The 288,358-nt window shown below is 45.5% G+C and overlaps 3 protein-coding genes across 10 annotated transcripts; 1 reads left to right on the forward strand and 2 right to left on the reverse strand.

The window, feature by feature from the left end:
• The first annotated feature begins 9,678 nt into the window (after nucleotides 1–9,678).
• On the forward strand, nucleotides 9,679–97,654 carry Elf2 (E74 like ETS transcription factor 2). 8 transcript variants are annotated; one of them, XM_052180548.1, is made up of 10 exons: nucleotides 9,679–9,903; nucleotides 25,947–26,033; nucleotides 27,816–28,044; nucleotides 39,432–39,597; nucleotides 85,354–85,467; nucleotides 87,097–87,270; nucleotides 91,504–91,590; nucleotides 93,385–93,577; nucleotides 95,090–95,440; nucleotides 95,899–97,654. In XM_052180548.1, the coding sequence occupies exons 3-10, from the start codon at nucleotides 27,973–27,975 to the stop codon at nucleotides 96,515–96,517; spliced, it is 1,776 nt and encodes a 591-aa protein (XP_052036508.1). In that variant the 5' UTR covers nucleotides 9,679–9,903; nucleotides 25,947–26,033; nucleotides 27,816–27,972; the 3' UTR covers nucleotides 96,518–97,654. The 8 variants fall into 8 exon arrangements, with proteins under 8 accessions (XP_052036508.1, XP_052036510.1, XP_052036509.1 ...); XM_052180550.1 differs by having other exon boundaries at nucleotides 87,133–87,270; XM_052180549.1 differs by lacking the exon at nucleotides 9,679–9,903 and adding an exon at nucleotides 10,191–10,278.
• Nucleotides 97,655–101,111: 3,457 nt separating this feature from the next.
• Nucleotides 101,112–120,787, reverse strand: Noct (nocturnin). Its single transcript, XM_052180556.1, has 3 exons — nucleotides 120,191–120,787; nucleotides 104,969–105,238; nucleotides 101,112–103,043 (listed from the first exon to the last, which is right to left on the reverse strand). The coding sequence occupies exons 1-3, from the start codon at nucleotides 120,369–120,371 to the stop codon at nucleotides 102,208–102,210; spliced, it is 1,287 nt and encodes a 428-aa protein (XP_052036516.1). The 5' UTR covers nucleotides 120,372–120,787; the 3' UTR covers nucleotides 101,112–102,207.
• Nucleotides 120,788–163,225: 42,438 nt separating this feature from the next.
• Nucleotides 163,226–163,650, reverse strand: LOC127682362 (60S ribosomal protein L34-like). Its single transcript, XM_052178731.1, has one exon. The coding sequence runs from the start codon at nucleotides 163,612–163,614 to the stop codon at nucleotides 163,261–163,263; it is 354 nt and encodes a 117-aa protein (XP_052034691.1). The 5' UTR covers nucleotides 163,615–163,650; the 3' UTR covers nucleotides 163,226–163,260.
• Between the last annotated feature and the right edge of the window lie 124,708 nt (nucleotides 163,651–288,358).

Here is a 288,358-nt window from a genome sequence, read left to right on the forward strand (position 1 = left end):
GTTCTATGACAGTGCAGGAAGTAGGACAACTCAAGATTTATTTATTTATTATATATGAGTACAGTGTAGCTCTACAGATAAAGTTGTGAGCCATCATGTGGTTGCTGAGAATTAAAGTCAGGACCTCTACCTTACTCTAGCTGCACTCACTCCTGCCCAAAGATTTATTTATGATTATATCTAAGTAAACTGTAGCTGTCTTCAGACACACCAGAACAGGGCATCAGATATCATTACAGATGGTCATGAGCCATCATGTAGTTGCTATGATTTGAACTCAGGACCTTCAGAAGAGCAGTCAGTGCTCTTAACTGCTGAGCCATCTCTCCAGCCCCTAGGTAGTGGGGGCTCAAAAGAGTTTCAGGAAGTCCCTGAAACTCAGTAGATTCTGTATTCGAGTAAGTAATAAAAGCTGCAAAGACTCTGAGGCCAGCCCAGCTGCCTGGAAGAGGCAGAAGGCAACTGAGCTGCTTGAAAGAGAACCAGACAGACTGAGGTACCAGGAGCTGTCTGCAGGCTGTGCAGTGTGCTCCAGGTTCCCAGCATCTGTGAGCTGTCACCCATGCTGGGGTGGACTGTGGTGATGCAGGAGTCATTTCTGCTCCTGTAAGGAAACCCTCAACCAGATTTCTGTAAGTAATACCAATAAAGTTCATGGGTTTGCAAAGTTGGACTTTGGACAGCATCACATCCTTTTAATTCCAGCACTTGGAAGGCAGAGGCAGGTGAATCTTTTGAGTTCAAGGCCAGCCTGGTCTACAAAGCAAGTTTCAGAACAGCCAGGGCTACATAGAGCTGCCCTGTCTGGAAAAACAAAACAAAAGAAACAAAAAAGATTAAAAAAAAATGTATGTGTGTGTGTGTGTGTGTGTGTGTTCGAGTGTGCAAGTGCACGTGTATCTGTCTGTCCAACTGTCTGTCTTTCTGTCTGTCTGTGTGGGGGTATGTTGCATACATGCAGGAATCCTTGGGGCCAGATTGGGGCATCAGATTCCTAAAGACTGGAGTTATAGACAGTTGTGAGCCGCCACGTAGGTTCTGGGAATTGAACCCTGGTTCTTACAAGAGTAGCCTGTGATTTTGGTGAGCCATCTCACCAGCCCCCAAATACTTCTATATGAAAGAAGTATGACAAAGCTTTCCTTAAAATTTTCCTAAATTTGTGTTGATTACAAATTATAATACTGACACAAACTTTTCTAGATTAACAGCAACAGAAAACAAATTTTAATCTATGCCAAAAGCAAAGTAAGTTATGCTTCTAGTCTGTCTAGGAAATACAATTGCAGAATCATCACACAACGGTGCTGGAGATTGCTCTGCAGTTAAGAGTATTTGGTTGCTTTGGTATGAGACCTGGGTTCACTTCCCAGCACCCACATGGTGGCTCACCACCTCCTATAACTCTGGTTCCAGTGAACCTGACACAGCCTCCTTACTTCTGTGGGCACCAGGCATACTTGTGCACTCATTCATTCATTCACTCGTTCTATGTGTGGGGAAGGGAGTATATGACAATATGCATATATGAGAGGGTCAGAGTACAATTTGGTTCTTCCTTCCAACATATGGGACTAAGGTTGTTAGGTTTGGTGGAAAATGCCTTCATCTGCTGAACCATCTCACTGGCCCCCATAATATTTTACAATTCCTCTTTACAAGTCTTCTTTTCATGTGTTCCAACTGTTTCTTTCTGGTATTGATGCTTGATTCTGGGCCTCCCGGAAGCACGGCTAACTTCCATATTGTCTGGCTTATCTTGTCTCTCCCTGACACTCCCTCTTCTCCCCCATCTCCTCAGTATGAAGTCATTGTTACCAGCAGATACAGAAAGGGATGGTGCGCTCAGTCAGGAAGGGGAGAAGGAAGGGCAAGATAGAGAAACCACAGGCGAAAGCTCTGGGGTGGAGATGTGAGGAGGCCGGGAGCCTGGCTCTGCGGTGGACCTGGGTTTGTCAGGCAGAGCACAAAAGGCAGAAGTGAGTCTGGAAGCTTGATCCGTGAGTTTGGGAGAGTGGAACACGATATTGCTGGTGTCAAGGTTGAGGCAGAGAACAGTCCTTGGGGGTTGACATGAATAGATAAAACAAGCCTTTAATCCCAGGACTCAGGAAGGAGGCTGAAGTAGAACTGCCAATGGCTGGTGGCCAGCCAGCCTGGGCTGAACTGTAAATTCAGGGCAGCCTGGGATGCAGAGTGAGATTATGTCTCAAAACACCAAAGGAGAAGGAGATACACACACACACACACACACACACACACACACACACACGCACAAATGCACGCACGCATGCGTGCACACACATGCACGCATACACACACACATGCATGCATGCACACAAGCACACACAACTTGAATTAAGAAATAATAGCTTCTTTTAGTAGAAAACATTATGAGAACACACAATCACGAGGACCTAACTTCTTTTGTTTGTTGAAAACTTTGTACTTTCTGCTTATTTTATCTGATTGCACTAGACAGTACAAATTTCATCTGAAAACATTACTTCACTGGGAAATAGGTGGAGTGGCACATACTTGTAATTCTAGCACTTGGGGAGGTAGAGACAGGAGAGTCTCCATGAATTAGAAGAGGTCAGTGTGGTTTGCATAGGGAAATTTCAGGCTGGCCAAAGCTATGAAAAACATAACAAAAATGGTCTTATTAAGGCCGGCGAAATGACCTCACAAATAAAGGCATTTTCTGTTAAAGCTAATGACGTCAGTGCAATCCTAAGATCTCACATGGTGGAAGGAGGGAACTGACTCTCAAGCTGCCCTCTGACCTCCTCGGGTGTGCCCTGGCATCTATACCCACACAACAGGTGCAAACAGGACAGGTAAATGTAAAACTTATCTGCTTTTTTGTACTCGAGAAACTTAACACGTCCTCTCCAAATCAATTTGGGTTTGTGAGTGTCTAGGACAGCTCTTTTGTGACTTGATCACTAGTTTTAAAAGGTTCTGCCTTATAAAAGACAGGAGGCTGGAGAGATGATGGCTCAGCTGTTTAGAGGAGTGGGAGCTCTTCCAGAGGACCTGGGTTCCATTCCTGCAGCTGTTTGGAACCACCACCGCTCCAGCCGCAAAACACTTTTATACATGAGAGGGAGGGAGAGAGAGAGAGAGAGAGAGAGAGAGAGAGAGAGAGAGAGAGAGAGAGAGAGAGAGAGAGAGAGAGGATGAGAGGGACAAGCCAATACTTACACCAGCGGTTCTCGGCCCTCCTACTGTAGTTCCAACTCTTCCTCATGTTGTGGTGACCCCCAACCATAAAATTATTTTCGTTGCTACTTCATAACTGTTACAAATTCTAATGTAAGTATCTGTGTTTTCTGATGGTCCTAGACAACCTCTGTAAAAGGGTCTTTTGCTCTCCAAAGGGGTCTCGACCCACGGCTCGAGAACCACTGCCCTAAACCAAAACCGTGAGCTTAGGGACCGAGTTCCTTTGCAGGGCCCAGAGCAGAAGCTTGAATTATTTTCTCTGTAGAAGCCTAAGAGGGAGGGTGGGACGGTAGCTATACTCGTCTATAGATAGACAAGGGAGGTCAACACCAGAATTCATTGGGTGCTTGTTCAGAACCACTTACTTAAGGACGGGACTAAAGAAAAGTTTTCTTGCAGGCAGTGGGGCGCACGCCTGTAATCCCACCACTTTGGGAGGCAGAGGCAGGCAGATTTCTGAGTTCGAGGCCAGCCTGGTCTACAGAGTGAATTCCAGGACAGCCAGGACTACACAGAGAAACCCTGTCTCGAAAAAAACTAAATCCAAAAAAAGAAAAAAAAAAAGAGAAAAGTTTTTTCTTTCTTTCTTTCTTTCTTTCTTTCTTTCTTTCTTTCTTTCTTTCTTTCTTTCTTTTTTTTGTTGTTGATCTCATATAGTCATTAACACCCATGAGTATGCCACTCTGAGATGAATTTTACATGAATGTGAACACTGGTTTGGTCACTCACGGTCCTGGCCACTCTCAGCTCTTGGTATCAATATCTTCCAGTAGAGTAGCCTCCCACGCTGAACCAAGTCACTAACTGGCTGTGTTGGAAGTGACGGTGTGTGAGTTCCCAGGCTAGGTCAGAGAAGCTTATACCTTGTTCTTGGACAACTGATAGGTTATAAGGAGCACAGCTTTATTTAGTTAAGAATAACTTTGGTCCTCCAAAAGCAAATATTCTGGTCAGCGGGAGGAACTGCTGCTCCACTCCACCAACTCCGAGGATTTAGCTTCCTCTTCTGTTTTTTGCTGCCACGCCCGCCCTGGGCCCTGAGGAGTTCTCCTATTTAACACTCGGATGTCAAAGCAGGCAAACCTCTTCCCTTGCTTAGTCTGTCCAACAGAAGACAGGCTAAAATTTAAAAACACTTTCCATGTAATTAAAGACAACAGAGGGGAAATAAACAGAGAAAAGATGTATAAAAATATTCTACCGACACACATTATATAATCTCATGTATATTTAATTTGCCTTCATATATACATATGGATATGTGAAGTAGTGAGGTAGGAGAGGTGGCTCTTTGGTTAAGAGCACCTTTTCCTCTTGCAGAGGACCCGGGTATAGCTAAACTATTATTGTGGGTATTTGTGAATGAGGGGAAGTATGCAATGTCTGGGAAAATAAGGAAGATTAAGGGCAGAGGGACTTGGATTCAACTTTTTGTTTTTGTTTTTTCGAGATAGGGTTTTTCTGTGTAGCCCTGGCTGTCCTGGAACTCACTCTGTAGGCCTCAAACTCAGAAATCTGCCTGCCTCTGCCTCCCAGAGTGCTGGGATTACAGGCGTGTGCCACCACCGCCCAGCCTGATCACTAGTTTTTAAAAGGTTCTGCCTTATAAAAGACAAAGGGCTAGAGAGATGGCTCAGCAGTTAAGAGAACTGGCTGCTCTTCCAGAGGACCTGGACTCGATTCCTGCAGCTGTTTGGAACTCCAGTCCTAGGGACCTGATGCATTCTTCTGGCTTTCCTGAGCTGATACACACACACACACACACACACACACACACACACACACACACACACACACACGCGCACACACACGCGCACACACACGCGCGCGCGCGCGCGCTCGCATGCAAAACACTGAGCCGGCCAGAGGTCAGCCTCAGGTGGGTGCCCTCAGGAGCCCTAGACGAAGTCTCTACCCGTGTTATCATTACATGCCACCATGCCTGATTACATGCCACCATGCCTGATTTTTTTTTGTGTTAGACACAATCTCACCATGTAACCTTGGCTGGTCTACAGTTCTCTAAGTAGACAGGCTGGCCTTGAACTCATAAAGCTCTGCCTGTCTCTGCCTCCCCAGTGCTAGGATTAAAGGCTTGCATAGACTTGGAGTCTTCTTTCTTTCTCTTTCTTTCTTTCTTTCTTTCTTTCTTTCTTTCTTTCTTTCTTTCTTTCTTTCTTTCTTTCTTCCTTTCTCTTCTTTTTTCTTTTTTCTTTTGGTTTTTTGGATTTGATTTTTTTCAAGACAGGGTTTCTCTGTATAGTCCTGGCTGTCCTGGAGCTCACTCTGTAGACCAGGCTGGCCTTGAACTCAAGAGAGCCACCTGCCTCTTCCTCTTGAGTGCTGGGATGAAAGGTGTGTTCTGTCACTACTTGGCTGGAGTTGGATTCTTAAGATATTTATTTTATAATATTTGAAATAATGATAGCAATATATCAATAGGTCATATGTATAATTATGAAAAGAATTATATGGTACAAAAAATAAAAGTAATGCAATTATAACACAGGAACCTATTACATGATCTTTAGCTTGCTGCTAGGATTTCTAGCTTCATCAGATGACCTCCTGATCCTGAGGCTTTTTTTTTTCTAGACAGGGTTTCTCTGTATAGTCCTGACTGTCCTGACCCTGAGTTCTTTAAGATATTTTGTGGTAAAGCTTTCTGGTTTCTTACTAGGCTTCCCTCTACAAGGGATGGATATGTCTTCTGAAGGCCTTCTTCCAAAGAACTCTCTCAGAAACTCTCATTCTGCAAAATGTTGGCTAATACCAAGAGAACAGAGAGATCATTTCATCTGGGAAGCAAATAAACCCAAAATGCGGAGCAGAACGCAATAATGTTGCTGGGCATACATATAATCTTCAATGCTGAGGCAGGAGAATCTTGTGCTGGAGGTGAGTCTAAAATGCATAACCAGGAAAACCCCCTCAAATAAACAAACAAGCAAATTCTTGTATTCTACAATGTTGTGAACAAAACTTTCTGGGGGGAGCCAACACACACATCTATCTATCTGTTCACCCCAGTTAGATGACCTACACAGACCAAGTACAGACACCCCCAAAGTCCATCTTGGTGAACCAATGAGTTTTATTGAGGTTACTGACAGAAGTATGGGTAATAGGTTCCTTATGGAACAGAAATGACTCAAAGACAGCTGTATCACCAAGACTCCTCTCAGCATGGGTGACAGCTTGGGAAGGCTGGGAACATGGACAACACTGCACAGCCTACAGGCAGCTCAAAAGGTTGGAGAGTGTCCTAACCTGGTGTTTCAGTTGCTCTAGCCCTCTTCCAGGTAGTTCAGTTGCTTTTCGCTTCTTCTAGGCTATTGGGCTGATGGTATTGGAGTCTTCTTTGTTGTTTGGCTTTGCATTTCCAGGAGAGAGTTTTCAGCCTTTATTGTTTACTCTGGCAGGGAGGAGTCTAGTGAATATGGTCAGTTTCAGGGACTTCCTGAAGTTCTTTTGAGTTATCTTCCTACTTAAGGAGCTTCCCTGAAGAATGCAATGTTTCAATCTTAGAGGAAACTGTTGCACAACATACAGGTCCCTGGCTATAAGCTAGGAGCAGGAACAGCTCTGGGCTGCTTTCCAGTGTGCCTGTGCCATCTCTCTTGGACCAGCTGACTCTCCAGACATGTTCTTCACATTGTTTAAGGAGGGAGTGCTAGAGAGGCAAGCAGAAACATGCAATACCTCTTGAGGCCAGGACCTTCAGAATCTTTACACTGTAACTTCTGTCCATGTTGTTTTGCCCAGAAGCAAATATAATTATCTGAATCCAACATCAAAATGCAGGAGAAATGTTCTTACTTGAGTTATGACAGATCAATATTAATTTTTTAAAAGATTTACTTATTTTATGTATGTGAGTACACTGTCACTGTCTATACACTAGAAGAGGGCTTTGAATCACATTAGAAATGGCTGCGAGCCACCATGTGGTTGCTGGGAATTGAACTCAGAACCTCTGGAAGAGTAGCCAGTGCTCTCCTGAGCAATCTCTACAGCCCTTCAGATCTACATTTTCTTTTAAAAAAAAATCAGTTTTATTATTTTATGTGTATGAGCATTTTGCCTACATGTGTTTCTAGGCACTATCTGCATGCCTTGTACCCACAGAGGCTAGAAAAAATAGCACTGGATGCCCCGGAACTAGAGTTACAGATGGTTGTGAGCCCTAATTTGGGTGCTAGGAATCAAACCCAAGTCCTTTGCAACATCAGTAGGTACTCTTCAGCTGCAGAGCTATCTCTCTGTAGCTCAGACCTATATTTCAAAGTGCATGCATGCATAGAACAGTGAAAAAGCCCGGGGCACTAAGTTCTTCTCCTGGGACTTTCCATCTTACTCCGGACGGGAAATGTGGCAAAACATTTCTTCTCAAAGTAACTAATAGGAATAGGAAGTTCCTCATTGTAACATTTGTTTTTTACTAAAGAAAGCAAGCTCCTGCCCTGTGAGAGACACGGTGGTATTCTTACTCAGAAAGTGTCAAAGCGGGCAGTGGCTCTCATAAGTAATAATTTATAAGAAACAGGAGATAACCATCGTCCTCTATAACGGATGCTGTGCGTGCAGTACCCTGCTATGTATGTATTAAGGTCTTAAAGTTATCAAGACTTCATTTTTGTAGTTCAGAAGGATGCCAACCCTGAAAACTTTCCTGGAGTTAGGGGCATCGTTGATTAGACATTCTGCTAATGCAAATTTCTAATACATTTCAGAATGAAAACATCTTTTTTTTTTAAAGTTGCTTTTTAAAATATGAAAGAAGCACCCCCAATTAGGCAGTAACAGCTTTTAAAAATGAGGCTAAATTCTAATGTTTGTTAGGGACAAAACAACACAGCAACCTCTGGCATGCCTTTAACATTTGAGCCCCATTCTAGGGTCATTTCCACGGTTCCCACGTTCATCTCCACAGCCATCACACCGCTCAGAATTTCTTTCATGTAAAAGCTGGTTGTAGAACATCAAAAACAGTCAGACTGGAGCCCAGAAATTAACCCGGTGTATGCTGTTCCAAGTGCCGGGTCTCCCACAGGGAGCCTGCAGGAGTCAGAGCCCAGCAGGATCGGCCCCCGCGCGCACCGGGACAGCCAATGCTCTTTGTTAAAGAAACAAATACAAGCCGCGGCGGCGGGGAATGGTGGTGGTGGTTGGGGGAAGAGACCTAGGCATGCATAACTGCGCCTAAGAAAGACCATTAGCGAGCCGCTGCAAACGCAGGACATCCCGGGCACCGTGTCATTGGCTTTTGTGCCCTGGAAGGCGCGTGAGAGTGCCCTGCTCAGAGGCTCCCCTTTGTGTGAAAGTGTGCAAACCAGAAGCTTGCAGCTCCCGCTGGCTTCGCCCCCCTCTTTTTTTCCAATTCGTGGACACTTGGAACAAGATACTCTTCCTCCACACACACGCGCTCCTTCACCCTGGCCCTGAAGATCTCAGGACTTGAGTTACTTCTCGGCGTCGGACGGGACTAGAAGCGACAAAGACTGGGGCGGGCGATCGCGGCTCCCCGGGACCCCCCCGAACGGGGGCCGCCCGCCGCGCTCCGCAGCTGCGCGCTGGGCCGCCCGCCCGCCGGCCACCGCGGGCACCAACCGCCGCGCAGCCGGGCCGTTGGGCGGTGGTAATTTCTGGGAACGGGGCGGGGTCCGGGGTGGACGAGCAGGGAGGCGGAGCGGGCGGCGCCCCGGGCCGCGAAACGGGCGGGGCGGAGCGCCACGTGCGTCAGTGGCCGGGCGGGCGGGGCGGGCCGCGCGCTCTTGCCCGCCAGCGCCGCCACCATCCACCGAGCCCGGGAGACGCGCGGGGACTCTGAACAGCCGGGCTGACAAGAGTTTTATTTTGCAATCCCTCACTTCCCTAACGCTTAGTCTCCGAGTGCAGAGCGGTCCCTCGAGGTCCTGGGAGGGGAGTCCCGAGTTGGAAGGGGAGATGAGGGGTGACAGCAAAGACCTGAGAGTGGCCCAAGAGGTGCGCGTGTAGTCCCGGCCGGGCTGCAGGTGCACGCGCGGCCCCGCCGTCCCCACGCGCTCGTCCCGCGGCCGCAGCGCAGTGCAGCGCGCGACGTGGGGGAGTAGGGAAGCCCCGGGGACGCGGAGCGGGACGAGTGGCGAGCGTCTCCACCTGAGCAGGCGGGTTCGGGCGAAGTTGGGCGCGGAGGAGAGGGCGGGATTCGAGAGCGCAGGAGGCGGGCTGCGGGGGGCCCGAGGGCGGTGGGGAGTATAAATAGCCGGCCCGGTTTGACAGGCGCTGCGGTGACTGGCGGTGTCGCCTCCCCCGGCGGCGCGCGGGGAGGGAGGAGCGCGCGGAGCGGCCGGGTGGGGGAGGCGGACTCCAGTGTCCTGGTGGCGGCGGCAGGAGGCCGAGGGGGAGGAGCCGAGGCGGGTGCGGAGGGCGGGGGCCGGCCGCAGCTTCCCCGCGCCCGGCTGTGTCGCCGCCGTCGCCTCGGCGGTTGGGGGGGGATCTGTAGGGTGGCGCGCGCGGGGGGCGCAGCGCGGTTTTGTCTCGTCCTGCGGTGCGGAGCGGCTCGCGCGGTGGCCCGGGGAGGCCCCCTCGGCTTCCCGCAGGACGCCGGGCCAACGGCGGGCGGCTGCGGCGGCTCGGCCGGTCTGCGGCCCTGAGTGGAAGGGCAAGGGACACGGCGACGTGGAGGGAGAGCAGGTAAGAGCGCGGGGACGGCGGAGGCCGGCGGGAGCGAGCAGGAGGGAGAGGGAGGGCGCGGCGAGCCAGCCCGGCCGTCCCGAGTGTCGCCTCCTCCCGGGCGCCCCCGCCCCGCGCCTGTGTTGTTTGCTCCGGCGGCGGCGGAGGGGCTTTCCGGAGGTTGGGGCGGTGACACCGGCGGAGCTGGGGGCAGGGCGGGAGCCCGCACCGGAGCGGCCCGGGGCAACGGTCGTGGCGCCGAGGGACCGCGGCGCGCGCTGTTTACCTCGCGGCGCCAGTCATCGCGCGGCGGCCGGGCTGCCGGGGAAGCGCGTCCCGGGCGGCAGTTTCCGTCGCCGTCGGGCCTGCTCGCCCCCGCTCGGGAGGGCACGACAGGTTGTACTCCGCCGTTCTTTTATTCTCACTCTCCGCCGGCCCTCCGCCGCCGCCTTCTCCGGGTCCCCCGGGGAGCAGGGCTGCGATCCCAATCGGTGTTTGCAACAAAACAACAACAACAACAACAAAACCCTGGGGCTCTTGGAAGCGCCCTGGTCCAGTGTCTCCTCCTGGGTCCCCTGCCGGCGTTGCTGGCCCTAAGGGCACCTCGCGGAGAGTGTCGTGGGCGCCCCGCGCGCCTCGGTACCGACTCTGCCTCAGCGGCGCTGCGCGCGGCGGCCGAACCCACTCAAGGCTCTAGTGGGACATTTTCACTCTGTCAGCAAAGGACGGAAAAATAACCCACGGTGCCGAGAGTGAGCCCCAGTGCAGTTTCCGATGCCCCCCATGGGCCAAATTGGTGGGCTGTCCTTCTGGGAGCCACGTTCTCAGTTAGATACCCTTTCTTTAAGTTCTTAGTACTCTATCAATAAATGGGGGATGCGTCATTGTAACCCTGGGACATCTTTCTCGTGTTCATGACATTACTCTGTGGTTTCTGCTTTAATCGGGCAGCGAGAAAGAATAATAAAAACTGCGCCTTTGCGCTAGAGACTTTTGCTTTTCTTTTTCTCCAAGTCTCTGTTGAGAGGCAAATTGCTCACTTAATCTAGTGCCAGCATCAGAACAATGTCCATCCGGGCCTTACTGAGATACGATTGTATATTCGTGGTTTACAGTTTCTTCAGCGTGTTAAATGACTTCATATGAGACTGGAAACTGTTGAATTATGTTTAAAGGGATTTAGGAATAAGGGTTATAGACGGCAGTACAGTTTTCGGAGTTTGTTCATGTGGCTGGAGTTGATATATCCAGTAAATAACTACAAGTAGCAGAAGTTTGAAGTGTCTTCAACATTTAAAATTTCAATATTTGACGTTATCCTTTTGTTGTTGTTTGTTTGCTTTTTGTTTCTCGAGACGGTATAATCTCTGGGTAGCCTTTGTTGTTCTGGGACTTGCGCCGGAGACCAGGCTGGCCTCGAACTCACAGAGATCAGCCTGCCCCTGCCTTCCAAGGGCCTGGGATTCGAGGTGTATGCCACCACCGCCCTGGCAGTGTTGTCCCATTTAAACTTGATTACTTGGACTAATCATTGTACATCTCAGACATAAATAGTTGCAAAATGTTTCAAAAGAGTTGAAAACTTTGGGGATTTTTTTTTAATCCCAAATTTCTTCAGTGGTGAGTTTACCAAATCAGGGTTGATGGTGTTACTTATTCACAGGTTGTGTGTATCATCATCATCTTCTTCTTCTTCTTCTTCTTCTTCTTCTTCTTCTTCTTCTTCTTCTTCTTCTTCTTCTTCTTCTTTTTGGTGAGTGGGTCAGCATGTGGAGAGGTTGCAGCATTATTGAAATACTAACCACATGCCATTCAGATAAGTGTACAAGTTCAATTTTTAAGGCAACGTCACAGAGGTGCACAATTACTGAACTCAATTTTAAAGCTTTTTTACCCCTAAAAAAGATCACATGGGTCTGCAGTGAAAGCCCAGAGGCACAGTGCTCGCTCTGCATGGGGGAGGCTCTGGGTTCAGTCCCCAGTTCTGCCTATAACCACTCAACTCCCATAGCACTTAGCAGTCACTCATGTCTCTCCCAGCCTCTGCCCTTCGTATCTCTTATGTATTTCCCTGTTCAAGTACAAGCGCAGGATGTGTGGGCTTTTGCCATTGCCTCTTTCGCATAGCATCAAGTTTTTAAAGTTTGTGCCTGTTGCAGCAGGTGTCGGTCCCTTCTTATTACTATTATTTGCCGAGTACTGCTCCCTTGCATGGATGTGCTTCCTTATAGTTATCCATTATTAGTTGATAGGTATTTGAGCGTCCGCCCTGGCTGTTGTAATATTTGTGTGCAAGCTTTTGTGTGGCTACGCTTTCATTTCTTCTTGGAGTGATATTTTTTAAAGAAATCAGCCTTTTGGCATGATACCAAAAAATTTGTTCCTCCATTTTGAGTATATAATCCAATTTTGTTGTTGTTGTTGTTTGAGACAGTGTTTCTCTGTGAAGCCCTTGCTGTGCTGGAACTCACTCTGTAGACCAGGTTAGCCTTGAACTTACAGAGACCCGCCTGCCTCTGCCTCCTGCCACTCACTCAGGAGAGTCCTGGGATTGAAGTGTGCTCTGCCACTACCTGGCTGATCCAATATTTATAAACAAATGGATAGGATTATAAAACAATACCCCAGGCTTGTTCTATAAAGCTTTTTTCTGTCCACCCCTAAACTCTGCCATAACCTGTTTGTGGTTAATTGTCACTCCCCAAAGGCCCAGCCCTAGGCAACAGACATTTTGTTTCATCTCTCTCTGTTTGCTTCCTCTGGCTATTTTGTATAATGGAATCATAATACACACTTTAGGTTTGGCATCTTTCTTTCTTTTTTTTTTGTGTGTGTGTGTGTTGTTTTTTAAGATTTAGTTATTTATTGTATGTAAATACACTGTAACTGTCTTCAGACACTCCAGAAGAGGGTGTCAGACCTGGTTACTGGATGGTTGTGAGCCACCATGTGGTTGCTGGGACTTGAACTCAGGACTTCAGTGCTCCTAACCACTGAGCCATCTCTCCAGCCCTTGACATCTTTCATTTTGCACACTTTAAAGATTTTTTTTTTACATTGTAGCATGTGTCAGGACTTTATTTCTGATTAGTATGTATTTTATGGCTCTGCCAGCCAACCAGTTATGATAGGTATTTGAATTGTTTCTAGTTTCAGACAGTTTAAAATGATATGCCTTGAAGGTTTGATTACAAGTCCTTAGGATGGTTTCCTTTTTGTGGGTAAGCACATAGAAATATAATTTACTGTATCATATGTTTAACTTTCAGAGAAACTAAACTGTTTCTCGACAGGAGTATAACATCTTGTATCTTATCAGTCATACTGGAGGAGGCTAGTTTTCTTCAGGTCCTTGTCAAAGCCTATTTCTGTCTGTTATTTTCACTCAGGATGGGTATGACGAGGTCGCATTAGTGAACAGGAACTGGCTTGCTCATTGAAGTCTTGCATTTCCTCGTGATTCACAGTGTTATCTTTTCATATAGGCAGTCGCTGTCATGGTCCCCTCCTGTCTTACTTATGGCCTTAGGGAAGCTAAGCAAGGACTCCATCACACAGTTATAGCCTGTTCATTTATCTTTTTTTAGTCAACTTTTTGGTCCATTTTTATTATTTACAGATAATTTTAGAGTTGGACTCTGCATCTGAAAAAAGGTCTCTTGAATTTTGGTAAAGAGTATTTTGAATCAGTACATCAATTTGTGGTGAATTCCTATATTATCACATTGAACATGAGAATTACTGATCTTCAGTATTCATTTAAGTTTTATGTTCTTCAGTGAATAAACCTTATATTTTAAAAAAGAAGTTGTATAATATAGTAGTATTGTTTCTATAGTCAAATGCGACATAGCAAATTTGTAGGTTTTATTCGATTTGTACATTTATTATACATTTTATACAATTGAAACTTTATGTCTGTTGATGGAACAGCAGGGCTCTCGCAAGCTCCCGGAGACTGCTGTTCTCTTCTCTGAGTTTGGCTATTTTCAGTAACTCATATAAGTGTCCCTGCTCTCTGTGTCTGCCTTTTCCACGGTCCCTGATGCTCTCCGCATCCATCCGTGTTGCAAAGAGCAGAATTTCCTTTATTTTATTTATTTATTTATTTATTTATTTATTTATTTATTTATTTATTTATTTTTGAGACAGGGTCTTTCTGTGTAGCCCTGGCTGTCCTGGAACTTACTCTATAGAGCAGACTGGACTCAACTCAGAAATCCGCCTTCCTCTGCCTCCGAAGTACTGGGATTAAAGGTGTGCGCATTAATTGGTTAATGCCCAGATGAATTTATTTTTAAAGGTTCATTGGCTAGCTCATTTATATGATTATACCAGATTTATAGTTTTTTCCTATTATTTTCTGAGTATTTTATTCTTTATGATGATACTGTGAATGGAACTGTCAATTTTTTTCTTTATATTTGTTTTTTTAATGTGTGTGTACAAGCCGTAATGTACTGTAGGTGTGAAGGCCAGAGGACAGCTTTTGGGCGTGAGTTCTGTCCTTTCCCCATGTGGGTCCTAGGGGTGGGCCTTGAGGAGTCAGGGTTGGCAGGAAGTACCCTTACTCCTGAGCCATCTCACGGGCCATAGATATGGTTGTCTTTTAAAGTGTGCCAGTTTTCTGGTATATAGAAGCTACATTGATTTCTTTTCTTTTCTTTTTCCAGATTGGTATTATATACTTTTATCTCATTGAAATAATTATTTGTACAGTATTCTGGGTGAACTCTAATAATTTTTATATACAGCTCCATATATTCTGTAATGGAGATGGCTTTGCATTGTCTTTATCAGAATACATTTCTTTCCTTCCTTGAGTAGAGCCACCAGGAAGTAATGGCTGCCTGGAAGCAGGCTAGAGCCTGCCTGCCGGCCTCCAGGTTGGTAGGAAGGAGGAAAGAGTCCATTGGGCTTTTTATCATCAGGTACAGTGTTTTTGCAGATGGTGCTAACAGTTGTGTTGTTTTTAATCATGAGTGGCTAGTGGATGTCACATGCTCTTTCTGTGTCCCTTGTCATCTCCAGAGGTGACTCTTGTTTAGCATCGAAAGTCTTGCATCTTGGGAATTCCTTCGGTCCTACACAAATCAGTATGATTGGTCATTATGAGATGACCATGTGGTTTGTCCTTTATTCCAGTAATATGCCGTTATGTCATTTGACGTCACGTATGAAGCAGGCTCCTGCGATAAACTCCCCTGCTCAATATAAGCACGTGCATGTTGATTCATTTTGCTTTAGTGGTATTTGACTTATTTCATGTCTGTATTTATAAGGGATATTGGCTTATATTTCTTTTCTTGTTATACATATTCTGATTTAATCTATTCTTAGCCAAAAGAAGAATGATGCACCCTCTGTTTAAGGACTGACTAACCCTGAGATAAGTTAGGGTAGTGCTTACTAACCTGAGGCGTGTGTTGAGCGTTTCTGCCTCCTGTTTTCTGTGAGGTTCGTGAAGGATTGGTAGGATTCTTTTAAGTTATTTTGATAGAATTTACCAGTGAAAGTGTCTGGCCTGGATTTTCTCTTTGGTAATTGATTTCGTGCTTGGTCTTATGCAGTAACAAGTCATCAAGGGGCCAAGGCTGGGCTTACAGCAGAAGCCACAGCGCCTGCACTCAATGGCTGGGCTGGCTCCTACTAGCTTGATTTAAGATTTTACTTCTAAGTCTGTCTGTCCTCCCCTTCCTCCTCCCCCTTGTGTCCCTCCCTTGTGAGTACCCTGGAGTTGATGTTGCAGGCAGTTGTAAGCCATTTGACATAGATTCTGGGAACTAAACTCAGGTCCTCAAAATATACATATATGTGTGTGTGTGTGTATGTATATATATGTATGTATATATATATAGATAGATAGATACATACATATATATAATTTATCTTTTATCTTTTTCTACTGGGGTTTTTCTGTGTAGTCTTTGCTGTCTTGGAACTCCCTCTGAAGGCCAGGCTGGCCTCAAACTCAGAGATCTGTCTGCCTCTGCTTCCTGAGACTAAAGACGTGTGCCCCCAAGGCCTAGCAAGAACAGTTTTTTTGTTTTTTATTTTTAAAGATTTATATGTAAGTACACTGTAGCTGTCTTCAGTAGCCCACAAGAGGGCTTCAGATCTCTTTACTGATGGTTGTGAGCCACCATGTGGTTGCTGGGATTTAAACTCAGGACCTTTAGAAGAGTAGTCAATGCTTTTGACCTCTGAGCTGTCTCTCCAGCCGCCCGCCCCTGCAAGAACAGCTTTTACTGCTATCTCTAGCCCCCTGGAAAGCTTTTTTTTATGGTGTCTAGGACCACCTGCCTGAGAAATGCTCCATCCACGGTGGGCAGGTCCGCTTACTTTGATCAGTAATTGAGGGGATCAGACCGGGGGACAGGCTGGTCTGACTCGGCGCGGGTCCTGGTTGAAGTCCGGTTGCCGGGCTCTGTGGCAGGCAGGGTCTCTGAGCTGCAGTGGTCTGCTGACTCAGTCTCTTCGGCATTGACAGGATCCTTGTCTCTCCCCTCGTGGTCGCTATTTTAACAGCATCTTTTTTTGGGTTTTTACTTTCAGCCCGTTTGTTTTATTGATGTAAAGCGTGCCTTGTAAACAGCCGTCTAGTTAAATGCTCTCTGTAAGAAAATGCCACAAACTGGCTTTTGATTATAGGGTTTCACGTGTTCCCGTGTAGTCACCGAGAGATTTATGCCTGCAGTTTTACTGCTTTTCGTATGTTCCATTAAAAATAACTCGCTTACTCTCTGCTGCATCTTTTATACCTGACAGACTTCCCAGTGTGCTACTGGAACTCTTTTCCTGTTATTTATTTATTTTGTTTTAAAGATAGGGTCTCCTTACTGGCTGGTTGCCCACCGTGTAGCCCAGGCTGGCTTTGAATTCAACACAATCCTCCTGCCTCAGTGTGCTGAGTGCTGGGACTTCACACATGTGTCAGCATACCCAGCAAACTACAGTTTTGAACTTATTAAATCTATTTCAGATCAAGAATAACTTCATTCTAACATAGACACTTGGCTTCAGCCCAGCCACACACCTCCCATCCTGCCTGCTAGTTAGGGTACCGCAACCTCTCTTCTGCGTTTATTTCTTGTTTGTGGTCTAGACATGAGACCGTACTGTGTGCCTGTGGTAGTCTGGGACGGTTGCATGTGACCCTCCAGTCAGCCTCCGGAGCAGCTGAGCTGAGTCAGGCGCTGCCAGCTCTGTAACTCACTTCAGGACTTCCGTTTTCTTGTTTCAGTTTTGTGTCTTCTAAAAGAGCATTCTAGACTTGCCATATAGATATATATGTATCTCTTTGTGTAGGTTTATCTATTTCTTTGCGTGCATTGCAGGCCATGGGCTTGAGCTGTTCGGTCTGCAGGATGCTGTACAGTTGCTTGGTTGCTTGGGAGGCAGTTCTCTCCCCCTGAGCGTTTGCTTCTCAGAGATCTTTGTGTCCTCCATTTTTGAGGAGTCGCTTTGCTGGGCCCAGAGCTCCTGGAGCTCATGTGCCCCCTCCCTTCAGGACCTTTAATATCCAATCTGCCACACTCCGCTCTCCCCTTGTTTCTCAGAAGTTATTTTTCTGCCTTGAGGATGTTTTTGATTTTTAACAGGTTTATTATGATGTGTCTAGTATGAATCTCTCTCTCTCTCTTTTTTTTTGGATTTGGTTTTTTCAAGACAGGGTTTCTCTGTGTAGCCCTGGCTGTCCTGGAGCTCACTCTGTAGACCAGGCTGGCCCTGAACTCAGAAATCCGCCTGCCTCTGTCTCCCAGAGTGCTGGGATTACAGTCGTGCACCACCACCGCCCGGCTTCTCTCTCTCTCTCTCTCTCTCTCTCTCTCTCTCTCTCTCTCTCTCTCTCTCTCTCTTTTTTGTATATTGTATTTGTTTAAAATGCTTAAGAGTATCGGGGCTGTGGTGGCGCACGCCTGTAATACCAGCACTCTGGGAGGCAGAGGAAGGCAGATTTCTGAGTTCAAGGCCAGCCCGGTCTACAGAGTGAGTTCCAGGGCAGCCAGGGAGAAACCCTGTCTCAAAAAGACCAAATCCACCCCCACCCTCCCCCAAAATGCTTAAGAGTATCTCTATATGATAATTATATATATTTATTGTGTACCATAATTTTGCCCTGTATTTATGCAGTGATCAGTAATTCCTTTGAGATCATCCCATACAGTCCCAGCCTTTTGTTTGTTTGTTTGTTTGTTTGTTTATTGTTTGTTTGTTTTCCGAGACAGGGTTTCTCTATATAGTTCGAGGTTGGCCTCGAACTCAGAAATCCACCTGCCTCTGCCTTCCAAGTGCTGGGATTAAAGGTGTGTGCCAATCACCGCCCGGCATCCCAGCCTTTTATTATCGTGTCTGCTCTTTTTCCTTTCTTTTTTTTTAAGACATAATTTTTATGTTCATTGGTGTTTCGCCTGAATATATTTCTGTGTGAGGCTGTCAGATGCCCTGAAACTGGAGTTAGAGACAGTTGTGAGGGGCCGTGTGGTTGCTGGGGATTGAACCCTAGTCCTCTGGGAGAGCAGCCAGTGTTCTTAACCACCGAGCCATCTCTCCAGCCCCGGTTGTGATTGTTGTGGGGGCAAGCATGCTACTGCGTGCACGTTGGGGACAGGGGGCCTTGTGGAGCTGGTTCTCCCCTCCTTCCATCTTTACATGTGTTCCTGGGATTGAACTCAGGTACCTATACTTTGACAGCAAGCCACACCACACCACTTTACTCACTCTCCCCTCTCGATGGCTAACATCCTTTCATGAATGTATGCTTTGTTCTTGTGTGTGTGTGTTGAGACAGTGTTTCTCTGTGTAGCTCTGGCTGTCTTGGGATTCACTCTGAAGATCAGGCTGGCCTTGAAGAGATCTGTATGCCTCTACCTCCCAAGTTATGGAATTAAAGGCATACCTGGTGGGGATTGGTTCTCTCCTTGTACTATTTGGAGACCTTAACCCCCTAATCTAGCTGGAGGGCTGGGATCACAGGCACAAACCACACCGTCCCTGGCTAACTTCATAAATCTTGATTTTCTTTCTTTCGATTAATTTTAGATTTAATTTATGTGTATAAGTGTTTTACCTGATATATTTGTGTGCCTGGTGCCCTCAGATGGCAGAAGACAGTGCTATGTCCCCTGGAACCGGATAGTTGTGAGGCACCATGTGGGTGCTGGGAACTGAACCCAGGTTCTCTGCAGGAGCAACAAGTGCCCTACACTGCCTAGCCATCTCTCCAGCTCCCGTGATGATTATTTCTTGAAGCATCTTACCCCCACCCCCACCCCCACCCCCAAGAAATCATAACTGATTTCTATTCATGAATTTTCAAGTTCGTTAAGTCTGGCATTCAAATGAGTTGAGTTTTTTTTTTTTTTAATTTGTTTTATTTTATGTGTGTGTCTTTTGTCTTCATGCATGGCGATGGACGTGCGGTGCCTGCAGAGGTCAGAAGAGGGTGTTGGGTCCGAGGGCTGTGAGCCAGCACGTGGGTGCCGGGAACCTAGCCTGGGTCCTTGCAGGAGCGACACTTGCTCTCTCTTCCTGAGCCGTCTCTCCAGCCCCTTTGCTCATGACTTTGTGTCCTGTTTGCTTGTTTGTTTTCGAGACGGGGCTTCTCTGTGTGGTCCTGGATGTCCTGGAACTGACAGGAGCAGGACAGGTCTCAAAGTCACAGAGATCTGTCTGCTTCTGTTTCCTGAGTGCTGAGATGAAAGGCATGTGTCACCATGACGGCATAGATTTTTAATTTTAGTGTACTGCTTTTCCGCATTATAATTTTTATCTCATTCCTTTTTGCAACTTTGAACCTTCATTGAGATTGTCCAAGTTTGATTCTGAGCTGTCTTACTCAGCCTTGATTACTTAAACATAGGTTTTATTTATTTGGAAATAGAACTGAATTCTACTTCTTTTCTTTTTCTTTTTTTTAAGATTTATTTATTATTATATGTAAGTACACTGTAGCTGTCTTCAGACACACCAGAAGAGGGTGTCATATATCATTACAGATGGTTGTGAGCCACCATGTGGTTGTTAGGATTTGAACTCAGGACCTTTGGAAGAGCGGTCAGTGCTCTTAATCAGTGAGCCATCTCTCCAGCCCCTACTTATTTTCTTCCTTCCTTCCCTGGCTCCTTTGAATTAGGGTCTTACCATGTAGTCCTGGCTGGCTTGGAACTTGCTGTATTGATCAGGTTAGGCTGGCTTTGAACTCACAGAGATCCACCTGCCTCTGCCTCTCCAGTTTACCATCCCTGGAATGAGCCAGTTCTCCTGCTACCTGTGTCCTGAGGATTGAACTAAAGTTTCAGCCTTGGCAACAAGTGTCTTAACTCTTTGAGCCTTCTAACTGGCCTCTAAATTTTAGCTATAAGGTAACAGTTAAATCCTTTATTGAATGGCAAAATGTTTTACTTCAGACCCTAGTCAGTATTTGTATTTCAAGATATGCACAGTAGTGTATTACTTTTGAACGTTGAATTTTATGTAATAATTTTGTTGTTGTTGTTGTTTTGGATTTTTTTTTTTTGAGACAGGGTTTGTCTGTATAGCCCTGGCTGTCCTGGAACTCACTCTGTAGACCAGGCTGGCCTTGAACTCAGAAATCCACCTGCCTCTGCCTCCCAGAATGCTGTGATTACAGGCGTGCGCCACCACCGCCCGGCTTATGTAATAATTTTTATTTAGCAACTTCATCTAATTAACTAACTAATGGTTACTGATAGATAGAAGCAGTATATATAGTTAAAATAGCAACTGAAGTTTTAGTTACATTTATCTATATTGAATGAATGGCACTGAAGTGGAGACCAGAGAACAACCTGTGAGCATCGCTTCTCCTGTACTGGTGTAAAGGCCCTGGGGATGGGACCCAACTGGTCAGGTGAGACTGCCGTCTGACTGGGTGAAGATGTCCTTCACCCAGGAGTCAGTATATATTTAAAAGCTCTATCAGGGGAAGCCGGGCGTGGTGGCGCACCCTGTAATCCCAGCACTTGGGAGGCAGAGGCAGGCAGATTTCTGTGTTTGAGGCCAGCCTGGTCTACAGAGTGAGTTCCAGGACAGCCAGGGCTACGGAGAGAAACCCTGTCTCAAACAAAACAAAACAAAACAAAACAAAACAAAACAAAACAAATCAAAACAAAAAGGTCTATCAGGGACCCGGAGGGAAGGCTCGACTGCTAAGAGCTTTGTGGCTCTTGCAGTGGACTTTGGTTCAGTTCTCAGCATCCACATGGTGGCCCTCAGTCATTAACGCTAGTTCCCAGGGGTCTGGTGCCTTTGTGGGTGTGCGTGAGTGCGCAGTGTATTCAGGCAAAACACTCCTTCACATAAGATACATCCATCTCCTCAGTCTCTGAAATGGACATAAAGAATAGATAGCTGCTGCTGATTGGTTCCCTGTGTTAGGTGCTGAGTTAGGTGCTGTGTTAGGTGCTGTGTTAGGTGCTGAGTTAGGTGCTGAGTTAGGTGCCCTGTTAGGTGCCGTGTTAGGTGCCGCAGGTGGGAACAATAAGCCGAGTGCCCGTGAGGCCGAGGCGGCTGACGACCGCATACCGCGGTGGAATTCTGAAGCCTTCCCAACCGCGCACTTGGTAGCTGCTGTTAGGGGGTCCAGCACCCCTTTCTCGCCTCCTCTCACGGACGCTTACTTCCACACAGAAAGTGCACATACGAGTAATTAATTAAAAATAAAACCGGTAATAGTATTTTAGTTTTTTGGAAGACACAGCAGACACAGTAGGTGGTTTTTACTGCTCTCTGGACTCTTATATTTTGGGAGAGGAGACAGGCATTAAGAATCCAAACAAGGTAGTTTCAGAGAATGATAAATACAGCAAGTGAATAAAACTATGATTTTGGGCTGGAGAGATGGCTCAGCGGTTAAGAGCACTGTAGGCTCTTCCAGAGGTCCTGAGTTCAAATTCCAGCAACCACATGGTGGCTCACAGGCATCTGTAATGAGATCTGACGTCCTCTCACATATAATAAATAAATCTCTAAAAAAAAAAAGTATGATTTTTAAATAGGGAATGGTAGGAGGCCTGTGTGTTGATGAAGTGTGACTTGCGTGAGGGGACACTGGCTCAAGTGGGAAGTGAAGGGACTGTGTCTGAAGGATGCCTTCCACTGTTGACCGTGTGGTGGAGACTGTTGGCTGCGGAGCAGCGGCTGTGGAGACAGTGTGTGGTCCGAGGTGTGAGTCCTGGTGTGAGTACCTGTGCGCTGGTATTTAGCAAGCCCAGGTAGGAGAGAAGTGTGAGGTCAGAGGTCAGCTGGCCAGAAGGAACATCTGTTTGTTTTTTTCCAGGTGTGCAGCAAGCCACAGGAAAGGTAGTGTAGTGCTTTCATACCTGGCCAGAGAATTAACTTACAGCAGGGTTTGTTTTTCTTGTAAATAAGAGTTTGGGTAAATGTTATATATAAAATTTCATGTAAATGATGTTTGGTCTTATAAACGATATCAGGAAAAATAAGTTTCCTACTGGAAATTTCTTCCGTAAAGTTTATCTAAAGTTCGAACATCAATATATATAAAGCTTTAACTTTATTTTTTTTAAAAGATTTACTTATTATTATATGTAAGTACATTGTTGAGACACACTGGAGGAAGGCATCAGATCTCATTACAGATGGTTGTGAGCCACCATGTGGTTGCTGGGATTTGAACTCAGGACCTTGGGAAGAGCAGTCAGTGCTCTTAACTGCTGAGCCATCTCTCCAGCCCTATTTTTTTTTTTTTTAAGATTTATCTATTTATTATATGTGAGAACACTGAAGCTGTCTTCTGATACCAGGAGCGGGTGTCAGATCTCATTACGGATGGTCGTGAGCCACCATGTGAGTGCTGAACTCAGGACCTTGGGAAGAGCAGTCAGTGCTCCTAACCGCTGAGCCGTCTCCCCAGCCCCAAGCCGTGACTTTTAGTACAGTAACCGGTGTGTTGTCGATGTGCACTTCCTGACTCTGGCCTGCTGGTCCAGGTTGGAGCATATGTGAAAGGTCGGGAGGCAGCGTCTGTAGCCCTGCTGGTAAACGCTGTCAGCCGCCGCAGCTTACGCTTCCCGTGTGTCTGCTCATTGAGTCTTCAACCAACAGGACAGTAGTGATTAACAAGAAAAAGATGGTTCTGTAACTTTCTTACATATTTCCTATACAGCACCAGGGATTTTAGTCGTCGTCGTCGTCGTCGTCTTCTTCTTCTTCTTCTTCTTCTTCTTCTTCTTCTTCTTCTTCTTCTTCTTCTTCTTCTTCTTCTTCTTCTTCTTCGTACCATTTCCTTTTGCATGTAATTGCTTTTTTCTTTTTAGTAGAATCTTTAGACTTCTCATTTCCTATTATACATCCTATGGCTATTTTCTTTGTTTGCTTTTGGAATTACATTTACCAACCTGCAGTGACACTGTTTGAGCACTACTTGAATACTATAAAACTCTTACTTCTGGCCTGGCGACGTCGCTCAGCGACGTGCTGCGCATGCGCAGAACCCTGCGTTCATTTCCCCCAGCGCTGGAAAAACAAAAACTCCTTTATGGTCCTTCATCTCTTTGAGATGTCACAAGATTTTTGCCTTCATGCATGTGTTCCCCCAAATAAGCTAATTTTTAAAATGATTTCCTCATTAAATAAAATGTGGAGTTAAACCAAATTTATATTAATATATTGGCTTTTAGATGAAAAGTGTTTTGAGCAAGTTTGTTAGTGTTTTAAAGCACACAGGAAAGGGGAAGTGATTCAAAACCATCCACAGCAATGCTTCGCCGCTGCCAGGGCGCTGCTGTCTGAGTCCTCGCCCTGATTTCCTCACAAAGCCGGGAGCCGAGGCCTCTCCTCCGTCCTGAGTAATGAACCCTTAAGCCTTTCCCTAGGATGCTTTCGTACCTCTGCTTTTGAAGGCCAGTTCTGCAGAACATAGGGTTCTTTGTGGATGGTTTCGGGTTTTTTTTTTTTTTATTTGTTTGTTTTGTTTTTTGTTTTTTTTTTGTTCCTTGAATATATTTGCCGGTCTTCTGACCACCAAATACTGATGATGTGTTTCCTGGTCATCCTGTTGAGGACTGCTCATGTGAAGTCATTTTTCTCTTGCTTCCAAGTTTCTTTGTCTTTGATTTTTAAAAAAACATTGTTTTTAAATGTAAAGGTGTCAGTGTTTGCCTGTATGTATATGCAGCAGTATGTATCTATGTAATGCCTGATTAGGCCAGAAGATGGCGTCGGAGCCCTGAAACTGTAATGACAGATTCTTGGGAGCCGCCTTGTAGGTGTTGGAAACTAAACCTTGGTCCTATACAGGAGCAGTGAATGCTCCCAGCAGTGCTAAGCCGTCTTTCCAGCCATGCCTGTAGTTTTTTGTTTTTGTTTTGTTTTTTGGTTTTTTGGATTTGGTTTTTTCAAGACAGGGTTTCTCTGTGTAGCCCTGGCTGTCCTAGAACTCACTCTGTAGACCAGGCTGGCCTTGAACTCAGAAATCTGCCTGCCTCTGCCTCCCAGAGTGCTGGGTTTACAGGCGTGCGCCACCACCGCCCGGCCGTAGTTTTTTTTTTTTTTTTTTTTTTGGATTTGGTTTTTTCCGAAGACAGGGTTTCTCTGTATAGCCCTGGCTGTCCTGGAACTCATTCTGTAGACCGCCCGGCTCGGCTGTAGTTTTTTAAAGTATCACTATATTGTGTGTTACTGTGTGATTCTCTTTGAGTTCAATTTACAAGGTGTTCATTGACTTTATCAATTTTTTTTTTAAATGCTTTTGAGACAGGGTCTGAGCTGTGTAGAGCAGGCTGCTCCTGGCTGCTTGGATTAAAGGCATGTGCCACCATATCGACCCTTAGCTCTTTAAAAAACAATGTCTGTCTCTCTGGCTGTCTGGCTGTCAGGCTGTCTGGGATGGTTTGAGGTGCATAGTCCTGGCTGATCCTGAAACTACCTGCCTCTGGCTCTTGGAGGTTAGATTAAAGGTGTGTGTCAGCACACTCAACCTTAGTTTTATTTTTTCAAACTTTATACTCCTGAAGGGGAGTGTCTTAGTTAGGGTTTCTATAGCTGTGATAAAACACTATGACCAGAGAGCAAGCTGGTGGGGGGATGGGTTTATTTGGCTTCCCTTTCCATATTGCTGTTTGTCATGAAGGAAGTCAGGACTTCATCCTGAGTAGGAACCTGGAGGCAGGGGCTGATGCAGAAGGGTGGAGGAGTCCTGCTCACTGGCTTGCTTCCCGTGGCTTGCTCAGCCTGCTTTCTAATAGAACCCCCACCGCCTGCCCAGGGATGGCTTCACCCACAAGGGGCTGGGCCCTCCCCTATCAATCACCAAATAAGAAAATACCCTGCCGAGATCTTATTAAGGCAGTTCATGAGAGTGACTGTAGCTTTTGTGAAGTTGACATAAAACTAGCCAGCACAGGCTGGAGAGATGGCTCAGCGGTTAAGAGCACTGGCTGCTCCTTCAGAGGTCTTGAGTTCAAATCCCAGCAAACACATGGTGGCTCACAGCCATCTAAAAAAAAGGATCTCATGTCCTCTTCTGGCTGGTAGGTATACATGCAGACAGAGCACTTGTACATTAAAAGTAAAAAAGTTAAAAAAACCCAAAACAACCAACAACCAGCCAGCACAAGGAGTTAGAGTACCGCCCTTGCGGTACTACCCCTGCAGTAGAGTGAGCCTTGCGGCTGGGACTGCAGAGACAGGCCAGCGTTACCTGCTCTTTGACTCTAGCGACACGTGGTTCCTCGCCACCTTCTGTGACTCCAGTTTAAGGGGATGAATCCTCTGCCTTTTAAACATAAAAGGAGCCTATTGGTTGGTTGTAATCTACTCCATACTATAGGCATAGTCCGAGTGTGCAGGATCTGACCTGACTTAATCATTATCACTCAATGGCGGCTTAAAATTGCATCATTGATTGTAAAGGTTTTGACTCCTTGGTCATCTAGAAATAATGATTCTACATTTGTGTAAATGTGTGCCGTCAGTCTTTGGAGATGATTTATTAAGTATTTACTGTCTGAGTCATATCTAATTAGGGCATTTTTAAAAAATAGAGCTGTGTTAATACTGTCTTTTTTCCTTCCCATTAGTAGTTCCAGAGAACTGCTGGATTAGAGTTTAGCTCTTGGGAGTTGTGAAAACAGTGAAGGATGCGTAGACTACTTAACATTCAAACTGTAAGTAAAGTTTATTTCTGTTTTTTATATGTTTTCGATTTTAGAATATTTATAGTAACAGGGAGGTTTGATGTGATGGGACTAGATTTTTTCTTCTATTTTCTGAAGATATAAGCACTTCAGTTTAGCTTTTTAAGATGTAAGAGAAGGGGCTGGGAAGACAGTCCGGTGGCGGAGAGCACTTGCTGCCTTTCAGAGCACCTGGGATTGGTTTCCAGCACCCGCTGCCTGCAGCTGATGCTCAAGTCCAGGGACTCTAACGCCCTCTTCTGGCCTCTGTATGTATTTGCACATGTATGTTCCTATCCATACACTCAGGCACACACACACACACACATATATACACACACACATACATACATACACACACACACACACACACACACACATTAAATAACAAACAAATCCTTTTTTAAAATATGCAAAAGGAGACTTAAAAGTATTAGATTATGGGGCTGGAGAGATGGCTCAGTGGTTAAAAGCACTGATTGCTTTTCCAGAGGTTCCAGGTTCAATTCCCAGCAACCACATGGTACTCAAAACTGTCTGTAACTTCAAGTTCTCAGACCCTCACACAGACATAATGTACAGGCAAAACACTGTTGCACATAAAACAGATAGGTAAATAAATGAAGAGAGTATTAGATCATTCTTAGGTAGTAAGATGAAGTTTCTACCTTTTCTAGATACTTCATTTCATAGTAAATGCTTACAGAAGTTACTTAACCCCCAAGCCATCTCTTCAGCCCTCGCTCCTCTTCTTATAGAGATGAGTACCAAAATAAGTCTCATCTGAATTTAATCCTTAAGTTATTTTTTATTTGATTCTGTGTTATGTTTTTCATACACAGAAAATACAAAGTTTCCTGAGATTGAGTCCAAGTTTTATTTGCCTAAAAGTTTTAAAATTGTTTTAAAAAGATTTATTTTTAATTATGTGTATGTCTAGGTGCCAGTACGTAGTGTGAACACAGGTGTCAGCGAAAGGGAGAAGAGGGCGTTGGATTCCCTGAACAGCCTGACCGTGGGTGCTGGGAACTCAGTACTCCTGTTATTCAAGATAACAGGCTCTCTGTGTAGCCTTGTCTGTCCTGCAACTTGCTCTCTGTGTAGCCTTGGCTTCCTTTACTCTGTAGATCAGGCTGGCCTTGAACATATAGCGATCTATCTGCCTCTGCCTCCCAAGGGTTGAGATCAGAGGCATTGTGCCACCACTGCCCTGCTGAGTTCAGTACTCAGTGAACGTCCCTCTCCAGCCCAGATTTAAAAAAAAAAATTTGTTAAAATAGTCCATGTATAATATTGCATCTCCATAAAAGAAGGAAGTTATAATAGTTTAAAAATATTAAAAAAATACATGTATGGGTATTTTGCCTGCATATATGTCTGTGCACCATGTGTATGCCTGGTGTGTAGACCAGAAGAGGGCGCTGGGTCTCCTGGGAATGGAGTTACAGACAGTTTTGAGTTGCCATGTGGGTGCTGGGAACTGATACTGGGTCCTATGGGAGACCAGCCAGTGCTCTTAACTGCTGATCAATCTCTTCAGCTCAAGGAAGTTTTAACATAATGTCTTCCATAACAATACCAGTACACAATAGCGTGGTCAAATATTATTCAATAAGATAATGAATTTGAATATTCAGTTCTTAAGTAGAGTGTTATTTACTGCCTTTTGACACATGTAGAAGCCTGTATCCCGTTTAATTAAACAGTTGAACACTAATTGCTATATATCTTTCCTATACATCTCTAACAATTCTTCATTTTCCTTGTTTTTAGACCCTCTGGTTAATCATCTTTAGAAGACTGGACTTCTGATGTCTACTTCATCTCTATTGAATTAGAACAAGATAATGAAGCCTATAGCCCCCGAAGTCATCTGTGAGCCTTAATTACATTGATTCGTAGCACCTGAAACTTCCTCGGGGACCACGCGATGGCATCGGCAGTGGTCGACAGTGGAGGCTCTGGTCTGGAGCTTTCCAGCAATGGAGTAGAAAATCAAGAGGTTAGGCATTTAATATAGCTCACCCCTGCTTTGTTAATAGAAATCAGTGCCAGTCTGTCTAGAAATGAGTGAGGGAGACAGGTACTCGAGAGTAGCCTTGTACTGTGCATAAACTTGCAATGGTCATGTATGTATTAGCATGTAACTAACTTTGTGACGGGCGAGGAAGGTGCCCCGCCGAGTGATGCAGAGGTGTGTGTTGAGTGAGTGAGGAGGAGGGAAGGGGCTGGGAGGAGCGAGGGCACATCAGCTCAGATGCAACTTACCTTTCTGAGAGTATCCATTTTCTTAGATTGTACAAAAGGAGAGTATACTTACACTCATCGTATGTGAATGCCTAAATTGCAGTTGTCTGAAGTTTGAAGCTTATGTTTCCTTTCTTTGTCATTTCTGTTTCTTATTCTGTCATGTCTAATTCAGGATTGATCTGTCACAATTTAATATGTGCAGTTATCTGTATAATTAGAAAATGAAGTTTTGAAATTTTCTGCAGGTAGGATTTTGACTCTTTAGCGTATTTGGTCATTTTCTTGTTACAGAAAGCAAGCTCTGAAAAGTAAGAGGTAGGAGGAGAAAAGAGGATTCCTGGTCCCCACTCCTGAGGGACTGAGAATAGTCACGTGCTGCATTGCATAGTTGGCTTGGAGCCGCCTTGAAGGCTCTCTGTGAAAGATGCTGTGTCCCTGGGGTTGGGGTCAGGGTAACCGCACAGTGGCATGCCTGAGGACAGGGGGGACTTGGGTTGTGTTCTGGGGTCCTTCCTCATGGTTTTCCTTGCTTGCTTGCTGTCTTTTCAGTCTCTGGGACCCAGATCTGCTGTGGCCAGCTTATGGGATGGACTTTTTTTTTGTCAGTGGGTTTACTAACTACTTCAAGTTCCCTTTGCGTTTAAAGACTGCCTCTAAAACGGGTGCAGAGTGCATTGGAAGAAGGCACCACAGTAGAACATACTTCTCAGGTCAACTTCTTTCTTTAAGATTCCTTTTCTGTATATTACTCTGTAGATGAGTCACCGGGGATCATGGATGCAGGGCACACTCTCCCCTCTGAGAAGAAATGCTGCTTCTCCGTCAAGTTACTTTCCTCTGCGCTATAGCTTTGTAGCGTTGGTGTTTTATTGTGTGCGGAGAGCTGCCGTGCTTGAACAGTATGTTTACAGATATATTAATTATGGAGATAACAGTCTGGAGGAAAAGAGTGCCGGTCACTAAGATTTATTTCTGGAAGCCTCCTTTAATTTCTCCTCCTTTATTTACATGGAATCACAAGGATTCCTGGAGGGAAACACTTTTAGATAATGAATCTACCAGGTTGTTATTGACTAATGGTTTATGTGGTCATAGGATAGCTATAGTCTATGGAAGGAGGTCAGAAGATGGCAGCGTGCTTAGTAGGTATTTAAGGTGCTGTGACACCAGTGTGGGGACAACTTCCTGTTCCAATCCTAGTCCATTCATTTGTTGTTTTAACAGAGGTCAACTACTCAATATAGATAAGTACTTTATAGGCACTGAGGTTAAAGTACCTCACAGGACAGTTAAAAGTGTTTGGGGGCAGAGATGGCTGGAGAAAGTGGTTAATTGATATTTAGTATTCTCTGAAGAAGTGACATTTAGGGTTATTAAGAGAGAAATGGTCATAGACATACCTAAGTGGGAAGAATTCCAGGAAGAGAAAGGAGACACTATCTTTGGAAATACTTGATGTTCCAAGGGTAATCTGAAGAGAATGCAAAGGCGGAGTTTTGCCTGAGAGCTGCTTGCTCTCTAGTAATGTGCTTCCTGTATAGGGGAGTATCTACAGCTGCGAACAGCAGTGCCACAAACCTTGATAATCAACGTCGTGCCAGAGCTGGCTCCCCAGTTAAAAGCACTGCTCTCTGGAGGACCCAGGAACCATCTGTAACTCTAGTTCCAGGGACCCAGCACCCTCCTCTGACCTGTGGCACCAGGCAAGCAACTCATGCAGTCAAACAAACAAACAAACAAACAAACAAACAAAGAGCAGAGATTGCTTAGCAGGCGAAAACCTTAATCTGCAAGCCTGATGGTTGAGAACTCGGATAGAAGGAAGAGAGAGCCGTCTCCATCCAGTGGTCCTCTGGACACACACACACACACACACACACACACACACACACACACCATGACACAGACTGACTGTAAACATGTAAAAGGCAGAACACTAGAAAATTAAAAATAATTTTTTTCTTGATTATAAGTGATTGAACAAGAATAAGATGTTTCAAAAGATGTCAGAAACAAAGTAAACAGCAGATTCTGATGAGTGTAGACATAAAAGTCATTTTGAAGACAAATATAATGATGTAATAAGATCTGATGTACTTAAGATCAGTCACCAAATAGGAGGGAAAGTTCAGGGTTAAGACAATCATTAATATGGTAGAGAAGAGTTTTTAAAAAAGATTTATTTATTTATGAGTACACTGCTGCTGTCACAAGAGGGCATTGGATCTCATTCATTACAGATGGTTGTGAGCCACCATGTGGTTGCTGGGAATTGAACTCAGGACCTCTGGAAGAACTGTAGTGCTCTTAACCGCTGAGCCATCTCTCTAGCCCCACCAAGAAGATTCTTTATTAAAGATTTATGAATATATTTTATGTGCATGGGGTGTTTTGCCTGCATGTATGTGTGTGCATCACATGCATGCCTGGCGAGCATAGGTCAGAAGAGGCAGGGAACCCCTCAGAACTCGATTACAGGTAGCTGTGAACCACTTTTGGGTGCTGGGAAGTGTCCTCTGTAAAGGCAACATGTGATCTTAACTACTGAGCAGATTCTTCAGCCTTGAGAGCAAATTCTTAGTGAAATGGGATATGAAATTCTTAGTGAATAGTGATATGAAATTCTATATCCATTTTTGGTAAAATCTTACTTTAGATGTATAACATATGTATCCATAATCCTATTTAATCATTAAGTATTGGGACACTTATTTTTAAAATTCAAGGTCAACATGCTAACTGCTAACAAGAGTTTAGTGATCAGGTGTGGTGATGCCCATCTGTAATACCAGAGCTCGGAAGTTAGAGACAGGAGGCTCGTGAGTTCAAATCCAGCTTTGGCTACTTAAGGAGACATCATCTCAAAAATTAAAAACAAAACAAGTAGCTCTGCATGGTGGCACATGCCTTTGATCCCAGCACTTGGGAGGCAGAGGCGGTGGACTTCTGAGTTTGAGACCAGCCTGTTCTACAGAGCTAGTTCTAGGATAGCCTGGACTACATGGAGAAACTCTCAGAAAAAGCTCAACCCAACCCAACCCAACCCAACCAACTAACCAAAGCAATGGCTTGAACGAACAATCCTGAAACACTATCTTAAGAGAAAAAGAAAAGACTTTAACAAAGAAATCCACTTTCTTCTTGGGTAGGACAGGTGGGCGGATCCGTGCTGTGAGTGAGGTCAGCTTACTCAGCCATTATACACACACACAAAAGCTGCTAACAGAAATAGTTCTCAATTCTTTGAAGTAAAATGGTTGTCTGTTTCTGCTAACACAGAGTGTGAACAGAGCGGGCAAGATGGCCTCAAGACTGTGTGCCCAGGACACAAGCATGCGGTGCGAGAAGAGCTTGACACCGGCCTCCCCGTATAACTAAATCCATGTAATTTAAAAAACTATACAAATCTTATATAAGAACACACACACACACACACACACACACACACACACATAATTAAAAGTATAGCCTAGACAGCTATTTGTATGCATGTACTGGAATACAATATGCTAGCTTTTTAGTTTTTGAGACAGGTTCCCATGTAGCTCAATCTCACCTTGATCTCAGTGTGTAGCCAAGAATGATCTTTTTTGTTTGTTTGTTTTTTGTTTTTTGTTTTGGTTTTTTAAGACAGGGTTTCTCTGTGTAGCCCTGGCTGTCCTGGAACTCACTCTGTAGACCAGGCTGGCCTCGAACTCAGAAATTTGCCTGCCTCTGCCTCCCAAGTGCTGGGATTAAAGGCGTGCGCCACCACTGCCTGGTGCCAAGAATGATCTTAGCCTCCTGATTCTTCTGCCTGTGCTTCTGCATGCTGGGATACAGGCGTGTGTGTACCACTACTCATGTGGAGCTGGGGATTGAACTCAGGGCTTACTGTATACTTGGGAACTGAGCCACACCCTCAGCCCCAGCATCTGGTTTTTAGTTATGTGTATGAATGCTTTGTCTGTCTGCATGTATGTATGTGTACTGCGTACATGCAGATACTAGAAGAGGGCATCCAGTCCTAGGGACCGGAGCTGCAGGCAGCTATGAGCTGTCATGTGGATGCAGGGAATTGAACCAGGGTCCTTTGCAGGAACAAGTGATCTTAGTCACGGAGCCAATTATTGAGCTCAGAACATCTGAACTTTAGAAATTTAAATCAGAGGATTTATAAGGAGGATGTGTGCCGTTTACTCTGCATTCTGTAGTATTGTGAGGCAGGAATAGAAAGACAGGTATATTCTATGGGAAAAACAGAATTGGTTACCTGAAGTTGCCTCCTTTCTTCAGGATGCCGGGGTGCTGTGAATGAGAGCTGTCTGCACCCTCTCTCCCCAGGTCAGTACTCACTGATGCCATGCTGACAGCTTGCGGTTATTCATGGTGAGAGTGTTTACACTTGGGCTACAAGTTATGCTTAGTGTGTGGCTACGTCATTTTTTAAAAACTGCAAGTAGGATGTCATTTAGATGTCATCCACTTGCAGAGAAATGAATTGGGAGCTTTTCCACTTAAGACTGTGATGGAATAATGAAGACCAGGCTTACACTGCCAGCATAAACAAAACAGGAAAACAGACAAAGCATATGTTAACAGTGTGTGTGTGTGTGTGTCCTGAAGAGCCCCAGGGAAGTAACCATCACCTTGAATCAAGGGAACAAAACTAGCGGAGGTTCACATGAGGGATGCAGTATCCAAAACGCAGAGAAGCCCCCTTCCCAGAGAAGGAGCTGCGTGGATTGCTGGGGCGCCATTGTCTGTGGCAGGAACACCCAGCAGTTAGGCTGACGGGGCTCCAGGAAGCTGAGGAAAGACTGGCCGGAAAGGTACCAACTCAGTTCTTCTGCCAGGAGACACTGGCATTCTAGTCAGCCAGGCGGAAAAATCCTTGTCGAAAGCCCAGGACACTCATTTAAAAACACCCATAAGGGGGCTGGAGAGAGGGCTTAGCATTTAAGAGCACTGGCTGCTCTTCCAGAGGTCCTGAGTTCAATTCCCGGCAACTATATGGTGGCTCACAACCATCTGTAATGAGATCTAATGACCTCTGCTGGCATGCAGGGGTACATACATGCAGATAGAGCACTCGTATACATACATACATACATAAATCTTATTTAAAAAACCCAAAAAAGCCATAAGGGTCATGTCTTACATAATAGAGCTATATTAACTCTAGAATTAAGGATAGTTGGATGTTAACCTTAGAAATAGGTTCAGAGGCGAGGGGTGGAGGTGTCTGGCCTGTACAAGACTGGACTAGCTCCCAGGTATTGCTCCCAGATCTCTACCCTAAAAAGTTCATCCATATGTAACTGTTCACTATAATATCCTTAAGACAAGAAAGTATGTGAAATGTATCCTCTATGAGTGGGAAATTTGTGTAAACTTTATGAAGCACACAGCACTGAGGTGTACCACCTGAAGAGTTTGTTAAGTTTTAGTTTAGTTTTCTTTAGCAGTACGGCATCTGAGACTGAAGACAGCAGCGGGAAGGAAGCACCTTAACGAGCGCAGAGCAAAGGGGGGAACGGGAAGGCTGAAAGCGGTGTTCGTGCACCCCACCGCGGCGTCCTCGCTGGGCGTCCTCGCTGGGCGTCCTCGCTGGTTAACGGTGGTGCCAGCGCAGGCTCTGTCGATGCTGAAGCATCTCATTCCTGAGCCAACGTTTCTGCGTGGGTGCCAAGCGCGGGGAGTGGCGCTGAGCTTTCGCACCGTCCTCTGTGCAGAGATGGAATTGGCCCGTGTCTCTCAGTGGGCTTCCCACTTGTGTCCTCTCTGTAAGGACCGGTGGGTGTCCCAGTGATCAGATCTTAACTCTCACATTTCCACAACGAGCCATTTCCAAATAACATCACAGCCACAGGCGACATGGGTGAAAACACCTACACTTTAGAAGACGGAATTCAACCCACAGCAAGTGTGAAGTTCCTTGATTTGTGTTTTAACCTTTTAGACAACACGGGATCATTATTAAAGCTTCTTGTACAAAGGAAGAAGTGACACAGACAGTTTTGAATGTGGTGTGACAAGGTGTCTCCAAAAAGTAGATCTCAAGACCAGCTCTGCGGTTGTGAAAGCCGCCAGCGGCTCACTCCTCCTGGGACGTGTGCTTTGTGCACAGATAATTTTAAAGACCTGGGAGTATTATTGTGACTTATTATTTAAAGGGAACTTATTATCTAAAGGGAAGCAAAATGTGAGAACAAGAAGAGATACTGATCTTTTATTTCGGGATGTTAGTGTTTTCTTTGTGGTAAGTTGAAAATGGAAGTTGAGCTTAGGGTTTGATGAAGGGCAGGGACTTGGTGACTCCCATCAGCCTAGAGGCGCTGCTGGAGGGAGAGGTGGGGGGCGGCGGCTGCCTAAAGTGGGTGAAAGCCAGCGCTGCTAGAGAAATGCTGAGTATTTAGTGGTGACTAGGGAGGAGTCAGGGTAAACCAGAAGGTGGAAGTAAGGAGAAGTGGAAAGGAGACTGAGGGGCAGGTGCTGATGCTGTTTAAGAGCTGACAGTGGAGGCGCACCCCAATCCCGGCTCTCAGGAGGCAGAGCAGCTGATATCTGAGTTTGAGGTCACCATGGCCTGCATAGACAGACCCTGACCCTGACCCTGACCCGAAAAGAGGTGGGCAGCACAGACAGGACTACATATTAGTCTAGGTGCCCTATTTATTATATGTTGTACTTGGTTCTATTAAAGCTTATTTTGTTTATTTCAAGACAGGGTTTTTCTGTGTAGCCTTGGCTGTCCTGGAACTTATTCTGTAGACCAGGCTGGCCTCAAACTCAGATATCTGCAGATCTCTCCCTCTCTGCTGGGATCAAAGGCATGTGCCACCACCGCCTGGCCTGAAAGTTTTATTTAATTTTTTTTATCTATCTATCTATCTATCTATCTATCTATCTATCTATCTATCTATCTATTTACTTATTTATTTATTTATCTTCAAGACAGGGTTTCTCTGGGCGTGCACCACCATCGCCTGGCTTCTAAAAGTTTTATTTAAAAACTTTTTTTTTTACATGTATGTGTGTCTCTGTGTATGTCTGTGCATGTATGACTTTTTGTGTATGAGGGAAAATAACTTGATTCAGTGGAGTACACATCTTCAAGCTTGTTGAATACTATTTGTATGAGATCTGAGGTTTCAGAATTGTAATCCAGACATGCTGGGACTCACCTGCGATCGCAGCACTTGAGGTATTGAGGCAGTGGTGGATTGCCACAAAGTGGAGGTTATTTGTGAGGGGCTGGGTAAAGAAACTGCTGCCATGACTGTACCAATAGGGTAAGGTTTTTTTATTGTGAATAAGTGTTCAGAGGAAACTCAGAGAGTGGAGAGCAGAGAGAAAAGGAAGCAGACTGGATTTGGCCAGGGCTTGGGAGGCAGGAGAGAGAATAGGTGTGTGTGTGTGTGTGTGTGAATAGTGGAGACAGCAATGATAGCCAAGAGCAGAGGACAGCAGGAGGGAGTCAGAGAGAGCCCAGGCGCCTGGAGCCAGGCAAAGGGCTGGGGGAGAGCTGGAGGGAGGGGTGTGGCAGTAGGAGAGAACAGAATGCAGGGCAGGATGGGGTAAGGACTGCAGGAGTCTGTTCGCTGCATGGCTTTGATATGCAACCCCAAGCAGCACTGTTTCTCCAGGCCGCCCTCAGGGGAAGGACTCCTTTGGCAGCCTCACAGGTTCCTAAGGAATGCTGGCTGCTGGCTGATCACCAGGAATCCCCTGTACCTCAGCTCGCTCATTCCTGGGCGCATGGACTTCCTGAGACAGAACAGAAGCCACCTGGGCCATTAGTTCAAGGCCAGCGTGTGGCTCAGAGAGAAGCCCTGTCTGGGCAGCCCTGGCTGTCCTGGAGCTCACTTTGTAGGCCAGGAGGGTCTGGAGCTCCGAGGGACCTGCCTGCCTCTGCCTCCTGAGCGCCGAGTTCACCCATGCCCCGCTGGAGTATCTTTTAGAGAAGTATAAAAAGTAAGGATCTGTGAGAACTTAGCTTTTATCTAAAATTTTAATATAAAAATATTTAAGCTCCCTCCCCAATGGTCCAAGAAAGGGACTATTAAATAACCTAGGCAGGATTTGAGAGGATGGGGCTAGCTAGCGTCCTGACAGGAGAGGAGCCTGCGGGCAGAGGGGTTGTGCAGAATTCTGCCCTTGAGTAGTTTTGTGCCATGACAAGTATGGACTCTCTTTCTTTTCTCTAGGGTGAGCTGACGGGAAGTTCACAGTATAAAGCCATCTGGTGCTAAATTTGCTTCTAAAATACAGTGTAGTTGAGACTGTGGCATGCATATACCTGTAGTCCCAGTTATTTGGAGGAAGATTGCTTACGTTTAGGAGTTTGATACCAGCCTGGGCAACATAGTGAGCCTGTTCTCTGTCGCTGTCTTCAGACAGACGCACCAGAGGAGGGCATCGGATCCCTGTTACGGACGGACGGATGGGAGCCATCATGTGGTTGCTGGGAATTGAGCTCAGGACCTTTGGCAGAGCAGTCGGTGCTTTTAGCCAAGAGCCTGCTCTCTGAAAGGAAAAAAATACTGTAAAATTTCAGAGGAAGAAGTAATTGTAACGCCCTGTGTAAATGACCAGTGCTTGGGGCAGCTCAGCGGGGACTCAGGGCTGCTTAGTGTGTTGCTGTCTCTTGCTGGTGAATAGAGAACTCGGGAGTCTTTCCTGGTCCTCAGGTCGTTAGGGGGCGTTGCCATGGCTGTAAGGGTCAGCTGGGGCGCAGAGCAGAGGCACAGCTGTTAGTTCACACAGCAGGAGCAGCATTTTCTCTGTTTCCTCTCTCTCTGTCCAATCCCAAATAGGAAATTGCTAGTCAATGGATATTTCCTTAAAAAAGTTTTTTAGTATATCTTACAAATTAAATTTTTGGTGAGGTGTTTTAAAGACAATGAAGCACACATATAATATATATACATAGTTTAAGAATAACATTGGGAGTATGTGGCAGTATGATCATGAGTTCACTGCCAATTTGGTATATATATAATATATGTATATAAATATATACATACACATACACATACATATACATATATATCATGACTGTGTCTCAAAAAAATGACACAGAAACCTAATCATCCAGACGCTAGTAAAAGCCAAGAAAGCTGCCCCCCCCCAGTACATTACTATCACTCAGGTTAGAAGGAGCAGTTGCTGGCATTGTTTGTTTGTTTGTTTACTCAGGGTGGTCTAGAATGTGATATGTATGTGACCTTTGACCTTATTCTCCCTCCACCGCCAAGTGCAGGGGCTGTATACCACCATGTTGAGATAAAATTACAAGTGTTTTAGAAGTAGACTGCGCCCCTCTCCTGTACCCCATCTTTGTTTTCTGAAGTGTCAGCCTTACACACACTGTCATTCCTATACCTTTCTTTATAGTTCAGTATCTATGACAATGCATTGTTTGTTTTGTTAAGCATGACTCAGTTCCGGGCTGAGAGGTCATCAGGTCACTAGAAAGGCCTTCAGCACGGGGCCTGTTGGTTCTGTGGATATATGGCCAGATAAAGGTTCTGTTCTGTTGTTTGTGTGTGTAGGATCATGGTGGTCCCCCCATGGTGAGGTTGATGACTCACGTCGGGCATCCCGGTGAGGTGGAGGGAGTATGTGATGTATCAAGGCTCGGCCAGTGCCGCAGTGGTCTGGACCGGACTCTCCTTGGTGGTGTGTCCTGAGGAAGGACACCGCTGTTTACACAGGGCGTCACAGGAGACACTGCACATACAGACCCTTTACATTTTCTGTACTGTACCTTCTCAGTCACTGACAGCAGCATCAATGGGGAGGCGGAATGTCATGGTGGACAGGTTTGATAGAGCAGAGTTGTTTGTCTCTTGGTGACCAGGAAACAGAGGAGTTTCAGACCAGAGAGGGGCCAAGAGGTACTTGCTATTCAAGGGCATGCGCCCCCAGTGACCCTCTTCCTCTGGTTAGGCCCTGCTCCCCAAGTCTTGCCTTTCCTCTGTAGTCTAAACAAAGTTGGAATCTACCCGTGGGTTAAGCCATTTTCTGTGCAGAGCCCTTATAATGAAACTGTTTCTGGAAACACCGTCACAGATGCAGCTAGGGATGAGACCCAGTAACAGTCTTTTACATGTCCCCGAATCCAGTCAATTGACAATCAAGATTGATGTAGTCCTGACCTGCTGATTTAAATGCAGGCACGGCAGGCATCCTGGAGATCGTTTTAGCCTTCTGGAAGATTCCTCCTGTCTTCCTTTTGTGTTGGGTTGCCTCTAACTTGTACCTTAAACTCTTGTTAAGTCTATGTGTTTGCTTTTTTAATGGCTCAAGGCTGTGAGTTTGATCCTGGAACTATAATAAAACAAAAGCTCCTTGTCTGAATCATATTTTATACTTTGATTGACTCGGGGTGCTCTTTCCAACTTCTGTGATGCTCTGGTGTTTTTTTTTTTTGAAGATTTATTTATGTATTTTATGCTTACGAGTACACTGTAGCTGTCTTCAGACACACCAGAAGAGGGCTGCGGGTCCCATTATGGATGCTTGTGAGCCACCATGTGGTTGCTGGGATTTGAACTCAGGACCTCTGGAAGAGCAGTCAGTGCTCTTAACCACTGAGCCATCTCTGCAGCCTGCTCTGTTGTTTTAACTCTGTTTTCAGAGCGTCTGGTGCTGTCTGCAGCTGCGCCACTGCGCAGTAAGCTGCATTTCTTCTCCTGACTTGCTGTTAGGCTGTGATCTGACTTACTTGCATCTGCTAACCCGTGTGACACATGCCTTCCCTTCTGCCCAGGGTTTGCTGTTCTTGGCTTTTTGTTTGTTGCAGCGTCTGTGTTCCTTGGTGTAAGACTGAAAGCGAAGTCTCTTACCTTTGTTTAGTGAGCTTTCACAAAAAGTGAAGTGTGCTGCTTTGAGTTTAGCTCTTAACCCACAGGCCCTGATGACTTCATCTGTCTCTAAGACTTAAAAGGCTGTCACAGCCAGTCACTCCATTTCTTTGTTTTGTGTATCCATATATATATATATATATATATATATATATATATATATATATATATATATGAAGCACATGAAGGAAACTGTGTGGACTGAATGACATTGTGTGAATCCGATTCAGAACTAAATCCAGAACTGTCCAACACAAGGCTTGATTGCTCTTTCCCTTTGCTTTCATAGGGAGGTGACGCGGTCCCTGAATATCCTGCAGTGATTGTGGAGCCGGTCCCCAGTGCGAGGGTGGAGCAGGGCTATGCTGCCCAGGTGCTGGTGTATGACGACGAGACATACATGATGCAGGATGTGGCAGAAGAACAAGAAGTCGAGACAGAGAATTCAGAAACAGGTAGACATCGCAGAGTCCTTGTTACAACTCTTATCTTCTAACAAGTTATCTATTTTATATGTAAAGGTGTTTCGCCTGCATGTATGTCTGTGCTATGTGTGCAGTACCCACGGCAGCTAAAAGAGGGTGTCGGATCCCCTGAAACGAGTTAAACATTGTTGTGAGCCGCCATGTGGTTGCTGGGAACCCAACCCAGGTCCTCTGGAAGAGCAGCCAGTGCTCTTAACTGCTGAGCCATCTCTTCAGCCCCAAAACTTGTTTTATAAACTTCCGTATTACCAATGTTGGGGAATCTTTTACTGAAGAACTGATTTTAAAATGCCAGTTAGCATAGGATGGATATGGTGTTAAAAAATCTTTGTTTAAAAGAGAGTTTATATAAGTATAATAGAGTCCTGTGTTATAATTCTTCACTATACTACAGCTTTAAAAGTTGTTTTATTTATTTATTTTTTTGTTTAACTACAGATATTCACTAGTTATTTACTTATAAAAATCAGTAGGTTAGTACACAAGAGTGATATTTTCTAATAAAAGAAATGAGGAGAGTATTCTCTCTCTAAGCAGTTTAGCCCTTCTTTGAATCAGCATTGCTGGAGCAGTACCATCTTTTGAAGCATCTTTTCCTGTCAGATTCCGCTTCTTTTTCTGTCTTCTTAGACATCCTGTGTTCCCATTAGTGTGTATTTCGTCAGCTATGTGTGCATTTGGGGATTTGGTTCTTAGGGGAAATCTTTTTGGTTTTGCTATGACCATGAAGAAAATTTCCCTAAACCATTTTAGTGACTTACATAGTAGTAAGCAAAAAATCATAGTTTGGTAATGTTTTGGAAAATTTCTTATTGGTTTGCAATCCTAGTAAAATTTCTTTTTCTTTCTTTCTTTCTTTCTTTCTTTCTTTCTTTCTTTCTTTCTTTCTTTCTTTCTTTCTTTCTTTCTTTCTTTCTTTCTTTCTTTCTTTCTTGTGTGTATGTTTCAGAAGACAGCTTGTGGAAATTAATTCTTCTTTCCTTCTATTATGTGAGTCTCATAAAAGGAACTCAGTTCATTAGTGCTTTTACATATTGAGACTTGTAACAGACTTGAAAATTCTTAAATATTTAGATGTATTTCTACAAATGTAGCAAACTCTCCCAGTTACCATTAGCGTGTCTGCCGTCGTTTGGTTCTGGGGCCCAGTGGCGCCCTCTTAAGTACCGCTGGCTGCTACTCTCAAGTTATCCTCCAGTTTCCTTCCTTTGCTGAGCTTAGATATTAGGAGCTCTTGTTCTTCCAAGCAGGGATGATGTGCCAGCAAAACTCTGGGGAAGTGCAGACTGGTCCATCTGATGCCAGGGGCCAAGCACTTCCTGAAGACTTGATGATGCCACGCTCTGGGGATGGCGTGCTTCTTTTTGAGTGTTTTCCAGGCTGAAGGGAGAAGTGTAGGCCCAGGGATGTCTCTTCTTCCTTAACAAGTTAAGTCATTCTTACTATGTGTATTATTAATTTTATGTGTAGGCTGTTTTGCCTGCAGAAGCTAGACGTGGGCATTGGATGGATGCCCACACTACAGCTGGTTGGGAGCTGTTCTGTGAGCGTTGGGACTCGAACCTGAGTCTTCTGGAGGAACAGGCAGCACATTAAATCATCTCTCTAGACCTGAGGTTTCCTCTTTTTTGTTTTTTGTTTTTTGTTTTTTGTTTTTTGTTTTTTGTTTTTTGTTTTTTGTTTCCAAGACAGGGTTTCTCTGTGCAGCCCTGGCTGTCCTGGAATTCACTCTGTAGACCAGTCTGGCCTCGAACTCAGAAATCTGCCTGCCTCTGCCTCCCAAGTGCTGGGATTAAAGGCAGAGCCACCACTGCCCGGCCTGAAGTTTCGTCAAATGATTGATTTTTGCATCAATTTGCAAACTTTAAAAAATGAAGCAACTGTATAGGATTGTCCGAGTAGATGCATCAGGGCGCTCAGGGTGTGCAATGCTGAGCAGGTTGACATATGCTACTGTGAAATTGATAATAAGTTCTTCATTAGTTTAAATTCATTCACTTAAAGTAATTTTGAATAAGAAATGAGTATAAAGCAGTTAAGGAGTCCTGCGGGTGATGGTTCCATTCGTAGGACAGAGATGTTAATGGTTGTGATGATGAAGAGGAGGCTTGGAGCTGGGCTGGGCCTGGTGCACATCTGTAACCTGACTACTCCACAGGCTGACATGCTAGTGGCTGTGGATTTAAAGGCCAACCTGGGTTCAGTGTGCCAGGCATGGAGAAAAACCAGTTGCTCTTGCAATTGTCTTTGACAAGTTGTGTTTTACTATTTAATGCTATCTTATTTTGAGGGTCCCCCTGGCAGCTTTGGCAGGCCTTGGACTTGGTACAGGCGTGTTGCTCCTGTCTTCTGAGAGCTGGGGCGACCCACGTGCTCTGCTGGACCCCGCATGCTCTCAATTCTGTTCCTTAGATCAGTTTTTCTTTTCTTTTTCTTTTTTTTTTTTTTTTTTGGGGGGGGGGATTTGGTATTTTGAGACAGGGTTTCTCTGTGTAGCCCTGGCTGTCCTGGAACTCACTCTGTAGACCAGGCTGGCCTCGAACTCAGAAATCCGCCTGCCTCTGCCTCCCAGAGTGCTGGGATTACAGGCGTGCGCCACCACCACCCGGCAGATCAGTTTTTCTTAAACAGTAGAAGGACATGTTAGTCAAATCACTTATACTACTCTAAAAGGTTCCTCAGAATTCCAGTTTACATGTTCATTTCCTTTTTAAGGTTTTTATGTATGTGAGTACACTGTAGCTTCAGACAGACCAGAAGAGGGCAGCGGATGCCATTACAGATGGTTGGGAGCCACCATGTGGTTGCTGGGATTTGAACTCATGACCTCTGGAAGAGCAGTCGGTTCTCTTACCCGCTGAGCCATCTCTCCAGTCCTCTTTTGCTTTCTCGATCATGAGTTTTAATGACTTTACAAGGATTATTAGTGGACATAGGTTATTTCTTGTTTTGTGCTCCCACCATGCTCCCCCAAATAGTTTTTTTTATGTATATATTAGAAAATTTGAGATTGAGTTTGTTTCTTTGTAAAAGACTCCCACACTTCAGGTGGATTATACTTCTTACAGGGCATGACAGGTGGCTATCACCATGGCTAAGCTGGGTCTGTTCCCATTTGCTGGTGGATTGGGATGCGAGGGTCATTTCTTGTAGTATTAAAAATTTGTAACTGAAATTCTAAACATGTAGATGTTTTAAAAGAAACTGACTGAGAAGAACTGGAAGGGAACACAAGGCCTCCACTTTTATCTGGTGAAGTGAGGGAATTAAGACCTGACAGCCTGCCGCTCTGTCTGAGCCCCAGGACCCATGATGAGCTGCAAGGACAGAACGGGCTCCAGATGTGCACCCTGGTACAGGAGCTGTGCACACACATCATGAGCACACACAAGGAAAACAAATGTGTAGCATAGGGTTTTCTTGGGAAAGTTCTGGAAATATTTTCTAGACTTCTTTTAAACTATAATTCTGTCTCTGTGTCTCTGTCTCTGTCTCTGTCTCTGTCGCTGTCTCTGTCTCTCTCTCTCTCTCTCTGAGTGTGTGTATGTGTGTGTGTGTTTTGAGACAGACTCTCTTAATGTAGCCCTGGCTGTCTGAGAAGACCTCCTGGCCTCCAGGTCACAGAGAGATCCTCCTGCCTCTGCCTCCCGAGTCTCGGGATTAAAGTCATGCACCTCTACACCTGGCTTATGATTCATATTTTATCAGCCTAAAATCATAGTTAATTTACCTCGTTCTTTCAGCTCTGGCGGTCCCATTGCCGTCTTTCATCTTTTACTCCCTGATGCCCTCACATGTCTGTGCCAGGAACACTCCTCACTGTTGAGCAGGTCGGAGTGTGGAGGCTCATGGTCCTTCATTACCTTGTGTGTAACAGGACTCTCCTTTTGATTGTTTGTAATTTTGGTCTACTTCGCTTATCTTTCTTTTAGAAATCTCCATTTTTCTCTCTGAGCTCAGTGAGATATTAATATCCTCTTAAATGTTGTAGGAATAAACTTAGAACTGTAAAACTTATAAAAGAGGTGTATTCATCTAATTTTATTACCAGCAGTTGTGAGGTACTAAGGATCAGTAGTGATGAAGAGTCCTTAGGGGCAGCAGTAAGCTGTGGAGGGTGTGGGCTTGTCTCTGGGGCCTTGAAATAACTCCCAGAGCCATACTTCTGCAGTATGGTCTGCTGACAGGTGGGCATGATGAGAGGGAGATGCTTATTGGATTCTCTACAGAGATTTTTAATGTTTATTTTAAAATATATAGATCTGAAGTAAGTTTTATTGAATGTCAAGAGTTAGAAATGAAGAAGACAGAGCAGCTGCAGGACTCACAGGCTCTTAGGAGGAAGCACTGCCGTGGGCCTCGCATCTCTGCATCGAGGACGGATTCTGAATATAGGCTGGGTTGGAGCCTAGTGGTAAAGTGCTCATCTACTATGCGCAAGACCTTATGTTCAATCTCAGTAGCATACAAAGATAATACCATTTGATAGAAACTGTCGTGGAAGAGGCCGGAAGGCTGGCTGTTGTGACTTGGGTGACTTGAGAAACTGAAGTAGTGGCCATAAGAATAGTCGACAATAAGAGATGGTGACATCCTGGAGAGATGAAGGAAAGATGGTTTTAAGAAGCAGATGATCTTAATCTTAGGGTTTGATTTTGAGTTGAGGTAAAGAAATATGTAGGTATTTACAGATACGTACAGGAGTAACCAGGATGTCATCACAAAGACAATGGCTAATGGGAAATAGTAAAAGAAATTACAGTGTGGGAGAGGTGAGGAGGGCAGTGCCCAACACTACACAGCAGAGCTGTTTCTATTCTTGCTCCAGGGCTCAGGGGAGGGCCCAACTATACAACTAACTCAAATGTGAAGTCACTGCCCTGGCTAAGCAATCACCTTGGCCAAAGCTGGGACCTTGGCCAAGGATGTGCCTGGTTGGATGTCAGTGCCACAATGAGGGAGCAGGTTAATCTAGTTTTACTGCCCCCTTCTCCAGTCCCCACCCGGCCTCTCCCCTGACAGGCCCAGTCTGAAGCTGTGGTAGCCCCGTTGATGCAGCTGCTCTTCTAGGTTGCAGAAGAGCTAGGGTGGAAGGAAGCTGGTGTCCTGCAGCCGACTGACCAAAGGATAGAGACAGATTTGGGAATCATCCTTGCTGAAGCTCTGGAAACAAGTTAGTTAGGCTGAGGGGAAAGGCATTGCAGAATCGCCCTGTAGGGGTAGATAAGAAAATGACATACAATTAAACCGTTACTTTTAGAAATGTTTGTAATTGGAAAGGCATGGAGAATTCTAAACACTAATGTGAGAGCACATCCTGGGTGACAGAGTTTAATTCTATTTCTTTGGCAGGCAGGAGGGAGCACTGCCTTTGCTTCCCTACTTCTGCCTTCGTTTCCCTCCATATCACTGACTTGGCAATGTTTAAACTTTGCAGAGTGTTTCACTGTTACAAAATAAGAATTTAAGACTGTAAGGACCTCACGAAAGAAATCCTTACAGGACAATTCTTGAACAAGTCTTCCTTTGACTTCATTAGCAGCTTTTTTTATGTCTCCAAGTTTGACAGGTCTGTAGCGTATTCAGTCAGAACATTTAACTTTGCTAACGTCTGTTGTATTTCCTTTCATTTCCACATTAAAAAAGAAAAGAATAGAAAAGAAGGAAAAAACCCAAAGAAACACATACTTCAGCAAGCATTTTTCCTTGTTAATCTTCCTTGGTTCACTGCACTTGTCAGTCAGCCTACAGCTCACTGCACTTGTCAGTCAGCCTACAGCCCACTGCACTTGTCAGTCAGCCTACAACTCACTGCACTTGTCAGTCAGCCTACAGCTCACTGCACTTGTCAGTCAGCCTACAGCTCATTGCACTGGACAGCCTACAGCTCACTGCACTTGTCAGTCAGCCTACAACTCACTGCACTTGTCAGTCAGCCTACAGCTCATTGCACTGGACAGCCTACAGCTCACTGCACTTGTCAGTCAGCCTACAGCTCACTGCACTTGTCAGTCAGCCTACAGCTCACTGTACTTGTCAGTCAGCCTACAACTCACTGCACTTGTCAGTCAGCCTACAGCTCATTGCACTGGACAGCCTACAGCTCACTGCACTTGTCAGTCAGCCTACAGCTCACTGCACTTGTCAGCTAGCCTACAGCTCACTGTACTTGTCAGTCAGCCTACAGCTCACTGCACTTGTCAGCTAGCCTACAGCTCACTGTACTTGTCAGTCAGCCTACAACTCACTGCACTTGTCAGCTAGCCTACAGCTCACTGCACTTGTCAGTCAGCCTACAGCTCACTGCACTTGTCAGTCAGCCTACAGCTCACTGTACTGGACAGCCTACAGCTCACTGAACTTGTCAGTCAGCCTACAGCTCACTGCACTGGACATCACTTTGCTTGTCAGCCACTGTACTGCTCTTTGCTTGCTACATTTCAAAGGCCAGTCTTCTGCCAAGCTCAGTGGCCCTCGAGTCATCCTGAAGTGTGTCCTTTGTGGAAACTCTACTCTCCCAGCTCTCTTCCTTCCTGCCTTTCACAAGGCCTTTTCAAAACATACTGAGCTTCTCTTCCGTTTCCTTACCTATAATATGCTTAGCACACTCTGTTCTAGGCCCATGTACCTGCGACTTTGTACAGTCGTTATTTTCAGCATTAATCACTCTTCTGACCTGCCATTATGCTATCCGGATTCAGTTACTTTCTTATGTGGTTCTTGTATGTGTCCTTTTCCTTCAGAGTGAGGATAAAAATAACCTTGAAATTGTGTATAGTGGGTTTTTGCGTGTGTGTGTGCGTGCGTGTGTGTGTGTGTGTGTGTGTGTGTGTGTGTGTGTGCATGCGTGTGCGTCTGTTGGTTTGTGTGTGTGTGTTGAACATGTGAAAGGTAGTCAGGAAATACAGAGTACTAGCATTTGAAATTAGTATCTTGATTCATGGCCAAGTGTGATGAAACTTGCCTGCAGACTCAGGACTTGGGAAGCTGAAGCAGGAGGATGGTAACTGAGTCCAGCCTGGACTACATGGAACCAGAAGCAGTTCCAGACAAATAAATGAAGAAAAGCAAGAAACAGGGAGAATAATTTATATTTATATAAAAATGTATATGAAATCTTCAGTATTTCATTGTTGAATGACCTAATGTTACTCAGAATTTTGAAAGTCATACAAAAATATCTTAACATAAATGGTCATATACCATTGATTTTTAATAATTATTGATCATGCCTGTTTGATTTTTTTTTTTAGTAAGAGCAATAGAAAAATTAGGAAATATTACAAAGAATAAACAAATTGAAAGTCATCACCATCTGTGAGACAGATTGCTACTTTTAAAGATCTAAATAATACAATCTTAGTACTGACATGGATTAATCTTTTAAAAATTATTATTATTATTTGCTATGGCTGATGCTGCCCGGGCCGGCTCCAAGCCCCAGGCCCGCAGTCCTTCCTTCTGCTCCAGCCTCCCAGGAGCTGGGACACTCACGTCCTGCACTGCCATGCTCAGCTGCTCAGTGGAGAGCTTCTGTGTGAAGTGGACGTGCTGTTTTCTTCTAGTTGTTCTTGGAATGCATCACGAGTAGATTTGCTGATCTTCAGTCCTTTTAATGCTCCTGCATCTCTCCTTTGTGTAGTCGTGAGACTTTGTTTTGTTTTCACCCACCAAGGCATAAAAAGTTATCCTTGTACTTAATTACCAAGAAGCTTAAAAAGAAAAAAAAATCTGTTTTGAAGTGCTGGCATGGCTCAGTGGGGAAAGGCGCTTGCCGCCACAGGCCTGGCGACCTTAGTTCGAGCCCTGGCCCCACACGGTGGAGTGAAGGAATAGACCCTTGAAGATGAACAGTCTCTGACTTCCATAACTTGTCCTGACACACGCATGCCTATGTACAGATTCACAAATGTGCAACAGACATATGTTTTAGTGGGCATCAAAAAAATCGCATTTAAAGATTAGTTGAAATTTAGGAGAATAAGATTTTTTAATGTAATTTAGTAAGAAAGCAATGGTTACTTTTAAATAAATGAAACTAAAGGTTTTTCAGCACAGTTTGAAAAAAATAAAGTCAGATTTCTTTACTGGAATATCAGAAGCCGGATTTCTGTCTTGAAGACTCTTAGGACGAGTCTGACTTTGTGATGAGCAGTGATAACTTCCATATTTGTTATACCATCAGAAACCCTCCCTGTGGCACAAAGGGACTCTTTTAATTAGAAAATATTGTTGCCACAGGGAGGTAGAAGATCGGCTTGAGAAACTGGGACCTGGGAAGGAGCCCCAGTCCTAGGATCACCTGCAGGTGAGGCAGATTGAACCAGGAGGAAGACAATGCTGGTAGGTCGGCCTTTAACTTTTTAAGATGTTTACCGTGTTATGTTTCTTTACGGTGATTTCATCTACTTTGTCATATTTGTGTTTAAAGAATGACAAAAATTCCTCCTTAAGAAGAAATAATAAAGCAGTATCTTTCACCTGAGCAGTTTTCTTCCCACGTTGTCCCCTCACTGTCCCTGGTGAGTTCCGGGGAGGTCTGAGGCCCTGAAGCTGCACTCGAAAGAGACCTCTTCTCCGCTCCCTTCTGTTGTTTCTGTATTTCCAATACAGATGTTTTCTAAGTCCTTTAAAATGTTTTATTTCAATTGACTGTTTTGTTGGGGTTGGTAAAACATAAATCTCAAAGTTAATTGAGGTTTCTTTCTGGAATTATAATTTTACTGTGACTAAAGATATCTAGAAAGCATTGTTGGAGAAAAGCTTTAATATTTTAGTATCTGTCTCATTTAATCTGAGAGGCCATCAATAGTTAAAAAACATTACTTTTATACCAGTAGAGGTAGAAGATGCTTCCAATTTACATTCAGTGAGAGACCATCAATTTTAAGGCACATCCCAATTCAGAGATGTCAAAGTGTAAGAAAACTTCATCATAGAATTAGTGGAAAAGGATATTTTATAATTATGAATCTTCTTCAAATATCCAATTTCCATTTTATTTGGTAGACAATAAAAATGTTCAGTCTGTGATAAATGGGGGTCAGCTGCAGTGCAGGGGGGCTGCAGTGGGGGAGGGCTGCCATGGAGAGGGCTGCAGTGGGGAGGGCAGCAGTGTGGGGGTCTGCTGCAATGGGGAGGGCAGCAGTGGGGAGGGCTGCAGTGTGGGGGCTGCAGTGGGGAGGGCTGCAGTGTGGGGGGCTGCCGTGGAGAGGGCTGCAGTGGGGGGGGGCTGCAGTGTGGAGGGCTGCAGTGGGCGGGGGGCTGCAGTGTGGAGGGCAGCAGTGTGGGGGGCTGCCGTGGAGAGGGCAGCAGTGGGGGGAGCTGCTGTGGAGAGGGCTGCAGTGGGGGGGCTGCAGTGTGGAGGGCAGCAGTGTGGAGGGCTGCCGTGGAGAGGGCTGCAGTGGGGGGGCTGCAGTGTGGAGGGCTGCAGTGTGGGGGGCTGCAGTGTGGAGGGCTGCAGTGTGGAGGGCAGCAGTGTGGAGGGCTGCAGTGTGGAGGGCAGCAGTGTGGAGGGCTGCAGTGGGGAGGGCAGCAGTGTGGAGGGCTGCAGTGTGGAGGGCTGCAGTGTGGAGGGCTGCAGTGGGGAGGGCTGCAGTGTGGAAGGCTGCAGTGTGGAAGGCAGCAGTGGGGAGGGCTGCAGTGTGGAAGGCTGCAGTGGAGGGCTCTTTCGTGTGCTTTCTTAGCTTTCAGACTTCTTCGCTGCCTCTCAAGACAAGATTCTAAAACGCTCAGCATTTGCTGAGCGTGATGGCTCAGACTTGCAGTCCCAGCACTTGTGAGGTTGAGGCAGGAAGACCCTTAGTTAAAGGCTACCATAAACTGTGTAGGTAGAGCCTGCCTTAAAAACAAGACAGATGGGCTGGAGATGCTCTGTGTTAAGAGGGCTGCTGACCTTGCAAAGACCTGAATTTGGTACCCAGCTCCCACATCCAGATGTTTACAGCTTCCTGTAACTCTAGCTCCAGATAACCCAAAGCCTTGTCTAGGCTTGGGTACCCAAGTACACATGTATGTACACAAGTACAAATGTGTGCACACATATAGACACACACAAAGTGAAAACTGGCCCAAAGCAAGTAGTTGTTCTGCCAGTTGGTAAGCAGAAATAAAAATGAACCATTTAAAGTACTATTTATATAGACATCAGTGTTTTAGTTGTTGTAGGCTTGTTTGTATATTTTGTTTTCTTTTGTTGTTGTTTGTTTCTTGAGTCAGGGTTTTCCTGTGTAGCCTTGACTATCCTGGAGTTCAGAGCAGGTTGGCCTCAAACTCAGAAATCCATCTGTCTCTGGGAGCAAAGTTATACACCATCACTGCCCCTCAAATGTGTTTTATATAGAGAAAGTGAAAAATAAGTTAAAAAGGGGTCACTAGCAAGGATTTTTGTTTGTTTTAGAAACTGTAATATTATTTCTTTGTACTGAAAATTTTCTTTTCTTTCCTTTTTTTTCTTCCTTCAGTGTTTTAAAAATGTAATACTTATACTGGATGGTGGAGGCACACACCTTTTATCTCAGCACTTGTGAGGCAGAGGCAGGCAGATCTCTGTGAGTTTGAGACCAACCTGGTCTACAGAGCAAGTTCTAGGACAACCAAGGCTACATAGAGAAACCTTGTCTTGAAACCAAAAGAAGAAAGTAAAAAGAAGAAAAGACAGACAGACAGACAGACTAGTTTAAGGAGGGGCTGGAGAAATGGCTCATGAAACAGAAAAACTACAGTAGAGAATCTGTCTCAGAAACAACATGGAAGATGAGGACTAACACCCGAAGTTGTCTTCTGACTCCATACACACTGTGTGGTACACATGCGCACGCATGAATGTGCACACATGCATATATACATACATCATACACATATAGATACCCATACCTCATACACAAACACAAAATAAAGTGTTCATGAAGATGAAACTATTAGAAATACTTAAAGTTTTGCTAGATAACAGTGTATCTGTTGCAAATGTTACTCACTTGGTTGAGGAGCGGCTTTAATATAATGAGCTATACTCTAAAATGTATTTCCTAATTTTTGGAGTTCACAACACGATGCTGTGTGACACATGCACTGTGGGCAGGAAAATAGTTACTATATTGAAGCGGAATAATAATATCAAATATGTTCTGTGACAAGAAGATAAAATCTGCTTTTTTCATGAACATCCCTAATACAAACCAGTTTTATTAACTGTAGTCCCTAACATTCAGACTCTGGCCCCGACGCTTTTCTTTCATCTTCTGTCTGACCAACTCACAGAGGAAGGAAGGTTGCAGTGTCCTAGGTGACGACAGCTAAGAGTGTTTTACCAACATACTTGTGGGCAGGGCCAGGCATCTGTGTAGCCATCTGCCTGCACTCTCTGAGGGCCTGCTGTGTGCCGGGTCAGAGCTGACCTTTCATGTGCCCCACAAGAGCCTTTGCTCTCAGTAGGCCTTCAGCTTTGTAGAAAAGATTAAACACGTTTAGTACCACATATGGCGATAGAGACCGTGGGGATCCCACGGAGGTCAGAGAATGCCTCTCCGAGAAAGTTGTTATTTGTGAAGGGTTTGGAGCAACCATCCAGGTAGAAATGGAGAGGTCTGGAGGAACGAGGCTTCTCTGGGATGCCAAAGGAGATTCGGTGTGGGGAGAAAGGGGAATAAAAGGTTTTTGAAGCTTTGTGTCCAAGTCCTTAGCTTTATTAAAGAGAAGTCAAGAACTGTCTGTTTTTTGTTTTGTTTTGTTTTTTGATTTTTTTGGGGTTTTGTTTTTTTTGTTTTTTTTTTGGATTTGGTTTTTTCGAGACAGGGTTTCTCTGTGTAGCCCTGGCTGTCCTGGAACTCACTCTGTAGACCAGGCTGGCCTCGAACTCAGAAATCCACCTGCCTCTGCCTCCCAGAATGCTGGGATTACAGGCGTGCACCACCACCGCCCGGCTGAACTGTCTGTTTTAAGCCAATTAAAATAATACAGATTTAGCTGTTTCCAAAATGTTGAGTATTATAAATGAAAAGAGAGTCAAAGAAACCCTGCCCACCTTCTACCCTGGGCTGAGGTAAAAGTTACATAGTAAGATGCATAGTTGGACTGGTATCCTTCCTAGCGTGCAGAAGCTGGCATCTTGTACAGTGCCCATGCAGAGGAGGAGTCGCTGGCCCTCGCTGTCCTCCATGTGCACTGTTGACTGTGGGTCTAACTGTGACCCGGGTGCGGCACAGCATCTGGCCTGATCGAGTGCCATTTTGTTTGTTGAATTGGAGGGATTATGTAGAAACATTATTCTAATCCTTTGGACTAGGAAGCCCAAGTTAATGTTTTTCTTTTGGTTCTGATATCTATAAATAAAAGTTGTCTTGAGACGCTTTTCCTACTTTTCAACACTATACGATACAAATAGTTGTTTACATTATCACTGGCGTGGAGAGTCAGTCTTTGGGGCCTCATGCCATACTACATGCTATATAAGCATGGTTATATTTGGAAAGGTTATGCTTAAGGAAGGACCTGTAAAATGTGTAAAAATGTTTATGATGGATTTTTTTTTTTGAGAGACAGGGTTTCTCTGTGTAATCTTGGCTGTTTTAGACCAGGCTGGCCTCAATCTCACAGAGATTAGCCTACCTCTGCTTCCTGAGTGCTGGGATTAAAGGTGTGTGCCACTATTGCCTGGCATATGATGGAATTAAAAAAAAAAGCAACATGCAAAATTTAAAACATAGACAAAAATAGCAACAAGTGCCCCACTGAGTAGTTGTGGGTATTGTAAAAACCTTGGCAGGATTGTAAGCTAACCATCCAGTCGCGTGTACTCTCCCAATTACTCTTGCATGGTGGTTCTCATAGTAACCGTGGGGTGGGGCTGCACTAGTGTGAGATCCTACGTGGTCATTTTAGTTACCAGAAAGAAGTGAGCTCTTAGTTCTTACTAGATTACTTGTAATTCCTTACCGCTTCTCAGCCTTTTGGCTACGACCAAGTGTACTTGTAATTCTTTACAAGGATGGGGAATTAAAAATGTGATTTAGTACAATAACTGTGTTTGCATCAGCCTGAGGTAACTGCTAAGATGTGTGCTAATGTGCGTGCATATTGAGAACAGTGCTTGCTAAGAAATACAGGAAACTAGATGACAGCCTAATATCGTTCCTGTCCCACTTGTCATTTTTATAGGGATATGTGTGTGTATATATATTTTTAATCATATATATGATAAAAATGATACATTTGAAGCAGGGCAGTACCAAAATGAACAGGGATTTGTGACATCCTGTTTAAAATGACAATTTCATACTATAGACATGTGATCTAGCAAGCCTGCATGTGTATTTGTTCTTTCTCCCGAGTAGGATGCTATTCTATGGAAATGAAGGGCCAGTTATCCTAGTATTTACACTTAGCTGCATGCTAGCTAGCCTCCTTTCCTGGCATATGCAGATGGTCTTGGCATCTGCCTTACATATGTCTGTCTTTGCTCATAACAGATGCTGGGCTGCACACTGCCGTGTGAGACCCTATTTGGGGCTAAGATCAGGGCTTAAGTATACTCTCATGGATGGTTCAAAAGTTCCTTTTATTTTGGCACCTGAAGAATTAGTTTTATTACTGATTTGGGTAGCTTTTTATTCCATTATTAAAGTGGCATTTCTCTGACTATAAATGTTTTGAACTTACGGATTTGTTCTGTGGTTGAAATGGCTGGTGTGTACAGTGCCCACTAGAAAGAATGACAGTGCTGGCAGCAGAGGTAGGGCAGTAGTGTGCTTGCCGCACGTGCAGGGCTTGTCTGGGGTGCTCGCTGTGGTGCTGGGAACCAGAACGACACGCGTGGATATTCAGATACTTGGTCCCCAGGAGCTGGAACTGCTGGGAAGGGCTAGAAGGTGTGGCTTTGTTAAGGAAGATGTGTCACTGGGGGTGCTTTGAGCTTTCAGACGACTCCTGCCATTTTGAGTCTCTCTCTGCCTGTGATTCTGTCTCAAGATGTGAGTGCTCAGCTGTTCTAGGGCCATGCCTGCCACCATGTCACCATGCTCCCCACTGTGATGGTCGTGGACTCTAACCCTCTGAAGCTATACAAAGTTGTCTTGGTCACAGTGTCTCATCACGCCAATAGGCAATAACTAAGACACTTCCCTTAAGTGCTGTTTGCCTTTGCAGGCAAGTCCAGCAGCCACATAAGATGATGTTTTCCGTTTAGCTTTTCTTTGGGTAAAGACGATGCGTCTGTTTTCAGTCATCGCGTCTGTGTTTCTGAAGCAACCGTGGGAACTGGGCGTGAAGCAAGCCTGTGCGCTTGGCCCTCCTGTGTCTGTTAAAATGCTCGGGATAATGAGTGTGAGTATTCCATCGTGCTCACTCGTGTGAGTGTTCCATCGTGCTCGCCCGTGTGAGTGTTCCATCGTGCTTGCCCGTGTGAGTGTTCCATCGTGCTCGCCCGTGTGAGTGTTCCATCGTGCTCGCTCGTGTGAGTGTTCTATCGTGCTCGCCCGTGTGAGTGTTCCTTCGTGCTCGCCCGTGTGAGTGTTCCATCGTGCTCGCCCGTGTGAGTGTTCCTTCGTGCTCGCCCGTGTGAGTGTTCCTTCGTGCTCGCCCGTGTGAGTGTTCCTTCGTGCTCGCCCGTGTGAGTGTTCCATCGTGCTCGCTCGTGTGAGTGTTCCATCGTGCTCACTCGTGAGCCTTTTGGGACCTTCCTTAGCAAGCAGTTGTCAGTTCTGAGGGCTCTCACTGCGTGCAGTCTACTGTTTAAGAAAGCCAAGCTTGTTTTCAGAGCAGCGTCCATGTTGTCCTCTCTTTTGCTGCACCTCCTCTCTCTCTGTCTCTCTCTCTCTGTCTCTCTCACTGTGTCTCTCTCTGTCTCTCTGTCTCTGTCTCTCTCTCTCTCCCTGTCCTGGTGTTTTAGGGCATGCTTATTAGTTAGTCTTTTAGAATTGTGTGACTTGTGTGTGTGTGTGTGTGTACACGCGCGCATGTATGTGATTTTGAGTCTTTTGAGTCAGGACCCTGGCTACCTATCTCAGGCTGGCCTGGAACTCACTGTGTAGTTCATGGGCCTCAAACTCCTGCGTAGGTTCTGTTTCACTGCTGTCATTACAAAGTGGCGCTCGCTGTAACTTCTCCATTGGGACCTCTATAACAAATGCAGTATGGTATGAAAATACGCTTTCAATGTTGCTTAGAGAGTCACGGTATAAGCTGGATGTGGTGGGACACACCTTTAGCCCCAGCACTTGGGAGGCAGAGGCAGGTGGATTGCTGACTTCCAGGTCATCCTGGTCTACAGAGTGAGTTCCAGGACAGCCAGGGCTACACGGAGAGACCTTGTTTTGAAAAACAAAAACTACAACAATAAAAGACATGTTGGACTTCATTTAAAAACCAGTGAAGTGTTGTTTGTTCTCATGTATGTATTTGTTTGTTTGTTTGTTTATTTTTACAGTTACTTGGGTGTTCTCGTGTCCCCGCTGTGGTGTGCGTGTGGAGGGTAGAAGACTCTCTTCCCACTGTGTAAATCTGGAGATGGGACTCCAGTCCTCAGGCTTTGTCTTCAGTGCCTCTGTCTGCCAAGCAGGCTTGCCGGCTGGCTTTGTTATTTTAAGTGCCCCTAAACATTTCAGCAGGCTGTCTTCCTCAGGCTCTCTGTCTTCCTCAGGCTCTCTGTCTTCCTCAGGCTCTCTCTCCTCCTCAGGCTCTCTCTCCTCCTCAGGCTCTCTCTCTTCCTCAAGCCCACTCTCCTCCTCAGTCTCTCTCTCTTCCTCAGTCTCTCTCTCTTCCTCAGGCTCTCTCTCCTCCTCAGGCTCTCTCTCCTCCTCAGGCTCTCTCTCTTCCTCAAGCCCACTCTCCTCCTCAGTCTCTCTCTCTTCCTCAGGCTCTCTCTCCTCCTCAGGCTCTCTCTCCTCCTCAGGCTCTCTCTCTTCCTCAGGCTCTCTCTCTTCCTCAGGCTCTCTCTCCTCCTCAGGCTCTCTCTCTTCTTCAGTCTCTCTCTCTTCCTCAGGCTCTCCTCCTCAGGCTCTCTCTCCTCCTCAGGCTCTCTCTCTTCTTCAGGCTCTCTCTCCTCAGGCTCTCCTCCTCAGGCTCTCTCTCCTCCTCAGGCTCTCTCTCTTCCTCAGGCTCTCTCTCCTCAGGCTCTCTCTCCTCAGTCTCTCTCTCTTCCTCAGGCTCTCCTCCTCAGGCTCTCTCTCCTTCTTAGGCTCTCTCTTCCTCAGGCTCTCTCTCCTCAGGCTCTCTCTCTTCCTCAAGCTCTCTCTCCTCCTCAGGCTCTCTCTCCTCCTCAGGCTCTCTCTCTTCCTCAGGCCCTCTCTCCTCCTCAGGCTCTCTCTCTCCTCCTCAGGCTCTCTCTCCTCCTCAGGCTCTCTCTCTTCCTGAGGCTCTCTCTCCTCCTCAGGCTCTCTCTTCCTGAGGCTCTCTTTCTCCTCCTCAGGCTCTCTCTCTTCCTCAGGCTCTCCTCCTCAGGCTCTCTCTCTTCCTCAGGCTCTCTCTCTTCCTCAGGTTCTCTCTCCTCCTCAGGCTCTTTCTCCTCCTCAGGCTCTCTCTCCTCCTCAGGCTCTCTCTCCTCCTCAGGCTCTCTCTCCTCCTCAGGCTCTCTCTCCTCCTCAGGCTCTCTCTCCTCCTCAGGCTCTCTCTCTCCTCCTCAGGCTCTCTCTCCTCCTCAGGCTCTCTCTCTCCTCCTCAGGCTCTCTCTCTCCTCCTCAGGCTCTCTCTCTCCTCCTCAGGCTCTCTCTCTCCTCCTCAGGCTCTCTCTCTCCTCCTCAGGCTCTCTCTCCTCCTCAGGCTCTCTCTCCTCCTCAGGCTCTCTCTCCTCCTCAGGCTCTCTCTCCTCCTCAGGCTCTCTCTCCTCCTCAGGCTCTCTTCCTCTATATCAGCCTCTCAGCCTGTGGATGTCAACCCTTTCACTGAGGTCGCCTAAGATCATAGCAAAACAGATATTTACATTAGGATTCATAACAGTAGCAAAATTACAGTTACGAGGTAGCAACAAATATAACTTTATGGCTAGGGCTCACCCCAGCGTGAGGAGCTGTATTAAAGGGCTGACACGTTAGGAAGATGCTATGCATTCTACTGATCTCTAGTCTTTTCCGTCCCTCTAATAACTGTAGAGGTCTGACAGTCATTTAAAATATGTCCCGTAGGTGCTGGAGCGGTGGTTCAGCAGCCTTGGCTCTACCCTTCCAAAGAATCAGTGCTGGATTTCCAACACCCACGTGGGGCTCACAACCATCTGTAACTTCAGCTTCAGGAGATCCAGTGTGGTCTTCTGGCCCCCCGTGGGCACTGCACACATTGAATGCGGAGCGCAGACATACATGCAGGCAGAATACCCATACACAGAAAATAATCATTAAAAATGTCATAGGCATAAAATAAAAGTAACCATTGACATTAAAGCATGACATGTACTAAGTTTAATTGTGCCATATTAATTTTACATTAAATGCAACTGTTCTCTCTCCTCTCTCTCTCTCTCCCTCCCTCCTTCCCTCCCTTTTTCTCCCCCTCCCCCTGCCCTTCCCCCTCCCTCTCTCCACCCCCCCCCCCCACACACACACACACTCAGTGTGGTTTGTCAGAGGACGACTTGTAGGTGTCAGTTCTTTTCTTCCACCTCGAGGGCTCCGGGCTTGGTGGGCCGCACCTCTACCCCTGCCTAAACCACCCTTCTGCCCTCTTCTTTCATTTAAAAACCCTTTATTCCTGTTGTGTGTCTGTGGTGTGTATGTGAGCACACCTGTGCCGTGAAGCAAGTGTGGGGGTCAGAGGGCAACTTTCAAGAGTCAGTTCTCTCCTGCTGTGGGTTCTGGGAGTCAGACTCTGAGAGTCACACTTGTATGGCAAGTCCTGTATCCCTTCAGCCGTCTTTCCCTCCCTCCCTCCCTCCCTCTGTAGCACTTGGTATTGCACTGAGGGTCTCACATATCTAAGCAAGTGTTCTACACTATAGCTACAACACTAAAGCTCCCAGCTCTGCTTTAAGTAGTGGGAAAAAAATCCAAAAAACCCAACTTCTCATATATATTGTGCTGGTTTTTCATGCCATTTAGTTTTATTGAATCTTATATTGGTTCAGTTTTTTTTTCCTATCTGTATGACAGAACATGTCTTTTGAAAAACATTGCTTTTGAAATCTGAGCACACATTAGAATTATTTGAAGGGCTTGTGAAAATACAGACTGCTGGGATAGATTTTTTTTTTTTTTTTTTTTTTGCTGTTCAAGATGAGATCTTGTTATGTTTGTTACTTAGGCTGGCTACTAACTTGTGAGGTCAAATGATCCTCCTGCCTCAGCCTCCCTAGTACATTGGGCCACAGCTGGTTACCATCATACCTGGCGCACATGTTTCTGGTTTAGTGGGTCTGTAGCTTGGCTTGATAGTTTCTCTCTCTCTCTCTCTCTCTCTCTCTCTCTCTCTCTCTCTCTCTCTCTCTCTCCCCCTCTCCCTTCTCCCTCTCTTCCCCTCCCCTCCCTCCCTTCCTCCCTCCCATCCCCGTTCCCTTCCCCTTCCCTCTCCCTCTCCCTCTCTTTCTTTCTGTAGACCAGGCTGGCCTTGGACTCAGAAATCCACCTGCCTCTGCCTCCCCAGCTCTGGAATTAAAGGCGTGCTCCACCACTGCCCAGCAGCTTGACAGTTTTCAGTCTGATAGGTCTAAGTGATATGAATGTTGTTGGTCACTGGACGTGTTTTCATAATCTCCCTTGACTGCCGGGAACGGTTATAGACGGGAGATGCTCTTGCTCTGAAAATCCAGTGATCACTGGAGGTTTTTATTGCAATACAGTTACGATAGTAATGGGGTGTATGTAAATGATTTTACAATTCTTTCATCTCCTGGCAAGAATTCAATACATTATTAACCTTAATTCTTGAGTAAGGGCTGTCGCGATGGCTCGGGGACTAAAGGTGCTTGACCTCACACTTGGAGAAGTGAAGTTGGTCCCTAGAACTCACATGGTAGAAGGACAGAACTGTGCCTGAACATTGTCTTCTGACCCCCCCCCCCCACACACACACCCCACACTTGGACTGTGGCATGGGCACCTTTCCAAATATGCAATAAACACATGCAAAGTAAGTAATAAAGTTGATTGATTGATTTACTATATGTTGGGTACTGCTTAACGCGTGGGCTACAGTGACAGGATAAGCAGTTTCTGCATTTGGGGACTTAATGTAGAGAACATGTAAGTTCTTTATACTTTGAAGGTTTGTGTCATAAATCAGATTATGTAACAACTGACAGTCTTCTTTAGATAACATTCAGAAACAGACTGAAGTTTCTAAAGCTGGTAGGTCATTGTTCTCAAGCAGTGGAGGCCAGATGCCTTGTCCTTACAGGTGAGATACTGTATCTTAGTGTAGGCCACATTAAATTTGTCATCAAAATCACCAGGCATAGTGGTGCATGCCTTTAATCGCAGCATTTGAGAGACAGAGGCAGGTGAATCTCTATGAGTTTGAGGCCAGCCTGGTCTATAGATTGAGTTCCAGGACAGCCAGGGCTATATAAAGAGATGGGAACAAAGGTCTTTTAAAAAGAAAAAAGAAAAAGAAAAAAATGAATCAATTTCTCTGTTGAAGACATGGTTGACAGATAATTGCTTTAGGGGCAGGGAAGCTAGTAAGTCAAATCAGATAAGCTAAATGTCCTAACTGCCATCAGCGTGTGTGTATGTGTGTGTGTGTGTGTGTGTGTGTAAAGGTGTCCCTACTTTTTTCTTACCTTTCTCCCTCCTTTTTCTCTTTCCCTTTTCTCCCTTTAAAATCATTCAGGTGAGTTCTAATGCACATAGGATGAACTTCAGTAGATTATTATTTTTTTTTCTTTGCAGTCTGGCTGGGAGTTTAACTCAGGCCCCATCCAATGCTATGCCAGCATTCTATAGCTAAGTCTTGTTGTTTCGTCAGGTTCCTTCCTGCCTTGACTTTTGCCTTCCAAGGGCTGGGATTATCTGTCACTATTGCCTGGAATTACTTTGGGGATTGAAGACACTGACATTTGCCTCCTTTCATAGATTTAGAAGTAATAAGGGCAAACAAAGCCAAAAAACTACAACAACTGTAACAAAAACCCCAACAAAATACATGCAAAGTTTCATTATTATATTGCTAGGAATATGAGGATTTTACATATTAACCTAATTTACTCTCAACAACACCATGCTCAGTAACTTGGAGTTTAGTGCAGGCATCTAAACTGCGTTAGCAGCCTCAAGAGCCCCCCTTCAAGCATCGTATGTGACGAGCTGTAGCATCAGATGCCCTCTCCACACACAGACACACACACAGACTTTTAACTGCTTCTGTTCATCTAACTTCTGTTGGGCGTTGGGCTGCAGAGATGGCCGGTGGTTAAGATCCTTGGCTGTTCTTCCAGCAGACCCAGGTTGGATGCAGCACTTGTGTGGCGGCTCAGACATCGTAACTCCAGTTCCAGGGCATCCAGTGCCGCCTTTGACCTCCACACGCACTGCTTGAAGGGTGGTGCTCAGACACATGCAGACAAAGCACATCTCACACACATGAAAATATTAATGTGCACACACACACACATTAAAAGAGCAAGCTTTTAAAAAATTCTATTATGTCTATATATGCTAGTTTTTTATTTTCTAAGTATTTATGTGTTTGAGTGTAAGTCACATGTGTGAAGGTTACTTTGGAGGCCAGAAAAAGGCGTTGGATCTCCTGGATCTGGAGGTGGTTATGAGCCACCTGTGTGTTTGCTGGGAACCAAAGTTGGGTCTTTGGAAGAGCAGGAATTGCCCTTAGTGGCTGAGCCATTTCCCAGCCCCAGCATAATCTGCTCCTGGAACAGACTGCTTTCCATTTCTCAGTTTCCCTTTTGACATTTTTCTCATAAGCTAGTATCTATAGCTTTGAGATAAACTAGGTAGTAAATACTTTCCAAAAATTCAAACCACAAGAAATGGTTTGGATTTTTGGAAATGTGAAGTTAGTGTAAATTTGGTGGTTTTGTATGCAGAGGAGAAAGAAAAATACGGAGACCGTGAATGAGATTTGGGATGGAGAAAGGTTGCCTGCAGTTGGCTCTACAAGTCTCTGTAAATTAGCCAAATTGGTTCAGTCTGGCTGTGGTTTGGCGCCATCTGGTGGCGCTTATGTGCTTTTATAGGTCTTTGTTATCTGGAGTTGCAGATGGGAAACAATTACAGCCTTTTGTTTTCCTTTTTGTTCTTTTTGAGCTAGGGTCTCTGTAGCTCAGCCTAGCCTCAGACTCTCAGTGTAGCAGAGGATTATTTAAACTTCTCGCCCTGCCTCCCTTTCACTTCTCAAGGGTGGATTCCAGGCACGAACCACTCTGCTTGGCCCTTAGATGTATTGGCTCTAAGACTCTCTCCCTCAGTAACAGCACCTATGGGGGAACCTGGAATCCCAGGGCTTGGGAGGCTGAGGCAGAACGATTGTGAGTTCAAGACCAGCCCATGCTACACAGCGAGATCTTGTGTTAACCAAGAAACCTCACTGCCACTCAGGTCCTTGTGAGACAGCAGTGTTTTCTGAATAGCTTTCGCCATTCTGTGTGCTTGTGTCTGTCATCCCAACGGCCAGTGACCGTTGCTATGGAGAAGAGGGCTGTCATGGGCAGTACCAGTGGTACCGTCAAGTAGTTTCAGTTCGTAGATGGTGAGCTCAAGAATGTGGAGCTCACTGGATCCAGAGAGAACAGTTGACTCAGTGAAGTCATGGATTTGTGAACTTTGACGCGGCTGTATTATGTTTGCGTATATTTGATTGAATTTTCATGATGCACTCCATAAAGTTATAATAGGCTTTTTAAAAAAAATTTATTGAGAAGACATTATGAACCAGGACAGAGCACTGAGAAATTTTGTGGTTTATTTAGAGACTGATAAGCTGTGCAGTTGAAGTTTGCGTTCTTTAGCCACTGCAATAGGTATGGTTAGAGGGAAGGCTGGGCGGGATTAAGTCAAACAGTGCGAGTAAGACAAGTTGTGGCTTCGACAGCAGGCGAGGTCGCACATGTCTGTGGTCCTCACCCCGGAGGCCGAGGCAAGATGATCATGAGCTTGAGCCAGTGTGGGCTGTGGTACAAGAGCAAATCAAGACCAAGCCAGACCCAAGAACTAGAACTTGAAAAATACTAAACTGGGGGTTAAATTAGGGAGTAAATTCATTTTTATCCAACAAATGGGGGAAATGATAGGTGTCAAAATCATAAGCCAGGATAATAGATGTCCAAAACTATCAGATTTTCATTAGTCATTAACTGTGATCTTAAACACATCTATTCTTTTTTTTTAAAACAAGATTTATTTATTTATTTATTTATTTATTTATTTATTATATGTACACTGTAGCTGTCTTCGACACCCCAGAAGAGGGCATCAGATCTCATGATCACAATAATGGTTGTGAGCCACCATGTGGTTGCTGGGATTTGAACTTAGGACCTTTGGAAGAGCAGTCAGTGCTCTTAACCACTGAGCCATCTCTCCAGCTCATATCTGTTCTTTATAGTAGACTTAGCAAAGTAGACCAAAAAGTAGAAACAGGTAACACATAAAGGATTTTAAAAAACAAAATGAAATGGATAAACATATCAAAAAATAATAACTAAGGGAAATGACAGTAATAATAAGAGTTTAGGGTGAATGAATATTCACCCTATTGAGGCAAAGGGGCTCTTAACACATGGGGGAGGAGTTCTGAAATATAACAGTTAATTATGTGCATTTAACAACATAGCCGTGAGGCAGAAACGAAAGGCCAAGGTGTAACAGTGGCCAAGGCTAAATAATCGTATTGGGGGCGGGAGGCTGCAGAGACGGGCGAATGGTTAGGAGCACTTACCGCTCCCCAGAGAACCTGAGTTCAGGTTCCAGCTGGTTCCACCTCAGGCGGCTGCAGTTGCCTGTAGCCCCTGGTCTAGGGCTTCTCACACCTTTAGCCTTGACAGAAATCCACATGCATACGGTACTCACACAGACAGGTGAATTTAAAAAGGAATCTGGCCGGGTGGTGGCAGCACATGCTTTTATCCCAGCACCTGGGAGGCAGGGGCAGGTGGCTCTCTGAGTTCACCTACAATGGAATGGCAAGTTCCAGGTCAGCCATTCCTACACAGAGAAACCCTTTCTTGAAAAACAAACAGACAGACAGACGACAAACTAACAAAAAACCAAAACATCAACAATACGAGAGAGAGAGAGAGAGAGAGAGAGAGAGAGAGAGAGAGAGAGAGAGAGAGAGAGGAGGGAGAAGTCTTTAAATCTTTTATTTATTTATTTATTTATTTATTAATTATATGTAGGTACACCTGTAGCTGTCTTCAGACACTCCAGAAGAGGAGGTCAGATCTTGTTACAGATGGTTGTGAGGCACCATGTGGTTGCTGGTATTTGAACTCAGGACCTTCGGAAGAGTAGTCGGTGCTCTTAACCTCTGAGCCATGCCTCCAGCCTTCTTTAAATCTTTATAAATATTGACCATGGGGGGAAGGTACCTGTGCGGCGCCTGGCAGCCTGGGTCAATGCCCAGGGCCCACGTGGTAGGCGGGAACCCCTGCAAACTGACCCCCTTAAGTTGACTTCTGCCCTCACAAGTGGACCATGGCCTGAGCATGGCCACACCTGTGAGTATGAACAATGCACACAATAAGATGAGCATAATAATTCAAAAAGAGACAAAGCAGAGCCTCTGTCTAACTGTATCCTGTGGGGCTGGGAGATGGCTCAGCAGTCACCAGGGGCATCCAGATGGAGGCTCACACCCATGTAGAACTGCAGTGAGGACATTCGGTGGCCGCCCCTGACCTCAGCAGGACCCAGGCATGTGCATGGCACACACATATACATGCAGTCAAAACATGCATACACAAAACATGCATAAGACAAATCTAAAAAAAATTTGGAAGTAAAGATTAGTATGAGCTGTGTTTCATACCTCAATGTTAATAAAGTACTAATAGAATCAAACCAGATACAGTAGCCAAGAGGAACCAGTTATAGGTTTTCTTCTTTTGCTTGTTCTGTTTGAAATGGACTCTCACGTAGCTTCAGCTGCAAGCTTTTTATGCAATAGAGGCTGACTTTGAAGTCCTGACCTTTCCCACCTGCCACCTTTTAAATGCTGGAATTACAACAGGCTGAAAGGTAAAATACATTTAATTGTGAAACCTTCAAACCAAATAAAGGTAGAAACAACATCAATATTAATGAAAGATAAAATAAACCAGAAAAAAAGATGAATTGTTCTAAAATTTTAAGGAAAATAAGAACAATAATGTATGCCAGAGTTTGAAAAAAAAAAAAAAAAACAATCTTAAAAGCACCCTCTGCAGTGTGCCGGGGTACCACTCTGATGCTATTCACATTCATTTGCTTTTCCTTTAATAAACTTAGCCATTCTGACTGGTGTGAGGTGAAATCTCAGGATTGTTTTGATTTGCATTTCCCTAATGACTAATGATGTTGAACATTTCTTAAGGTGCTTCTCGGCCATCCGAATTTCTTCAGGTGCAAATTCTTTGTTTAGCTCTGTACCCCATTTTTAATAGGGTTATTTGGTTCTCTGGAGCCTACTTCTTCAGTCAGAATGGCTAAGGTTAAACTCAGAAGACAGCAGGTGTTGGTGAGGATGTGGAGAAAGAAGAACACTCCTCCACTGCTGGTGGGATTGTAAGATGGTACAAACCACTCTGGAAATCAGTCTGGCGGTTCCTCAGAAAACTGGACATGACACTTCTGGAGGACCCTGCTATACCATTCCTGGGCATACCCAGAGGATTCCCCAGCATGTAATAAGGACACATGCTCCACTATGTTCATAGCAGCCCTATTTATAATAGCCAGAAGCTGGAAAGAACCCAGATGTCCCTCAATGTAGGATACAGAAAATGTGGTATATTTACACAATGGAATACTACTCAGCAATTAAAAACAATGAATTCATGAAATTCTTAGGCAAATGGTTGGAACTGGGAAATATCATCCTAAGTTAGGTAACCCAATCACAAAAGAACACACATGGAATATAGTCACTGAGAAGTGGATATTAGCCCAGAAGCTCTGAACACAACTCACATGTCAAATCATTCCCAAGAAGGAAGGAAGGAGAGGGCCCTGGTCCTGGAAAGGCTTGATGCAGCAATGTAGGGGAGTACCAGGACAGGGAAGTGGGAGGGAGTTGATTGGGGAATGGGCAGAGGGAAGAGGGCTTATGGGACTTAGGGGGAGGGGGAACTGGGAAAGGGAAAATCATTTGGAATAAACAAAGAATATAGAAAATAATAAAAAACTAAAATAAACTTGTCTTCTTTCCAATAACAAGAAGGCGTAAATTAAAGCTGGTTGGTGGCTGCACACACATTTAATCCCAGCACTTGGGAGTCAGAGGCAGGCAGATCTCTGAGTTTGAGGACAGCCTGGCCTACAGAGTGAGGAGAGCCAGGCCTATGCATGGAAACCCTGTCCTAACAAAAACAAAACAAAACAGAAAAGAAAAAAGAAAAAAAAAAAAGAAAAAGAAAAACTCCAAAACATAAGTCAAAAGAAAATTTTGAGCAAGCTACTGTAAAGAGTTTGAAACTTTATAAAATAGACACTGCTGAAAATGTATAGAATAATGGGGGCAGGGGAAGGTTAATCATAAGGAAAGATGGATGGAAGAAAGCTGTATGCAAACTACTGCCTTGGACCGTCACTGAGAATATTAAAGACTGAGGATGCGCTACTCCCAGAGCCTTGGTCAGGAGTGGGTACCTCCCTGTGAGTTGTTGGTTGGCCACCCTCAGAGCCCCCCAGAACCGAGTGGGCTCTCTCGCCATTCCTGATGACTACCTCCTGAACTAGGTGGTGAGGGAGACCCTGTAGCTGAAGACCTACACTGTGGTTGCAAGACCCAGAGAATAATGGGAACGGAGTTAGAAACACCTGATGCGGGCCGCCTTCTCGCCTGCGGGAGGAGAGCCAGGCCCCAGTCAGTCGTTTTGTACAGCCACGAAGACTGTCAGCTTCCAAGCCGATCTGCTAGGGAAGTGTGTTCACTGGCTCTGCCTGAACTTGGACTGGTAACGTAGGAGAGAACCCGTGCATGGAACTTAAACCTTGTCAGAAACACATGGCTGGGAAGTTACAGGCTCCAGCGGCAACCTTGGGACTGCTGTTTAAATTGATTCAAGCTCAAAGATCTAGGCTCAGGGCACGGCCGAATGCTGCACTTGCTCTTAATGACAGAAGCCTCCCTTTGCTGTGAATTGTGGTGAATGAGTGCTCAGTCCCTAAACAAGACATCTCCATCACCGCCCCCGAGGCTCAGGAAACACCTTAGAGGGGAGTGTGAGGACAGACGGATGGACGAATGCAAGAGCTGGGAACCAAGAAGGGCTGTGTGCCAAACGCCATGGTGGGCCTGACACAGCAGGTGCTGGCTTAAACTCAGGAAGATCAGTCACCTGTACTAGAAACTGTACACCACTAGAGCTGTGAACAGGCAGTTGTGGATGGGGGATGGGCTCAAGGGTCCCTACCCTCCCTGCTGGACTCCTTGATGACTAAACAGTCCAGGAGGGGAGAGTCTTTGCTTTTAGTTGTGGACCTACTGGTGAGCCCACCATGCTCCAGTGGATAGTTCCAAACTCATGACCGCACAGATGGCCCTGGATAATTAAATCAGTGGCTCACAAAACAAAACATCATTAATGTGGGAAAGGCCTTTCTAAGGAGGAGGGGTCAACAGGAGTGCGAAGGAAGTGTAATTAGAATGCAGTTTGTACAAGTATGAAATATTGACAAATAGAGAACACGTGCTGGAATTTCTCAAGTGTAGTCAGGGCTGTGAGATATTAGTGCGTAAAGCACACGTTGTTAAGCCTGATAGCCTGTGTTCGCTCCCCGACACCCTCAGAGGAGGGGCTGAGTCTCCCCAGTTGTTCCCTGACCTCCACACATGTGCGGTGGCACCTGCCTGCCTCTCTCCACAATAAAAAAATTTAAATGCAATAAAAAGAAACATAAACATTTGGTGATGATCAGAAAAATGAAAAATAAAAAAGATCTTCCATGATCATAGCTTCATTTATTCCAAATCAAGACAGGCAGGTGAAGTCCATCTAAAAACATTGTGAGTTCACAGCAAGATTGCAAGGGCGGTTATAATGTTAGAAAAATGGTTAGTAGCTGGGTGGTGGTGGCGCACGCCTGTAATCCCAGCACTCTGGGAGGCAGAGGCAGGTGGATTTCTGAGTTCAAGGCCAGCCTGGTCTACAGAGTGAGTTCCAGGATGGCCTGGGCTATACAGAGAAACCCTGTCTCGAAAAAACCAAAGCCAAACAAACAAAAACCCAAAAAAGAAAAAATAAAAAAGAAAAACAGTTAGTGATGAAATCACCATGTGATTAGACTGAGGAAAAAATACCAGGAGACAGTTTCAGTAGATCCACCACACATTTGTTAACATGTATTGTCTACCGACGGTAAAGACCTAATTAAAACCTCATCGGGGTATAACTAAAAAATGTACAGTTAATCGAGTATGGTGCCCCATACTCAGTACAGTAAATACCATTTACATTGCTTAGAGTAAATATCTGTCAGGCAGTATCTTTACATGTCAGTGTCACAAAAAAGGCAATGCAATAACACAACCCAGTAACACAAAGGGAGTTTATGTCGCTCTGGTACAGCACCTTGTGTAGGAAAGGGCTTATTTCATCTGCAGTACCCAGGTAACACACATCACTGAGGGAAGTCGGGACAAGGACTCTGGCAGGGCCGGAGCTGAAGCAGAACACTGCTAGCTTATGAGCTTGCTCCCTGTTGCTTGCCTTGTTTCTTTAGAGTCCAGGACCCCCTTACCCATCGGTGGCACTACCTGTAATGATCTGAGCCCTCCCACACCAATTACCAGTTAGGAAACTATCTCACAGGCCTGTCCACAGGACTGTCTGGTGGGGGCATTTTCTCAATTGGTCTCTCTTCCTGACTATGTTAACTTGATGTTTAAACTAGCCAGCACAGGAGGGAAAGTCTTTAATATGAGAACAGAGTGGAGAGTGTGGCTCAGCTGTAAACCACTTCCCTTGTATGCACAAAGCTCCTAGTTCAATTGCTAGTATCATATAGACACCTTAAAACAAATGTCATTCCTTGCAAATGGGTTAGTATTCGAAATTTAAAAGACTCCTCATATATACTTTTTAAAAAAAATTTTTTTTTCTCTCATACATTACATCCCAACTGCAGCTTCCCTCCCTCTACAACTCCTGGTCTCGCTGCCCTCCCATCCAGATCCACTCCTCTATTTCCCTTCAAAAACAGAGCAGGTTTCTCAGCCACCCCCCTTAAAAAAAGAAAGAGCAGGCCTCCCATGGATATCAACGGAACAAGGCAAAACAATTATAGTAAGGCTAGGCACAAACCCCTCCTATCAAGGCTGGACGAGGCAACCCGCAGGGGGAAAAGCGTTCCAGGAGCAGGCAACAGTCACACCCCACACTCCTACTCTTAGGCGTCCCGTAAGAACATGAAGATGCACAACTATGGCATACATACTCAGAGGACCTAGCTCAGACCAATGCGGGCTCCATGACTTGCCTCAGTCTGCGAGCCCTTATGAGCCCTGCGTGGCTGACTCTGCTGGCTGTGTCCTTGTGTCACCAACCCCTCTGGCTCCTGCTGACCTTCCCCTCTTACGCGGTTCTCTTGGCTCCCTAGTGCTTGGCTGGGGCTCTCTGCATCTGTGTCCATCAGTTGCTGGGTGACACTTGTGACACCAGTGAGCTAAGCACTGATCTACTCAAATCTCCCATTCAAGTTGCTATGGAGGTTTGTCATTCAAAAAAGGAAAGTATAAGGGTTGCTGTGTGCAACAGCAGTGGTCAGTAGAAACAATGAGATACAATCTCACAGTAAAACCCAAGCCAAACAGAACAGTCTTCATGAAGTCTGTAGGAATAAATCTGACAGCACAACATGCGACCTGTTTACCACAGTAATGTCTCACTCACTGTAAATCTAAGATTTATTCTTTTAGTCTTTAATCTAAAAATACATGAGAAAACTAAGCATGATAAATCTAATCTTTCCTTCTCCAGTGAATGTAAAACCCAGTTTCCTTCTTGTCAGAAACTGTGAGGATTTGCTTTTGGCAGAATGTGACAAGCTCCTTTTAAAAGAAAGATCTTTTAAGTCAAGGCTGGCAGTTCTCAACCTGTGGGTAGTGATGCCTTTGGTGAGCCTCTATCTCCATAAATATTTACATTATGATTCATAGCCGTAAAATTACAGCTATGAAGGAGCAACAAAAATAACTTTATGGTTGAGGGTCACCACAACATGAGGAACTATATTAAGACAATTCTGCGAAAGAAGAAGGGCCTGTGCCCTTTGTCTATCAACAAAGTGAGTTTCTGGGCAGGAGGAAGGGTGTGTGCTTAGTATATACGGCTCTGCATTGAAACTCCAGAAGGAAAGGAAAGGAAGGAACGAATGTGAAGCTGTGGGAAATAGAAAACGCTGGCATGGACGGTGGGGTGTGCAGCAATCCCAGGGCTTGGGAGACCAAGGACAGTTGAAAGCTAGAGCTAGAGAGTTCCTGTGTAAGAGAGGAGAGGGCCGGAGAGGCGGCTCTGCAGCGGAGAGCAAGCACTGGCTGCCTGCCCTTCCGGTGCACCAGGGTTGCGGACAGCAGGCATGTGTGTGATGTAGACCTACGTTCAAGCAAAACACCCATCCATACACTGAAAATTTTAAAACAAAATAATTAAAGCTCGTTCTTTTAAAAAGTAAATCAGGTGACACAATTATTTCCTTCTTGACTCCAGTGCTGAAGTGTTATCACAAGATCTGTAGAGCAGAGTAGAACCTAGCAGACCCCCATACACAGTCAAGTGTTTAAAGGACAGGGGGCTGAGGTGGCTGTGTGCATTCAGGAGGCAGAGGCAGGTGGACAGGGCTACCTAGAGAAACCCTGTCTTGAAAAACCAAACCAAAACCAAAATACTACAATGAGAGGAAGGGAGGAGAAAATGTGAAAAAAAAATTAAAATGTACTGCAGGGAAATAATTTTGCAAGATACATTGAGGGTCTAGAAACAGAATGTGTTATGTCCAAATCTAGTTATAATAGACATACATGTGGAAAATAAGGAGTAAAGACTGATTGTTTATTAAAGCATATATATGTGCTCTCTATACATATATACATATGTGTATATATACCTATACATATATATACATGTATGTGTATATATACACATATGTATATATACATATGCATACATGTATACTTATGTGTGTATATATACATATATGTATACACACACACACACGCACGCACAAACACACATATACTAAGGATAAATAGAGATTGTAAAATTGCATTTGTTTTATGCTTAAGTATATATATGCTTATATATACTTTGTGTCTAACTCCTATATAAGCATCCACTTTAATTTGATTAGTGCACTTTTTTATGTTTATACCCATTTATATATCTTTATACCCTGATTAAATGCTATTAGATGTCTCAGTTGCTTATAGTTCTTAGTAAGTACTGTTGTTAATATGTTGCATGTTGCTTGGTATACATCTAAGCTGTTGCTTCGTCTGTGGCACATGGTCCTTGCTAAGTCATGTCTCCCACTATGGACATGGTCACGCGCGGTCCGCACTGCAGTTAGAGGGAGTGCTACTCACCCTTGCTCTTTGCTTGTCTTAGGAAGGTCTTTACGTTTTCTATGCTTATTCATTCACGATCTATTTTCTTACACTGTCCTTAAGTAGTTTTAGAATAAGATTACACTGGCCTCAAGAAAATACAGTTTCACTTATTTTGCCCTGTTTTCAGCAAAGAATTGTATGCTAATTACTGTAGTATCTAAAAAGGTACTCAAGTCTGGAGGGTTTTTTTTGAGTAGAGAAGATTTTGGACAATATTCTAATTTTTTTTTTTTTATTGTTTCTTGTCTTGAAGTTTACCATTTCAGCTAAAGTGTGTGTATATTTTCTAGTGATTTACAGACTTCATTTATGTGCCGTGTTTATTAGCATAAAGTTTCCTAAAGCATGTTATTGGGTAGTGGGTATCAATTCAGTATTCTGTATTTAATATCCAGATATGTATATATTATGACACATATGCATAATCAGTCCATATTATATTTTATTCTCTCTTATGATGCTTCTTGCTGAGTCCAGAATCCCTGTTGGCTTTAAGAACTTCCTGTTTGCAGCTGCATTGTCATTTTTACCTGCTCTGATTATTGTTTCCTTCCTTCTTTCTTTCCTTCTTTCCTTCCTTCCTTTCCTTTCCTTTTCTTGTTTACTCGGTTTTTCCATCCTTTTGAATTGAATGCTTAGCTTGTTTTTGTTTTGTTTTTGAGATAGCATCTCTGTATGTAGGCCTGGCTGTCCTGGAGCTCATTGTGTAGACCAGGCTGGCCTTAAACTCACAAAGATCTGTCTGCCGTGGTCCTTCAGTGCTGGGATTAACTTGCACACCATGACACATTGCAGCTTCTTAATTAATTACTTTTTAAGACTGTTCCTGCCGGGTGGTGGCGGCGGCGCACGCCTTTAGTCCTGGCACTTGGGAGGCAGAAGCAGGCAGATTTCTGAGTTTGAAACCAGCCTGGTCTACAGAGTGAGTTCCAGGACAGCCAGGGCTACACAGGGAAACCTTGTCTCGAAAGAAACCAAACAACCAACCAAACAAACAAAAAAACACTGTTCCTGACTGCTCAGTTTGGTTTTAGCTATGTTACAGATAGTTTGATATTTTGCATTTTATAATTAGCTTCTAAATATTTCCTTAAGAATGTAAAATTTATGTGTGCAACACACTTTCAAGGGTATAGACTCAGTTCTTGTCTTTATCAACGGAGCCATTTTTGCTAGCTCCTAAATATTTCTTAATTCTTCTGTAATTTACTTCTTATCTGAAATATTATTTAATGTCTTGTATGGGGAAATAATTTGACATCAAAAATTGAAATTTTATAGGATGACCAATTTGAGTTATATGTTAAGCATCAGGCTGGCAGAAGATCCGCGAAACATATGTGTTGTAATCTAGAATATGTCACTGTTGTACAGACCAGAAAAGACAGTCCACCCTACCTACCCAGCCAGCTCCAGACCACTGACAGGACCTGCTCTCAATAGAAAAAAGTGAAAGACTCTTGAGGAAAAAGCCCGCAAGTTTGACACCCCGCCCATTTATGCCTGTAATTCCAGTGGAGGCCGGAGGTCAGAGTTCAAGGTCATCCTAAACTACAAAGCAAGTTTGTGGCTAGCCGGAGTTACATGAGACCTTGTGTTCCCCTATAGCTCCCCAAAGTCCTAGCACCGTATGTATAATAGCTCAGTGGCAGAGAGTTCTCTGAGCATGTGTGAGGCTCTAGGTTCAGTCAGCACCACTGGAAAACAAATGAAAAACCCCAAACCAAAAAAACCCTCTTAGAGAGAGGGAGCTGGGCTGCGGAGCTGGCTCAGCTGTGGCTCAGCCGTGAAGAGCATGCTGCTCCTCCAGAACTCAGGTTCAGTTCCCAGCAGCCGCAGCAGGTGGCTCGCTCACACCCCCTGTAACTCCCAACTCTTTGAGCCCCTGCACTCATGTGTACATACTACACACAGTCATAATTTAAAGTAATAAAAAGATCATTGAAAAAATTTAAAGCAGGAACAAGTTGTCTAGTAGAGAAATTTGGTGAATACACTTGGGTAAATTTATGCACTGACATGCTTTGTAGAATTTACAAAGCAGCCGGGTGGTGGTGGTTCACACCAAGAATACCAGCATTCAGGAGGCAATGGCTGTCTTGTCTACAGAGCTAGTTCCAGGACAGCCAAGGGTACAAAAAGAAACCCTGTCTTTAAAAGATTTTTTTTAAACAAAGCATTTATTTAATGAAAAAAGCATATGTAGTGTAATGACATTCATTTATCTAAAGAAAGAATGTGAAGCAATGTCAAGTATGTTCACATAAATGAGGGAATGTGGTCATACGACAATATAAAGACTTGATTCAAAGAACTGATTTGAAGAGTAAAATTTTAACCCAGCCCTTCCATTATTCTTTTTAGTTGATTAACAAACTACCTCCCTCCCCATTTTGCATTTTAAAATGCCAACTATTGCCTGGTGTGGTGATGCATGTTTAATCCTAGTACTCAGGAGGGAGAGGCAGGTGGATCTCTGTGACTTCAAGTCTAGCCTGGCCTACAAAGCAAATCCAAATCTGTCTCAAAAAACAAACAAAAAACTCAAAAGCCAACTATTTACTATCCCACAGATTTTGAGGTGTGTGGCTTTGATGCATGGTCTTGGTTCAGGGTCTCTCACAGGCTGCATGCAGTCTTGTCAGTTGTCAAGACTTGCTTAGAGCTGTCCCAGACATGGTGCTGGTTAGAGAGGACCATTATTCCTGTCCACTGTCTGACTTTGCAGACTTGTTGGAGTTGCTTGTGACACAGCATCTGGCCTCCTTCTAGGGTGGTGCCCCAGGCACTTCAGCTTTATTCTGTTTGTTAGAAGTGAGGATTTAAGTCCAGGGAGAAGAAGATTAAGCTACATATTCTCGAGGAGCTGTAAAAAAGAAACTGTAATGAGAAAGCATTATGACGTAGGTAGGATGTTACTCTTGTTCCTGGAGAGAGGTTAAGGGTATCTGGGTTCAAATTCTGACCCTTTTGTAATTATTTAAGCAAGGACCCTGAGCTTCTTCAGCACTCAATGAATAGACTAGTTAATATCTGCTGTATAGAGATACAGACAGAACACATGAAAATGCAGGCAAAGTGCTTAGCATACAAGCTTTTACTTGGTGAGCAGAAAGATTAGTATTACTTCATTTTTCTTCTCTGCCAGGACTTACAAGTAATTTTTATACAGTATTGTCTTTCTATAGTTTTATTAGCAGAATGAGTTTATTTTAAGGTATATATTTTAAAAGCCTATGTATTCATAATTAAATTCTGCTTATAACTAACTATTTGATCATGGAGACTTGAAAAAATGCAAATGTGTTTGTGTATTCATAAAGGTATACATATTAGATTCTTGATAAACGCCATATTGCCACTTTGTTCCTGTATACATTCTAGTAGCAGGCTTTCTACATATTCTCAGTAAAGTGTTGGCTTTGAAAGCCTGTTTTTGAGGCAGGGTAGACTTGCCTTAACACGGGAGGCATTCCGCTTTCCTATGTTCTAAGTGTGTAGAGATACTGTGTTTCCCTGTCTTTTTGCATTATTTTCTCTGTACACAAATGTTACATATATAAATTCTTATGCAAGGATATATGCAGCTTCTATTCTCTAGGTACTTAAAATGTAAGCCAGACATTGATGCAGATAATCAGGTGCACACCCAGCAAAGCACATACATGCTTACACATACACAGGGCCTCAGATCTATCTAAAATGCAGTAAGCTGAAAGCTGTCAGACTTCAAGCTGGTCCTATATTGAGAAATGTTTTATTGTTTTTAAGCCACATAGACTTGTCACCTACACACCACACATACCCCTTCCGTTTCCATTTCCCTACTAAACGGAATACATGGAAAATGTGCTGCTGGAGCAGAAATTCTGATTTGTTATCAGTTTCAATGATCTGCCTAAAGTCATCAAATTACCCTTTGGTATTCCTAATCTTTCTTGATACAGAAACTGTTAAAGATGCGACCTGTCAGTGGAAGATTCTTATTTCAAATGATAGCAAAGAAAAGTAAGAGCTATCAGTTAGCCGGTCCCTTTTGTCCTGTGCATGGCAGTCTTAAGGAAGCCCATCTAATGCTGCAGTGGTGCTGGGTAAACTTATAAAACCATATCGTGTTATATTACTGCCAAACTTTATATGCAATTAATTGAGATAAAATTTGTAACCCTACCATTACAGATGATCATTTTTTTATTCAGTAACTTTTATTGAACAAATTAAATATATTGGAGGTGTATTTTAAAATGTGTGGCGAACAATTTCAGAATAACAATTTTATTTCAGTTTTTATGTTAAATTCTGAAACAGGCAAGACATTTAATTAGGTCTTATGCCCTGTATTTCCACTAATTTATAGCCACTAATTGGCCATTATTTTCCTTTCCTTTTATAGTATGTATCTTTAAGGTCAGTTTCAAGGAAAACAGTTTTTTAAAAGATGTCTTACGATATCTTTACGCTGTGAACGAATACGTTCGTTTGTCCTGACCAAATAAAAGTGAGGACACACGAATTTCATGACCCGAAAACCCAGCGACTCTAACCCAGTCTCCCCCCAGGCTGCCCGGCGGCTCTTTTCTGTTTACTAATTACCTGTCTAGTGTACTCTGACTTCTGTGGAGAGAGAAGACAGGACCAAGTCGTTTTTGAAGTAGTTGGAGACTCCTGACTTCCTTAGTGATGTGTCTAGAATATTTTCTAGGTACAAGTTTTTTAAAGTGCAGCTCTTTTCAACCGAACTGATTGTATGTTGCATAAGCGCTGGGAAGGCCAAAACAAGTTAAAAAGCCACCTTCAAGTCCAGCTGCGGGACTAGGTATTAGGTCTTTTCTAGGAAGAAAAATTTGATTCATGGCTCTTTTCCAGAGGGGACATTTGCAGACTTCGCTTCCGCAGAACGTGAAGCGCGCCTCTTCCTGCCGAGGCCCGCGTCCCCGAGGACGGCCTGCGGCTCCCCAGCCTCAGGTGTCCGTGCGGCCGCTGGCTGCCGGCGCCCGGGACTTCCTGTCTGGGCGCGGGGCGGAAGGATCGCGTTGCCAGCCGGGGCCGCCGCCGCCCCTGCCGTTAGGTGGTGGGGCTGCTCAGCCCGGCGGCGGGAGGCGGGCCGGCCGCCGCTTCCTGTCGGAGGACGCGCAAGGATCCGGGCGTCGGAGTGTGTGCGAGTGCGTGAGTGTGTGCCGCCCGCACGGCGTGTGTCTCCGGCCGCGGGTTCCGCCTTCTCCCCTGTCGCCGCTGCTCAGGGTGTAAGTCAATGTGAAGCAGCAGTTCCAGCCCCGGGATAAACATGGCGACGTCTCTGCATGAGGGACCCACGAACCAGCTGGATCTGCTCATCCGGGCCGGTAAGCACAGGGGAACTTTTCTCCGGTGCATCCGTGCAGCGGACGAGGGGGCGCCCGGCAGGCGGGGAGCGTCCCCCGGGGCGGTCAGCGCCCGGGTCCGGTGTCCGTCTCCGGCAGCTGGGCGGCCGCGAAGAGGGGGGAGTGAATGAAGTAATGGAGGCGACAAATCAGGAAGTGATCACCTTGGAGAGTAACCTGCCTCGGATCCGGGCCGTCGCTCCAGGGAGCGCGGCAGCGGCGGGGGCCGGGCACGGAGCCGCGGCTAAGTTGGGGAGTCGGCGCGGGCGAGTTGCGCGCTTCACCCCAGTTGCCGGGGAACCAGGAAGTGAGCGGAGCTGTTGTCCCCGCCGCCTGCCACGCTGTCCGGCCGAGAGGCCGCCCCTGCCCACGGCCGGGGGCGCTGGCCGCCCGCCGCCCTCGCCCCACACTTCACACAGCCGCCACTTCCGCATGGACGCCGCGGCCCCCGGCGCTACCCGCCAAAACGCGCCCGGCCTCCTGCCTCATCCCTCCCGGAGCAGCGCCGGAGTAACGGTCCCGAGGCCACTTCCCGGTGCTGAGTGGGACGCCGACCCGGCACCTCCCCGCCCGGGCTAACGGCGGCGGTGGGGAAACTGGGCTGCTGCCCTTCCTTCCCTCGTGGGGCGGGTGTTTCAGGGGGGACGGGAAGGACACCGGGCGTATTCCGTGCAGCCGACTCGGGGCTTTGGGACAGCGGAGGGGAACGTTTATTTTGGTCGACAGTAGATGAATGCGAGGAACGGTGCGGGCGGGAGGGCGTCCTGGCCCCAGGGAAGTCTCGGCTCGGCATTGCCCCCTTTCCCCTCCCCCAAACCTCCCACCATAGCGGAAGCGCCTGGGAGAGGACAGAACGCGCGCGATTGACAGGCCCGCGGTTCCAATCTGCGCTCTGAGATGTTCCAAATAAGAACGTTGATTTCTGGGGGCGGGACCATGGGCCCGAGCCGGGCCAATGAAGATTGGGCGGGAGTGAAGCTGACAATGTACGCATGGAATTGGAGGGAAGAGGAGTGTAAACACGGAAGTGGCCGCGGGGGTGGGGGATGTGCTGCGCCACTGCTGCAGCGGAAGGGCACGGACTTAAGTTACATAGAAAAAGCAGCTTTACTTGCTCGCAGACAGCGCAGCGAGGGCCTCAGGTCGATGTGGCACTGCTTGAACACTGTTGCTTACCGGAATAATAAGCGCATGCGGTCCCTTCTCTGGTTCTGTTTCACATCTCCATCGATGTCGAATTGGAAAATGAGAAATAGTAACCGAACATTAGGGCTGTAAAATATCAGAACAGTCTTTTTGCGTGTATTGTTTTTAGTGATCTTGAAATTGGTAGTTTGGTGGACAAAACCGACCCAGTTTGCTTTGGAAGAAAAATTATCAACATATGTTTATCTCTAAATTTAATGGAACTTTAAATATAAATAAAATCGGGACTAATAGAACTGTATGTGCTATATAACATAGTGTGTTTAGTCTGTGGCATATTTTACACTTTTCAAAAGCAGGGAAATCACAATTTACTGAGCAACGTTTAAATGCCTTTTTGGATAGGAACTTTTACTGAAGGAGAGGAACATATTGGAACTTGGATCCTTGTTATATATTCAGTCCATTGATTAGTATGAATTAATGTACAGTTTTATGTTGGGTTAGTGGTGTTTTGAGTGTTGAGTGTGTATAAAGAGATTCTATTTGGGGCCAGGAGAAATGCTCATTGGTTAAGACCACTTGTTGCTCTTGCAGAGTTCCTCTTGCAGAGGACCCGGGTTCAGTTCTCAGCACCCACGTTCACAACCACCTGTAACTCCAGTTCCAGGGGATACAACCCCTCTTATAGACACCATGGGCACACATGTGGTGCTCATAAATACTTACAGGCAAAAACTTAGTACACTTAAAGATGTTATTTCCAATGCATGTGAATACTTAACAGAGAACCATTGCACAGTTTCTGCAGTCAGAACACTGTAGAGTAAGAGGACTTTAATTTCGCAAGTGAAAGGTTTCTCTTCTCTCCCTGAGCTATTGGAATGACCACTAAAACTGAATGTAGCCTGTAGATTATTCGCTGGGAATGCACATTGGGAGTCAGTGTTTTTACCTTTTTATAGGCATTCTTGCTTGTATGGCTGAGGATCTGAACCAGGGCTTCCAACATGCTGGGCAAGTGCTTTACCACAGGGGTACACCTCCTCTGACCCTGGTTTTCTAAGATTTCAGATGCCATTTCCCAGATCTACTTGACTTTTGAGTACCACTTACAGATTGTTGTGTGTGTGTTTTTTTTTAATCACAATGTACCGTGAATGACTTCTACACGCTTTTACTTCTTCTTTCTTGTTCACATAATCCAAAGAATCTTTACAGGCTCTTTGAAGAAAATTTAAAAGGATTTGCTGATATACTCAAAGGTAGTTCAATAAGTTAAAAGCTGAAGAAGAAAACATGAATTAGAAAATTGAGATTCTATAGTTTTTGTTGTTGATAATTTTTAATGGGAAATGGAGAGTAATGATTTCGATTTTTTTCTTTAAGTTTTTGAGACAAGTCTCATGTACCTCAGACTACCCTCAAACTTTTCATATAGTTGAGGCTGGCCTTGAACTTCTGATCCTTGCCTCCAGCACCTGAATGCTAGTATTAGAGGTATGTATTACCACTCCCAGATTATGTGGTGCTCGGGGATTCAACACGCACTCAGCCGTCTGAGCAGTGTCCCAACTCCAGTGTCTGCACATTTTATTAGAAAGTGGGTGAAATGATCTCTATCTCCTTGAGGGACGTCATCAGATACAAGCAAGCAGATGAAAAATCTATATAATGAGCAAGGGGGAAAGTATCTGTAATGATTGCAGTAATTACCTGACGATTGTGTAAAATGAGTGACACTTGGGAACTACTTAGAGAATAAATAAGCTTTGAACTCAGCGATGTTAGTATCACTTGTTTCTGACCATCTATAGATCATCAAGTAGTGCCATTGCTGTATCACTACAGGATATATTGCTTTTATCGTCTCTCTTTATAACTTAAGGATCATATATATGTAGTCCTTTATTATTAATATTTAAGTTATTAGGAGTTTTAAGTGAAGAATGAAATAACTTCTTTATAACAAATCAGTGTCATCTTAAGATTCACAATGTTTGTAGTCAAGACTTAATAATATTCTTACTAAAGTTGCATTTGTGTGGGACATGGTGATGTTCCTGACTTGCCAGGACCACCTACTCTGCAAACTGAAGTTTTCTAGTTAGCTATCCATAAAACTAGTCCTAGTTAACCTTAACCAAGTAACCTCTTTAGCATTTGACTAGGTAATCTCTAAGGACATTTAAAGCTCTAAAATGACAAGTGGCTTATCACATTTAATGCAAAGTTAAAGACATAAGACTTGCTTTTAAAAGAAATTTCAGAGAGTATATTGTATGAGTATGTCATAGAGCTTAATTGCTTTAGGCCAACTTGGAAAAATTGATATTTGATATAGTTTAATACTTGAGGCTTAGTTCTGTGTGTGTGTGTGTGTGTGTTTGTGTTAATAAATGCCTGACATAGTTACTTTCCTAATTTATGTGAACATTGTGTATATACTGTCTGGATTTGAGGGAAGATTTTCAGTTTAAAACATCTGCTTTCTTTTCCCACTTCTCTTTTTCTTCTCTCCCCTCTTCCCTCTCTTTCCCCTTAAGATGGGTCCCACTGTGTGTCCCTGGCAGAGACTCACTCACAGAGATCCACTTGCCTCTGGCTTCTGAGTGCTGACAGTCATTTTGTTTTTCTTTTGAGAAGAGGAAACTTTTCATGGGAATACCGCATAGTGTCTGTGTGTGCGGGTACAAGTACATGCGGAGGCCGGAAGCTGACTTTGTCTTCTTCAGTCGCTCTGCCTTAGGTTTTGAGACAGAATTTCCCATTTAGCCTATAGATTCAGCTCAATGGCTGTCCAGGAAGTCCCTGAGATAGACCCCTCTGTCGTTGCCTCCCTACTATTACTGTTAGAGTTGCCTGCCGGCCAGCAGGCCCTGAAACTGCAGTGAGCACCCAGCTCTTCGTTTGGGTGCTAGGTGTCAAACTGAGATCTTCCTGCTTGCAAGGCAAGCACTGACCAACTGAGGCACCATCCCAAAACACAAGTTGTGCGAGTGACAAAGCAATCTGTGTACTTACTTGGTACTCTTATCAGTGGTGCTTGGGATATCTGCATATGCATACTCCCAGCATTTCAATTTCAGACTTGGGTATGTGTGATTGTGTTGCTCTTGAAAACAATCAAAAGGTGGAATTACATGTAATAGTATGGCTGGGTGGTGGTGCTGGCAGTGCCTTTAACCCTAGAACTCTAGAATTGAAGGTCAGCCTGATCTACAGAGAGTTCCAGAACAGCCACAAGAGAAAGCCTGTCACAAAACAAAAAGCAAATGCAAAAAAAAAAAAAAAAAAAAAAGAAGAAGAAGCAAAGAAAGAAAGAGAACAAGAAAGAAAAAGGAAGAAAGAGTAGGTGGTAAAGAATGACATTAATTTTTGTCCATAGACTTAACCCCAGGTTATTTATTGGTGAGCTGACTGGTAAAGGCACACTTAGCAGGCAGGCCTGCAAACATAAGTTCAACCTCTAGGAGCCAGCTGAAGGTGGATGGAGAGAAGTGACTGAACAGAGTTAGTTGTCTTCTGACACATTCATGCACAGGAAGAAACATACTTGGGGATGAATGCATGACTTCGTAGTGAGGCTCTGTATATAATCTCCAGGATAGGAAAAAGTCATTGTGAAAGAAATTTAGCAGTTCATTGCAATATGTGTACTCAGATTTATATGTCAGCAAGTTAAAAAAAAGTGTTGGGGCATAGAGTTAATCAGTAATTAAAGATAAAGCAGTTTTCTTTAGGAACAAATAATGGTAGAGAAAGGCAGGCAGCAGGCACCCTGTTCTAGAGACTGCAGGAGCCTGGCTCTCAGGGGAATCTAAACAGGCAAACCGTTTTTCAGAACATTTTAGGAGATTATTTGTCTTTCAATTTTATGAGTGCACAGAAACAAAAATTTAAAGAGTCCGGGATCTGTAAAACATGCTGTGTTTAGTGGCACAGGTCTGTAATCCAGCTACTCTGGAGACTGAGGCAGGCTTAGTGCAAATTCATGGCTTGTATAGTCTATGGAGTAAACTCCAAGCCAGCCTGGCCAAGCTTAATGATAGCCTATCTGAAATAAAAACAAAAATAAAACGGGGCTGAAGATATAGCTTAGTGGTAGACTGCTTGCCTGGTGTATACATGGCCCTAGGTTGAGTTCCCCTGAACACCTACCTTCAATACATATGTGCATATGTGCATATGCATAACATACACACTTGCTAAGTGGCTGGATTATCCTAATTATTTTTCATTTATCCATATTTAAAAGACAGTGTATTATTGTAAATGAGTAAATATTTTTGAAGTTATAAAATAAAGTGTTTTTATTGCGGCGAGGCCTCGTCCTAGCCCATGCCGTCTAACCTAAAACTCTTGAAGATTGGGATTTCAGGCATGAAGTAACTGTGCCTTGCTAAGTTTTAGTTTTCTAATACAATAACTATCTGTAGATAACATATATTCGAAGTCTTTTTGAGATGCTCAGTAATTTGAATGCAGAAGTGTCTTCTGACCAAAATCAGTTTTGGCTGTCATTTGGTAAAATTGCTTGCTACCTGTGGGTATTGAGTATTTGAGATTTTACTGGGAAATTCAATTTTGAAACTTTTTATATTGATTACTCACTGGCATGGCAGTATTTCAGGGTGGTACACCTCTTCCCCTTTTAAGACCATTATACCCCTTTTGTACTTTTTAAATGTGGCTAAGAGAATAAAATTATGGCTTATACTTAATTGACTGTCTTTGGATTAGAAAGTTATTTTAATTGTCTTCATCTATCTTATAAAGCTGTATTGGTTAATGGTCAAGGAAGACAGATGTGAAGGTTAAAGATCCCAGTCCCTGTCTTTACTGCAGTGTTTGGGTCCTGTCACTACCCTGTCTGTCTGGAGGCACAAGAGAATGTGGCCAGTCGGGGCAGAACTCCTAGGAAATAGGAGTTTACAGTGCCGTGTTTAGGAGAAACTACTGACCCCTCATGAAGTAGTTCTCATTTTCCCATTGCTCTCCAGCTCCATTGCTAGTAAAGTTTATTTCTGACTCGAGAACACTGTTAAGAGCTAGGTCTATTGCCAGCGCTCTGTGCAAAGCTGGGAGGTATGCCTCTGTCAGACCTAATTACCAAGTTTGGTATTTTGTAACAGCTGTTGAGTGAGTCTGAAGTGTGCACATCCAAACACCAGCTGAGTGGACGTGGACGTGGACGGGGCATACTTATCCACAGAAAATGGCGCTCCGGCCACGTTTATTGATGGTGTGGTCAAAATTGAAATCACTTTCAAGGAGACTTGGCCAGTGAGTCCAACTGCTAGAAAATGAGACCTGTCCAATTACATATTAGTTTGTTTCTATTTATAAACCAAGTTGTTCAATTTCTGCCGTGGATTTCATACATTGTTTAGAAAGCAGTGAGGAGGACTTTATTTGTAGATGTTGCTTTTACTTTGCTTACTTTGGTCAAGTATACTATTAAATTGGTATTTATATCTTGACACATGTGTACTTTTAAATTTCGTTTGAATTATTGAGCTGAACAAAACAGCATTGAAGTTTTTAAAATCACAGAAAGGGAGAGGTATTAAGTTTCCGTTACCAAAGATTGTTTTAGAATCCTCACTTCTTTAAAATGGGTAACATATTCTTGGAAACTCTCATTATATTTTAATTTATCAGACACTTGGTTTTTAGATTTTTATTTATGTTTAGTATTGAGCTGTAGATGAACATGGTAGCTCCCAAAATAGAAATCACTGCTCTTTAACAAGCTGTTAGATTTCGGAGTAACAGGAGATTGTTTTACATCTGCACTGGGGTTGTTCGCCCTCAGAACCTGAAGCAGCAGGAGGCCAGAGAGCTATTCAGACTCCAATTGGTGCAGAGCACTGGGCACATGATAAATACTCAGTTGACACTAGCTGATTGTACATATTGGATTTCCTAGTTAGCAACTTATAAATGTATTTAAAGTAATAGTAAAATATTTTGGGGCTATAATTTGTTAGATTTGGTATGCTAAGTTTGAGGTCAGAAGTAGAAGCAAGGAAATACACTTTAAAAAACTAATTGGAATTGGGTGTGGTAGTAGAGTCTTAATCTCTTGCTTAGGGAGCAGAGGCAGGGGGATTGGTAGTTCAAGATCTCTGCAGTGTCTAGAGTTCCAGGCTCTGCTGGCTGCTTGAGTTTCTGTCTTAAGAAAAAGCAGAACCTGGGCGGTAGTGGCGCACACCTATAATCCCAGCACTTGGGAGGCAGAGGCAGGTGGATTTCTGTGTTCAAGGCCAGCCTGGTTTACAGAGTGAGTTCCAGGACAGCCAGGCTACACAGAGAAACCTTGTCTCGGAAAACCAAAAAAAAAAAAAAAAAAAAGAACAGACCAGAACATAACTTAGAAGTGTGTCTCAAGCTGCCTAAGAATTTACGGCACACATGTGTAACTGTTAGGCAAGTATTCTTGTTGTTGTTTATAACTTATATTTTAAAATCTGTAGATTTATTGCCCTATGACTTAAATACTTGAAGCTAATTGTAGTACAGTACAGTTTTTAGAGTATAACTTCATAATATTACATAAGGAATTAGCTTACCCGGGATAGTTTATTAATAGCACCTAAGACAACAGCTAAATTACAACACCAATCCTGCCTTAAAGAGAATGGCTCCCAAGATGATGTTTTAAACCTGAGAATTTGCTTCCTGGGGGTTGTCAGTGTGTGCGAGTCTTATAGGAAGGACCCTGTGGAAAACAGTCTCAAGAATGGTGGTGGCTTTTACACTCAATACTAAGTTTTTCTAAATTGAACTAGCAGGGCTGAGTGAAGCCCTTGCCTCACTGAGGCTGCGAATAGAGTAAGCAGGGTCACCTAAAGATAGATTTACTTAGAGGTTTGGCTGCCTCTCCGGTCCAGTCAGCTTAGAGCAGATTTCCATAAATGGAAAGAGCAACTGGAGAGCCGGAGCACCTTGCTGGGAGCCCGGACAGTGGTAACAGGTGCTAGGACAGGCCTGAGGTTTTAAAACAAATGCTCCCCAGATGACTTCCTTTCTAAGGCCGAGGTTTTAGCATTCGGTGAATTTGGAGGCTGTAACAGTTTTTCTTTTTACAATTAAAATTTCCTGAGACAGGCCAGAAGATTCATGTGTGTACTTGTGGATTTATCATGATTTTTTGAAATTTTATGAACATTCACAACAAACTCCTTAAGGGGAACATCGTGAGAAAAATCAGTCAAATTAAAATCTGGTATTTCTGCTTCAGAACTAAGACAGAGTGTGAAATCAATGCACAGCTAAGATAATGAGTTCTTGGCACTTCTCCTGTTAAGGACAGCATGGGGTTGTTCTTAGTTTGACACATAAAAGAAATGCATATTTGCCTTTCTATAAGGAAAATATAGGTCTAGATCCATAGCTTAGAGGTGGAACACTTGCTTAGTAGTGGGTGGTGTTGGGTTCTATCCCAGCATCCCAAAACCAAACAAAACCAGTTGTGAATCCAAAGTCGGATTATCTAAAGGGGCTTACACTTTTATAGGAGCCAGCAGTCATCACACTGAATTCCCATTTCATGTCAGGAACTGTATGTGATTTTCACAGCTATGTTGGAATTGTCCTGCTCTATAAGCGGAAACTGAGGCAGAAGAAAGTGGATTGATTGCCTTAGTGGCAGAGACTGAGAACCCAAGCTGCTAGACTTGAGATGCAAACCTACTTGTACACTCGACTGTCTCACAAGTCATTTGACAGCAAAGCATAAAAGAAATACCAACCAGCCATCTTTTCATGCACCCACCCACCCACATACGAACTTATGGGAAACCTAAGTCTCAGAAAAGAATCAGCTTACTATGAGGAAACTTCTGAAGTCTTAACGACTGTAAAACTGATCCTTGTCTGCAGGTTGTCCACTCACAGGAAGGACACTATATAAGAATTGAAGTTACTCCTTAGGCTAGCTTAGAAAAGCGTGTTTCTTCCTGATTTCTCTTGGCTATTATATTGCTCTCAGTTTAGTGACGACACATAAGATTACATAATTGTCCTATAGGGTGATTGTTCTTCACCCAGGCTCTCTTCCGGTTCCTAAGCCCTGTGGTTGAGTCCCTCAGGTTTTAAATTTTGGTCTAAAATGGAGCAGGCTTCATATTTCAGGGTTCTTTTTTTATTTCCTTTTTAAAAAGACCTGGAAACTTGTTGCTAACTTCTTGTCAGCTTTGTTGGGGTTTTGGATTTGAGATAGGGTCTGCCTGTATACCCCAGAATAGCTTCAAATTCTACTCCCTGTCTTAACCTTACAAATACTGGGACGAAAAGAGTGCGCTTATTCCTGACTCACTGGTTGTTCTTAAGATCAGTATTCACTTTACAGAACATAGACATTAGTTGTTTATTATTATCATTATCATTATTATTATTTTAGTAAGCAGAGAATAAATACTTAATGGCTTATATAGAATTGTTCACATGGACATCAGTTCATACATATTCAGTAATATATTTTAAATTGCTAGCGTTGTCATTTTTAATTAAGAGTTTTCCTTTTTCACAGTGGAAGCCTCGGTTCACAGCAGTAATGCACACTGTACGGATAAGACCATTGAAGCTGCGGAAGCCCTGCTTCATATGGAGTCTCCTACCTGCTTGAGGGATTCAAGAAGTCCCGGTATGTGAGCTACCCATTTTTCCTATTGTTGGGTCACATTGTTTCCTATTAGAATGAAGACGGGAACTGGGCGGTGGTAAATCCCAGCACTGAGGAGGTAGAGGCAGGCAGATCTCTGAGTTCGAGGACAGCTAAGGCTATACAGAGAAACCCTGTAGAGGGAGGGAGGGAGGGAGGGAGGGAGGAAGGGAGGGAGGGAGAGAGAGAGAGAGTAAGAAGTAAGCTGTTAATGCAAAAGAATTGTTGTTAAAGTTCTTAAAGGTCTAGATACCCACACTTGATATCAGTAACTGATACGAAAGGTTCTAAAGCCTTAAACACTGTATTTGTTTATGTTCCATGTTGATTTTCTTGATTCTGGGTAAGTTGTAGGTAGTGGTAGTCCTTTAGAGTTGCCAGGTTGGGCCCTTTGCGTCCTATGACCCTTTCACTCTCTCATTCTGATCAACAGACAGTAACTACATGGAACTGGCTATGGTAGAGAGAGTTTATTAACTAATATATTCCTTTTAAGATAAGATTGCTTTTATAATTTAATTTGGGGGGGGCAGGCTGATTTTAATAATGGTAGTGTACTAATTTGATTTTGTCCTAATTTTAATTCAGTGTGCAGAAATTTAGAGTAAGCTGCTAAGAGTAGCCATCTTTAAAAGGTTATTTTATGTGTATAGGTCTTTGCCTGCCTACATGTCTGTGTACCGTGTGCATGCCTGATATCCATGGGTGCCAGAAAAGGATCGGATCCCCTGGGACTGGAGTTACAGATGGTTGTGAGCTGCCATGTGGATGCTAGGGATTGTATTCCAGTCCTGGAGGGGCAGCCAGTGCTCTTACACACTGAGCTATCCTCCCAGCCCTGCAACCATCTTTTTAATTGGATTAGGAATCCAATGCATTCTTCAAGGTGTGGTATCCTTATTATTCATGCCTATGTGATAGAAATTGAAGCAACATTATTGTATGTAATAGAAAACCAGATGGCAATCTGTACATACTATTTTAGTGATGGCCTAAAATTAACAGTTACTCCTTTTTTATATATTAAAATGAAATATAACTGTGTACTTTGTATTGAACATATATTTATAAATTTTTAAATTTTGTATCTTGTCCTTGTATTCCCCACTTAATGAATAATGGCAGATATATGCAACAAAAGCAATTGCTAAAGGACTATTCTTCTCACATTTTTCTGTGAAAATATGTAAACTGTTGCTACGATTAACTTAAAGTATAAAGGGAGTTGGAGAGGTAGTTCAGGGGTGGAGAGCCCTGCGCACTCTGCAGAGGACCAAGTTCGGTCTTCAGCGCCTACCCACGTGTGACTCCAGTTCTAGAGGATCCGGTGCCCTCTTCTGGCCTTCACAGGCAGTAGGCACACCAGCCAAAAGTGCCGGAAAGTGTGAAAAAGAGGGCGGCTATCAAGATGATGGTCCTAGTACTTATTTACTTGTGTATTGTAAATAGTTTTGGATATTCAGTAACTTGATTTCTTCAGGCACAAGTTCTTATTACCTTTCTTGCTTTGAATAATTCTTTTGTAAACCCTACCTCTTCTAATATTGAACTATCCACATAGGAAACTATAATAGGGGTAGGAAATTTTAATTTTTCAACTTTTTTTTATAGTGGAAGTGTTTGTCCCTCCTTGTATATCAACTCCAGAGTTTATCCATGCTGCGATGAGGCCAGATGTCATTACAGAGACTGTGGTGGAGGTGTCAACAGAAGAGTCTGAACCAATGGATGCCTCGCCTATTCCTACTTCGCCAGACAGCCATGAACCAATGAAGAAGAGAAAAGGTTGAGTATATGAGTCCCTCGTGATGCATCTTTCCACCTTAGGTTTTTGTTGGTTGGTTTGGTTGGTTTTTGTTTTTTTTGAGACAGGCTTTCTCTATGTAGCCCTGGCTGTTCTGGAACTTGCTCTGTACCAGCCTGGTTTTAAATTCCGAGATCTGCCTGCCTCCGTTTTGTTTTGTTTTGTTTTTTAAAATTATTTTTGGGATAAGGTCTTATCTGTATATAGCTCAGGCTGTCCTTGAATTTGTCATTCTCCTACCTCGGCCTCCCCAGTATTGAGATGAATGTAAACATTTCCCACTGTAATAACCTATTCACACAAACACACACACACACACACACACACACACACACACACACACACACACACACACACACACAGCTACCAAGTAGCATTCACAGCCTTATGTTTTCTTCCTTTTGTGGATAGTATTTTAAAAAACCAAGCAACTTCTCCCAGATCCTCCCAGCCTCGCTACTAACCCAACCTCATTCTCTTTCCAAAACCTGACAGTCAAAACAAACAAAAAACCAGTAAAGCAAACAACAAACCCAAGGTAATAAGGTCACCAAAAACTATGGAGTCTGTTTTGTATTGGCCAGCTACTCCTGGGCATAGGCCTGCCCTATACTGTGGATGATATAAAGTGGGTGGATTGTTGAAGAAAATGAAATTAGAGGATCACAAGGACTACAAATCTTTTTTTCTTATGCCAAATACTTTCTTCCTTGTGTTTTCCCTTCCTCCCTCCCTGACCCCCGGGCCCTTCCTTCCTCCCCTCTCTTCCCTGTGTCACCTCCTCCTCATACTGTGTTCTTCTCCCTTTCCCTTCCTGTGACTTCCCATAGAGATCTAACTGCCTCTGCCTCCCAAGGGCCAGGATTAAAGTTCTGATGTTCTTTAAAAAACCAAAGGTGAGGACTGGAGGGAAGCCCAGAAGTTCAGAGCACTGGTTGGTCCTCAGAGTCTATTCCCAGCGCCCACATGACTGTGCACAGCTGTCAGCAAATACAGCTCCTGGGATCTGAAGCAAACTGCCTTTAACTCCACTTTCATGGGGTCTGAGGCCCTCTTCTGGGCACCAGACTTGCAAAGTGTACAGAGATATACATGCAGACAAAATACCTATATACATTACATAAACACAAACATTTAAGATTGCCAGTATAAACTTAGCAGTGGGTAAAGAGAATTTCCGCTTACTAAGCCTCATCTCTGTGGTAAAGCGGAAGGGCCAGCACATCTCCACGTCACAATGCACACATCCTTGCCTGTTCAGATCAAGGGTAAAATCAGAAAGAAAGGAAAGCCGTGTTAAAACCCAGTATTCGTTCCTTTTGTATTGCTGTGGTAAAACCCCAGGACGAGAGCACTTCGTAGAAGGGTCTTAGTCGGGGTTTCTATCTTTGCACAAACATCATGATCAAGAAGCAAGCTGGGGAGGAAAGTGTTTATTCAGCTTATACTCCCACACTGCTGTTCATCACCAAAGGAAGTCAGGACTGGAACTCACACAGGGCAGGAAGCAGGAGCTGATGCAGAGGCCATGGAGGGATGTTTCTTACTGGCTTACTCAGCTTGCTCTCTTATAGAACCCAAGACCATCAGCCCAGAGATGGCACCACCCACAAGGGACCTCCCCCTTGATCACTAATTGAGAAAATGCCCCACAGCTGGATCTCATGGAGGCACTTCCCCAACTGAAGCTCCTTTCTCTGATAACTCCAGCCTTTGTCAAGTTGACACAAAACCAGTCAGTGCAGAAGGATTTCCTTGGCTTCCAGCTGCAGAGGGAGAAGATCTGTCATGGTGGGGAAGTGCGGCCACAGTGCTCACCTCAGTGTATTCTCTTCCCTCTGCATTAGAGTGAAGAGACATGGTGCCTTCCACCGCACAGCTCATACAGAGGCTCACTATGTCTTCAAACATAGCACACTCTTCTACTCACCTCCCACTAAACCTTTGGCTTAAGGAACAAATATAATTAAAACAAAAAGACAATCTAAGCAGTCACTGCTGGGCAAATGAACTGAACAGACATGGCTCAGGAGTACAAGTGGCCGATGTATACATGTGAGTAATTTCAGCATGTCAGCCATCAGGAAATGCAGGTGAAGACATTTGCTGTTCCCCTTCACTGTACTCAGAGCAGCTGCCATCAAGAAAACAGCATGGGCATGGTGCTCCTGCCTGTGATCCTAGCCAAAGGAGGCTGAGACAGGATTCTTGGAAGTTGAGTTATTTAAAAAATTAAAAAAACAAGCTTCACAACTTGAGTTCAGTACATGGGGTTCACATGGTAGAGGGAAACAACTGATCCCTCCAAATTGTTCTGTGTCTACATGTATGTATAACAACACTGTTGGGGCACACACACAAAAACAGCAAACCCTCTAACCGAGCAAACAGGAAACAGAATAGAAAGTACTGCTGAGAATGGCTTGTGGGGAGTGGGGGACACTCTGATACTGTGGATAGAATGGAAATCACAGGCGTCTCAGCAAGCCAAAGATAGAGCTAATGATCCAGTCGGTCCAGCTGTGCCTGTCATGCCCATGAAGGAATCTCAGGCATCATGCGCTAGATATACCTGCATACCCAGTGTGCGTTCATTTAGGGAATCAGTCTAGGTGCCTATCAAAGACGAGTGGAAAATAAAATGTGATCTGTGTCTGTGTGCATGTACTTATGTGTGTACACACACATCAGAATGTTTAGCCAGGAAAAGGGAATCATGTTTGCAGGAAAATGGGTGGAGCCAAGTGGAAATAAATTAGCCTTACAAAAACAGACAGCATGTTTTCTCTTAGAGAACAGGATTGAAGAAAAACAATGTTAGAGATAGGGTAAGGCAACTTGGCTGTAATATCAATACTAGGGTGGTTGAGGTAGGAAGATAATTTTAGGCCAGGCTGGACCATTGAAGTAGAAGGGGGGCAATTTGGGGAAAGGAAGAGGGACCTGGCGTAGAAAGAGGCCACAAAGAGTAGTGCAGAGCAGAGACTATGACCGGAGCATAGTATATGTCTGAGGCCGTGATAAGAAAACCCATTACCTGGTGTAATTAATTTGTCCTAGTAAAACATTACAAATCCACAGCGTTCTGTGGTTACTGCTGTTTGGGAGACAGAGTCAGAATGCCGTTTACGTTTGAAGCATGGGATCCTTCTTTTTTAAGTTTTTGTTGTGTGACGTTTGTGCTCTGGTGCATATGGAGGGCAGAGGTAGGCTGCACAGCAGCTGAGCCATCTCCCAGCCCCAAAGCCTGTCTGTACTGAGGAGCAGGATAACTGTTTCACACTCCCCATGGGAGATGCAAGGACAAACAAGAATGGCCAAGGCATTTATTAGACATAATCACTTGGAGAGTGTATGGTTTATTTTTTAAAACTTACAACGGGCAGTGGTGGCACACACCTTTAATCCCAGCACTTGGGAGGCAGAGGCAGGTGGATTTCTGAGTTCAAGGCCAGCCTGGTCTACAGAGTGAGTTCCAGGACAGCCAGGGCTACATAGAGAAACCTGTCTTGAAAAATAAAAAATAAAACCAACCAAACAACAACAACAACAACAAAAAACTCTTTACAGTGTTTATCTGCAAGTTGATAAGGAAATATCAACACTTGCAAACTCTCTGGCTCCCAGTATGAGTGTTTAATATTTGTGTTCATTTGAACTCAAAGGCTTCAGATGATCAGGTCCTCTGCAACTCGTAGGTGAGATTGTTGCTGACTGGAGGAGAGGGAGACCATGAGATACATGGTCTATGCTTGTCTGAAGTTCTAACAGCAGCACATGGTGGCTCACCTCTATTCCCAGCTCTGGCAGGCAGAGGCAGGGGAACTTGCAAGTTCCTGACTTGCTTTGTACAGTCAAATTTCTACCGTTTTATTTAAAATTGCAGAAGTGTTTAATGCTCCTTTTGTAAGCAATGTTCATCTGTTCTGAGTCTTCTTGGGTGAGGGAATGCGCTTCGGGCATGGTAGGCAGGTCTCTGCCGCCCAGCCATCCTCCAGCCATGCTGGGTAGGCGTCCCTGAGAGCTCACCGTGGCAATGCTGATGGCACAAAGCTGGGCGTCCTTCTGGCTTCCCAGGATCGCACCCCACACCTCCTTGGCATGGGAATTGTAATCTGCACATTAGTATCTAGGTTAGTGAGGAATGTCTTTTTGGAGAGTCTGCTTATTTCTGTTTTCAGTTTATGATTTCTTTTTCTTATTTTTTTTTTCAGTTGGCCGTAAACCAAAGACCCAGCAGTCACCAGTTTCCAATGGGTCTCCTGAGTTAGGAATCAAGAAGAAAGCCAGAGAAGGAAAAGGTAATTTGTGGATGGTCATTTGGAAATAAAATATCCCTTCCCTTTTATTTATTTATTTATTTATTTACTTTTTAGGTGACATTTTTACAGGATTATTTCTATAATCCTATACATATCCATCTCTTAGTATTTCTTAATTAGAGGTGGGCCAGCATTGTGGGGAACTTTTATCAGCATAGCAATGCCTCAAAGAGACAGGGTAGCCATTGCATGTGGTGATGTCCATAGGGCAGTGCAAACCATTGTTTTGGGGGACCATGTTTTAGAGGACAGTTTATGTGCATTTAGCCACTTGAATAGAAGAGGCTTCACTCATTCTTCTCTCTGTGTGGGTGTGGAAGTAAGTCTCAGAGCTAGCATCTCTGAACTGTCCTAGCATTGAGCTCAGTGTTAGTCTTGGCAACAGGTGCTGTTATTTAAGCTACCTCTGGCCTTTTGCTACATATTTTCTGTTTTTCAAGACAGGGTTTCTCTGTGTAGTCCTGGCTGTCCTGGAACTCACTATGTAGACCAGGCTGGTCTCAAATTCAGAGGTCTGCTGGCCTTTGCCTCCCAAGTGCTGGGATCAAAGGCCGTCACCACCTGACCTTTTTTTTTGTTTTTGTTTTTGTTTTTGGTGTGTTTTTGTGTGTGTGTGTGTGTGTGTGTGCTTTTCCCCTCCCTACCTCCCTCTCTCCCTCCCTCTCTCCTTCCCTCCCTCCCTCCCTCCCTTTTTTCAGACCTGGCACTGGAATTACAAGCAGTTATGAATGCTAAGAATTAAACCGAGGTCCTCTGCAAAAAGCAGTCAGTGTTTTTAACCCCTCATCCATCTTTCCAGCCCCTCTGCTTTCTAGTTTGTTGGGTTTGATGATTTCCAATAACATTAGGCATGTGTGTCTGATGATCCCATAAGAAAATTGCCACTAGTTAATAGGTAAATGTTTTCAGACTGATAATCTTAAATTTTTTTATTGATATGTTTACGTTTGTCCTATTTTTAATGTTTGTTATGTAAATTGACTGAAAACTGTGTCTAATAAGTCCACAATGAAATTTGGTATTATATCCAAAAGGAAAAAAGAACACACTCCAATTTCATTGTTCTTTTCTTAGGAATTTGGAATGGAACTGGTTTCAGACTTTGATTTCCTTTTCTGCCCTTGGTCATTTTACATTTCTACTGTGTTAGGTTTTGTCTTTCAGTGCAGATTGAGAGGCTAAAGGATGGATTACAGCCAGGAGGAATACCTCCCTAGTAGATACCTAGAGTATATGGTGTCCACACTGAGTAGAATATATACATTGTTCACAATGAGTAGACACTGGGCCAGTGCCATCACCCAGCCTGAAACCTGGATCCAGGACACAGGACAGTATAGAATCTAGGGCCTTACATCTTAAGAACGGGGCAGGGAGCCAGGCAGTGGTGGTACATGCCTGTAATCCCAGCGTTTGGGAGGCAGAGGCAAGCAGATTTCTGAGTTTGAGGCCAGCCTGGTCTACAGAGTGAGTTCCAGGACAGCCAGGGCTACCACAGAGAAACCCTGTCTCAAAAAACAAAACAAAACAAAAAACAAAAAAAAAAAAAGAACGGGGCAGGACTCATTTTAACCCAGCTCCAAGGAGGCAAGGGCAGGGCGAACTCTTGAATTTGAGGCCAGCAAGTTTTAGATCTGGAAAGGCTGCATAGTCAGATCTGTCTCAAAAAGAAGTAGCAAATATGTAGTTGTAAATAAGGATATTTTACTTACATTTAATTATGTTAGTGAATTTTTTAAGTTAATGCCTATCATTTTTGTTTTGTTTTTAAAGGAAACACAACCTATCTGTGGGAGTTTCTTTTAGATCTGCTTCAAGATAAAAATACTTGTCCCAGGTATATTAAATGGACTCAGAGAGAGAAGGGCATATTCAAGCTTGTGGACTCGAAAGCTGTCTCGAAGCTCTGGGGGAAGCACAAGAACAAGCCGGATATGAACTATGAGACTATGGGGCGCGCTCTGAGGTGAGGATGACGGAGGCTGCTTCCTAAGGCGAGCGAAGCTGTCTCTTTAGACGGTCTGTTAGTTAGTGAAGTGGTTTAAAGAAAAGCTTATTAAAAATAAATCCCTTGATGTAACTTAAAACTTTTAAGATAATCTAGAAGAATTTTTTTTAGATTTAGAAATAGATGGGGAAAGAGAGGTTTGGTCTATATGCCTAGAATCTCAGCAGTGGAAAATCCTTGGCGATTCTGCATTTAGGTCTGTTCCAGAATAGAAATTGTTGCCTTGTAGGGCTTTTAGAAAGTTAAATCCAGACTGGGTGTAGTGTCTATGCCTTGCAGTCAGTTGTACTGGTTGAAAATTGAAAATAGGAGGATGAGTTCAAAGTCATCCTCTTTTTACATAGTAAGTTTGAAGCAAGCCTGGGCTAAGATGAGATCTGTAAGAACCTTAAATTAAATGCATTTTCCAGAGTTAATTTACTTTTAATCCCTGCAAATGACGTAAATGATTTTATATCTTGAAAATCAAAAAAATTTGTTGATATTGGTCAGTGTGAGAAATCTGTTAAATCCCCAATGTACACATGATGGTATGTATTTATTTGAGACCGTTCTTGTGATGTAGTCCAGGCTGGCTTGGGGCTTGTGTTAGCAAGCTGCCTTTAAACTTGCATCAGTTTCTCAGCTTCCCAATGCTGGTATTTCAGACCGAGCTACTGTTACGTGACAGTATTCACGTGTTCCAGGGGCTGGAGATTATTCAGATAAAGTCAGATTGTATTTATAACAAATTAGAGTTCCTTATATTACCAATAAAGTATTCCATGTCTACGTTAAGCTTTCCTTAAGAGGGAAAACAAGGTGTCCAAGGTGGAGCATGCTGAGATCTCATCACTTGGGAGGGGAGGAGGGACTGTTCGTCTACAGTTGGAAGCTAGCCTGGTCTATGAGAGAAGAGGCCGTGGGGTTTTGGAGATAAAGCTAGATGGTAGCACTTTCCCTAACAGGGAGTCTAGGTTCAGTCATCGGTGCTACAACTTTTTTGGACACATCAAGGTCACAGAGCTGTGTTAGCTACTGTGTTAGCCACTTCTTACTGATGTGACAGAAGCAGCTTAAGGAAAGCTCGTGGTAGAACTCACAGCATCCTCAGCCAGACAACAGCGGTGAATGCTGCTGTTTAGATTGCCTTTCCCTTTGTATTTGGTGTGAAATTTTGAGCCGTAGAAAAGTGCTGCCCACAATTATGTTGGGTCTTCCCACTTCAGCTGAATCTGGTCAACCCCATGTGCTTCTAGATCTTGTCAAATTAACAATTAATATTAACCATCACAGGGGCCTGTGGTGTGTCATACCAACTTTGTTGTCACCAAATTCCTAAACTTAGGTGTAATCCAAGTAGTCCATGTAGTCCATGTAGTCCCTCATATACAGGAATAAGTAAATGTTCCTGTCACATGTTTGCTGTGTGTGGTTTTATTGGGAAAGATGATAATACATTTGATTAATTTAGTCTTTTTTCCCTTATAGATACTACTACCAAAGGGGAATTCTTGCAAAGGTTGAAGGGCAGAGGCTTGTATATCAGTTCAAGGACATGCCCAAAAACATAGTGGTCATTGATGATGACAAAAGTGACACCTGTCCCGAAGACCTGGCAGCAGCTGCTGACGACAAGTCTTTAGAGCGAGTGTCACTCTCTGCAGAAAGTCTCCTGAAGGCGGCGACTGCAGTCCGAGGTGGGAAAAACTCATCTCCTCTGAACTGCTCCAGAGCAGAGAAGGGTGTGGCTAGAGTTGTAAACATCACATCCCCTGCTCACGATGCTTCGTCCAGGTCTCCTACCACCACAGCTCCAGTGTCAGCTGCAGCAGCTCCAAGGTGAGGGGCCGGGAGAGCTGGGGCAGCGCGTTGGTGTGCGTGCTTCTGGGGCGGGGACCTTCCCTGTTCACATGTCGGTCAGCACTGTAGAAAGGAACACTTTTAAAGTGCTGGACCTTTTGAAGTATACTTTTAGCTATATATAGTGAAACACACCTGTACTCCTAAGTACTGTGGAGGTTGAGGCAGGAGAATCACAAGTTGAAGGCCTGCCTATGTTACAGAGTATGAGTTCTAAGCTGATAGTAAGATGGCAAGGCCTTGCCCCAAAAAGCTGGCCACGTAGCTCAGTGGTGAACGCGTGGTTAGTGTGCAGAAGACTCTAGGTCCGTCCAGCCGCTGCAGCTGTAAAAGTCGGGACACTGATTTTAGGCATTTGGATTTGGATTTACTTTTTAACCTGAGACTCGTTTTCCTGTTTAGTGTTAAATATAACCAGCTTGTTTTTAATCTACCAGGACAGTTCGTGTGGCAATGCAAGTCCCTGTAGTAATGACATCACTGGGTCAAAAGATTTCAACTGTGGCAGTTCAGTCCGTCAATGCAGGCACCCCGTTAATAACCAGCACCAGTCCGGCTACAGCCAGCTCTCCAAAAGTAGTCATCCAGACAGTCCCGACTGTGGTGCCAGCCTCCGCTGAAAATGGAGACAGACTCACCATGCAGCCTGCCAAGATTATCACCATCCCTGCTGCGCAGCTCGCACAGTGTCAGCTGCAGACAAAGTCAAATCTGACGGGGTCGGGAAGCATTAACATTGTCGGAACCCCACTGGCTGTGCGGGCGCTCACCCCCGTTTCAATAGCCCACGGTACACCTGTAATGAGACTATCTGTGCCTGCTCAGCAGGCCTCTGGCCAGACTCCTCCTCGCGTTATCAGTGCGGTCATAAAGGGGCCAGAGGTTAAATCGGAAGCCAAAAAGCAGGAGCATGATGTGAAAACTTTGCAGCTGGTAGAAGAAAAGGGGGCGGACGGGAACAAGACAGTAACCCACGTAGTGGTGGTCAGTGCGCCCTCCGCCATTGCCCTGCCTATGACCATGAAAACCGAAGGGCTAGTGACGTGCGAGAAATGAGCAAGCTCCCGGCCGCCGACTGACTGTGAGTGTTGTACTGACAGACACTTGCAAGGGAAGTAAGTCATCAAGAAAAGTCAGAGGAGGACTTTCAAACAGCTGTGCATATAAGAAAGCAATCAGACTTACTGGAAACAAATTACCTATCCCATGTTTCAGTGGGACATGAACTACACATTGAGATGCTGACAGAAAACTGCCTCTTAACGTAAGAACAACTGAACCCTCAATAAGAAACCAGACTGAAAGGGACCAAGCAGCTCACTACAATGCCACGTTACACTAAGAGTTGGAACACTAACACCTGTCGGAGGTTACATAGTTTTCAGTGGGGCGGGGTTGGGGTGGGTGATGTCATTGTTACAAATAGCATTTTTTGATGCATTTTATATGCATACCAGCAATTAGCACTGTGCTTGGGCAGTGCTCACTTAACTGGTGCTATGTGAAGACTCTGCTAATACAGGTATTCTAGAATGTGAACTGAGTGGATCCAAACGCTTCACAGACAGAGGATAGCAAGATCTAGTGCGCTTTTGTTTGTTTGTTTTGTTTTATTTTTTGATTTTGAATATATATATATATATCATAGCTTAAGCTGTTTTAAAACAAAGGCCTTAGACTAATTTTCGGTTTCCTTTCTTGAAATAAGCTAATGGCTTGTTTGTGTAAAGCTTTTTTATTAAAAGAAAAATTTTAAAAATCTTGTACCTAGCACAGTATTGTTATAGAATTTACATGTAACATTTTCTATGGTAGTTTAAGTCTGTCGGTTTCTTAATTGTGAAGAAATGAACAGTTGGCTCTGGCCCTTTACTGTACCCTACCTGCGTCGCCCAAGTCACCTGCCATCTGCAGACACATGGGTGTCAGTTCTTTTGTCCTTCGACATTCAGGCCCGCATGCACTTGCCGGGTAGCTCCAGGACCTGGTGTTTGTTTCCTTTCTCATTCTTTTTCCTTTCCTCCCTTTTTTCTCTTTTTCTTTTTTAGTTGACATTTAAGAGGGAAAGTACCAGTGTTCAGATTTGAACTATAATAGTTTGTATATTCAACATTTGAAGTATATTCTATTTTGTTGTACTCTTGTTTCAAAGTGTATTCAAGTAGGTTTTCTGAAATATAGAAGTGAAATTTATCTTGTGGTTTTGGTCTCTGGTGATATTTTTCACAATGCTCAGCAGTCAGTCTAGGATGTTGTTTGAGTTATGCAACAGAAGTGTGGGGGTTTTCTTACTGATCACCTGAAGAAATGCTACTCTGGTTTTGGCAACTATCTGCACATTCCCACTTTCCTTGTAATTATAATCATGGACTTAGGGAATCCAGTGTTGGCCTCGCAGAATCATCTATACAAGTGGAACACTTTCAGCACTAGTGGTAGACAGCGAGCCTGGCATGCGCAGGCCCCCGGGTCTGTCCTAGCACCTCACAGGTCCTGAGCCACTTCCACCCAGTCAGTCTCCTGTCAGACCTTTTATGGCCTGTACAGGTGGACAGAAGAAGCAGAGAATCACAGATTTCTTAGTGTCGCACAGTTAGTTAGGTCCTCCTCTACATCCTGCTGTCTTCTCCCACAAAAGAAAAGTAGTCCATCTCTTTAGAAACTTAGATGAACTGTTGAATATTTTTTGGCCTTTGTATATTTAACATAATGCTATTTATAGCAGCAAAGATTTTTTTTTTTTTATAAAAGTACCCTTTCTAGCCTTTTTCAAAAAAAAAAAAACTAACCTGATTTAAAAAATTCTGTGTATGGGTGTTTTGTCTGCATGGCTGTGTACACTTGTGTACTGGTGCCCGAGGAGGCCAGAGAGGGTCGGATCCACTGCAGCTCAGGTTACATGTGGTTGTGAGCTACCCTTTGGTTTGAACTTGTTCCTCTGAAAGTGCAGCCAACACTCAACTGCAAAACCGTCTCCAGGTCACATTCCACAAACACATAAAACACTTAAAAAAAAAAAAAACTAGATGGATTTGATTCTTGATTCTTACTCCTTTTGAGTTACCCTCAAAATTTACCTCTTAAATATTTCATCGTTCAAAATTAATATCATGCAGTTATCTTTTGGTCAAGTCCCTAAAACTCCCTTTTCGAAGTTACATGCCTAGACCTCTCTGAGCCTGAGTTACACAGAACATACACAGAATTTGGTTACCTTTGCTAACAAGTCTTAACAGCTAAAGGTGCTAAATTTTAAGCACTTTGTTCTGCATTCAGTTAGCTGATTTGAACTCTTCTAAAAGCAACAGAAAACATTTCAGGTAAATGTCTTAAGACGTAGGTTTGCAAATCTAACAGTTTTCAGGCTTGGCCACTCTGAATGATAATTCAGTATCACTTTTGTGTCTAGCATTTTTGCAGAAAAGCCACAAAACCATGGCTTGATGCATTCCCGAGCCTTTCCAGGCCTTTGCACTGTGATGAACAGTCTGTGTTTACACTGGTAACTTTGCAATTCTCACCAGATAGCCGTGTACATCTTCAGAGACCCCAGGCTGCCTTTGCTTCACAGGATCTCACTTCGGCAACCATGCTGTGTCTCAGGACAAGGTGCCTTCTATTCAGAAGCATCTCTTTCCCTGGTCGGGTACTTAACAGCCATTCACTATTTTCTGCCAGACCATTTTTTTCTCAGTGGGGAACCAGCCTGCATTGCTCCTTGAAGTTCACCAGTAGCTTAGTTTCCAGATCAAACAGTTCTGAAAATGGTTTTAAAGTTACCGTGTGTCCCGAATGAAGGAGGTGAGGACAAGGTTCAGAAGTCAGTTACTCTCAATAAGCACCTTTACCTAGTCATCTCAAACACCCCATTCTACACTTTCTCACATAATTCACTTTTATGTGCCTGCATATATGATTATATGAGGCACATGTATGAGGTGCCTGCGGAGGCCAGGAGTTGGGGCTCCTGGAACAGGAGTTACATTGAGCTGCCATGCAGGTGCTGGGACTCACACCTGAGACCTGTGCAGCACATGACCCTCACCGCCTCCATCCAACCTTGGGCCTTAGTTGGCTTCAAAGCCAGTGTGGCTTCCCAGACATCCCTCTGGCTTATTCTCAGCCTAAATGGTTCTCCTCGGATCTGGTTTGTTCGTAGGACTGACCAGTGTAGAAGGGATGAAAGGAGTTAGTGTTGCACAAGATGACACTACTGAATGCTTATTAAAGTTCCCATGCTTCTTCCTTACCAAATCTTGGTCCAGACTAGATTCTGACTTTTAGCTCATTTTATCTAATCGCTACATCACAGCTCTCCCTGAGGGCTGGGTCACACTCCCATTCCCCTTTGTACTAACAGCCCTTCCCTTTTGCCTGGGAGCAGCTGTAAGCTTATCTCAGACCCCTTAGGCGACTCATGTCCAGCCATCCTCCAAGTCCTGTTGTTGGTATCCTGTGCCTGCCTGCCTGCCTGCCTTACATAGAAGGTCTGGCTATGTAGCCCAGATTGTCCGCCCACATCATCCCTCTGCCTCAGACTCTGGAGTGCTGAGATTTCAGGAAGTTTTGTGCCAAAAAGCCAAAATAAAAGTGGATTTTATTACACCATTGTGATTCCTTTAAATTCAATAGCACCTGGCCACCTGTCTCCTTGTCAATACAGTTTCTCATGGAGACATTTTATCCATGGCATCTCTGCTTCTACCTCATTTTTACTTACTGGGTTGGAGTTAAGCATCAAAACAAATATTCCCGTAGGCATTGGAAGCCTTACTGAGGTGGAGAAATGTCTACTCTTGAGGCTGGGGACTGGCATGGTGGGAAAGGGGAGTTAGGGAAGAACAAAGTCTGGTCTTGGAGAATCAGGCAAAGCTGGGTGTGGAGGCTCACATGGTAACTCTGGCACTGGGACATTGAGGCAGGAGCACTGCTGCAAACTTGAGGTCATCTTGGGCTACCTAGCACTAGGCCAGCCTGGGCTACAAAGTGTATCAAAAAAGGCTAAGCAAGGAGGATAAAGCAAACATGCCAAAGATGATATGGGGCGAGAGAAGTAAGGATGTTACTAGAGGCTGAGCACTGACTGCAGATCTCTGTTGAACAACCATGTCTTCTTTTGGCTTTTAAAACAGGGTTTCAAATATCCTAGGCTGGCCTTTAACTTGCTTTGTAGTTGAGGATGGCCATGAACTGTTGGTAGCTGTGTGTTTTTCCTGGTGTTGGGGGATAAACTTGGAGCCTTACATGAGCTGGAAAAGAGCTCCACCACTGAGCTTCCTCGGCTCGAAATGGCCTTCAACTGTGCAGTTACTCCCCGTCCTCTGAGCTTGACTTCACTGTGCCCCATAACCAAGTCAGGCCTGTGGTGGAGTACTGTTGGCCCTGGTGAGTCTCTGTCGACATCAGCCCGCAAACATCTAAGGTGCTCTCGTACAATGGGGAGACCAGCTTGAGGACCTGGGGGTGGAATGCTGGGGTGAGCCATTTTGGAGGGCACCATCCTTGGGACCAAGATACCCCGTTTCTTCTGTTAACTGGCGGGATGAAAATTCAGCATGCAGATGGATAGTGTATAACACCATATAATATTATAAGATCTAAACACACTCCCAGACTCCTTTTAGACTAAAGAGACAAGATATTAAAAGCACTCTTTATAAGTCCATTTATTAATCTTAAGTAACATTTAGAATTCATACAGTAAGTATTTACCATCCTACCACTGGTAGATTATTTTGTTTGAAAGAGGCTTCAACAATTGAAAGAGAACTCCAGGTTATCTTTTTGACTCTTATATTTTTCTAGAAAATTTGAACCCAATCATCTGGCTGTCTTTGGGATTTTTCCAAGAAAGGGTCTTGATATCTAGCCCATGCTGGCCTCCGAGACATGGGCTTTGTCTCAGTTGAATGCTGGGATCACATCTGGCATCTTGATAAGATTCCTCACTCATATTCTTAGCAACTGTTCCAGAACGGTTCCTAAAGCTACTTATAAAGCACATTCCAGAAGAAGTGGTTGGAGTAATCTTCACATGTCTACCAATGTCATCACAACGGAAAAGGCACAAATACCTAACAGTGACTAAACAGTGGGAACTGAAGAAGTGAACGCTCCTGAATTTCTTTAAAACACAACAGGTAAGTCAGAGGCATAGCAAACAGGAACTGTTTGTGAAGAGTGTACAGACAGTCACTAATGCCCAGGCTAAACAGCTCCTTACTGTACATTGTTACATCAGCAAATAAAAACATTTTTAAGTTTTAAGGAATTAAGACTGTACCTGCATGGTTCTAAAATGTCCACAGTGCTACATAATCCCTTAATCTTACATGAAGATATAAAAAAATAAATATTACCATGCATTTCCCACTGACCTTTAAAAATCCCCACAAATAAATAACTTGAAATGATGTCTAGAAAACTTCCTACATCTTACTTTAATTCTGAAGGGCTCACAAACTGGGTTTCTATAATATCCTCAACTAAAACACAAGAAAGCCTATGCTACGAATGCCCTGGACGGCAGCGGGCGGAACACAGATGAGAACAAGTTTGGATGGAGTGCAAACACCTTCTCGATGCAGGTTTTAACTGGAAAGGTTTGTCAACTTTTTTCAAGGGCATGCTGGAAATGATGGAGAGTAGCGGCAGAAATTGGGTGTCCTTTTCCAGGCAATTTCCTATCCTATTTCAGTCTCCCAAAACATCCCTGGTTAAGACTTTTGTGGTTAAAATGACGGTGTTTAAAAAAGCCCATCAGGCTCCTGGTTAAAGCTGAAGTCACACACTAGAGACAGGTGGTCTGAAGGGTAATGAAAGGACGGCAGCCGGTTCGGCCCAATCTGTTCCTCGGTGAGCAGGTCCAGAGCGGACGTGACGCTCAGAGCGTGTCTGGAGTACCAGATGTAGTCCAGCGTGTGGCGGCACTCCCCCGAGGTCCGGATCTTCCAGGTCGTGTACGGAGGCTCTGACTGTCCATCGGGACTCAGCAGCTTGTAGGCGCTGTTGAGATTGAGGCTGGAGGAAGCAAAGTGTTTGTAGACCTCCTCAGTCGGCTCTGCGTTGAAGTCCCCGCAGACTATCAGGGGGATCTTTGCTCCCTGTGTGATGTTCTGCAGGTTCTGGAGGAGGTCACAGCCCTGAGCTGATCGGAACCGCTCCCAGCCAGTGCGTGCTTTTAAGTGGGTGACAGCAATGCAGAACTGTCGCCCCGATTCCTTGCACTCCAGGGTCTGTGCAATGGCCACCTGGTTGGTTTTCAGGGTCATGGCTGTCAGCCTGATATTGGTGCTGTTGATGAGCTTGAATCGGCTTTGGAGAAAAAACAAGGCACAGCCATCTGGACCGTTGTTGTGTTCCACATCTAGACATGGTGACCAGGGCTTGGGGAAAAATGTGCCTTGGTAGCCCAGTCTCCTGAGGAGTGGTTGGAAGGTGTCGAAATAGTGGTCCACCTCTTGGAGGCACAGTATGTCTGGCTGGTACGCCAGGATTTCCTCCAGGATAAGGCATTTCCTCTCCTCCCATTTGAGCGCTTCGACGGGGCATTGTACAAAGTTGTCTTTGCCTTCTCCCAGAGCTGAGAAGAAAAGCAAACATCTGTCAGCTTCCACAGACCAGGACCTCAAAGGGAAGGGGGAGTTGGGTGTGGTGGTGCACGCCCCCAATATCAGCCCGGGGAAGGCTGAGACAGGTGGATCTCCCTGAGTTCAAGGCCACTGTGGGATATGTAATTGAGCTTCAAGCCAGCTAAGGCTACACACTGAGCCCCTGACTAAAAAGGGAAAGAGAAAACGGAGAGAAAAGAAAGAAAAAAGAAGTCTAGTGGGTAGAGGCCTGGAAGTTTGACATTTGCCTCGGATGCTGGGCAGGTCTGTCTAAGCTACATTAACACGCCCAGACGAAATAACCTCACACCATCTGCTGAAGAAAGCAGCAGGGTTTTTATATACAAAAACATATTTCATGTAGCTGTAGTCTAGGATATAAGACTTTGGCTTTTAGGTTTAGAGAAACCATTCTTCACAGTCCTGGAGATATAGAAACTTGCCAATTTAAATAAACACTAGTTTTTCACTGACTATAAGAAAGCCAGGTGAACAGATATAAACTTAGTACTCAGAATGAATGGGACAAATAAGTAGCTTTTTCTCCTTATGAATGAATGAATGAATGAATGAATGAATGAATGAATAGAATCATTTTCCAGGGAATAGAATCAAAGGGCGGCTGGTCAGGGTAGATGTGAGTATATACAAGCCAACATACATGATATTTATATATGAAATTGTTAAAGAATAAATAAAAATGCTTTTTTAAAAGAAAGACTGGTGATTTGGGTGGTGCCACCACTCGGAGGCAGAGGCTAGGGGATCCCTGAGTTCCACAGAGCTAGCTCTAGGACAGCCAGGACTACACAGAGACTATACAGAGAAACCCTGTCTCAGAGAAAACAAAACAAAACAAAGAAAAAAGCCCCTATGTCTGTGTCCAGCTTTAGGGTAAGGGAGTAAGCACAGGACTGCAGGCGCCTGCGGAGGCCACAGGCCGTGCGTCCCCCAGGTCCTCTGGAAAGCAGGTCCTGTACTTAACCACTGAGCTATCTCTTCACCTGCAAAGATATCTCGGCTTACAATTCAACTACTAGACAAAAATGTTGATAAACCTAGTTCTTTTATAAGCATTTTTATTTGATATTTGCTTTATTTACATTTTACATGTTATCCTCTTTCCTTGTTACCCCTCCAAATATCCCCTATCACCCCCCCTCCTTACTACTCCCCCTCCCAACTTTCCTGACCGGCATTTCCCTACACCGGGGAATCAAGCCTTCACAGGACCAATGGCCTCTCCTTTCACTGATGTCTGAAAAGGCCATCCTCTGCTATACATGTGGCTGGAGCCATGGGTCCCTCCATGTGTACTCTTTGGTTGATATAAACCTAGTTTTTAAATCAGGAGATAAAATAAAAGGGGCCCTTTAATGCCACAAGTTTTTTAAATTCTCCCCTCCCCCGAGACAGTTTCTCTGTATAGCCCTCACTGTTCAGGAACTGAGATTTCCCCTCTTCTGCCTCCTGAGTGCTGGGACTAAAGGTGTATGCCACCACCACCCAGCTGCCACAAATAAAAATATTTAACTGCTAGGAACTGGTCAAGCAGCATCTCTCTCTGGTTTGGTTTTGAGACAAGGCCTCACACCACAGCTCAAGTTGGCCTCAAAGTCTGGCAGTCGTCTTGGCACCATGGCACCAAGGCCCTCTACAGCCACTTTCACTGCTGCCCCACTGTCCCCACCACCCAGTCAGTCTGCTGCCTGTAAATGCTGCCGGCAACAGAATGCCTAAGGTTATCCCACCGAGTTATTGATCAGACACCACCCATAATTCATCCCTCCACTTGGGGGTGGGGGTTGGGACTGCACAGAAGCAGAGGAAGCTGCCGCAGACGTCACTGCTCCGGCACAGTAGCAGCAGCAGGTGCGGCAGCGCCAGGCGTACATACCTTGGGCGAGGATGTTCCACTGCATGACTCTGATGGGAGAGTGGCTACTGGAGCAGTGTGTCCTCAGGGCCACAAAATCCCTCTGGTACCGGGGTGGCCGCGTGTGCAGAACCGCCCTGCATTCTTCGAGAAGTTCCTTAGGATCGATGGGCTCCAGATGGTCGGGGTCAGCTGACACCAAATACTCCGGGTGCTGGGCAGCTGCACTGCTGTTGACTGTCTTGGCGAGAGCACTGTAGAGGCGACTGGTACCGTTTCCCATGGAAGTCACTGCAGGGGAGAGTCACAGCCAGCTGTCAGTCAGTGCTTCACTGTCCCACCCCAGTGTGAGTCAGGGCCACACTGCCCGCTGGCATGAAGCCATCTCCAGTGCTGAGGACCGGAACTTCCGGCCTCCAGCTTCTCACAAGGGCAGGTAATTTAAGTATTGCTGCTAACTAATCTCTTGCAAAACTAAGCTTGTTGAGGTAACCTCAACAACCTCTTCTTTGTCTTTGCACACCCGCCCAGTGTTATACAAGCATACTTCAACAAAATATACATTCTTCTCCCAAGTTTTTATCTTTAAGAATGGTTTTTGTGCCAGGCGGTGGTGGTGGTGGTGCATGCTGCACACCTTTAATCCCACAGAGGAAAAGGCAGGCAGATCTCTATGAGTTCTAGGCCAGCCTGGGCTAGATAATCAAGGCTACACGGAGAAACCCTGTCTCAACAAACAGAAGCAATGCTCAGAAGGGCTGGATGCGGACAGCCGTGGTCCTAGCTGCGTCGTCCGGGAGGACGTCTGGGAGTGCTGGACTCAACCTTCACCTTCTCCTTTCCAGATGCTAAGTGTCCAAGCAGATGGGGTTTCTCAGAGAATCCAGTCATCAGCATCGAACATATTCTCATTAAAAAGTACAGGGTTGCTGGGTGGTGGTGGCGCACGCCTGTAATCCCAGCACTTAGGAGGCAGAGGCAGGCAGATTTCTGAGGGAGGCCAGCCTGGTCTACAGAGTGAGTTCCAGGACAGCCAGGGATACACAGAGAAACCCTGTCTGGAAAAACCAAAAAAGTACAGGGTGAGGCTGGAGAGATGGCTCGGCGGTTAAGAGCACTGACTCCTCTCTGAAGGTCCTGAGTTCAATTCCCAGCAACCACATGGTGGCTCACACCAGTCTGTAAGATCTAATGCCCTCTTTCGGCATGAAGCTGTACATGCAGATAGATAAGTCATTTTTTTCTAAAAACGAAAAAGTACAGGGCATGGTCTGGGAGTAGAGGCGGAAGCGCCTGAGTTCTGCTCAGTTGGCTTCCATTTAAGATCTTTCTTTTCCATACAGGCCACATTTCCTAGAAAGCTAAAGATGGAGGACAGGCCCAGGAAGCCCCAGTGCCCAAGCAGCAGTGAGCGGGTCCAGTGCTTAGAATTACCCTCTGTGAGTGGTGTGTGTGTGTGTGTGAGTGTGAGTGTGTGTGTGTGTGTGTGTCTGAATGGGAAATGTCCCTCCGAAGCTCATGCATTTGACACTTGGTCCCCAGCTGGTGGCAATGTTTGGGAAGGTGGGCTTTGGCTTAAAGACCAGCCCCACGGGCCCACTGTGCATTGTTTCCTGTGTGGTGGATGAAACCGATCAGGCCGCTTCCGGCTCCTGCTGCCCACACGTCCTTCTACAGTGCTAAGCTCTCCCTGTCTCGCTGTCCTGCACCCCCCTGGAACTGTAAACCAAAATAAAGCCGACGTCCAAGAGAACAAACAGGCAGGTGTGCAAGCCCGCACACGAGGCCGTTAGCCGCCATCCGCTTCATCTCCTCCTACCTTGGTCTCTAAAGACAGGCTGGCTTCCACTGAGCCTGGGGCTCACTGACTGGGGGCTCTGGGCACCCCATCGCTGTTCTCCCAAGGCTAGTGTGATGGATAAAGGTAGCCATGCTTGATTCTATGTGGGTGCCTGGGAGCTGGGATGGTCTTCACTAACCGTCCCTCCACACTACGGTCCCAACCTACTGTCTCTCGAGAGACAAAGACCAAGGTATCTTTTATAGAAATCGGGCTGGCTGATAACAAGCAGTTGGTTCCAATAGTGACCCTGGCAGGTCACAAATGACCCTGAGTATCAAGATCAACTGGGATAGTCAGGTATCCTCAAACTGGGCCTCCTCACCTAGATATTTAAGCCTAAAGAAAGAATTTTTTATACAAAAGTTACACCGCTCAACAGGGAATACATCAAGATTAAGCACAATGCCAAGAGGGCAGAGTGAAGAGCGGCCATCTTAAAAGCACTGGCCCCCGGGGTGGCCCAGGGGGAAAAGCCCTGCTCAGATCTAGTTTGACAACCTGAGGCTGATTCTCGGCATCCGCACGACAAGAGGACTGATGCCCCAAAACTGTATTCTGGCTCCCATGCATGCACACATACACAGAAAACACATACAAATAAATAAATGTTTAAAAAAACGACTCCTAACCGTCCCTCGGTCAGCAGTTAGTTTCTCGGCATTTCTCCTGAAAGCCTTATCACTACTAGCATACAAGGTGAGTTTGTGGCTGAGTTACCTGAGACCCAGCCTCAAAGTGCCAAAAATAATCAGAAAAGTCTTTAAAAAGGCTGGCATGGTTGAACTCAAAACTTTTAACCCCATTGTTCAGGGGAGAGGCAGGCAGATCTCTTGTTAGTTCCAGGCCAGCCAGAGCTATGTTGTGAGATCCTATCTCAAAAATAAACAACAACAACAAAAAAACTTTAAAGAGGGGCACACACACACTCACAGACACACACACCCCCATGTGGTACACGTATTCGATCCCAGGTACTTGGGAATTTGAGGCAGCAGGATCCAGAGTTCTAGGTTTGTCTGGATACAAAGTGACTTTAAGGCTAACTTGGCTACGGCAGTGCAGAGCGGGCCTGGGCACGTGGGAGGGAGGGGCCCTTGAGGAGACAGTATGACTGTCAATCAGGTAGCTCAAGAGACAGGTCTGCATGGGATGCGCAAGGCCTGGTACTCCAGTGGATTGAGATGGATGAGGTGAGGTCCATCTTGTGAAAGCTAAAAATCCCCAAAGGGAAGCCCAAGGGAGAAAGATGGGAAACAATCTGTAAAGACACTTCACGCGGATCCGAGGACCTGCACTGCTGACATCTGAAGCCAGATGATGGGAGAGAGATCTGCAATTAGCAATGCAGCAAAGTGTAGTGACAACAGAAATTTCTTATTTTTGGTGTCAGTATGAGGGAAGGAGGGAATAAAAGAAGTTATTTTGAGAAAATTTTGCCTAAAAAGGAGAAAAAATGTACAACTAGTCTGAGCGTTTTGGTTCTGAAATGTTTTGAGCCGCTGTGCTTGTGAGTGCGGTGTGGGTAAATAGTGAGGAGAGCTCTCTCTGGCTTCTGGCACGGCAGCCCGAGGAAGCTTATAAAACATGCACCCCTCCCAGGACACTGAAAATGGTGACGAAATATGAAAAAGTTATTCTGATGTCCAACCAAGACAAAGAGCAGACAATGTTATTCGTGAACGCTACAGAAGTCCAGGTAAGGACAGTGGTAGACATTCTTGCACAGAGAAGCAAGACTAATTAAATAATTAGTCTTATAGATGTTAATTTAATAGGCTTACTATATTGCCAGGTCCTACAGTTGACAGTGAGGCTCCCCGGAGGAACCACAGGACAGGAAACTGGAGTGCAGGAGCAGTGGCTACTAGGGCAGGACAGGGAGCTCCCAGAACAGTCTGTGCAGTCAGAGAATGGGGGGCACACGGGCCGGGGCTTGAATGAGAATGGCACCCCAAGCCTCCCAGGCTTGAATACGTGGTCCCCAGTTGGTGGAATCAGGAAGGACGAGGATTGGGATGTTCGGCCTTATTAGAAAGGTTGTGCCACTGGGGTGAGGCTCCGACCAACCCACCCCGTCCATTCCCAGCATGCCCTATCTGCCTCTTGTTTGAGGTCTGGGCGGTAAGTTCTCAGCTGTTTTGCCACCATCCCTTCGCTCCACCAGCATGAGGTCTAGTCCTCTGAAACTGTAGACCCAGTTAAACACTTTCTTTTATAAGTTGCTTTGGTCATGTTTTCTTATCAGAACACTAGAAAGAAAAGAAACCAAGAAAATGGTTAAAATATTTGATATATATATATATATATCAAAATGAGTATGTAGCAGCAGCGGGGATTCATGCATACCTTCATGTGACATACAATCATGGATGTAATACAGGGCGTGTGTGTGTGTGGGGGGGGGGGGCTCACGTTCACAGACATACATTCCTGAGATCTAAGGCACACAGCGTATAGAACTGAGATACCATATATTGGTATTTAATGCTATTCTCAAAATCCAGCCATTCTGGGGTGTGCAGTATGGAATGTTAGAGATGATTGTCAGTTAGGATTACTTGTTGCTCTTGGAAAAGACCTGGCTCCAGTTCCCAGACTCCTTGTGTTCTAACCATAACTGCAGTACCAGGGTATCCGGCACTCCCTGTTGACGTCCATGGGCACCAGGTATGCATATGGTGCACAGACAACATATAGGCAAAATACCCATACCTGTAGAATAAATAAATCAACAAACCAAACCAAAACAAAAAGACCCAATCAAATGACTGGGGCCTTTATTCTAAAAAGTGAGAACTGGGCTAGCACAGTAATTTTACCTTCAATTCAAGAGAAATGAAAACTCCAAGATTAATAAGAGTATCTCAGAATTATCATCTGCGTACAGGTTAAGTATGTCACAGGCTGCTATGAAATACAGACTACTGTGTTTACAGAACACAGGGCCTGGTCATGCTAAGCCGGAGCCCACCACTGAGCTGCAACTCAAGGCTCCTGAAGGGCTGACAGGCAGACAGAAGGCTGTGCTTTTATTTCAATTGAAAAGCATACCCTGCCATTTTCTCCTTTGGACTATAAATACTTTTAGCATCCATGTGCTATGTAGTTCTGGAATTATATAGGATATTCAAAAGTGAACAACAGAGAAGTTTTACATTTCACCTGGCTCTTAAGTGGCTTACCGTGAAAAGGAAAATGCCAGGTTTCTTTTTAGTCATCCCGTAGCACAGTAAGAACCAGCCTAACTGTGAGGAGCCCAACAGGGCCATCGCTGGCAGAGTAAACACCCAAGCACAGACACCTTCAAGCAGCGTTTCCCTAGCTCTGAGCACGGCTGACATCACGACATCACGGACCCATGATTCCCCAGCCTGGCTCACTGTTCAATCACGGGGAGCTTCAAAAATATACCTGGGTGTTAAGCCTAGCTCTCCTGATATAACCCAAGGGTGTGGACTAGCTTCGGGGAGCACCTGAAACTCCTCACAATACTCTAGTTTACCAGTAAGGCTGAGATCTACCAAAATGCAAATCCTGAAGAAATCCTGCCCTTGCTCCTGCCTTCTTGACTAGCTAGCAACCAATTTTACAAATACATTTACGTTTTTTCTAATGGCTGTCTCCCATTATGTTACCTAGTTTACAATACCATCTAACTACTTTTTAATATGCCATATGTCACATTTTTATAAGTTCAGGATTATTATAAAGATAAAAAATGACTCAGATCTAAACATTGCCTAAATTTTTTTCTCTACAGTTTGCCCTATTTAGGCAAACTAAAGAGCAAGCAATGGAGGAAAAGGTTTATTCAGCTTGCATTTCGAGATCGAAGTCTTATCATTGCAGGAGGTCATGATAGGAAACTCGAGCACGGCCTGAACCTGGAGCAGAGGCCACGGGAGGCCAGGGACTGCTTACCCACCTGCTTCATGGCTTGTTCAGCCTGCCTACTTACAGAACCCAGGAGCGGCACCACCCACCCTGGGCTGGGTCCTCTCCCATTGATCACTAATTGAGAAATGCCTTCCAGCTGGGTCTCATGGAGGCACTTCCTCTCTGGTGACTTTAGCTTGTGTCCAGCCAGTATACATTTTAGGGGGTGGGAAGTGGCAGGGCGGCAGGTAGATGGGATTCACCTGCTTGTCTTGATGCGTCATCTCATTAATGTTCCTCGGCAGATATGGCCCTCCACCAGAACATAAGCCCAACAGCCACCCATTTTGTATTCCTGCCAACTTGGGCTGTCTCAAAGAAATTCAGAGAATCTTGTTTTTGTTGACACGATTTCTTTTGTGTAGCCTTGGATGTCCTGGAACTAGCTCTACAGACACCAGGCTGGCCTCAACTCAGAGATCCCCCTGCCTTTCTGCCTCCAGAGTGCTGAGGTGACCGCCACGCACCACCTTAGCCTCCTAAAAGGATTTAATGAAGCTTGTATCCCTGGGCTCGAGTGAAGAGTGCTTCAAGTTCAAGCGAGCTGGGGTCACCCAGCTAGACCCAGTCTCCATCACCCCATACTCCATCCATCACCCCATACTCCATCAAACAATAAAAGACCATATTTAGTTTTACCTAGACCTTTCTCTTCAGAGCTAGAGACTGAACCCAGACTTTTATATTTGCTAGGTAAGTGTTGGACTGAGCTGTCACAACTCCTGGCTGGGACTGGGACTTTAAATAGGCAGCTTTATATTTTTAATTAGATCACTGGAGGCGATCTCAATAGCTGAGACCCAAACCGGTGCTACCTTGTTCCCAAACAGTCCTAGCAGCAATCAGAAGATTGCTCCTCACCATGCTCCCTCTTCTAGTTATCCAGCAACTACTCACATCCAAGCATCTGGTCAGTGGGGTGTTTCCCACTTTGCGTTTATACAACACGACCCAGCTAAAATAATGAGCAAAATCCAGGAATGTCTTAGGCACACACCTAGGGAGATTTGTAAGCTGATCAACCTTAGGCCTAGGGAAACCTGGAACAATGAAGTACACACCGTGACAAGTACTAGCAGCCCAATGCTGCCATCTGCTGGCCATGCACTCAACTACCTCAAAAGGTTAAGATTAGCTCAGTCTCTCATTGGCTTAGTAGAGTGGGTTCTTGAATAAATGTGGCCACCTTCAGGGCAAGTAAGTGAAAGTTCACACAAAATGGCACGAGGGAGCTGGATGTTAACTATAGTGCATATTTAGTATACTGTGAAGGATCAAATATTCATTCAAGCACCCACATCTAGGTCTATGCACATACACTTTTTTTTTCTTTACGGGATGTGTTTTTTTAAAACTTTGGTTGTCCTTGGATATTTGAACCAATTTTCCTTTTACATCCCAAGTGCTGGGATTAGCAATATGTACCACCATGTCCTGGGCATGGGACAGCTGGCATGAGGGCAGGGACAGTACACACAGTATAGTGCTTTAGAAAATGTTAATAGGGCTGGAGACATATGGTGGTAGAACATTTACTCATAATGGAAAAATAAATACATTTTTATCAGCAAAGTACATAGTCTTTGGCAGGCTGCCTGCAGTTTAACTTTGCACATGAGGACATAGTTTCACAAGTTTAAATGCTACGTAGTCCAGTGAAGTGCTTGCATAGTATGAACAGGACCCAGAGTGCTAGCACCATGCTTAAATCGCTTTACAGCTCTGTAAGACTGAATAGATGTCCCTAGCATATCTGAATGAGTAGCAGTTCTCTAGCGTTTAGAGAACAGGCTGTTACAATGTCAGATTGGGTGTTCTCATTACTGTTCCAGCAATGCCGTAAGTCAGCATTCCAGGTGTGGACGCTGATGTTAGGAGACTGTAGTTGGAGCCCTGAAGAAAGTTACCTGCACCTTGGACTGAAAGTAACCTGCACCTTGGACTGCTGAGTGTCAGCATCTTCAGCAGCGCTGACCACTGCAGGGAGAAGCCAGGCACACGAAGCAGCCCAGACTTTGTGCCAGGAACCCGACAGGGGTCAAGTTTCACCTCCTCCATCTGCCGACGTCACTGCCATTAGGGCACACACACTGGGACAGCACAGAGTGTACAAAGCAGTGTCATGACCCAAGTGGCATTTCCAGAGATATCCAGTGAAGGTCATGACTCTCAATCTAACATGTCTAAAAATACAAACACCTAGACACAGTGTCATAATCCATGAACAGCAGGCAGGAAGTCAGAGAGCAGACGAGGCAGCCAAAGCATGTTCCAGAAAAGGCTGAGCCATATTTTCAGTCATGACAGCCTTCTTAGAAAATATGGCTAAAGAAATTCTTCTACACACACCAGTATACACTCTCAAAAACAAACAAACAAAACTTACTTTAACATGTTTGGTACGCAACTGCTCATCCACTGGCCAGCTGCTTCCCTAAGTTGGATTCTACAATAATGCTCTGAAGAGATAAGTGGAAAAAAGCCCAGCACCAGCAGTCTGATGCCATCCCATCCCTGCACTAATAAGACCCAAGATGCTTTAAAAAATGACCTGTCTCAAAGGAGTATTTGGCTGACAACACAGAGTTCTAGAACGGGGTCCATATCTATGGTCCAAATCTACTGGCCCCCTGGCATTGTGCTGCTGCTAGTCTATGAAACACCATTATAGTTTCTTCTATATTGATGAGTAGTTGAGAAAAATATCAGCAGTAATATTCCAGGACATTTGAAAAAAACCCACAAAATTCAAATTTCAATGTCCATGAAAAGTATATATATTACATACCACCTGTGGATACCCACTCACTACAACTGCGGGGGTTAGACATGGGCCAAGAGGCCTAAACATTCACTAGGTGGCTCTTCAGAGAATGTTTGCCAACTCTGTTTTAACCTTTATTAAGATGAGACTGTTATTGGAAATGGTGGTTCATATCTTTAATCTCAGCACCAGGAAGGCAGATACAGGTGGATGTCTGTGAAGTCAAGGCTGAGCGTGTCTATCTAGTAAGTTCCAGGCCAGGCAGGGCTGCTTGGTTGAGACCCAGCTGGTCTTAAGGGACCTTAAGATAGACCTGTAAGTTGATCTGTCTCCTCTTCGGCTTTCACCCACCGCTCCTGCACAGTTTGCACATATATGATGAAATCAACCAAGTTTTCTGTCACTTAAAAAAAACAAGGAAAGACAATTTTTATACAAGAATTTCCAGAGCCTTCTGGGAGTGGTAGCACACAGCTGTAATCACCTGGGAGGTAAGCCAGGTGACAAGGGTTCAAGTCCAATCTTTGCTACCCAGTGAGTTTGAAGACAGCTTAGGCTACGCAGTAAACTCCACTGGGCTATTTGGCAAGACCTGTCACAAGCAATAAAACACAACTAAAGTAAAACTGTAAATTATTTTTAAAAATGGAAACTGGTTATCTGGTATACCAGAATAAGTCACTGTGCCTGTTGGTTCTAGATCAAGTTAGCAAAACAGAACTTTCTTTCCTTTCTAAGATCTTCTGAGAATACAGCACTACATTCTGAAAAACTCAGGGCTGGAGAGATGTCTCTGTGGTTAAGAGTGGTTACTGCTCTTACAGAGCATCTGGGTTTATTTAGATCCTAGCACACAGGCCATGACTCTGCACAGGTCTCTGTAACTCCAGTGCCACAAATCAGACACTTGACTTCTTAGGGTACCAGGCACACATGTGTTACACATACATACATCTAAACAGGCAAAACATTCGGTACAAATAAATAAAACTAAAAAAAAATTTTTTTTAATTTAAAGAATTAATCCGAAAGCCAGAAGTTATGCCATCAATAGGGAAAATTCTTGGCACCCATATTGGCTTTCTTATATACCCCCTATAACTCCAGCTCCCTGTGATCTAATACCTTCTTATAACCTCCCCAGGAACCTACACGTGTGTACAGATGCATTCACATAAGCAAAAAACCAATAATCCGTAAAAACAATATTTGAAACAGCTGCACTAGCTTCAGCCTGCTTGCAGGACAGAATCAGAGACAGCTCTAGAAGGAAAGCGCTACAGAACTCAGGTCTTGAGGCAGGTCCTCAGAGTGAAGCAGGCCAGGTCGGGAGCAGCCTATGAACAACAGGGCGTGCTTACTTGGATCCCCCCTTGACTCTCCTTGCAGTGGTCTGAGACCGGCCCTCACTGTGCAGACCAGGCTTCAAACCTGAAATCCTCTGGCGTCAGCCTCTCGGGAGGGTGGGGCTCGTATTACAAGCTTGCTCTATCTTGCTCACTTTTCAAGGGTATTTCTGAGCAGGGAAAGAGCACAGAGGGCAGCCTTCCTTTCTTTGGCAAGGAAAGTGGTCTCCACTGGCTTCCTCACTCTACAGAGAGGCCTAACTGCCACTTTCCAAATCCCCTTCCAAACTAGAGCCATGCTCTAGTCGGGAGTGTAGCTCAGTGCCAGTGTCCACCAAGCATGCACAAGAGGCACAAGAGGCACAAGGATGCGAGGACTTAGGTGTAGGAAGGGAGATAAGAAGGGAGAGAGAAGCCTGAGAGAACAGTACTCCGGGGCCGATGGACTTCCTAGACACGTGATCACAGTACTTCTTGCTGGTACTGGGGACTGAGTGCAGAGTTCTACCACTAAGTTACATTCCCTGATTTTATCATATTATTTACTTTTTGAGGGAGGATCTTCTGCCTCCCAGGTTGGCCTCAAACTTGCTGTGTAGAAAAAATTAACACTCTGATCCTCCTTTCACGGACTTCTTATTCTTAAGATGCAGTGAAAGTATTTAAAATTACCCTTTTTTTGGCTGGGCAGTGGTGGCACATGCCTCTAATCCCAGCACTTGGGAGGCAGAGGCAGGTGGATTTCTGAGTTCGAGGCAAGCCTGGTCTACAGAGTGAGTTCCAGGACAGCCAGGGCCAGGGCTATACAGAGAAACCCTGTCTCAAAAAAACAAAAACAAAATTGCCCTTTTTGCACAAACCTTACGGTCTAATACCCATCTCTAATTTTTGAAGGTGTAAGAAATGCATCAATAAAAAAAAATTAGGGCAGGCTTCTCAAGCCCAAGTGAAGTTTGTCTCTTAGAGCATCTGTCCAGGCATGCCGGAATACCAAATGTTCAGGCTCAACCTATTGGAGGTTCAGAAAAGCAGAGCGGGCCCCTGACTGTTTCTGATAGTGGAAAGAGAAGAAGTTTGAGACATCTGTTCCTTTATCTTTCTTTCTCCGGAACACACACTTTCTTTCTCTTGCCTACATCTGACCCCTGAGCTCATCCCGGAATACTCCTAAGTGTTTCATGCCTTTCTTGAGGCCGTGGAGTTTTCTTCTTTCTACACCATGGAACACACAACAAATATAAGGGCTAGGGATGTGTCTCAGGACTTGTCTGGCACGTGTGAGGGAGGTTCCCAGGCCCATCCTCAGCACAGCACAAACCAAAGATAACAGGACATCTTAGCTGACCAGATGGTTTCAGCAAGGGGCATCACTCCTAGGTTCTAAGTATTTCCTGACGTGTGATAACCACTGAGGCCATGCCACTTCTGATAGGTCAAGAGTAACTCCCAACACGCGGCTGTCAATCTCCCTTCCTCCTCTTTCCAAGACACCAGGACGCTACCTCCTTCTCCTTCAAGGAGAGCCCGTTCTTGCAGAATCTTCTCCATGGCTCCTCATCGGTTCTAGGCACAGCTGGCTCGGCAGCTAGGAGTTCTTGCTGCTCTTCTCCCTACAACCACCCAGGAACTCCAGTTCCGGGGAACCTGCCACTGTCGTCTGACCTCTTCAGGTACTAGGCATATGTGGGGCGAACAGACATATATATGCAAGCACAATACCCATAAACACAAAATTAGGAGGTTAAAAAAAGGTTAAAAAGGGGGGCACCTTTGGAAAGGCAGGCTCAAGCTTATATAATATCCCCCACCCCCTACCCCCCCCACCCCCGCAGGAATACAAGAGGCTCTTGCTTGTCATTACCAGGTTTCTCTTGAGGAAATCAAATCTGTAGATTTGCATGACACTGAGAAATTGGGTTTTTTTCTGGTACTGTTCTCCCTGCCCCACTGCTACCCCCTTTGTGTGGAGTGTGCCCAGTCTCTCCTACTCCTTCAAAAGTTTTCCCCCAACCAATCTGGCCAAACCAATCTGGATTGTTCTTTTCAATTCCTGCTGTAATTAGCATATGGAACATTCTAGGTTGAGTATACTGTCCAACAAAGTTCGTGGATACAGTGCTGTCAGCTGATGTGTTACGCTCTTCTAGATGCCATCTGGCATTAAGACAAAGCAAAGCGAGCAAGGTCAAAAGATTCGCAGATGTCCATCCATTGATTTCGATTCTGGGGCCCTGGTTATTAGCCTAACCACCATTCCCAGTCCCCCTCTGCATTTTAACTGTTACCGCTGAATCCTACAGGAAGACGATAGCAGCCTTCTCCATAAGGAAACACATTTATTCTGGAGAAGCTTGATAATTACAGGTTTTCCCATTTCTTCTTTCTCATAAACAGCTTACTCACACAGTCAAGGGGCCTACTAAATAAAGATGTCTTTTCTACTGAGCTGGTATTTGCCTTTAAAATTGTTCCAAGAAGAAAGCACCGTGTTCCAGTGGTGGAGAGCAGCGATGCAGCCAACTCTTCATTAACTGAGGAGGAGGAGGAGGATCTGGAGAACAGCATTTCCCAGCCCACAGACGACTCTGCATCCCTGTGGCACCGTAACTGTGGCAACTGTTGCCTTACTGTGGGGCTGCTCTCTTTGCTTTAGAAAGAAAAGCAAAACGCTGAGATGGGCTTCCAAGGCTCCCTTTTAAGCCCCTGTAGTAGGTAATAACTGAGGTTGCTCTTCCTCTAAGTACTTAACTGCAACTCGCAGGTTAGATTGTGAGTGTGTTGGCACTCACAACCTCACAAGAGGTTGACAGCTTTCAGCTCCCCGGGGGCCTTTTAACAAGTTTGGGGCTTGTTTTTTGGGGGGGGGGGAGGGACAATCTGCTTGCTTGGTCAAGTAATCCTTGTATTTTGTAGGAAAGGCAGAAGAATCCATGAGTTTGAGGTTATCTATAGCCACAGGAATGTTTAAGACCAGGCTGGTCAATATGAGACTCTTTCCTCAAAAAAGAAAGGAAGGAAAAAAAAAAAAAAACAAAACCAAAAAATCTCTCAACAATCACCTGCTTAATTAACATGAGCAAGGAGCTGGGCTTAATCCTAAGAAAGGGGAGGGTGGGGCCCTCCCATCACCTGGGCACTCCTGACAACATCCCCAGGGTCTGATGCCCTCTTCTGGCCCCCTCAGGTACTCCCACACCAAGGCATGAGAAGCACACACAAATATTAAAAAACAAACAAACAAACAACTCTATTTAAAAAGAAGGAAAAAAACAAAAACAAAAGGGATTTGAGGACTTGTTATTTCTTTTTCATAATGTGGAATCTGAGTATTCAATCTTGAGTTACCAAATTCAATAATCTGAGTTCGTGAACAGAAATCAGATGTTTCTAAGATACTTTGGAGAATGACGCCCATGCCCATTCTACAAACCGCACCTTCCCCGTTCTCCCTCAGTGCCTTAGAGCTCCTCCTTCCCTTTTCGTGGTTTCCTCAACAAATGCCTCACCTTCATAGGGCCTGCTGCATGTTAAAGCCCACGGCCTGCCACTTCCCTGACCTATCCTATGTCCTTCCATTTATGGGTTTTTACCCATAACTTCATGCACCTGTAATCCCAGCATTGGGAGGCTAAGGCTGGAGGATCAACATTTGGAGTGACTCAAACCCCAACACTAGAGGTCTGTTTTGGATGTACTTTTTTGCCGGACAGTGGTGGCACTTTATTCCAGCACTCTGGCCTCAAATAACTTTTAAAGACATGCATTAGACATCAGTCAGAAGCCTCACACTGCAAACACTCTGACTCCATTACCAGAGCTGTGTGCTCACAGATGTGCCTAATGACAAACCCAGATTCTGAAGGAGTTGGAGGGGTATTTAAAATGAGCTGGCACCAGCCAACCTTTCCACCTTTAAACCTAACGATGTTCCTCCTAAAGACAAGCAGCAGGAAGGCAGGACCCCCAGCTATTGTGCCATTGGGATGCTATCCATCCCGACAGTTATTTCACAACCCACCAAAGGTCTATAGACCCAGAGGTGGCGGCAGGGCCCTGGATTTTCAAAAGTCCTTCCTTCCTTCCTACTTTTTTGAGACAGGGTTTCTCTGTGTAGCCCTTGCTGTCCTAGAACTCACTCTGTAGACCACGTTGGCCTCAAACTCAGAGATCTGCCTGTCTCTACCTTCAGAGTGCTGGAATAAAGTGCCAACACCGTCCAGCAAAAAAGTATATCCAAAACGGACTCTCCAGTATTGGGGTTGGGGGCACTCCATATGTTGATCCTCCAGCCTTAGCCTCCCAATGCTAGGATTACAGGTGCATGCCACCACACCCATTTTAATTGGCTAACTAAAACCAACCAACCAATCAAACAAACAAACAAAAAACCCAATCTAAATATCTGCCATTAATGGACTGTGTATGGTTTAAGGTTTTGGCTTCAGCCTCAGATAACTTGTTTAAAAAAGCCTCACACTGCTTGGCGCCACAAAAGCCTTCAATCCCAGCATTCTTGAGGCTGAGGTGGGTGGATCTCTATATAAATTCGAACCCAGCCTGGTCTACATGGTTAAGGTCTAGGAGAGCAGACGGCCATGTCTTGAAAAAACCAACAATAAAGCAACAGGGAACTTACACTTTCTAATGTGCACTCTGTCCCTAAATCAACCCAATACTCTATCTAAATGTACTCTAGTTCCAGCATCCGTATGTCAGACGGCAAGAACCTAATTTGAGGTAACAACCAAATTACACTTTCTAGAAAAGTATTATGGAATAATTGCTGGTTTTGAAGGGGAGCCTACATGAAGTAATTGCTACATTTGAGGGAGAAACTGCTCATTTAAAAGCCATACTTGATCTGTATGTAGTTTGTGACCGTCGCAATCTGCTTTTAGACAGAAAGGGGGCACTTAAAAAAAAAAAACCACAAGATGATGTATGGAACTGACTCTTGATGACAGGCTGATTTACCAGCTTGACTCAGATTTAAGACGAAGTGGAAGACACCCCCCCAAAAAAACCCATTAATAAATAAATAAGTACAAAGAGTTAACACGTGCTTTGAGAACCAACAAGGCTTTGAGAAGATTCAGGGGCTATAGGCCCTGCAAATCCAAGATCATGTCATTTTCAGATAATTTTCCTCCTCATAAGGATGTTCACAAGCATTCTGCAACCATAGCGTAACCGCCCTGAACCTGGGGGGGTAAAACGAAACAACGTCAGCTACCGGGGTCCCTGTGGCCACCGGGGCTTCGGGTAGATCGGACACGACGGCGGAAAGCCAGGCCCCCCGAGCGGCGTCCGCTCCCTCCCGCCGCGGCGCCCATTCATTCCGCGCTCCCGCTCACCTATTCGGGGACGCGACCTCGCGGCACCCGAGGCCGCCGCCTGCAGTTGCGGGGACGCGGGCCGGGATCCGAGCACCGGCGGGGCGAGCGTTCGGCGCGGGCCGGGCACGAGTGTGCGGCGCAGGCCGGGGGCGTCCCTGAGCAGCAGGGCCGAGCAGAGCCGCCGCGGGCTCTGATACATGCCGGGCGCCGCCGCGCTGACGAGCCGGGCCGAGCGGGGCTGGCGGCGGTGGGGATGCGGGAACCGCTGCGCTGCGGGGTGCTCCTTCCTCCTCCTCGTCCCTGGGCGCCGAGTGGGCGAGCTGTGCCGTGAGTGGTGGTGGCGGCGGCGGCGGCTCACTGAGGCGAGCTGCCTAGCGCCGGGGAGCAACCGGCGAGCGGCGGCGGGGCGGGCGCTACCACGCGGCGGCTGCTGGGGGAATCCACGCGCACGACCCGGGCGCAGTCAGACGGGGACGGCTCCGGCCGGGAATGGACGCTCTGGACTAGAGAGAGCGAGAGTGGACTGTCGGCGGGGTGGAGGCTGGGGGATGGCTGACGCCGCAGGAATTCGTTAAGAGAGGCGTTCCGTGAGCCGGCGCCCCCTCCCGCCGGCCGCAATGGACGCGCCCACAGGCTGGGATTCCCGGGTTGGTTCCAGCGCCGAGTGTGTGCGAGCGCGTGTCTGGGGGAGAACGTCCTCCGGGCGCCGTCGGCTCCACGCTCCGAGGCGGTAATGGGGATTAACTACCCGGACGCGCTGGCTGCTTCTGTGGCGGCTGCGACAAGCATCCGCTCCTCGGGCACGAGAAGTGGAGACTGACAGCCGGGCAGCACCGCCCGAGGTCTGCTAGGATTGGCCTTGGAGGTGGGCCATGATGGGCGGGCTGCAGGTCACACCTGGGAAACAGCTTTTTTTTTTTTTTTTTTGGTTTTTTCGAGAAGGGGTTCTCTGTGTAGTCCTGGCTGTTCTGGAACTCACTCTGTAGACCAGGCTGGCCTCGAACTCAGAAATCCGCTTGCCTCTGCCTCCCAGAGTGCTGGGATTACAGGCGTGCGCCCCCACTGCCCAGCAGAAACAGCTTTTTAGTTATGCAGAAAGGAAGGCTAAGAGAATCGAGGGCTGGGGTGGGGGGGTGGGGCACCGCTTGGGATGGCTCAGATGTAATTTGGACTGTTACCGAGTTTAGAGGACCATCCATCCAATAAACCACTGAAAAGGCCAAAATAAAAGTGGAAAGCAGGTGTGGCAGTCGTGGCGACCGCCTTTAATTCCAGCACTGGGGTGGCAGTGGCCCGGTGGATCTTAAGCATGGTCTGGAGAGATCCGGGCCGGCCAGAGCTACACGGTGAAGCTCTGTCTCAAAACAAAAAAACAAAATCAAAACAAACAAACAAACAAACAAACAAAAACCACCACCAAACAGAAAACCCCAAAACAATAAGAATACAAACGAACAAGAATGAAAAGGGAGATACACTTAATATGCTCACGTGGGGAAGAGGGACATAGTTAACCTCTCTCTGGGGTCCCGAAATAAGGTCAAAGTTTAAATAGAAGGCCAGGGGTGTGCACCTCTAAACTGTCCAGGTCTCATCCTGTAAGGCGATCTGACTAGACAGAACTGAGTGGACTCTCTTCCTCAAAGACAAATTCCCCCTCAGGCTGTGGCCTTTTCCTTTTCCCAGCAGGAATTTCCTGAGGGGGAATTCCTGTTTCTTGGGGGTTCTTTGTTTCAGTAGTGTGAGAGTCAGATTCGCACATCCAGAATCTCTTGAGAAAACCCTTATTTTTGTCAGGTCTGTTGCGGGGATGCTAGGACAGGGTCGGAGCCGTGTTTTAATCTGATGTCATATGTTCCAGGAAACAGGCAGGAACGGGCTGGGGGTGTTGTTGAGTCACGTGAGAAGCCCTAGACTCACACTCTCACCTAAGTGGGCATGGAGAGGGAAGGAAGAGGGGGAGGAGGAGAGGGGAGTCGAAGAGAGAACCGGAAGGAGTGTTAACTTTGGAAGAATGAGTTGAAGAAATACCTCAGGTAGATTGTGTGAGGAATGACTAACCGGGAATGGAAAAGAAACTTTGAAAGAGTATCATCACCAAGGATTCAAAATGTTTTCCAGACCTGGCTTAAAAATCTTACACCCACAGGATATGGATGAGTCAGCTGGCAAGCCGATGACAGCACCTGGGACAGGAACTCCTTAGCTGGTCATTAGAGTCTGAGGCTCAGTTTTATCTATACAGCAATCACACATGAGTCATTAGGCAAGGGGAAGGGTGGTAAAAAGGTAGCTAGTGCTTTGCAGATAGAACAAAATGTAACAGTCGGTTTACAATGTAGGTAATGGATATATAGATGCTGACTCCCTTCCCACCACCTTCTCTCTCCCCTTTCTTAACCTTTTTAAGTTTATTTATTCTATTTATATGAGTACACTGTAGCTGTCTTCAGACACACCAGAAGAGGGCATCAGACCCCATTACAGATGGTTGTGAAGCCAACATGTGGTTGCTGAGAATTGAACTCAGGCCCTCTGGAAGAGCACTCTTAACAGCTGAGCCGTCTCCCCAGCCCCTCCCCCCCCCTTTTTTTTTACTCCTACAAAGTTTGTTAGTAGCCATGAAAGTGAAAGCACAGCGGAGGGGGCAGAGAGGGTCAACCTAAACTTGTAATGCATGAGACAGCCTTAAGGAAATTAGATACTCCATGAGCTAATTAACAAACGTTTAGAAGCAGCTTGAGTGGAAGTTCCCAGTGTGGGTAAATAAAGCTGCCCCACCCCCACCCCAAAAACCCATAGGTTATGAGAGCTCCCAGTGCCAGCTATGGGCTACGGTACTTAACTCAGAGCTTCAGGGAAGCCATTAAAACACTAGGCGGTTGCCACTGCTGTTGGCTGCCTACCAGAAATAAATGAATGATAAGGTCCTGAAGTCAACACAAGTCATAGTCACAGAACAGGGAGAAATCCAGCTGAATGGCTTGGAATGTTCCTCCCAGTTAGCCCACACAAGGGATCATACAGGCTGCTAGAGCAGAGGCGAGTGTGTGTGTGGGGTATGGGGTTGTCATCAACAGCCTTTGCTGTGGACCCTGTGTGCAACAATACCAACTGACCAGACAACCACGTCTTGGTACAATGTCTCAGGACTGTTATAGGAGTAACCAACCACTTTCTGTTTTGGTTTTTGTTCTTCTTGTTGTTGTTTTCTTGGTTTTTCCGAGACAGGGTTTCTCTGTGTAGCCTTGGCTGTCTTGGAACTCACTCTGTAGACCAGGCTGGCCTCGAACTCAGAAATCCACCTGCCTTGGCCTCCCAAGTACTGGGATGAAAGGTGAGTGCCACCATTGCCCGGCAACCAAGCCCGTTCTGATTGGCACTGAGGCCTGCCCTTTAGGAGGGAATTCATTTCTGCTATTGTGAACTTGTTCCAAAGCCTGAGGTAGACTCCAGTAGGAAAGCTCCTTCCATTGTTTTGATAAGTGGACATGATGTTCTTTCCAATAACAATGTTCCTGCCCGTTACTGCTGCCGTCAGCTTTGCTGAGAGGGTTCTTTTTGCAGTAGTCAGCGGTGACTGTGGAGACTCATAACTAATCAAAGTACAGAGGGTAAGTGACTGTTGAGTGCCCAGTCATAAACAGGACAGCTGTTGCATGTTCAGGGGACATTAGCAGATGGATAGAGAGCAATGAGTAGCCAGGCACAGGCACGGTGGCACACGCCTTTGATCCCAGTCCTTTGGAGGCAGAGGCAGACAAAACTGTATGAGTTTGAGGCCACCTGGCTTACAGAGCAAGCTCCAGGACAGCCAGGGCCACACAGAGAAACCTTGTCTCAAAAAGAAGGGCGTGGGGTGGGGGGAAGAAGGCATCTGGAACTCTCCTTGAATGACATAGTTGTTCAACTGGAGATACTCACAGACTATTTGCAGAAGGTAGGGCCAGTGAACAGTCTCGTGGAAGGAGCAGGGGTTTGGGGGGGTCTCGGGGGTCTCATTCCTCCTTCAGGACTGATAGGCAGTTAGTTGTTGATGGGGGAGGGAGTGACATTTTCTTCAGAGGAGAATCCTGGCAAGGCACTCACCCGTGCTCCAGCAACAAACCAACTGTTGCTACTGTCAACAACACTGCTGAGGCTCGAAGGCACACAAACACAAACTGCAGGGGAAAGGAGCAGTTATTAGGAGGGGAGAGACAGAGGAAGAGTGGACATGATCAGATACATCATGGACATATATTAAAATATTAACCATGTCGTAAAGAAACCATTGTATCGGCAACCTCCAGAGTGAAGAGGCAACTGCCTGTGTGACTTGTCTCTCCCCTGTTTGTGACTGCTCATAGTCATGTAGTCGTTGGGAAGGGTCCTCTGAAACAGAGTACTGTGGAAGCATATACAGGACCCAGAGTGTCACACACAAAAATACGCACTGTGAGAGCCAGAGTTCCCGGAGAGAACCTTAGTGCACAGGAACCGTCGTCCGCAAGCCCGGCTGACTGGCTGGAGCTTCTGTGGTGTGGAGAGGGAGGAAAGATGCAAGTCCAGAACCAATAACCTGGCGCCATTTTCAGCCTCCTGAGTCTTCTGTGACCTAATCTCATGTGACCATTCAGTCCTCTGGAATGGACAGACACATTCCTAGCACCCCGCAGCCAAAAGGCTAAGAATGCCGTTCAGATAACATCGGAGCCAATGCCTCCTATCTTCCTGCCTTCCTGTGATCCACTGATCTGATATTCTCACCACTGCATTTGAAAAGTGGCTTGATTTCCAGTTCCTTTCGTTTGCTTTTTTTGTATGTTTGTTTTTTACTGTAAAATGTCACTGGACTGACTGGGTAGCACATTAGAACGTGGAAAGTGTGGGGAACCTAAATCTGTGTTCCTGTGTCATGGTCACTTACATTTGGCTCCAGAATAAAGCTATCTCTCATCCCCTTTGAGATGAGAGTTGTTTTTAGGTTGACAAAATTCACAGTGTAATCAAGGTTTAGATCTGTCGTGGTGCTGCATGCCTTTAATTCCAGCCCTGGAAGAGGCAGAGGTCGGCGGAGCTCTGTGATGTCAAGGCAGCCTGGTCTGCTTAGCAAGTTCAGGCCATGCAAGGTTACACAGTAGGACCCTGTCTCAATAAGCAAAAATATATAAATGTAAAACATATAGCAGTGGCGGCACACGCCTTTAATCCCAGCACTTGGGAGGCAGAGGCAGGGGGATTTCTGAGTTTGAGGCCAGCCTGGTCTAAAGAGTTCCGAGACAGCCAGGGCTACACAGAGAAATCCTGTCTCCAAAAACCAAAACCATATACTTACCATGCACATGGTGCTAGGTTTGATACCCCAGCACCTTCTCCCATAACCAAAAGGTTTCAAAGAGGATGATATCCTGACTGTAGTATTAAACACTAACTTCTTTAAGCAATCAGAAAGCTAGAAATTAAAAGGCATGTACTTCAAAAATATATCAAAGGACTGGGGAATAAATGAGTGGCTGACTCCTTACTTCTCTTAACGTGTTGCAAGGCTAAGTTTGACCCATAGCACACACACACACACACACACACACACACACCCGTTCACATACAAATCAGCAACCGTTTGCTTAGACCTAATATGCACCACATCTGTTAGTGCATGCTCAAAGCGAATTGAACATAGTGTGTCTAATAGAAGAGACAATGCATAAATACAATATTTTTGTTGTATTTTATCACAAATAGTTTTATTTATCTGATAAGTACAGAATCAAGATATGGAGAAAGTGTCGTGGAAACAGAAGAGGAAGTACCCAATTGACTGGAAAAGCAGGAGACGCTTTCTGTATCGGTGTGGTACAGTTGGATCAGAAAGGGACCGGGAAGGAGATTCACAGAAAGAGAACAAACAGAAAGAGGAAGCCTGGTGTCTCAAGTACCTACCGGGAATAAGACTTGAGGACAGGGTATCTGTCCATAGGGAAAACAGGGAGGAAGTGTGGGGGTTGCAGCCGTGGCTGGGTGGGGAAGCGTGAGCTCAGCTTGGCCAAGGCCTTGGCGTCTGCAGCAGGCTGTGGAGGGTCCAAGAAGGGACGGTGACTGAGGCATGACGATTTAGAGGCAGTTCAGAGAGGCTGCACTTTCAGAGCTCAGAGGTGCTTTGTGGCAAACCCAGAGCTGTCTACATAGACCAGGCTAGCCTCCAAGCACCAGAGGTGTGCCTGCCTCTTCTTCCAGAGTGCAGGGATTAAAGGCCTGTGCAATGTAGACCAGGCTAGCCTTCAAGCATCAGAGGTGTGCATGCCTCTTCTTCCAGAGTGCTGGGATTAAAGGCCTGTGCAATGTAGACCAGGCTAGCCTCCAAGCACCAGAGGTGTGCATGCCTCTTCTTCCAGAGTGCAGGGATTAAAGGCCTCTGCTGCCAAGCCCGACTCAGCGTTTTCTTTTTGTCATCTAACAAGACAAACTCTGAGACTAATAGGATGCATTTCAGGCTGCAGGAGGCTGGGTGTGTAGGTCGGGAGTAAGTGTGAAGCCCCACGTTCTGCCACGGCACGGGTGTGGGAAGGAAGACTTGCTATGCCTTTAATACCAGTTGTGAATTTGGGGCTTCCATGTTCTCCACTGAATTCCCGAGCAGCTGGAGCTACATAATGAGATCCTGGGTGTTGGGGCAGGAGGTACAAAAATGTCCACAAAGACTTCGCTCAGTTGGCTATTTTGGAAGCGAGTCTGGGAGGTGACATGACAACTGTTTGTTTGTTTGTTTTGTCCAGTTTTGTTTCATCCTCCTTTGATTTATTTGTCCCCTCTCTCAGTTCTTTGTCTAATCTCTTTTGTTGTTTGAGAAGGGTCTTGCTCTGTAGCTTTTGGCTGGCCTGGAACTCTTGATGTAGACCAAGTTGACTTGAGGGCAGAAAGACCTGCCTGTCTCTACCTCCTGAATGCTTCCGTTAAAGGTGGCTGCTACTATTAATGATGTGTGCTTTTCACTGAGGTGTTTCCCTCCTGCCCCCCAGACAGGGTTTCTCTGTAGCCCTGGCTGTCCTGGAACTCACTCTGTAGACCAGGCTGACCTTGACCTCAGAGATCCACCTGCCTCTGCCTCCCAAGTGCTGGGATTAAAGGCATGCGCCACCACTGCCCGGCTCGCTGAGGTTTTCTGTAAAGCCCCTCTTTGTACCTTTAATTTTTTTCAAAGTTTATTTTTAATGATAGCTCTTAAATGCTTTAACCTCTCTTGTAGCCCACCACCCACCAGAGGGAGGGAAAAAGAAAGGATATGGGGGAAGTGGACCTGTTTAGAAAGGTTCTTTGCAGCAACTCCCGTCTGTGTTGTCTGGAAATCAGCAATTCAGTTCACAGGTTAGCAGGCAGCGGCAGCTCCATCCACTCGCAAACACTTCACAGATACACCAGCACTCTAATTTGGTAGACTTGGGTTAGCAACGGCAGTGACTGGACAGGCCTCAGCCACAGCAGGTGGGACCAGGACCAGAGAAGTTCTCTGCTGTGCCTCTCTCCTCTAAGATCGAAGACGCAAGGCCCACAAGCCTTGCACAGCTGGCCAAGCTCTGTTTCTGTCACCCCGTGGAGTCCTAGTTATACCCTCTACTCGTCACATGTCCTCCACGTGCCTCGCCTCAGCACGAGCATCCAATCAGCCCTCGGAGTCTCAACAAGTGCAGCTCAACTTGGCAAGGTAATGTGGACCAATACACGTGTGTTGTTAGCAACACCCTTCATCACGTGTCCTTTCACGTGTTTGCGTTAGCAGAACATCCCTTCACCTGTGTCTGCTTCAGTGAAACGTTCCCTCATGAGTCTGCCTTAACCTCTCACCTGTGTCCTCTTCAGGAAAACACCCCTTCATGTGTTTGTCTCAGCAAAACACCAGACACAACTGACTTTCCAAAGGACCCTAAGTTTCCGCTTCACCTCTTCTCCCGTGCATATGAATGAGTTTGTCTAAAAAGAAATTTGTATGCTGCTCCAGAGTCAAATAATTATATGGAAGGGGAGATGGGCTCTGGATAAAAAGATCCTCCCGGCCTACCATTCCCTCACTCCTGTGAGGCAGGAGGGTTAAGAAGTCAAGGAGATTCTTCAGCAACAGTTCAAGGTCAGCCAGACCTATAAAAGACCATGTCAACAAACTTAAGCCTGGCATATGCAAGACGATCTGAGTTTGAGGCTGGGCCAACGCTACGGAGTAAAGCTCTATCTAAAAATTAGACAACAAAAAAGAGAGTACAGCTGTAGCTCAGTTGGTGACATGTTTCCCCTGCTAGGGGCACACCTGATAGCCTATGCATTTAATAACTTCCCTAAACTGCTAAATTCTATAGCAGCTACAGAGTAGGGCAGAACAGTAGGATTAGCTCCTAGATTGTGGCTTTATATCTTTTCTAGTACCCATACTAATCCTTTACATTCAAACGTCTCTCCCTCTAAGCTTAGACGCTCCTTTCCGCAAGCCTCTAGAAGTTAGGGATCCCCTGTGTTCGGTTGGTTGCCGTTGGATCTCCTATCCCAGCTTCCCCCACTTTAAGTAATCAGGATTGCTAAAGGATACTTCCCCTTAAACCATCTCATGCATTTCTCTGTCAGAGCTGGAAAGAATCTGGTCTTTAAAACGTTTGGAATGCTTACCTAACATTTGTGAAACCTGAGTTCTGTCCCCAGTGCCTCTTAAGATAGTGTGCTGGTGTATAACTGTAATCCTAGCGCTGGGGAGGTGGAGACAAGGTCAGAAGTTTAAGGCTAGCCTAGGCTACATTACACCCTGTCTCCAACAACTACAGAACAAAAATAGGCTGAAGGCTGCCTGGCCCTGAGCAGGCATCTGCCTTTGGTACGGGTTGTTCCTTGCTACTTCCAGTTTTGCGTTGGAGAATTTGGCACTTTGGCTCCAGGCAGAATGATGGAGGTCATTGGCATTGGTGGAGTGGGGAAGCAAGTTCTCATAAAGTGCAGCGTGGATGACATCATTGAGGACCTGAAGAAACTGGGATGCACTGGAACAAGCTTGTTCTTAGGAAGTGGTATATGATTGTAGGGTTAAGGGCTATGCATCTGATCGGCAACAGGGATTGGCTGCTTGAGGAGGCTATGGGGAAGCCGAGAGACACTGCTCTGGGGGTGGGGAGCACAGTCTGAGGCCCTGGGAACGCTGGGGGGGGGTCCCCAGGCCTGCAGGGATGTGGGAGACCAAACTGTGGAGAACCAGCTCAACAGCTCTCACCTTGAGATTCCACTGACGTAGCAGTTTACAGCTGAACCACCCCCTTCTTCACACAAGGCTGATCAACTGGTTCTTATCCTGCCCGAACATCTAGGGTTGTCTAGGTGGAACTAGCATTCCAGAAATTTTGCTGGATGTCACAGCCTGCATCCGCCCTGGATAGCCTTTTCTCTTTCTGTGCTTTTAGCATTCCCCTCAGCCCCTTCCTACTTCCTCTCCAGTGCGTTCAAAACTAGGCGCTTTGCCTTTCATTAAAGAGGCTTTGACAAGACGCCCTTTTTGCGTGGAGTCGCTCTTCTTTCCCGCCCGTTTCTCTTTCAGGCTTGGGTTCCCCTCGGCTCCCTGAATAACTAGGTCCTGCGGGACGGGATACAGGAAGGCCCTGGTTCTCAGGCTATTGGGCACCCAGGTGAGAACGGAGTGGGGACCTGCGGACTGGATCTAGCCGGGCTGAGGGGAAAAGGAGGGGAGCTCTGGCTGGGTCCTGAGCGGGAGAGAGTCCCTGGCTTGTTCTCTGGGTTGCTTGGCTTGGTGGAGGCTGTGGCTGGGAGCACTGAGAGGCCTTCTGCAGGAGATTAGATGGTGGCTCTTTAGGAAAAGGCCTGCTCCATTGCTCTCCATGGCAGGTCCTGATGAAAAAAGGCAGTCCGAGGTTGTAAGACATTTATTGTAATGGTGGAAAGTAGGTGAATAAAGCCGTACCCCACTTCTCAGGGGCGGGCCTGAGGTTAAATACCTTTTGCAGGGATGAGTGTCTGGGAAGGAAAGCTTAATTGGCTAAGAGTCCAGGCCTTTAGGTACCTCATTAAAATGGAGATCTGTCTTGAGGCTATGTGACCTGTGGTCATGTCCTGTACCTGTGGAGGGGCTTGGGGTGTTGCCCTTATATGACTGATGGCCACAAACCTATGGAGGGCTGGCCTTGTGCCAGGAGCCTAGTGTTCAGGAACCACTGGGGTTTCCAACCTTAGCTCAACCAGGAATCAGGCTGCCTTTCACAGTCCTACATATGATGAGTCTCCGGGAGACTATGTCTCTGGGAGTCTATGGACCCCATGATGGGCTGAAGCTGGGATTTAATTACCAATAGACCTCCTTCCTCAGGCCTGTCACCTCCCACCGTCCTGTTATGCCAGTTGGATGCCTACTTTGAGTAATTCACATGAATCAACACTTAGATGCTAAAAGCAGCAAAGTGTCTATGTGGATAAAAGAAAGAGAAAAAAAGAAAGAAAGAAAAAAGAAAGAAAGAAAGAAAGAAAGAAAGAAAGAAAGAGGCTGGAGAGATGGCTCAGCGGTTAAGAGCACTGACTGCTCTTCCAAAGGTCCTAAGTTCAAATCCTAGCAACCACATGGTGGCTCACAACCATCTGTAATGAGATCTGACTCCCTCTTCTGGAGACAGCTACAGTATACTTACATATAATAAATCTTAAAAAGAAAGAATGAAAGAAAGAAAACGATTAGTGGGTAGGATGCTGCCCAGTGATAGACTGACTACTACATACCACAGGTTCCAAGGCCTTGGCTATAGTGTCAATCAACACTGAAAGACAGGAAAAAAAATCTTCTCATGGAAAAGGTTTATTCTGTAGGTATATATTAGTGACTGTGGCCAGGGCACATGGATTCAGAAGGCCTCAAATACCATGTTCCAAAGTGGTAACGATTTCATGAAGCTTTTATAATAGCTCACTTATGTGAGCACACACACCCTTGGTGTTTTATCTGCATGTGTGTCAGTGTGAGGATGTTGTATCCTAGAGTTACAGACAGTTGTGTGATGCCATGTGGGTCCTGGGATTTGAACCTGGGTCTTCTGGAAGAGCAGTCGGTGCTCCTAACTGCTGAGCTAGCTCTCCAGCCCCACCCCACCCTCCATTTTTAAAAAGCCCAAACTACACCCTCCCCGAAAACATTGCTATTTGTTTCTCATAATTCTAGAAGCTAGAAGTCCCAGTTCACCGGACTAGAAGTTAGGGTGCAGAGAGTTCAATTCCTGGGAGCTCCTTTCCATACATGAGGGATATTGGGGGGTCGAGCAGATAAGAGGGAACAGTTTCCTGCTGTTTGTTTCAGTGATGCAGGGGATCTTCCCAAGGACCCGGACTGAGCAGGCTGAGCACACATCCTGCTTCGGCACTGCACTGAGCCCTGATCTCCCTTCTGCACGGCTTCTAGTGGGTTAGGCCCATCCTTAGGACTTGATTTAACCGGGGCCACCTCCTCAAGCCCTATCTCAAACAGCCACACTGTGGGGTTAGAGCCTCAACTTAGCAGTTTGAGGAGAGCATGATTTTGCAGAGAGTTTTATTTCAGTTGTTTGAGGCGGGGTCTTCTCTGTTCCCAACAGACCTTGGCCTTGACCTTGTGGTAGTTTTCCTGATTCTACTTCTGCTGAGCTCCGGCCTCTGAATGAAGAGGGTCCCGAGAAAGGGGAGAATGCAGCGGCACTGATGCGATGGGAGTGGATGCAAGCTGTCAGTTCAAGTGTTCTCTCCTTGCCTGAGGATTCTCATCCTGTTCCTTCTCCTCCTGCCTTCTCCCTTCTCACGCTTTAGCCTTCTCTGACCAGACAGCCTGAACCCAGTCTTTTATTCACTAAAGTTACATCATCAAGGCTTTAAACATTGTTTATCATATTATTAGAAATTCTTAAATTTGCATACATTTTATGAATGCTGGATCATTAGTTCCAAACCTTGCTTCCTTAAACCAGAAACTAAACACCAAGCAAAAGCACCTTTCCTTATAGTTTTGACCCAGCCTGTTCTTCACAGGGAGCTAAGCACAACTCTCACAGTTTCCAAGTACAGCAGACAGCAGTCTTTAGTAACTACTTTCATGTAAGAACAGAAAGATGACAGACTACTAGGGTTAAAATGATTTCTTACAAAGTTTTCAAATTTACGTCGCCAACCAGCGAGCTCTCCCTAATATCTCTCTAAACATTGTCACTCCAATTCTTTAAGTATCCAGGGAAACCAAGTGCTAACTTTTTATATGCTTGTATATCATCAGCTTTCTCCTAGAAATTACATGGCCTCCTGTACTCTCTTTCTAATACTAGTTCTAGATCCTATACAAGCCTTTCTCCTATAAAATGAACCCATCAATCATTTGCTTCTGTTTTATAGATTCCTTGTTTTCCTCTCCATTCCTTTTCTTCCAGAGACCACCTTAACTCTCTATCCCTGATGTCCCCAAGTTCACCCTGGCTAATTAATGCAGCAGTCATTGGGCCGGAGGGCACATATGTCTCGTCAAGATTCCAAACACAAGGTCAAACCTAGCAAACCTCTTCTACAAAGAACCATATAGGCGGTTTTAAAAAATTATTTATTTATTTTATAAATAATACAAGTACACATTGCTCTCTGCAAACACACCAGAAGAGGGCATAGGATCCCATTATAGATGGTTGTGAGCCACCATGTGGTTGCTGGGAATTGAACTCAGGACCTCTGGAAGAACAGTCAGTGTTCTTAACCACTGAGCCATCTCTCCAGCCCGACCATGTAGGCTTTTACGGCCTCTCTGGTTGTGTTGTCTAGATCCTTTCCTGTGGCCAAGCGGAGGGCCTGTTCCTCATCCTCATGGCCCCATGACCTTCTCCACTGCTCATTCCTGAGAGCTGTGTCTGTTTCATTTAGTAGGGTGTGATTAGCTCCAAGTAATGGGGGAACTGTATTCCCCAAAAAGAGAGATCGAAAGTGAAATAGAAGAGGCAGCAGATCAGTTTCAGGACAACAGCAGTCATCAGCACACATGGGGATCATGGGACTCAAGAGCCTGGTAATGTCGCAGGGGCAGGAACTGTGTCACACCTTCGCTTAAGTAGCCATGCAGGACCCAGCTACTTTCCCAGGGCCCGGCCTACAGGTGCATGCCACAATTTACAATTTTCTACGTTTAATAAGTAAAGCTGCTGTGGTGGTGGTGGTGGCCCATTCTTTTAATCCCAGCACTGGGGGAGGCAGACGTGGGCAGATCTCTTGAGTTCCAGGACAGTCAGGGCTACATAGTGAAACCCTGTCTGACAAAAACAAAAATAAATGAAGCAATATTTAAATCTTTGTTAGTTGCCACGTGCTCTTTCCCCTGGTATTAGACTCAACCAGTCTTAACTTACCGGATCCTCTGAGGGGACCATGCGGAGACGGAAATCGATGCAAACCACAAGAGGAATTTTATTAAATCCAGCATGCTGAGGCCGTCATACACATACAGAGAGAATGACCCCGACCCTCGTGCTGCACCCTGTATACCCTGCTCAGGGCCGCCGCCATTAAGCACAGTGTGATTGGCAGAACAGTGCTACACTCAAACGAATTGGTTGTTAGGTGATGAGTAGGTGACCAACGGTCAGTCCTTCGGAATGTGTCCCCACCCTTGGTCTGTCTCCCCTTCCCTTTTGTGGTCTGAGGAATGTAACTTAGCCCCTGACCCCTTTTAAAGTACCCGAGTTAACTCTTTCAGTGGCAGTGTCATGAGATCTCTTGCTAAGACATTTTTATCTTGTGGGCCCTGAGCTATGCTTCCTTTAGTCTGGTCCGACCTGACTCGTGCCGGAGCTTGGCAGGGACGTGCACACGAAGTTAGGCCGCTCTTTCCAGATGTGAGCTTCTTCCAAGGAGCAAAGTAGGCCAGAGAACTCCCTCGTGGGTTTTTCTTTTTGTTGATAGAGTCACAAGTAACCCAGTAGGCCTCTGGTTTGCTCTGTAGCTGAAGTGGAATTTATAATCCTCCTGCCTCTCCCTCCGGAGTATAGGATTATAGGTGTGTGCCACACAGGTTTCTTTTTAAAGATTTATTTATTTATTATATATAAGTTGTAGAGAGCCTTATCGGGTGCCAAGCTACCTGGCAGGAGGCTGACATTGGCTAAGGACAAGGAAGTGAAGAATCTGACATAGGGCATGATAGGGAAGTTAAGTTCACCAGAAATCTGACGTTAGGTTATAATAGGGAAGTAGGTTAAGGCAGGAATTTTAATCTTAGGGTGAAACAAAAGAAGTGGGCTTCAGGCAAGATTTTGGGCTTAAATGAGGAGGTAGGCTCAGGTATTTTGTTCATTCTTGCACACCCTTGGAAACAACTGTCCCTGTGAAGTGATTGCCGGACTTTGCTTACTGCCTTGACTGTTTTCTGTTTACTGTCTTGCTTGTTCCTTATTGTACTACCATTGCTCTTAGTACTTGCATGTAATTAAAATGGTATAAAAGTGAATTGGAAACATTAAACCCGCCTTCAGTTTCAGAACTGACTGAGGCCATGCTGCAGTATTGTCTAATTGTCTCTTTCTTTTAATCCTCGCTCCTGTGCTGGAGAACCTGTTGACTGGCTGATTGGGCTTGGTTAATAAGTACACTGTAGCTGTCTTTGGACACACCAGAAAAGAGCATCAGATCTCATCACAGATGGCTGTGAGCCACCATGTGGTTGCTGGGATTTGAACTCAGGACTTCTGGAAGAGCAGTTAGTGCTCTTTAACCACTGAGCCATCTCTCCAGCCCAAAACATACAGCAGCTGTTTCTGCCCAGTTGTGAACTGGGGGCCTTTCACATGTGAGGTGAATGTGATGACCACTACACTACGGAAACTGGCTGCGTCACAGTTTTATGAGGTGTGGGTAGTTGAACCCGGGGCTTCATGCATGCTAGGAAAGCCGTCTACCAATGGAGTGACTTTCTGAGCTCTCTTAGAACTGCACTGCTGCTTAAGGTCTGTCTCCTCCCTCCCTCCCTTCCTTTCTTCCTTCTCTCTGTTTGGCCCGGGTCAGCCCTGTTTTGTAGTCTTCCTCCTTTTGCCTTTCCCAATCTCCTCTGCAGACTCTGTGTCTAATAAACGCTCTGCATACATGTGGAGGTGGGGAGGGAAGCAGGGGCGGAGGCGGAGCCTGCAGAAGAGAACATAGCATAGGGCATAGGGAAACACTGGCTAGGCCCAGGCAACCGCACCGGGGTAGGATGGCGGTAACTGTAGAGTTTGCCTGGCTAATGGGGAGGGAGGTCCCTGCTCAGAAGGCGGTGCCGGTCTGGCATGGGCTTCCTGGGTACCTGCTGAGGAAGCTTGGCTGAGAAGAGGCTGGGTCCTTCCCTGGTGGCTGGAAACGCTGAGGCCCGCTCCATGCTTCTACGCGGCGGGTTTTGATAAGAAGAGACAGTTCATAGTTTCAATGCTTTATTATAGAATAGAGAAGAGAGACAGAGAAGATAGAGGGATGACCGTGACCACGTGGAAATGGGGGAAAGAATGGAGAGAGGGAGAACAGAGAGAGAGGGACAAGAGAGGGCAGAGAGAGATCAGAGAGGGCGGAGAGGGGCGAGAGATTGAGGAGGGGCAAGAAGCCTCCTTTAATAGTGGACTGGATTGTCAGGTAACCGTGGGCTGGGGAAAGCCTGGCTGTAGCCAGGTGACTGTAGGGGTGGAGTCCAGCCAGAAAGCTAGGGGCCTGGGTCGTGGCCATGCATGACTGATGGCCACAGGATTATGGAGTTGAGTCAGCAGTCTGGGAGCATAGCTCACGGGTTCCTTCCCATGTAGAATGTTCTACTGGGTCTCTGGAGTAAGTCTTGCTCAACCAGGCTACAGACTGCCCTACAAGGTCCCACACATATATGGAAATCAAATCCCCAAATACCACCAACACGAGGAAGCCATGTTTGTGCTGACTATTGTCCTTGAGACCTACCTACCATCTTAAGAGAGCCGAGGTGATACCACAAAGGAGAAAGGGCACAGTTTGATTTTATTTAGATTTTGAAAGGGGACGATAGATATCATGGTATTTTAAGATTGATAAGAACACCAAGGGACAAGTTGTTGGGCCAGGGTCTAAAGGGTATAGGACAGAAGTTTCTACTGAGTTGAATTTTCAGGTATTTCTCTGTGATGTTCAAGAGAGATGTTCACTTGGGCAAGTCTCCTGCAATACTGCAGTTCTGCTCAGGGCAATAGAATAATAGCACACACCATAGGTGGTTGGGTATTTCAGCTTTCATCGCTGATTGCTTTTTGGCTTTTATGGGGCAACAGGCTTACACAGCTGCAAATATGATAGAAAAAAAGCATCTTTTATTATTTTCTTTGAATCGGCAATAGATACTCAAGTTCTTGCATTAGTTCATGACAAGGAGAAATTGAATTTTGTTTGTTTGTTTGTTTGTTTATTTATTTATTTATATTTAGGATAGTTTTCACGTTGATCAGAAAAACCACATGACCTCTTATTTCTGAGACTTGATAGCCTCCAAATACACAGGATCCTGCCATGACTTGCTTCTGTTCGGGGTTTTGTTAGAATGATAACAATGGTTATTTTTGTTTGTTTGCTTATTTGTTTGTTTTAATAGAGTCACAAGTAACCTAGTTGGCCTCAGATTTGCTCTGTAGCTGAAGCTGACATAGAATTTGGTAACAGGAAACATTGTAAAAGGAGAAGAGAGCTGGGTGTGGTAGCTCCTGCAATCCCAACCTTCAGCCTACAGTGAACTTCAGGCCAGGTCTAAACAGTAAGACCAGTGTCCTGTGTCTCCCCGTCACTGTGTCATATCTCACATGCATTTCTTTCTCTCTCTTGCTCTGTGTCTTTACTTTTTGGTTCATTGGAGCAAGGTCTCAACATGAGGTCTATGATAGCCTCACTACCATGCCTGCCCCATCCTTACCAGCTCTGCTCCCGCCCCCCCCCCCCCAGGGTCTCATGTAGCCCATACTGGTAGGCTGGTTTGGATGGTAATTTAAAATTGTTGACTTTATGTGTATCGGTGTTTGGCCTACATGTGTGTCTGTGTACCCCGTGTGTATTTGCTACCCAAGGAGGCTACACTATGTCATTGGTTCCCCTGGGACTTGTGGTTGTGAGCTGCCATGTTGGTACTGGGCATTCTCTGCAGAGCATCCAGTGCTCTTAATTGCTGAGCCATCTCTTTAGTTTCTTGGTGGTAGTAATTATTTTTTAATTTTGTATTTCGTTGTGTGCACGTGTGCATGTGTGTGTTTGTATACATACATACAGGCCAACTTCAGGTATGTTCCTTGTCTTAGGGCTCGAATTGCTGTGAAGAGACATGATGTCCAGGGCCACTCTTATAAAGGACAACATTTCACTGGGGCTGGCTTACAGGTTCAGAGGTTCAGTCCATGATCATCAAGGTGGGAACATTGCAGTGTCCAGGCAGGCATGGTGCAGGCAGAGCTGAGAGTTCTACCGCTTGGTCAAAGGCAGACAGGAGAAGACTGTCTCCCATGTGGCTAGCAGGGTCTCAAAGCTCCCCCCCACCCAGTGACACATGCACTCCAAAAAGGCCACACCTTTTAATAGTGCCACGCCCAGAGGCCAAGCCTATACAAGCTGCCACATTCCTCTGTGCTATCCACCCGGTGTTGTGTTTTGAGGCGGTCTTTCTCTGAACCCAGAGCTTGCAGTTTAGCTGAGCAGGCAGCCGGCCCAGCATGCCCTGGGAGCCCCTGGTACTGCTGCCCTAGTGCTGGGGCTTGGGTGTGTCCTGCTGACTTTTTTACAGAGCTGCTGAGGAGTCAGGTCCTCCGGTTTGTGCAGCAAGCACTTCACACATTGAGTCATCTACCCGTTCCCCTGTGGGATCATTTTGCAAGAAATTACTACTGGGAGAAACCGGGCAAAAGGTCCTTGGGATCACTCTGTAGTATTTCTTTCTTTCTTTTCTTTTTTTTTCTTTGTAATAGTCTTACAACGGCCTATAAGTCTACAGTTATCAAAAAGTAAAACATTCAATTAAAAAAGAAAACCAACAGATCAAGCCTGCTTGCCTTGCTCTCATAGCTTCTTGGCAGTGCCTTGAATTGTCCAGCAGCCTCCGTTCTTGTGCTCCCACCCAGCCCCACCCTTGAGGCCCAGGAAGGGTATCATTTCACCACAGGTGTTACTGAGGAGGTCTTCTGAAGGTGTCAAGGCGACCTGCTATTTGCAAATAGCAAATTTTCTTGTAAGTAGCTTAGTATTATTTTGTTTGTATGTTTTTTGAGACAGAGTCTCACAATGTAGCCCTGGCTGTCCTGGAACTCACTGTGTAGACCAGGCTGGCTTTAAACTCACAGAGCTTTAAACTCACCTGCCTCTGCCTCCTGAATCCTGGGATCAAAGGGACGTGCGACCACACCCAGCTAATAAAAGTGGTTAAACCAGGCACTAGGACAGTTGCAGCAGGATTTCCCCATGGGGAGACTCCAGGAGAGCTACAGTTAGGTTTTCTTTAGTGTTCCCCCAAACTGGAGAGGAGGACAGAGATTGACACATGAGATAAACTTTATTTAATTAGGAGGGTTAAAAAGACATCATGAAAAGATGTCTTTATGGTGGCATGAGAGGGGCAGAGCTGATGCTGGCTGGCTGAGCCTTGGAGGGCTGACAAAATGGATCTGAGCCTCCATTTTTTCATCTGGAAAAGCTGGGCAGAGAGAACATACCATGCCAAGAGAATTAAATTGGAAAGTCCAGTGCTTAGCACAAGGTTTTGGCATCCAGCAAACTCCAGTTCTTTCTCACTTGTATTTCCCAAGCAGCAAAGTAGCTTCCAGGTTGGAGAGCTGTCTTCTAGCTGCCTGCTGGCTTCAGGGTGCCAGGAACTGGCGGGGATTCAGCAGAAATGAAAGGTAGCTCTAATGCGGTTTAGATTTAGACAAACATGGCAACCAGCTGAAATCAGCTGGCCAGCCGGGCCTTAGAACACACCTGATAACCATCTCACATTCACGTTTACTTCTTTAATCAGGGCCGGTTCAGTCTCTTAGAAAACAGCAGGAGAAGGTAGAGGAAAGGTCAGGTGGTGGTGGGAAGCCTGTCGGCTTCGCATGGCTGGAGAGATGGCCAGGCACTGGAGTGTGCTTGAGCCTCTTGTAGAGTTCAGTTCGAAGCACCATCTCAGGTGGCTCACAACTACTCAAAACCACCTGTAAGTCCAACTCTAGGGGATCAGACACTTCCACGGACAGACAGACAGACACACACACACACACACACAAAACCAAAAGGCCACTCTCCCATTCCTTTTGCCCAAAACAAAACAAAGTAGGTAAGAGTACTGAGAACCTTTTAGCTAATCTTTAGCTAAATATTTCCTTTTATTCCAGCAGTAGTGGTATACGCCTTTAATCCCAGCACTCCGAAGACAGAGGCCAGCAGAGTTTGAGGCGAGTCTGATCTACAGAGTGAGTTCCAGAACAGGGTTTTGAGAAACCCTTTCTTGAAAAGCTAAGGAAAAAATTAAAAAAAAATGTATTTTAAACATTTTTTACAGAAAAGCCTCCCCCCCCAATTTAAAAAAAATACACAGGTACACGGGCCATTTTCATGCAAGTGTATACTTTTCAAATATATTGTCTTACCTGTACCCATATTACCTCTTTTTTCTTTCTTTTTCTTTTTTAATTAGGCCGTTCGACAGTTTCATTCATGTGTGTGATACATTCTGTCTCTCTCATCTCTCCCCTACCCCCTTTCACAACCCCCCACCCTTCACCTGGGCCTTTCCTAGATTCATGACTTTCATGGTGTGACACAGCCAACCCTGTGACCACTGGATGTGGACTGTCCTTTGGAACAAGGAGGTACAAAATCGAAAGTTCAGACTCCCTCCTTTCCTGTATCTACCTGTAGGGAATAGTTCAGCAGTGAGGGATGCCGCTGCCTACAGCTCCCGCCTCCTTTGGCTGCAGCTGAACCCATCCCTGCGCAGTCCTGGTGCAGTGGACTCTTGTGTTGAGAACTCATGGCTGCCCTGCTGCTTGCTACCCAGGAGACAAGGGCGTTTGTAGCCCTTGCCTTCTGGTTCTTACAGTCATTCCATCTCTTCTTCCACAGTGTTCTATGTCTATGGCTAAAGATAGATTTAGAGGTTGGTTCAACACTATGTCAGCTTAGTGACACAACAGAATTAAACTGTGTCGTGTCCCCTGCACCTCCCCCCACCATCCCCGGGGACTGTGACCTCCCTTTGACTGAGTTTACAGTACTGTGGAGAGATACTGGTCATTCCACAACAACCATGCTGCTATTGATCATGTCGATGTATTTTGCCTGGTAGGACAGTGCAGTAGTTTGTAACATTCACAACTGAGTAAGGCTACTAGTGTCTTTTATCCCCCAGTAGCCTGTGTAGCATCCTTTGTCATTGTCAACTCGAGGTTTCCAGCACGGTTCCAGCTTGGCATTTCCATGACATGCAGCCTGGGGTGTGTGCGTGGTGTCTGTCAGCCATGGGATGTATTACCTAGGACCTAACTTATCTGCCCTTGTTCTGAGACAGTGTCTAATGGAATCCTCCCAGCTGGGTCTCTAGCCAGCCAGGGCCAAGCAGGAAGATGAACTCTTCCTTCAGTTGCCACCTCTGGAGTGGCAGGGGTTACATTAAGCCCCTCCCCTCCTGGCTTCCATTTCCCTGTTCTAGCCACTGTTCTGTTTGAACCAGGGGTCTCTGGTATGCTGGGCAGGTGCCCCTCACTGGGCTACAGTCACAGCACTGGTCTCCCTAGTTCTGATGGGCAGTCAAGAATAAGGATGATGGCCTTTAAACCCTCCCTACCACCGGCTCATAAACAGTCATCTTGCTGTTGGCTTGGGGGAGAGGGTTAATAATTTATAGCTTTAAGGATGAATCAGAACTTTTCCTTTGAAAAAAGATTTATTCTTATTTGTGTATGTGTGTGTGTGTGTGTGTGTGCCATCTATGTACAGGTGTCCACAGAGGCAAGAGAGGGTGTTGGTGTGGAATTAGGCAGTGTGCACTGTCTGATATGGATACTGGGAACCCAACTTCCTCTGGAAGAGCAGCAAGCACTCTCAACCGCTGAGCCAGTGTTCCAGCCTCTACCCTCCTTTTTGAGACGGAGCCTTAGTTTGAGCCCAGGCTCGCCTAGAACTTTTTAAATATCCTGGCTGCCTCAACTCAGGGTGACCTTCCCGCTTCTCCCTCTCAAGTGTTAGGATCACTGGTGAGTGCACTCACACTCACCATGGAAATGTCTCAGATCACTAACAGGTCTCCTATCCTAACATGTGAAACTGATAAGAATGGAGTTTGTGTCTACTGAGCGTCTGTCACAGCGCAATGCTCCTCTGACTGATTTCTGTCCGTGCCTCTGTTCTAGGAATCACATGGACCTGCTGATGACTGCCTACACACTCGAGTCATGAAACGGTCCTAGCTGGAGTCTTCGGAGCCTGCTCATAGCTATGCCAGAAAAACTCTTTGTTGTGGTAAATCTCCAACTCTAATAAACCCGTGCAAAACCCACACAACTCAGTTCCAATATTTATAAGCTGCACACCTAGATTGTGCTGCTTTACCGCTACATTAGTCCCCAGCTAGGAGATCCCTTGTGACTTGTGGCTTCTTGGAACATGGTTCTGCTCCATCTTCCCTCCACCTCCTCTTCCTCTCCCCCCCTCCAAAACCTCCAGCCCTGCATTCCCCTTCCACTGCCCAGTCACAGGCTCTAGCCTTTATTTGGCCAGTTAAAATGGGGAGAAGGTTCACGTGATATCACCTGAGCCCCTCTTGAGGAAGCAGAGTTAGCATCAAAATGCAAACAGCACCAAGACAACCCAAGAAAACTTTCTGTCTCTCACTGGGATCAAACTCCAGGCCTCACTAGGCAGGCGTTCTCCTAAGCCCTGCCGCTTTGGGCAGAAAATGGCAGTAACACGCCATGGGGGCGGGGCATCTAATCTCTTGGTAACTGGGGTAACTGAAAGGGCTAGGGCCTTATTTAAACAGGGCTGTCTCACTAAGTAGTCTAGACCGGCCTTGAATTCACTCTGTAGCCCACGCAGGCCGTGGACTTGAGATTCCTTAGTTTCCTGTCCTCAGAGGACTAGGATTGTAGCTGACTGCCGCCATTATGCCAGCATTATAAGCAGCTAAAAAAAAATGTTTACGATGTGCATTCCACAGTTCTTATACGGCAGCCAGAGGATGACTTGCTGGACTTGGTTAGCTGGTTTCCTCCTTCCGACGGCTGGATCCCAGGGGTTGAGCGCAGGTTTGCACGCTTAGCAACAAGGGCTCTTTTCTGCTGAGCCCGTCTAGCTGGCCCTGAGGGAAGTTTTTAAGGAGCCCTTTATGTCACCCTTGGAAGACAAACACTGGGCTGTGTCTGTAGCTCTGTGGGCAGAATGCTGGCAGAGTTTGAGGCTAGCCTAAGCTACACGAGACCCTGTCTCAAAATGAGAGGGAGGGGGGGGAGGGGCGGGGAGGGGGAGGTGCTATTTTAACGTCACAGTTGCTGGCACAGGTCCAGTCTTTCCTGTTGATGCTCAGTCATGTGAGGCTGAGTTCTTTTATTGAACGAATGCTGCCCTTTCATGTAGTCAGCAGCAGGACTAGGTGGGGAACGCTCGCTCGGACGAGAACAGCGTCTATCGCTCTGCGTGTTCTCCAACTCTGTGGTTAAGAAGACAAACATGGAGGGATAGTTGTGCTATGACAAGCCAAGCGCCTTGCTCAGCGTCAAGAGAGAACCGAAGGCCATCTAATCCTACTTAAGGATTGTTTACTCAAAGCTGTCTAAGAATGGGCCAGTTTCTGGGAGTGGTGGGGAGCGGCAGCAGGAGGATCAGGAGTTCCAGGTCACTCCCGGTTATGTGGTGAGTTGAAGGTCAGCCTGGCTACATGACACCCTGTCTCAAGGAACAAAAACAAGACACAAGGCATGCATGGTTTGAGTAAAACACAGCAGCTTCTCAATTAGTGGATAGAGCTGAATGAATTCACTGTATTGCCTGCGTTCTGACTTCAAGCTGGTCGCTGGCCGATCCAAGATGATTATTCAGTTCCTTCGTGTCACCAAAAAGCCAAAAAATATATAATGGATGTAATCATTCCAGTTCTACGGAGCAAGCAGGTCCCATGTACGTCCATTTGGGAAATGTTTCCCTGCACTCTGATCCCCTGTAACTTTTCATTATTGTTTGTTTTTACCATTAATCTTTCCTTCTCCAAGCCTAGAGACACTCACTGCCTTTGGCTATTTTCATCTTATTGTGTAAGGTCTTAGAAAGGCACATGTCCAATGTATATAATATAGGAGACAGGTAGACTAAGACCTGCAGGAGAGAAATTCAATAAAAGTTTGTTTCCCCAAGGATGGATGTACCAGCAGCAGTGACTCAAGTCTGCGAAATGATGCAGCCATTACTGAGCTGCGGACAGCCAGGCTGAGGGGTGGGCTCTCCCCCTCTCTTTTTTTTGCTGACCATTTGCTCTAGTGAAAAACAGAATCAGAAGCCCTACATTTGAGTCATCCACTTGGGCAGGAAAAAAAAGTTCTTTTTATGCCATCCATTCCGACATTTACCTGTCCCACAGGCTCTAGCACTTACAGGCGAAAGAGGAATTTGCCCAATGAAAATTGAGAGCACATTTCTGAGAAATTGTTTTCCATAAATCTTGCAAATGACTCTGCTCAAATATTCTAGGCTATAGTCAGCTGGACCGCTAGGGAGAGATTATGGGGATAAAGCTGAGGACAGCTATAAGACCCTGCATGGCTCTATCCAGAGCTTCGTGCTTTGACCTTTTTTTGCATGGGAAGCATTCCTGTTGGCTGCCTGAGTTGCTAGGAACACTGTGGTCAATGTTACACCAGAAAAGGTGCCTTCCCTAGAACTAGGGACACACAGCCCAAACCTCCCCCATGAAGGAGGAGATTGCCTGATGCCCATGGTTTGTCTCAAGTGAGACCGCTTAGGTGTAAGAGAACAGCGCTGAATGGGAAGTTGAGGTTTTGGTCAGCAGAGCCTTGTGCACGCTCATCCAGTTGCATTTAGAAGATGCCACCTACCGCCATGCTCCTGTGACCACAGGTGGATGCCACCATACTCAGTAATCACAGAGATGCCTCTCTGCCACCCAGTGATCGCTGATAGGTACCACTGCCACCATTTTCAGCAACCAGAAAGTTTCTTTTACTAAATTGTTTATTTGCTTCATCTATTTATTTGAGGAACGTGCTTGCTTTATGATACAGATATGTGACTTCAAACTTGTGATCCTCCCCCGACCCCCAGCCCCCCGTCTCAGCTTCCTGTGTATACTGACTACAGGTTTGGGTCACTGTGCAGGGGTTCCATATTGGTATTTTTGGTTTTTATGTTTTGTTTTGAGACAGGGTCTTATGTAACCCAGGCTGGACTCAAACTGGGTGTCTATTATTGGCTGGACTTGAACTCTTGATTCTCCTCTACCTCTAGAGGGGTGGGAATATAGAGTGTGGTACCACACCAGGTTTTCCATATTGACTTTTTGTTTGCTTTTTTGTTTTTTTGACACAAGGGTTTTCTGTGTGGTGGCCCTGGCTATTGTAGAACCAGCTCTATAGACCAGGTTGGCCTCGAACTCACAGGGATTCACTTGCTCTGTCTCCCATGTGCTGGGATTGAAGGCATGTGACACTACACCCAGCTATTCACATTGACATTTAAACCAATATCTGATTGGGTTTTTGAATCCTGGAAACAAATTTCATTATTTACCAGCTAATAGTCATTGTCTTAGGAGAATATAAAAGTTGAAACAAACCTTTTAAAAGCAAAAACTAGCTGGGTAGTGGTGGCACATGCCTTTAGTCCCAGCACTTGGGAAGTAGAGGCAGGCAGATTTCTGAGTTCAAGGTCAGCCTGGTCTACAGAGTGGGTTCCAGGAGAACCAGAGCTACACAGAGAAACCCTGTCTCCAAAAACCAAAAAAAAAAAAAAAAAAAAAAAAAAAAAAAAAAAAAAAAAAAAAAAAGAAAGAAAGAAAGAAAGAAAAAAAAATCCTCAGTATCACTAACCAAACCAAGCTAACCAACTAATCAACTAACCAAACCAACCAACCAACCAACCAACTAACCAGCCGGCCAACCAACCAACCTATGAAAACTCTGGACTGGGATGTGGCTCAGTTGGTGTTGGTAGAGTGTCCCTAGTGTGCAGTGGGTACAGAATTCCATCTCCAACACTACATAAACCAGGGCATAGTAGTGCACATCTGTAATCCGAGGCAGAGGTAGGAGGATTGGAAGTTTCAATTACATAACAAACCTGAGGCCGTTGTGGGCTACCAGAGACCCTGCTTCAAAAAGACAAACCAAAAAAACCAAAACCAAACCCCAACACCAAAGCTAAGTTACAAAGCTAAGTTGAGGTGAAAGAATTACTCTTCACCATTCAGTGTGGAGGTCTATCGGTAATAGACGCAACGAATTATCAGGTAGCTCAGCATTGTGGTTAATTTTTAATTAAAAATACAGAGCTTGACCGCTGTGATAAGCTGCACAGGTGGTCAGCAGTTGTCTCTAGGGAGAGCAGGAAGTGGTGTGGTACCTGACATATGGCGGCGGCAGGCAGGATGCTGCTGAGTCAGGCTTCTCAAACTGATGTGGTGTCCTTGGAAACAGCGGTGTTAGCAGCGTGGGGTTGGGGCGGGGCAGAGCTTCCGCCCTGTCCTGCAGCTGCAGCTAAGGGAGCTTTAGAGTTTCTGCGACTCTGCAAAGGGTTTTCTTTCTTACTAGAATCACACAAGTGAATCTGTATCTATAGCGGGGACTGGAACAACAGTCTTTTAAGCTCTTATTCCCCCAAGCTTAAAAAATTTCGTGGGGTCTAGAAAGATGGGTCAGTGGTTAACACAGAGGGCCCAGGCTGGATGCCCAGCACCCATAGGGCAGCTCACAGCCAACTGTCAGTGCAGTTCCCGGGCATCTGACGCCCTCCTCTGGCCTCTTTGGGCACTGCACACATGGGCACTGCATAGACATTCTTAAAGGCAAACACCAGTATGCTTACAAAAAAAATAAAATAAAAAAAAATAAAAATCTTAGAACAAACTTGTAATATCACCCTTAGACCAGGTTGGCTTGGAACCCACGGAGATCCGCCTGACCCTGCCTCTGGCGCTCTGGAATTAAAGACACATGCTGTCACTGCCAGGCCCATTTAAAAATATTCATTTATATTCCAGTTGATTTACCGAAAAAAAAAAAAAACCACACCCCGTTTTTGAATTATACTAATTGAAAGGTGATCCAAAGTAATTGTACCTAAAAAAAATTAGACGAGAGAAAAAAATTATTGCTTTTAGTGAAAAAATTAATTTTCATGTGGAAGTGGATTAGTTAATCCTGTTTGACACTTGGCAAAAAAATTGATGTGGAACTGAAGTATAAGAACAAGAACTAAGTTCAATCAGAAAGGTCACTGGGGGTTATTTCAAAACAGCTCCTACGTCACTAGTAAGCATGTAACTAGTAAGCCATCTGAGGTGGCTTGGATGACCTTCTGGACTTACATGGCCAGACACTGACTTGTGACGGCGGGTTCTCACCTTACATAATGCTGCCTCCACCAGGTGCTTCCCCTAAGAATGGTTATGCGGCAGGTGACTGCCCATGATGGAATATGGAATATTATTATGTCAATTATATATACAATTATAGAGATTTCCATATTTCCACATACAAATCCTGGTTGGCCTGAAAGCATTTGGCACCATGCCTGTAGTGCATGAGGCTGGATTCCCCCTGCTTATATGAATAAAAAGGCAAGACCCCCGTGACTGTTCCACAATAGGGGAATTCATTCACAAATTTCCCCCATATAAAATAAAAGTGTATTCTCACATTCAGTGCTGGGAGCCCTCCCAGTTGCCATATCTTATGGAAAGTGATTGGGTGACTTTCACTGAGAGTGAGAGTGTGTGATGGGCTATCTGGGGGGCTGTGGCTTTATAGTAAAGACTCACCAGCAGGCACGCATGCGCACAGTGCACATGGTCCTTGCTGCAAAAGGCTTGACGGACAGGAGCCTGAACCAATGGGATCGCAGGAACACCATGATTGCTGAAGGGGGCGAGGCTGTGCCTTGACACCCCCCCCAACCTCCCCCTTTGGTTTAGCAGCAAGCCACCTTAAGACCAACGTTGTATGTAATCCAATATATGCGAGAAAATACACAAAACAGGGGCTGTGAGTCAGCTTAGCAAAGAAGGGCACTGGCTCGGGGCTTGGTGACGAGAGTTCAGTTCTCAGAGCCACAGAGAGGAAGGAGAACCGACTTCTCTGCGTTGTTCTCCGATTGCCACACTTGCTCCGTGGCCCTCTCGTCTTCAAACACACAAGCACAGTATATACAAATCTATATACATATATGCACACATACATGTATACACACATATATATACTTACGTGTATATAATACACACACATATTATAGTATTCAAAACACGTCTGCATATACATGTGCACAGAACCACTGTGAGCTGTTAACTATGTCCCGTTCTGATACAGGCTGTAATGAGCTCCACTGTTATGAGGTCCACGGAGGCATGAAAAGGTGCTTATATTCTAGATGCCCCCAGAGGGTTAGATTGCTTTCCCCCCTTACGTTCTCCTCCTGTCCCCTTCCCTCATTGTCCTTCCCCTTGCCTCCCGTCCACTCGGTTTGCATTGAAACCACAGGGCTGACTTTCCTGGGCCTCTACCTCGGAGGCAGCAGGTTGTGGGCATCTTACTCTCCACAGTTGAAGAGCTCATGCCTCCTGGTAAATCCCGTCAGAGATCCCCCTGTGTCTCCTATCGGTTGGCTCTTCCGGGGAGAGCCCTAAGATTTTCCTTCTCTTTGGAATGTTCGGTCCAGGGCTGGAGGAAGGATAGAGGTCAGAGAAATCCAGGTGACGCAACCGAGACCCAGAAGGACAAGGTCAGAGGCCGGCTGCCCCGTGGACTCATGCACCCTTGGATTGCTAGTATGCAGAGTGGCGCCGTTACAACCTCAGCCAAGATCCAGGCAGCTAGCCAAGAGGTAAGGGGGAACCCAGGACAGGGCAAAGGGGAGGGCGGCACCTGGCTAAAGGCAGGGCCTACTTAGTCATCTGGACGGCCAAATTATAGGGTCTAGAATGAGGGGGTGGCATGGAGTCTACCCCTGAGCGTATGGTGCCCACTATGAAGGAACTACAGAGCTAAAATGTAACTTATCATCCTTGCAGCTGTGATAAAGAGCTCCCCGAAAGGCTGAAAGCTATGGCGGCAAGGGAGGGAGGATGCTGCGCGCTGGTGGTCTGAGGACCAGAGCTGAGCAGACTGGGGATTAAACTGGTGTCTTGAAGGTCTTATGGGCAAGGGAGGTCGAGCCACGCCCTATAGATACTCGATGCCCACAACTTGCGCTGAGTATACGGGAAGCCAGACAGTAAATGCTAACTCGATTCGCTTTCAAGCGAATCCCTGTTACAGTGGATGCTTAACTTGTACAAGGCCCTAGATTCAGTTTCCAACACCTTCCCCAGGAAAGCAAAGCAAGAGCAAAACTGAATTTCCCCGCAAGTGCCAGCCCAAAGCCGCCATAGGCAGTGTGCTGTGGAGAGACTGTCACTCTCGAAACTGACCCAGGTCTGAGTCAGCACAGTTTACCAGGAACCTTCTCCACAGTAAAGACCGAACATTTCATGGACATGGTAATGAAACCCCACATCCGTGTCTATTCCCCAGAAATACTCTTTTTAAAGAGTATTTTCTTTTAAAAATAGCATTTCTCCCCCCTCTTTCCCTCCCTCCTTTCTGTCCTTCTTCTCCACAGCTGAGGACGACCCTGGAATTCTGATCCCCTGCTTCTGCCTGCTGAGAACTGGGATTCTGTGTGCTCACCACGACACCTGGTTTAGTCCATGCTTGGAGTGGAACTTGGGGCTTTGTGCCTGCAGGGTGAGCGCTCTACCGAGCCGCGTCTCAGTCTTAAAGTAGCATGTTCAATGATTTCTCCAGAATATTGTTGGTTAGCCGGAGCGAGAGGCTTCAGAGGATGGGTTCGCCCTCCTGACAGTGCAGACCACGAGCCTGGCGTCCCCAGCCAGTCTGCGCGTTCTTTTCTTTTCTTTCTTTTCTTTTCCTTTCCTTTCTTTTTTCTTTTCTTTTCTTTCTTTCTTTCTTTCTTTCTTTCTTTCTTTCTTTCTTTCTTTCTTTCTTTCTTTCTTTCTTTCTTTCTTTCTTTCTTTTTTTTGAGACAGGGTTTCTCTGTATAGCCCTGGCTGTCCTGGAACTCACTCTGTAGACCAGGCTGGCCTCGAACTCAGAAATCTGCCTGCCTCTGCCTCCCAGAGTGCTGGGATTACAGGCGTGAGCCACCACCACCCGGCCCAGCCTGCGGTTTTCTACCACTACAGGTACAGCCTTGCTTTCTTCAGACAGGATGGCTGCTCTCAGCGTCTAACGTCAAGTTCCTTGGTACTACTTATACTTTTCTTCTAGGTTGCCAGCTCCCAGCAAGGCAGACAGGCCACTGTCTCGGGAACCTCAGAGAATTTTGTTCTCTAACGCTGCAATGTTAATCTCGCTCCTAGCCCAAGCCTCATAAAGCTGCTCTCTGGGCATTTCTGCTCCCCTGACCGCCTATTTCTCAGACATCTAAGGATTCTGGGAGTGGGCTAGCACACCTGGCAGGATCTGTTTCTAATCACACAGGAGCTGACAGGGTTGGTGAAATATTGCTGGAGCAATATTGAGATACAAATCTCGCTCCCTGCGATGTACAAGTCCGTCATGCCCTCTCGCTTGACTCCCTGCTGACGACGTTGACTATCGACCAGAGGGCAGTTGGCTCTGTCCAGCCCGGAGCCTTTAGTACTATAGATGACTTTGGCCTTACCCGATTGGCTGCTGGAGGAGGAGGTGACCTGGGGCCTGCAGATACAAGGGTCAGGTTATTCATAACTCCCTTACCTCAGCACTGGCTGTATTAAGAAGTTTTGTTTGCTTTGTTTCCGACTGTATCGCTGTGACTCTGGCCAGAAGGTGTTGACTCCCTCCCTTCTTTATGACTGCCACGGCTCAGCATGTTCTCATAAACTGTACACAGAGTCACTCTGGGGAGAGTTCTCATTTTACATATGTTTGTCAAGCTCTGAGTTGCCAGTTCTAAGATTCTGAGCATCCTCGTTTTTTTTAAAAAAAAAATCCTTGGCTCTTTTGGGAGCTGAGGATGAAGCTCAGTGGTTGGAGTCCTTTCCCAGCATGCATGAGATCCTGGGTTTGAATCCCACCACTTGGCAATCAGAAGTGAGAGGATCAGAACTTCAAGGTCACATATATATATATTAAACTCAAGTGCTAATGCAGGAATATATATATATATCAAAACCCTGTTTCCTTCACGGGGGACAGAGTTTCGGTTGAGTTCCCTTCCTTCGAGAGAGCCAGGAGGGAGGATGGACTGACATTTGTTGCTTTTTGTGTGGGACTGTGGGAGACATGAGGCCCCCTCCCCGCTTTCTGTGACCAAACCCGTGTTCCCGGACAGAGCAGCTGGCTTCAGCACACCAGCTACCTTCAGAGCAGCACAAGAGAAGCTGGGTTGAGGGTGGAAACTCCACGGGTTGTATGGAATTCGGACATCACTGGGTGAGAAGTTAGCTAGATCCAGAAATGAGCACACAAAGAGTCATTAGAAAGTGCCCAAGGTGGGGACTGGAGAGATGGCTTAGCGGGTAAGAGCCCTGACTGCTCTTCCAAAGGTCCTGAGTTCAAATCCCAGCACCCACATGGTGGCTCACAACCATCTGTAATGGGATCTGACGCCCTCTTCTGGTGTGTCTGAAGACAGCTACAGTGAGTGTACTTACATATAATAAAAAAAAGTGGACAAGGGAATGGGCAGACATACAGAGTCTAAGTAACATACACAAGGGCTAGAGGGATGGCTCAGGGGTTAGGAGGGTATACTGCCCTTGTAGGGGACCCCAGTTTAATTCCCAGCACCCAGGATCAGCAGCCCATGACTGCCTGTAACTGCAGGTCCAGGGGATCTGATGCCCTCTCCTGGCCGCCTCTGGCACTGCATTCACCTGCACATCTGCACCCACCCAGAAAAGCACAATTAAAAATAGATGATGTAGCAATTCTGCCCCTAGGCAATTACTCAGGAGAAACAAAACCCATACAGAATGTATGCATAGATGGTCACAATATTCATAGTAGAACAAAAATAGAAATAAGTCAAATGTCTGTTGACTAGTGAATGGGAAATGTGCTTTGTCCTTACAATAAAGCGTTACTAAGTCATCCACAGAGAAGAATGAAGAACTTGATAGGTGTTATGATATGAATGAGGCTTACAAACATCACACCAGTGGGAAAAGTTAGATGCGAAGGTGGAATATTATGTAATTCTATTTCAATGAAAAGGAGACTGGGGAATGACCTCTATGTTTCAAAAACCATGTTTTAAGGGTGATGTGTGCGCATGCGCATGGAGATCAGAAGACAAGTGTGGGATTTAGTTCTCTCCACTCTGGACTCTGGGACCTGGGGATAGAACTCAGCTTGCTTGGTTTGTGCAATGAACTTACTTTCTTTCTTTCTTTCTTTCTTTCTTTCTTTCTTTCTTTCTTTCTTTGTTTTTGGTTTTTTTGGATTTGGTTTTTTCGAGACAGGGTTTCTCTGTGTAGCCCTGGCTGTCCTGGAATTCACTCTGTAGACCAGGCTGGCCTCGAACTCAGAAATCCGCCTGCCTCTGCCTCCCAAGTGCTGGGATAACAGGTGTCCGTCACCAGGGCCCGGCTCCTGCCATCATTTCTGTTTTATTTTGGATTCTCTCTCTCTCTCTCTCTCTCTCTCTCTCTCACACACACACACACACACATACACACACACTTGTACATCTCCTACCTTGAATGTGCCAACGTGCAAAAATGTTGATGCTTTTCTTAACTGAATTCAACCAGACTGTCCGGCCTCATTTCTGCTGGCAGAAGGAAACCATTCCTTAGGCCAAAAGCTCACTGGAGTTTAGGAGTTTTCCTACTGTTCCTCCTTCTCTTCTTTCTGTTTCTTCTCAGTCTAGCCCGCATCGCGCATTGCTGGCTTAGAGAAGGGCTGGCCTTTGCCAGTCGTGGCTGTCACTGGGTATATTTGCTCACGTCTGCAATCCCAGCACTCAGGAGGCAGAGGCAAGTGGATCTCTGTGAAATCAAGGCCAGCCTGGGCTACATCGAGGTCCCAGACAGCTCACACCCATCCTTTCCTGGGCTCACTTAGCACTTCTCCTATCCCTCGGCCACACAAGTGGTGCCGCGGGGTGATGGGATCCGTGGCCACACAAGTGGTGCCGCGGGGTGATGGGATCCGTGGCTCTGTTCCCTTTGGAACGGGAAGAAATCCAAGCTTGCTGGGTCATGGTTGGAGCTGGAGTGTAGTGCCTGGAAAGAACACAGAGGGCGCTAAAGAGTCATTGAAAATTATTTGTCTGCCTCTGCCCCTCCACCCCACACCGTGTGGCTTAGATTTAATTATTGACAGTCTCTATTTTTCTGAGAAAAGGAAAATGGAGCCTCTGTCTCGCTTGAGCACATTTCAGGAAATATACCAGGCCAGGCTTTGTGTGTGGAGTTACTAAGGCTTTATTTTAAAGATTTATCTTAAGTACAAATGCTCACGGGACCCAGAGGTGTTGGCTCCCACGGAGTTATAGGCAGTTGCGAGGCGCCCACTGTGCGCGCTGGCAAGCAAACTCGGGTTCTCTGGAGGTGAAGTTCATGTTCTTACCCTGAGCTCCAGCCTCTATACAGGTGTCTTTGGGTATTTTCCCACATGGTGGGTATGTATAAATTGGTTGTCAATACTTTGGTTATCAGTTAGAAGCAGCAAAAGGAAAAAAAAATCAAGAATAATTGTTTTACAGTAACATCCTTTCTGTAGAAAATGCTGTGTGCTGTGGTAGGGTGATTAACACAGTCTCTCTGAAAATGGAAGTCAGGGCCCTAGGATGTTTGCCTCGGACCAGCCTTTCCTCTGGGAGCGCCTGGTGAGCTGGTGGAGGGCCTGGTGTTGCTAGGAACTGTAGAAGCCATCAGCGCGTAGGATGCAGCTGTCCCCGGTCTTCCGGGATCATTTCCAGCTGCAGAGAATTCCCCAGGAGATGGCCAGTCAAAAATGCAGGGGTGTGTGTGTGTGGGAATTCCTCTATGGAATTTCTGGAAAGGAAAGGATTCCATTTTCCTTAAAAGGGTCCCAGTTGTTGAATCTCCTCCTATCTCTGACTCACTTATAATTGCAACAGCAGATTGGAACTTGATGGCTGTTCTTAAAACTGTTTGTGGGTTACATTTATTTTTGGGTTTCTATGCAAACTACAAAGCGTAGTTTGGAAATGTTTTTAAAAAAAGGTCATGATGCAATTTTTATACTGGGATTTAACCTGAAGACTGTGGTTTGACAGGAAGCAGAACAGAGCTGGTGTGAGAAGTTATTTCAAAAGCTGGGGTGTCCTGGCGCTCACTGATATTCCCAGCCCTCCTGGGAGCTGAGGAAGGAGGCTTGCTGTGAGCTTCGGGCCAGCACAGACTACATGAAATCCTGTCTCAAAACAATAACTACAACTCCCACACAATAACAATTACAACAACAACAAAATGAAATCCTGCCCGCCCCTTCCCCAGGGGTGGAGGAAATCTTATTTCTAAGCTCAGAGTTCTCACATATACCTGTAACCACAGCCCTTGTGGGTCCAAGGCAGGGGGGCTGCTGTGAAGTAAGGCCAGCCCAGACCACTGAATAAGCCTTGTTCCGGTAACTGAAGAGAGGCGACAGACAGACAGACAGCAGTCAGATCTAACTACCCCTCTCCTCAGTTACAGTGGGTTTTGTCTGAGTGGCCCCTTAACTAGTGGGTCAGTTAGAAGGGGGTCTCCTGCAGTCATGGTGTTTCTCTGAGTATAGTACTACTGTGCACACATAGAAGGAATCCTATCCACAGGAAAGAATGAAAAAAAACGTTTAGAAGAGTGTAGTGGGAATATTTTAATAAATCCCGGCTTGGGGTTCCTTCCAGCCTTTGACCGTTTATGTTACCGAATGAAAGATACACACAGCCTTATATTTTTAAATATGCCTTACGTAGCACAGCAGCTGGGCAGCTGCCTACCCTCTATGCTGTTAGAATCTGTCTCCTTGGGATAATTCCGAGTTACTACTTACTAATTTCTATGTTCCATTTCGGCTGCCCTCTGGGCCGCAGTCTCTTGGCGCGCAGAGCCCAGGGCACTCTTTTTCCTTCTCTAGCTCAGGGCGGTTCTTGTCTTTCTCCTGCACATTCTAAGAGATGGCAGCTCCTGTCCGCCTTCACTTGCTCCTCGTGGTCCCAAGCCCGGGGAAACCTAAATCCCGCCTATGTCTCTTCTCCCCAGCTATTGGCTGCTGGCATCTGTATTTACCAATCAGAATTAAGTGGGGGCGGGTCCCTCAGTGTGCGCAAGGGGGGCGGGTGTACTTCTTGCAACAGTTTTGGCGGACCAAATTAACATTAGAATACAAGCAGCTTTAGGCCTAACTCAGTACAGAAGAATGTTCTTACCTCCTCCGAGGTAACTGTTGATGTTTAAGAGCATTTACCTTTCGTGCTTGACAGAGGCGGTAATTTTTGTGTGAACCGTGTAATTTGGACACGTAGGAAACATGCTAAATGCTAAGTAGATGCTTTGCGTCCGGGAGCACACCATTCAGAGCTGTGACTATTTTAGCAATCTCGAAGTTTCAGGATGCTTAGCAACTCAGTTGCACTGACAGGCTTTGGGGGCGGGAGTGAGTCACCATGCCTGTGACTCACACAGCTGGCTGGGAGGCGTCCGCGTGGGGGTGCGGGTGGGGGTGGGTGGGGGTTTGCTTTGTCCACTTCCACATTTTGGCGCGATGCTTTGTGGCTGACAGAGTGCCGCCCACATTCCAATCTCTTCCCGCTCTTTGGCTAGACATGTCACCCAAATAAAAAAAAGACATTCTTACTTTCTTCGAGGGGGTAAACATGTGACTAAGTTTCGGTCAATGAGACATAAATAGAAGCATCGGCAGTTCTCTGGAAGTGTCCGAATTGGCTGTGCTAACTCCTGAATTTATCCATTTATTTTTAAAGTATGTGTGTGTACGTACACAAGGGCGGTGTCTGGAGACTCTAGAAGGTGTTAGATCCCTCGTAGCTAGATGCTAGGTAGACTGCATTAGTGTTTTAGGCCCCTGTGGACCACCTGACCTGGGTGTTGGGAACTGACCCTGAGTCCTCTGAAAGGGCCCTACTGCTGGGCGATCTCACCAGCCCCGCCCCCGGCATGCCCCAGAATCTATTTTATACGGAAAAAGAATTACTTTTTAAATTACGGAGAGCTTTTACATGTGCGAATGTTTTGCCTACATGCATGTTTGTGTACCACGTGTGTGTGCCTAGTTCAAGCTAGAGTTACAGACAGTTGTTAGCTGCTAGGTGGGAGCTGGGGATCGAACCTGGGTCCTCTGCAAGAGCGGCAGTGCTCTTAACCACTGAGGCATCTCTAGCCTCGTGCAGCTGGATATTTATTCTCTCTCTCTCTCTCTCTCTCTCTCTCTCTCTCTCTCTCTCTCTCTCTCTCTCTCTCTCATTTCTTTCTGTTTCCTTTTGATACAGGGTCTTCCTATGTAGCTCAGGCTATTCTTAAATCTCTAGAGACCGTCTTCCCTCAGCATCCTGGGTACTGGAGGTATAGGTGTGAGACGCCACGCCTGGCTTTCACTTTCTGCAGCGAAGCAGACTGGATTCTAATGCTTCCTGTTGGCCCTCACTTGTGCGCGGGAGTCGTTGACTCAACCCCTGGAAAGCTGGAGTACAAGGATCTCAGCCTGGAGCTCGGAGCCAGGAGCCTCCCGGCCTTGAGTCTTCGCCTCTTCCTGACACATGCCCTCCCCCGGGACCCGGCTTTTCTGGCTCTAACTTGGGGCAAGAATCTTAAGAGCTGGTCCTTTCCCTGTGTCTCCCCCTGTGGAACGAGATGACATATCCCCTCAGTCTTGAACGGAGGCCCATACTTGCCAGGGAAGGCAGCAATGAAGACTGCTGGAAAACAAAGACCTCCACACAGGAATTTCTTCCAAGCTAATGCCACTTCTGTGTGTACAGGACTAACTAGGGTTTGGTAACTTTACATGCCAGAGTTCAACACTGGTGTTATAACATTGAGATATTATCTATCTTTTCTAAAATATTTGATAAGCACTGTTTTATTATGAAAAATAAAAATTCTTTTTATTATTAATTTTTAAAAATCTGATACACAAAATAATGGGTTTCACATGACATTCAAACATAAAGTTTTCTCTGTCTCTCTCTTTTATTTATTTATTTATTTGTTTGTTTATTTATTTTTCTCGACACAGGGTTCCTCTGTGTAGCCCTGGCTGTTCTGGCACTCACTCTGTAGACCAGGCTGTCCTCGAACTCAGAAATCTGCCTGCCTCTGCCTCCCTAGTGCTGGGATTATACTTTTTTTTTTTTTTTTTTTTGGAGACAGGGTTTCAGTATGCAGTTCAGTGTATCACTCTGTCTATAGGCTGGCTTCGAACTCATAGAGTTCTGTCTGCTTCTGCCTCCTGAGTGCTGGGATTAAAGGCCTGAGACAACATGCCCAGCCTTTCCCCTTTCTTTGAGAGGCACTAACAGTGAGAGGTAAGTGGATCTTCTGAGGAGCTTTTGGGCGGGGCCAAAGAGTCTTGGGGACCTCTCAGCTCTGAGTCACTGTTTCCTAGGGACACTAGTGCGAGATTAGTTTTTGCCAGCTTGGTACAAGCTAGAGCTGCCTGGGGAGAAAGGGCCTCAGTTGAAAAAGTGCTTTCTTTAGGTTGTTCTGTGAGGGGCCTCTCCTCTCCTCTCCTCTCCTCTCCTCTCCTTCCCCTCTCCCTTCTCTCTGTCTCTGTCTCCATCGCAGTCTCTCTCTCTTTCTCTAGACAAGGTCTCACTATGTAGCCCAGGCTGGCCTTGAGCTCCCTCTGTAGCTGAGCTGGAAGAACATGGGGAGTCTGAGGGGAGTCACCTCTGCCAATGCTAGGGAAGATGAAGCAGGAGGGGTGTATGGATTCCAGGTCAGCCTGGGCTACATAGCTAGTTCCAGGCTATCCAGAGCTACATATCATGACACACACTCACACACACATGCACGCACGCGCACATACACACACACACACACACACACACACACACACACACACACACCTGTCACACTGGTACTCAGGAGGTGGAGGCAGAAGGATTAGGAGTTTAAGGCCATTCTTGGCTTTCTAGTGAATTTGAAGGCAGCTTGAGCTATGTAAGATCTTGTCACAAAGGAAGAAGGAGAGTGAAGTGTAGGAGAGGAAGAAGCGGTAAAGTCTAGGTGCTTTGGTGTAACCTTCACGGTGATAACGTCACTGTGTGGAGGTCTGTCATCACGGCACAGTTTGCCACTTTTATAAAACCGCAACTTAAAGCCTGCAGACATGGCCACTAAATGGGCCCTGAAGCAGGCAAATTTAGCATTGAGCTTTCCCAGTGTCTCGTGAGCAGAAGTGAGTGGGGTCAGGAGGCGTGCCTCTTGCTGGGGGTAGAACCCACAGTCCTCTCTCCACATCTCCAGAGGATTTCCACTGTACACAGAGGCTTTTTGGTGCTTGTAGAAGTTATCAGAGTATTCGAAAATCTTTCTGAAAAAGTATTTATCTACAGACTCTTCTGTTTCTGAGAACCTGGGGCACGCTGAGAGTGCTGATTGATTTTGAGCTGTGTTAGAGACATTTAGACAGTTCTCTTTCGTTCAGAAGTTTGCCAGGGGCACTACTGCTTCCTCCAGGGTCATCAGGAAAAGACTGTGAACTTGTCCTTCACGTGGACCCACGAAGCGCAGCAGACCCTAAGGGAAGACAGACCACTAACATTATTTTCCATGTCCCTTCAGGTTACCAAGAATAGCCAAATGTCCCACTTGATTCCCGCAGCAGTCCAGCCATCTCCACAGCTTGTTTGTGTCCACCCCCCCACTCCTGTCCCCCCTCCCCCACTCCTGGTGCAGACCTGGGGTTCCTCGAGATGAAGGGCTGGCCTGCCAAGGAGAAGGGCAGGTTTCTCCTCAGGTTTCCTGATCTGAGGGACTGAACGGCTGGCAATGGTAGCAAAGAGACTTCGGTTGGACTAGTTCTAGAGAATGGCTGGGTACTACCCAGAAGGCTTTGCTCCTGGCTGTGGCCCATCTGAACTGATTTCCCTGATCTGAAGACTCAATACTTCCAAGGACATTTACCATTTTATCTATTTTTCTTTTTTTATGTGCATGAGTGTTCTGCCTGCATGTTGGCCTGTGCACTGAGTGTGTGACTGTGGCCCGTGGAGGTCAGAAGGTGTCCTGGAACTGAGGTATAGATGTTTGTGAGCCATCATGTGGGTGCTGGGACCCAAATACTGGTCCTCTGCAAAGACAAGGAGTGCCCTTAACTACTAAGCAATCTTTCCAGCCCACTGTTTTGTCAACTCTATGATGTCCATTTTCCACATTAAAAAAAAAAAATCTCTGAGTAGCTGCTAAAATCAGTGACTAATTTTTTGTTTTTTGAGACAGAATCTCATGTGACCTTCATTGGCCTTGAATTTACAACGTACTTAGCGTGAACCTGAACTTCTGACCTTTCCCTGTCTGTTTCCTTGAGTGCTGAGATTCCAGGCCTGAGCCATCATGCCTAGTTTATGTCACGCTGAGGACAGAGCTCAGCTCTGTGCACACCAGGCCAGCACTCCACCCAGTAAACTATGGTCCCAGCCTTTAACGACATAATGTTTAATTTCAGGGCTCTGTGACTTATAAAATGATGGGGTGTGTGACAAGTGATGCTGTCTTAGCTTCAGTGACAAACAATGACACCTCACTCGTCAGTCCCTTTGGGTTCTGCCATGACAAAATGTCACAGACTGGGTGGCTTAAATAGCAAAAACCATTTTCACAACCTGGCATCTAAAATATAAGATTAAGCTTCCAGATGACTTTGTTTCTGGTGAGGATCCCTTTCCTGGCACATGGATGGCCTGTCCTCGCGGTGTCGTCAATACCCCACCCCACCCCATACCCCACCTGGTGCCTTGTGGTATGTGTGTGTGTGTGTGTGTGTGTGTGTGTGTGTAGCAAGATTTTTACAAAGTTTCTAAGTATGTGGATACGCTCCTGGAGGAGGTAAGGGTGTGCAGTGTGTGAATTTGGGGGACATGCAGTCAATCATTTTAACTGTGTTTGAAATCATAGGATACAAACAAAACGGAAACTGAAGCTGGCTGGATCAACATGACTGAACTCTAGAAAACCTTTGAAAATTCTACCTGGTTTTCAAAAGGATAGTGTGTGAACCAGGGCTGTTTGCCAGAGAAGGCGAGGCATTTGTAATGCCCCATGGTCTCAACAAACCTGTACTGCTGTCACTTCCAGAATGGCCTTTGCTTTTCTTACGTTTAATTCATCATTTGCACCAGGGATCCGGGAGACTCCGCAGCCTTCGGTGCACAGCCCGACAGGAGAGAGCGATCTCCCAGCAGCGATTTCATTTCTGAGTGCAGAGGTGAGACCTCCACCTTCTCTCTGGAGGGAAACAGCTAGGAGCACACAGGGCCTAAGATCAGTGGAGCAGCTGGGACGGAAGTCTTCCTGCTGCCATTTGCACCGCCATGTTTCTCTATATACTTCTTCAATTTTATCAGAAATATTTTCCATGTAAATATTCAAGTTTATCAGAAAATGTTTATAATTCCACTTTCAATTAACTTAGGAATACTTTTATGTCTACCATTATTACATCTATATAAAATTTTCTATGATAATCTTCAATTCTAACATGTTTAAAATTTTTAACACCTAAATTTTTTTTACAATTTTATCAGAAATATTTTCCATGTAAATCTTCAATTCTATCATAAAATATTTCTATTTCATATTTCAATTAATTTGGCAATGTTTTACATGTCTACCACTTTATTCTTTAATTTTCCATGAAAATTGTCAATTTTAATGTGTTTTTCTATGTATCTCTTCTAGTTTATCTGAAATATTTTTCATGTAAATCTTTAATTTTATCATAAAATGTTTTTACTTCCCTTTTCAATAAAAAATAATTCATTAAAAAATTAAAATTGCTGGATGGTAGTGGCACACACATTTAATCCCAGCACTTGGGAGGCAGAGGTAGGCGAATTTCTGAGTTCAAGGCCAGTCTTGTCTACAGAGTGGGTTCCAGGACAGCCAGGGCTACGCAGAGAAACCTTGTCTTGAAAAAACCAAAACAAACAAAAAACAAAAAAAAATCCCCAACATTTTTGTTTGTTTATTTATTTGTGTGTGAGTGTGTTCATGTGGAGGGCAGAGGGCAGGTTGCAGGAATCAGTTCTCCCTTCTACAGTGTGGGCTCCAGCGATCAAACTCAAGTGTCAAGATTCGGGTAAACATCTTTACCTAAAGGTCATCTTCCCCACAGTTACTCCTCTTTTTAAGCCACAAGAGACACTATAACACTCAACTATTAGGCTACATTGTATTATCTTTTCTGTTTATTTTACCACAGTGTGGTCCAGGATGAAGCAAATTTATACAAATCTAATAATTCTCCTGCACTACTAATACCTATCTTCATCACCAAAATAAATGTTCATGCGATTACCATGAACAAGAGGCACCGAATTCTACTGTTAGGATTTCCAACATTTATCTTGTGTTTGACTTTTAACATTCCTTATTTTGGATTGTGGCAGGTCACTTCAAATTCAGCCTTAGAGGGATGTGAGTGTAGAATGGTCTCCTTTTACTCGGTTCCTAAAGGAAACGAAAGTTTCTTCCTCTTCCTCACAGGTCAAGGGGAGCCCTGCCTTTGAAAGACTTTTGTGGACAAATGACAGGTGCTCATGGCCCTGGTTCCCGCCCTGGGCTGATGGATCTGTCTGTGAGCTCTAGCTGGTCATGCGTGAGCCTGGGAGATGCGTCAGTGGTGGGGACTCGGGGGACTCATGGAAGGGTTTGGGGCGGGGGTGGAGAAGCTGAACGTGTGAGGTTAGAAGCTGAGCACTGTAAGGAGAGCCACATTCCGCGCCTTAACATTATCCCGGTGCTAGGAACACTGGGTTACTGACTGCTTGGTGGTGTTGCTTTTTGCAGTTTTTAAATTAAGATAAAAGCAAGAGTAGATGTCTAGATATATCTGCTGTGAAAGGATTAGTTAGGAGCGTGAAAGGGGGAGTGGGGAGCCCTGTCTTGATGGGACTGCAATCGAGGTAACTCACTACTGTTGACCAGTCAAGATGGCTGACTTTTTGTGCTTCTATCTATCTATCTATCTATCTATCTATCTATCTATCTATCTATCTATCTATGTCAATTTGACATAGGTTAGAGCCATTTGAAAGGAGAGAACCTCAATTGGGAAAGTTCCTTTGCTCTGTAAGCAAGTCTGTGGCAGCAACACTTAGATCTGAGGGCCTTTGTGTGCCTGTGGCCTAGGGAGCAAGCTGTAAGAAGCTTCCCCGGGTGGTTCCTGCCTCACCCTGCTGCCCTGTCCCAGCTCTTGTCTTGGCTCCCCTCAGTGATGGACCGTGGTTAGAACACAGAAGCCAAACAAACCCTTGCCTTCCAAAGCTGTTTTTGGCCAGAATGCTTAATTTTGTCAGAGAGGCAAACTGGGACATGTTTATTTATGGTGTGTTGTGTATGCACTTGCTATAGTATATATGTGGGGGTCCGAAGGCAGCTTGTGGGAGGCTGGTCTTTCTTCTACCACATGGGCCCAGGGGATCAAACTCAGACTATCAGGCTAGGTGACAAGCCATCGTACTTGTCTTTCTCTCTCCCTTCCTCCCCACATCTCTCTTTTGTTTTTTCTTTCCTTTTCCTTCCTCCTTCCTTCCTTCTTCCTTCCTTTCTTCCTTTTTCTTTATTTCTTTTTTCCTTTCTTCCTTCTTTCCTTCCTTCTTTTTTCTTTCTTTCCTTTCTTTTCCTTCCTTTCTTCCCTTCCTTCCTTCCTTCCTTCCTTCCTTCCTTCCTTCCTTCCTTCCTTCCTTCCTTCCTTCTCTTCTTTTTTAGAGACAAGGTCTATCTATGTAGCTCAGGCTGGCTCATATTCCTGATTCTCCTCTTCAGCCTCTCAAACACTGGGGTGATAGGAAGTGCCTTCACGCCTGGTTCATGCTGGGCTGTCCCCACTGGCCTCACCTTGGCTGGGATCTCTGGACTCCTCTCTCTAAGTCCTGTCTTGCCCACCCTCACCTCCTTCCCTTACAGCAGACAGAGATGAACCAGGCGCCTTAGGGGTCTTGGGTGTTGGGAGTTGTTGCTGAGCAGCAGCCGGACGTAGGTGCTTCCTGGAGGAGGTCATTTGTCTTTCCCTCCCTGGTATTGATTTATATTCAGTGTTTTGTTTTGTGCAGGCTGTTGAATTAGGCATGGTGGTGGTGTGTGTCTGCAGTTCCAGCACTAGGTTAGGTGGAGGCAGGAGGATCAGGAGTTTGAGGTCATCCTCAGGTATACGGTGAATTTAGGGCCAGCCTATGACATGAGACTCAGTATTAAAAAACAAGCAAACAAACAACAATAGAATGGGATTACTGTTTGAGGGAAGACAAAAGGACACAGAAGAAGGACCTCATATGTGTGAGTTTTCTAAGCCTGGAAGAGGCACTCACTGTTTATGCCCAGGGTGTACTGGGAGTAATCACCCAGCGTCATGGATCTATGGAAGGGCCGGGAACGTGGTCCACAGGTTGGCTGCTGTCTGCCCTGTTATATCACTGTCACAGGGCCGGGTAGAGAGAATGGACTTGGGGGGAATCAGTTATCTTTGATTCATTGAGTCTGTATGACTTTACTTCTGTGGAATTGGGTGGAGGACTGACGTGGTGTTAGATCTTGCATTTGGGGCTATGTTTAGGGTCCTTCTCCAGTATCAGTAAATTGCTACCATGATTGGAAAACTCATGTCAGTGCCTCTAGGTTTTTTTTTTTTTTTTTTTTTTTTTTTTTTTTGTAGACCAAGTCTTGATTTTTATTACTTAAAAAGCTGCATTTATTTTGCTTTCTGACTCTGAGCTTGTGTCTTCAACACTTTCACCACGATCTTCTGCTCCTCAATAAGGAAAGCCCGCTTGATCCTGTCACGGACACACTTGGCACACACGGAGCCACCATAGGCCCTGCTGACGTGCTTCTTTGTCTTAGACAATCTCATAAGGACTTTGGGTCTCATAGCACGAACCCCTCGCAGTCGGCCTGGGCACACGCCACATGCCGATTTAGGTTCCTTCCCAACCTTCTTGGTGTAAAGGTAAACAATCCTGTTGCCAGGGGTTCGAGACAGCCTAGTTTTGTTAGAGGCTATATTGTAGGAGAGCCTACGACAGTATGTCAATCGCTGGACCATCCTGAGTGCCTCTGAGCACCGTCCCCGGAAGAGGAAAAGGACTAGGTATTTTTGTTTTAAGATTTATTTATTTATTTTATACACTACAGCTGTCTTCATACACACCAGAAGAGGGTGTCAGATCTCATTACAGATGGTTGTGAACCACCATGTGGTTGCTGGGATTTGAACTCAGGACCTTCCGAAGAGCAGTCAATGTTTAACCACTGAGCCATCTCTCCAGCCCCAACCCCTAAGGATTTTTTTTGGACCCACTAATTTCCCTCTGTATGCAGCTTCCACATCTGTGGATCCAGTGAACAACATGGACGTATTTGACCAGGTATTTGTGTTCATCTGTGCCTTAGTCAGGGTTCGTATTCCTTCATAAAACATCACGACCAAGCAGCAAGTTGGGGAGGAAAGGGTTTATTGAGCTTACACTCCCACATTGCTGTTCATCACCAAAGGAAGTTCCAGGACTGGAACTCAAGCAGGTCAGGAAGCAGGAACTGATGCAGAAGCCATGGAGAGATGGCTTGCTTCCCCTGGCTTGCTCAGCCTGCTCTCTTATAGAACCCAAGACACCCACAATGGGCTCCCCACCTTGATCACTAATTGAGAAAATGCTTTACACCTACCTGGATCTCATGGAGGCACTTCCCCAACTGAAGCTCCTTTCTCTGTGATAACTCCAGTCTGTGTCAACTTGACACACAGAACCAGCCAGTACAATCTGTATAGTTTCCTTTCCTTATTACTTCTGAAATCATAGAGCATAACAACTCATGTAGAATTTACATTATGTTATGTATTATAAGCAATCTAGACATGAGTTAAAGAGCCCAGGCTGTGGCCTGGAGAGATGGTTCCGTGGTTAAGGACACCGGTGGCTTTCCCAGTGAAGCTGGATTCAGCTCCCAGCACCCACAGGGCTGCTCCCAGTTATCTCTAACTCTAGTTCCATGGGATCTGATACATTATTCCAGCTCTAGGAGCTCTGGGCACATGTGTGGCACACAGACATACCTGTAGGCAAAGCACCCACATACATAAAATGAAAATAAATCTTAAAAAAAAAGAACACAGTTGGATGTGTGTAGGTTATATGCAGGCCTTTTTATTTTACTTATTTTAATATTATTTTTACTCTGAGAATTGCATACAATGTATTTGGTCACACCAATCCTTGCCCTTCCCAAATTCATGTCCTATAAAACAACAACAACAACAACAACACCATCATCATCAACAACAACAAAAAAACTTACAAAGTCCAGTTTTCTGCTACTTATATACCTACGGGTATGGAAACATCCATTGGGGTGTAGTCAAACTACCAGAGGCCACACCCTTAAAGGAAACTGTCTCTCTCTTCCCCAGAAGCCATCAGTTATTCACAGCTCCGCATCTTGGGGTGGATTTATTTTATTTTTTTATTGAGACAGGGTCCAGTGAGCTCCAGGCTGGCCTCAGTCTCACTGTGTAGCAAAGGAAGAGGATGAACTTCCTCCTCTACATCTCAAGTTCTGGGATAATAGACATGGGCGATCACTTTATCCACCAGAGCTGGAAACCAGGGCTTCTCCTTTGCTGAACTAGCCCTCTTCTAGCTGAGGCCTCTAGGCATCATAAGGGGTTTGTGTATAAGGGACTTGGGTATCTCAGGATTTTGGGAGGTCTCAGAACCGATCCTCCATAGGTTCGTAGGGATGATCGACTATATACAGGAGGATAGACTCACAAAGTGAATACTCAGAGAATTAAAGATGAAGTAATATTAAAACATAGCCTCGCTGGGCGTGGTGGTTCACGCCTGTAATCCCAGCACTTGGGAGGCAGAGGCAGGCGGATTTCTGAGTTTGAGGCCAGCCTGGTCTACAGAGTGAGTTCCAGGACAGCCAGGGCTACACAGAGAAACCCAGTCTTGAAACAAAACAAAACAAAACAAAACAAAACAAAACAAAACAAAACAAAAACCAAAAAACAAAAACCATAGCCTCATTGATGCTCCTGGGTTGTTGACATCTGAGATTCCAGGTGTGTGAGGATTTGATAGTTATTTGCTCATGTGTGTGTGTGTGTGTGTGTGTATAAGAAAAGCCTTTCTGTTTCTTCCTACTGCAGATTAAAGTTGTTCTTTTCCACAGCACTCAGCAGAGTCTTGCAGACTGACCAGAACCAACCAATCAAACCCGGTTCTTTCTCACCAGGGCCGTGTTCTGGCCGAGTTGGCTGTTCTTCAGGCATAACGGGCATTTTCATGCCTCTGTGCCTTTGTACTTTCTGTTTCTTATGCCTGGCACACGATGCCTCTCCAGGATTAAGTTTACCATTCTCCAAGGGGGTCATCTTAGGTGATACCAGTGGCGACTGTGGCTGCATACATATTGCTGTATATTTCTGGTCTTGTTCTGTGCGCGTTACCTCTTGAATCCCACAGCTGATGCGAGATAGGTCCTGTTGTTTCCCACATCTTACTGCTGATATGATTGAAAGATAGGAGGCGACCCAGGAGATGACCAGCAAGGTGGGTGCCTGACCCAAGCTATGCAGAGCTTCTCCAATCCTGACCCCACCTCTGTAGCCCTCCTTTTCTGTGCCTTGCTAATCAAACTCGGTCAAAGGTACTCAGTTTTCACCCTTGCCATCTGCTAGTTAGCACACTAAACAATATCAGTAAATGTTAATAATTTCTTGATGGCCAACTTGACCTATTTCCTCAGCCCAGACTTGCAAATCTGAAGGGCTTGTGTAATGCATGGACTTTGGGGGAAGGGGATGGATGGTCACTGCTCTTCTGGTTGACACTGAGTTAATCTGCCTTAAAGGCAGAACCAGGGTTTCCGGGAGGTCTGTGGCTTCCAGCCTGCCATCTGCTCTGTGGATTTTGAACTTGCTTAGCGGATCCACAGTTACGTAAGCTAAGTCCTTGCAATAAATCTCGTTCAGCACTGGTTCTGTCTGTCTGGTTTAATCCTGACCGGTGCAGTTTGTCACAGTTAGTGACACTGGCTGGCTTCTGACTGGCTGGTCTCTTTCTCGTGTTCCCAGGACCAAGTCCACCCTTCACTTTCTCTAGCATACATTTAACAACTTCTTAGAATTCCCAGAGTTTTGAATACGGTTACACTTGGATTAGGTTTGGTTTTTGCTTGGATGCTGTGCCCTGAAAGAATGGAGGCATTGCCTTACATGATCTGCAAACCCTGGCTCTCACGGTGACAGTGCATTCACCAGGACACTTAAAAAGCTCATGCCACAGCCTGGTAGTGGTAGCATGTGCCTTAATCCCAGCACTTGGGAGGCAGAGACAGGTGCATTTCTGAGTTTGAGGCCAGCCTGGACTACAGTTCCAGGACAGCCAGGGCTACACAGAGAAACCCTGTCTCGAAAAACCAACCCTCCCCCCACCAAAAAGCTCATGTCACAGACTTACTCTCTTCTAGGCTAATGTTTCTTCATCTTCTTTTAAATCCCCCCCCCCCCCCTTTTCAAGACAAGGTTTCTCTGTGTAGCCCTGGATGTCCCAACCTTGCTCTGCAGACTAGCCTGGTCTCGAATTCAGAGATCTATCTGCCTGCCTCTCCCTCCCAGGGCTGGGATTAAGGGTGTGTGCTACCACTGCCTGGCCTTAAGAATGTTTATAGAGTATATTTCAGTCATCTTTTTCTTCCCCTCACACTTCTCAGCTCCTCCCCACTTCCCTACCCACCCAACTTTGTTCTTTTTTTGTTTTCAAAGCAAAAACAAACAAAAAATTTCTCAAAACAAAAATTAAAAACAAAGAAGCAAATGGTCAATGAGACAAGAGAATAAATAGCATACAAAACACACACACACACACACACACACACACACACACAATCCACAAAGCACCACTGCGTTTGTTTCCTGTTGGCTAACTACTCCTGGAGGGTGGTTGGTATGCCCAGTAATAGTCCTCTGGATAAAACACCATATTTTTATTATTACAGTTTAGTGAAATTTACTTAACAATCTAGTTCGTCTTTTCCACGGCCCATCTAACCAAGTTGGATTGTGAGCAGACCTATTGTTCTGCTTGATCATTAATACTTAGGTTTGCCTGTTGACAAAGTGAATGAGTAAAGGAGTTTGTATGTGCTTTGCATACAGATGACTAACAGTAAACACTGGTGTGCAAACACCTCTGTGATATGTGACGTGGGTAACTGGTCACCCGGAAGAAGATCCTCCTTACCAATTACTAGACTAGCTTACATCCTACCGGCAGTGCACAACCATTTCCTTTGGTCTGTCTTCATTCTCAGCATTTTATTTTATCCTTTTAGATTTATTTTATATGGTGGGGGCACTGGTCCTTCCCTTCATCTTTACAGAGGTGCCGGGCTCCTCCTAGATCACCAGACTTGAGCAGCAGGCAGCTTTGTCCGATGAACCGTCTCGGCGGTGAGATTTTGTAATCTAGCTTTTTCATCAGGAAAGCCACTACACGATCCAGAACAGGGCGGTTTTAAGTGACAGAGTCCTGACTTCAGCAAGCAGAGGTGGCCTCTGTGTTATCTGCTCTGAGTCTGCTTAGAAAGTTTTTTTCCCCCAGAAGCAGAGCAGATAAGGTCTTAGATGTTAATTTTTCACCCTGAGGAAAGGCTCGAGTTCTCCGGCGGTGGAGAACTTCTCCTTCAGTCTGAAGGTGGGAGAATTCCTGCACGACGCTCACTCACGGGTGGCTCTGCGCTGCCACCATCGCAGTGGCCACCACTCCAGCGGCCGTGACACAGCTGCCCACCTCTCTTAGTTGTCATAGCTGACAGCTCACCACTACTGTCTTCGTGCTCCTTTGGGTGGGCCTAGGCTATGGCATGCGACTGCGCAGCCATGACACAGGGACCAAGGATCCCACACAGGATCCTCTGTCAGCATTCCAGGGACCGCGTGCGAGGACACCACTGATCTCATTGTTTGAGCTGAGCGTGCTGGCTCCTGCCTGTAATTCTAGCACGAGAGAGGCTGAAGCAGGAGGATTGTTACAAGTTCCAGACTGTATAGAGAGTTCTAGTCTATCCTGAGTTATACGCCGAGACCTTGTCTCAAGAAGCCAAACCTCAAAACGGAAAGAGCCCCTCCTCCATCACTATAGGCTCCATTGATCAGTTACCCAACCCTGGCTTTGGTGCGGACTCATCTGTGCCCCGGAAAGGCAGAGCAGTCCCCAGATCTTTTCACCACCTATGATTTTGTACGTGTGCGTGTAGGTGTGTGTGAGTCTATGTATGTGCGTGAGTGTGTATATGTTTGAGTGTATTTGTGTGTGAGCGTATGTGTATGTGGGTATGTGTATGTGTGTGAGAGAGAGAGAGAGATTTTTCCTTATCCCAAATGTTCCTTTTCTTTCTATTCATACATGACATTAAAAAATTTATTATTATTTTGAAACAGGGTTGAAGAGCCGGGCAGTGGTGGCGCGTGCCTTTAATCCCAGCACTTGGGAGGCAGAGGCAGGTGGATTTCTGAGTTCGAGGCCAGCCTGGTCTACAGAGTGAGTTCCAGGACAGTCAGGGCTATACAGAGAAACCCTGTCTTAGGGGGCGGGGAGTGAGGAAACAAAATAAAAACAAAACAAACAAACAAAAGAAACAGGGTTGGAATTGTAGCCCAGGCTAACCTGAAACTCACCCGGAAATCATCCTGCTTCAGCCTGGAAAATGCTGGGACGTAGGCTTAAGCCGCCATGCCTGCCTGCAAGGTCTCTCCGGGCTGGCCTGGGACACAGCTTCCTGCCTGTCCTAGCTTGCTTCCTGTTGTTGTGATAAACATTGTGACCAAAAGCAATTTGGGGAGGAAAGCACCAAAACCCCAGTCTACCACTGACGGAAGCCAGGGCAGGAACTCGGCAAGAACTGATGCAGAGCCCACGGGGGGATCTCGGTTACTGACTTGTTGTGAATGTTTTCTTATACCAAGGGCCATCTGCCCAGGGCAGCATTGCTCACAGTGGGCTGGGCCCTCCCACGTCAATCACCAGTCAGGACAACGCCCCACGGTCCTGCCTATGGGTCAATCTGATAAAGGTATTTTCTCAGTTGAAGCTCCCCCTTCCTAGATGACCCAGGCTGTTCCGAGCCGACAAAACAATCAGACATCAAACCAGCCCACACCCTTAGCCCTCTGAGTTCGGGGAGTGTGTGTGTGTGTGTGTGTGTACACCCTGCCTGGCTTTTCCTAATCTTTTTTTTTCTTTCTTTCTTTTTTGGTAAGATTACTTCCTGTGTGTATCGCCCATGTTTCTATTTGGAGGCAAGGGGTTGCCATGATTTCACCACGGTATACATGTCTAGTTTTTTTTTTAATTGAATTTCAGGAGGCTGGAGAGCTGGCCAGAGATAGTTGGGAGCGCATCACATCACCTGTGACTCCACCTCCAAGAAATCTGGCATCTTCTTTTGGCCTCCGTGGGCCTTCTTGTACGCATGCAATCCACTCACACAATCTTGCACACATAAGAAGAAACAGCTTTAAAGTTTAATTCTACCGAGAACTAGGTTTAATGTGGTTGCTCGCGTGTGCAGGCTGTGGGCTTAGTGACTGGATGACCGGCTACATCCTCAGAAAACAAGGACTCTCCCCCTCCAAGGGCCCAGGAACTGAAATGGTTCTTCAGCCTGGGACAAGGCCTTGTGTGCTTCTTCCATACATGGTGAAGTGACGCTGGGCTCCGTCTTGTGCCAGTGTCCTCCTGGTGACCACAATTGCTGTGAGCTAATGAACACAATGGCCATGCATGTCTGAAGACAGCCTTTTGCCGCACTCCGCCCCATCCCTGGCTCACATCCTTCCCACGCCCTCTTGCACAATGGTTCCCTGAGCCGTGGGTGGGATGATGATGCCAGTCTTCTGTCCAGGGCTGAGCAGTCATTGAGTCGAAGCCCATTGACTAGTTCTGTCTGTACACTATTGACTAGTTAGTTCTGTCTGTGCACTATTGACTAGTTCTGTCTGTGCACTATTGACTAGTTCTGTCTGTGCACTATTGACTAGTTCTGTCTGTGCACCATTGACTAGTTATGTCTGTGTATTCACTTCGGATTACCATAAAATCAAGCTTCTCTGAGCAGCACTGTCTAAAAGGTATGATCCTATTTAGGAACCAGTTTGACCATTAGCCGAACCACAGTAGAGGCTCTCCACTGGGGCCTATGGCCTTCCAGCCATGGCTTTAGACTACGTTAACAGAACTTGGCATGAACTTCCTCTTGTAGTATAGGTGTCGAATCCAGTCAGAGAGCAGACTGACAGCTCCACCACGTGCTCTCCGCTGTTACATCAGTGGGCACGCCTGCTTGGTAGTCAGGTGGAGTCCACTGCTGATAAGACCACTGAAGCCTTTTCTTCCTCAGCAGCCTGCATCGAACCTTTGGTGCCAGGGAAGAAATTACCAGTCAGTTCCAGAATGGTTTTATTTATTTATTTTTTCTTTTTTAAAAGATGTGGTCCTCACGTAGCCAAAGCTGACCTTGAGCTCCCTATGTTGCCTAGTGTGACCTTGAACCCGTGACTTTACCATTTCTATCCTGAGTATTCCAACTCCAGGCCTGTATTATCACGGTTGGTTTATGTAGTCCTGGGGTTCTAGCAAGGCATTGTGCACGCTAGGCAAACACGCTACCAACTGAGCTCTGCCTCCAGCCCTCTGCTTTATGTTTTCTCTGTAAACCTGCAACGCTAGGAAATTCCCATGATATTCAGGGGCAGCCCATCACCCACAATCCCTTCCATTTTTCACTTTTAAGTGAAAGGTCCTTTCTGAGCTGACAGGGAAAAACTATATTTCATCTTTCAGGTGTTATGACCTCATCTTCTCCTCAGACAAACTACTTTTTGGATCACTCGATTCTTTAGATAAAATGTGGCTTTTTTTTGTTTGTGTTTTGAAACCAGGTCTCATGTAGCCAAGGACGGCTTTGAATTCCCTTGAGTAGTTGAGGCTGGCTTTGAACTCCTGATCTTCCTGCCTCTTTCTCTCAAGTGCTGGGTGAAAGGAATGCTGGGCTAAAATACCTTAAAACATCCAGATTTTTCTGAGAGTCTAAACAGGAAACAATTCTTTGATAATTTCAAGTGATTATGAATCTCTATGCTGCCAAATTTGCGTTCCCCTTGACAACTGCATGGGAATGGGGGTGTCGGGTTAGTGCTTCTTCTAAACCCGTGCCTGAGGCCATTTTCCAACTCTGTCGGTACACACTAGATGTCACTGTCTACCCGGTGAATCAAGGAGCTAAGCATTTCCGAGTTAATTAGGAAGGAAAGCCGTTTGGAAAACGGCTCAGAAGCGGCTGCTGCAAAAACATATTTTCAATTACCTCCAAACTGAACGTTTTCCCCAACAGTTTGCAAAGAGGCATTCATTATTTCTTTGGGAAAAAGAAGCCCTCTGAAACCCATTACAGCAAAGAAGAGTAAAGTTGGCTGCAGCCTTTCTCTCCCTGCCCTAAAGCCTGGGAATGCAGGCAGGTGTGAGCCGCTCTGAAAGGGGGCGTCCTCTCGCCGGAAGGGGGCGTTCCATTGCTGAAAGGGGCGTGCCATTGCTGAAAGGGGCGTGTCCTTGCTGAAAGGGGGCGTGCCCTCCGGGTCCCCTCAGCGGTGCGTGGGCGGAGTCTGGGTTTGTTAGGGGCTTTGAATTTAGAACACCCAGGCATACATCAATCTTTAGTGATTTTTTTGTTGACTTTTTACTGTCTCCAGTCCATTCTTCTCTCTCTCTCCTCCCTTCTCTTGTCTTTGAAGCCTTGTTATAGAATGACATTCCTATCATAAACGCTGGATTGTAGGCCTGGGTCATCACACCCAGTTCTAAAACTTATTGTATGTATGTATGTATGTATGTATGTATGCTATTTTTTTCTTTTTGACAGGGTCGCATGTAGCCTATGCTGGCCTCTAATTAGCTCTGTGGTCAAGGGTTACACTGACTATTTTCTGGCTCCCTCCTCCTAAGCAGTGGGGTGGGGTTACAGGTGTGCACCCCATACCTAATTTTTTTAAAAAATATTTCTTTATTTATTATATGTAAGTACACTGAAGCTGTCTTCAGACACCCCAGAAGAGCACGCCGGATCTCATTACAGATGGTTGTGAGCCACCATGTGGTTGCTGGGATTTGAACTCAGGACCTTTGGAAGAGCAGTCAGTGCTCTTAATTGCTGAGCCATCTCTCCAGCCCCCTAATTTTTTTTTAAAGATAAATATAAAGTCTCCTTCCGTGGCCCAGAATGATGGCCAAGAATTCACTCTGTGCCACGGACTGGCTTTGAATTTATGATGATCCTTCTGCCTCAGCCTTTTGAGTACCAGGATTAAAGGTCTGTGCAATCACACTGCGGTCCTGAGTAATCACTTCCTTCCTTCCTTCCTTCCTTCCTTCCTTCCTTCCTTCCTTCCTTCCTTCCTTCCTTCCTTCCTTCCTTCCTTCTTTCTTCCCTCCTTCCTTCTTTCTTCCCTCCTTCCCTCTCTCTCTCTCCCTCCCTCCCTTCCTCCTTCTTCCCTTTCTTTCTTTCCCCTTCTTCTTTGTCTTTTTGGAGACAGTGTCTCTCTCTGTAGCCCCGACTGGCTTGAGATCACTATATAGATTAGGCTGGCCTCAACCTCCTGACAATCACCCTGCCATCTGTCTTATAGTGAAACTATTGGAGGGAGTTATCAACTGGGTCTGGTTGGTTCTTTAGAACAAAGACCGTGGTGGAATTTTTAGGCTAAAGGGTGTGACTATTTTTAAGCTTTTGTCATGCAAAAATTGCCTTTTTCTTTTCCTTCTTTTTCTGGTGTGTTGAGACAGGGTTTCTCTGTGTAGCCGGTTTGGCTGTCCTTGAACTCACTTTGTAGACAAGGCTGGCCTCGGTCTCAGAGATCTACCTACCTCTGCCTCTCCAGTACAGGGATTAAAGCTGCCAGCACCACTGCCCAGCCTGACTTCTTATTTGCTTAAAGAAAAGTTACATTTATTTCTCCCAGGAGTAAACAGACATTCCTGAGTCTGTACATTGCTGTCTTGGAAATTCCTTGTAACTTTGAGTATGCACTGAGTCTTCCTGGTGGGAGGCAAACAGATTTCTTTAACACCAGCCTTAAGATCAGTGCCTTTCCACCTCCGTGAAGGGTTTTGTATTAGATTACAGGAAGAGCAAACACACAGCAAAAAGGAACAGCATTATCCCTGGCTATGCATTAACTACACCGTCGACAGCTTAGGTTTAATTACCGTGATGAATACTTCATAGTCTACTAATAAATGTCTTGCCGTATATTCAGAAAAATGCAATAAACTCATTGTCAGGTGAGAATTACTGGAGTTCTTGGCTTTGAAATCTCTGCCGGAAAGAAGGATAAAACTGCCCTTTCTGGAGGTGAGAATTGTTGGAAGGATTGCTAAGGGAGAGTCTTGGCTGGGGTCTATGATAATTATTGTCATCAGGACAGAATGATGAGGATAAGCCCGCATATTAATGTGGTACCAACATGGGGTCACGTCAGAGCTTAACAAGAGCGTAGAAACAGCACTTAGCGGGGAAGTCAAAGCTAAATTAGGTCTTTCTTTGGAAGGGAAGGGACTTTAGACATCCTTTTTAGTACAGCAAGCAATACTGGGACAAAAATATTGAAATCGGGAGATGGAACAGGTTCTGTAACTGGGTTTGGTGGCACGAGACTGTAATCTTGGAACTCGGAAGGCTGAGATAGGATTCTGAGTTTGAGGCCAATCTACAGAGAAAGACTGTCTAAAAGTAAAAAAAAACATTGGGACTCTAGGTTATAATCCGTACTCATGCTGGCGTGAGGGATGTTATGGGAAGTCATAAAGAGATTTGTTAGCATTTTATTTTCTTTGCCAGAGTCTGGGGTAACCACGTTGGCCTTGAGCTCGCTATGTGGTCTGAACTCTCCTGTAGGTTTCAGTCACAAAGCTGCTCCTACGGGAAATTTCTGGATTAGTTTTCCTGGTGGCCAGGGCCCAAGTCACGGGTTAAGCATCCGTTCAGAGGATACTTCCATTCTAGTAGCTGGGCTGGAAACCAATCTGTGGTCTGCATAGTTAATGCAGGGCAAAGTCTCACCTCTTTCAGAGAATGCAGCGTCTGCCACCCAGCCTGGTAACACGGGTGCACATTCCTGGCCAGCTCCGATACTTAGTTTGGCCCAGGTATCCTGCATCTTGTCTTTAGGAAAGTGGAGAGTATATGGGCAGCATCTTCAATGTCCATCTTGTTCCTTAGGACAGTAGTCCTGCATTCTGTGTCAACATGCCTAAATCCTCCTTATTCATGAGCACAGAAAAGAAGATTTTATAGCTGCACTTGCAAAATAACCTTTTTCTTTAACTTAAAAATCATATTATTTATTCATGTGTATGTATGTGTGTGAGTGTTATATGGGTATGTCAGAAGACAACAAAAGAGGGTCGATTCTCTCCTTTAATCGAGTGAGTCCTGGGGACAGAATTCCGGTCGTCAGGCCTGACAGCAGGTGCCATTACCCAGGCAGCCGTCTCACCAGCCTGCAGGATAATTTTTCCGGAAAGCATATTTGTTTTCCGGTAGAGCGGTGGCTTTCTCTCTGCCCTCGACGCCACTGGTTCCTGATGATTCGCGAGGGACCCTTTATGCGCGTCTGTAAAATGCTTGAAGAAGCTTCCTGACAAGAAGACCTTGTGATGCACGAGGCACAGTTACCACTTGTTTGGAAGTTTGTGTTTTGTCACTGAACAGTCTCCCTGGTGACACTCGATCGGCGTGGCTTCTCATCAGCACGGCCGTATGTGGCCGCTCGTGTCTCCAATACAGGCCTGTGGAGAGTCTGAGCCTTACTGACATTCCAGATCAGAGCAAAAGCATCCATAAGACTGCAGTGAAGCAGTCACGGAGGCAGGGGGATTGGAGCATTCATTTCCCCTACCAACAGTGAGGAACCTAACGGTCCTAATCCATCAGATCTTGCAGACAAAAGCCACAAATCTTTTTTGTTTGTTCCACATTTTGGCACCGTGACAAGTCCCTATTATATACTCTGTCTAGAATCTCTCTTGCAACCTCACTGTGTCCCAGCAAGTTCGGCAAGAGGGCTGGGGCAAAGAACCCCTGAGTGCAGGGGGAGCGTTTATTTATGCACTTGCCTTGTTCCGAGTCTGCCAATACGAAAGGCCTTTGCAGAAGAACTTCATAAAACGTAATGTTAAGTGACATCCGTGGCACGTAGCACTTCCTTTTCCATTTCCTGCTTCCTTAATAGATCCCTGCTGAGGGTGGGTTCGAGAACCAGCTTCTGCAGATGACCGGATCACTGCATTCTCTCCACGCTCACCAAAAGTTCTCTTGCTGTGGAGTGAGTGAAATGCCATTTTGAAAAGATGACAAGGATAGATGTCTGTACCAACGTTTACCCGCCATTTCCCTTGACCCCACGCCATTTGGACCCCGTCCCAACATCCGGGAGTCTCCAGAGACTCCTTAAGCACCAGAGGAAGGAGGTAGGGGACATGATAGCAACTTCTTGCACTTAAGCAACATCGCTTAGGCTATTCCGAAGCACTTACCGCCGTGAATGTCCTCTACGGCTCTGATAAAAACCGTGAGAAGTGCTTGGGTTAATGGCGGTTTTCTCTCTGTAAATTTTGATCAGGGTGGACACATACATTACGGGAAGCGAGAGTCTCTGTCTAAAGGTACATTTGGAGTTTCTGTGTGGGGACGAGCTCAGGCTTCCGCCTGCTCCTCGATCTTCATCTGTCTCCCCCCACCCCCGCTTTCCTCCCTCTCCCCTGCTCTGGCTCACACCACTCTTTTAATACTGCATTGCTCTGAAAACACACAACTTGTTTGAAAGCAGGTTATTATTTCGATCACTTACTTTGCTTGCAGGCGACTTCGACTCTCAAATGTGTGACTAGGTGGTCTTCGGAGTGTGTTGATTTTTTGGGGTGTGTGTGCGTCTCCATTACAAACCCTTCCTCAGGTTTGGACATATTCATGCCCCAGATTTATCGCAAGTTGAGTGGAGGCAGGAAATGAAGCAAGGGCCACCGGATTCTCTCAGGAAGGCCGCCTCTCTTCCCTTCTTTCCCTTCAACCCTTGAACCAGGTCAGGGGCTCCTCTTCTCTGCGCTCATGAGCTCACGCACATCTTCATCGTTGCAGTGGCCATTAGAACACTGGCTGTGTCTGCTGCTTGTTGTTACTGGGTGATTATTAGTCATTGTTGGAGCTTAATGGGAAGACTAAAAGTCAGTCTTTCCAGTGTAGTGCAATGTGCTAAGGTTAGAACCATTCCGCTCTAATGACATTATAGCGTTATAATATATTATATATTATAATATTATATTGTTAGTGATAGTTTCTTTACTCTGTTTCTTGTTTTGTTAGCTTGAACAGACAGGAACAGCAGATTCCTTTCAAGGGTAAGGCTCTTGGCCACTAAAAGGATGCTTCTCTTATAAACTTTCTGGACAATCTGGTGTAAACGAAGGTGTGTCCATCCTTTTTGACACCGTGACATGGGATACGGTCCTACAAAGATGTCGGGCCCTGTTCCTAGCCATCATAGGTGCCTGTAGCAGGAGGACTGCAGGCTGAGCATATCTGCTTGTTGGAAACTGGCCCTGATCTTGCCCCTTCTGCATCTTCCCTGAGCTTTCTGAGTGCAGAGCCTTCAAAAATACTCAGAGCGGTGAAAGAAAAATGTCAAGGTGTCAATCTTCTCGAAAGTCATATTTAATTTGATGGGGGGAATATAATTTGATGATATTTCTAATATTTGATATTTCTAATATTTTTTGTTTTTAACAACATCTGATAATATGATTTTTCCACTCAATGCAGACTTCTAATGAGTTATTGGGAAATGAATCAATCGACTTATTTCATGAGAGAAGAGAGAGTCTTTCTTATTCTTATGTGTACTAATACCAATCACGATAAACTAGGTTTTCTCTTTTTCTTTTTAAAACCTCTTTATTGTTAATGGAGTGTGAAGGGACATGGGTTTGAGAGAGAAAGCCAGAGAGGCTGGCTTGCTACTTTCACTGTGGAATCCTGAGGCACGCAGGGCAAACAGCTTGACCCACTGCCCATCTCACTAGCTCTTCTTTGTTTTAAATTTGGGGTTTTAGAATGAAATTTGTTAACTTTCGCCTTTTTTTTTGCCTCGAGGCTTATTTATTCTCTATCTATCTATCCATCATCTATCTATCCATCATCTATCTATCCATCATCTATCTATCTATCTATCTATCTATCTATCCATCATCTATCTATCTATCTATCCATTATCTATCTATCTATCCATCCATCATCTATCCATCATCTATCTATCTATCCATCATCTCTCTATCTATCCGTCATCTATCTATCTATCTATCTATCTATCTATCTATCTATCTATCTTGGGGATACTACACATACACACACCTTTCTGAACTCCTGCTTGGTTAAAAATGAGGAGGAGTTGGGGGAGGTATCAGAATATATTGTATGAAAACAAACAACAAGGAAGCATGAGTTTGTCCTTTAAAAGCCCAGGGCTTGGGCTGGAGAGATGGCTCAGAGGTTAAGAGCACTGACTGCTCTTCCAAAGGTCCTGAGTTCAAATCTCAGCAACCACATGGTGGCTCACAACCATTTGAATGAGATCTGATACCCTCTCCTGGTGTGTCTGAAGACAGCTACAGTGTACTTACATATAACAATAAATGAGTCTTAAAAAAAAAAAAAAGCCCAGGGCTCCCTCCTGGGTACAGAACGGAGTATATCTTCATTAGAGGTTTTATTGGGGGACATGCCCCTCCCATCGGAGCCCGCTTTTGACCTCGACCCCACCTCAGTGTGAGGGCTGACGAGTATAATTACGTAAGACAGGTATTATCGACTTCCTTCAGAATAGAGTGTGCCCTTATCCGTGCATGCATGCATGCACCCTTTCCCTTATCATTTTGATTTGGAAGGACAGTCCAGGATGGCTGTCAGCTAGTTTTTGATGTAGGGGACAAAGACTAATAAAAACATTAAAGGCATCTTCTCCTCCTATTTCACTTGACTCCCGGCGTCTGCCTCAGACCCTGCCCGATTGACAGAACATTACACAGATAACCCCCTTCTTAAGTGGCGGTGAGGCAGCAGCGGGCAGTTTTTCATTTAGAGTCTATCAACTGAGAATTGATAAAGTCATCATGGAACAACTGTAGTTTGACCCCGACCTGACAAAAGAGATCGAAAATGTCTTGGATAGAGAGAATCAAGGGGCTGGCTCCATCGCTGCCTGGGAAAAAGCCTTCGAGTGGGCCAAGGGCTAACACCCAGGCACTCCACGCGTAGGTTTAATAACTGAGAAGTAAATAATGAAAGGGATGTCAATAAACAATCGCGATTTAATAAATTATTCATTTTAACAATCCTACCAGTGTTTGCCCAGGGATGTAGTTTTTTTTTCTCCATCTCCGGGATTGGGCTGAACCTGCCTGGCTGCGGAGCTGTTCACCATCTTCGACAGCAGGGGGCACTCACGTCACATCAGAAACAGATAGATGCCAACCAAACTCGTGGGTTTATGTGGGAGGGAAAGTTTGAGCAGATAGGAAGCATCAAGAGGAGGTGGAGGGGAAGATAGAAAATGAGAGGAGAGATACGGAAATGAAAAGAAAAATTTCCGCAGGCAGATCAAATTCACCCTTGCACCGAAGCAAAGCGTAAAGAAATAAATAGAAAACAGTCACTCTATATTTTGGTGGTTAAAATAACTTATTTATTTGAAACTCATAAGATGACAGATTTGGAGCAGTCAGGGCAAGGGCAAAGAGATATTCGAAATTTAACAGATTTATTTCCATCTTGAAAACCCACTGTGATTTTTTTCAGGAAACACTCCCAGAAAACAGCTGATTCTCTTGGCCTGGTATTTCATACCATCCCAAGAGAATTGTATTAATTAATACAATTAATTTTGTATTAATACAAAAATTAATAATAATTATATAAAAAAACCCACCAAAGACCCCAAACAACCCCCAGACAGTTGTTGAGGGGCGATAGGCTGTGTGTTCTTCTCCTTAGACGCAAGGTCTCACTGCGGTCGGAGTCCGGGATCCTCCTGAGTGCTGGTCTCACACGTTGCCAGGCCCTAGTCCAGCTGCCAAAGCCCTTGGAGCAAAGCCCCACCACGGTTTAAGGCTAAGGCTTCTTGGAAATGAACTCGGAGGGCCAGTGCACCTCTGTATGTGTTTTCTTTCCTCGTGGACTTGCGTGACAGTTCCCACTTCATGTCTCATGTGAGCAGTGCTTCTCTTACACGTTGAGGAAAGGCCGTTGTGGTTGCCCTGGGATATTTACTGTGAACCCAAGGCTCGGAGAGAAGAATGTGTTCTCGATCGATGGTCATGCAGATGCTAAAGCGAGCGGTGTTTATTTATAATAATGCGTGAGATGGCCCACAGGGAAATGTCATCTTGTTTGTAATCAATCCCAGTGTGAGGCTCCTGCTGCAGCACAATCAGGCCCTGCATTAAGTGACAAATTGGCTCCTTCTTCTCATTCCGACTGTCATTTCTCTTCAGCGGGGATATATCATCTCTGTTACAAGGCCTCGGAGCTGGTACCGCACACGGATACACGGCATATGCAGGCCCTGTTAACGTACTCGGGATAAAAGCCTCCTGAGATCGCGGGCATGGCGGGAAACAGGCAAATGAGAGAGGCCCCCTGTGCTCACCGTGTCTTGCTGCCTGCTGATGTCACTGTATCTGGTGACAGCATGTCACTGTTAGGGATTGAACTGTCTCTCAAAATCTGTATGTTGAAGCTCTGACTGCCAATGCAACAGCACTTTCTAAAAAAAATAATTTATGTGAATAGGTGCGAGGGTGTCAGATCTCTGGAACTGGAGATACAGACAGTTGTTGCATGTGGGTGCTGGGAATTGAACCTTGGTCCCCTGGAAGAGCAGCCACTGTTTTTAATCACTGAGACATCTCTCTAGCCCATAAACTTTATTGCCTCCCTTTTTTATTTTCCTGAGACAGAGTTTCTCTGTGTAGCCGTGGCTGCCCTGGAACTTACTCTATAGACTAGGCTGGCCTCGAACTCATAAAGATGCCTGTCTCAGTCTCCTGAGTGCTGGGATTAAAGGTGTGGGCCAACACTGCCCAGGCACCACTGTGACAGTATTTAAACACAGGTTCAGGCTTGGGGGTGTACCGTGATAGAAGAATTGAGACTGTAGGCTCAATCTCTGGTCATGCCTTCATCCCCCAAATATTAAGGGGGTAATTATGGTGTCCTAATCCAGCTCAGCTGGCCCCCCTCATCCCCTGTTTTGGAGTCTTTGACTTGGGGACTTATTCAGTAGCCCAGGTTGTCTTGGAACTCCCTAGGCCCATTAGCTCAGACGCATGGGCCTCCCGACCTGTGTTGTGGGCATCATGCCCAACCCCGATAGGCCATTATCCATTTTTCTTTCTTCTAAAACAAACCTGACTGTCCCGGAACTTGCTCTGTACCAGACTGGCCTCGAACTCAGAGACCCATCTGCTTTTGCCTCCTGGGCTGGGATTAAAGGTATGTGCCACCATCACCTGGACACACACCATTATTATTTGCTACCGTTTTCCAGTGAGGAAGAGATGCCAGATGTGGAGAAGGTTTTTTTTTTTTTCTTTCTGAGGATGAAGGTAGCCATCCGCTCAGAAGAGACTTTGGACTTTATAGACTATTGGGACTTTGGATGTTGGACTGAATTCAGATTTGCATTATGAAAAGGCTCTAAGCCTACGGGGGCCAGGGAGGTGGATAAGAATGGCTTCCTCGGGCTCATATATTTGGCTGCTTAGCCATCAGGGAGAGGTTCAGGCTCCTTGCTGGGGAACATACCAACAGGGGTAGGTGTAGCCTTGTTGGAGGAAATGTGTCCCTGCGGGCGGTCTTTGAGGTTTCAGAAGACCAAGACAGGCCTACTGGTTCTCTGCCTTCCTGCTGCCCAGATCCACAGGTAGACCTCTCAGCTACCTCCCAGCATCATGTCTGCCCGCATGCCGCCATGTTCCCTGACATGATAAGAATGGACTAAACCGCTGAAACCGGAAGCCAGCCTCGATCGCCTTTAACAGAGTCGCCGCAGTCATGGCTCCTCCTTGCGACAGAACACTGACTAAGACAGACTCAGACTTGCTTTCTTTTACATGTGAGGGGGAAGGGGCTGTTTGCAAGTTGGGGAACTGGCATTTTGATGTTGGACTTCAGTTTACTAGCGCTGCGAAAGGGATTTCTGTTCTTTCAGCTGCTGAGTCTGTTGGTTTCTGAAATTTAATTTTTAAAATATTTTATATCATTCTGTGTGTGTGTGTCCCCGTCCACGAAGGCATGTGCACACCCCATGGTGCATGTCTGGAGGTCAGAGGGCAACTTGTAGGAGTCAGCTCTCCCCTGTCTCCCATGTTGGTTCTGGGGCTAGAACTCAGGTTGCCAGGCTCAGAGGGAAGTGCGTTTGCTCGCTACACCACCCCACTGCTCCCAGGCAATGGATTCTGTTGTGATACTCTAAGCAGACGGAAGCAAAATCAGCAATACGACGTGGAGTGTGGCTCTAACAAATACCTAAACTCGTGGAAGAGGCCTTGAACCGAGAGCAAGGAATATGCTGAGAAAAGCCGAGAAGGGCTCGGAAAGGCCGGGAGTTCTCTCTAGAGGAAGCTTTGGGTTTCTTAGAAAATGCATACGTGATCATGAGTAGGATGCTGGCAAGAACAAGGATGGGGAAGGACATTCTGTGACCTTCGGATGGAACACAAGGAGCAGTGTGTCACCCGCAGTGGAGGGGAGGGCTTTTACAAAGGCAAACACCATGGGCAGAATTGTTTCATGTTCTGATGTCTGGTGGAAGGCAGAACTCACAAGCAATAGAATTGAATATTTAGCTGAGGAGCCTAGTAAAATAATTTATAAGTGAGCGTAGGTATTTTCACACACACACACACACACACACACACACACACACACACACACACACACACAGAGTTTTGTTTTCTTATTCATTTCCTTCACTTACTGTCTTCCTCCCTTCCCCCCCCCCCCCCATGCATCTCTTGAGATTCCCCACCTCTTCGGCTTTCTTTCTTCTTTTTAAAGATTATTTATTATTTCGTGTACGTGTGTGGACATCAGACGCCATCTTCAGAGTTGACTCTCATTCCACCACGTGGGCTCTGGGCTTTGAAGTCCGGGTGCCCTTGAGTTCTTTGCTAGCTCTTGGCCAGAGGCAGTCCATGGCGTTTCTGGGCTGTCTGCAAACCCTGGCTTCACCGGGCTCTTCTGCTTGGTTTCTTGTTTCTTCAAAGCTAGTGGTGAAGAAGCCGAGAGAGCAGCGAAGTGAGTGCGCCGGGCGGCAGCGCCCCCTGCTGCTCACAGCAGGCAGGTGGCCTCTGGAAACCTAGGCTGTGGACGTCACCCCTCGCCTCTGCTCGCCTCCACCTCCACCTCCTACAAATAACTGGAAACCAAAGAGGCAGCGATGAAGAACAGCACAGCACTCTGTGGCCAAGGCTTGGGTCTCAGGAGTCCATTACCCTTCCTCATGTCACCCGGTCTGCATTCCTCAGTGTTTCTGTTGGAGGGCGGGCTTCCAAGCCACGTTCGCCTCCACAGATTGGCCTCTTAGCCACACCCTTGATTATCTTTCTGAAGACGTGTCTCAGTTCTGTTCTTCATTATTATTTAGAATAAGGGCGATCTGGGATTTCCCTTCCCCCCCAAATCTTTAGGTTCTGGCTCCTTTTCACTTTGCAATTCTTCCTTAACCTTCTCTACAAGCCATTAGGAAGAAGCAGATAGTTGCTCTATAGTTTGGTGAGAAGTCTCCTCAACTAGAGCTATGTGGAGTGTCAGGAATGTGGACCGCATAGTCATTGTGGAAGTCAGTGTGCAGATTCTTTAGAAACTAAAAATTGAACTGCATGTGATCAACGATGCCACTCCTGTGTTTAAACCGAACGGCTGTGTTAATGTGCCCTAGAGATCCTAATATCCGTGTTTATTGCTGCATTGCTCATAGAGCTAAGAAATGGAACCAGCTTAGGTGTCGCAACCACAGTTGACTGGATAAGGAAAATGAATGTGTGTGTATGTGTGTGTGTGTTTATGTATATGTGTGTATATATGTGTGTATGTGTATGTATGTGTATGTGTGTGTATGTATATGTGTGTGTATGTCTGTGTGTACATGTGTGTGCATGTGTATGTATATATATGTGTATGTGTGTGTATATATATATGTGTGTGTATGTGTGTATATGTGTGTGTGTATATGTATGTGTGTGTATGTGTGTTTGTGTGTATATGTGTGTGTGTATGTATATTTGTCTCTATGTGTGTGTATGTCTATGTGTATGTGTGTGTATATATGTGTGTATATGTGTGTATGTATGTATGTGTGTGTGTGTGCATTTTGTTTCGCTTTAAAACATGAAACCATAATGTCAACGTTTTCAGGAAAATGGATGCCACTGGAGACTCAGAAAGATACACAGTGTTGTCTCTGTCAAATGCATTTTCTGTGTGTTTGTGTTTGTGCATGTGCATCCCTTGGCACCCAGTGGAGGTCAGAGGACAGCCCCCAGCTGTCAGTCATTTCCTTCCACTGTGTCAGTTATAGGAATTGAACTTTGGTCCCTAGGCTTGCCAGACGCACCTTTACTCCCTCTGATGGCGAATCTCAGTTGTCAACTTGATGACAACTGTAATTAACTGAAACCCAAGTTGTTGGACGCACCTGTGAGGGATTTTGGTGAGAACTCACTGTAAATCTAGGCCACATCTTCCTTGGCAGCCCAGATAAAGCCCTGGAAGAATGCAGGTTTGCCTTTTGCCTGCTTGCGCCCTGCCTCTCTTGCTTGGTGTTAGACCCCACTTCTTGAGGATTCTAATGTTTTCTGAAGAACAGCTGAGACAGCAGCCTTATGACTTGAACAACTACTGGATTCTTGGACCTTCCACTGAGAGATAGCCATTGTTGGATTAGTTGGACCACAGCATATAATCTATGCTCTTAAATCCCCTTTATATATGTAATATATGTATGCATATATGTATGTATGTACGTATGTATGTGTGTGTATATATATATATGAACTGAAAGAATACATGAATATTAAGTATATATTTAGTATATATGTCAATAGTCTATCAGTTCTGTTCCTAGAGAGAATCCTGACTATGACACCTGCTGAGCCGTCCTGACAGCCCTGTTTTCTGCCACGCACAGACTCTGGATTTAAGCATGAGGTGGGGGTGGGAGGAGAAGAAAAGTGGAAGCAACAGGATCCAGGAAGTATGCAATGGGGCCCTGCCCTGCTGTCCTGTGAGCCGTAGGAGCTGTGTTCTGGCAGCGATCTGAGCAACTCTGACAGTAGAGCCATTACCGTTCGATTGGGATGAGCAAAAGCTCAGCAGACTTTTCTTTTCTTTTTGAGAAATAGTCTCAGGCTCAGGCTGCCCTTGAGGTCTCCATCTTCATGCCCTAGCCTCTGAAGTGCTAGGGTTGGAGGTGTGTGTGCATCACATCCCAGTGTGGTGAAACAATGACCAGGTCCTTGGTCAACAGAAACTGAGAGGGTGGGCGTTCCTTTACGCTCCTAACTTGGCGGTAATATTGTACGAAAATAGACAACACTAAAACTGTGTTCCCCCTTCCTTCTGTGTTTTTCTTCTCGTTTTCTCCCAAAATGGAATACTTTTACAGTGAGCTAAAGGAAATTTCCTGCTCTGTTGACACCAGCTTGTCTTTTTTCTTTTCTTTGCTATTTTTCCTTTCAGGATCAGACGTTGAACCCAGAGCCTTTGTGCATTCCAGGCAAGCACTGGACCATGTTACTAGCCCCCAGCTTTAAGACCTTAGTCTTAGCCGGGCGGTGGTGGCGCACGCCTGTAATCCCAGCACTCTGGGAGGCAGAGGCAGGTGGATTTCTGAGTTCGAGGTCAGCCTGGTCTACAGGGTGAGTTCCAGGACAGCCAGGGCTATACAGAGAAACCCTGTCTCGAAAAAACCAAATCCAAAAAACCAAAAAAACAAAAACAAAAAAAACCTTAGTCTTAAAGACAAATCTGTCTGAGTACCTGCAACAGAACTTGCTATCTATTCGGAATAAAGTCTAAACTCAGTTAGAAAGGCAACCTTAATCGCGATGGAATTGGATTTCCACTGTTTATTGTGACAGGCTGTAGGAATAGGCGGATCAGAGTCAGAGGAGCAGAAGGCAGGCTCCGTAAAACCATGGGAGGAGCTGCAGGGCATCCTGGCCTCTGCCCATGGCTTCCTCCTGGAACGTGATCACCACCCTTTTCTCCCTCCTAGTTTCTTAACGTCCTTCTCAAAAGCTACTCCCTCATCTGGAGTGCTACTCCCCCCCATGCCTTTCTCTCTTTCTCTCTTTCCCTCTTTCTCTTTCTCTCTTTCTCTCTTTCTCTCTTCCTTTCTTTCTTTCTTCTCCATGCCCTTCTAGAATGCTGGGTTCAAAGCCATGCATCACCAATCCTCAGCCTCTCGTAGGCCAGCGAAGGCATGATTCTCTGGATGTCTGTAGGAAAACTGGGCTTTATGTGAGGTTGATTCAAAGGTACACAGAGTCATTAGGACTCTGAGAAGTTTCCATTCACTTTCAAAGGTTTTATTTCCCTTTGGCTTTTCTCTCAGTAATGAAAATGACTTCCTTTTACACCTTCCAGAGGAAGAGAAAATGCTTCTGCCCTAAAGTTCCAAAGCGGAGTCCCAGGCTGGGTCTGCTTACGCTGCAATATCCTTCTTGGCCCGCTCCTTTGAAACTGGGGCTTGGAAAGTCCTGACTAATATAAGTCCCCGAGTCTCCATCCTGGAACACAGTCAGCTCTTCTGAGACCAGGGCCTTTTCTAAAGGTGATCTGTTCCTACTCTACCTTATTTATCTACATCAGCACCCCCCTGTGTTTTCTACTTTTAAAGAAAAATGTAACAATAATGTAGAATTAAGGAACAAACAATGGGTACATCATCTTGACAAGTTAGTGTTGTTCTTATTTTTAAACATTTGAATGAGGTTAAGATGTTGGTCTTTAATTCTGATCCTTCTACATTTCGTGTGTGTGTGTGTGTGTGTGTGTGTGTGTGTGTGTGTGTGTTATAGGTCCTTCCTCATTAGAATTGCTTCTTATTAATTTTCGTTGTAGTTATTTATTTTTGCATGCATGTATACATGTGCGGGGACATGTGCCACACATGTGCTTCTGTGGAGGCCAAATGGATAGGTTCTCTTCTTCCATCATGTAGGTCCTGGATAAAGAACCCAGGTCATCAGGTTTGGACATGATACCCTTTACCTTCTGATCCATTTCTCTGGCTCAAGAGCACATGCCTTTTAAATGCAAGGTCTGTGTAGTATTCCTTGAATACCATCCCTAAACCAATAACACCAGCAGGTGCAAACCAGCTGAACTTAGGAACTGTAGAAGATCAGCCTTAAAAGTGTCTTTCAGTCATTCCCAACATGACTTTAAAAATAGTTGTTATGAACATGAGTGTGATGTAATTTATATAGATTGGATGTTTGAGGTGGTTATTTTTAGGTGTCGACTTAGTTGTCTTCTGAGGTGTAAGACTTGTTTGTGAGTGAGCCTGTGACAGATGCTGTGGGAGATTTGAACGTGAGGACTGATAAGGACGTTTGATAAGGTCGATAATATGATTGATAAGGTTGCCTTGGGGATGCCACTCAACTGTCTGGTAGGAGTGATGGAACCAGAGAGAAGAGAGATCTCCCTTCTCCAGGCTGTATTATTCTCCGGGGATGACACGCCGTTTTAATGGCCATGACTCCTTGACCTCCATGTTCTTAGGCTGGAAAGTACCCTTCTATATCAGCACCTCTTGGACTGAGAGAGGTGCCATTGGTATCCTTAGTTCTTGGGCTCGTCAACTCGGACTTAGCCATGCTCTGGCATTCCCGGTTCTAAGCTCTTCAGTGGCCTGTTCAGTGGCCTGTAATGGGACTTCCTATCCTCTATACGTGTGTGTCAATTCCTCTAATAAACCTGCTCTTGTAGTATCGCTTCTATCTCGTCCATCTCTGCATCACTGTCCCATTGCTTGGTTCTCCCTCTCTGGAGAATTCTGACTAACTCAATCTCTTATTTCAAAGTTATTAAAGCATATAAAAGGACAACTGAAATCTCATTTTTCACCCTTCCGAATAGACAACTCTATTGACAGTTCTTTTGGACAACAATATGGGCTTGGTGTCACAGGTCTGTAAATCTCAGCACTTAGAAGGTGGAGACTGGAGGATCAGGAGTTCGAGGCCAGGCTCAGCTATGTGGTGGGTTCAAGGTCAGCCTGGGCTACTCCTGTCTTTGTCTTTAAAACTAAAACAACAGTAAAGAAATAAACACTACAAGAGTATACATGCTGGTGGTTACATGTATACATGTTCAGGGTCTTGAGGAGATGGACCTGGATTTCAGTCCTGGCCTTAACACATAAGACTGTGTTTCATAACATGCTTTCTTGTAATCTAAGCTTCAGTACTTTTATTTAAATAAAAGAAATGACAGGAACAGACAGGAAGGGGTCAAGGCACATGAAAAATAGAGTTCTTCGAAAGGAAATAAAAAGCTACTTAAATATATAAAAAATAATACCACGTGGATCAAGTAAGTGGTTTAGCTCCGGTGTGAACTCAAAACCTTGACGTATGCTGAGATTGTTGATGGCTCTGGGAAACTGACCCTATTCTGCGCTGTTAGCAAAATGTTTGCTGGTACCTCACGGTGGGTAACAGCCAATGGTCAGGTTCAGCCAAATGCCTGTTGGTACCTCTCTTAATGGGATGTAAACTACCAATGACTGTCTTTAGCAAAACAGTCACTTTTTTTATCCAGTCATCCATGAATGAAGTTTATTGTATAGGTGTACTGGTGTATGTATGGAATAGTCTATTATTCACAGTAACATAGTACTTGTCTTAATTAGGGTTTCCACTGCTGTGAAGAGACCCCATGACCAAGGCAACTCTTATAGAGGACAGCATTTAATTGGGGCTGGCTTACAGGGTCAGAGGTTCAGTCCATTATCATTACGGTAGAAAGCTGGCAACATCAGGTAGGCATGGAGCTGGAGGAGCTGAGAAAGGAAGTCAGGAGCAGACTGTCTTCCAGGTGGCTTGAAGGAGGGGCTCAAAGTCCAGCCCCCATAGGCCATGCCCACACCAACAAGGCCACACCTCCTAATAGTGCCATTCCCTGGGCTAAACATATTCAAACCACCATATTATATTCCCTGGCTCTTATAGGCTTGTTCAAACACATGAGTCTATGGAGGGGGCACACCTAAACAGAATAATGCAAAATACATTTAGTCTAACGTCAAAAGTCCTCACAGTCTATAAGTCTCAACAGTGTTAAAAGTCCAAAGTCTTCTCCGAGATTCATTCAGTCATTTAACTGTAATCCCCTATAAAGTCAAATCAAGAGCATATCATAAACCTTAAACACCACAGGATATACATTACTATTACAAAATGTCATAGTGAGGAAATACTGGAGCAAACAAGACCTCAAAATCTGTCTGGGCAAACTCCAAACTTTGCATCTCCATGTCTGATATCCAAGTGCTCCTCAGATCTCCAACTCCTTTCTCCTGGGCTGATCCCACTCGCTGTCAGCAGCTTTCCTTGGCAGCTAGCCCATCCCTCTGACACCTCTAACATCTTGGGGTCTCCATGGCAACCTCAGTGTTACACTTTCCCATGTCTAGGGATCAACACATGATCCTCTGGGCTCCTCCAAAGGGCTGGTGTCACTTCTCCAGCTCTGCCCTCTCTACACTCTAAGATCTAAGAGTGATCGACTTCACTCTTCTTGGTGACCATCCCATGGTAATGGCATCTCCACTCCGCTGGAGTCTTCTGCTGTACCCAGGCTTCACCAACAGTCTCTCACAGGCTCTCTGCATGGTGCCAAGCCTCAGCTTCTCTGCATGGCCCCTCCAGTCCTGGGCTGTCAACTGCAGCCAAGGCTGCACCTTTACCAACGGCCTTCCATGTCCTCTCACGGTGCCGAGCCTCAGTGCTCTTCATGACCCCTTCATGCCTTCGAAACCAGTACCACCTGGGTGATTCTTACACATTACCAAGTCTAGCTGCAGCACGAGGTACAACTTTGGCTATCTCTGGAACAGAGCTTCTTTATGCTCTCAAACACTTCCCAGAAGAATTCATCTCAGTGATGCTGGTCTCTTCTTAATCACCCCTCATTTCTTCGATCCAGATAACCAGCTTCAATTGTCCCAGTAGTCCCTTCCATTCTTGACTCTAAAACCAGAGACACATACCTGAACCTGCTGAGTTCTGCTCTTTGCTAGAACTGGAACATGGCCCCAGCTTTCTGTTTTCTAGCTCCTTCACTGCCTAAGCTTGGCTGTCCTGGAACTTGTTGTATAGATTGACCTTGAACTCAGAGATCTGCATGGCTGTGTCTCCCGAGTGCTAGGATTAAAGGCGTGTATAGCATACCCGGACTCAAGCTTTTCTTTCACCACCACAGTACTCAATGGCAAAAGATCAGAAACTACTGCTCATTACCGTGTAACTGATTCTAAGTGCATCGGCACAGTGGCATCGGAGCTATGGCACAATACAGAACGGAAGATGATGACGGTCCCTGTGAATTGCCTTGGAGGGACTGACTTTGCTTAAATGAAAAAGCAGATGCGGAAAACCAGAAAGGCACAGAACAATACGGACTGCATTCTGATGTATGTGGTGGCACACGCCTGTAACCCTGCCACTTGAGAGGTGGAGGCAGGAGGATCAAGGGAAGTAAGTCTCAGCTATATAGTGAATTCAAAGCCAGACTCTGCTGTATGAGATACTGTTTTCACACACACACACACACACACACACACACACACACACACACACACACACACAATTTATACTCATTGTACTCGCATAAAGGAAGTCTGGAAGATTCTTGAGGATCTGATTAAGGTTTACCTTTCTGGAGAACTGACTGAGGACAGGGTAGAATAAGTTGTTTCATTCTGGCCCTGTGGGTTTTTTGTTTAAATCTATTTTTATTTTTATTTTATATTTAGAACCTGTAAGTGTTTTGCTTATCCAAAAAAACATTGAAAAAGATCGCCAGCACTTCAAAGACTCTCTCCCCTCCCGCCTGTCTGGAAGTGGCAGTTGCAACAATTCTGTGGACTCATTTATCATTTATACAGCGAGCAGTGTCTCTCGCCTTAGGCTGGAGAGAACAGCTTAATGTGATGGGAAAGAGCGCGGCTGGAACTCAGTCAGCCAGACCTCACTTCAGATTGGGCTCCAGCTCCTGCTAGCTGTGTGATCCTGGGAAGCCACTTTGCCTCTCTGAGCCTTGTGCATTTTTGTAAGTCTAGGGAACAAATTAGATGCTAAATAACATGTATGTAGCTCATGGAAGTTATTAAGTTCTTCCACGATGGTTAACACTGAACTGCCAAATAGGGGCTGGGAGCTTTCTGTCGTACTTTATTTTCTTCCACTGAATCAGTCTTGAGGGTGCTCTGTGCCGACTCAGACCCAGGGCTGCACGAGAACACGAGATGGTGTGCATGGTGACAGGTTTGTTTCCTGAGGGATTGCAGGAGACAGAAGCAGGTCTGTTTTCAGCTCATAATTAGGATGAGTAAGCCCTCACCTCGGCTCAGAACAAAGGGTAGAAATTGTCGCTTCTTCCCCCCTCCAGGCAGGCCCTACCTTGTTTACCAACCTCTGCTTCAGCTACAGGACAACCACCCATGAAATCAGGGTGCTTAGCGTCTGGGCTCCGCACCAGGACTCTGCAGGAGGGGTCAGGGGTCACTCAGCAAGAGCCTCAGCCTTCCAGCTCCACTCCCGACTCTTCATTCTGACGCTGGGCTCCGGGCGCATCATTAATTCAGCACATAATTATGAGTACCTAGAGTGTGCCTGGCAACCGCTCGTGATTTGGAGACACAGAGATCAATGAAGTCTGACTTTTGATCAAAGCTAAAATCAATCCTTCAGACATCTGTCCTGTGTTTACCTTGCTGAGTTCAATAAGTGGATTTTTTTTTTTTTTTTTTTGCAATTCCTTACTTCCATATTGGCTGTGTCTTTCAATCCCTTTTAATTTTGACATTTAGACCTAGCGGAATATATATATATATATATATATATATATATATATATATATCCCTGAATAAAAAGCTTTTAAGGCCCAAAGCATTTAAGGCTATTAGTTTAAAGAGACCCGTGCACACATTCACGTAGGGAGTGGCTTTGAATTCTGCGGTTGCATCTGGCTGCACCCAGATGCTGAAGTGGGGCCACAGCAGAACAGAAGGAGGGAGGCGGCCAGGACGTATTTGCATTAAAGTCCCCTGTGTCTACACTGATCAGGAAAAACAAAAGGCAGTTACTCAGGCTTGAGTTTGTGGCTGTGGTTTGGAGCTTGTGACTTCTCACTCTTCACCTGGCTTTATAGCCTCTCCCCAACTCAAAGCTTAATGGCTCCTCTAATTCTGTCCTAATGGTCCACGAGAAGGTATGGCCATCACTAGGAATCTTTAAAGCACGGACTGGGGAGATGGCTCAGCAGGAAAGCACAGGGCCCGGGTATGGGTCCCCAGCACGCACATACAAATCTGGGTGTGGCAGCACATCGCCTGTATGCCCAGTGCTGAGGAAGCAGAGACAGGAGGATCAATTTAGCTGTCTGCTAAACTGCCCAGATGCATACCCACACACAAGTGAAATAAAAAGTAACTTTGAAACAAGAAAATTTCCAGGTATCCTTAATGTCGGAGATACTTTGTATTCTAAGACAACTAGTTTAATTTCTATCCAACAAGTCAGAGGAAAACGCTAGGCCATCAGATAGATTTTTGCACTGTATTGGTAACACATAAGGCTAGAACCCAGCCTTTTCTCCTCTTAGTAGCAAAGAGTAGTTGTATGTCACCAGGCGGTGGTGGCACCCACCTCTCATCCTAGTGCTTGAGAGGTAGATCTCCGAGTTAGAGGTAAGCTTGTTCTAAGGAGCTAGTTTCAGAACAGCTAAGGGCTGCAGTGGAGAAACCCTGTGTCGAAAAACAAAAACAAAACACAGTGTCCCCTTGGCCAGCTGAGTGAAGAGAAAGGCTTCAAAAAATTCCAGGTAGACGATGCCAGTGGAGCCCATCTGCCTGTCTGGGGGTCTCTCCCCTGTTAGCAGCACCCTCTGGAGTTCCGGGAAATGAGGCAGAGAGGCTCAGAGAGTGGTGACCTTGGGTGGGTGACAGTGCTCAGGCAGCTGCTGCGCTTGATTGAAGGAGTTGTTAGTTTCCAGTCGCCTCTTGGAGAGCATCCGTCTTCATCCCCACCCCTGACTCTGAAAGGGCAGCAAAGCCTGCTGAGAGCTCCGAGGCTCAGGACTCAGGTTGTTCGAGTCATTTGCTGCGATGTTGATCCTGTCCTCTCTGTGTACTTTGCTGGCTAGAAACGAAACAGCGCTGCTATGGAAACCGCAAACACCAGGCAATCCTGGTCCCTGCACTTGGCAGTCCAGCCAGAGAGAGATAATGGCTTCTGCTGTTATATATTGGCTGCTGAAGCTCAGCCGGTTTTACCCTCAGGGCCCTAGCTAGGGATGGGCTGACACTGTATCCTAAATGCTCTCTTCTCTGCTCCCCAGCCTCCTGATGCAGGTGAAGATAAGCGGTGCAGCCAGGGTACCCGCTCATTATCCTGATGACAACCGGCGCTTTACACTTCCCTGACTTCTGTGGTCCCTCATCTCAGGTTACTCCGAAGGCTTTAAACCATCCTCTGAACTGCTTGGCAGGCCTGCATCCTGTTTTCCAGAACTAATGGACACATTCTCCTGGAGACAGTGGCGGCTCATGCGGTTCATTTTGGGGTTGGGAAGGGCAGCAACACCCCCTAGCGGAGCGTTTTGTCATACTCAGACCAGGTGGCTGGGCATCTCGGTCCTTGGAATGAATACAAATGACAATCATCTGAAAACACATTGAGGGTGAAAAGGCAAAAGATGATTAAAAACCTGTTTGTTGGCTGCAACGTTTAATAAGAGGTCAGCTTGCTATCTGCAGCGTCCACAGTGATGGCGGGAGGAAGGAAGTCACAGGTGGGGTAGTTAGCGGCCTTTCACCTCCCCCTGAGCTGCTAGGTTAAATCAAACATGACCTAGCAGGCAGGAGGCGTGGGCAAACACAGCTGTGTTTAGAATCGCTGACGTCTTGGTCTATTTTTCCAATATTTGTGCTTTGGAAAGAGCTTTCTGCTTGTAATGAGCCTCTCCTGTGTTTGGAACTTCCACGTGTGGGAGGAGAAAATCATGCCACCTCTGTTTCCCAGAAATCCCAGGGTCGTTCTCAGAGCAGATTATCTTTCTCGGTAACGTCCATTTTCTGCGGTTTGAAACTGCTCTTTTCTGGAAGAGATAATCGTGGGGGAAAAAAAAACAACTTCCAACCCATTTGCTTGCAAATGGCAAGAAATGTTTGATATTCTTGAAGCTCTTGCCACATAAAGCAGGGTGATTTTCGAATTCTATTTGATCCTTCTGAAAGCTAGCTGGTCTTGTTCTCTGAAAAATTGTAGCACAGGCGCAGAAAAATGCCTCTAATTTCTGCTTATTACTTCTCCTTCTCCTTCTCCTTCTCCTCCTCCTCCTCCTCCTCCTCCTCCTCCTCCTCCTCCTCCTCCTCCTCCTCCTCCTCTTCCTCCTCCTTCTCCTTCGTCGTCCTCCTCCTCCTTCCACCTTCCTCCTTCTTCCTTCTTCCTCCTCCTCCTCTTTCTCCTCCTCCTCCTCCTGTTGCTCTCAAGAATATGTGGAAGAGAGACTGAGGCAGTGCGAGGCCTCCGTCATTAACGACTGTCTCTTGCCCCAGAGGGACGGCCAGCAGTATCTGGCTGTGAAGAGCGTGGGATGCTTGCATATGGTAAATGAAAAACTCCGGCCAGGTCTTGGCATAACTGAGTTAGTCAAGTTATGTGTCATTCGTCAACATCTCTGTCTCATATGTCATGTCTTTGACGGTCTTCCTTTTGACAGCTGGAACGTTTGGCAAACATCCTGGGTAGTTTTGTGTTTCATGAGGTAGAGCACAGGGAGAGCCCAGGGGTTGGGGACATGGCCCAGCTACAAAAGTGCTTTCTCACACAACTATGAGGATCTGAGTGTGGAGTTTCCAGAACGCTAGAAAGAGTCAAATGTGCATGCTCGTGATCTCAGAGCTGGGGAGGCAGAGAGAGGCTGGAAGTTTCCTTGGGTTTGTTTTTGGTCTAGTCAAATTAGTTCTGCATTCAGTGAGAGACCCTGTCTCAAGACAAAACAAAACAAACCAAAAGCAAATACCACCTCCAACAAAACCATATTAAAACAACAACAACAAAAATAGTGGAGAATAGTAGAGAAAGATACCCGATGTTTACACTTGCCTACACACACAGACACACACACAGACACACACACACTCACTCACACACAGACACAGACACACACACACTCACACACACACATACACACACACACACACATACACACACACACACACACACAGAGAGAGAGAGAGAGAGAGAGAGAGAGAGATGTATTAGAATTCTGAGGAAGTCTAGACAGGAACTTCCAAGGCTCTTTGGACAGAATCTTGAAGATTACACTTGAATTGTGGATTGGAGAAAAAAGACAAAAATAACACATACATATATGTACATCCATACACATACATGCTACATGTATATATATATACAATGTTCAAATTTGTAAAGTTTTACAAAAGGATTCTCTTCTCTGACCCTGTTTGGAGCAGGCTTTGAAGCCGTCACACTGGCTGTAGCGTGACTGAGAATAAGTCCAGCTGCAGGAACAGGAAGGGGTGGCCTGGGTGGAGGGGTGTCCACCAAGACATGCAGAGTCCTAAGGCCCCTGTGGGTCATCAAGGCCCAACCACACAGCATGGTTGTGGGCCAGGCCCTGGAGTATGCCAAACGGAGCTGGTAGGAGGCCACAGAGCTACCTAATTGGATCTATAAAAGGTCTTCTGGAAAGAGGCTTCAAAAAACCCCACCTGGGAAGGTGTCAGTGACTGGGAGGCCCTGTCCCTCTGTGAGATGTCCTATTAGATCAGCACTGTTGGCTGGGCTGGAGTCCTACAGGGGTCCTAGAGCTGCCGGGCTCCTCCTTTTCAGTTAGAGCCCTGGATGCTGAGCAGGGCCCAACTGCGTTCGTCCTTTCCTCTCCATCCTGACTCTCTCCTTCCTTCTTTCTTTTGGTTTTAGATCTTATGCTTTTTAAAAATTACATTTTATAGTGTTTTTAAAAAAATGTGTTATTATTGTGTGTGTGAGTGTGTATACATACAAGTGAGTGTATGTGTGCCTACATAGTGTGTGCATTGTATATATATGTAGGGTGTGCGTTTGGTGTGTGTGTGAGTGCATGGTGTATGTGTGCATAGTGTGCCTGTGTGCACGGTGTGTGGATGCTTGGTGTGTGTGTGTGTACATCGTGGGTCTGTGTGCATGATATGTGTGGGTGTACATAATACAAGTGTGTGTGCATGATGTGTATATGTATGCATGGTATGTATGTATGTATATATGTGTGTGAGTACATGGTATATATTCATGGTTCTTGTGTATATGTGTGTGCATTGTGTGTGTGGTATATGTGTGTGGGTGAGTGGTATGTGTGTGTGTGCCTGTGTGTATGTGTATGTATGTGCATTGTGTGTATGTGTGTGCATGGTGTGTGTGTGTGCATGTGCATGGTATATGTGTGTGAGCACATATTCCATGAAGCACATTTGGAGGTCAGAGGACAACTTTGTGGAGTTCTCTCCTTCTACCTTCACGTAGGTCCTGCGTGTTGAATTCAGATCCCTAGACTTGCTTAGCAAGCACATACATGCCAACTTTAGGTCTCATGTCTTTTTAGTGAACAAATATTCACATTCAGGAACCTGGGGCAGTCTTGGCTTCTTTGGCCTTGTATCTGAGGATTGTCTATGTGTATGTGAGTAACACATAGGGCTCTAGTAGCTGATGAACAAATCAACCAATGGATGAATTAAACTAATGGTAGAGGTTGAAGGTTAGGGAGATAGCAGGATCCTTCCTTGTCTCCTTCAAGTATGACACGGGGAGGATCTCACTTCAGGGCTTTAGCTGGTGCTTTTGAAGGCAGCATGAGAACTGCTTAGGTAAGCCCGGAGGATCCCGCTGCTGATTTCTGACAGCGGGGGAAGGGAACATCCCTGATAGCTAATATGGAATCAATACCTATTTCTTCTCTGGACCCAAGTGTATTATTTTAATTTTAGTCGTGGGAGATCCCAGGCATTCCAATCACAACTCACTTTTTTGGTCCTATATTGAGTGTAATAAACTAACTACAGCAAGTTTAAAAGGGAGAAGGGAAAAAGACAGAAAGTGTCAACAGGCAGAAATCCTGTTGCCCTAAGTCCGTTAGCTGTTTTATCCTATCCACAGTGGATAGGATATAGATGCCATCTAAAGACTCAGAAAAAGGTCTTTGAGGTGTGATGTGTGACCAGAACCAGGGGCCTCACGCACTGCGTTCTGCTAAGCCAATCAGAGCCCTTCATTGAGGAAGCGGAGGAGGGGCTGATTGGATCTCCGGGGTTTGTTATTTGAAGATCGAGAATTCTAACTTATTAACCAACCGAGTCCACGTGACTTTACGTCTAACACCGCAATTCTGTATGGCAGAATTCTGTTTGGCCTTCAACATCAGCTTGGCTGGATCTAGAAGCACCTAGGAGACACAGCTCTGGGCATGTCTTCAGTGTTTTAAAAAAGAAAAACACAAAACAAAACCCAAGAAGGCCTGGTGAGTGCCCGCATCCACGCCCTGCCTACTTCTGGCCGCGGCTGGCCCGTCACTCTTGCCGTCGTGCCTTCTTTGCCAAGATGGACAGTATCCCTTCAAATTATGAGTTAAAAGAATCCTTCACTTGCTTTCCTCAGGCGTTTGGTCACAGCCATAAGGGGAGTGACTAACAGGGACGGTGTCACTCTTCTTCCTTGGCAGGATAGAGAAGGAGGCAGTGAAGACAGAAGACTTTCCTGTTTCACTGTTCACACTAATTGTGTGTTTACAGTGCACCAGGCCAGGTTCCAACCTCTTTGTAAGTCCTGTGCAGGCAGTTACCCTGATGTCAGGATGCTGTGGTCTGCTCTTGTGTTTCCTGTTTTACAGTGGATGAGATGTAGGAAGAGACAAAGAGAGTCTTCTAGAATCACACAGTAAATGAGCAGGCAAGATGTTTAGGGAGTTTGTCTGACTCCCTAAATCCTTTTGTTTTGCATCCTTCACCAGGGAATATCTTTAAAAAAAAGTCTGAAAAACATACTGGATGTCACTCAACCCAGAAAACAGCAAATTATTAAAAAATGATTATATAAAGGGAGGGACTTTTTTTTTTATTTCTCCTTATTTTTTCTGGCAGCATGAAGTTGTCATCCCAATTTTTATAGTGAGAAGAGGAAGGTAGGTGGTCATGCCACAGGGTTGACAAGGACAGAGGAACCAAGAAACAACTCCTTCCACCCCCACCCAGTTGATCCCCATGGCATGTAGGAGAGTCAGGAGATTATGTGATGTCAAGATCTAGTAACACAATCCAGTGTGGAGATACCCAGAGCAGGATATAAAGTCTTTTCTGTTTATCCAACCCCCAGGGAGAGGCTGGGCATGGTGGCGCACACCTTTAGTCCCAGCCAACATACGGTAGACAGAAGCAGTCTGATCGATGAGCTAGAGACAGCCTGGAGTACACAGCACGTTCAGTCCAGTCAAGGCTTCATAGTGAAACCTTGTTTCAAAACAATGGCAGCAACAATGACGACAACTATGATGATGATGATGATGACGACGACGATGACAAAGACTATGACAACAACAACAACACACACACACATAAAAACAAGGCAAGGAACACTTGAGGGTGACATTGCCCTCTGGCCTCTTCACTGGCTACCACAAGCACAGAGACTCACGGGCCAAGTTTTGGTAGTGTGTGCAGCATCCACAGAAGCCTCCCTCGGTTTGAGAGCCTTAGCTGAAGGCCAAGTGGCCTAAAGCTTCCTCTTGTGGTTCATCTGTTTTGTGGAACTCTGCCCGTCCTTGTTTAAGGCCAGAGCAGGGAGAATTTGCCTGAAGCCACCATGCATGAATGACACTTTCCTGTCATGGAACTGGACACTTGGCTGAGGATGAGGACACCAGACTGGCTCAGAAGCACTCCGTGCATTTAGGAACGTGTCCTTTAAAAAGCATGGTAGGCAACACGAAAGGAGGTTTGCCCACTTGTCTGACCGCATACCCCTTGAGTTTTTGGTTGATAATGTAGCAGTTGGCAGCTCAGTGCAGTCCTTTTGAATCTGAATGATAAGAAGGGAGGGCAGAGAATTTGGGGAGGAATTTACACACACACACACACACACACACACAGATATACTCATGCAGGCACAGATACATACACAGGTACACACCAACACATATATGCACATACACACGTATACACATGCATACACATACATATAGACACAGAGACACACAGAGACACACATATAGATATACTCAAGCAGACATAAACACACACACACATATATATCAACACATACACACATACAGGTATACATCAACACATACACATACATGCACATACACACATGTACACATGCGTATACATACATATAGACACAGATACATATCACACACACACACACACACACACACACACAAACACACACACACACACACACACACTTTCCTGTCTTGAGAGAGGGTCTCATGTATCCTTATCCCCTAATCTTCCTGCACAGTCTCCCCAGTCAGTATGTTCCTAACCTTCTTAATGGTTCTCTTCTCTCTCTTCTCTTTTACTTTGTATATTTATTTGTGGTGCTGGAGATTGACCCTGGGGCCTTGAGCAGGCTGGGCTGGCTTTCTACCTATTGAGCTGATCACTGGCTATCCTGGATCTTCAGTAATAAGAGACGTGTGCGCTCCCAGAACTGTGTTTGCAAGTTGGTGGGTTTAGATTTCGAACGAGGTAGAACTGGGAATGGGGCTCATTGTAGAATCAATCCCTGAAATTGCCGGTACACCGTGGCTTGCATCTATCAAGATGATTGCCAATGAATGTCACGCTTTAGTGATCACACCGTGAGAGAAGCTGCTGCCATTGTCCTTGGATTCCTCCCAGAACCTGAAGTTAAGCCTCTGTTACCAGAGACCATACACACGGGGCACGGTGCATGGTGCAATGGGAAGAGCTTTGTCTTGGGGATGTCCTTGACCAGCAACTCATAGGGGAGTCCGGATAGTTTACTCTTCTCCTCCAAACCTTTCCACACATCCAAGGCAGTGCAATCTCACTGACAAATCTGATTCTCTGAGAAATCACTGAAAAATCTTTCCACTATAGAACTTGTAATTTAAAACAAGATCTTTAGATTCCCAGAACCCATGTTACCATGGGTGGAGAAAATAAATTTTACAAAATCCCTCTGACCTCTACATGCATGATTGTGATATACTACCCCCCCTCATCATACTCAGACACAACAATAAAACTAAATGAAAGAGAGCCTGGTCACAGATGTCCGTATAGAATGAATGGCGTCCTCAATCATTCAGAAGCCACAGCTTGGCTTTACCCAGGCCAGCCATGAGTTAGCAAGGAGAGTCCAAGCATTTTGTTTTGTTTTGTGTTTTCAGTGTCAGGTGTTGTGGTACCCACCTGTAATCCCAGCATTCTTGACTACACAGTGATACACTGTATCGGAAAAACTGGAAAAACAGTGAAAGCAGTGATGCACCGAATAGTGACCTGGAACCTTGGTGTGCAGGGACTGCAATGGTTACTGTGATCATCTCGTTACACTTGTTCATGTGAGCACAGAAGCTGCCTTAACCAGATCAGGTGAGGCAATTGTATTCAAGCACCGAGCCCATGTCGGGGTGCTTGAATACATTTAGATGGGGACAGATGCTCCCCACAATGTAAGCCATGGTACAGTCTGTCATTCTGATCATTAAAACCAACCACTCAGCCAGCCAACCAACCAACCAACCAACCAACCAACCAACCAACTAACCAACTAACCAACCAACCAACCAACCAACCAACCAACCAACCAACCAACTAACCAACTAACCAAAAACCTATTTACTGGGACTGGAGAGATGGCTTAGCAGCTAAGAGCACTTCGAGAAGACCTGAGTTTCATTCCCAGTATATGTGTGGTAGCTCATAACTATCTGTAACTCCAGTTCTAGGAGATCCAATGCCCTCTCTGGCTTCCTCAGGCATCAGGCATGTGTGTAGTGCACATACATATATGCAGGCAAAACATCCCTGCACAGAAAATGTTAATTAAAAATTAAAACTATTATTGCTATTGCTATTATTGTTGTTTTTTATTATTTTATTATATTATTATTTTTATTATGTATTTTATTATATTATTATTATTATTATCATCATCATCATCATTGTGTGTGTATGACATGCACATGAGTATGCATGACATGCACATGAGTATGCATCACATGCACATGAGTATGCATGACATGCACATGAGTATGCATGTCACTATGTGGAGTCATTGCTTCCTTCTTACTTCTACACGGGTTCTAGGGTTTGGACTCAGACTGCCAGGCTTGCATAGCAATGCTTTTGCCACTGAAGCATTTTGCTGACCAAGTAGTGCCAATGCACTCTCAATTCAATGGTTGCAGTATGTGTGTGTGTGTGTGTGTATGTCTGTCTGTCTGTCTGTCTGTCCCTCTCTGTGTGTGTGTGTGATTGAAGTTAGGGCTGCATGCGCTGCTCATGCACTCTGCCACTGAGCTGCACCTCTCAGTGTTCGCTCCTTACTGCTTCTGCATCTCCCACAATGAGGGAAAAACTCGGATTTGCAGACATGATGTTTACTGCACTCTTCTGAGTGTAGTCTAGACCCTTTGAACTTTTCTTTCACTCAGAAAGCAAAACCCCAACTCTAAAAATAACTGGCTCTGACAGTGTCACTCAATGACTCATCTCTGTCCCTTTGTTCCAGAGTAAACTCATGCACATCCTGCACGGAGGCCGGTCATGGACCTGGGTCGAGGCCGGTGTGCTCATCTGCTGGCTCCTCTGGGCTCCTGTGAGGCTGTGCAAACCAGAACTCAAGAACGGTTCTTGTTCATGGAAAAAGCTCACAGCTTATGAGTTAGCAAGTTATTTGTCTAGAAACCATTCCCTCTAACTTTTCTCTGAGGTTCTTACATGTTCGTCTGTACTGGATTTGTTGAGACAGCTTTGGAAAACACAGCAAAGGGCCAGCAAGATGGCTTCACGGGTAAAGGTACTTCCTGCCAAGTCTGACGATCTTAGTTCAATCCCTGGGATCCACACAGAGAAGGAGAGAACCGGCTCCTGAAAGTTATCTTCTATCCTCCACACTTGTGCAATGACATGAGTGCACCTGCAGACACACACACACACACACACACACACACACAGACACACACACAGACAGACAGACACACACACACACACACACACAGACACACACACACACACACACACACACACACACGCAAAGACAGATATACACAGACACAAAGACACATACAGAGACACACAAAGACATACACACATACATACATACATATATATACATACATTCATATATACAGATAGACATACAGACACAGGAACATAGACAGGCAATCATACACAAAGACACACAAAGACAGACACACACACACAGACACACAAAAACAGACAGATAGACATAAATACATACATATATACATACATATATATATATATACATACATACAGATATATATATATATACACACAGACAGACAGACACACAAACACAATTATTTTTTTAAAGAAAACACAGCCAGTTGCGCTTCCAACTCTCTTCTAGCTCAGTAGGCTGCGTTGAGCTTCTGGGAATTTTTAATGCTCCTAAGTTCCTAAGTGATTCTTTTGTTGACCCAGGGATAACACTTTAGGGAACATTGCTCTAAACCAATTCTATTGATTCTGACTAACTTCTGGATGGTGATAGTTTAAAATAGCATTAATTGCAGTTAAATAAAATCAGGTAGAGATGATATTTCATTAAGTTAGATTAAGTAAATTGAATAAATTAGCCCAGTTTAAAATGTGATCAGATAAATTTAAATACTGTTGGGGAAATGCAAAATACCGTCAGTCAGCGATAACAGCACATCCACAGCTCCTATAAAAGGGAGGAGCAGTAAGAGTCGGGGGAAGTTTGTGGCTCTTACCCTCCCTAACCTTCAGATCGTATAGGAAGAAACTGAGGTAGCGAACTATGCATTTGCATTGAAAATTTTATTTTAAATGCCCTTTTTAAACAGAACACATTCGTGGTAGGGTGCATTATTTTTTTAGTCCAGCTATATTATGAGTCAAAAAACATTCTTGTAGCCTGACAGGGTCTCATGTAGTCCAGGCTAGCCTCAAATACACTTTTCAGCCAAGGATGACCTTAAACTTCTAATCTTCCTGCCTCCAACTCTTGACTGCCTGGGTTACAGGCATGTGTCATCAAGGTATGCAGTGCTGGGCTCAATTCCAGGTCTGTGCATGTTAGGCAAGACCTCTACTAAGTGAGCTAGACCTCTAGCCTCCCCCTTCCCTGATCATCCGAAAATGTGTGAAGGTCTGTTACAGATTTGGACTAAACACAATGGAGGAAGTTGGCGACATTAAAGTTTTACAAACGAGTGTGTGAGCTTAGTCAGAACTACAAAATAGAGACCAGGGTAAGCTCTTGGGATTGTGGACTGGGGAATGAGGAAAAAAATGTAACAGCAGAGGTGATTCTGAGGTAACCAGACTTTCCAGAACAGGACAGTGGGCTGCTGTGTATTCGGGGTACTAGTTGATGTAATTTGAATGTCCCCTCTAAGACTCCTGTGTTGGAAGCTTATCACTGTTGCCATGATGGTGGAAGGTGGAACTTAAAGGTGAGTGGATTCCTGTCAAAGTGAAAAGGGCTCTGTGTGGGGGCACAGGGCTCTTCACATCTGGACAGTGCAGCCTGCCAGGAGCCACTGGGCCCTTACCAGACACCAGTCATGGCAGGGACCCTGGTTTAGAATTTCCAAATTCCAAAACTCTGAGAAATAAGTTTTCTGTTCATTATAAATAGTAGACATGAACTGAACTGAAACAGTAGTAAAATATGGCCAGGGACAGAGTATGGGGGCCTGGGGTCTTGAAGGATTAGTGTGACTTAGATAGTTGGAAAAGGGTCTTCAAAAGGGATGGCCACATTGAAAGAGTAGGAAGCATAAATTGCATATGAGAACCTTTCAATGCTAGATGGAGGAATTTGAAAAGCAATTGCTCATATATTGCTTCAATAGTGCCACTCCCTGGGCCAGGCTTATTCAAACCATCACATACCTCTATCTGATGAGCTCTCACTGGCTTGTTTAGTTTTTCGAAGACCTAGACTTATGTAGTCTAGGTTAGCCTGGAGATTGCTGTGAAGATGACATAGAGACATGTAACTTAAAAAAAAAAAATCCTCCTTTCTATTTGTCTGTCTACCTGTCATCAACTCTCTTCCCATTCATTTATGTATGTGCACATGGGATCTGTGTAGAGGTCAGAGGACAACTTGCAGGAGTTAGTTCTAGGGAGGGAACTCAGGTGGTCAGGCTTGGGGGCAGGTGTCTTTCCTGGATGAGCCATCTAAACCAGTTGGCCTTGAACTTCTTCTTGCTTCTATTTTCTGGGTGCTAAGATTGTAGGTGGCTACCCCCCACCCCCCGCCCCCACTCCTGGTTTATGCAGTGCTAGGGATCTAACCTGACATTCTCATGCTAGGCAAGTCCCCTACCAACCGATCCACACACTCAGTCTACCAGATTAATAGATTGATTTTTATTTTCTTAGATGTTGGTGGAACATTGTTTATTATTGTTCATTTGTTTTTTATTTTTGAGACCAGGTCTCACTGTAGAGTCCAGGTTGGTCTGGAATCAGTGATCTTTGTGCTTTGGCCTCCAAGTGATGGGTTTGCAGGTGCATGGTACCGTTTGCTGCTCACTGGTGATTTTTTTTTTTTTGGTTTGTTTGGATTTGGTTTTTTCAAGACAGGGTTTCTCTGTATAGCCCTGGCTGTCCTGGAACTCACTCTGTAGACCAGGCTGGCCTCAAACTCAGAAATCCGCCTGCCTCTGCCTCCCAGAGTGCTGGGATTACAGGCGTGCGCCACCACTGCCCGGCTCTGATGATTTTTTTCAAGTGGATAAATGTTTGGGTAAATACAGTGGATTTGTTGGCTATTCTTGGTATCAACTTGACTACATCTGGAATTAACTAAGATCCAAATGGCTGGGTACACCTGTGAGGGATTTTTCTTAACTAAGTCATTTGAGGTAGGAAGATCCACTTTTAATCTGGACCACACCTTCTGCTGGTGGCCTATAGAAACGACACAGAAGAAGAAAGCACTCTTTCTTTGCCTGCTTGCCCTTACTCTAGCTGGTAAGTCCAGTCCTTCACTGGCATTAGAGCCTAGTTCCTCAGGATTCCAGGGTATGCTGAAGATCAGCTGAGACATCCAACCTCACGGACTGAAAAGCTAATGGATTCTTGGACTTTTCATTCACAGCCAACCATTGTTGGATTAGCTGGGCCACAGCTTGTAAGCCATTTTAATAAACCACATATATAATACAAATATGGATATATACAGACACTTATATATTTGTACACATACATAAGGAATTTTGTATGTGTGTTCATGTGGGCATGTTTGTGGGCATGTGTGTTTGTGTCTTTATGTATGTGTCTGTGCTTACATGCATGTGTGTGCATGTGTGTGTATGTTCACGTGCATGCATAAGTGTTTGAATGTTTGTGTATGTGTGTGTCTGTGTGTTTATATGTGTTCTCTCAGTTCTGTTCTTCTGGAGGATGCTGACCAAGCAGTGGGTCTGTTATGTGAGGAAGCCCAGGCAGGCATGCTGAGGGAGACCAAGCTTGTTCTAGATTATTTTACTCCACATGAGCTGGGTCAAAACAAACCAACCAACCTCCCACTCAACCAACCTTTATCCCAGCAAACGTGGTTATTATCTGAAGCCACTATTTATTGGGGCGGTCTGATTTGTCACTGTTGGGAACCTGACCTATCCCATCTGCTGCTGTAAGTGGCTGACTTTCTAGTCCTGGAGGACACATATATTCTTTCTTTCTTTCTTTCTTTCTTTCTTTCTTTCTTTCTTTCTTTCTTTCTTTCTTTCTTTCTTTCTTTCTTTCTTTCTTTCTTTCTTTCTTTCTCTTTCTTTCTTTCCTTCTTTCCTTCCTTCCTTCCTTCCTTCCTTCCTTCCTTCCTTCCTTCCTTCCTTCCTTCCTTCCTTCCTTCCTTCTTTCTTTCTTTCTTTCTTTCTTTCTTTCTTTCTTTCTTTCTTTCTTTCTTTCTTTCTTTCTTTCTTTCTTTCTTTCTTTCTTTGACAGGTTTTCTCTGGCTGTCCTGGAACTTGCTCTGCAGATCAGGCTGGCCTTGAACTCAGACTTGCCTGACTCTTTTCTTATGATTTCTACAAGAGAGTAAAATAGAAAATTTGACTTATTTTGTCAACTTGGGGATAAGTGTGGAGGAACAGTTCTTCTGAATTCAATCTCTGAACAGCTAGAACGTTTCGACTTACCTTCATAGAGTTCCCATGGGTGGTAATAATTGTTGCCAGCCTCTCGGATTTTCAGCTTTGTTGAGAACAGTTATAATCAGAGAAGCTTGTCAAATGCGCACATTCTTAGTGACATTTTCAATAATGCGACTCAATAGATCTGGGAGAGGCTCAAAAACTGTAGTGATGGATTAGAAGAAGGAACTTCACTGACCACAGTTTGGAAATACGACTGGAAATACTTATTCTTGGGTAGTGTGGTTAGGTCTGCTCTCTGGCCTTGCTCCGTGATTTGACCTTCAATAGGTAACTGAAACATTCCTGGAAACTGGCCAGTCTGTGAACAGCTACAGCCTGCTGCTGTCGACCTGTGGTGTTTGCTCTGTGTAGACGGTAGACTTACTAATGTAATCCCCTCTGTTCGCCTTGCTGTTCCGTTCTAAATGAGGGATATTGGGGGAATTGGGGTAATTAGCATGCGGGTCTGTTCCGCAGGCTTCTTCTCCGCTCTCATCAATCACTGACGTTCTTATTCCTGTCTACCAAGGAGGCTTGAAAAGTTACACAGCAGGCAGGGGGCAAAATTAATTGCTGTCTAGATTTTCTTAATGGTGTTTTCTCTCTTCTTTCTCAGTATTTTTTTTAAAGTACAGTTTGGATGATAAGGTTTGAAAATGTGTATAAAAGACAGACAGACAGACGGATAGACACACACACACATATATACACACACACACACACATGCTGAGGTAGTTAATTAATAGGAAAGGTCTTAATTTTGTAAAATGGCCAAGGGTAACGTTCATTACTGTTTCCTTTCCACCCAGGTTTGAGAAAGATGGGTGTAGAGTTTCTGTTTCAGTCTAATTTTACTACTATCTCTGAAAGTGAATTAGAAACCGGAGGAAATGACCATAAGCTTTCTGTCCCAGCTTCCACGGCTTGTCTGTGATTGTCACCATGGACATCTTAGTAGTCCTTGGAAGAAATCGGGGTAGTTCGAGAAGGGTCGGGGTTGGCATCTTTAGAAGAGGGACTGATGATCTTCCTTATGCTCCAACCAGGATTCCTTTGAAATTCATTTTCAGGTGGGTGGCGTCTTAGTGGATAAAGCCCTTGGTGTCAAGCCGCGAAACCCGAGCTCCATCCCGGGGATTTGTGTGGTAGAAGGAGGGAACTAACTGTTGGCTGCCCTCTGACCTCCATGCGTGTACTATGGTACATGCGCACACATAGCAATAAATAACGGATCATTTTAAGAACACCGCTTTGTTGCTCATCTCTTCACCTGGCTAGGGCAGAGAACGCCCGTTCCATACGTCACTGACTTTTTGAGTTATCACCGTGCCTGCTGGTGGCATGAATAAGAGCTGGAATGGAAACGGCGAAGAGCAGGGATCCGTTGGCGGTGCTTTGCGTGAGGACTGCCCCTCACAGGTTCACGTATTTGAATGCCTGGGCTTTTCCACTGGCTCTGTTTTCTTAGGAGGTGCAGCCTGGCTGCGGGAGGGCTTAGTGGTTTATAGCCTTTCTCTGCCCCCACCTCTCTCTCTCTCTCCCCTGTGTGGATAAAATGTGAGCAGTCATATTCCTGTCCATGCCTGCTCGGCCATTCTCTCTGCCATGGAGTGTAGATCAGAATAAACTCTTCCCAAGGTGCTTTTGGTCATGTTTCATCACAGTAGCAGGGAGATAACCATCCTATGGGGAAACAATCATATATACATATATATATATATAATATAATATGTCCCATATTATATAGCACACATATATATTTATATATGTATACATTGCAAATTATACATGCATATATAATACACACACATATATATAATGTGTGTGTGTGCATATTTTTTTCTTGGACTATAGTAGAAGTTTTAATATGAGGAAGAAGAGAGTAGTAACTCTCCATACGAAGCTTCTGTGGGGTCAAGTCACATCCCAACTATTTCCAGGTGACTTCCCAACAACTGTTGAACCCAGTCTACCTAAATATTCATTTACATCTGAACAGAAAGACAGGAACCATCTCAGGATGAGGAGGGAGGGCAAGTGGATCCCGCTGAAGCTGCTTGTCAGGGGATGGGGTGGGTTAGGGTGGGGGTGGGGGTGGAGAGCAGGGATCCTGCACAATCTCTTTTCTTTGCTGTAAATCTTCAACTTTTTGGGCATCTTACCTAGGGATTCCACTTACAGGGAAAGTGTAAGTAATTCTAGGAACTCCGAGTGGCTTTTACCTCATCAGATTCTAGCTGAGTCCGAGGACATCAGTGCTACCTATGATCTCTCTCTCTCTCTCTCTCTCTCTCTCTCTCTCTCTCTCTCTCACACACACACACACACACACATACACACACACACTCACACACTTCACAGCAAGTTGATGAGATGTAAGTTCAGGCCTACCAAATGTGCCCGGCTAGTGCTAACACAGCTCCCCGGAGGAGCCCATCCCTACATTTATTTGGACACGCCTTAATTTGCGAGACTCCTTCAGAGAAGCCCGTGTCTGTGTTCTCTTGGACACTCTTCAGGTCTTCTTAAACGCCTTTCTTTCTTGATATCTTCAATGGACTCCAGCTCTGCCTGGCTGCCCCCTGCTGAAACTCTGCCCAGCTTGACCTGAGTTGAGGTCCCTTAAAGATTAAGGGAGAGGCTGGAGAGACGGCTCAGTGGAGAAGAGTACTGGCTGCTTTCCCAAAGGAGCCAAGTTCCATTCCCAGCAGCCCGTGGCAGCTCACAAGCACGTCTGAGTCCAGTGCCAGGGGATCCGGAGCCCTCTTCCGGCCTCTGAAGGCACTGAACACATGCGATGCACAGTCATACATGTAGACAAAACACACACGCACATACAATAAGTAAATGAATCAGACAATTAGGAGATGAAGGGAACTCCTCAGGCCACTGAGGACGGCAATGTGGGCCTGTGTCTGCCTTGTCACCATGGACACATTCCGTTTCTCTAAACTGAAGCCCACCAGCCTGGTTGATGAGTGTTACTCAGACCCTTGAGTTTTCTGCCCAGGGTGGTTGGTTTGGAGTACAGAAGAAGGCTCCAAAGCAGAATTTAGCTGCAAAGTTACTTTCTTTGAACATGCTTGGGCATTTTCTTCAGTTTTGCATAGGCTCTTGAACTTCCAAGAAGGCACTCTGGATATTCCCATGGCTCTCTCCATCTCACCCAGTGAGCTAAAGTAGCCACACCCATGCCATTTTAAAGGCCTAGGACAGTTCCTTGCTCTGAGCAATTTGATTTAAAAGTGGGTATGGGGCAAGGATTACTCTGTTTTTAAAAGAGAAAATAAGTAAATCAGGTATGGTTACCTATGATCTCAGCTCCCAGGGGGGGCTGTGAGGCAGGAGGATCAGCCTCAGTTATTTAGAAACTTCCAAGCTAGCTTGAGCATGTAGGATCTGGATAGACATTTTCTCCCTTTCCCTCTCACCAAAGGAATCACAAAGGCTACTGCTGTGTTTATTCTGAGCAATGGAGGGGTGAGTTTTTCTATCTCTGTGTCTTTTTCTCTCTGTGTCTGCCTGTCTGTCTGTTGTAGCCCAGCTGGCCTCAAACTCACTAGGTAGTCAGGAATGATATAGACTGATCTCTACCTCCCCAGTGCTGGGACTATGGGCTTGTTCTGCCATTTCTGAATTCTCTGGTGGTGGGGATTGAACTGGGTCTGTACCCTGGGCCTTGTGTGTTCTAGGCAAGCACTCTCCGAACTGAGCCGCATCTCCAGCCTTTGTGAGCATGTGTGTGCAGTAGTGGTGAGGCTGGTACTTTGTGTTTTGGGAGCACATTAAAGCTGATGCCCCCAATAAAGACCTTTGGCCACCAGAGTCCTTTGCTTTCAGATGACCTTCCCCATGGAAGCTGTCCTTAGGCTGCTTTCGCTGTGTGCAACTTTCTCTTCTGTATCTTTGTTTTCTGACCTGAAACCTAGCCTCATCTACGGAACATCTCAGTCCCCTGCATGGCAAGGCTATGCGCCATCCGGGATCTCCTAATGGCTAAGCACATTATGAATAGAGATTTATGATCACCTTCCCAGTCAATTAAAATTCCAGATATTACTTAGGCAGAATTCAATTAAGGTTAATTGGGGCTTCTGAAAACTGCTTTTCCAAAGGGAAGCCATGATGGGATTGTGACTCCTAGTGGGTTTTCATCAGTTTTAAATAACTCTCCTCACTTCTCTCTCCCTGGCACGGACTGCCTCCTCTCCCCAGTGCCGCTCCTGCTATTACCGTTTGGTCCAGATGTTGATTTCTCTGTCATAAGTTATCATTGTGACTTATTTGGTTCTTGCTTTGTCTTTTCCAGAAACAAAACAAAACAAAAACAATACCACTCCCACCCCCCAACCAAAACTGAAACAACAAAAGAAAACAAAACTCTCAAGGCTGCCTGCGGACCAGAATCCTAACAAAGCCCCATCCTGTGCTGCCCTGAAATCACAGTGGTCTGACATGAAAGAAATACAGTCATTTGGAAGATTGTGACAACATTTCAGAAGCAATTATCCAGCCTGGAAAAACAACGCATTCCCTTTCCTTTGTCATTAAGGTGTATGAAAAGGTTTGCCAACAGTGCCGACGAAGCGGGGACAGGTGCACGCAGGAGTCACAGCGCGAGTCAGCCTTCCATTCTACCCCAAATTTCATTTTCTTGTCGTGAAGGGCTATTGTGACAGTTCTTAGCGCAGCTGATTGAACTGGGAAAACACTTGGGACGGGCCCTTCGTCACCGAATGCAGACCGTGCAGCCGGCAGCTCACAGAGCGATCCCGGGCAAGGAGTGAATAATAATTCCTGTAGTTTAGAGTCTCAGAATTTCCAACCTATTGTTCAGCACCGGAGATGAGTACCAGAAAGCTAAAGAGACAAATTTCCCTTTTGAAAAGGAGAGAGGATATGATTGTGTGTGGGAAGCAGATATTGCAACCCCCCTGTTGTCCTGCTGTTCTTTGGGGGGCAGAGGGGGCATTTGAAGGGGGATTAACAGAGCCTCTGTCAGATGCCACCTGCGTGAATTAGTAGGGTTTTCAGTGTCCTTCGGCCCCTGGGATTATCATTGTATACCTACCACTTGACAGGGAATAGATACCATGGGTAATGTCTTTCTTTCTTTTTCTTTTTCTTTTTCTCTTTCTCTTTCTCTTTCTCTTTCTCTTTCTCTTTCTCTTTCTCTTTCTCTTTCTCTTTCTCTTTTTCTTTTTCTTTTTCTTTTTCTTTTTCGAGACAGGGTTTCTCTGTGTAGCCCTGGCTGTCCTGGAACTCACTCTGTAGACCAGGCTGGCCTCTGAACTCAGAAATCCACCTGCCTCTACCTCCCAAGTGCTAGGATTAAAGGCGTGCACCACCACCGCCCAGCGGGTAATTTCTTTTAAAACTTTAAAAATACATTTTATTTGGAATGTGTGTGTGTGTCTGTGTGTGTGTATGTCTCTGTGTATATCTCTCTCTGTGTGTATGTCTGTGTGTGTGAATATGTCTCTATCTGTCTGTGTGTGTGTGTGTGTGTGTAGCTGTGCCTGCCACACCATGTAAATTGGACATCAGAGGACAATCTCTGGGAGTTGTTCTTTCTCTGTCACCACCTTAGCCACGGGGATTGAACTGAGGTGGCAGGCAGTTGTCTTTTCTTGTTGAGCCATTTCGATGGCCACCATGGCTGATTTTTGTGGCACACAGGAAGAATTTTGGGGTGGCTACTAGCCAAACAACACCTAGGGCAGGCTGTGAGTTATTTACACAGCTAGTATACTGGGCAGTCCAGTGGTCTCTGTAGAGTTGCATGCTGTGTATGAACTTCTTTTCAGAAGTCTCTTTTATTCATCTGTGAGGGAAGTTCTTCTGGTTCCTGTTCCACTGCAAGAAGGACTCATATTAGAATTTCCTCTGGTGGGTGCCTGGGGGTATAACCCAGTTGGTAGGCTGCTCACTTAGCATGCACAAAGTCCTGGGTTCCATCCCCAGTACCCAATAAACTGGTGGCACATATCTGTAATCCCAGCACTTAGTGTCGTGACTTACCCAGCCTGGGGTTAGAGACCCTGTCTCAGGCTTAAAAATGGCTCTTTATTTTCCTGGGACACCGATGGCTCCTGCGTATCTACAGATATAGTCCTCTGCAGAAATGAAGGTAAGACCTGCCACCCCCCTCACCTCCCAAACCTACCAGTTTCCCGTTTCTTCTCTTTTAAAAGACCTCCTGGAAAAGGAGAGATGGGAAAGTGAGAGAGGTTCTAAAACTGTGTTGAGGGGGGAAAGTTTCTGTAATCAGAAATCTGGGGTATAATTATATGATAGCCAGAAGAAAGAAACATGCAGGCAGGCTCAGTCTCCAGGGTACGATTCCTAATGAATTCTCTCTATTCCTTATGGGAGAGAGAGGCACATTTGTAAAATTAAAAGTCAATGCCTCTTTGATGAGAGGATTTGCCGGCTCTTCTGTCCTTTTTAAAAACACTGTGTGCTTGGCAAGAAGAGCCAAGAAACTAAACCTTTCCTCAAGGACGTCAGGGTTAGCAGAAGCAAGCCGCCTGCTTTCCTTCTCCCAGATCTCAAGGCCATGCAAGTTCTTTTCTAAAAGAACTAGGTAGGTGGTAGGTGGCATTGACTGGCTGTTCTGGGGAACACGGCCTTGTCTGCATGGACTGATAATACCTGCTAATTCAGAGGCGAAAAAAACATCTTCGCTTGGGAAGTGGCATTGTGCAACTGAAAACAAAGGCTGACTGGAGTTTTCTTTGCCTTTTGGATTTCCTCTTTTGAGACAGGTCTCGTGTAACTCTGTCTGGCTTCAGACTTGCTGTGTAGCCCAGGTGACTTTAAACTTTTCATCCCCCTGCCTCTACCTCCTGCATGCTGGGATTCCAGGTGTGCACTCCCATGCCAAGTGCACCCAGTCATGGGGATGGACCCAGGGTTTTGTGCACACTACACAAGCACACAGCCAACTGAGCGAGGGCCCCAGCTCAAGGCCTTTGTCTTCTTGTCCCGTTTGGGAGTCACATGGATGTGGGAGTATGTATTCATTCTTACCTACTACACGGGTCTCTTCTGGAGGCCACCATCTGTGGCCGAGTTCTTTCCTAAAAACACTTAGAATTCGAGAGAACACAAGCAACTAGTACTTTTTATAGATCTGCAGAGTTTCCTGAAATTTGATTGTAGGATCTGCCTCCCAGGTCACATAAGAATGTCACCAATAAACAGTCACAGCAGCGGCAGGCACGGGTGGGGGTGAGGCCAGGGCCGCAGGTGGGGGAGGAGTCCCTTGTTATATTTTCGGGAATCATAGGGCCAAGCTGTTAGCACCATTATTGTTATTAAGTATTAAGTGATAGAAGCCTTCGATTAGACATATAGCATTAGAAACACAGGTAGTGCCATAGTTGGAATCTGAAATGTCCCTAGAAGGTGCATGCGTGGAAGGCTCATTGGCAGGACTGGAGCTGTTGTAGGGTAAAGGAAACATTTAAAGGAGAGGCCAAAACAAAAACAAACAAACAAAACCCACAATGTCTTAAGTTTTATCCAGACACATTAACAAACAATGAATTTCTTGAAAAAAAGGGTGGGGGTGGGGGATACCAGATACCAATTGTGATGAGATGCCAACTGTCAGGTAGACAGAGTCTGGAGTCATCTAGAGACAGGCTTCTGGGATGCTTTGACGATCTTCTTCACGATGCTTGCTGAGACAGGAAGACCTTCTCTCTCTGCATTTTCTGTCTGGAATCCTGGACAGCATAGACAGAAGGGGAATTGAACAGCTACATGCATTCATCCCTCTGTTTCCTTCCTCCCTTCCTCCCTCCTTCCCTCCCTCCCTCCCTCCCTCCCTCCCTCCCTCCCTCCCTCTCTCCTTCACTTCTTCTCTCCCTCCCTCCCTCCCTCCCTCCCTCCCTCCTTCCCTCTCTCCCTCCCTTCTTCCTTCCTCCCTCCCTCCCTCCCTCCCTCCCTCCCTCCCTCCCTCCCTCCCTCCCTCCTTCTCTCCCTCCCTCCCTCCCTTTTTTCTTTTCCTTCCACCCCCCCCCCCCACTCCCCTGCTTTCAAGACAGGTTTCCTGGTGTAGCCTGGCTGTCCTGGAACTCATTTTGTGGACCAGGCTGGCCTTGAACTCGGAGTTCTACCTGCCTCTGCCTCCCAAGTGCTGAGATTAAAGGTGTGCATCACCACTGCCAAGCTACTCCTTTCTATAAAAAAATAAAAATCATTTATTTATTTTATGTGGGTACGTGTGTGGGTTTTTGTGTGTCACAGTGCTTGCGTGGAGGTCAAAGAACAACTTTGTGTGGCCAGTTCTTTCCTTCTACCACATGCGTCCTGGGGATGGAAATCAGGTCACCAGGCTTGGCGGCACGGACTTTACCACAGAGTCCTCCTGCCCGCCCCTCTTCTCTGCTTTCTGATTGTGGGGGTGTTGTGAGCAGCTCCTGCTGCCTGACTTCCCTTCCATGATGGACTGCTCCTTGAACTCTGAGCTAAGACAAGCCTCTTCTTTCTTAAGTTGCTTTGTTAGGATATTTTAGCACAGCTCGAAGAAAATAAACCAAGAGATCAATATCCCGGCATCTTGACTTCGGATTTCCCAGCCCTGAGAACCTTCTTGGTGAAGCATTTTGTTATAGCAGCTTGAACTGATGTAGACAGGCAATCCACAAGTGGTCTGGAAGTGATTTCAAGGCATTTGCCCAGGAGCAGCAAGAGAAACATGGGAGGATTTTAGGGTGCGTTGTCCATCCCCCCCATTAGGCCCATCATGATACCTCGAGGGCCCGGAGGGAGGTGAGGATGGTACAGATATAAGACATTTTTGTTTGTTTTTGAGACAGGGTCTCTCTCGTGTGGCTCAGGCTGGCCTTGAACCCATTGTGCCACTGGGGATGACCTTGAACTTCTGACCCCCTGGGCCTTAACTTTCCAAGTGCAGGGATTCCAGGGATGTTCTGCTGCCCTTGGCCAGATGTGCAGTATTAGTAGCTGAGAGGCATTTTAGACTGGATTCCCATTTTATTTTTTCTCCTCATAGCCCTCATTGCTAGGGTCTTACTTTTGATCCTGGGCACTGAACCATGGTTACGTTGAACATGCAATCTGCTGCCGAGACAGACCCCAAACCCTCATTGTCATTGGCTTTTTGTTCTTTGGGCCGGTATTTATTAATTTTAGACTCCCCCGTTCTTTACCCCCCTATTCTTTCCCTGACATTTCTCTCTTGACCCTCTCTTAGTTTTAGAACAACCTATATTTTCGTTACAGGCTGAGAGAGAGGCTATACCATGTCAACGACAATATCACCTTTTATAATTTGTTCACTAACACACCCACTCCAGAGTTGGGTGCATTTTTCTATTGTGGGGGCCCTTGGTTTTCCGACTGAGTGGACCTAATGTCTTTTGCTCGGCGTGTAACAAGTGGAAATTGCTACAGCAGCTCAATGCTAGGGGCTGGGCAAGTTGGTGTTTGCGAAATGCCACAGTGGAAGCTTTGATTCCGGGTTTTCCTTGGGAGGACGGCAATTAACCTTGGCAGTGGAGCAGAACACACACGAGGATTTGTACTTGTAAATACGCACCTCGCCTCAAACAAATGTGAAGGGAGGAAACCAGAGTTCCATCAGAAATGAGATAGAGTCCTCACCTTACGAGCTCCCCGGAAGGTTCCCCATGTCTGAGTCACCTGCGTTCATTGCCAACAGGGTTTCCAGCAGCACAGGCCAAGGGTGAGGGAAGCTGGTATAAGGTGCGGGCGCTTCCCAGCTTCAGCGAGTTAATTTGTTAATCCTTGTTTCTCTTGGTACTTGGTGCGTGGAAACTTGCACACTAAGTTTCTTTCCAGAGATGTCAACCGCAGGTGACCGTTTCCTTGCTTCTGCCCATTTGAGTTTAGAACCTAACCTGTGTATTGGGGCCCAGGGCTCTATTCTGCTTTCTCTGTGAGTGGGGATTTTGGTTTCCGCCACGTGTGGCGTGAGAAAGTAGGTCACTCGTGAGATGCTTCCTAGAGTGGAAAAGACGCTCTGCCACCAGAACAGCACCCAAAGGGTGTTGACCGATGTGACAGACTCGACCTCGGAGAGCTGACAAGAGAGCCAACTGGGCACTTTCCAGGAATTGTCCAGGAAGTCATTGTGAGCAGAAACATCCTGGCCGGAGCTCAGCGGTCAGATGACAGGAACTCTGGTCTGGCAACAAATTCACACTCGGTTCCATGGGGGAGGGGGAGGGGGAGGGGAATGGGGGTGTGGTGGCAGCACCGCTCCAGGGAGCTTTGGTCAGAGAGATTTCCTCACCTGTGTTCTCCTCTCATCGGTAGTCTATGCCTTACTTATGATTCTCATTGTGACCTGACGAGATTTAAGGGAGAGAGAGAATGGTTTATTCTGGCTTAAAGCCTAAGGGATACATTCCATTACAGTGTGAGGGCTTGGTGGGCAGTGGCCGGAGAGCAAATGGTTACACCGCAAAGCCATCCAGGGATCAGAGCGTGCGGGGGTGGGGGTGGGGCGGGGGTGGGGGTAGGGCTGCGCTATTGTCTTAGTTATGGTTACTGTGGCGGTGAGGAAACGCCACAGCCCGAGCAACTTGGGGAGGAAAGAGTTCATCTCACATTCCTGGTCGCCACTGAGGAAATCAGGATTGGATCTCCAACAGCACGGGAACCTGGAGGCAGAAGCTGATGCAGAGGCCACAGAGGGATGCTGCTTATCGGCTTGCACCCTATGGCTTGCTCCAGCCTGTGTTCTTATAGAACCCAGGGCCCCCAAGCCTGGGCTCGCGTCACCTACAGTGTGGACTGGGCCATCCCCTGTCAAGCACTAATTATAACATGCCCTACAGGCCAGCCGGCAGCTCTACCCTATGGAAGTATTTTTCTCAATTGAAATTCCCTCCCCTTCAGCCACTTGACCACGTGCTCAAATACGTGAGCCCAAAAGAGACACTTTTAATATTGAAATCGCAACACCTCTGAAGTGGTAAAAAGCTCAGACTCTAGGGAGAAGATGCAGGTGAGGTGAGCACAGGAAGCTGTTTCCACAGGACAGAGTCCCCTTTGAAGCAGGGCTCTCCCTCTGCTGGAAATTGCCTTTCTCTGCTTCCCCATTCCGGTCCCCTGTGACTGTGGTAGCAGTTGCCGCAAACAACAGGAATTTCCCCTTTTATATACTCAGAAGCCAGAAGTCTGAAATTAGTCTCATTGGTTTAAAGCCAAGATGTCAGCAGCAGGACCGTGCACTCTCCAGAGGCAGGGGGCGGGTGTCTGTCATCCTTTGTAGCTTCCAGTGGCTGCCCAAAGCAGCTACGTGGCTTTGCCTCTCTCTTGTAAGGATGCTTGTGATTGTATTTAGGACCCACCGAGATTATCCAGGATAATTTCTGCATCTCAAGATCTTTAACTTAATCACATCTGTGAAATTGTTGCCAAATAAGGTAACATTTACAGGGTCCAGGTATTAGGAGCGTCACCTCTGGGGCCACTCTGCAGCTGGCGACGTCACCTCTGTTAATTTTTCTGTAGCGCTGTATTTCACTGTGAGTGTAGCTCTAATCGCTGGTAATTGTTGAGTGGCACTGGAAAGCTCTTCTGGGGACTGCCTGCCAATTTAGGGCTCTCTGGCCTTGAAGCATACCAAGGGGGTGAGGAGTGAGATAAAATACCCTGGCAGGGAGGAGCAATTTAGCATAGACATTGCTTTCTGTTGCCTGCGAGCCATGATTTTAGAAAAAAAACAAAACAAAAAAACCCTGAGTGGCTGAGTTGTTTTTTGTGTTGTTTACAGAATCTCTAATGACAATACACCCCTTGTGCCACCTTGGTGCTCCCACCTTGGCCAGCTTGGTCCTCCCACCTTGGCCACCTTGGTGCTCCCACCTTGGTCACCTTGGTGCTCCCACCTTGGTCACCTTGGTGCTCCCACCTTGGCCACCTTGGTGCTCCTACCTTGGCCACCTTGGTGCTCCTACCTTGGCCACCTTAGTCCTCCTACCTTGGCCACCTTGGTGCTCCCACCTTGGCCACCTTGTTGCTCCCACCTTGGCCACCTTGGTGCTCCTACCTTGGCCACCTTGGTGCTACCACCTTGGCCACCTTGGTGCTCCCACCTTGGCCACCTTGGTGCTCCCACCTTGGCCAACTCCTTAGTAAAGGAGACAGATCCCACCCTGCTGATCAAACAGATCCAGAGAGGTGAGATCTGCCCTTTGCCACAGAGGTGGGCACAGAAGGAGCCGTAGAGGAGTATGGGCTTTCTTATAGCTCAGGGCCTGGTTCCCACTGCAGGTGTCCGTCTTCATTCCCTATAATGGCTCTCTAACTTGCAGAGTTTTGAAGACTGGGAGATTCAGCTTGGCTTTCAGGCCTTTTCTCAGAGTTATCGCCTCTTGCTTTTATTCCATTAAAGTCTTTGCTCCCTCCCCATTTTTTGTAGTTGGTTTCCATTGCTATGATAAAGGCCACGACCAAAAGTAACGTAGGGAAGAAGGCTTTATTTGGCTTACAAGTCCCTTTCATAATCTCTCATAAATGGAGGTCAGTCAAGGCAGGAACCAGAAGGCACAATCTGGAGTGGAAGTCATGAATAGTGTTACTGATATTCTCTATGGCGTACTCAGTTTACTTTCTTATATAACCCAAGACCAGCCATCCCAGGGTAGCACACAAAGAGTAGTCTGGTCCTCTCACATCTATCATTAATTAGGACAATGCCATACAGACTTGCCTACAGGGCAATCTTTAGTTAACTGAGGCTCCCGCTCCTAGATGACCCTGGCTTGTGTTGAGGAAAAGCTAACCAGAACACCACAGTAGGTGTGGGATTCTTCCTCTAGGTTTCTGCTTTCCTGAACATCTGTTTCAAAGGCTTGAATAAATACTACTACTCCCCTTTGGGACACAGAACAAGGCACAAATAGCACGGATTCAAAGTATTTTATAACTTTTTTTTTTATAGCAGTGATTCACAATCTAGTCTGTCTTCTTCCCTCCCTTAAACTGCGTGGGAAATCCCTCCGGGAAGTTTCTGATTCCTGCTTGGTTTATGTGGCTGGTTGGAGCCACCCAGTTTTGATGAGGTTGGATGACTGATCGTGGATAAACTCAATGAAGCTTTCAGCCGCATCTCTTAATCTTTCTGGATATGAGACTCTTACATGTGATCCCTCAAGTTCCCTGAAACTCCTCATGGGAACCGCTTCACACAATTGCTCATGAAGGTTGTGTGTTTGCTCCTCTCTTTTGTACATTCACTCCAATGCCCCCCTCCCCAAATATATGTGCGAATGCAAGGGCAGGCTGATTTTCTTTGCCAATTGCTTTATACTCAAAACTCCAACATGGTCATTGGCTAGCCTGGGCAGAATACTTGGTCACCCATTATTTTTTTTTCTACTTTAGAGTGTACTTAGTACTTTTCTATTGCTGTAATAAAATGTCAAGGCCAAAACAACTTATAGAAGAAAGTGTTTACTTGGGGCTTTGGATTCTGAAGGGTTAGAATCCATGATGGTAAGGACAGCGGGCAGTAGGTGGCCAGGGCTGGAAGCTGAGAACTCACATCTCAAACCACAAACAGGAAGCCGAGAGAGTACTGGAAACGTTGACTCTCAGAGATGTCCATCCTCCAGCAAGGCAATACCTCCTAATTTTCCACAGCCAGCCGGCACTGGGGACCAAGTGTTGAGATGCCCAAGACTTGTGGGAGACATTCAAACTGCCATGGAGAGGTGTCTGTTCTTCAAAGCCAAAAGCAGCAAGGGGGTCTTCTTTACTCTTTGTCCTTGATTCTGGAGGTATCCTCTTTTGTATTTAGTCATCTTTCCCTTTGCTGTGACCAGATAAATACCTGGCATGAAGCAACTTAAAAGAGCAATTTATTTTGCCTTACAATTTAAAAGGGATCATTGTAGAGTCCTGCCCAAGGATAGGTACTGTTCACACCCAGGGCATATTTTTCCTTTTCAGCATCTGGGCATGAGGGAGGTGGGGCTCAAAGATACTCCTATAGGTGTCTTTTATCTCCTTGGTGCTTCCAAACACAGGTGGGTTGACAGACAAGAGCAATCATCACATGGATTTCCCTTGCCTGAGACAGTTCTAGGGGCAGTGCTCAGGGGGGAGATGCTCCTATGCTGTCCTACCTCTCAGATGGGGATGGATGCAAAGGGAAGTCAGTCATATTTATTACTCCACTCTAGAGCTCCATGTTGGAGCTTTTGAAGCCCAAGTTATATTTTAGATGCTGATTCATCCTTTTTGGAGAGGGTCTAGAGGCATATATTCTACTCGTGTAGGACATCTGTGTTCAGCCTCCGTTATTGTAAAAACACCCGTGATAATCAGTGTATAGGGAAGGCTATTTTGGCTCATATGTAGGAGATTTTAGACCACAGTTGACCCTGTTGCTTTTGGGTCATCATGGGAGAAACGCATGGTAGTGAGGGCTTCTTACTAAGTGGCTTTCAAAGCAGAGGGGGGTGGGGGTGAGGAGAAGGAGAGAGACAGGGTGGGGGGAGATGGGGGGAAAGGGAGAGGGAGGGGGAGGGAGAGAGAGAGGGAGAGAGGGGGAAGGGGAGAGGGAGAGGGGAGAAGGGGAAGAGGAGAGGAAGAGAGAAAAGGGGTGGGATCTCACAGCCTCCTTCTGGGACTGGCCTCCAGTGACTGAGGATTCCCTGCAGACTCCACTTTATAGTTCTGCTGCCGCTCAGTAGTACCAAGCCCTTAACACACAGTCCATGGGGGAACATTCCAGATCTGAAGGCTTAAAGCTGTCTTTCTGCACCCATTTCCATTCTCCTCTGTCCTTCTGTGACCTTGTAGCTATCTTAGAAAACTAAACTTCCCCTGTCCCCTGGAGAAACTGAGAAAGTTGGTATGTTTACCCCAGTCCCCGCGCTTCTTCAAGCTTCCCTCTTCTCCTCTCTGCTAAGGCTGCGCTCCCAGGAGTCTCTTCTTCTTTAAAGATTTATTTATTTATTATATGTAAATACACTGTAGGTATCTTCAGATACCAGAAGAGGGCGTTAGATATCTTTACAGATGGTTGTGAGCCACCATGTGGGTGCTGGGATTTGAACTCATGACCATTGGAAGAGCAGTCAGTGCTCTTACCAGCTAAGCCATCTCTGCAGCCCCCGCCTTTTTTCTTTCATTCATCCTTTCTTAATTTTTATTTTCCAAAGACAGGACCCTCCTATAACCCAGGTTGGCCTCAAATGTGCTGTGTAGCTAAGGTGACCTTGGATAGATAATCCTCTTGCACCCTCCTCCACGCATGAGGACTATGTGTCGCCACATCCAGGTTATGCTGTGCTGGGAATCAAACCCAGTGACACAAGGATGCTTGCCAAGCACTCAAGTCATGAGCTGCATCCTAGCCTGAAGCCATCTTTCTCCATAAGAGTTGCATCTTCCTGCTGTCCTGGAAGTTTCCCCTCAGCCCACGCCCTTGTCTGTTGCAGACGCGGCCCCCTGTGGAGCTGTGGTGGGTCGCGCTGCGTGTTCCAACTCAGATTCTGTAGGCAGAGGCCTGTCTTGTGTTATTTCTCCTCTATTTTCTTCTCTGTCTTGTTCTCCGTTCACAGCAGCCTCCACAGAGGAGTCATTAGACAAGAAAATGCTTCAGGACTGAGGCTATCAAAGGCTGACTAGCCAGCCCAGGACTTGACGGGTCGTTTCCTCCCGTGTGCTTTCTAATGATTTGGCCAAGCCTCTTCTGCCAAACATCTGCATGAAACATCCCCCACCACAGGTGTGTGCCGCATGCAGTCATCATGTGACCAAGACTGAGGACTGCAATCACTCTGTGGCCTGGATGCTCCCAGGCCAGCTCTGTGGACCCACTTTGGTCCATGACCCACTTTAAAGGCCATTAAAGGTATGGCAGCTGGAGCTCATGGCCTTGGAAAGTGGCGACATTGTCTCTTTTATAGTACAGCCCCTGAATGCCAACCTACTGTTCATTTAGCTCCCGCACATCCCCCCCGCCCCCACTTCTGCTTCTCAGATGAGAAAAAAAAACGAGGCACTGAGTAGTGAGAGATTAGATCCTGAGTGCATCAGGCTCCATCTTGGAGCTGAAGAGGACGGGTGAACATTGCTTCTCCTCCTGAAATGGGCTGATTCTATGAAATCACTCCTTCCAAATTTATACAGACTGCTGATGAGTGCACTGCCTCTCTAATTTCCGTGGGATGTGAAGGGTTTTCTAGCAATCTGCAGGCTGAGCTGAATGCCTCTTTGTGCTTTCCAGTGTGTCTAAAATAAAATCTGTGGAATGGTGGGAAGGAGGGGGCAAAAATCTCTTCTGAAAAAGTCTCCGTGAAAGGAAAGTGCCTTCCTCCTAGCCTCTGCTCCACAAAGGGAAAAAGATCTTGACATTTTCCCAGGAGTGAATGAGCAGGTGCAGCAATTGTAAAAGGTAATGGCAGGGTTTCCCAAGAGCTCTGGGGCAAGGACAGGATCACGACAGAACTTCTCAATGAGCTTTTCAGAGGAGGATGTATGGGCTGAAGTCTCAGTTGCTGAAGTCTCTTAGGTGAGGAACAAAGGCTGATTTAGTGAGTCTCCTCTCTGTTCCCTCTCAGTGGACTCAAGACCTGGTCTGCTATGGATCTAAGTACCAGTGTGCACAATGTGCACATGTAGGCATATATGAGTGTATCTGTCTGCTGTCTACCTATCATTATCATCTATATCATATATATCTATATATCTATATATGTATGTATGTATCCATCCATCATCTATCTATCTATCTATCTATCTATCTATCTATCTATCTATCTATCTATCTATCTATCTATGTTGCTATCTACCTACCTAATTTATCATCTGTATCATATGTATCTACGTATAATCAATCTATCCATTTATCTATCAATCATCTATATCTTATGTATCTATGTCTAATCTATCATTTTCATCTATATAATATGTATCTATGTATAATCTATCAATCATCTATTTTTCTATCTATCATCGGTCGATCTAATTTATCATCTATCTTTCTATCATCTATCTATCCATATCTTACCTATCTACCTGTCTACATATATACAAGTCATCTACGTAGCTTCTATTTCTCCATAAGTTTTCTATCATCTATACCCATCTATTGGCCTGTCAACCAAAACTTACCTCCCCTCCATCTATGCATCTGCTCTCTCCTCTGTCTTTTTATTTTACTTGCTTGTTCTCTCTGCCTCTTCTCATTTTTGTCTTGCTGGGCTGAAACTGCTTGTCTTCCTGGGAAAGATGAATAATGGATCAGTGTTTCCCCACCTGTGGTCTGTCAATCTTCCTCCTGAGTGGACTGTGAACTGTTAGCTTCATCAAATTAAAAATTCTGGTTCTGCCCTGGAAGATGAGACATTCATCTGTAATGGTTCCTAAGGGTTTTCAGAAATTCCAAGAGTCGAACACTACTGCTTCCAATGAGGGCCCCCGCCTTCTGAAGGCCCCCGGGGGCTTTCCCTGTGCTCCTGAGGGGATGTCCTCGGCTACCTAGTGCATTCACTTTTCTTTGTTTCCTGAGTTGTGGGTGGGATTTGGTAGCTCTAGAGTCCCACAAAGTTCTTAATACAGTATTTTTATTAATTCTTTCAGAATCTCACACAATATATTTTGATCATATTTATCCCACACTCTTCCAACTCCTCCCAGACCCACCTCCTTCTCCTCACCCCATTCCAACTTCTTGTCCTCACAAGAAACAAAACCCCAAGCCATTGAGTGCAGTTTGTGCTGCCCACGTGCTCATGGGTGTGGTCTCTCCTCTGTAATGTCACTCATCTACCAGGAGCCACACCCTCTCACAGAAGCCATCGACTGTCACTAGCTCCTCAGCCAGTGGTGGGCCAATGGACCTTGTCTCACTCCGAGATAGAGCACTGACTGGCCTGACCTAGTTTAAGTCTTGGTGAAGACAATCACAGCTGCCGTGAGCTTGCAAGTATAAGGATCTTGTCCTGTTCACAAGACACTGTGTCGCTTTGCTCCTTCCTGACTCTTGACTCAAAATCTTCTGTCTCATATTCTGTGCTGGTCCCTGAGCTCTCTCTTTGTCTCTGTTTGTCTCTCTCTGTCTCTGTCTGTATGTGTGTGTGTGTGTGATAGATGTGCCATTTGTGTCGTTGATGAGTTGTGAACCTCTTCAGTTGTTAACTGTTGTCTACTATACAAAGAAACTTCTCTGATGAGGCCCAGGAGCTGCACTAATTATGAGCATGGAGATTTGAGTTTAGAAGGCAGTTTGATACTAGATCCATTAGCTAAATAATAGCAATAGGCTCCGCCCTGGTGGGAGTCACCCGGCAGTTCTCTTAACACGATATCTTCCTTAAGGAGTTTAAAGTCTGAGTAAGGGGACCCACCTTTTGAAAGCAAATGTACTCACTCAAGTACAGAAAGATGTTTTAGAGAGCAAAGCATCCCTGGCTCCCCCCAGCCTCGTTTGTGCCCCAGGTCTTGGTAACTACAGCTAACATATGTTAATGAGCATTTAGTGCACTCAGGAACATTTTACATATGGTAACACCCTTGATCCTGACAGCAACCCAGCGAGGCTGGCCCTTTAGTAGCCCTGCATTTCAGGACAGGGTCAATAAAGAAACCACGGTCCTTCTGGTGAGGAGACATGCATTCTGTTAGGAGATGAGATAGGGTATCGAAGTAGTGAAAATCTCTTCTACCGATTTTTTACTTTTATATTCTCTAATCAGATTAGAAAAAAACTAAAAGTGATTAAAAAATAGCATAAATAGGGCACAGACTGAAACGGGGCCATGACGGCTGGATGCATGGCCTTTATGTGGCAGGAAGGAGGGTAGGTGCTTGTGAGAACACCCAGCCGCTGGCCTGATCTCGAGGGCATCTCTGAGATACTCGTAGCTTGAACTTCGTATCCTGGGTGTTCCGACCTAGCAGTGCCAACAATGGAGTTCTCATCATCTCCAGCTCTCTTCCTCCCAGATACAAAAGGTTGAGGTACCACGGACTCTGTTCCCATCTGACCTTCCCCTTAAAGAGGACAAAGTGATAGCCAGCTTTTAGATACTGTATAAGAAGACAAAGGGACATCTAAGCAGAAGGGTAGACTTGCAGCCATGTTTTCCATCCACGGTCACTCGCGCTTTGGGCTTGTGTCCTCACACCTTGCCATGGTGGGAACACATGATACAGAAGGTCAGGTTACCTCCCAGCAGCCTGGAAACAGGAAGGAGAGAGCACAGTCACAATAGTACCCTCAAGGGTGTGTGCCCGGTGACCTAACCTCCTGCTGTTAGGCTCCACCCTTTATAACTTACACCACCTCTTCGCAGTGCTGCAGATTTGAGACCTAGCATTCAAACCCGATTCTTAGAACTACAGCAGCTAGAACAGAGGTTTGTAGGAAAGGAAGGCAAGTTATAGATTAAGTCCTCAAGGCTTGGACCACTTTGCACCTGTCCTTTTGGCAAGTGTGGGGCTGAAGGGGAAGGGATGACACAGAGATGCTGCCTCTGTGGGACTGGCAGGATCCAGATCACATTCCGCCAACTGCAGAAGCTGTCGTCTATTGTGCCCTTGGGCAGTCCCGTTAGCCTCACTTTCATGCGACCTACATGTGGCTTCTGTTTATAAGCCTTTACATCAGAGTACAGAGGAGGAAGGCCTTTCTTTCTAGTGCAGGATATTGACACCAGGATCTAAATGGAGAAGTCATGTGGGGTTATATTGCATATGTCTCTTCTTGATGCCACTTGGGTTGGTGTAGGGCAGTCAGCATGGAGCATTTTCAGGATCCCCTTGTGTATGCACAACACACACACAAACACACACACACACACACACACACACACCATCCACTCTAGACAGCTTGCTTCCAGCAGATGACTAAGTAGGGGGCAGCCATGAGATCCAGTGGCAGCTCTCTGTGGGAGCCAGTGTGGAAATGTCACGTATCCAGGACACTGTTTGCAGGCACAACAGTTCTGGTGTGGGCCAACGCTGCTTCCTGCCAAGCCGATTTAGAACTCTCTGAGTTTTCCCTGCCAGGGCCTCAATCTCTTCAAATTCCTAGAGGAAACCATTGATGAGGCATGACAGACTTTGAGCACTAGATGGCACTAAAGGTCCGTGAAACTTTTTTCTTGGCGGCTCTGAGCTATTTAATTCTGCCTTTAGAGGTGAAGAATCCTTGCTGAAGAGAAGAGACCTCGACCATAAATCCCACACGCAATAGCAGGTTCATAATGCACTGGAGTGACTGCACGCTGTATTTTTTCTCCCCGAGAAATAAAATTTCTCTTTCAATGGAGAAGGTTGTTCCTTTACATCTAACATGAGCTAATGTTAAATCTCTCTCTTAAGTAGCCGAGGACGGAGCCTTTAATGTGTGCACTGACCAAGACACGGTGCTGTGTCTGCAGTGAAATGCAGATTGATGTCTTGAGGACCAGAAGGAATAAGTGATATATTCTGCAGAGAGAGAGGGCTGTTTCTCCTCTTAATCATGGACATTTGACTTGTCAAAAAATGTTTTCTCATTGATTGCTCGAGACAGAATGTGCAGGCTAGAAAGACAAGTTTGCCAAAAATCTCCTTCACTTGGAAGAGATGTTAAGGGAAAAACCAGTGACTAATATCTTTCATTTAAAACACATTTGGCTGTTGGACAGTGTGACAATAACGTGTTGGTGGGACAGAGATACATTTATTTTTATTTTGCCTCTGCTTCTTAACTTCCCTTTGGTATTTATTACCTGAGAAACAGGACTCATGAGAATTAAAATTAATGCTAAAACGAGCAAGCCTATAATACAAGTATCTGGGAGTCAGAAGCAAGAGGATTAGGAGTTCAAGGCCATTTCTGGCTACATGTTGAGACTGAGGATGGCCTGGACTGTATGAGCCCATGCCATAAAAAAAAAAAAAAAAAGAACATTATCAGCAGAATCTATATGTATGCATGTATGTGTGTATGATGTGTGTATGTATGTATGTATGTATATCTGCATGTATATCTGCAAGTATATATGCATGTATATATGCCTGGATGGCACCATTCTTTCATCTACCTTCCAATTTATTCTCATTATAGTAGTGGCATACAACGAAAGCACTGAAATTTCCTGATCGTGATGTGCTTTTTGGCACCTTATCATTAAACTCTTTGTTTATCAATTGCAAAATGTGAGAGTAGAAAACTAGGAAACCTGTTTTAACAGAGTGGCTTACACACCTACACTTAATTCGAGGCTGAGTTACGGCTCCTTTGACACGTCTGCTGCGGTGACTCACAGTTGATGCCTCACACTGATTGCCTGGTACGGAAGCAGGAGGGCAGGTGTCCCGCATGTCACTGCCACTCTGCCATGCCCAGCTCTTGGCACGCCGTCTGTGATGTAGTGGGGTCACTGCCTGCTTGACGAGTGAATGGCGTGTGCCTGGCTGCCGGCCTGGCGTGGTGAGAATGTGTTCATTTCCACATTGTGGAGGTGTCATTTTCTGAAGCCTGCTTGCTCCACGTGGATGCTTCCGGATACAGAGAGATCTATCTAGAGGCCCCCAATAATTGTGATTTGAACAATTTGGATAACCACCGTCATACTTCTTTCCCCGAATGGGGACAAACGGTGAGCTTTTTGGAAAAATCAAGACAAGATTTTTGAAGAAGAATGTGGCAAGCCATGTGTGTATGTCTGTGTACTTGTGTGTTTGTGCATATGTGTGCGTGTATGTGTGTGTATGTACTTGTGTGTGCATATGTATGCGTGTATGTGTGTGTGTACTTGTGTGTTTGTGCATAAGTGTGCATGTATGTGTGTGTATGTACTTGTGTGTTTGTGCATGTGTGTGTGTGTATGTACATGTGTGTGTGTGTGTGTAGGTCAGAGGTCAGTATCATCTGTTTTCTGTTGCTCTCCAATTTACCTCTCGAGACATGGCTTTTTACTGAACCTGGAACTCATCAGCTGGCACAGTTGGCTGGCCAACGTTCTTCCTATCTGTATCCTAGCACCAGGATCATAGGCAAGCGCATCACACCTCATACTTTTTACATATGTTCCAGGTATCCAGACATAGGTCTTTGTGCTTGTCCAGCAAGCAGTGTACCCATGGGACACGTCTCCAGCTCATGGCAAGTTACTTCTAATAATTTTTAATTTCTATTTTTGTTTTATGTGTATGAACCACTGTATCCTAGCATGGCTCCAGGGACTTGAAAGGAAATGAAGGCAAAGCAGACAGCTGGACACACAGGAAAGCTGTGACCTGGTGGACTGGGCCCTCTGTTAGAGAGATCTCTCCACCCTAGAAGCTTAACATGTTTATTATATAGAGTTGAATAGAGAGGTGGGTTACTGTAGACAGAACAAGAAGCAGGTTACCCTGTTCAGATAAACAAGGAGGCAGGATCTGTGGTCTACAACTGGATCAAGGATCCAGGGTTAGCTAGCCTGGGTAGGAGTGGGCTCTGACGGGAACCGTCTTTAGGCTGTAACTCTCCAGAGGGAGAGTCTCGCTGGGCACTGTGTGCGCACATGGTCAACACGAGCACTTGGTCCTTCATGGGAGGCTGTGCCAGCCTTCTGAGCCCAAGACTGTGACGTCCTTGACATGGCTGTGCCCATTGACTTGGGACTTTACTAACTCTGGGTGTCCACTGCTCTTAACAATGCTTATTTTGTCTCCGTGTACGCACTGGAGGAGGTCAGAAGAGGCCATGAGATGCCTGGACTGGAGTGTCTGTGAGCTGTCAGGCAGGTGCTGGGAACCACACCCTGATCTTCCCCGAGAGTAGCAAGTGCTCCTCCCTTCTCAGTCATCTCCTCAGCCCATTTCTTCTTTTTCTCTCCTTCTCCTCCTTTTTTCATCCTCTTCCTCCTCCTCTTCCTTCCTTCCTTTCTTTCTTTCTTTCCTTCCTTCCTTCCTTCCTTCCTTCCTTCCTTCCTTCCTTCCTTCCTTCCTTCCTTCTTTCTTTCTTTCTTTCTTTCTTTCTTTCTTTCTTTCTTTCTTTCTTTCTTTCTTTCCTTCTTTCTTTCTTTCCTTCTTTCTTTCTTTCTTTTGAGACAGGGTTTCTCTGCATAACCCTGGCTGTCTGGAACTCACTTTGTAGACCAGGCTGGCCTCGAACTCAGAGATCCATCTGCCTTTGCCTCTCAACTGCTGTAACTAAAGGTGTGAGCTACCATGGCTGGCTTTCAGCCCACTTCCTAATACCCGGCTTTTATTGCTGTGTTATTTCAAGGAGGAAGTATTTATTTTGCTAATATTCTCACTTGCCAGAATCTGATGGTATTTTACCAGTTTCCATAATATTAAGTAGTGATTCCATATTTAGTTCATTTACAAAAGGGATGTCAGTACATCCTGGGCATGCCTTCCTATTTAGCGTCTGAGGTACACTGAGCAGCGACTCTCAATCAGGTAAGAGCAATGTTTCCTCTTCATTTCCAGAAATAGAATTTACAGGAAGCAGATGATTCATCTGGCCCAGGATATGTCTCGCTACCTGCACCACCCCTCATCTCCTCCCTCCCCACAGTCTAGGGAACAAGTGTCTGTTTCTTCTAAAGGAGATAACATGGACTCAGGTCTGTGGGAGATGCTTCTGCTTCTCCAGGCTGTATCCCCACTTGGTGAAGAGAGACCCAAGGTCAAGGCTGAAGGAAGAAATTTTTGCTTTCAGTTGGGGTGATGGCTGGCCTCTAGTTCCTTTCCCAGCCTAAACAGCGTTCTCTGGAGCTTCCCCATGGTCACTAACTCCCTCCCTGTTGTCCTTTTCTTCTCTTCCCTCCTTTGCATGGGGATTGAACCCAGGTTCCTCCTCATCCTTGCCAGGCACTCTACTACGCACACATTTGGAGTCCCGCTGCCCTTCCTTTCTATGCGAATTGCCCACTCCTGGTCAGAGTGTGAGCATGCAGTTGCAGTACAGACTTCAACCTGGCCCCCACAGCTTTTCCAAAGATAGTTCCATGGCCGGCAAAATGGCTACCAAGTCTGACAACCTGAGTTGAATCCCTAGAACCTACATGGTGCAAAGAGAGAACTGTTTCCTGAACATGTCTACATGTGGGGCATGACATGCGAATGTGCTACACACACACACACACACACACACACACACACACACACACACAGTGTAAAAATAAAGATAGCACTGTATATATTCTTACCTGAACCCTTCATCACAATCCCCCCTCTTTTTTTATGTTGATGAAAATACTGCAAGTCCAGGTCCAGGCACCTTAGAGAGGTCTTGTCTCTAAATGAAAACTAAGTAGAAGAGAGTGAAGGACCAGTTCTGGGACGGGCTCTCAGTAACTCCATGAGAGGGGGTCTGACATCACAGAGCATTGGTTTTTGGTCACTCACTAGACAATGAGGCCTGAAGGGTCTCTTCTGGTCCCCATGACTCCGGGAGCAGCAAGTGTCAGGGAGTCAGCTCCAAATGGGAAGTGTTCTCTGCCAAGCTCTGTGGGGGAGGCTCATCAGTGTCTTCCTCCCTTCAGCTGACCCGGTAACTTGAAGCCTTATTATGGTTCCACACAGAATGCGTGAGTTCCTTCTCCAGCCCCCACGTCCCTTCTGGAGACACTGCTGCAGACTTGAGGATTGCCAGTAAGTCTGTAGATGGAGCAGCTCGTTCCAAACCCCAGTGGTCAGATCCAGTGGTTGGTGGTAAATGGGGAACTGTGATTCTGTGCAGAATGTAGCTGGCCTGCTGAGACGCTGCCCCAACACGAGCTGTGCGAGGGCAAATAATGACAGGCCAGGCAACTGTGAGAAAGGACGCTGCTGTTTCCCGATGCCTGAGGGGGGAAATTCGGTCAGCACTTAATCACTAAGGATCGGAGCGTAAATAAATGCAAACGCAGATGATAAGAAACTGTGTGTGTATGTGTGTGTGTTGTGAATGAGGTGCATGTGTGTACACATATGAATATGGTGCAAAGTGTGTCACGTACTTATGGCTTGTAGTATGTTTAGGGCCACGTGTTTTATGATAATTGGTGTGGAATTGTGTTATATGTTGTTCATTATCTTGTGTGTTTGTGATATACATCTGGTATCTGGTGTTGTATGTATGGGGTATGCATTATGGATTAGTGTGTGATGTATGCCACACATCGTGTGTTTATGGTATGAAGCATGGCATGCACTGTATTGTGTACATGGTATGTATACATGTCTGTGTGAAGGGAGAATCAGCTTGTTTCTTTCAGAATAGAATTCTTATCACAAAAGAACATATATGGAACAATGAAAGACAAAGATAAGACGTGTACCACCACACATAAAACATGCCACACACCATAAAGACACAATGCACATACCATACACCACACCCTGTATCACACTACACACTACATACCACATACTTCATCCTACGTACACATAAAAGATACTATATTCCATACACTACACATACAACTATACGCTGTGTGACCCGCACTACACAATGTGAGTACACATTGTATACCACACACAGCAGAACAAGAAAGAGGGGGCAAGGAGTCGTCTTTCAAAACAAGAGTGTTTTAGCCTGATCTGGTGGTACAGGCCAGCCATTCCAGATACTCTGGTGGCTGAGGAAGGGGTTCAAGGCCAGTCTGAGCAACTTGGTGAGAGTCCCTGTCTCAAAACAAAACAGTAAATAAGAGTAGATGTAGATCAGCGGCAGAGGGTTTGCCTAGCACACAGGAGACATAGTTCAACTTCTAAGATCATCAGCTTAACCAAAGCAGACTTTTAATTCTATGCCTTGAGTCTAGATTTAGAAAATTGTACTATATACAACCACCCACCAAAGTTCTAAAAGATCCCATGGGCAGGTGGACCGGAAGCTGAGAGGACAGCAGGGACAGGGAGAAGCCTGAGGCATGGGCTTGTTGTGGCTGGATGGGGGTGGGGCTCAAAGGATGGCTGGGGGAAAGGTGTGGGGGTCATGCTGGGTCAACTCTAGGGAACAGAGCAATACCTCTTTGTGGTCAACGTTGTTGGTGACAACCCACCACTGGTGACAAGAGGTGATGAGGCAGTAATAGCTTGCTGCTGGAGCTTGCCCGGCTTGTGTACAGGGTCCTGGCATCTCCTTGCCATCCTGTCCTGTCCCAGTAACGCCTTCTCCATTGAGCCTGTGGGGATTTTCTTAAAATTTATGGGTGTTTGCAGAGAGCAGAACTTTCCTGCCTTGGATATTAGGGAAACAAACAAAAAAAAAAGCAGAGTCCTTATACCTACTCGTTGTCCTGTTGTGTGTAGCTCACACCCGGGTACTGGTTCAGGGCTTTGTAAGTCAGTCTAGTCAGCAAGGGAAGCATTGATTACGAACTCTCAGTATCCCAGTATGAACAGTTTAGGAGAGCACATCCCTTAGAACGGTCCAAGGTTGTCGCTGGGAGTCCTCTCTGATCGCTCGATACATTACATATGGAGGCAGGGGTTCTCACTGCGGCTGAACTCGGCCACTTTGGAATACAGGTGGGATACCATTTACGTGCTTTGTGTGTCTCCTGCTTTAGCCAATGAATTATCGACCCAATTGTTTATCCCTTTCTTAATTTTAGGAGTCTTTTAACCTACTTTTCCTTCCTTTCCTCCCTCCCTCCTTCTCTTCCTTATAAAAATGACAGAGTATAAAGGCTACTGCCACTGGGGGCAAAACCACCAAAGGACTGTCTGTACCCTCCTTTTCTGGAAATAGAGTCACATTTGACTTTTTTTACCCAATGAAGGGGAGCCACAATTCTTCCATCACAGGCCCGTGTGACCTGTAGAATGTGCTTCCCTCCTACACGTTCCTACACGTGGAGCCTCCGGATTGAGCTAAGATTCCCTTGGGTCTTGTGAATATTGGATTTCTCTTCTTTTTTTCCCTGGTATTACATTTCCTCACAAGATGTATTTGGGTTTCTGCCTGGGAGCACAGAATGCTGAGAGAGAGAGAGAGAGAGAGAGAGAGAGAGAGAGAGAGAGAGAGAGAGAGAAGAGAGAGTCAGAGGAACCTTGAGACTTTTGTGATTTCATCGCTGATAGAGTGCTGGAAGAGGGGACAGACACGGTCTCTGTCACCTGGATTTCAGGACCGTTTCTGCCCTGCCCCCATGCATACTTGAATTCCTGTCTTGAATCTTGAGGCTCGTATCTCTAAGCTGGGATGGTGTTTTGAACCCAGTACTACCTGTACTTTCATGTAACATTTCTCACACCTTCAAGATCAATGCTATCATTGGAATCTCAGCTTTCCCCGGAGATTTTAGGAATCGTTAAGCTTTGATGCTGTGCTTGTGTGAATGATTAAGGTTTTCTTTTCTTTTTTGCTGCCAGCAGTATGGGAAGATTTCGGGGCTTCATGCACGCCTGGAAAGAGGGCTGCCACTGAGATGTAGCTTTAGCCCAGGAAAATGTTTGTCAAGTCTAATGTGCAGGGTTTTGCCTTTTGCTTGTTTTGTCTTTGAGGGTTGTTTATTTTTATTTTATCTGTATGGATTTTGTTTTGCCTGCATATATGTATATGCACCATATGTGTGCCTGCAGTCTGTGGAGGCCAGAAGAGGGCATTGGATCCTCTGGGACTGGAGGTACAGATGGTTGTGAGCTACCATGCAGGGGTTAGGAGCAGAACTCAGGTCCCCTGCAAGAGCAGCCAGTGTCCTTAAGTGCCGAGTTATCCTTCTAGTTCCAAGGTGTTCAGTTTTTGGGAGTAAATTAACCTTTAGCTGAAGAGGGAAAGAGTATCACACTATGACAAGAGACTCTTGGCTTTTCCCTTGAGGTTTGTGGAAGGAAGAAGGTTTTTTAAGAGTAATGGGTGGTGATTTTCGTCTCTTTGCCCCCATGACAACTTGATACAAGGGCCTTCTTAAGCTCAAGTACAACTTGCTTACAGCAAATGGTATCAACCATAACACTAGCAGTAATGCAGAAGGAAAGGCGACATTCCTGTAAACGACAGGAGAGGGGACAGCGTTCGATTACTGTGTTTGAGAAGGAGCTGTTCTGACACTTAGGATTTTCATTTATCTCTCTTGCCTTCTACTCCTGTGTCTGCTGTTTTATTATCGTAGCTCTTTCTTTACAAGGTGACTCTTTCCAATTCCCCAGTGAGGAATTGGAAATTGCTAATACATGTGCTAAGTAGGCAGGTGCAACAGGAACCTTTGTTCCCAGCTTATTAGGAGAACCCACCCCACCCAACTCTCTTAACCCAGCCTTGTCTTGAGCACACTACATAGCTGAAAATGACCTTGAACTCCTAATCTTCTTCTACATCCCAAGTGCTGGGATTACTGCCTTGTACCTGGCTCAGGAGATGATTGCATGCCCCCCCCCCCGCCCCCCCCCCCCACTTGTGTGTTCTTCCTAGGCTTAGGACTTCATCATAGGTGAATGTCCTGGGAGTCACAGCACAGAAGTAGGAAGCCCACTGGGTCTCCAAGTGTCATCTCCTGGGACAGTTTGGCTCGGCCCTGCTCTTACTTAGTGGTTTCCCATTTAAGAACTCTGGCTTGATGTTCCCGGGAGGCCATCTTTCTCTTTGTGTTGCATGGCAACACAGAACGTAGCCACGATGAGTCTTGATTGCATGTTTTGGATGAAATAAATGAGATGTATGTGCACATCTTTTGAAATAGGGCTGGAGAGGAGGACTCTGGGAGCCAGCCACAATTCTTTGCTTCAAGATATTTGGAGGAGAAGTCTTCCCTGGGGGCAGACCGATTACAACTCTGAAGCAGACATATTAAAATGATTGACTGAGAGGCTGTCTATTCAAAGTCTGAAGATGAAAGCCAGTGCTTGCTTAGCAACTCGAAAACTAACCAAACCTTGTTAGAAATCAATGCATTTAAGTGGACCTGAATTGGTAGATGGAGTCCCAAGCAGCCCGTGCCTGGGGTTTGGGTACCTTTGTCATCTTCTCTAAGTATTGTTTAGGTCAGGGATAATCTGTTAGCAGGCTGGGGGGAGATTCTCTTTTTCATTCAATGAGAAGATAATCAATCATGTTACTATCTTTCACTTTGGTGAAGATTTCAGCCAGCTGGTTAACTGCCTCAAGGCACCTGCTTGGCTGAAAAGCAGTTGTCAGATTCCTTGCTTTTGCAAGGAGAATTAGGGGCCAATCCCTTTGGATGACAAGTTTAGGCAGATGATTAAATTCAGCCTTTTTGTCTCTAGCTGAAAATTCCACTCAATTGTCTGGATTTTCTTGTTATATGCCTTAGACAGTCCTCTGGATTGTCATGGCTGATGACCCTGGTGTTTACTCTTCCTTCTCTTTAACCAAGGGCAAGGTCCTCAGCCCACTTTCTAGTTCATGGGCTGCAGAAACACAGAGAAGACACACCCTTCTTTAGATTAGGAATACTCCATGCAGTTGGGTTCACAGGGACGCAGTTGCTCTGTAGGAGAGGGTGTGGGTGTCGGTGTTGGAAATACTTCTCTAGTGATAATTTACAAAACATACTACTTTCCTTGGGTTTAGTTCAATGCACGGCGCAGTTGGCCATGCATTGGGCTCCATTTGGCTGAAGCAGCATCAACCCAGATGCCTAGTGTGCCCAGAGCCAGGTAAAAACCTGGGATCCGTTCCTACCTCCCTCAACCCTATAGCAAATTCATTAGTGAACCCTGTCACCCAGTCTCTGAAACATTTCTCTGAACATCCGTCATCTCTACTGGTGATCGACCCTGGAGGATCCCACCATCTTTCACCCGGACCACCGCAATTACCTCCTGAGTGGCCTCCCTGCTTCCATTTCACCTTCCTGCAAATCTACATCCCTGTGGCTGCCAGAGACCCTGACTAAAAGCCCATTAGACCGCAAGGTTCCCATCTTAAAAGCCTCCCTGTAAATCCTGTATTAAGTCTGTCTAAGCAGAGGCCTCAGCCGCGTCTTCAGTCCCTCTGAGATCTGCTCTCCGCCTGCCTTCCTGACCTCTCTTTTCTTTCCTCTCTTCTCTCTTTTCCATCTGTTTCTTTAAAAATTTAAGTGAAAAGAAATACAGAAAGCGTAAGAGGGATGGGTCGGGAAGAGAAAGAAAAATGGTCAGCAGAGTGGGAGGAGACGGACGGTCATGGGAGTGAAGATGACTGAACCGCGTTGTGGACACGCATGGAAATGTCTTGGAACCCATCATTAGAATTAATATATGATAATAAAAACAGAATCTCAACCCCCCAGCCCTGCCTGAGGAGGCAGCTAATGGCTGTTGGGAGAGAAAAAAATTGATTTTCTTTAGTGGTGTAGCCACTGGCCAGCTATCTATGCTCCAGTAAATAACCCAACACCCGTGTGTATACGAGCAACCCTAATTAAACTCACTGGGTCATTAAAAAAACAAAACAAAACAGAACGGAGCAGAGCAGAATGGAGGGTGTGGAGAGATGCCTTAGTGGCTAAGTGAGCTTCCTGCTCTTCCAGGACACCCAAGGTTGGCTTCGAACACCCACAATAAGTGACTCATAGCAACCTGTAACCCTAGTTCCAGGCGGTCTGATGACCTCTTTTGACCTCTTTGGGGAACTCATGTGAACACATCTTCACACTCATCAAGATGTTGATGTTTCTATAGAATCAAAAATAAAATAAACATTTAAATTGAAAGAAAGAAAACTTCCCCCCTTTCTTATTTTTGGACCTCTGTAGTAGGGATTTCCTGTGCCTGGAGTGTCTCCTGGAGCCAGATTGTCACAGGAAATCAAGTAAGAAAGTTCATGTTTCTAATGGGTTATTTATTTGCTGGTGAAATGAACCAATTCAAACCAGATTATATTATATTAGAGGCAGAATTATTGGGAAGCTGCTCTTCGGTGAGTTCACTGGCCTCAAGGATTGATACCAGGGGTCCACGGAGGGATAAGAAGGAGACGGAGAAGGAGGAGAAGGAGTAGTAGTAGTAGGAAGAGGCAGGGAAGAGGAGGAGGAAGACGGGAGGAAGAGGAGACAGAAGAGAGAGAGAGAGAGAGAGAGAGAGAGAGAGAGAGAGAGAGAGAGAGAGAGAGAGAGAGAATGAATGTCTGGATTATACAGGGAAGCGCCTCTGGGAGAGGGCAACGGAGCCCCTCCCTGGGCTCCCTGGGTAGAAACTGAAGGATGCTGGGAGAACCTGGAAGCCAGGTTTGCTTTGGTATGTAAAATATGCACCTCAGTCACTTGTCCTCTGGTCTGAAACCAAACAGTTGCATTTTCTTTGTTTATATTTCACCGAACTAGGGATTGCACCTAGGACCTTGCGTCTTCTATTCAGGTTTCACAATCCTTGGAGAAATCTCTTTTTTTTTCCTTGTTGAGGATCAACCCCAGGACCATGTCCCTGCTAGGCAAGCTGCAGCCCCTGGACCCCTCCTGACTGCTCACACTAAAGTACTAAAGCCGCTTTGGAGTATAGATCCCTGTTTCACCATGGAAGCAGCACTAACTTCTGTTCACTCTCCTCCTTTGTTTGCTAAGATGGTCTCCACTATGATATAAAGTCTGTTAAGCCCCGGACTTGTCCAGTGTGCTCGGAACATCCCCAACACAAAGAACAGTACTGTTCCGACAGTAGGAGCCAAGAAATGGCTATCAGAGAATGAGGTAGCAAAGACGAGTGACGTGATGTCTGTGACCCAGGAACAGATGATTTTACCCAGGGCCCTATCAGGAATTTAGGGACAAGGCTGAGTGACTTTTCTGTAGGTTGATTCTGGATCCATGTTCTGAGTTTCTCAGTCATCAGACATTCTCTGTGGCCTAATGACAATGACACTGTTGAATGCTCTCACACGGTGACAGCTCTTGTCTGGGGGAGGTAGGATGTGAACTCATTCTCACACGATCCAATCCATTGAAAAGCAAAAATGTGTCCTTAATTTTAGGCTCCATTTATGTGACATTTTTTATCTTGCTAAAGGTCAGGGGCCAGTGAGTGACTTGGAGGAAGCCGCAAGCCAATGTGTCTTTATTCACATTTAGAAATTAGTTGGCACTGGGTGCAGTCGGTTCGCTCACCCTGATTTGAGGGCTGGTTCTTATTTTTTCCGGAAGGGCTGATGTCTGTGTCCTACGTGTCTGAGATGTCTTATTCATGCATAAACAAAGGGCAGGCATGATCCAGACAGGATGAGTCCCTGAACCTCACGGGCAGGAGAAACATGTAGAGTCGTGATGCCTGAAACATTTCTCAGCTTTAGCTGTCAGAGCTAGTATCCAGTTCAGCACATTTGCAGCCTGAACTCAGTTAAGGCTAGGTCAACGACACCATAAAAAAGAATTTTACAATTAAAAAGGCTTAGAGGGATTACTGGCAAGATGGCCTTTTGCCTCTTTCTCCTTCCTTTAGTTAAACCACGCCACTTAAAAATGTAAACCCAATACAAGTGTTTTCCTTACAGTCCTGCCTATCCGCTAAAGTGAAGGCGTAAAAGAGCCATCATTTTAAAAAATAATTTAAAAAGTCCATTTTGAGGCAGAGTTTTACTTAACTGAGGCTGGATGGCAAATTTCTCAGTGCCAAGAATGACCTTGCTCTTACGGTTGACCAGTCTTTATCTTCTGAGTGCTGAGATTACGGTCATGTACCCTGTTGGTGTGTGCTGGGGATTGAACCTAGGGCCTTGAGCATGCGAGACAAGCAGTCTCACAACCAGACAGTTCTGGGAAATCCTTCCCATAGCATGTTGTAGGAATCACCTGCCTTGAGCCATCTAGCTGGGCACGTCTCTTCCCACTCGCCCATATCAAGAGCACTGTTCCACTAAGCCATATCCCCAGTTTCTCTACTGTCTTACTATAATGTGTGTGTGTGTGGCGTATATGTATGTGTGGTTGTATGTGTGTGTGATATGTGTGGTATGTGTGTATGGTATATGTATGGTATGTGTGGTGTATGTATGTGGTGTATGTGTGTGTGGTGTATATGTGTGTGTATGTATGTATGTGTGTGGTATATGTGTGTATATGCATATGTGTGTATATTGTATGTATGGTATATGTGTGTGTATGTGTGTGCATGTGTGTGTGTATATGTGTGTATAATATATGTGTGTATATGGTGTAGGTGTCTATGTATGTATGTATGTGTGTATGTATGAGTGTGTATGTGTGTATATATATATGTGTGTGTGTGTGTGTATGGTGTATATATATATATATATGTGTGTGTGTGTGTATGTGTGGTGTATGTGTATGTGTGGTTGTATGTGTGTGTGATATGTGTGGTATGTGTGTATGGTATATGTATAGTATGTTTGGTGTATGTATGTGGTGTATGTGTGGTGTATATGTGTGTGTATGTATGTGTGGTGTATATGTGTGTGTATGTATGTGTGTGGTATATGTTTGTGTATTGTATGTGTGATATATGTGTGTGTATATGTGTGTGCATGTGCGTGTGTATGTGTGTATAATATATGTGTGTGTATGGTGTAGGTATGTATGTATGTATGTATGTGTGTGTGTGAGTGCATGTGTATGGTGTGTGTATGAGTGTGTGCACATCAGAAGGCTCCTCTGTGGAGTCTGTTCTCTCCTACCTTTATGTGGATTCCAGGGACTGAACTCAGGTCACCTTGCTTGTTCAGCAAGTGCCATTACCCTCACCAGCTAGTGTTTGCTATTTTGGTAGCCTTAGACATTGCCTTTTTTTTTTTTGTGGGTTGGCAGCATTCAAATCTTCTGGTTCTTTATAAAATATATTGTGTTGTCATAAACTGTAGATACCCCATTGTGCAAATGTCACTATAACTAATTCTTACCGCCAAATTACATGTTGGCGCTGACACCTAGCTCTGGCCTCTCCCTCCCCTTACCTAGTCACATCTCTTTCTGTGAAGTCAGGATTTTAGAACACAACCTTGGCTGTGATTCCTTGGAAGCCTTCCTCCTTGCTTTTGCTATAGAGTCTCTCTGGCTTGGACCTTACCAAGCAGGCCAGGCCAGCTGGCATGGAGACCTGGGACCTGCTTGTCTCTGGCTCCTTGGCACTAGGCTTGTAGGCAAGCACCTCTACCATACTTGGTGTTTGTGTTCATTTATTACTTTATTATTCTCTAAACATTATATCTTGATCACATGAACCCCAGCTCCCCCTGAATACCTCTTAAGGTGTCTCCTCCTTTCTTTATGTCCTTCCTCTTCTTGCTGCCCACTGGCATGTTGGCTGGTCTTGCTGACTGATATGTCCTTGTCCCAGACCCATAGCTGTGATGAGGTCATTACTACAACAGGCACGGGTGTCCAGGAGAGAGTGCTCACACCTCCCTGCCCATCCTTAGGTTCATACTTTCTTTCCAGCTCTTCTTTCCTGATGCCCGCTGAGCCTTGACTTAACATCATTTATTCTCAGCATCTTGACTAGTTATGAGTCTCTGTGTTAACAGCTACCCACTGTGTGGTTCTGAGGTTCCCTGGGGCCTTCTTGACCAATACTTGTGCAATGGTATCCCACACCTGGGTCTGAGGTGCTCATGTATTAGCCTGTGTCTTCTGAGAAAGTGTTGTACACTTATGCAGGGAACTTGTATGCAAACACCTCCTTTTTTATTAATTATTTTATTAAATTAAATTTTTTCATTCACAAAGTGGTACACCCTTGGCCCCTTCTTCTATTCCTGTCCCCCTTCCCTGATTGAGCCTATTCTTTGAGAGAGGGTCTTACCATATAGCTCTGGCTAATTTAAAATTCATGATGTAAACCACACCAAGACCCAGCTTAAATATTTTAAATGCTTTATTTTATTTTTAAATCACACACACACACACACACACACACACACTCACACAGAGCAAACACTCCTAACTACTGAACCACCATCTGTGCAGCCCCCAAGCAGATAGGTGGTGGTGGTGGGCTTGTTGCTGTATCCTGTGCAGGAAGGGCTGATACAGGTCTTGTTATTTACCCAGATCTTTTTATAAAAGGTGCTAATCCACACATGAGGGTAGAGTTCCCATGACCCGATGGGCCCCCATTCCTTGATATTGCTGTACTGGTCAACATATTTTGGAATTTCACAAGTTCTTAAACTGTGTGTGTGTGTGTGTGTGTGTGTGTGTAAGTTGTACATAAAATTATAGTTCTGTGGATGAAAGCCAGGGCCTCAATCACTAAGCTATAGGCTAAGCCACCATAGTCTATGTAAACAGGATAGAAAAATATGTCTTTATTTACTTATGTGTACATGGATAGGTCTGTGTAGGGTATGTTTTTACTTACGTGTTCGTGTAGGGTATGATTTTACTGACGTGTCTGTGCATGGGTCCATGTAGGGTTTGCGCGTGTGTGAGTATGTTGCTGTCAGATCTCCCGATGCTGGCACTGCAGGCAGTTAGGAGCTGCTAGATGTAGTTGCTAGGAATCAAACTCAGGTCCTCTGTAGGAGCAGCACATGCTCTAAGTGCTGTGCTGTCTCTCCAGCCCCTGTTTTATTTCTTAGACACGATCTCTCTTTGGTGAGGAGGCTGATGTAAAGAAAGGATCTGATGTTTTAAGTTTGGATGCAGCAACTTGTGTTCTGAGCGTTCTATTTTTTGATGAATTGCTTAACTAGACTGACATCCTGTCCCCCGATCTTTGCGAAGACTATCTTAGCTAGAGATGAACATTAGAAACAACATATGCAAAGGCTGGTATAAAATAAGTGCTCAGAAAGGGGAAGGTATTCTCTTGTTGCTAGAGTACATGATTATTGTTTCCTGGTTGAGAGAACACACTCTGGAATCTGAGCAATATTCTTCGAATCCTGCTTCTACCGCATCCAAGTCCTCGAAACTTAGTGACACGAACCCCAGGTACTTCACTTGTAAAATGGATGAACAAAAATACTTCTGCCATAGCTGATGTAGAGATTTAATGACACAATTCATGTAATAAGTTTAATAGTGCATTGACCATTATCACAGTTATTTAAAATTTTTTCCATAGAAAATACAGCGCTAGAATCAGTAGGAGTGAATAATGAATATTTAATGCTCTACAGGCCATGGGAGCCGTGTTTTCCACTATTCAACTCTGCTATTGTAGCAGGAAATGGAGCCGTGTGTGAACAAATGAATACGGATACGTTCCAGTCAATTTTATTAACAAGGATGGGCAGTGGGGCCAACGTGGCTTTTGAATCATAGTTTGCCTTTTCTGGATACAGAGAAATTAAGAACTACTGATCTATGGTTTTCGGAAGAAAGATCTTTTGATGTCTGGGTACTGTGGTGCACAACTTTAATCCTGGCAACGGAGAGGCAGAGGAGGCAGGCTAATCCCTGTGTTTGAGGCCAGCCTGGTCTACATAGTGAGTGCCAGGCCAGGCAGATGTACACAATGAGTCTCTCTTTCTGTCTCTCTCTCTGTCTCTGTCTCTCTCCTCATACACACACACACACACACACACACACACACACACACACACACACAGAGAGAGAGAGAGAGAGAGAGAGAGAGAGAGAGAGAGAGAGAGAGAGAACTTAGGAAGATGAGAACATTCTTGCTACAGGAACGGAGGTAGCAATGACCTCAGCTGGGGGCATGGATTCTATCTCCAGACTTTGTTCATGGTGTGATTTACTTACTCAGGCAAGAGGTTTGCTCTGCACCCTGACCACAGACTGATTTTTTTCCCCAGTAGCCATGGCTCATAAACAGGCAGAAGACCCAGAGACTCACTGTACAGTCAGGTCCACAGCTCACCCTGTAGATGCTGCCCTCAGCTTCATCCCATGATGCATGCATACAACTTAACAGGTGCCCCTTGTACTGTGGCCTGCTTCTGATAGCAGTGGCATGCCCGTGCCCAGCTTCCCTTACAAACTCACGGGCCGGGGTGGGGGTGGGGCTCCCTTCTTCTTCCCGTGTTTGAAATATGAGGTTGGTTATACCCTTGCTTTGATTCATAGAACCCTTCGTAAGAAAAAGGCCTTCAGAGACAAGGCGTTTTGACCTTTGACCCCGCCTGGTGATCTTTTTCGTCTTGTTCATGAACCTAACGAGTGGGAGGCTGGGTGGCCCACTCTGGGAAATGATTAAAGGTGGCACTTTGCTCCGGAGTGGAGATGTAATCTTATTAAAATCTGCTATCAGAGTACATCTTGCAGGCAGAGAAATTTAATCTTGGTCACTCTCACATACCATATCTAGACAATTTATTTCCTCCTCACTGATCTAGGTTCTGGGACTATGGGGGAAAAACATCCTGGGCAGCTGCAGAAATTAAGGTGTGAGCTGTGATAGGCGCACACCCGGGGCTCTGTGTTGGGCGGCTCTGTTCTGAGCGTGTCCTTTAGGGACAGCACTTTCGATGGTGGTGGGCTAACTGCTGGGCTAGGCTGCAGGACTGTTTTTGCAGCTACAGGTTTGTGTGTGGATTACAAGCACAGAGAAACTGTTTATAAACAGCGATCAAGACTCCGTGGGCTCACAGCCAAACTCGGTCCATTTTTTTTTCTGGTTGTGTGTAAGGGTGTCTTAAAAAGACCCGCAGTATTTAGTAAATTAAGAAAATTATCTTTTACATCCCCCTGTCATTTTGGAGGGTGGGGACTTCTGCTGACCCAGCACAGGATCTCACACACACTGCATGAGCACTCCAGCCCTGAGCTGTGCTTTGAGCAGTCGTTTAGATTTTACAGAGTTACCCAGGCTGCACGTGGAACTCATTCTGCGGGTTGCCTCACTCTGCCTTTTAACATGCAATCCTCCTGCCTCTGCCTCCTGAGCACTTGGGATTACAGGTGTGGACCAACAAGCTCTTTCGTATTTCAATAGTCGATTGTCAGGACATTTCAGAACCTTCATAGGTAGGTTCTCATAACTAATATTCCCAGAATCCTTCTTTCTCCACAGTTCTTTGACTTTCGTAGAAGGACAGCTGGAGACTTGGTCATGCCTTCCTTCCTTCCTTCCTTCCTTCCTTCCTTCCTTCCTTCCTTCCTTCCTTCCTTTCTTTCTTTCTTCCTTCCTTCCTTCCTTCCTTCCTTTCTTTCTTCCTTCCTTCCTTCCTTCCTTCCTTCCTTCCTTCCTTTCTTTCTTTCTTTCTTTCTTTCTTTCTTTCTTTCTTTCTTTCTTTCTTTCTTTCTTTGTTCCTTCCTTCCTTCCTTCCTTCCTTCCTTCCTTCCTTCCTTCCTTTCTTCCTTCCTTCCTTCTTTCCCTTCTTCCTTCCTCCTTTCCTTTCCTTTCCTTTCCTCTTTTCTCTTTTCTTTTTTCTTCCTTCCTTTCTATTTATTTATTTACTTATTTATGATGTGTGCTAGCCTCAAACTCAGTGTCTTTCTACCTCAACTTTCCAAATGCAGGGAGTATGGGGTTGTACCACCAAGCCTGGTGGAAATTTGTTACATTGCTTTAATGATGTGAACAATGTTTCTGTAGGCATTAAAATATATTCATTTTCTTGAGGTCAATTTTTTTTTTTGGTCCCGCCGGCCAATAGTGCTGACATTCTGCAGAATAGGCCTTGTTTCCCTCATAGCCTGCTTTGTGGTTTCTGAAGTAACACTAATTATCCACTAACCCACATTTATTCTGGTACATGTCACATCGATGCACAAGCTTTTACAAGTGTTTTCGTCTTAGGATAGGAAATTCTGTGAGAATCAGTTCTTCAGTTGGGAGATAGGCTCTTCTCTCAGACACTTGGTGTGGGGGAGCGCTCTGTATGGAGGACAGGGGGCAGCAGCTGGAGATGGATGTTGTGTAGTCTTGGAGGCTGTCATCTGAGGTGAGAATGCTGGGCAGAGATGCGGATGCCTTTAGCACAAGGACAGAGGGAAGGACGCTTTTTGGCTACTGTGGTCCTTGGGGGAATGTTGATGGTATGTGAACTCTCTCCCCAGCACACACATAAATACCCCCAACTTACTACTATCGGATAGTGAACCGTAGCTTGAGATGATCTGGTAACCCCTCGAGGCAGAGTTCTTTTTTGCTTTGCCTGCATGCATGTATGTGTACCATTGGCCTGGTACCCGTGGAGACCAGAAGAGTATGCTCGGACTCCTCTGTGGAAGTGCAGTTACAGGCAGTGGTGAGCTGCTCTGTGGCTGCTGGCAACTGAACCTGGGTCCTCAGAAAGATCTCTCTGTCTCTATCTCTCCTCCCTCCTCACCCTCTTTTCCTTCCTTCCCTTCCCTCCCACCTTCCTTCCCTCCCTCCCTTCCTCTGTCCCTCCCTTCCCCACATCTACAGATTAGGATTTGTTAATTAACCATATTTTAAAAATCTTTTTAAATATTTATTTTTATTTTACATATATCAATGTTTTACTTGCATATTTGTCTGTGCACAGCATATATCCTTGGTCCCTTCGGAGGCCAGAAGAGGGGCTGGGTGCACTGGAATGAGAGTGACAAATGGTTGTGAGGCACCGCGTGGGCACTGGGAACTGAACCCTGGTCCTCTGAAAGAGCATTACATACTCCTAACTCTTGAGCCACCTCTCCAGCCCCAGCCGCCACCCTTTTACCAGGCCTGGCTTCTATACAACACAGGGCATCTCTCGTAGGATAATACCAATATGAAAAGCACACCAGGCCTCTCGTCAGGTAACACTGAGAGCTCAGTGGAGAGCAGGGATATTCTATAACTTTCCCTGCAGTGTTAGATTGGGGTGGCTTGGTAGGAAGTACCATGGAGAAGATGGTGTGTGCTTGACACCACCCTAAGAGAAGACACGAACCCTTTCCTTCCGTGCTTCTGGGATGACAAGCCCATGTTGGCCGGCTCCATCTGCTCATTTCCACATACATCAGGAAAGGGAGAGAAGAGCTAAAAGGATGCTGCTTGCGGATTTGTCATCTCGGGATAAAATGCAGATCCCAGAAACACATCCAAAGCTCCTGTTTACCCAGAGCGCAAACATCTCAGGCGCGCTATAGTTAGTGGTGAGCACTTCGCCTGGTGCTGGCTGTGGCAGGCTGTCTCCCGTGTGGATCCTCAGGAAGACAGTCTTTCTTATGCTCACATTTAGTATTTGATGGATATCATTTGGTTTTCTGATTTGCTCCCAGCTAATGGAGCCATACCTAGAATGTTTGATCAGCTGGTCCCCCGAGTTTTCCTGCCACTTTTCTATGAATTGGATTTACTGGGCAAGGGCAAGGAAAGCTCTCCATGTTCTTTCTTGCAGATGCAATGTGTGGATGAGGAGATAGGAAGCCTTTTCTTTCTAGCTTGTTGTTGTGGAAGGAGGAGGGAAGAAGGGAGGAAAGAGGAAGGAGGGAGGAAGGAGGAGGAGGGAGGAAGGAGGAGGAGAAAGGCATTGCCCTGCCTATCGACTTAGTCCAGGGTTTAACTACCAAAGGACAGAACACTGACAAAATGGTTAATTTCTCGACCCCAGCTGCTGCAGGTGAAGGGACCGTCTCACTGGTCTAATTACTCCCTGGAAGCAGGTGGGAATGGCTCTGGTCCCAGCAGGCGACTCACCCTCCCCTCCTCAATAGTCAGGCTGAGCCTCCTTTTAAATCCCCAGCAGAGCCCGCTTCTGTGCGTTGTTATTTTCCTCCCTCACCTCTGGACAGTTCTGCACATTCACTTGAAACATCGTCGTCGCAGGAGAACTTGGCTTTGGCAGAAGCCTCTCTGAAGTTATTTTCCATCCTGTCTGGCATGCACTTGAATAATTCTCCATCAACGGCACGTCTGATTGAGTTGGCATCACAAACCCTTTTGTATGCTAGGCGTTTTTTTTTTTTTTCCTTCCTTCAAGAAATATTAAAGTCTGAATAAAATTGGAATAGCTGCCTGGTAATGATCTCATTATGTATAAATACAGAAGTGCTCGCAGGGGAGATAATGACTCCAGGACTCAGGTATGCCTCGAATACCTATTATCTTCCAAGGAGTCAGCTGCACTGAGCTCTTAAGCTCCCCAACATCCCTTTCAGTTTGAGGTTCAAGTCACAGAAAAGGAATGGCTGATTGAAGCTGGGAATAGGGCTTCTTCCCTCCCCCGTCATGACATATGTTCTGAGATGGAAGGAACCTGGGCTGTGTGTTTACTCTACATTCGGGGCTTCACATGTTCTGACTGATTGGAAAGACAAAAAGGCAGAAGGAGAGACATTTGGTGCTGGCTGAAACCCATATCCATTCTCGATGTGAGTTTCCTCGTTTGGTGCAGATAATTGTGATGAGACAGTTCTGGGGATAGACGCTACTAAAGGCTTTTTAAAAATAACAGGCCTGTCACCCAGTTTGAGTTCTTATGCAGCAAAAGAACAAACACAGATGGAGGTAGTAGGAAGACTGCAGGGTGGGAAAGGCCCCCTGAGTGTGGGAGGTGACTGGTTATCAGTCCCAGTCATCTTCCCTAGCAGCCAGGATATAAGGAGATGTGTTCAGCACATTACAGAGAAAAATATATGGGCACGTACACACACACACACGCAGGCTTCAACTCCCAATATGGCCTGAACGTCTCTGGAAAAATCTTTTGTTATTAGCATCAAAGAAAGGAACTGAGTGCAGTGGAGAGTGATAGGATCAGACTCTGTTGTTCTGAATGTCCCTTTTAGATCCTAAAGGGACCATTTATCTAAGGCGGGGGTGGGGGGAATCACCAGGAAGGGAGGTGGGTGGAGAATGAGTTTGGCTGTTAGTATTTTCCCAGGATCACACATCTTGTGAGTTTCTGAGATTTCCAAATCAGGCACTGTCAAAATATAAGATGACATTACAGCAGCTGGAGAGATGGCTCAGTAGGTAAACTGCTTAGCTCGTAAGCACAAGGACCTGAGTGTGGCTCTCCAGCACTCATGGAAAAGCATTACATGGTGTCATGCGTTTGCAATCCCAGTATGGGAGCAGCAGGGACAGGAGAACCCAGGGACTCACTGGCCATCCAGTCTAGCCAAGTTAGTGAGTCACAGGTTCACTGAAGTAGTAAGGAGGAGAGCAAAGGAAGGTGCATAGCGCTGACTTCTGGCCTTCATGTGCATCAATCTGAACACACACACACACACACACACACACACACACACACACACACATACACACATACACGTGCACATGCATATATGGACATACATGCCCCTCCCACAAGATCAAGCAAAAACTTTATAAGCATAATTTTTTTTTTCAGAAGACTGGCTGGATGGTAGAAAGATTTTGCTCATTGATAAAAGTCCTAGTTCACTGCACACAGAAGGCGGCTGAGCTGTCCCTACAGGCAGTCCCTGCAGACAGAGTTACAGCTACATAGGTAAGAAGCAAAGAGGACTTAGAGCATTTGTGGCCAGAGGGAAGCCCCAGTGTTGGGTGCCACCCTTGGCTATTGTGAGGAGAGTCAGGTGACACGTTCTCAGCCATAGCCACCTCCTCTCCTGCTGTGTTGATGGACACACTGGCGGGCTTCCGTTTACCTTTCAAAATAGTGACATTTGTGAGTGGAGTCTTCGCTTTGTCCTTCCAGTTCCATGGGCCTTGTGCACGGGGGAACACACGCCCTCCTTCGTGTTCTCACTTCCTTGGGCGTTGGCCCTCAACGATGAGCTCAGTCATCAGCAGGCATTGCTTTGGAACTCACCTCATGTACAGTCCCCACTGAATCTTCAGGACCAAAGAGAAATCCATAGTTCGCCAGATGAGGCTCTATCTTTATGACTGCCCTCATATAACCTAGTCTGTTTCAGTGTTCCATGTGTTGGATGCTGTCTCTATACCCCTTGCTTTTCAATCCATCTGACCATCAGCTCCGTGAGGTGAGCACTGCTATCATTTTACATATATCATAGACGGACGTTTGGTGTCTGCCAATGACTCGTTTATGGCTAGAAGAGGAGTTGGTTTCTGTTGAAGACCTCACATGATTATTTAACCCTTGTTGCATAGCTAGGTTCTGTTTTGAGACAAGGTCTCACTATGTTGCTCAGACTGGTCTTGAACTCATAATCCTTCTGCTACAGCCTCCAGAGTCTGAGATTATAGGCACACACTGCCATGCTCAGCTATTTAACTAGTTTTAGTGGAGCCTTCAGTGTTCAATGTGGGGGTTCAATATGAATATGAGGCACGATACCTGTCTATACAGCATCTACGAACTAATAGGTAGATCAGAATAGAATCTGAATACACTGCCTTATGAAATAAACTTAGATTTGGTTTCTTGTCTATCATTAGTTTTTATGGGTCTAAGACTCTTTCTCAAAAGTAGGATTTGACTAGATTGTATGTTACTTTCTTCTGTAGAAGGCCATATAATATATATTCTAGCCTTTGTAATTAATATAATCTTTGTCATAATGATTTAATTTTGCTGCTATATGGAATCAGAAAAAAAAACATAACAGAAAGATCAACAGCTGCATTCAAATAAAACTTTATTGACAAAGACATTTGTAATAAAACCTGAATAAGTAGGGTGTCACCCATTATCAGCCCCTGGGACAGATGATTTGGGTAGATATCTATGTTCAGAAAATGCTAGAATTTCTCTACATGTCATATGGATCTTAGTGTGGGAGTAAGAAGACATTTCTTTGGCTTTTTCTCAGGATGAGTATTGTTTGTAAACCAACCACTTGGCAATAGATGTCCTCCTGGAGAGGCAGTAGAAGGACTTCATCAATATTCTGGTTAAATCTGTAACGGGAACCATGAAAGAAGGTGGGGGATGGGATGGTCTCATTAATTGGAGATGGGAATCACTGTTGCAGTTAGAAATCTGGCCATTAGTTCAGCAGGACAAGGCGGCTACTGTGGGGTGGGCTGGAGACATGGACTTCCCAGGAGCAGAATGCAAAGATGAAAATTTCTTTTTAGAAAGAAGTGTTTTTATAACTCTGTATGTAAGCCTTAGAATCCAAGATAATGAAACATAAATCTAATTTACATAGCATACCTAATATAGCTATGATAATTCTACCTAATTCTGGTAATACAATAAAAATCTAAACATAATAGGTTGCGGTAGGATGTTTTGTCCATGCAGGACCTGCACCTCCTTCCGTTACTGTCAATGCTGCAGTCTCTCCAACAGCAGCCTGTTGGTCCTGCTCTCCATCTCCCCAAAATCCCCCCTCTACTTTCATGCCTTATTTTATAGATTTGATTTTAATCTCTTTCTGTCTAAAATGTATCTACCCAATCTCCATTTGAATACACTCATTTATTATTCCCATATATTTGAATAACTCTCCTATGACTTTGAATGAATGCATGATTTTAGGCCTGTTCCTGCTGAACGAGACACAGAAAGCTTGGGTAACCGATGTGAGTTGAAGGGCTTGGAGTCTAGATGATCCCAGCAGAAGAGTGGACGCCAGGTGGACAGGTCTGAGCAGGTCTATTAAATAAGGGGCTCACGGGGCGAGTTTCTGTCTTTCCTTCATTTCCATTTCCATTTGGGTTGCTTCACTGGCATGTTTTTGTTTGTTTTTGAGATAAGGTCTCCTTAGCCCAAGTCTAAACTCATCTGTGGCCGAGGGCCAGCTTGAACTCCTGACTGTCTCACCTCCATCTCTCCATTCTCCACGTGCTGGGATTACAGGCTGAGCCACCAAGGCCCTGCCCAGATCAGCTTCATCTTTAGGCTGACGTTTCCCTGGTAGTCAGATGGTACTGCAAGATTCAACTTCTTGTATGACTAAGACGCAACTAGGAAAAGTAAACATCTCCAAGAAGCCCTGGGATAGTGCCTTTGGGTGTCGCCCTCTGAGCCTGGGTTGGCATGGCAGACGCTGATGTGGGGCTGTTGGGTGGGGCTGAGATTCTGCAGGTGGGGAGGGAGGGGTAGACCTGGGGTACCCAGGGAATGCTGGGCTGTGTTCACCAGCAAGAGGCGGATGGTTGTGGGTTAACAAACAGCAGATGTCCAGCACAATGGCACTTTGTGATTTTCAAAAAAAAAAAATGCCTTTATGGAAGTGACTCATTTGATTTTATAATTTTATGGGATATGTTTGTCAGCTGTTGTTATTTCCATTTTCAGATGAGGACACAAAGCATGAATCACTCGACTTATTCACATTCGTGCATTGACAGCAGAGATTGTATTAACCCTTTTCTCTGAATGGTGTTGACATCTGACCACAATACAGGAAAATATTGCTTCCACCCTTGACTAGATCTCTATCGATGGCACTTAACATTGAATTGACATGTTGATTAGTCACAACACACTGGCTTGTACTGAGTTTTTACAACTAATTCAGACCCTTCTGATCGTTCATGACTTCTAATAAAACACAATACACCTAATTTTCCCCACTTAAATCAAGAAGATGCTTGTCTTTGTACTGTCTCATATTAAACCCCTTCCGTTGCCCTGAACAGGTAAGAAGGCTTACGTAGTACGGAATTCAGAGCATGAGGTATCTTTTCCAGATTTATACTTGTTTCAAGCTTAAGCGTCATGACCTATTTTGTCTTCTAAGTAATTGCTAAGATGATTGAGCAATAAGGCATATGTAATGCTGGTTAATAGCCAAGTTCAGTTTGGAAGGATGTCCCGAGAGCGAAACCAGAGGGCTCCGTCTCTACTTACTCAACAGTTTGTCGGCTGGATGGACGGAGGCCAGATGGACCTATTCATGGCGTCATTTCACAGACGGACCATCTTTCCTCCTTCAGCCTCTTTCCTTGTGTTCTTATATAAGCAACATCTTCACTGAGAATATCGCTTTTAGAAATGACACCGTTGGCCTGATGTCAAAGGTAGCTAGCTATGCCTTTGTGAAATTCCCTCATCACTGGTTCTGGATTAAATCAGGAAAATTGTGGCTACTGAGTTAGTGTTAAATGTCTGTCAAGACACGAGGAAGACCCTTAAAACAGTGAGCAAGCCTGACAGTCTGTGAAAGTCTGCTATTAAACAAATTCTACAGCACACATTCTCTCAACGACTTGGTTTTCTTTTTTTAGATTAGAAAAAGTTAACTTTTGTAACTCAGATGTAAATAATAAAAGGATCTGGGAATAGTCAAAAATTGTACTCTGGATTTTCAATCCAGAATACAAAATTTGTCCAAATATAAAATTTGTTTTTTTTTTTTTTTTTTTTACAGTTATGTGTGTGTGTGTGTGCAAGTGCGCGCGTGCGCAAGTGCGCATGCCTGTGGAGGTCACTTGTGGAGGTCAAAGGACTGCTTGTGAGAGTCTGTTCTCCCTTCTAAGTCAGGTTGACAGCAAGTGCCTTAATGTACCTGACTCATTGTACCAGACTTTACGTCTCAAGCCGCCCAGGCAGAGGCGTGCTGGCAGGCATGCGCCCAGCCGAGGCAGTGGAGTGCTGGCAGGCATGCGCATCTCCGGATGGCTGAAGCTGCAGGGAGGCTGGTAAGCCAACACAGGCCCATCGCAGCATCACAGAGCTTTGACTGGTGCTTAGTTCACATAGTCCCTCAACTTTAAACGGGGTTTCTCTGTGAAGCCCCTGCTGCTCCCGAACTCACTCTGAAGACTAAGCAGTCTGGCCTTGAACTCCGGAATCTCCCTGCCTCTGCCTCCTGGGTGCAGCTAGGTTTTAGAGAAAGAGGAAATTTGTGTGTTAATGGGAGTGGTGGTGGGATACACGTGTGTTCTTACAGGTGTGTGTGCATACATGTGGAGGCCAGCGGTCAGTGTTGGGTGTTTTCACCAATTATTTTCCACCCTATTCTGAAGAAAGGCTCTCACGAAACCTCGCGCTCACAAGTTCAGCTCGGCTGGCTAGGAATGTGCCTGCCCCCGGGCGGGTTACAGACACATGCTCCTACACTGGGTTTTATATGTGTGCTGGAGATTTGAACACAGGTCCTCACGGACTATCTTTCTAGCTACTATTTAAAAACCTCAGGATCACCTTTTATCGCAGTTTAAAACGTGATCGAGACCTGCAGAACTGAATTTTCTCAGAGCTGGGGAGATAGATGTTCAGTGGGTGAGGTTTCTGCACATAAATGTGAGGACCAGGATTTGGATCCCCTACCTGGATAAAGGCCACATTTTGTTGCATGAGTCTGTAACCCTAGAACGTGGGTGTTGTGGGGTGTCAGAGAGAGGCTGATCCCCAGAGCTTGCTGCCATCTCTCTAGCTAGTCGGTGAAGGGCGGGTCCGATGACAGATACTGTTTCAAAAGATAAGGTGGAGTGTGTTAGTGGAAAAAACCCAGTATCAAGCTCTGGCACACCTACACACACACACATAATTGTACAGACATATACCATACACACACATAGCCATACAAACATAACCTGTGCACATGCAAATTCATGCGCACATGTATTCTGCACACATGAGCACCAAGAGAGAAAATCAAAACCCCGTCCATCCAGGGTTGTTTTCAGCCACGGTTCCTGCTTCTCTTTAGGAGGGTACACAGAGGAAGAGGCCTGTGCTGCTTTCTGTGTGAGGACCATGGTGGCTGGCGGGAGCCATGCGGCTGTGATGGACAGAGGTGGCCCCTCCCTGTTTTTCACGATGGCCTGAACAGAGCAATTCCTGGCCTTTGCCTAGTTGGTCCATCTCCACTCCCTCTGCAGCCTCACCCTCGGAACGTGCAAACCTCTACCATGCTGTAGGTATTTCACAGGGAAATTCTGCTTTCAAGCTGTGCTGACTACGTTTCAAAGAAAATGAACGAAAGCCATTCTATTCTCCCCTTTCCCATGAAGCGATTAGCTATGCAGCCTGGAAAAAAAAAAACCAGTGTCTATTTAGAAGAACTACACAGAGAGCAACATCTTTCCTTTCTATGAAAAGCACTCTGAAAACAGCAGCTCCTCTCCTCTGGCTCAGGGCTGTGGCCCGCCCTCCCTTCTGGTGGCTCCCCCTCCATCCCCCCTTCTTGGTGACACCCCTTCCTAGCTACAAGAACAGGTTATCAAGGTGATAATAAGCGAGAAAATGTTCAGCCTTGTTTTAAGCCTCAGCCATACCACACTGCTTAATCAAGGTTAAATGCCTGGGCGAAGCTCTGTTTTTTTACCCCTCTGGCCATGCGGCCCTAAGCCGGGCTGATCCGGCCTTCCTTTGCCCTCTCTCCACCAGAGACCAGCTGGTGTGGATGATTGAGGTGGCCTCCGGATCAAGGCAGCTGCTGGCTTGCACTTGGAAATTCAGTCCTCTCAAGGTAATTCCTCAGCTTATAGAAAAAAACTTCCACAGTGAATTCTGAATTGGATGCCGCCCACTCCAGCTGAATGATGACAGGCTCACTGACTTCCACAGACACCGAGCCTAGGCTGGGCAGGGAGCGTAAGAACTGTGTCAGGCATTTCATGAGGAAAAGAATTTAAGACAGAGTTTCACATAGCCCAGGCTGGTCTTGGATTCATTACGTAGATGGCCAAAGATGACTTTGGACTTCTGATCTCCCTGTCTCTCTGCTCACTTAGCACTGGGGTTACAAGCACTCACCACCATGGATGTGTGGTTTATGTTGCTGGGGATTTAACCCAGCGCTTCTGAAGCACTAGGCAAATTCTGTACTAGGCTGTACCCTCAGCTCGGAAGCTGTGACCTGTAAGATCTCATTAGCAGATTTCTAGCAACTTCCAGAATACCGCTCTCAATCTTCTCCCTATTCTGAGCTCTTCCAGATCCTAGGTAAACGGCAGGCGCCTGCCCTTGTGATGCAGGGGTGTCTGGGCCCACTCTTGGGGGGCTCTCAGTTTCACAATAAGAGAATCTATGAATGGACTCACATGGACGCTCAAAAGGAAAAATCTGCTTGTGGTTAAGAGAAAGCCCCAAGGCAGGTAAACTGTAAATATCAGCAGTGGCCCGGAGGAGACGGACAGAAGAGAGAGGGAAAAAAAAGAGACTTTTTTTTTGTTTGCTTTTTTTTTGTTTTTTGGAGACAGGGTTTCTCTGTGTAGCCCTGGCTGTCCTGGAACTCACTCTGTAGACCAGGCTGGCCTCGAACTCAGAAATTCTGCCTGCCTCTGCCTCTCAGAGTGCTGGCATTACAGGCGTGCACCATTGCTGCCCTGCTCAAACCATGACTTTTTAAACTGCATGGAGGTCAGACACAGGGCAGGGAGGGACGCTTCCGGGAGAGGGTGAAGAAGTTCTGAATGTTGGAAAAATGAGCACAGAGTGTTGGGGAAACCTGTTTAGAAAAGAGAGAGGAAGAAGGAAGGGAGAAATTACACTTAGGCAGGCAACCTTCCATGCCTTCGCTCCGTGGCCCTGCAAGTTACTGTACTCGGGGCAAGAGAGAAAAAGTACAGCGTCTCAGCACAGGACTCATTACTCTCCCTGTCCTCTGCAGCAGGGAGAGAGGCGAACCTGCCTTCCTAGGGGGCAGACCTTGGCCCCAGCTGGAATGTTAGGTCTCCTTTCAAGCCAGAGATAGTATTCTCTTGACCAGGAGGGTTTTGATTGATTGCTATTGTTTTTGCTTTTTATTGTTGTTTGTTTGTCTTTTTTTTCTATAACCCTTGTTTGGTAGAGGTAGTGAAAATGGCGCTGAGTCTTTCCTTGGGTGAGGTCACTTTCCTTGCCTAGAGTACCACTTTGGCCCTCAATTTGGATACCAAACGAATGGCAGAAAAGAGATGCGGAGTTACTAGGAGTTACTATAGGATGGCCGCTGGGCACATCATCCTAAGCAAGAGGGATACTGGGCCTGGAGATGTTCCTCCCAATTCAAGAAGGTTGCCTAGGGATTGAAGCAACCATGGTCATCCTTAAGATGTTTTGCGTCAGCAGTTAAGACTTTCCCTCGTCAAGCTGGTCCCATCCCTGAATGCAGAGTCTCAGGGGTGGTGGCTGATGCTGTAGTAACGGTGCTGGGTCCCTGGTCGCCTAGAAACGAGGGCGTGGCCGTGGGAGGACCTGAACATCCTTCCTGTTTCCCCATCTCCTAGTTGCAGAATGTGCTTCGGCAAGTGCAAAATCCAATAGTCATTGAACCCTCGAGAATCTTCTATGCCCCACAGAAGGGTGTTTTTCTTAGTTTATCCGTTTCTTCAGGAGGTAAGAAATAAAGCAGTTCGGTTCTAAGCATAAATTAGCATTTTTAACAATGCTGTGCAAAAAAAAATTGTAATTTAAATAGAACTGATTAGAATTTTGATAGGGCACGAGGAACTTCTAAACAAATGCTGATCAGGTAATGAGTAGAACAAGTAATTTATTTCAGCGGTAGTGCTATCTGTTCCGTGATTGGGTCACAGTTTTCCAAACATATATAGTGACTGTTCATTAATTATGTACTTCTCGCTTGGTAATTGTCCAATTTAACCACGCACTGTGAGCTTATAGCCAATGCTGCAGATGAGCACGGGGGAAAGGAACAACCTAGATAAAAGCATATTTCCTTTTCGTAATAACATTCTCTAATTCAAGGACTCAGAGAGAGGAGAGCTATTGTTAGACGCTGGCCTTGGTCTTGTCTTCCTGCGATGGGCTAAATGCCTCACCATTTGTTAAACAGGGACATTTAAGCTCCAGAGCTCAGAGCCTTGCAAACAAGGCTGTGCTCTGGCCTTTAGCCTGCCTTCTCGGGAGCAGCCTCACCTTGCAATGCAATGTAGCCCGGGCAGCCCTGGAATGTTTATCTGTTGACTGCATGCTTTTCTTAGGCTAAGCCAGCCTGGAAAATGTTCTGAGCTAACTCAGGTTAAGTTTCTAGACTTTCTCCTTTGAAATATTGGAGGTTTGTTTTTTACTAAGAGGACTAAAATGTTTTCTTTTTATTTCATGTCTGGGAAATTATTATTATTATTTATTATTATTATTATTATTATTATTATTGCTATGAGACAGAGTCACACTTAACCAAGGTTGGGCTTGAACTTGCTATGGGGAGAGGGTGATCCTCCAGCCTTCACCTCCAGGTGCTGCGTTCATTAGGGAGGTTTTACAGCAGGTTTGTTGTTCTGTGTTAGTGACTGATGTGTGTGTGTGTGTGTGTGTGTGTGTGTGTGTGCATGGAGTTCAATAGTGTATGTGTGTGGTGAATGCACTTGAGTGTGTGTATAGGAACCTAGGCCCACACGTGTGTGCAGTCTACAGGAGGATGTCAGATGCACTGCTCCTTCACTCTCTGCCTTATTCCTTTGAAACAGGCTTTCTCACTGGATCTGGAACGAGGCTGGCAGCCAGCAAGCTCCAGTGTCCCTCTGGTCTATTGCCCATGGTGCTGGGGCTGTAGGCATGACTGGACCCATCTTTTTATGTGAGTGCTGGAGATCAGACTTTTGCAGCAAGTGCTCCTATCCTTGGAGCCACTTTCCCAATTCTATTGATCAGTTCTTATCGGCAACTAAAAAATCAGACCATCAGCATTGATGCCTCAATAGGATCTTGGTATGAATATAGAATATAAATATTCCACCTTCTGGAATGCATGCTGGAGATTAAGACACGAGGAAAGAAATAAGCATAACATCTCCCCCAACACAGAATGAAATAGTTTTTAAAGGGAGACCTATCTCTTTATTATGACTTTAATGCTGCCTTTTTACCCTAAGAGTTTTCATGTGTAAAAGGCTTCTAGGGACGTCATCTTTGAAAGACACAGAAGAAAGTGCTATGTAGTCTAATGCTTGGCATAGTGATTTATGCAAATAGCACTTGTCTTTATTTACAAATCTATTACAAGGGGAGCATGTTTCATCCTTTTGACTTTCTGGTAATAACCAAGTACAAAGCAAATGTATTAGTGACTTTTATGTTCCTATGACAAGAATACCTGACAGAAACAACTTAAGGGAGAAAAGGTTGATTTTGGCTTACAGTTTCAGACCTTTCAGTCTCCCATGGGAAGGCATTGCGGGGAGCAGTAATGCGAAAAGAGAGAGGGTGGGGGGTAGGGGCTTGGGGGGGGGGAGAGGAACGGGTGTGTTCATGTCAGTGGACCGAAAGCAGGCAACAGGGACTGGAGCCAGGGGTGGGTATAATCAATAGTCAAAGGTCTATCCCAAGTGACCCACTTCTGAGAGCCAGGGCCCGCCTCTTAAAGGCTCCACAGCCTTCAAAATAGCACCACAAGCTGGAGACCAAGTGCTGAAGACATGAGCTTGATGAGGGCACCTCACATCTAAACCATTATCACAACCATCTAAGGATGGGCCGGGGAGCTGAATTAATACAGCTGGGGCTAAAGTAAACCCAGGTGCGGACAGTGGAATGACCAAGCTGGATACTGACTTTCCATTTTAAGGAAAGATTTCCCCCTCCTTTCTGTATATGCACACATTCATGTAGGTATCTGTAGATGCCAGAAGAAGACGCTGAATCCTCGGGAACTGGAGTAACAGGGCGGTCTTGAGTTATCTGATGAGGATTTTGGGGATCTAACTCCAGTCCTCTGTGATAGTGGTAAGTGCTCTTAGCTGCTGGCATAGCCACCTCTCTCCAGCTCTGGAAAATGTTTCTTGTTAGAAAACAACAGCCACTCTTTCCTGGAGAATTTCTGTTGCCCATGCTTACTGTGGCAAATGTGAAAGTTCATCGTTGCTGGAGAATCTGTAGTACCTTCATGTTCCTGAAATCCGACCATCATCCCGTCATTGGGGAGTAACGTCTCTTCTAGCAGACCCTTCTACACTGAGCAAACTAAGACCAAGGGGGAATGAAGAGAATTTCCATGTTCAAAATAAGTCTGAAGCCCTGGACCAGAGCCACCTCAGTGCCATCTTAAACCCCTTTGGCTGTGCAGCTAACTCAGGTTCCCTCTTAAATAAGTCAAAAGGCATTAGAAGCCTTAGGGGTTGCTGAGGTTGTTTTCTGCGGTGATGCTTTAGCTCTAATGAAACAAACTCTTTGGAAATATGCAAAGAGGAGATTTGCTACCTTGAAACAAACACGTGGCAAATGGGGGAAACATTGTGTCTGGGCTAATTTATTTTCTCTGGCTCTACTAGCTCTTGAGCAATTAGCTAGATTATTTCCCTAATGTGAACAATGACTGTATTCGTACTCAAACAATTAATTGGACAATTGTTCCGGGGTGGGCAGTTACTCTATTTCTTTTCCCTTTGCCTGTCACTTCCCTCTTCACACTTGTCTGGCTGGCTCAGTGAGAGAGATGTTTCCACAGAGTAATGTGTGTGTGTGTGTGTGTGTGTGTGTGTGTGTGTGCACATGCGCATGTGTATAAGATTGTAAGCTCTCAAACATCAAAGGTCCCTGGCTGCACATATTCTCAGCAGATCTCCACATACCTTTGGATTTTTATGTTTTGCTTTACTTTATAATCACCAAGCCCCGAGTTATAATGTCTCCATTATTTTGGTGGGCACACTAGAGTTGATTGTTTCTCTCAGCAGACGTCAGCCGCCCCCTGCGAGACCTCCACAGCTTACCTTATCATAATATTGGAAAGCAATTTCTCTTGACTGCTGTGAACCAATGCCAGAAACCCAAAACGCTGCCACAGTCATTAAGTGATTTCCAATTAGTTAATTGGTTTCACAGGCTGCTTCTTTCTAAACTGCACCTTAAATGAAAAGCAGAACCATCCATTTTTGAAGGGAGGAAAAAAAAATCCTGGGGCCTCTGGGCTTTCAAATCCAAAAGCTTTGGAAGAAATCTCACTAAAAATGCCAGTCCGGCAGCACGCAGAGGGGAGCGCTGTCACCCTCTGATGCCCTGTTTGCTGGGCTTGCTTTGCCCACGTTCACTTGGGAAGCCATGCAGTGTCACAGGATGTCGGGGGTGGGGGTGGGGTTTGAGATTAGCATGGATTCTCCTTGGTGCCAGCGTCCTGGCTTCTCTATTGGGGGCTGCAGAGCTGTCTGGGCATGCTTGCAGCTGGTGCTCTATTAAACTTCACTCACAAGTAGGGCAAAGACTCTGAGGAGGGTTCTTTAAGAGGCTACCTACCCACTTCTTCCCTCCCTCCCTCCTCCCCTCCCCTACCTCTCATATTTGCTGAGTGTGATAGCACCCACCTATATGCCTAGCATTCGGGCAGATCATGAATTTGAGGCTAGCCTAGTCTATACAGGGAGACTGTTTCAAAATATACAAAACAAAAAGAAAAAAACTCACCTCCATGGGAACTGTGAGCACCATGAGTACCGTGAGTACCATGAGCACCATGAGCACCATGAGCACCGTGAGTACCGTGAGCACCATGATCATTGTGAGCACCGTGAGCACCATGAGCACAGGGAGCATCATGAATACCTTGAGCACTGTGAGTACCATGAGTACCATGAGCACCATGAGCATTGTGAGCACCGTAAGCACTGTGAGCACCGTGAGCACCATGAGCACTGGGAGCACCATGAATACCATGAGCACCGTGAGCACCACGAGCACTGGGAGCACCATGAATACCATGAGCACCATGAGCACCATGAGCACTGGGAGCACTATGAATACCATGAGCACCATGAGCACCATACCCACTACCAAGCTACTTTGGGGACCGGGACCTCTGGTTAAGTGGGAGAGTACTTGCCTAGCACAGGACTGGGTTCTCAGCACCAGGGGGAAATCTGCTTCTTTGCACAGAGAATGCGATGGTTATGTATGGCGCCTGCCGAATAGGATGAGCTGAAGGGATGGGAGAGGTTGGTCTGAAGCAGCATATATGTGGGAGGCAAGGCTGTAATCTTGATTCTTGGGCATACTTGATTTGCACAAGAGGGTAAATATTTACCCAACAGGAGACATAAAATAGGGTAATAATTGATTGACTCATAAATAATGTAGTTTTTCCCGATAGAGGAAAACTGGCTTTAATAGTGGACAGAATGCATACACAAGGGGTATAAGCGTCCCCAACCCTTTAGCCAAAGACAACTCCTAAGCAGCAGTTAAAAAAATGAACTTGGGTCTTCTCTTTCTACCGTGTGGGTCCCAGGGATCAAACTCCGGTCATCAGGGAGCAAGCCATCTGGCTGGCTGTGACTTCTGCATGTGTGCTGTGAAGCTACATGCCTGTGAAGCCACATGCCCTGCCACCATATGATAAATAAGTTTAAAAACTTGAGAACAGATTCGGAAACCAGACTACATGTGTGGACATACTGACAGCTGCTTTCCAGTTGTACGGCTTTGGGCACGTTATCTGCCTTGTCTATGCTCGGTCTTCTGGGAAGGGGGAGAACAGGACCCTTTTCATAGGGGGAATAAATGAGTCGGGTTTATAAATCCCTTAAAACCACATCTGGTACAAGGCTTGTTAAATAAACTGCGTGGTAGGATTTGAGAATCTCCTTTGTTCTCCAAGCGGGGAAGAAACATCCTCTCATGTTACGCCTAGTTACCTGCCAGAATCCAAACTCAAAGGAGAGCCTCAGATGAGCCGCTGACGAGCCAGCTCGACAGGCAGTCTGTCAGTCAGTCTCCTGATCACCTCTTTTAGATTATTTCTTTTAAACCCAGCCAGTCAGTGCTGGATATTTTTGTTGGGGGGAGGGAGAGCAGAGCGGGTGAGGTTCAGTCAGCAGAGTGCTTGCTTAGCAAGAATGAAGGCCTGGGTGGGACCCTAACACTACAGAACTGGGTGTAGCAATGTGGGACCACAGTCCCAGCACTAGGGAAGAGAAGGCAGGAAGGTCAGAGTTCAAGGCAGCACAGTGAGTTCTAGGTTACCTGACACTCTGGTTCACAGTTATAAAAGACAGAGGCAGGAGCCGGGTGGTGGTGATGCACGTCTGTAATCCCAGCACCCTGGGAGGCCAAGGCAGGTGGATTTCTGAGTTCGAGGCTAGCCTGGTCTACAAAGTGAGTCCCAGGACAGCCAGAGCTATACAGAGAAACCCTGTCTTGAAAAACCCAAATCCAAAAAACCAAAAAACCAAAAAACCAAAACCAACCAACCAACCAAACAAACAAACAAAAAAAAAAAGACAGAGGCAGGAGAATTGCCAAGAACACACACACACACACACACACACACACACACACACACACACACACACACACCAGGCAGCTTGTTTGGGCCTTAGAGATGAAGCTCAGTTGGGAGAATACTCACCAAGCATGCAAGAGGCCTGGGTTTGATCGCCAGCACTGCATAAAGAGGACACTGTAGGGCATGCTAATCCCAGCTTTCTGGCATAGGAGCGGCTAACAGGAGGATCAGAAAAGCAAGGTTATCTTTAGCTACATAGTGAGTTTGAAACAAGCCTGGGCTACATGAGACCCTGTGTCACTGTGTATGTAGGCAATGTTTATGTATAGAAGTGGATTAAATACGAATGGTACAGGAGGCAGTAAATAGGATGTAAGGGTCGGAAGCAGTAGTGAACTTGTGTAACACACACACACACACACACACACACACACACACACACACAGAGGAACACACGAATGCAAATGCACAGGAAGCAAATCTTTGTCCTGAGGGGAAGAACATGCTGAGAGGGGAGAGTCAGAGGGGACCAGAGAGGAGAAAGCAGTCAAGGGGGGAGGAAGGGAGCGCAGCAAACCTCTCCTGGGTTTCCTTCTGCTGTAGAGCCACAGTCACTTCAGGGGCTTTGAGTCCCTTGGTATTGACTTCAAAATGTAAAACCAGATTAGACGTGTTGATAAAACACAGCCTCTACAGGATGAAGATGACAAGCACTTTCTGAGCTGTGGAGCCTGTGGGGTACTTCCACCCCCTGGAAGGTGGGTGTTCCGTGGACGACTGCCCCCTTCATCCAGGTCAGTCATTATCTGACTTTAGAGCTTTCTTTGAGGTGACTTGCTGGTGGGCACAAGCAAGGAGTTTATTTAGAGTCGTGCTTTGCTGGCCTTGACAGTAACTCTTAGAAACTTGCCTTTCCTCGTGTGCTTTCGTTTTTTAGGTTTCCTTAGACAGCACATCCATTGCAGACAAAACCATGGCTTGAGAAATACTAAGTATGAAACTTCATCATTATGCACAGTTTTTGACATTGTGTGCTTTGAAAGTGGAATGCTTTCTGGGAGAAGTGAGTCCCTCACCTTCTTCCCCCCCAGTCCATCCATCGCTCACCACGTTGTTATTACACACACAGACACAGACACAGAAACACAGACACATAGACACACACATGGGGGGGCAGAGAGAGAATTTTCTTTTTTGCTTTCATGAAATAGAATACAATGCTTTCCACTCCCTGGTTTTTAGAATAGCGGTGGCTCGTTCAAATTGTTAATCAGCTTGAAGGAAAGAAGGCATCAAAGAGAAATGCAGCAATGTGTCTTTGTTTTTCCTTTTGATACATTTACTTGTAGGGTTCGCGAAGATGGCTAGGACTTAATAAATATTAGATTGGCCCACCAGCCATCCTGCCCTGCCCTCCAGGAACTGACAATCCTCTCCACCAAGATCAACACCACACCTCCCTTTACTTTTTAAATATTTTATTACCTTTTGTTCGTGGGAAACAAAAATCTCCAGTATTCCCATTCAGGGATGCTGACTTAGACTGGCTTATTAAAGAATTAGATTTTTTTTTTATGAGCCAATGAGAAGTTTTCTTGGAGTTCTTGTCTGACTAATGTTAATACCTTTTAGGAAAGAGTATTAGTAAGCTACTAAAAATAACACCGCTGAAGGATTCGTGGCTGACAGTGATGGCCCACATGGGTGTCTGGGAGTCTCTGAGGCTGAGGAGAGGAAGCACCAGAACACGGGACAGGACTTTGGCTTCAGTTAGTCACGGGACTTAAGACCACAATTCAATTACATAGGATTCTCTGCTTGTCCTCCCTCTGTTGAATGGGTTTTCTGCTTCAGAAGGCAGCAGGATGTCCCAACAGTCCATGCGTGTCTAAAAGCCTGATTCAATGTATTGCACCGTGCATGGAATAGTCTAGTCTCCAGATATTATTTATGTTGAGGCCAGGCCAACCTTGTGGGACTGGAGATGCAGTAAACCCCACATACTTAATGGATGCTCCTTTTCTTTCCCAGGAACGCTGCACGTGGCCGTCTGGGCTCTGAGGCCCTTGCTACGCTCTTGACTTCTTCCTGACCCGCAGTCCACCCACGTTCCCTGCTTGGTATGCATTAGGAGTAAACAGATGCACTAGCTTGAATCGATATTGGCATTACGCAGCTCCTGAGCTTTATGTCAGGGTCTGTGGTAGGAGAAGCTGTTCTCTGGTTGCAGTGGGTGTGGGTGACAGGAAATTTAAGACTAAGTGGGCTGGAAGTTTAATCCTTGGATGCACTTAAGTCTCATGACTTTTACCTCAGTCAATAGGAGGAAGGGGACCTCTCTGTGAGCACTGGGTTCTTTCCCACCACTCAGACTCTTCCTGCCCATTGCTTCAGGCTAGAATGGGCTTCTTCCCATGGCGAGACGTCTGGGCTACGCTTGCTCAGAAACTCAGGGGTCCACCGAGGTTTACACTGATTCACACACTGACTCTCTTCTGCGTCTTATTTTAGTAATCTTGTAATTCATTTTCTACTGAAAGGGAAAGTACCAGGTGATCTCGCACAGGCTGGTGTTTCTAGGAAAAAACCACACTCTGTGTTAAAGTTTCTATAGGGCCGTTCCAATCACTAGGATGTCTATGACCATGGAGATCAGAGATGTTGTTGGTTTGGAGCCAATGACATGGTCTGTTTTTAATAGACATCCATTGTCCACCTCTGCATGGGACCTGGCATCCTTATGGCTATCAGGTAAAATCCTGTTTGGAATGTACAAACAGACCCTTAGCTCCCACTAACCTGAAGGCTAAGGATGTCATCAGAGTCGTTTGAGACCCATAGCAGAGGCTTCTCTCTTTTGTTATAATCATCTACCAGGAATTTACACCACTGAATTAAAAAAAGAAATTCACATTCTCTGCTTGTACATAAAACCATTACCATATTGGAACATGGATTTTCAGGTCACCCGAATCTGCGTTCTATGGCCGTGTCACTCACATTTGGCTCCAGAATAAACTTTCTTGGTTCCTTGACGTGAGAGGTGGGGTTTTGAGTTAATACCAGCCACTAGGGTTTTAGGAGATTGGACGGTGTCACCTGTGAGAGCTTGGCAGAGAGAGCATCACCTTCCCAGCAGTTTCTGGTATCTGGATCATTTATTTGTTTATTTTGTGGCCCCAAGGATTGAAACTAGGGCCTTGGGAAGCACTTTATACTAAGCTGTGCTCCTAGATCCTGTTTGATTTAATTACAAGTTTATGAGTGTTTGTCTGCATGTATGTCTGTGCACCATGTGTGGTACCTGGTGCCTGTGGAGGTCAGAACAGGGTAGTGGATCCCTTGGTATTGGAGTTACAGATAATTGTCAGCTGCTTCCAGGGAATTAACTTGGGTCCCCTGGAAGATCAGATGGTGCTCTTAACCACCAAATCATCTCTCCCCCATTTTTTTTTTTAAACAGGTTCTCAGAGAGTACACATGGAAGGACCCATGGCTCCAGCTGCATATGTAGCAGAGGATGGCCTTTTCTGACATTTATAGAAGGAAAGATCCTTGGTTCTTTGAAGGATTGATGCCCCAGTGTAGGAAAATGCCAGGGCAGAGAGGTGGGAGTGGATGGGTGGAGGAGCACCCTCAAAGAAGCAGGGGTAGGGTAGGGGTGGGAAGGGGGTTTTCAGAAGGGAAACCTGGAGAGGGGATAATGTTTGAAATGTAAATAAATAAAATATCCAATAAAAAAATGAAAGATTCTCACTCTGTAGTCTTGTATAATCTAGAACTCATTATGTAGATAGGTTGATCTGGAACTCACAGTGACCTGTCTGTCTCTGCTTTCCAACTGCTGAGATTAAATGTCTGGATCACTAGGCTCAGCCATTGTGTAGTCCTAGTTGTCCTTGAACTCACAATCTGTCTTCATCTACCCTGGCCTGCCTGGCATCACCACACCCAGCTACTTAATTGTGCTTCGTAACCCTTTGTGGATCATGGATCTAGATGAGAATCTAACAAAAACCACGGATCTCATCCCAGGAAAAAAGATGTTCGCATGTGCAAGCATTTGCATGCAATGACAGGGATGTCTGAGCTCCCTAGAGTCCAAACAGGAGCCCATTAGGGGTACTGCCTCCTCTTTAAGTAACCAGTAGATAGAATAGACCTGAAAGAGCCCTTATTGCTTAGGAGAGTCTGAACAAATACCACATAATCTACTGGCTTTCTAAATGGCAAGCAGAAAAGACTCTAGGCCCCCAGGAAATCTATCTGTAACTTCTGCTTATATTTAGTTTATGTCCAAGTCACAGAGATGCCTCTGAGCAGTAAACCTCCTCCTTGACTGACATGTCTTTCAGGTGTTTGGATGAATATGGCCTTAACACACACACACAAACACACCACAAAGCCTTCCCTTTCTTGTTGGACTCTTCCATGCACTCCTGAGTGTGTAGCTACCCAGTCAGGAGGAGTGATCTGCTGATGTCCCTGTCTGCTCCCTAGATAGGTCTACGGCAATTGTCCTCCGGTCCGTCTCTGTGTCTGTGTTAGGGCAGGCCTCCCTGCCAAACTGTGAGGACTGCTTTGCAGACAGGGCTGGAGATCTGCCTAAGCCTTAGGTCATTCCTTCAGATCCAGGGTGAAGAGAACCCTTCCTTCCCTCCCTGCATCTGTGTATGCAGCTCCCTCTGTTATGTGTTTAAGTGCAGAGTGTGATGTTGGAAGCTGGCTGAAATCCAATTTATCTGAGCCACATTAGCAGTTAACCTGGGGAGGCAGGTACCTTGGATTGTGTTTTTATAGCCCTGTTACCAGGATTGGTTTGTGTGCTGTGTAAAAGCAAGTAAATGAACTGGATAATCGCCATATTTCTATTCTGCTCCGTGCTGTGTAGCCCGTGCCTCTGGAAGCAAAAGTTTTCTCTACAACAAAGTCACTTCTCAAGAACAATTATGCCCCCTGGGGGGTGAATATCTCTGTCACTGTGTGCCAAGGATGACTAAACAAATTGGCTCTGAAATCACCTTTCCTTCATTTAACTCTCATTTGATGTTCTTCACTGCAGATCAAAGAAGATGGCAACGGAACCCTCTAGAACAAACACACACACACAACACACACACACACACAAACAAACAAGCAAAAGACCCAAACAACAACACAAGTCAAACAAATAAACAACTGCCATGCCAATTGTACCCTCCCCACACAAAACACAGCTAACGGAAACACTTTCCCAATGATGGAAACCAAATGGTCCAGGCATGACTTAATTGTTCTACCTCTGAATTTTAAATATCTGCACCATTGAGTTTATGTATCAAATGTTAATGTGGATTAAGATCAACCAGGGGTCAAGGCTCATCTTGACTCAGGAGTCTGGTGACACGGGGACTCTACATTTTGGACAAGTTCCTAGCCACGTGGTTGCTGCTGGCCTGTGAGCAGACCTTGGAGATGTGAGATGTATTCTTTTGGGAGGTATCTATGCACATCCACAAGGCCACCCATATATGACACTTATCCCCCAGGGCCTCTTGTAGCTCCTCTCCTTGCTATGCTGTTTCTTATAATTCAGCTCTGTTTTCTTTCAGCCGATGGTCAATGGAAAGGCACCGGTCTCCAGAGAAGAGTAAATAAGTTCTAGTGGAGTCAAGGAAGGTTCCACCCAAACGCAAGCTATCACGCACCACGAAATCCCATTGCCTGCAAGTCCTTATCGCTCCCTCAGTAAAGTTTTAAGTGGAAAATAATCCATCACTCAAAATTTAGAGCAGTCTAGGGAAGCGGACTGAATGTAAATTCCCTGTGTCTTATAGTCTTGATTCTGCAAGGTAGCAAGGAGCAATCTTGTGGAGCTCGAGTTTAAGATCTGAACGTGTGGACTACTCCCATGGATTCTGTCTTCACCCTACCTTAGTGCCATAGCTTGTCTGCTGAATTTCAGAAAAAACCACCCGAACTCTTTCCTGGAGCCAACTGAGGGGGGATGAACAAAGGACTCCTGTAAACATTTATTCTTTCGATCCCAAGTAGCTGTATCTCTGAGAAACTGGTAGTGGCTTTGCCTCGTCAATAATAGAGCAAGTCTTCAGCCTTTGTGAGTTCCTCCTTCACAGCTCAGTTGCCAGGGCCGGACCTCCTTGTCTCAAGTTCTCTGCAGTTCTGTGGTTCTCAGAACCCGGAGAAGTGGAAGCAGTCACCATTGTACCTGTCTGTGACTTTTTACTCCTGAACACAAAGGCTTGTTTGTCCTTTTTGTTTCATGGCAAGCAGAAATGGGTGTGTGTGTGTGTGTGTGTGTGTGTGTGTGATGGACACAGGATGGTAAATGAGGAATGCTTCCTTCTCCTTCCTGTTGGAACACTGCCTGTTTTGTGTTTTATTTTCAAAAGAAAGATATAGTTTTATTACAAAGAATCCTGCATTGGAGAAATAGCTTGGCTGGTGAGGTGCTTGCTGTGCAGGCAGGAAGACCTGCGTCCCATTGGCAGAATCCTGAAAAGTAAGGCAGGGTGCGCATGCGCATGTGCGTGCATGCATGCAATCCTCGTGCTGGGGAAGGCCAAGGCAGCAGATCTCTGGGAGTCACTGCTCAGCTGGTCTAACTTACGTGGAGAGAGAGAGAGAGAGAGAGAGAGAGAGAGAGAGAGAGAGAGAGAGAGAGAGAGAGAGAGAGAAGAGACATCTGAGGTTGACTTCTGGCCTCCATTTGTACCCAAATACACATGTGTCCATGCCCAACGTATTCCCACATTTGAAAGTGAGATAGTGAGACGCGGTGTCCACTGGTCACTTTTCTTTGTCTCTGTTTCTCTGAGTATGACATGGAGACCCATGACCCTAACGTCCAACTTTCAAAATCGTTACATGTGTTTGTGTAAATGGACACGTTAGGCAACCGAATTGAGGAAGTATGCTGTTTAAGAGCATGTAAATCTGAGTGGACCAGGGACACGGGACAGGAGCATAGAGAAACTGTTGCATACTGGGGACAGCGAGGGAAGTGGGCGTGGCCTGAACAGTGCGCACAGCTGGTTTAATCTCACTGCCTTTCCTGCATGGGGATTGGGGATTAGCTGTTTGTAATGAAGACCAGGACTCACTGGCTTATCTTGAAACAAGAAGGAGAGGTGGATGGGTAGGAAGGGAGGGAGGGAGAGAGACGGCACCAGTTTTCATTCTTGAGGTCTGGTGGGCAGGAAATGAAGCAAAGCACCGGGAGTGGGTGATGGATGACCGGAGAGGACGCCTCTGTCCTTGTGCTGTTTCCCTTCACATTGGATTGGCTTTGGAATTCCCAATCTGCAAACCACAGGGGCTGGGCCGAGATTCTAAATCAAGCTTTTCTCTGTTCCTAGCCTTGCGTGTCTGGGAGGTGCTTAAGCACTGACTGAAAGGGCAACCACAGTTTTTATATGGCTCGGTAGAGCATGAGTCCTTCTGTGACTGTTAGACAAATGGCTTTGCACTTCATTACATATATACACATATCTATATACACATGTGTGTATATATAAGTATATACATATATGTGTTTATATATGTATATATGTGTATATATGAATACACATGAGTGCATGTATGTATGTATATTATCTGTCTCTTTCTCTCTTTCTACACACACACACACACACACACACACACACACACACACACACATGCATGTGTGCATGCATGACACACACTCCCCCAGTTCCACTTTCCCTATTCTTACTGAAGACCAAATATGGGGTGTTCTTTTGCAGAACATTGTTGCAAAGGCTGCTGTCTAGTTGAGTTGCTTCTGAAGCAGGAACAGTCAGTGTCATTAATTTCCCCCTGGGCCGCGTGGGCTGTGGAACATGATGAATCGCATTGCCACTTCAAAATGGGAGCCTTCCGAGGCAGGTGGCTGAGTGGGCTGGCAAAAGGCTTGGGAGGGTGAGCACTCGTGTGCTGTCAGCAGCAGAGCCACCCTTGGGTAGATGGATGGCGTTTTGGAACAGAGTGTGGGGCCGGGGCTGCGATCAAGATGGAGAGGGGTGGAGATGCCCCAGCCACACAGCTAAACACAAGACCGAGACCTGTCGTGGGCTCCTTCGTTATGGTCAAACCAGGTCTGATTAGTGTGTGGCTGGAAGACCACCCAGGGTGGAGACTCGACCAGACATTGTAGTGTACATGGAAGAGATCAGAGATCGAGCCCCTTTCGCAGCCAAAGAGCAGTCTCTGGTCTTGTCTGTCTTATTTATTAACTGCAGTTCTTCCAAGGCTCTTGTAGGGAAGGATTTGGAATGGCTCCATATGACTTCCCAGGAGGAAATGGAACCTGTTTTGGCTCCGTGGGAGAGAACAGCTGAGGTAGAATAGGCAGCTTCCTGGGAAAGTGGATTTCTGTCGCTTCAAGGGCAGTGTGCAGGCCAGGATGCATTTGGTCCAGGTGACTCCTAAAGGCCCTTTGATGATGTTAGCCAAAGATCCTGTGGCCTTTCATCTCCTGCTCCTCAAATGGCAAGTCACAGGCAGTTTCTGGTCCTGATAAAACTAGATATCCTGCCTGGGACAGACTCTAATTTCCTTTGGAAATGGAGCCATGAAAGGATCGTTTTGATTTGTTTATATTTCCCCTTTCAGAAATTAGAGAATGAAACAGACCCATAGTTTCTATGTTGCTGTAGTTTAGAAGAGAGAACATAGAGTTTAGAATTGGATTCTATCTCAAACATGTACTTTTTATGTGGTTTTTAGCAAACGCCAGACCTTTAGTGAGTAAATTGTGACTGTTGATGTTCCCTTTATGTTGTTGTAAGCATTAGCTGAGGAGATAGGGACAGTGTGTGTGACAGGGCTTGGCCAAGCTCACTCAACAGGTGGAAGATGTGTTGCGACAGTGGAAAGTAACAATGCTGGGCCCGGGAATAACTCAAAGACAAGGCCAGCTCACAAGCACAGGAAACCTTTGTATTAGTTTCTGCTTTGTCAAATGAGGAAGGACCCCAGAAGAGGGTCCGGTCCATAGAGGAAGGACCCCAGAAGCAAGGGGTCCCTGCACCATGCTCCCTTCTAAAGAACCATGTGCAGTTCTCTCCTTGCCTCTCTCAGTTTCTGGGGGCTACAGGTGGTTCTTACCTGAGGCCCAGTGACTCCCCTCTGTGCCTCTGTTTTGATGTGGTCTTTCTCATGGTGTCTGAGTCCTTTCTTCTTTTTCAAGGATAAGATTGATTCACAAACATGAAAATCCTTTGTATTGGTTTCCAAGTCCAGTTAGAGATAAAATGTCTGCTTGTGGGCTTCAGTTGGAGAAGGAGATGAAGGAGGAACTGTGATGTGGCTCTACACTTTGTGGGGATCCACAGCTTTCTGGGACAGAATTGGAACTGACAATCTTTTAAACAGTGGCCACTAAACCCAATGGTCTGTCCTGCAAAGCTAATCTGCAATTCTCCACACACAGAATGCCATGCAGTCTGAACTCAGTTTTGAAGGTAGCTGAAGATCTCTTGGTTGTGAGTCGAACCTATATATCCTTTCCTGGGGCTAATACGTGTCTGTGTGAGGCACCAATCTAGAGCATGGGAAGGGAAGAGAGCTTCTAGAAGGTCTATTTGCACAAAGGATCCAGAAAATCAGAAGAGAGCACAGCGGGGGGGGGGGGGGGTGGGGGGGACCCCTTGCTTCTGGGCTCTGTCCTCTAGGACTGGGACAGTAAATCTCTCCTGCTTTAGGTCACCAAGCTTGTGGGCATTTATCACAGCAGTAATGAATACCAAGGTTCCCTGTGCTTGTGAGCTAGAAGATTTCACCCCTGTGGAAGAAAGGAGGTAGATGACAAGCATGACCTTTCACCTCAGGGTTTCGGTCCCGGGTGGCATGTCACTCAAAGCCCACCTGTGGTCTCAGGCAGAACGTGGATTGAGAATTAAAGCTAAAGTACGAAAGTCATCACAGTTCAGTGAGATGGCTCAGCATAGCCTGTACAGGTTTTCTCAGGTTGAAAAAGTGTACGTGTATACTCGCATGTTTGTGCACGTATACATTTGTATACATACATTTAGGCGTATGCATCTGTTTGTGCATGTGTAGAGGAAAGTGTTGGGACCTTCCTGCAGCTCCCCACCTTTTTTCATTTGTGGCTCTATCTCTCCCTGTGCCTGAAGCGTCCTGTTTCAGGTAGGCAGCCTAGCTGCTAAACTCCTGGAGCTCTGCCTGTCTGCCTCTCCTCACTTCCCAAGAGCTTGTGTTACAAGCTTGTGTGGCCACGTCTGGCTTTTATGTGGTTGCTGGGGTTTCAAACCCGGCACTTGCGCTTGCACAGCAAGCACTTGCCCACTGAGCCATATAGTACCCCCCTTCATCTCTGCAGTTTTTATACCTTTCAGCCAAGGAAAGTTAGAACAGCTCAGCGGTGCCCCTCCAGTGGTGCCACTGGCGACGTCCAGGCCCAGCCAAATACCTTTCTGCTAACTGGGACGTGGCAGCATTTCGACAGACATGGTTCTAGTCAGTGGAGATGACCACTATGCTCAGTGGCACGGCATCCCAACTGACTGGGCAGCTTTCAACAGGAATAACAAACAGAGCAGACGTCATTGAGTGGGTGTGGGGTCTAAGAAATCACTTAACAGATGTCTGGGACCCACCACGTGGCAGGTAACCAGGACACAAGGTAGATTCGTATGCTGGGAACAAACGCATCATGGTGTGCACTTTGGGAAGCTCTTCAGAGACTGGGACTTTGAACAGAAACACAGTGGAACAGGCCGGTTAGATTTGGAGGCTGGGGTTCTACATAGCATAGGGATGCAGCTGTGAGAGGCTTCAGGTGTAGCCCAGAGGCCTGCAAAGAATCGCCTCACACTTGAACACTTTCTTATTTTTGCTCTAATTTGAAAAAATTTGATTGAAATATTGAAAAGGCGCCGGGCGGTGGTGGCGCACACCTGTAATCCCAGCACTCTGGGAGGCAGAGGCAGGTGGATTTCTGAGTTCGAGGCCAGCCTGAACAGAGTGAGTTCCAGGACAGCCAGGGCTATACAGAGAAACCCTGTCTCAAAAAAACCAAATCCAAAAAACCAAAGAACCAAAAGAAAAAAAAAAGAAATATCGAAAAGGCTTATTATGTATATGTTATCTTGAAATATATGTCTGTAAACATATATACACAATCTGCATATATATTTATATATATATTATATGGTATATTTATAGATGTATAGTATATTCCACATTTTTTTAATCTATCCAGTGATGGACATCTGCGGAAATACCATTTCTTGGCAACTGTGAACAAGATTGCAGTAAACATGGGAGCGCATATATCTCTTTGATGTGGTGACTTTAGTTTCTCTAGGTCTGTCTGCTAAAGAGCTTGTTAAATCATATATTTATTATCTCTTTCTCTCCCTTCCCCTCCCTCCCCCACATACATGTGGAATGGCTAAATTAAGTCTATTCACAGAATAATAATATGGTGTTTTTTTTTTTTGTGTGTGTGTGTATGTGTGTAAAAACCCTTAAAATCCCCTATCTTATCAATTTTCAAGACTATATACAGAAACCACAAAATTCTCCCTAATACCAAAGTAATCCTGGCCAAAGGGAATAGGCTTGAGGCATTATAATGTTGAAATTTAAAACATACTGTATGTTATAGGAGCAGCAAGCTTCTGACAAAAAGACAGTCAAATGGGCCAATAGGACAGAGTGCAGAGCCCAGGAAGAAGTCTACACACCGCCCTCCAGCTGCTCTTCAGCAATGCCAGCAGGAATATGTCCTGGGGGAAGCGCGGCCTCATTAAGTGGCACTGGGGTAACTGGACCCCCCTATATGCAGAGGAAAGACACTATAGCACACACCCATCTCACGCCGGTATCAAAAACGATAAAGTGTGAGCTCCACCTCCCAAACTGAGTAGTTACTAGAAAACTCCTTTGAACATTGGTCTCGGCAAGGGTTTTTTTTGGACTCTGACCCCCAAATTATAGGCAACCAAAGAAATAACAACAATTAGAATTCCATCAAACTCAAAATCTGTGCTACAAGGGACACTGTCTACAGAGAGGAGGGAAAGCCTACAGAGCAGAAGAAAACATTCACAGTCTCTTCATTTGGCAAAAGATTGATTTCCAGAACCTTCGAGGAACCTGGATCAACAACACATGAAGAAGAACAACAGAACCAAATAATCAGACAAGAAAATGGGAAAATGACCCAGATAGAAATTTCTCAAAAAAATAAATGAGCTCCCTGGGGAAAAAAATTTAACTTCACCAATCATCAGAGAAAAGCAAGTAAAATGCTCAGTGAGGCAGGGTGGGGGGCGGATCTCTCATGCAAGTTAAAATAGTTATGAACAAAAGGCGAAGATAATCAATACGGGCATAGGGTCCAGAGAGGGGTGTACGCCAGTGTACTGGGAATGTAAAGGAGCTTGCTGTTATAGGAAAGAGAATGGTGGTTTCTGAAAACGCTAGAAGCGGAATGTCCAGGTGATTTAGCAAGCTTCCTACTGGATTAACCCCTAGGAACTGAAGTCGGTATGTCAAAGAAATGTCTAAAGTCCCAATTTTATTGCAGTACTGTTCATAGTAGCCGAGAAATGGGATGAGACTAGATGTCCATCACTGTGTGAATGGATAAAGAATTTGGGGGATGATACCCAACGGCGTATATTTTAGCCACAAAGAGTGAAATTCTGTTTCACGTGTCAACAGGGTTGGAATTTGAAGATATGAGGTTAAGTGATCTGAGTCATGCAGAGAAAGACACTGTACGCTCTCATAGATGGAGCTGAGAAGCTGGCCTCGAAGAAATAGGGGGATGGCAGAGATCCTGGGGAGGGTCAAGAGAAGAAAGGAATGGAGGGAGGCTGGTTAGTGGGTACAGCTGGCTGTGAGGAGCCTCTTACGTCGGGGGGTGGGATGCTATCGGTGATAGCCATTAGCTGAGTATTTCAAAGTAGCCAGCAGAGAGGACTTTGCATTTATAACACAAAGAGATGTCAAGCAGACACACCAGTTACTCAAATCTGATCAAGACACGTTATTTTCATGTATTGAAAGTGACCATGCACTGCAGAAATAGGTTCAATTACTACATGGCAATTAAAAACACTAAGAAGACTGTGATAGGGGCTGGGAAAATGGCTCAGAGGTTAAGGGCGTGTGTTGCCTTTGCAGAGGACCCAAGTTTCCAGCACTCATGTGAGATGGTGCACAGTCTTCCGGAACTCCAGCTCCAGGGGATCCGATGCCACCTTTTGCAGGGACCTGTGGGAGGCACGCACGCACGTGACCGCCCACACACGCACAGCTAAAAGTAAGATCTTAAGAAGGATGCAATCCAGTCTTACTAACTCCAGTTTACTCTGCACTGCAACAGACTTTCTGAATGTATTCTGCTGATGTAACTGGAAACCATACTCTCGACCACCCCATCAGCCCCAAACTCCCTGCTGCCTCTCAGTATTCTGCTCTCCACATGGATGAGTTAGGGTCACAGACCCAGCACATAATACCCTTGGGGTTTGCCCACTCTATCTCAACTAACTGATGTTTTCTTTTCTATTTTAAGGCTGAAAAATGTTTCATTGTGTGACTATTCCATGCTTCCCTTTTTTCATTTCATCCATCGACAACTCCTTCATTTGACCTTCTATTATTCTGGCTACCGTGAGCAGTGCTGCATGAACGTGAAGGTGTAGCTGTCTCCTTGACACACTGATCTTATTTCCATCTGGCTGGATAACCAATAGTGGGCTTATTGCATCATCCGTGGCTTCATTTTTAACTTCTTCCCAGTGCCCCCCCCTTTGGACACACCTACTTTTAGGCTTTGTAGCCCTTGATCTTTACTTAGGGTAAATCCAGTCCTGGATCCAACCGTCAGGGAAGCTGGGATGAGCTGCCATTGAAGGGACAAATGGGTGACGTCAGTCGGAGGCCAGTCTTGGTAGCTCTGATTGCCCTGGACCAGAGCCTGCACATACACGTCCCCTCTTCTCACTTCTCTTAGGCAGAAGCTAGGCAGATTGCTGCATCATATACTGTGGCCCGGTGTTTGCCAAACTCCAATAGTCTATATGGCAAGATGTCAGATGGCGCTAAAATGTGCATGGACCCATGTATCTGTGGAGGAGCCCGAGATATTGTACTTCTAATGAGTGCCTCCCCCCCCAGCCCCCAGCTGGTGAGTAGAGTCTGAGGACACTGTGTGCACATAGACTGTGAACTTATTTTCCCTTGGGCGATGACTTCAGCAGGTCCTCCATTTGCCAGGCTGCATTGGGAATGTTTCCTTATGAATTTACTGCAAGGGCTCATCATTTACAAATGCTATGTATTTTTTTTTTTGTTGTTGTTGTTCTTTAAAGATGAAGTCTACCGGCACTCTATAAAGTTCATATTTGGACTTCCTGTCGCACAAACTTCTTTTTCCTGGTAGTCTTAACACCATTGGTGGTGAAACCCCCAAGTACAAACCTGTTGGAGGCAAGAAATCCATCTTGTTGGAGGGAGCTGGGCTACTTACAAGGCAGATAACGTTCTGCAGCTTGCTGAATTGATGGAGAGAGGCACCGGGACTCAGACTCACCTATTTTTCATTCTTTGAATGAAGTCTATCTTCTGAATTACATGAGCCGTGTGAAGCAGGGAGAGAGAGCAATGGTTCTGGAAACAAAAACAGAGTTCTTATCTTTTAATACAGAAGAGAGTGCCTCAGGATATTATTATTTGTGATTTATGGGGTGCATAGCAATATGACCAGTGTTCCACCATAGCCGACAGAGGACTCTGACCCTCTGCCTTTGATGAACTCTTGTAGTTTCCCAGGGGCAATTTTCCACTGCAGGATAGCTACTGCATCACAAAATTCCGACTTAAAAAAAAATCATACTGAATGAGCTACTAGTAAACTCAGCTTCTGTTCTATCCTGATCATATAGATATGATCAGGATAACCATCCGAAATTCCTAAACCTTTTTCCACTAGCAGGTTAGATAGTCCTACTGTCCCACAAAATTTTATTTACCCATGAAATTTGAGTGTGTCTGTTGTTAATTTTGACTGGGGCTAAGGACACGACTTAGTTGTATACATTTAATCTCAGCACTTGGAAAGCAGAGACAAGTAGATCTTGGAGTTTGAGATTGGCCTTGTCTATAGAGAGAATCCCAGGACAGGTAAGACTACACAGAGAAACCCTATCTCAAAAAACCTAAAAAAAATAAGTGTTTGTCACACCATGAGGTGAGGGTCCTCTGCACCCACATAAAGGCGGAGGGGGTAGGGTGCAAGAGTGAGGCAAGCACCCATGATCCCAGTGCTGAGGAGGTGAAGACAGATGACTTTCTGGGACCTGATGGCCAGTCAGTCTAGTTGAGTTGGTGAATCCAGATCCTGTCTCAATAAACATCATGGAGAAGGATGGGGGAGGAAAACCTGATGCTAAACTCTAGCTTCCACATGTATATAGACACACATGGACTTTCAAACACACATGCATGAGCAATTGTGAGCATGTGCACATGCACGTGCACACACACACACACACACACACACACTTCAGCATGCACCTCCCCATGATTACATAGACCTACATTACACACAAAATATTATTGAGAACTCAACTTTATTTCTGAATATACATCAGGTTTTATTAGCAAGCGCAAACCATGCAAATAAACGAAATCAACCAAACAAAATAGAAGACAGATTGCTGCCTTTAGAGACAGTAGTAGAAGAGGAGGCAAGTTCCTTTGTTTCCGTCCTTTCTGCTTTTCTGATTTTCCAAAACTTTATCTTGATATAATTTCAGGCTTTCAGACAAATCTCAAGATCAGACCAAACAAATTTAAATTTAATCCTGAATTTAGCCATATTTGCCTCCTCTTTCTCTTTGTGTATGCATCTATGTTTAAATGTTATTTTCTGACTTGCTTAAGAAACATACATATCCCCTTGTGCATAAATACTCTCATAAATATTCTTAAGAGTAAGACATATTCTTGCATAACCACGGTGCAGTTGTCAAAATCAGCAAGCTAAATTAATGATACTATTAAATCTACAGACACATCAAAATTCGTCAATTACTTTTGTAATGCCCTACAAGCACAATAAAGCATACTTTTCTGTGGTTCAGGGTCCAGGCACGGCTCAGGCATTGTCTATAGATGTCTTGTTTCTCTTTTTGCTTCCTTAACCCCAATCATCAAGCCAGTCACTCTCTGTTTCACAGAGAGGGTAAATTCTTGACCTTTAGAGATTTCATGGAAGCTGAACAGACAAATGTTATTTTAACAAGCAACTGTAAAAGTCAGTGTGGGACTCCCAAGGTTGAGTTCTGAGAATACTAAAGTTATAAAAATAAGGCAATTATTATGAAAGTTGTAAAAAAAATACAGTTATTATAAAAAGGGCACAAAAATGAATCAAGTAAAAGTAAAAGTAGAAGTCCTCCCTCTAGTCCTTGATTTCATCTGAATAAAGAGTTAAAGATTTTGGTATATTGTTTCAGATATTTATCTCTGTGCATAAAATATATGAAATTAAAGCATGTCCTTCTTAGAGCAAAAATGGGGCCGTGCTGTAAATATTATTCTGTAATTTTCTTTTTGAAAACACACTAGCATGCTGGACAGCCATTTCAGAGTGGACTTTTGCCGTTCATTTGCAGACCCCTGGTCTGAGGCAGGCTCCTCTGCCTTGCCCCTGGTGCCTTCTCTGATTTTTTTGAGAACACTTTGAAAGAGCCTTGTTCTTAGCTAGGTATTCAAGCACCAAGGAGAATTTGGGATGGAAAGCCTTTCTTGGGTTTTGACTCTGTCTTCTCTCTAATGGTACACAGAGAACCTTCCCTTAATTTATGTCTATTTGTGGAAAACCTCCTGGGGGAGTGGCTAACTTGGGTTATGTACTCTTGACACCAACCCATTTTCCAGGTTGAAAATGAAGTATAAGAAAAATGCTCAAAAAGCAACATTTTCACTTACTGATATTTGTTTCTTGACAGTACTGGACACACACACACACACACACACACACACACACACACATAACTTTGCAAAGTTTTCTATGATCACCCCTCCCCCCACCTCTGGTGCTGATTTCTAGCTATTTGGATAGTCTTTGACCTCTATCCTGTATTAGAAGCACAGCTGTTCTCCGGACCTTGGAGGACTTTACTGGGTTCCCGCAACTGTTGCCTGAGCCTCTTTAGGAAGCTAAGTGTTGGTGTGAGCTGCCTTTTCTGTGGTCCCTGTCTGTCTTCCTCTGGCCCTTTCTGACCTTCAACTTTATTTGTTCTTTACTCACCCTGACCTTATGGTGCTTTTAAACCCAGAGGGCATGAGCTGGTGAAGAACCCAAGTTATGTGTGCATTTGATGGCCGTATTAGTGGCTTTCCCATTTCGCTTCTCCTCGACAGCCTTTGGCCTCAAAAGCTCTTTGGAGCAGGGTCTGTGTACGTATAACTGCCTTTCTGCTCTCGTTGGGCAAAATTGGAGCAGTGATTGAGTCCTCCCCATCCTTACGGCCCTGCAGAGTAATAACATTTATCACACTCCTTGTTTAAGCCCTTTAGAGAACGACATTTCACAGTGTAATTTTGCGCCACTGATTTTCCCCCCTGTGAGTTTTAACTTTTCACTCATATGGGTTCACCTTTTTTCCCCCTATTTTGTGTATCTATGAGAAGTTGCACAAGTCAGGCATAGCAAATGGAATCAGGTCACGCTCCCAAGTGCCCTTCACCTCGAGATTCCTGATTGTTTTTTCCTTATGAGTCGTGAGCAGGCCCAAATTACCTCACCTCCAGCTGCCCTTTCCACTTTATGAAGCAAGGCTCTAAGAGGAACGCTGCTCTAAAAATCCCTGGATGACCCTAGGTTTGCTCCTTTTTATTATCCCTTAAACAATGTCTCAGTAATTGAAATCTCGAGTAGCAGAGTTTTGTGATCTTGTCACTTAGCATTTAGTTATGTTTGGTTTATTTATATTGTGTCTTTAAACCCTAGAGAGGTCAGAGTCTGCCTCTGGGACCTTAGGGACCGAGAATATTGTCATTCACTCCACAGCAGGAAGTTAAACAGGGGTCTAAGTGACCACGCTTATTAGGGAGTCAGAAGAAAGAAAAGATGGAGGGGGACTCCAGGAACCTCAGGCCATTGCAGAAGGAGCCACGGGGGAGGGGAGGCACGGGCATCGAGATTTATACTGCATGATACATTTTATTTATTTATGGGGACGTGGTATCTGTTCCCCAAATCCCCGTTTGGTAATTTATCAGTGAGTTCATCCTGATTTAGTAGTGCATGGAGGACACCTGCTGCTAATTCCCTTTTATTTCATATATTTCTCCTGCCTTAGCTCATAAAGCGTCAACACCGCCACTTCCTTTATCATCTATCTGTATTTCCTTGCGAGTCCCACTCTTGTTGATCTATAGCGCAAGTCCTCCTTACCCACCCCTTTGTCCTCTCCTCACAGATTGCATTCCTCAGTATTGACATTTCACTCACTTGATTTATCTCAACAGCTTCCCTGATGCCAACCAGCTCATAATTCCCTTCTGGTAGCATCACGTCAAGGCCTTCCTGGTTATTTCCCTTGGCTCCTCGTATTTGTGGATGGACGCCTAAGAGATTTACTGGTGATTTGTCCTCTCTTTTTAGTTTTCTTGTTTGCCTAGATCCAAAGCACAGGTGCTAAGTTTCGAGGGCCCCAAGGGTATCTGGAATTCTTTGAGTTGTGTGCTTTGTTCTTGGTGAGGAGTGCCGGAGCCATCTCAAGCATCTTGGCAGAAGAACCTTCCTGGATTTGCTTCAAGGCGAATACTCGACCTTCTGCATTCTGCTAAGCCTTGCTAATCTGGTGCTCCTTAACAGCATTCCACGGAGCTTCTAGAAGGCAAGAGCTGGATAATGGGTTTCGGAGGAAATTATCTTTGAAAAAGGGGGAACACACCTGAAAGAAATGTATATGAAATTTTGGTTCTTTCTCACTTCAGAACTGTATGTGTGTGGTCTGACCATACTATAGTCACAGAAAGATGTGGTGAGGAGGGACACAGGAGAAAGAAAAAATTTTCTTTCCCTGAATTCTTATGTTAATGACATTAAAATATTGATGTCTCTTGGAACAGTCATGGTTTTTCACTCAGATATTCTGTGACATGCATCTGAATATTAGAGACATTCTATAGATAAACCACGTGTGTTTTAAGGTCCTGCCCATCTCTTAAAATTACATTGCCACAGAGAGCCCTTCATTCTCTTGCTGTGCTCCATAAGATATGTGAGGCTGGGGTCTCTCAGGGCTGTGAGCTGGGGACCATGATATTGAACCTGCCTTATTTCCTGATAGTAGACAAAGGATCTTTCAACTGTGAGTGGTATCATTTGGATTTCACATGTCCCTCAAAAGGCTTATTGGTTGAAAACTTGATCCTCAGCCTGTGACTTCCTTGTTGAGTGGAGATTGGGATCACAAAGGCTGCCCATTCATTCAGTGGACTGATTCATTGATGAATGAACTGAGAGAGGGTGGGTCCTAGCTGGACAGGTGTGTCACGTCCTTGAGGTAGTGTATCTCATCCCGGGTCCCTTCTTTCCTTCTCTGTTTCCTGGCCACTGTGAGGTGAGCAGCTGCTCTCTGTTATGATGCTCTCTGCTTCGCCACCGGCCCACAGTGACCATGGGTTGGAACATCTAATTATGCTTGGTTTTAATGTCTAAGTGCCACAAATTTGAATCACCTGAGTAGCAGGCTCAGTGGAAGGACTGTCTTGATTGCTTAGTTGACATGGGAAGATCCATCCTGACCTGGAGAGGCACCTTCTGCTAGCAGCCCAGACAAGAAGAGCACAGTGGAAGGAAAGACTCTTGCTGTTGGCTTGCTAGGCTTTCCCTCCAGTGTCTCTGGTGGATTCACCCTGTTGCTGCTGCTGCTGCTTCCTTCACCAGTGGGTATCAAGGACCAGGGTCTCTGGGCTTCCATTGTAGACTAAGGACCAACACCTATGCAGGAAATCTCTGGGCTTTTCTGCTCCAGCTTGAAACTGCTGCGCACCCAGTCTTGTAAGACTAAACAACTACTAGGATGTCAGTCTCCCTAGTGTGAGGCAGCCTCTGTGGGGCTACACTGACCACTCAACTAGTGTGAGGCAGCTATTGATGTTTTTAATGCTTGTTGACTCTGCATTATTTCCTTCATCCTGTTGGTTCTGGTCTTTTAGAGAACTCTAACGAATACACCTCTGGAAAGATGAGCTTAAACATAACTTCCTTTAAGTTGGTTTGGCCAGGTCTTAATCACAGTGACAATAGCTTACAGGCACACCAAGTGAGGGACACTAGTCAACAGTAAGCCATTTTGTTGGCTCCATATTTCTGAGGAAATGCTGATGGTAGAGGTCCACAGTACCTTTTCCTCATTAGTGTCTCCCATCCGTGGAATAAAAGAGACCAGTGTACCTCCACATCTCAAAAGCAAATTGAAATGGGCATCTGTTGTAGCTGGAGGAATTTGGGTAGCTGTAAGGAAGAATTTCCTGGTCAAATTGCCCACACTCTTGTATAATCCCATTCCCAACAGTGCTTCCAAAGTGCTTTTCCCTTGCAGGGAAGACCACAACAGGTAATTTCAGCTCATGTTTTCTGATAGCAATATATGGATTTCTGCCCCATACTAATGTTCTACTGATTATTATGTTCCCAGGGTATAGAAAAACAGCAGTGACCACAGATGCCAAGGGAAGAGGAAACCAGGAAACTAAGAGCAAACTTAGACAAGGAGTTATTTCCTTGGCATGAGAGGCAACAGAAGATCAAATGATTTATCCCAAACTCTACTTTTGAAAAAGAACAAAATTTATATAAAAAAAGAGAGATGGCATTTCTTTTTGAGCAGTATTGCCTATATTAAATTAATCAATAGTTGAAGTCAGAAATATAACCTGTGCATCCAAATGACATGTCTGCCTTACTCGTCTACTGCCAGAGTTGAACCTACTGTGCGCATGCCTGTGAGGCCTATGAGGAGCCAAGAGAGTTAAAAGGTGCAGCATCTGCTACTGCACCCTAGCATTTACAATCAGGTTTACAAATTCAGCCAATCCTCAACAACTGAGTTTCTAGAGTTCTGTGATAAGAATTTAATTATCCTATCGTAAGAGGACACACTCTGTCGGGATGTGTTTTAGGTGTTGACTAAAATGCATGAGCTAATGCCTTTTAGCAAGAACGGATGACAGCATTTGAAACAAGAGCAGACCCTCCAAGTACTGGCCCGTGGCTTTCCTTCAAATGGCTTCTTGTAGATTTCCCTTTTAAAAGGCAGCGAGAAGTACTGACTTACCATTTATTATGGGGCATAATTTATCTGTGTCGATTAAAATGATCAAGGGTGCAATGACAGCTCTTTCTATCCCAGGTAAAGGCCTCCTTTGTGTTTTGCAGACAAGAGTGTCTGACATGTCGCGGGGAACGCTGGGGAAGTCACTCTTCGGGCTGCGCTTTCATCCAGGAGTCGGTGTGGGATGGATGAATGGCAACTCACAATAAATTATTTATCAGATAATAAGTGTGATAATTATCCTTATTTATCATCGCTAAAACTCGACTTGTTCTCTTGTCATGTGTCCCATCAGGCCCTCCCCACAGATTTGCTGGCTAAAATAGACAGCCAGAAGGTCATTCCAATGGCTTTTACTCGTAATGACACCCTGATTATCTCTTAATTGAGAAATGTAAACTAGAGGCTCTGGAAGTAATGCAGTGACCCTTGAATTTCTAACACAGAGAAGAGAGTCACTCTAGACCTTATTCATTCTGCCATCAAGCACAACGTGCTGTCTTTTTTTGATGTGCCTCTAAATTAATTGAGAATAACTTTTTTTTTGTGGAGGAGAAGAAAATCAGAACCAAATTCCAAACCAACCCACATGTCTAAAATTTGTTGTGAAAGACAAAGTCGAGCTGGAAGGTACCTTTCCCTCTCTACTGTCCTTCTGGCAGCTAATCCATTGAAGCTTAATTGTAATTATCCACCAGGTCCGGGCCTGGAGAGGAATACTGATGACCGCTATGTGCCTTTCCAGGGGCAAGACTGTGTATTGAGTCTGTTGCAAAGTTTCAAGTAAATTTATTTCTATTGGCAGCTGTAATGGATCATTGGTCATGGGCTATTTCTGAATTTGGTGCAATGGGAGAAAATCATCCCAACTCTTCCTTAAAGAGTTCTTTAAAGATCTTCACTGTAAATGAAAAGATCACAAAAATAGGTTGGTACATGTTTAGGCCTCCGTGCTTTTGGGTTAGATCTATGGTCTAAAGACTTGGCTTATTTTTTCTTCGGACTTTCACCTCCATCTAGAAGTCTATATTCAGCTGTATAGACACATGTTTTCCAAAGGTCCATACTGGGAATGGTGCTTCAGTGTGCATATTCCTCCCACTCTAAGCCTATGTGTTAAAGGCTTTGTCCTTAGGGTGGTTCTATGAGGGGATGATGGAACCTTTTTACTCAGCCACATCTTACCACCATGATCTAACTTCTGCCTTGGTATATGCTTAAAGCAACAAGGCTAGTCAACCATGGACTGGAGCCTCAAAATGGTGAGCCCTTTTTTTTTCTTTATAAGTTAATTATCTCAGGTATTTTGTTAGAGTGATGGAAACCAACAAATCGTTTTCCAGTCCCTACCCAAAACCCCATATAGCACTGTCTTTTCTCTCCCTCTTCTTCTACCCCCCCCAATTCACAGTTCAGACATAATGCTCCCCTACTGCTCAGTTATACACATCAGTCTACTATCTCCCTTAGTTGACAGTCTCTTTGGATCATGATGCTCTCATGAGACTTATGGACAAATTCCTTTAACCTGGATTAAAATAGTAAGCACGCACTATCTTATGTGGTTTTTGTGAGCCAGAAATTTTGTGGTGGCCCTGGCACAGGGTCTTGGGCTGCAGTCACGATGTTGGCGGAGTTGTCGTTATCTGAAGACTTCATGTGGTATTTCCAGAAAGACTCACTGGAGCGTCTGTAGGTACTGCAGTCCTTACTGCATGCATCCCTCCATGGGTTGCTTAGTGGTCTCACCGCATGGTAGCTGGCTTTCCCCAGAGCAAGCCATCCAACACAGCAAGGTAGAAGCTTCAGTGCTGCTCATGACCTTGGCAGTCACACTCTATCAGGGCCACAGGTTAGCTCTATTTATCATGGGAGGAAAGTACCCCAGGGCAGGAAAACCAGGTGACAGGAATCAAGGGGGACCATCAAGGAATCTGGCTACCACAGATGTGTAGACTCATTTTACATTAATTTCCTTTCCTGCTCCTTCTGTGTTTAGAAGGCACAGAAGTTCTGAGTTAGAAGAGGGAAGCTGGGACTCACTCAGCTGGTAGGAATAACAAGGTCCAGCTTTTGTCACAAGGGTTACAATGGGGAAACGGCTCTCCCAAACTACCACGGTGGAGGCAGCTTGGAAGTTCAGTTCCAAATCAAAGCTGATCTTGGCAAAACAACTTTGTGATTTCCACTGTGAGTATCTTAGAAAAGTTATGTGAAGAGCTTCCTTAAACTGTTCTGTGATTAAACTTAGAGGATGACAACTTTTATGACCCACTTGATGCCTCTCACAACCCCTGCATTAGTGATCCTTCTGTTTCTTGTTATTATCTGTTGTTAGATATTTTCACCCATTTACACAACACACACTGGCTGCTCTCACCCCCAGCTCCGATGCTCTTCCATCTCTTACCATCTCTTTTATTCCCTCCTCCCCACAAATCTCTCTCATGTTCTTGTCTGTTGATTTTGTTTTGTCACCTTGGTAGTTTGAATGAGAATGGCCTCTGTAGGCTTGTAGTTGCATGCTTGGCGGGACTCTTTTAGGAAGGATGAAGAGGTGTGGCCTTGGAGGAGGTGTGCCACTGGCTTTGAGGTTTCAAAAGTCAGCTCTAGACCTAGTATCTCACTCTTTGTTTCCAATCTGTGTGGCTATCAGCTCCTGCTCCAGAACCATGCCTGCTTGCTGTCATGCTCCCCACCACGATAGTCACGGACCCATCCCCTGACACTGCAAGGGTATCCCTCAATTAGATGCTTTCTTTAATTAGCCGTCACTGTGCTTATTTAGGACTGTCTGTGTGACTACAGGAACTGTTTGATGGATCCTGGTGTGATCAACAATGAGTACACAACTAAAGACAGATACTCTTCCTCTCCTGGCATTTGTCAGGATCTAATAGTTCAGTAGTAAAGCAAAGGACCTGGTGAACCCTGACCCCTTCCGTGATTGGTTGGCGATGGGGCTGACCTTGGGTGGGTCCAGAGCAGGTGAGCACAGTTGTGAGTTAATGATTGCAATGACTGTATCCCTTCAAAAGATGACATTTTTACTACCTTCACCCTGTCTTCCAGCTCTTACAAACCTCCCACTCCCTCTTTTGCAATGTTCCCGGAACCTTAGAGGGCGTGGCATAAATGCCTTATCTTTGCCTGAACTCACAATTGCCACTTACACTCAGCATCTCCGCTGTTCATTTTAAACACTCTCCGAGGGTTTTGGCTCAGAGCAGCTTTGTCTATGTGTACAAGCATAGCTCTTTGGAAGGGTATTTGATGGGGGTGTCTATTTAGTTAAATATCAGTCATAAGTTCTCTACTTGAGACCTTTTTTAATAGGCTTTCTGAGAAGGGGGAAACTGGGAAAGGGAATAACATTTGAAATGTAAATGAAGAGTATATTCAATAAAAACTATTCCTACAAAACAAAAATAAAAAACAAACAAACAAACAAACAAAAAACAAACAGTACTTTTCAAACTCAATTGTCTACAAGTATGATTTTGTTTTTGCCAAATGAACTAATAATATCCCTCAAGCAAGTGCTTGGAGAGGTGTGTGTTTTGAAGCATCAGTTTAAACTGTTAAAGGTTCTCTTTCTGTATTATTTCCAAAAGGGTTTAACCTGCTGTGAATCTGAAGTCACCCTGCTTTATCTAGCTTCGGTCTAGCTTTGACCTTGTAGGGCCATCTTATAATTCATCTTATAACTGTAACACTGAACCCGGTACCACACTTGCTTCCTGGAGACCCTCCATCCCCCACCATCTTCTCAGTGCTCTCAGAGCACCCACTTTTGGGTTTCTCTACCATTATCTGAAATCTTTATTGGAACCGGCTTCAAAGACTTTCAAAGACCATTAACCTCCTTCCCTGAGAAGGAGGAGATTTTCTCCACCTACATATAAACCCGGAGAAGCATTGCTCTGCAGAGAGTAAGCATCCCTTAGCTGGTGTGTTTTATGGCTGAAGTGTTTGTCTTGGTATGTTAGCCTCCGGGGCATAGCCATTTCTTCTTATGAGCCTGGTGTAGCACTCAGTACACTGTCAGCACTCAACCCGAAATAAATCATCATCATAATAGTTATAAACATAAATCAAGGGAGCACAGTTCCACTTATTTATGGCCTTACAGGAGAAGCACAATGGAAAAAGTGCAGTTACTTATCATGAGATTATCCTATATCATTTCCAAGTAAATGTCACACTGCCCGCTAGCCTGTGACCAGGTAATGGGGGATTTGGTGTAACCCCCACAATTCCATGGTGCCAGAGGCAAGAGATGTGAGGCTAGGAGCTTATGTTTCCTAAGTTTGTATAATTAAAACCTGGATTTCTAGGGCTTATTAAGATAATATTTAACATATAATTATCTTGACATTTTAAAAAGGAAACGTGTTTAAGACAAATTATGTGGTAATGTTTAATCACAAAAACCTCCTGGCTCTGCTCATTTCTTCAAAGGTCCGCTCTCCCTGATTTCCAAGGTGAGCCTACAGCTTAATAAAGGGTTTTAAACTAATGTTTCATCTATTAGTGGGTTAGTTAGCGAGTTGGCCTTCCGAGTACAGAAAATTCTTTTATTTCTGGAGTACTCTTGCTTCCCTGAAGTCAGACATCTTTAGGTTGGGCTTGCCTCTCCCCTATGACTGAGTAACCAGCTATAATAGTCACTTTTGATATCATCATCATCGTCATCATCATCATCATCATCATTAAACTTCAATAATTTGAAAAACTCACTTATATTCACAAACATGTATATATAAAAATAACCTCAAAGATATACACTGGCCACCACTCAGGAAAACCTCTGAAGCACCCCCCCGCCCCCAACTCTGGTGCTGGGAGGTAAACCTAGGCGCTTGTGTGTGATAAGCAAGGCCTCTCTACCACTGAACTATGCACCCAGTCCACTTTAACGTTTGGACATCATTTCAGCCATTTTTTTTTTTTTTTTGGCTAA

Source organism: Apodemus sylvaticus, chromosome 4 (genome assembly GCF_947179515.1).
Source record: "Apodemus sylvaticus chromosome 4, mApoSyl1.1, whole genome shotgun sequence".
Taxonomy (NCBI): Eukaryota; Metazoa; Chordata; class Mammalia; order Rodentia; family Muridae; genus Apodemus; species Apodemus sylvaticus.

Excerpts from the sequence above, each read along its gene's own strand:
- Noct (XM_052180556.1), bottom strand. The coding sequence starts at position 120,371 with ATGTATCAGAGCCCGCGGCGGCTCTGCTCGGCCCTGCTGCTCAGGGAC. Across the intron at positions 105,239-120,190 it reads GAGGTCGCGTCCCCGAATAG|TGACTTCCATGGGAAACGGT; the intron begins GTGAGCGGGAGC and ends TCTCCCCTGCAG. Across the intron at positions 103,044-104,968 it reads GTGGAACATCCTCGCCCAAG|CTCTGGGAGAAGGCAAAGAC; the intron begins GTATGTACGCCT and ends TTTTCTTCTCAG.
- LOC127682362 (XM_052178731.1), bottom strand. The coding sequence starts at position 163,614 with ATGGTCCAGCGATTGACATACTGTCGTAGGCTCTCCTACAATATAGCC.
- Elf2 (XM_052180548.1), top strand. The coding sequence starts at position 27,973 with ATGGCATCGGCAGTGGTCGACAGTGGAGGCTCTGGTCTGGAGCTTTCC. Across the intron at positions 28,045-39,431 it reads ATGGAGTAGAAAATCAAGAG|GGAGGTGACGCGGTCCCTGA; the intron begins GTTAGGCATTTA and ends TTGCTTTCATAG. Across the intron at positions 95,441-95,898 it reads TCAGCTGCAGCAGCTCCAAG|GACAGTTCGTGTGGCAATGC; the intron begins GTGAGGGGCCGG and ends TTAATCTACCAG.